Consider the following 288,358-nt stretch of genomic DNA (forward strand, 5'->3'; position numbering starts at 1 on the left):
ATTTGTGATTAAAACTCGTCAGAGAAGCATGTGAAAGAGTGGTATGAATCATTACTGATTTCCTGCCTTGCCCCTTTCCCAAGAAACTCATCCTTTTCCCCAACTAAAAACACATAAAAAGTTGACAGTTATAAAACCATGTAGGAAAAAATGCAATTTGTTTAAAAAATTTTTTTAATCTGTAATACAAAGCCTTCTTACCTAAATGCTAATATGTCACTTAAGTCCTTCCTGGATGTATAAAAGTGATTCATAGTTTAATATAGTTAGAGATAATTTTAGAAAGAGCCCCTTTTGTTTAAATGAATGTGAAACCTTTTGCTAAGCCTTGAAACTGCTGCTTTCATTGGCATGTTGACTTTTAAAAGGTGAGATAGTCTTTGGTAGCTTTAACTAGAGTCTTTTATGGGGAAAAAAAGGACTGAAGGGTCTCCAGAGACTTCTTTTACCTACAATACTGTGGTCCTACTGTTTGATGAAATCTAAGGGTTGCTCAAGTAAAAAACAATTTTCAAACTTCACATAGTGTTAAAAGACAGATCTGTTTCCAAGTCTTCATATTCAGGAGTCCTTCCCAAACTAACATTCATCCTTTTGCCTTTTTTCTTTCTTCCATGTACTCTGAGAATTGGGTATTGAATTCATTTTCACCCTCCATTTCCAGCCCCTCTCTACATACCTTTTATACAGTGTAAACAATACCATCTTTGAGCAAAAATGTGAAGAAAATGTCTGTCTTCAGCCTCTCTGATCTTCTCTTTCAATATCTCCTTCTTTAACTTTGCTCTAGCACCACATGCTGGGCCCTATATTAGTTACCTGTTGCTATTTCATAAATAACCCAAAAACTTACTGACTTAAAAGAATCAACATTTATTATCCCACATGGTTTCTGTGGCCAGGAATTTGGATGTGACTTAGCTGGGTGGTTCTGCCTCAGGGTTTCTCCTGAGGTTGGAGTCAAGAGTCAGCTGGGGTAACAGTCATCTAAAGGTTTCACTGGGGCTGGAGAGTCTACTTCCAACATGACTCACTCACATACCTGGCTCGTTGGTGCTTGTTGCTGGCAGGAGGCCTCAGTTCTTCGCCCCTAGAAACTCTCTAAAGGGTTGCTTGGGCTTCCTTATGATATGGCAGCTGGCTTCTCCCAAAATGATTGCTCTTGGGGGTCTCCCAGAGTGAATAACAAAGAAAATTCAATGTCTTTTGTGATCTAGCCTTAGAAGTCATACTTGGGAGTCATTTCCACCATGTCCTATTGGTTTCACATGTAACCCTTATTCAAAGTGGGTGGAACAACACAGAATGTAATCAACAGGAAGTGAGACTCATTAGCAGCTATTTTGGAGGTTACCACAGATCCTAACTGCCCCGGGCCTTCCACACTGGCCCGGCCCGCTTGCATTTGTCCTGGTGGTCTTCTCCAGATGGTATCTCTATCCAAAAATTCTTAGTTCCCAATTCTTTACTAAGTGTAAATTTGACAATCTGGTAAGTTCATGTTTTGTTGATACACTCAGAGAATGATACAGGGGAAAAGTGTAGCTTCTAGCACACATTCTCATCCATCAGAGAATAAAAGAGCCAAAGCCTCGACTAAGCACTAACTCTAATGAAGGAAACACCAGGTATATAACAACCAGATGGGGAAAATATCCTGTTAGTAAGTCCTGGAAAAATCTCACCATGTAGGCATATACCTGCATCAACAATTAGTCTGAGTTTGTAGGGACAATATGTACAATGGGAAGATTCTAGTCATAACAAGTTTTTACTCCAGTTCTCTATTTCCTGTGCACGCTTGTGCATCCTAAGAGCCTGAAAGAATAAGCATTCAATAAATACTGGTTGAATGAAAGAGGGAAGGTCCAGACAGACTTGATTTCTGAATAAATGATAATACTAATGTAGCTACACACCTGCTTTATAGAAACTCAAGAGGTATAGCTTCAATAAAGAACAGCAGAGAAAGGCAAAAGAAAAATTGTTCAACAGACTTTAAATCAATGCAAAATAGTTACTACTAGAAGAGAACAATAAGAAGCAGAACTCTCTGAGATTAAAACCAGGAATAGGATGACTTCATTTGAATTATGTCTTTGAGATTAAAAATAAAAGAATTACAAACAGTAATTGTCAGAGACTAACAATACTCAGTTCATTTACTGAGCACCTAACTTGAGCCATGTACTTCACATCCCTTATCAATACCTCTTTCAGCAACCCTGCAGGATAGATCAATATCAGGAACCTCATTAGAAAAGGAAAAACAAATATGAAAAGCAAATGGCTAGTTAGAGACAGGATACTGGGATTCAAACCCAGGGTATGTCTGACTTAGAAGCACAAACTTTTTCTCGAATACTATGCTGACTAACCTAGTGTCTTTAATCAAAAAAACAGGCTCTCTGATATTCCCAATCGGAATTAAGGTAGTTCCTTGGCTCTCCTATTATCTGCCTGAGCTCATGTGTGCAAGTGTTGTCAGATTGGCTCGGTGGCCAATAGGCAGGCCAGGGACTTGGTATGGTTTAATCTCTGACCAGAGAACTTTCTTGGGGAGTATAGAAAAAATATGATTGGGTTGATTGGTTTAAGGCTCACCTCAGCACTGTAAACTGGTGATGTGTACACTTTGATTGGAGGAAGGTGGAGAAGAGAAAAATAAAATATTTACATTTCTTTAAAAATAGTAAGTTAAATTTACTTTCCCCTCTATCAGATACACTCAAATAGTCGATTCTTCTGTGTACCACAATTTTTTTATTCTGTAGCAACATTCATCTCTGTATTCGAGTTCTAAGCTGTTATAAAGGATTTTAATGAGAAATGGAAGAAAAGGAAATTATCCTCCATGCACACATATGGCCACCAAGCACACAACCTCCAAAGAAAAAATCATCCATAAACTACAAACTTAGAATTTTAAGAATGTTAGAAACAATGTGCTGAATACCATCATCTAATTACTCAGTGCTAAACAATGCTAAAATCCTTAAGAAAGGAAAAAGAAAAAAAATGAAGACATTCTCCTCAAATGGGTTACCAATAAACTTGCAAACTATTTAATCCTTCATGACAATCAGTAAGAAATACTAGCTTTTTATTTCTTAAAATTTTATAACAACCTTTTAAAAGTATTTTCATTCTCTTCATTGTATGTAATTGAGAACTTGTCTTAAAATTCAAGTTATCTAGAATTTTAATAACTTCTACATTTCAGCTTTATCCTGGCATCGTGGAGGATGCAAAGATGTCTTTCTTGTTATAACAGTGGTTGTGAAATTCGAGCATGCGTCTGAATCATCTGGAGAGCTTGTTAGTTAAAATATAGAGTGCTGGGCCTTACCCCTGGAATTTCTGACTCATCAGGTCTAGGGTGGAGCCTAAGAAATTACAGTTCTAACAAATTCTCAGATGATGCTGATGCTATGGTCCAGGAACTACACTTGGAGAACCACTGCTATAGAACAAAGTCTCTAGTCCAGGTGAGGAGGCAAGACAAAAACATGAAGTGAAGGAATTGAACACAGCAGCATAAGATCAGACACGAGCTCAGACGAGCTTAGAGGGACAAGTGATTTGAGAACCTAAGGAGGGAGCGATTCCACTGGCAGGAGTCATTGGAAAGGAGGTGAGACTTAGGCTGGCTCTCAGTGAATGAGTAGGAGGAAGAAGAGGAAGGGCACTGCAGACCAATGTACACGTGTTGTGGTTCACAGAGCAACCAACCCACTCTGCGGAGAGCTTCTCCACTGGCCAATGGTGCCTGATAATACACTGAATTGAATAAATACACTGAATTGAATAACTGCAGAGGACCATCAAACGCAGACTAGAGGATCCATGAGCTTTAGGAACTACTGAAGCCTCTATAGTGAAAGAGTAATGGTTTTTGGGAAGACTTAGTGATGGTTTTCATGAGGATTAAAAGGTAACAACATACACATTTGACTGGTGCAGGGAGAGACTAGACAGTGAGAATATGCTGGTTAGATGGCAAATGCCGTGACTGAGGTCTGAGGTGACAAAAGCCTAACAGAGGTGCAGGCAATGGAAATCAAGAGAAAGAGACAGACCAAAGAGGTAAAGAACTTAGTGATTTACCTGACAAAAAAGGCCAGCGCAAAGGAGACAGAGGGGAGTCAAAGTTTGCTGCGGTTATGAACCCAATCACTGGGAGGAAAAATATAACAAAACATTACACTCTGTTGGACCATGTCCAAGTATTTCTGCTGACAATATAATACCAGTACTGACTTTTAGGGAGGAATGGGAGAGTCTATTTTGGCAAGTTCCAAACTTTCCCTAATCTTACAGGGTCAGAATTTCAAGTCTGAATCTCATTTGTGTCCAAACCCATTTAAACTCTTTAATAAGTCATTTCCTGTTTTAAAGAGGAAAAAAATGTATATTTTTTAAATTATTCAAAGGGCTTAAATACTTCTTAGACATCAAACAACTCTTAAGAAATAATATTTTGATGATTTAAGTAAAATTAATCAAAAACATATGGATTGAATTTCCTTTCAAATACACATAATGTTTAGAAAGTAAGGGTAAGACTGCTTCATAGAGTGAGTTTACTCTTCTATCCCAAAATGGCTGAAAATCTCTTCAAACACTGAAAATCCAGCTAGGCTTGTCCTACCCTGGTGTCTGTGCTATTGAATTATCAGAATCTTTCAGGCCATTTTACTTTTTTAGTCAATGAATCATGACATTGGTTTCCACAAGACATAATATTTATGGACTGTTTTGACATGTATATCTGCAAAATAGCGAAATGCAGTCGAATCAGTTGAAGGCTCTGACGAAAGGTTCCATACACATCCAAGGTCACCCATTGCTGACAGTAAGCTATGATCGTGGTTTTCACATTTGGCAAGAGAGACTGTCCCTGAGGAGCTATGGGGAAGCTGACTAGCTTACTAGTTGTGGCCTACCTAACATCCTCACCACCAACCTCCAACCTATGTGCACACACATGCACTCACACACAAAGCAGCAAAGATGTATGGCTCTTGTGTCGTACTCATTGCACTTCCTGATTTCCCTTTAGTACAAATTCCATCACCCTCATCTAAGACCTTAGCATCTCCCCAATCCTATCCATGACTTATCTTTCCGTACTCCGAATCTCCATTTCCCTGATTTTTGCCTTGCACACCTTCAAAGCCCTGCTTCTCCTCTGCAAAGGAGGTCACAAAGGGTAATCAAATCCATAATTTCTTCACACCTGAGGAGTAGAAGAAACTTTATGGGTCACTTAGTTCGGCCCCCTGTTATCAGCCAAGTAAAGAGCTCCACTATGAGACACAGCTGGTCAGTAGCCAAGCCAGGATTAGAGAGCAAGTCCTCTGACTTCCTATCCAATTTTTTTTGTCTTTACAACACAGTATCTCTCAGACACCTGCTTTTTACAAGTGACTACATTACTCCCAAGTGACTGTCCTTTTCCTTAAAACAAAAAGGAACCATTTCCCTGGCTGATTGCTCATCATTTTCTCTCAACTTTCTGCAAAACTATCCCAGCTGAAACATTTATGATCCACCTTCCTAGAGAACGCTGAGGGTAGGGGAGGCATTATTGGTCAGAAGAGCACTTCCATGGTGCTCATATCATATTTCATGATTTACTCAAATAACACCTAAGGCCAGATTTTTCCACACAACCACACTCAATTTAGGGCAGTGATTTGCAACCAGGGATGATTTTTGCCCTCCACCGGCACCCCAGGGGATGTTTTCCAATGTCTGAAGACATTTTTTATTTTTACCACTTGGGCATCCTACTGGCATCTAGTGGGTAGAGGCCAGGAATGCTGCTAAACATCCTACAATGCATAGGATAGATCCCTACGACAAAGAATTATCCAGCCCCAAAAGGCAACAGAGCCAAGTTTGAGGCCATGTTTTAGGAGAGGGGGTTGCTGCCAATGTCTATATAAGAATTTCAGTGTATCTTTAGGTTTGAGGATAACAGCTAGACCTTCTGTCTTGGAGCAGTCATTCGGCTTCTATTATGTGTCAGGCATCGTGCTGGGTACCGCTGACAAATTTATAATCTGATTATCTTCCTGCCTCAATATTAGAAACATAGAATGCTGTAGTCCTGCAAGGTTCTAGACACAGATAAGTCTTCAGCCAGATATGTTCCTGGGCATGCTACACTACAAACAAACAAAATGCTAAACCCACTGGAAGGCATGATGTGCCTCACCCACTCCTGGGATCAACAACAGCCATTTGGACCTGGTGGAGAACATTCAAAAGATGAATGCTGTGTCAGTGCCCTGAAGCCATCCAAGAACAACTACACAGGCATCTGTAAAGAATGCTTTGCAAAGTGAAAAATGGCCACATGGTTTCTTTTGTTGTTGTTGTTGTTGTTCTGCCAAGTGAAAGGCAAACTATGCTTTAAATATTTCAAGAAAGAAAAATCTCCCTTTGGTACTACATCTTATTCACTTTCACCAAAATGTCATCCTGTTAGGCTGGGTGCTATCTGGGACGTATGAAAAGCCTCTTTTATCAATGTTATTTCTACTTTGAACACATTCCTTTAATTTAAGTCAGTATGACTGGTTTGTATTAAAATATTGGAAAGGTTCTTAGGTTTCAGACTGATAGTAAATCCATAAAAAAGCAAATGGCTTTTCCATTTCCGGGAAATCTAATTAACTGTTGTGGAAACAAATGTGCTCTGGTGTGGTATATAATAGAATAATATTGAAGAATAAATATTGGGTTTCTGTTTTTTGATAAGCTCTTTGAACTCTGGAGAATGTGAGAAAAATACCTTTCCAAACTAGGGATCTGGGAACGGGAAAGTAAGGAATGACAAATGCTCTCTCAAAACTACTCCAGATTCTCCACACTGTAGAAACCTAAATCAAATTAAGGGAAGACCTCCCCTACAGGCTCAGGTAATATGGCTGTCCTGCCAGGTGGCAAATTTTGTATCCAAAGGATTTTCTCTCTCCTATAGTCCCTACCAGGATCCCCAAAGTGAGAAAAAAATATGTGCCTGGAGCTTTTATCTCCTCATCCCCTCCCCCACCACCACCCCTTCACACTCAGTATGACTTGGTAATGGTGGATGCCGCCACAAGATGGCGGTCATAGTTTATCTTTATTTGTGAAGGTACATGTCGTGTTGTAGTGCCCTATAATCTACATCGGTTCCTTTCTTCCCAGCCTACATACAATCTAAACAAAAATAAGGTGTTTGCTATGCAAACACAGCTTCAAGACAGGTTCCCTTCCAACCACAGTGCTGCTTATAAACCCATTCTATAACTGAAATTCAATCCCATGGGTTAGATTTATATTTTTACCAAAAATAATATCACTATGACTTATGTCCCACAATTTACAAGCTATTGCATGAACTATCATATTTCATGGATTATCATATTTCTGACACACTCCCTGCCTTGGGGGCCCCTACTAGCACAGTTAGCAAGCCAAGAAAGAGGTCTCTTGTGCTTCCCTCCACTTACCTGACCAATAATCCTGCCCACCTCGTATCTCCTTTCTGGTCCATTTAACTAGAATTGTGCTTTAAAAGAAATAAGACCACTATTCTTCTGGCAGACTAAATCCATGGGGAGATCAGACTTAGTAAATTTGAGCCAGCCATCCTGCTTTCCACTTGGAGAATTAATTATCAGTGACTTTTGTACAAGTAAGTTGAGTTTTATAATTTCTCATCAAGATACACAAATATCTGCCCTCTTCCTGAACATAAGTCAGGCGCTTACTAGCCTACTAATTTACTCAGGTCTCTATAGTTCTAGTTAAATTGCAGCCCTAGTGTCTTGAATTATTTCCCTGATTTAACTGGCAAGTAGAGATCTCATGAATAGAAGGCTCTCCAGCTGGAGTGTCCTCCTCAGCTAAGTCACATCACAGTCGCATCACGTCTAGTCTTTTCTCACAGTGCCACTTGGCTGGCTGCGTCTGTGTGTCGGTGTGGCTCTGCCAGTGTATGGTTGAATATGGCTGCTTGGATGTGTGGCATAGTAGGTCATGGAAGCTGTCGAAGGGCTCCGATCCAGGGGAGTGAGAGCATCATTGCCATTAAAGATGCAGTAAAGAAACACTTAATATTAAAACATTTAATTACCTGAGTCTTTGTTCTTAGTTCTCTGGCCTTCAGAACTAGTGGTATAAGCAGTAATTTCTGATTAAATATGTAAAGATTCACATTCAAGGATAGAACAGTAGGCTAAAAAATAGTAAGCAAATTTCAATATATTGTGGGTTTGCTGCTGGAGAGATGAACTTTTATACTATTTTCAAACTTTCTCCTTCTGAGATGACTGAGCAACTGTCCCACAACCCAATATTCTTAAGTAAACAGTTTGTCTAAAATGATAACTGTAACATCTTACTGGGTATATTTTCTTTCCAAGACTGCATTCCCTCCAACTACCCAACCCTTAAGAGGGCAGGTATGCTATGTTGTACAACTCTGAAATCTCAACACCTAGCATTATGTCTGCACAATGTCAATGGGTGAATAAATGCTTGTTAACTAAACGGAACAAATGACTCTAAAGAGTTCTTCTCAAGTAAAAACCAAAAGTTTATAAAATGTAGCAAAAGAGATGACCAAATATATATATATATACACACACTAAACAGATAAAAGGAAGTTCGTGTACACAATATACCAGGGAAAGGCAAACCAAAATAATAGCATATTTTTTGACCATCAGACATTATTTAATTTAAATAATTGTTTAAATTTTAGGTCTTGACAAGTAGAAACAAGCACAAACAGCATAAATTGATTCAATTCGACAATATCTATTGAAACTTAAAATATACCAACTCTTAGATCTAGCAATTCCACTTTAAAGAATTCACGCAGGAGAAAAACTCAACATGTGCACAAAAGCAGGAGGATCAATAAAGCATGGTGTGTTATTGAAAACAACTGAGAAAACAAATGTCCATTAATAGAGAAATGGTAAGTCAATGATAGTATATCCATATTATGAAGCACTGAGACAACATGAAAAAGAATGAGGTAGACTTTTTACTCATTTTGAAAGACTTCTGAGTCGTGTTAAGGAGAAGTTACAAATAAGAAAGACATGACTCCATTTTCTCTTTTTTTCTTCTTTTCTTTTTTTTGTATAGATGTATATGTGCGTGAAGTAGACTTTATTAAAGAATGTCTAGGGTTGGACACAGAGGAAGGGGGTCATTATAGCAACTCAAATGATTTGCCACTAAATATATTCTTCTCCTTATGAGTCCTACTAGGATGTTTTACTGACTGCTTTACCTTGTATAGTGGCCCCCACCCTCATGGCTTCTCAGTGGTTTTTCTCTGTTCTTCATTTTGTTTAAATAATGATAATGTGAGTACATGTACATGCATAGCTATGAAATGCAATTATCTTTTTCTTTTACTTATTTTTTCTTCTCTTTTTTTAAATTAGATGATTGTGATCCACCTAATTATATTCATTCAGCTTGTAACAGTGACTGGGAATACTCAATAATGGACAGACAAATTAACAAAAACAGGCTACCATTTTTTTCTTGATTGCCAGAATCTCCTAGGGTGTTTGCTGAAGATGCGTTTTACACCTCAACCATGGGGGATGAGGAAAAGGTATCTGCATTTTAATAAGGAATTATGAAAGACAGAAAGAAAGAAATTTTAACATGGAGTTTTGTTTGTGACACACCCTCAGTAAAATATTCACTGAATGAATGACAAATCTCTGGTGCTGGAATTGATATGAAGGAGATATTTAGGGAGATTGAGTCTTTCTAGTATCTTAAAAATTATTATTGGCTGGGCAAAATGGCTCATGCCTGTAACCCCAGCATTATAGGAGGCCAAAGTGGGAGGATTGCTTGAGGCCAGGAGTTTGAGACCAGCCTGGACATCATAGCAAGACCCTGCCTCTACAAAAATTAAAAAATAAAAGGTAGCCAAGCATGGTTGCACATGCCTGTAGTCTCAGCTACTTGGGAGGCTGAGGCAGGAGGATCATTCAAGTCCAGGAGTTAGAAACTGCAGTGAGCTATGATTGTGCCACTGCACTCCAGCCTGGGTGGACAGAGCAAGACCCTATCTCAAAAAAAAAAAAAAAAAATATGGAACCATTCAGAAAGACATACTTTAAAATAGGTCAAAAAACTACTCATAATATCTATCTTACTCCTTTCTTTCTTGTTTTCTTTTATTACTCCAGTAACACACAAATATATTCTTTTTAGATTCAAGCCATACAGATGTTTGAATAAATAAAAATAAAAGACAACTCCTCATACCCCCATTTCTGCTCCCCTCCCAGAGGAAACCACCATCCAATTAGATGTACTTTTCTTCTAGCACCCCCTGTATGCATTTCACAGCTATGTATATCCATGCACTCACTTTTTGTTGCTGTTGCCCTGGTCTCCAAAGGAAAGCCACACCTAAGGAAATGACTAAAGAAATAATCCAAAATTTGAAACTTATTGTTGGGAGACTGGTGTTGGTGAACTAGTGTTATTTAAATAACTCATGATAACTGATATTCATACATATAGGAATCATGCAAAGCAAGGACTACTTGTATATAGGATCTCCCACTAGCCTCTTGGAAAATTGGGTCTTGCTACATTCATCTTCAGTGCACTGGCATTTCACATGCTTAAAAAACAGTATTTCATAGTGGAGAGGGATATATAAGTATTGAGATAGAAACTGAGATTAATTGAAAGGTCTAGAGTTGGTAGTAGGGGAAACACAGGATAAGAGAGAAATTTGGAAGAAAGGAGAGAGGCATGCCTAGAGCTAGGAGACCAGTTAGGTAACTAACAGGCAAAAGAAGGTGGTAGGTAGAGATAAGGATATAAAAAAGAAGATAGACCATGAGCAATATTTTGCAAGTAAAATAGACAGAATTTGGGTATTTGGTGAGGAGTTATGTAAGAAAAGGGAGTGTCAAAGACGAGGCCTAGGTTCCTAGGCTTGCATGAACAAATGGATATGTTGTTGTCTTCCACTGAACCATGGAACACTGGGAGAAGAGCTGTGTGTGGAGGGCAGGCAATGGAACTCTTGAGGTCCATCGTCAACAGGTCAAGATTGAATGGTCTTTAAAATAGTCAGCTAGAGATGCTGAGTAGGGGATGAGCCATCTAGGCTGGAAATGTAAGCATAAGAATCACTGACCTCATATCAAGTGGGACAGATGGGTGCTGAACAGAAATAGAAATAAGTGTTTGTGTGTGGTCTCCGCAAATGATATCCCCAAACGAAGGCCTCATAAGAAGCTCTCTCTAAACTTTTCCTGCTCTTGTCACTGGCTTTCCATTTTCCCCTGAGGCTAGCCATAGAAACTAGAATCTCTCTTAGTGGGGGCCATAGAAACAAAAACCCCTTTTCCCCAAAGCTAGCCATAAAACCTAAAAATATCAGCCTAACTTCCCCCTCCACGCACACACATACCTTTCTGTGTAAAAACTGGCCATAAAGAAATTATCTGACCTACCTTGTTTGATTGAAGGTCATAAGATGCGCCTCCCCCCCAATCCAGAGGGAGTCCTGCCCCATACCCAGAAGGAAGGAATGTACGCTTAGAAAGGCCAAGAATAATCTAGACAGATAGGCCTTGCTGAGTTTCTCCACTCAATCTATTGGCATTAGATCATACCCTTTTTGTCCAATCACATTTCTGTATAGCTGTCCATACTTTATAGAACCTAAGCATAAAAATGGACAGTTTTCTCTGTAACTTTGTTCCAAAGGCTCCCATGTCACGTAAAACTAGGATTAAATAAATTTGTATGCCTTTTCTCCTATTAATCTGCCTTTGTCAATGATTTTCAATGAACCTTCAGAGGGTGACGGAGAAGTTTTCCCTTGGCCCCAACAGTGCCAGTGACAAAAATTACCCAATTATGGCAGGACCAGATCTGGTAACCATAAAGTCCACTGAGATAAGACCCAACTGCCCTCTAGTGGAATTCAAACCATTTTAACAGCCTGCAACAAGAAACACATTCAACTGAGTCTCACATGACTGTGAGCAGAAACACTTTCTGTGGAGAAAAAATGTACCTCAAGGCAAGATGCTTACCTCTCTCCATAAGGCTCAAAAAAATAGGGTTTCTCCATTAATGGAATTTTTAAAAATACCACTAATCAATAATTGTGGTTTTGAAATACTAATCCACAGTCCCTTTTCCACAATTCAAATATCCCAAAGTTTCTAAAAACCAAGTGTTTTTCTAAACTCATTTGGTGGCAAAACCTAACTTGATCTGTACTTATTTGGTGGCAAAATCTGACCTGAATGTCTATGACTCTATTTATATTCTTCCTTTATCCTCCTTAGTGTAAATATCATACATTTCATTGCAAAAACTCGATTGACTATGGATGCTGGTCCAGACCCGGATGAGGGTGTTACATAGTATATGGACTTTGTTGCCTTTCTAAAAATCTAAAATGTAAAATCTAAAATCTCTAAAAAATCTCAGATCTAAAATTCCAACTCTCAATTGTCCCTGAGATTTTTAGCTAAAGTATCAGGCAGATTATCAATGGCAGAAGATATCCTACTGTTTAAATTTTTAATCATAGGGATGTTTAAAGAAGGAAACTTACCAGTGAATGATTTAAACAAAAACACACGCAGGCTAAAGTTATGTAAGATTCAACAGTAACGCAATAGAGAATCTTAGCAAAAGGCACAGTACCAAAGTTTGACTTTCCCAGCATTGGCCATTGAATGAGCTGCCACTGTCCTGACAATGCGTGCATGCATGTGCATACGTGTGTGTCTATCATGCTTATGAGTCAGGAGATAGGCATAGACTGTATATGCCTTCACTTTCCCTGGGCTGCAAGTCAAGGTAGGGGTATCCCAGCTTTGACGTCTCCAGAAAATATATAGTACAGTGGATTTAGTAAGAGCCTACATCCTTATCTAGTTCTCTTCTTCATATAAGTTTTTCAAAATTGAGATCAGAAAAATCTAGATGAAGATTATATACAATGATTTTCCCTTAAAAGTATATAATAAATAATAATAAGCATTTTCCACTAAAATTCTGCCAAGGAAAAAACACTGTGTACTCTGAAAGGCCCCACACTTCTTATATGGAAAAATCTATGATAGTCTCATTCCTCATTCTCTTCCAGTAGTTGCATGGCCCAGGGAAGAAATATTAGCAAAAATTTTTTTATCTGTGTGTACTAAAAACAGACTGGTTTAAAGCAAAACATTATCTCCCAAAAATCAGTACCTTAAGTTTATTTAGAATTGGAGACTTTTATATGATGTTTATTCATTCATTCAATATATATTTGTTGTGTGGTTACTGGGCACCAAGTGTTGTTCTAGATACAGTGAATAAGACAAAGTCCTCCTAATTCACGTGTAGGATCAAGAAGCAAAGTAGTATTATCCCCATTTTACAGGGACAGAAACAATAAAAGTAGTAGGAGCAGAAGTTGCCCACAAGCCCCCTACCATAAATTTCTACCTACTAGGCCATGGGACTTGCTGTGCAGCCTTCCCAGTGGCCAGAGCAGATCTCAGAGAAAAGGCCTAGCATAGTTGCAGAGGTGAGCAAAAGAGAAAGTCGCAGAGCCAGCCAGAACACACACACCCAAGCCTCAAAGTGAGAGGAATAACATGATGGCTCCAAAGAAGCCAAAGAAAAGGATATTGGGGAGGACTGTGATCCCAAAGCCAAACACACCAAAATCCAAACCTAGAATATTTTAAAATCTTTTACTAGAATGGATAGGGTGGTAGTATTCATTTATGGCTAGTGTATTTATTATTTTCCTCCAGGCTTGCCTTAAGGTGAACATTCAAGAAGGATCTGTTACTACAAAATAGAAAGTAATCCCAAGAACAACATACCTTGATTTCACAGAGTTCCTTTTTTCTTGCCAAGGACCTCAAAACACTTTGTGAGGGTACTAGATTTCCAATGAGCAGTACCTAGATAGGAGGTGTTTCCACCATCTCTTGGAATTTCCTAAAGAAAGATAAAGGCAATGAAGGGGTCACCAAAGGCCACAGACACATTGCATAAAGTCTGCATTCATGCATATTTTATAGATAGGTATGGTAAGAGTTAGAGATGTTACACTTCCTTGAGCTTTTGGCTCCCAAGGGATTAAGACTGGCCAAAAATGCAGGTAAACAAAATACCAGCTGAAAACTCCTCTACAAAAATGCTTTGGAATATCACACCTGGATTTTGGCTCCAAGCCACCACAAACAGAGTATGTGGGCTTACCGGTGTTGAAACAAGAATATCCGTGGGAGAAGTCAGGGGAGTAGATGGCTTAGGGGTCTGATAATGGGATATGTTTTGCCTCTTATCTTCTGGCTCTAATTCAGCCCAGGTGGAAAGTGACTAAAAATGGCTGTCTTATTGTGGCCTCTGGGCTTGGTAGTTTCTTCTCAGATCCTGGTAAACAAGGATCCACCTCCCTCAGACAAAAGGCCCAAAAGAGAAACTTGGAGCGTATGTCTAAGAGATCTGCCAAGACCTCAGCAGAGCATCTAAAAATAATAATAATACTACCAAGAGAAAAAAGAAAGAAATGAGAGGAAATAAAGCCTCCTCACCTTAACAGGTAGGTAGAAACTAGCACAAAGGCTGTTCTAGTGGTAAACTCCTCTGGGGTCTGGGGTCCTGAGGGAGGGCTTTTGTAAAGAAGCAGCCAGTTAAGGCATGAGAAAGCCAGTCACTAGATTATAGCACACAGGGCAACGTCTCAGCCTCACGTAACACTCAGGCAGAAGGAGATGAGACATAACTAGATTTAATTGAACACCTAACTAATATGTGAATGCGTAAGGTGCCTTTCATTAACTTGATCATAAAGTTGTCCTTCATTTCCAACTCCCTTAGCTACAACCATCCTTCTAGTTTAGGGTTTCTTTACCTCAACACTATTGCCATTTGAGCTGGGTAATTTTTTGTGGTTGCTCTGTGCAGACATTTCCAAATGTCCCTGGGGAACGAAATTGCCCACAGTAAAGAAACACCGCTCTCAGATGAGGGACAAAATGGGATAGTGAAAAAAAAAACCATGAGCACTGGAGCCAGCAGACCTAGGTGTAAGTCCTAATCTCATTTTCTTTCTGTGAGACCCTGGGCAAATTATTCACCATTTTGAGCCTCAGTAACTTTGTACATTCCACTGCTGCTCTGCTGGGGTACTGAGAGGATGAAGCGAGGTACAGCCTGGCATAGGGTGAGTGTTCGGTTTTCAGTTTTCTTGCTTCCTGCTCTTCATGACTCTCTCAACTTAGAGACACCTTTCACATTGTTCTAACTTTGCTATGACTCCTACTGCCCATCAAATTCCCAAATTCCTTCTCAGGTCTGCCCCCGTGGCACGAACACTGAACTGTAATCAAAAGACTTGGGATTATGCCTTAGCTTTCCTTCACTGGCTACATGAACTTGGACTAGTTACTTAACGTTTTTGGATCCTCTGATATCAAATCAGTATCATCATCATGGTATCTACAAAACTGCATGAGATTATCACTCCCCTGCTCAGAAGCCTGACCTGGCCTTCTTTTGCTTTGTGAGTCATGGAAAACATGTGATTGCAGGCTCCCTTTTTTTTACTAAACCAAGTTTAGATCTTATTAAATTGATTCGCAACCATGCTTATGCATTAAGGTGTCCTGCAAAGATCTTCAAAACAAAGCACAGAGAAAGGCTCAAAGCATCACCTCCAGGGAGTCTTATTTAATAGGTCCAGTGTGGGACTCAAGCAGCTATCTTTTTTTTAAACTTCTAAGATGATGCTGATACATGGCCAGGATTGACACCTACAGTCCTAGCCTCAGGCTCTGCAATCCAGTTAAGTGCACCTGCTTACCATCCCTAACTCATGACTTACTCCCTCCCATTTCCAAAGATTTGCCCACATTACTGCCCCTACTTAAAGTACTTCCCCAACTTTTCTCAGCCAGTCTACGGTTTTTTCCTCATTCAACATTAACTCCCTTTAGGAAGCTTCCAACTTTCTTCTGGTAGTGGGACTTGCTCACTCAAACATATTCTTAGTATAAGCATGCCATGTCATCCTTAGAAAATGAAATTTATTTTCAAACAAAAATAACAAGCAGTTATACAGTATTATACTTCAGGGAAAAAATTCTGGAAGGACTTCTACAAAGGGTTTCACAAATCAGAACATTAGTTTGAACTCTGCTTAATTACTGTCAAAGACAGTTTATGAGTCATACAAGAAGGACCATGTTGTTACAGTTACCAAAAACTCTACAGTTCATCTTCATCAACACTCTTTGTTCACTATCCTTGGCTCTGAATATCTTTTAGAGCTTTCTAAATATTAAACTCACCATTAAAGGATGATTTATTATTCTGGGTAATATTCAAAAATTGTTCTACAGGCTCCAAACATAATTTCAAAAATATTTTGAGCAACAACAATGTTATTGGAATAAGTGTATAGTTTTTCAAGTTGATTACTTGGGTGGAAACATTCACTGGAATAAATCAATCATGACACATTTGTTTTGTAAAAAATTGTCACTATCAGTCATGGCATCTTAATACTTCATTTACTGTTACTAGTTTGAAAGCTGTTTGATTAGAGTGGTGGTTGTCAATGAGGGGACATTTGGCAATGTCTGGAAACATTTTTGATGGTCACAACTTTGGGGGAGGGTCCTGCTGGCATCAAGAGGGTAGAGTGTAGAGGCTCAACATTCTACAGTGACCAAAACAACAATTGTCTGCCCAAAAATGTCAATAATGCCACTATTGAAAACACTAGATTAGATGTTTCCATGGTTCTGTGGCATGTTTTCTTATATATTTTAATCTGTCTCTTCTCTCTTTAGTAGGAATCTCTTCCTCATCATGCAACTAAATGCAAAGCTGTGTAAATAAAGGCAATGGGAGAGATGCTATGTGACTGGCTGGCAATTTTATTTTTCTGATAAATGGAAATCCCCATTAATCAAGAGTCATTGTCCCAAGAAGGTGTGACAGACAACAGCATAATGTCATGATTGGGAGCATGGACTCTGAAGCCAACCTTCCTCAGTAGAAATCTCATCTCTGTTATTTATTAGTTATGTGACTTGAGGCAGTTTATTTAAACTCCCTATGCTTTAATTTCTTCATCTATAAAATGAGAACAATACTATCTCTTACATTATTTTTGTGAAGGCAAAATAAATTGTTAAGTGTTTCATACTTGGCATATTAAGTGCACAATAACTGTTATTTATCATTATGACTATTACTATTATCATTTTGAGTAAACATCATTGCAAAGATTAAAGAGCTATGCATTTGCAGAGAGCTCAGAGCCAAGTGAACTCATGATTGGTATTGATAGGGCATTAGAGCAGTGGCCCTCACTCTTGGCTGGACATTAGAATCACCCGGGGAGTTTCAGGGGAAAAAACTCAATGCCCAGGCCACAAGTCAGACCAATTAAGTCAGAATTCCTAGAGATGGGACCCAGGTGTTAGTATTTTCTTAAAGCTCTCCACATGATTTCCATGTGTAGCTTAGGTTGAAGACCACTGCATTAAAGTAATTAAGAAAGAACATTTCTAAGTGGGATGATAAAAAGAGGGCATATTAAGAACAGAAACAAAAGCTTGTGGAAAATATAAAGGGTGGGGAATAATCTTTGAGTTATTGAACAAATTTAGATTAATAGAGATAAAGAGATAAGAATACCATAGTTCCTGTTCTTTGAAGTATTTACAGTTCTTTTACCAATATAATATACAAGGTGCTATGGGAACAGAAAGGAAGAAGCACTAAAATATAACCACGTGGGAAAGTGACTATAAAGCAATTTAAATAGAGTTGAGTGATAAGAGAAAAACTCTGTAGAAAGTTGAGGAGATAAGAACACCCAACACAGAGAATCCAAGGCTGGAGATAGTCGCCTAGGACAGGGGGACAAGATTTTCAAAATTAAAAAGCAATCACACTGACAGTTCAATAAAGAGTTCTCAGTAACCAAGGAAAAGCTATTTACTTTTATATTTTTTAAAAGGCTAGTTTCACAGAGATTAAGTACCTTGTTTCTTCATCCCAGGAAGTGCAACAAACCAAATATACAATTTCAAAAACTGGTTGATGCTTCTGGGTCCCACGTTTCATAATATCCTGCTGACACTGTGCAGAGTTACAATCCCTAGGGAAACCCAACCATCGGTTTAAAGGCAGACCTCCAAATGACCCACGGACAATCAAGTAAATCCATTCATGAAAAGGAATGGATACTCTCTAGTACTCATCCCCAGAGTCAAATGTAGCAGATAATATTTTGTATCCAAAATTACTAACATTCAGGACCAAAACACCTTTTAAGAAAGATAATGCCGAAAATCCCTACTAAGAGAAACTTTTATCCTGTTGACCTGGTTGTCAGTCTCTGGAACGCCAAAGTTTTTTCTTTAATTTCGCCTTCCACATTAACTTCAAAGCATGTGCAATTTCACTTGGTAACCACTAAAACAAGTGGTTCTACATACTGTAAGAAGTTTTCAGTTTGTACATTTGCTTCTCCAAAGGCCTGTTAAACAGATCAAAACCTAACTACAGAAACAAAGCTACCCCCACTCACTCAGACCAGGCAAGAGCCTTGATATCTTGTTTTATTTCTCTTTGTGCATCCTATTATGGGCCTCTGTAATAATGCAAGCCCACCACACAGGATGAAGAGGAGCTTGAATTATAACAGCTGTGGTCTCAATGCAAGAACCACAGCACACTGTGAAATTCTCCATAGCTCTGGATCACAATTAGAGTAACACCTGTGCAAAACAGGTTTTTTCTGATCCCCTAGAAAGCCCTCTATTTTATGCAGGCCCAAATTGTGTTTGTTGTTCTTAAGCCAGTTCCCTGCCTCGGAATTTAGACAATCATTCAACTGCTCGATTTCATCCCTCTAAAGCAATCCAGAGAGTTCATGGGAGATATATCAATGAGTCAGTTCATTCCTGCCTCACCCAACCTTTCCCTATGTGACTCTCTGGGCAAGATAACTTTTACAGGGATGAAAAAGAATATCCTTTGTCTACGATACATGACGGCTTTTTATGAAGTCAAATCTTCCATAGCATTGATGGAGTGAGGAAAAACTAGGGGAAGCATGTGACTCCCCCATTTCTGCAGGATCTATTCCATCAGTAAAAGAGGCACAATTGCATGCCCTGAAGGAAATGGTTACCAACTTGAGGCAATCACTTACACTAAAAAATTTCTGCGGTTTCTGTTTAAAAGGGTCAGAAGAATGTCATTCTTGGACACTACTGAAAACGTGATTAAGACAACTCTTCAGAGGTCCACAATAGAGACAGGAAATGTAAGAATCAAATTTTCAGGCTCAATTATTCATCTCATAAATAAATTTTGAAGATGGGTTTGTCTTATGAAAGTTAAGAAGTACAGTGTTTAGCAATTATGCAAACCCTGAAGACTTGGCTCCTCGAAACCATTTCTGTTGGTTTTGGAATGCTCTCTGCATCCAAGTAGCTGACAAAGTTTTTTATTATTATTATTAATAACACAAGGCTTTAAGAAAGGTATGAACTCTTTGAGCGAGTAAAGAGCCTCTGGCTTGTTTCCATTTTTCCAGTCTTTCTATGGACCAATGGCTGCTGATTTTCTACTTATACTTTGCCCCTGAGTCTTTTCTATGAATCATAATTCATTATTCAATCCAGGATGAATTCAAAGTCAGAACGTTGGGTCCTTTAAGAAGCCTTACAAAAATAATCTCACAAAGGAAAATCAGTTGAAATCTCAGTAGGTGATAATTGCAGTAACTGTTCTCCTGGCATGCCTGGTCCCTGGGAGTGCACCTACAGAACAGCTTACTGCCGTTTCATAACCATCACAGAAGATCAGAGCAAGCACACATCCCATGAAGACTTTTAATGAGATTTCTAGCATTCTCATTGTCCTCCTCATTCTTTATAGTCTAACACACGAAAATGTGTGAAGCCTTGTCAAAAAAACACCTTCAAGGCCAAGACCCTGCCCTCTAGGGGCTTACATTTTCAGTCGGTAGACCACACTTGCTCATAGCTGGCAATAAATATGTTTAAATTAAATGTTTACTACGTGCTTAGCATGGTGCTAGGCACCACAGGAACTTCAGAAGTATAAAACATTCTTCATCCTCAAAGAGGATACAATGGGGTTGGAGAGACAAGATAAATGCTAGAAAGGAGATCCACAAAGACTGGAAGGATCAGAGAAAAGTTCAGGCGGAGGTGTGTCTTTCGCTAGGCCTTGAAAGAAGGATGGAAGGAGGGCATTTAGGCAAGATGCTATGATAAACAAAGATGTGAAGGCAGAAACAAGCATGGCAGTCACACTGGGACTCAAAGGGGATGTTCCCCCTCCCTTTTTCTTTTGGTCTTGTTAGATCCATCTGATCGGGACAAGGTCAGAATTATTTGAAAGAATCTTTCCTCATGTGCATGGACTTCCTACAGAAACAGAAAGAGAGGGGAGCCTTTGAGTGAGGGAACAGTGATAGTTCAGTGGATTGGAAAGTCTGTGTCTGGAAGGGAAAAAAAGTAGTCAAAAGGGTTGTAATTACAACACAATATGTAAAGTGCTGCCATGGGAACATACAATCGTGGGGCCTGGAAGATGCCCAGGAACACGTGACTCCTTTCACTGAACTAGGTCACATATACACACATACACACACACACAAACACTCACACACATACATACATCATATCATAGGTCTGGTTAAACTTGGCTGCCAATCATACAGACTGTGAGAGTGCAGAACACTCCAGGTGATGTCCACATTCCTCACCCTTCTATCCATCCCTAAACTATCCCATCCATATGCTCCCATAATTCCACATTAAGCCTCTTTGTTGGCTTCCCCCCAAATCCACTCATACTGAGGCATTCCCTGAATTTATTACCTTATTTGTAAATTATTACAAATTTAGACAGTCATGAAGAGAAATTGCATTTCAGAGCACATGACTTTCTATCAGCCAGGTGAGTCCACCAATACCAGTCTCTCCTTCCTTCCCCCAAAGAAGTGAGCAAGTTCTTTGCTTATCTAGCTCAAAAGAGTTCCTTCCATAACCTTGACATCTCATTCTGTACTCTAAGCCCTTTCCCAAACAGGACTTTTGCCCATCTAAGTGAATTCTCGTGAATGCAATTTTCTCCATCTTTTTAATAAAGCAGAATGGTGGTTGCCAAGGGCTAGTGGGAGGGGGACAGGGGGAGATAATAAAGGACATAAAATTTCAGTTAGATAAGATAAATACGTTCTGAAGATCAATACAGCATAGTGCCCATAGCTAACAATATTCTATTGTATACTTGAAATTTGCTGAGAGGTCTTATATTAAGTGTCCTTACCACAAAAAAATTAATAATAATAATAAAGAGGGCAGGAGGAAACTTTGGGCGATGATGAATATGTTTATGGCCTTGATGATGATGATGGTTTCACAGACATATACTTATCCCGAAACTCATCAAGCTGTATATATAAAATATGTACAGGTTTTCATATGTCAATCATATGGCAATCAAGTGTTTTTTTAAAAAAAAAACTTCCACTAAGTGAGGATGAGAAGAGAAATAATAGCAGTCTTTCACAGCTTTTGTCAAGTTCTCCCTCCAAGAAAATGGTAAAGAGAAGACAAAGCACACTGACGACTTGGCACTCAGTTCCCCTCCACACCATGGTCCTTCTTCACTCCACAGCCCTAACTTCCCTCATCCTCTTCCTACAGCCTCGGAGAAAGCCAGTCTCTGAGGATCCTATTAGAATCCTCTTTCAGCTTTGCCTCTTCATTTATTTGAGGGGCCGCTCCCGCTCAGCCCAACCACACACGGCCTCTCTGGCAGCAGAGGACTCCACAGGACCCAGAGGGAAGGAGTTCTATTGTACTAACAATGTATTGTATTAACAATGTAGCACTATTGTTAATACAGCCAACAGCACAAGGGTTTAAGGGAGCCCAGGAGGTGGGTGGAACCCCTAATCTAAAACTAGTGCCACATTTCCATCATGCTCAGAGTAAGAGACCTTCCTGGATCTCCAAGCCCCAACCAGGGAAAGGATTAAGTGGGCACCCTGCCCCCTGCAACTCCACCCTCTGGAGCCTCATCAGCATACAAGAAAAGGTGAGGTGTTTATACCAGCACCTTTGCTCACAGTGCTGGAGTAGTTTACCTTTCTGGCTCCTTTCCCATTTCCTGACATTCATTTCTGGAAAAACAAGAGTTTTCCTGTTAGTAGGAATTTGCCCCACAAAATGTCTCTTCTCTCTAATAACAAAACCACACTGCTAAGCAGGAAGTTCTATGTATGTTCTTATATCTCATGATTCAGCATATTCCTGGCTTCTTTCTGAAGTAGCCAATATTAAACAGTGCATTTTTGCCAAAGTCTATACTGTCTATCTCAGAGTGGTTTGCACAACTGCGCTCTAAATTTAAAAGGAATTTCCAAAATTATCAAGGTGTGTGGCAGATTCAATACACTCCTAACCTCCCTGCATGATGCACCCTACAGTTTGGAAGTCATAAGGCAGTACTCCTGGTTCAGTACAGTCCCTTAATTCAAATGATACTGAAGAGAGCCCCAAAATGAAACATGGATGTAAATGGGAGCTTGGAAGTCTGTTTATACTTGGACAACCCCAAATTCTATAGGACTGTGAAAGGCAGAGTTCTACCATGATTCCTGCTGGTGTTCAGGACTGGCTTCCTTGGGCATCTGCCTCTGCACTCCAACACGTTAATCTAGCAGGAAGCCAAGTCTGGTCACTGGTTTATGCAACAATCTATTCACACCCAAACATATTTTGAGTTTAAGAACCTTCTAAAGGACTTGAAAACAGTTTTATTGGTATATATTTCACACCCCACTGTTCTCTATCTTTCTCTATTCTTCTCTTTTTCTGGCTCTCACTCTTGCTCTTTCTCTCTCACACGCTCTCTCTTTCTCTCCAGAAAAAAATCTTCCTTTTGTCCTACACAGAACAATTCTGTCTGCAGTCAGAACCTCTGGCTGGGGGAAGAAAGCAAGTTCAGTATTGAACCTGTGATACCAGAGATGAGTCTGGGGCAACTACTTTGGGATGTCTAGCTACCAACAGAATGTCAGTTGAAAATCATTTTTGTTATCAATCAAGGTCAGTTCTATCTTATTGAGTGCACCAGATAACTGCATGCTCTCCTAATTTTTATGTTCTCGGCTTGCTGTGTGCATTTTAAATATTGTCTCATTCATTGTCTTCAATATCATAGTGTAGTTTTGATTTCACTCACTAGATTATAAAGTCTTTAACATTAAGACTTTTTCATTTCTATTCTTCCTATAATATCCATTACCATAGTGTGCTACATTCAATCAGTAAATGTTGCTAACTAGTGACCAAGTAACTAGGAAAGAGTCCCATTGAATGTAATTTGCTGTAAGAATTCTGGAGTTATACATTGCAGGGGTGCTTAGAAGGGCAGAGTGATACACCGAGAAGGCTTGGGTTCAGAGAAGGAAGACAAAAGAGAAAACATCAAGGAAAAGAATAAAAAAAGAATTTGAATATGGAAGCAGATGAAATGGTTCCTTTGAAAAGGAAACAAGTGCACATGCTAGATTAATGGGAGAAAGCTGAACCCCTGCAATGGAAATACCTGGGGGAAAGATTCCTAGTCCTGGAACCAGCAAAGGGAAGCATGTGATTAGTGACTGAACTTGAATTTATTAGGTTGAACCATATGACTTTGCTAATATTCAACTGTTTTTCACCTATGGAGGTAATTAATTCCATATAATTCAACCATATCTAAATAACCAAGGAGTTCTCAGATGACTACTCAATTTGAGAAGAATGGTGGGAAATAATTGTTAGATACATGATTTTTTTTTTGCCTACTACTTTTATGTTAATGAAAATATAAGCAGATACTACAGTTATCACTAACACATGACAAAAATCAACCATTTGTAATTATTTCTTTACATCTTTAGTAGTTACATGCATATATTCAAATACATACTTTATATTAACTGCATATGCATATTCTAATTATGAAATCAAATGTACTATATGACAGTCCCATTAATTATCAAGCAAATGGCCATCAGAAGGTCCAGGTAACTTGTTCTTGTTAATTCGTATGTATGTATCCCACAAAATGTCCAAGATCTATGGAAAAGACATCACAGTTGTTGTCATTCAGCCAAAACCAAGAAATAAAACAACAACTGAGTCCTGCATCAGATGTTTTTCGTAGCTCTAAAATGAAAATAAAGTGGGGTAGAAGTTGCTAGAATTAAGTGTTGGAAAACTAATAGATGGAATCTGTGATCAAATGGAAATGCAGTTCTTATCAGAGGAAAATACTGCCGATGGAAGCATAGACATTATTCTTCAACACAGCTCACTAATGGAATAGGATTCTGTGCCAGTGAGCATAAAGAATAATAATACCATAACTATATATATGGCTGCCTTGAGAATTTTTGTTTTGCAACTTTACTTGCTCCAAGAAATGACAAATTGAAGTTTAACAAATACAATAATTTTTGGTCTTTGTTTATTTCTCTTTAAAAGAAAAAGAAAGAACAGAAACTTCACAGTTGGGAATAGAAAATACCTCATGGATATGGGTTTTATTGCAAGCTATGCGTCTGAGTTAAAGATGTTAATGCTGAATTCACCCACCAAGATCAAAACTTCTACAAAACTCTTCCAGCTGCAGCATTTATGGCTCCAGGTTTTGTTTCAGAAAGTGAGGAATATGTTCCAGGATTATGATCTTATTTCTCTTTCTTGCCTGTTGTAAGCATAACCATAGTCTGCTCTTTTAATGCTATGAAAATGTTCAGTTGGCATTGTTTTTCCCACAACCATGGAAACACCTGCTTCCAAATTAATTTATAATCTATTTTGCACCTATGGCTGCAAGCCACATTCTAGTTTATTTTTTAAAGAATTTTGGTAAAGCATATAAGAAAATTTATAATGTCTGTTCCTTCTCTTTTTTGTTCCCCGTGACATAATGTTGGCTTTTACATATCTTGTTTTATGTCCAGCTTTTTAAGATGCTAATAATATGTAAAGATATGTGATATGTTGGAATATATGTAAAGTTTTTTCTGAGTCTTTCAAAGCATATCCCAACACAGATATTATACACCACACATACTTTTCTTGAATCTTGGTCCCAATTTCTCCTTTTATTTGGTCAGACTAAACCATACAGTAAAGTATCTTTCAAGTTACTTTAACAAAAAAAGAAATCTGCATGTGCTCGCAATTTCACTAACTTCAAATATGAATGATTCACTTCTGTAAAAATATTTATTTTGCCCTTAGATTTTATGGTAACGTAAAGAGAAGAAGTTTTTAATACATCCCAGATGATTCTATGAAAGGAGGATTATGAAAATCAATTTGACTACTGTTTCCTTGATTCCTCTTTGTTCTGTTTATCAATTGCAGAGGCACAGAACTTCACAACTAAAACAACATTTATACTATTTTAAATATTATACTATGATTGGTATTGGGTTGATATATGTTAATTTTTAAATATATTTGTAAATATTTTACAAAAGTAATCATTCCTTTCACAAAACAAACAACAAAGAAACCCAAAGGGAATCAACTCTAGTAACACAAAAATCTAGTCTGACAAAAAACAGGCAACTAAAACCAATGGTCCTCAAACATCTGTCATTGTTAGCTCAAGAATGGTGATATTAGGTTACTATAGGTAGTAAAAGCAAAAATTAAAAGTGTTCAAGTTGAAAAGTTTTAAGTTCTGAACTTTAGAGGGAAAAAGGCAGAGAGAAGGGTGGGCCTGGAAGCACTCACTTCTAATAGCAAAACCTGAGCTTGCAAATCAGGGTTAATGCTATTCAACCATTCCAGGTTCCCAAACTGGGGGTGAGTCATAATTCATGAGCATCAAGACTGAAGATGATCACTTGCTTCTTTCCATTACTGAAAGATGGGCTGTGAACAGAAGGATAGAAACAAATAGTTTCAGCCTCTAAGTTTCATGTGGTATTGTTATAAGATAAGGAATTTTTGTTGCATCACTGCCATCATTTATGATTATTTTAATTCCCTTACAAGTAATGAATAGGACAAAGAGGTAGTTAAGATACTTAAGTGTCTTAAGGGCTTTTGACCAATATTAAATGTTATTCAATTTTTTTCTTATTAAATTTCCATGTAATAGAATACACATTGATTTTACAAGAGATCGTTAATATTTAAAAGTTTTTTGTAATGTGAAATGTAGGTCATAATCATTTAAAGTCTCATGCGATTATGTTGTTGTTGTTGCATCAGTTGTTTAGCATACCAGCCTGCAAGTTCACACAAGAGTGTCAGCAGAGGGTACCTTTACAATGCACATACTAAGGCTCATAATTCAATCCCTCTGAGCCCTAGAGCATTCTTGATTCATTTGTCTATCTTAGCATCTTTTAAATTAAAAAAAAAAAAGATTCTAATGCAGAGGAAACAAATAACAAGTACATGAGCAGCCTTGACTTTATAGGAAGGGATTAGTAACATGATGATAAGTCACTGCCTAAATGATAAACCTTGCACTTCAGACGACAGTATAAGTCACCTACTTACTTGCTTTTTGATTCAGGTATTATATTTGCTTACAGTGTTTTTCCCTGTCCAAAGAGCCTCTTATCATGCCACATTGGTGTTGTTCATGCTAGATTGTAAAACCTCAAGGTTGGGAAGAGGACATAGAGAAACATATTATAACTGCTTTATAGAGGGTGGATGCATGGGTTAGTTGTAAAATAAACATTTCTACAAAGTCTTCAGTACTCATAAGGCACTTACAATTTGGGTCACTATAATTTTAATGGTTTACTTTAGTGCTAAAGAAAAATTAATTTTATTTTTGTTATTCATTTCTAGCAACAAAGTGGTTCATTGCCTTTTCAATCAGCAATCTGCCAGATATTTGCAGAGGCTGTCTTAAGACATCACCAGAAGAAGATTAAGACTGTGGGAAAGGACACACTGTTCAATAAATTGTGCTGGAAAAATTGGATAGCCATATGCCAAAGAATGACACTGGATCCCTATCTCTCACCATATACAAAAATTAACACAAGATGGATTAAAGATTTAAATGTAAGACCTGAAACAACAAAATTCCTAGAAGAAAACCTAGGAAAAAACTCTTCTGGACATTGGCCTAGGCAAAGAATTTATGATTAAGATCCCCAAAGCAAATGCAACAAAAATAGACAAATAAGACTTAATTAAACTAAAAAGCTTCTGTACAGCAAAAGAAATAATCAACAGAGTAAACAGATAGCCTACAGAATGGGAGAAAATATTTGCAAACTATGTATTCAACAAAGGACTAATATTCAGAATCTGCAAGGAACTTAAACAGCTCAGAAAGAAAGAAAGAGAGTGAATGAGAGAGAAGGAAGGAAGGAAGGAAGGAAGGAAGGAAGGAAGGAAGGAAGGAAGGAAGGAAGGAAGGAAGGAAGGAAGGAAGGAAGGAGAGAGAGAGAAAGAGAGAAAGAAATAGAAAGAAAGAGCGAGCAAGCCAACAACCCTATTAAAAAGTTGGCAAATGACGTGGGCAAATAGGCATTTTTCAAAAGATATACAAATGGCTGACAGGCATATGAAAAAGTACTCAACATCACTAATCATCAGAGAAATACAAATCAAAACCACATTGAGATACCATCTTACTCCAATCAGAATAGCTATTGTTAAAAAGTAAAAAAAAATAAAAATAGATGTTGGTGCAAATGGGGTGGGAAGGAAATGCTTGTACACTCTTGGTGGGAATGTAAATTAATACAACTTCTATGGGGATCAGTATGGAGATTTCTCAAAGAACTAAAAGTAGATCTACCACTCAATCCTGCAATCTCATACTGGGTATCTCCCCAAAGGAAAAAAAATTATTATACCAAAAATATATCTGCACTCAAATGTTTATCACAGCACAATTTACAATTGCGAAGATACGGAGTCAACCTAAGTTCCCATCAACCAATGACTGGATAAAGAAAATGTGGTATATATGGAATATATACTACCATGGAATACTACTCAGCCATAAGAAAGAATGAAATAACGTCTTTTGCAGCAATATAGATGTAACTGCATGCCATTATACTAAGTAAAGTAACTCAGGAACAGAAAAATAAATGCCACATGTTCTCACTTACAAGTGGGAGCTAAACTATGGCTACACAAGGGCACATAGAGTGGCATAAGGGACATTGGAGAATCACAAGAGGGGAGAGGAGAAAGGATGAAAAATCACCTATGTGGTGCCATGGACATTATTTGGACAATGAGTACAAAAGCCCAGATTTCACCACTATACAATATATACATGTAACAGTTTCAACTTGTACTCCTTAACTCCATTACAGTTTTTTAAAAAGACTGTGGGTACAGAAAAAATTGTTGCCTTATATATACCTTTTAGTTATCACCTACATAAAAACAGTGAAAACATCCATAAGGACTAAGTTCTTTTCCTTTCCTGCCTCTCTTTCTAACCTTGCTTACATGAGTACTGTTCCTCCCTGGGTCTTTTTCCTCCTTCCAAATAGTTATCCTAAAAATAAGCAACCTCCAGGGTTGAGTCTTTAGGCTTGCATCAATTTCTGCTTCTTTAAAGGATCTCCCAAAATAAAAGCCTCAATTACCACAGCTATTCTGGTTGCTCCCAAACCTATATTTCCAATCCTAACATGCCATAAGAATTCTTGGCCTACATTTCCCAGAAAATAATGTCACTAATGTATCCAAACCTCATCTTTCCCTGACTGTATCCAACAAAAACATACATCCAAAACCCAAACATACACCTGAAAATAACAAATTTTTACTCACATTTTTCAGAGACACAGCAAATATCCAAAAGCTGCTACTCTTCCATCATTATCTCCAAAGTCTTCATAACAGCTGCTGAATGATCATTCTTTTCTTTCCTTCTCATTTATATTCTCTATCTTTAAAACTCTAGTCTATACTGATTTTTTATTGATTTCATTATCACCTTACCTCTCAACACTGAATCTATTATTCTTCCAGTAAGAGCTGTCTGCCCTGTCTCTTGTATATCAAATTAGGCTTTTGGGGCTCCTTCCAATAAGTATACACAGACATTAACCAGAACAACATTCTAGTTCCTGGAACTGTTGAAGGAAAGATGACACTTCCTCCTTCACAGGTAGAGAAAGAGGAAAAGCTATCTATTTTTAACAGGTTAATTTTCTTGTTCCTGTCATACTTTCCTTCTACTTAACATTGGTGGGTCCCCAAAAAGGACATACTTCTTGTTCCCCCAGGAGCATTTCCCATCAGATCTCAAACCTCTCCTACCTTTCTCCTTCTCCTTCAGGGTTGGAAGATTTATTTTGACAGGAAACATTATTATGGGGTGAGTTGAGCCAGACAGTGGCTTCTCTAGCCTGAAGCTCCAGCTACACGTCCTCCATCCCTAGCATAGCAGTGTTTTCCATGCCTCTGGCTTCCACGCCATTGGAGGAGCACATCAGATGAGTGCTCTGCCCACGCCAACCTTTCCCCCCAGATGCTTTGTCCTCTGCCAGAGAAAGATAATCTGGTCACCAAGTTGTTTTTCTCACAGTTCCATGACACTGCTGCATCTGTGGGCCAAATAGGCCACAATGTGACAGTGGAACAGCCTAAATGGCATAGAGTGTTGCACAGCCCAACCCCTGGGGACATCCATGGGTAGAAATAGTCACAGCAGCAGACAAAGCCAGAAAATGATAGACATAATGTGGCAAGTAGATGGGCAGTAGTAAATCCAAAAGCTGTTTTCATGAGTACACAGGGGACACCCCTAGACATTTTCCCTATTAACTGAGGGGGACTTAGGAAGAGCTAAAGTCTGTCAATAGAGACAGTGTAAGTACAGAATTAGGAACACAATGATGCTGTTTGTGTGATTCCAATTTTACTCCTTGGCTCTACAACTGGGAAAAAGGGGTTTCATGGACAATAATATAACCACATCTACCTCAAAATTCTCTTATAAAACTTGCATCATAATATGTGGAAAGCGTAAACATAGGGCCTGGCACATAGTAGGAGCATAGCTGATAGTTCTCTCCCTACCCTTCTTCCCAACTACCTTCTCCCCTCCCAAGATCAGGCTCCATATCTTCCAAGAAATTATTCATTCAAAAACTATTCATCAGGAATTTACTAAGCATTGGAAATACAATGGTGAATAGAACAAAAATAATTATACCTTACCAGAGAGCTGGGCACAGAGCAGGTGCTTAATAAATATTTGTGCATTGACAGGACCAATCCCTAGTAGTCCCATCTCACACAACCCTCCACCGGAAACCTCATACCCCAGAGAGCTCTAACCAAGATTTGCTGTTACAAGAAGTAGTTAATGTTGACTTTATGCTTAAGGATAACTAAGACATGGAAATACAAATAGGTGCCCCGGGGAAAAAGAAATGGCTGAGAGACTTAGCTTACACACAAATTGCTAAAATGTCTATCCCCATCAATAGAAAGAAAATCTAGTAAATTCCAGGAGGGATAATATCAACATTTACCACACCAAACTATGCCAAAGTCCATCATAAATCAAAATAGGAAAAGATCAAATGAAAATTTTTACTGCTGAGATTTGTCATAGTTGTGTATGTATCATTCAAGTTATACAAGTTAATTTGACATCATAGTTGATAATAAGCTTTAAAAAGGGTCAGATTACAATTGGATTCTATTTAAACAAAGGATTTTGAATAAAATGGAGTCTTACATTTTAAAATATACCAAATTTAAAATATATTAACAAATTACTATTATAAATTATGATTTCTTAAGATCTTAAAATCTGTTTTGGCACAAAAGGGTCCATGATACAAACCATATATTCTTGGGTCTCTCATTCCAAGAAAATATTTTCTCAATCAACAAACATTTATTGAGGGCCTGCTTACCACTTAACAGGTACCCATTTATTCTCTAGAGAGACAAAAGTGACTAAGACAAAATGTCATGTTATGTGGAGTCTATAAATTAGTGTAGAGAAAGATAAAGAAATATAAAGTGTGACCAGGAGTGAACAAGAAAGAATGATAAATTCTCCTGGGGGAGGGGAAGTGATCAGACAAAGTGTCCCAAGGGATACAGTCCTTAAATTAAGTCTTAAAAAAATAAATATTTTGTCAGGCAATTGTGGGTAGAGCTGAGAAATTGAAGGGGCACCCCAGTCATGACAAAGAATCATGAGGAGATGGCAGATTCTGGGAACCACACATAGTAGCCTGTTTCTCCCAAAGGGTAACTCTACCATTAGACAATACTTTCAATAAGGAACAAGAAATTACTACCTTATTCACCAATGTATTTCTAGTCAATCCCCTGGCACATAGTAGATGCTCAATAAATATTTATTATATGCATAAGTTCTCAAAAAGTACACAAGTTCCCAAATTATGAAGGGTTTTACATGCTGTGGCTCTGTGGGGCATCCTGAAGAATTTTAAGGCAAGAATAATATGACTAGATTTAGGTTTTAAAAATTTTTCCATAACAGCTATGCAGAAGACAGACTGGAGGAAAGAAGGCAAGAAAGCAGCGAGACCCAGATGGAAATAACTGGAAGAAGCAGTAAGACCCAGACCAAGGCACAGCCGAAGGTTGAAGAAGAGGGAACAGTTGGGAGAATCATTTGGGAACTAGAACTGATAACACCACATGACTGTTTAGATATGGGAAGGGTGAAACAAAGAGTGTCCTAGAATAGCTCCCAGATGTCTGACACCCACCACCAGGAGAATGCTGTTGCTGCTTGACACTATAAAAAATATGAACAAGTATCACCTATGAAATTGTTTATTAAAAGCACATTCACATGTACATACGATAAAAATTCCAGACCAGATAGGAAGATACATGTTGGAAAAACTGGGATTGTTTCGTGATTTATTTATTCATTCAAAGAATATTTAATAAGCTCCTGCTCTGTGTCATGCACTATACTAAGTGGTCATTGGGGAAATAATTGTGTGGAAAAGAATAAATATGGAGCTTACAGCTTTGTGTATGAGATCGGCTACCTATTATATCACAGGCTGGTAGAGGATAAATTATGTGAAGCTTTAAAGGCAATGTTAAGGAGGTTCCTTTCATCTTAAGAACTATAGAAGGCCATGGAAGGGTTTTAAGAAGTGAGGAGAGGGGGATGACCAAAGGATATTTGCATTTGAAAAAAATAACTTCTGGCTATTGTGCAGTGGATTAGGATACACTAGAGGTTCCACTTAGGAGGGCTTTACAGGGTCCAGGCCAGAGGCAACTGGATCTTAAGTTCCAAAGAGCAGGGTTCATCGGTATGGTCATCTTGGTTGTTCATAACCGGCTTTCATCCTTGTAGGTCAGTGCCTTGGGCCATACCAATCATTAAACATTTTCACTAAAAACCCACTGCTAGGGAGGTGCAGTGGAGCTAGAAAGAGGTTGATTAAATAAGTTTCTAAGTGGCAGAATTGATGCCCTTTCAGAGGCCAACAGGCTGTATCACTGGTCACCAGCCTTCTCTGGCTGCTGCCTGTGGACCCGTGGCAGGTAAGGGTAGGGAAGGCACAGGAGGGAGGGCAAAGAGCCCATTCATTTGGCAGCGATAAAACGCCACGCTGGGAAGTCCTCACCCCCTTTCGAATTGCTATTCCCCCACCACTGGCACTTGGCCACCTCAATCTCCAGGAACAGCACCACTTAGCCTTTTGGTTTACAAATGAGGAAAATCAGGCATCAGAAAGTACGTAACATTCCCAGACTAGTTCCAGTCCATAGTGAAACAAATTGTCAGATGCTTATTTCCACACATAGAAAGGCCAAAGTCTTGTTCCATGACGCACTTAACACTTGTTGCTCTTTGGCCAACAGGACCAGAAACAAGCTGATTGTTCTGTGCAGGTCCCTTGCTTCTCTTCCACTCTGACTTTTGTTCTTTATGCTTCACAGTAGCCAAAGCTAGCAGAGCAAAGGAAACTAACCAATTTGCTGCTTATTGCAACTCAGCTCAGACAAAAGACTCAGTTGATAGAGGGATAATTAAACCTTTGTTCTAGATGAGCTTATAGGATTATCTCTAGGTTTTTAGTTCTCCATGCCATCTTTGTCCCGGGTGCCACATATAAATCCTATGTTGGCTATAAGCAGGACTTGGCAAGCAGAAAAATCATGAAGAATAACTAAGGCAAAAATCAATAACCAGTCAACATATTTTTATTGAGCAACTGATTTTTGGAAATCACTATGCTACCTTCTATAGACGGTACCAGCTACTGTACCCTCAAGAAGCATACCATCTTGATAATAAAAAAGACACAGTCAGTAAATAGTATGTATTCTGCATCAAATGAAACAAACAATAAATGTTTAGGGGTCCTGAGGAGAGGTAGAGTTTGAGGAGTGGCCAGAAACACAAGGATAGAGCTGCCAGTGATGGGCAAGTTGTAAAAGGGAATTCCAAGGAAAACATAGTCCAAGAATGAACAAATAGAGTCTGAGAGAGGAAAGAAGAGAGGAAGGGGCTTTCTGGTTTTTGGAGGGTTTTAAGGATTTAGGGGAAGTTTGAGGGTTTAGTTTGGTTTGTTGTTGGTTGGCTTTCAGATATATTTTTATCTGCTTAACTGAAATGTTTGGAAGAGTAGTAAGAAGTAGAAAAGAAATGCCTATATTCTCTACTTTGGCAGATATTTTAGAATTTTATGAAATGTTTTTCTAATTCTATAAAGTAGTTCCAATCAATCTTTGCTCCTTCTCAACACTTCTAAAGGTTATTAGAGGTTCTCAACAGTAACCTTTAATAGAGAGAGGGGAGGCAGAGTGAAACATAGCAGAATTTCGTAGAAAAAGCTCCCCTGTGTGGCACCACTTTGAGAACTCCTGGATATGTGAGAGACCGTGGCTTGCAGAGTGACCAATCAGAGATTCCTAGGTATAAGATGTTCATGTTGTAGTTTGAAAGTTCAAAAGGTATAAGCTGTTATGTTCATGTTGTAGTTTGAAAGTTCAAAAATGAAGGAAGGATAGACTGCACTAGAAGCTCATTCTTGGAGGTCTCAGAGATTAGTGAACCAAGGGCAGCATTATCTATAGGCTCCCTAATCTAGAGAATTCTCATGCAGCACCAAATAGCAGACATTGCTGGCAATCGGAGGCTAGGTGAGAGAATTGTACTCACACCAGAGCCAGGACATAGAAAAACCCGTAACATGGTGAAGGCACCCTGGCCCCACGGGATAGGACTTACCTAGGACATTATGAGCTGGCCCAGTTGAAATTCCAAGGCTTTATCTCCACAAAATGGCACTGAGGGAACCGTCCTTTCAGGAAAAAAATAAATTCCCTAAGATATAGCTTGTGCTTAAAGAGGGGACCACTTCAACACTCAGGCAAAGGCCACCTGGTGGTCTTGAAAGAAACCCCTCCCTGTGAATAGGCAGTAGATACGGCGTACTTATGGAAATGGTTCTTCTTCCTGTTCAAAAGTCCCCTTCCTGACTCTTGGGTCACAAGGTTGGGGCCGTACACTCTGGCCCCTCACTTCTCTTGGAACCACAAACCCAAGAAAATCTACTTAAGTACAAAGGGAGAAAAAAAAAAAGCACTGAGGGCTATAGTTGTATGGAAAGTTTTTATACAAAAATAATAAGAACAATAATAGCTACCACATATTTAACATCTATTGTGTTTGGCATAATTCTATATTATCTAATTAAGTTTTTACAACAACTCTATGACAGAATTATTGTTCTCAGAGCTACCAGTAAGTAGCAAAGACAGGATTCCAATCCTAGGCTGAGTCTCAAAATTACCTCCTTTTTATTGAACTCTTATGCTTTAGTTCAGGGGAGCTATTGAGGCACTTAGTCTGACTTGATATAGAAAATAATGGAAAAGAGGCCAGGCATGGCGGCTAATGCCTGTAATCCTAGCACTCTGGGAGGCCGAGGCGGGTGGATCATTTGAGCTCAGGAGTTTGAGACCAGCCTGAGCAAGAGTGAAACACCGTCTCCACTAAAAAATGGAAAGAAATTATCTGGACAACTAAAAATATATAGAAAAAATTAGCCGGGCATGGTGGCGCATGCTGGTAGTCCCAGCTACTTGGGAGGCTGAGGCAGAAGGATTGCTTAAGCCCAGGAGTTTGAGGTTGCTGTGAGCGAGGCTGATGCCACAGCACTCTAGCCCAGGCAACAGAGCAAGACTCTGTCTCAAAAAAAAAAAGAAAGAAAGAAAGAAAGAAAAGAATGGAAAAGAGAGAGAAGGAAACAGCCAAGGTGACCCTGTGGAAAAGTACAAGGCAAAGGTAGGTGAAGAGAAAAGACAGAAGAGGTGAAGCTACAAGGTTAACGGGCAGGTTTGAGCATCCACACTGAAGAGAATAGGACAGTAGGTGACCATGTGAAGGGACTGACAGGCTTTAGGGAGATAAGGAAGAGTGGGAACACAGTCAAGGGAGATACTAACACAAAGAGAAGTTGGTGAGTGTCCCGGGGCTGGGTTCCAACATGACAGGCATACTTGGCTTGACAAACCGGAAAGTGCCTGAAAGAAGAAAGCCTGGATGGAGATGAAAGGAAAGAAACAGACACACCCACCTGCTGGAAAACAGAAATGGACCTACAGCAACAGCAGCTGATACCCCGCATTTTCGAACGGGCTGAGCTCTAACACAAAGGAGTGACAGATTGTCGGCAACTGTTTTCAAAAGAAAGACTATGATCACAAGACCCAGGACATATCTGGATCTACACCACATGTCACAGGGGCCAGCACAAATGAAAACCCTCTACCCCCAGGGGCTCAGTTAAGTTAAGGGAGTTTATTTCTGAGAATTCTTGTTTTTCATGCATTCTTGCCATCTAGCATTGCCATTTCCAAAAGACGTTTTTCAAGTCTCCAATTTTTCTGATGAGGGAGATTAGTCACAGAGCCACTGACCAGAGCAACACTAACTCTTCTAGGGACTGGCCCTGGACAGAATCATGAAGGAGTCAAAGCTCAGCTTTGGTACCCCCAGTTCACCTCATCTCTGCCTCTTCTCCTCCTTCGGCACCTACCCTGTATTCTCAAGAGTTTCATTCTCAGCTTTCAATTATCATTTCAGTGATTCTAGAACTTCACTGGGGGTAAGAATCACCCAGGCTCATCCATCTTCCCACCCGGACATTCCGGGGTGTCTGTGGTGGGGCCCCTAAATGTTTGTAACAGACCCTCCAGGTGATTCTGATGGAGATGGTCCAGAGATGGAGAAACTGTATCAGGGTGTTTGCTGATAATTAAAGTATTCGTTGATAATGGCTTAGGTTTTAACAAAGAACTTTTGACAGGAAGTATATAAAGCCGAAGATATGCACCTCCAGTGGTGGAATGTTGGCTAGAGAGCAAATACTTTGAAAGGCAGATTATCTCTGGTGCTCTCTCATCCAACATCATTCATCCTAGAAGAAGGAAATAACGCAGTCTTTCTGTGTAGCAAACAGAAACATTTGGCATCATTCCACTGACCTCACGGCTTTAAATACCAATATAGTCATTAAACATCCTGATTTTGATATACATTAAATATATACATTAAATAAATCACAGAGAAAGCTGTTTATGTCTTATAGAATGAAAATAAAGTTACAGAACTATTTTTAAAAAAAATCCATTCTATAAACAAATTGGACTCAAATCAAACTCTCTGAGAGACAGCTACTCACCTACTCACAACGTTGAGCCCTAGAACACCCCTCCCCCCCTACTCCCCCACTGCAGCTCTCATGGCGCCAATATATGCTTCTGCCTCGATTGTCAAGATAAATCCACAGCATCACCTGAATATTTCCAAGCTACCCACATAATTATACAGGAAACAAAATTCAGTAAGTTTAAATTTAGAGGGTGTTGCCATTTTTCTCAGAGTCACAGTCAAAACCTAACATCAAAACCATATTTACCTCATAGTAAATGATCATGCCTCTGTTCTTCATAGGTTTAATTATTCCACCTATACTTTCTCTTTTATTAATTTTATTTTGGGTTATAACATCTCTTTTATGCATTTATAACTACCTTGAAAACACAGCCCTTACTAACATGAGCTGATGATATTAAAAAGGAAAGAATAGCAAAATAACACTTGTATATTCTGTAGGTCACATTTGACCTTTACTCTTTCCATTTTAAATTGCCATTCCCATCACTGCTTCAGAGGAATCTGAGAAACAATATGGATTTTCATTCAACCCTTGACCGTAAGACAGGTCTCTCTTGGAACCCACCCCCCAAGTACTAAATTCTAATAATATCCACTAGAGGGCAGTTTTCCAGGTTCTTGCAAGGTTAAAGTTGATCTGCTAGGACTAATTCTATTGGGTTAGTCTTCCTTTTTCAAACATATCCCATCAGCTGGGGAAGAAGGAAGCGGGGAGGGGGGTCATGATCCCAAAGGGCATATTTTCAGTCCTACTTGTCATTGAGATAAGTACCATGTTCCAAATTTGGAAATTCTGATTATTTTCCAAAAATTCTAAAGATCAAATATATGATGTATGTATCACATTCTCCCCTGAAGCAGAATGTACTTTAAAAATATATTGCTATTTTATAAAACCAAGCATGAATTGCTTAATTTTTGTACCATGTGAATACAATTAATTAATACAGCTGGTTGTCATTTTAAAATAATTTCTCAGTAGAGTTCATTTCCAATAAATAAACTCACTATTCTAAGGGCTACCCCTTTCTGGAAAAGTTGTAAATTTTAATAGAACATATTCCTAGAACATTCTAAGAATGATTTTTTTTTAACAAATTCAGGGAGTTAGGGTTTGGTTGGGGAAGCTGTTGGAAGAGCAAAGTTCAAAGACTCTCTGGAACTTCTCTGTTCCTTCTTTTTGTATACTCCAAAGAATCTGAACAGGCGTAAGTCTTTTAGAGATGTTAAGATTCTCTAACAGTGTTTGCATTTGATAAGGGAAACTCTGTATAGCCTCCACTTGTCCATAGTATTACCAAGAAATCTTTAACATCTCTTTGAATTGAATCAGTGTTCATTCATTCATCCAACAAATATTTATTCATTACTTTCTATGTGCCAGAATGATGTAAAAGAGTCAACAATGCTTTAGACAAACAAAATGAATCTCATCCTCATCTTCAATTGCTTGGGAAGGAGTTTGGGAATATGATCAAACTATTGTCAGAATAAGTGTCGATAGCTTAAAAAACAACATTTTAAAAATATTTTGTCCTCTTGGAAGTAAATGAATTTCTATAACATGACTTTGCTTAGACATTGAAAGTTTATTAAACCATGACCCAAAAATTCTAGTCCTCATGCCATTCACTCCAAGACAAAACCATTCACCTATCCTTGGAGATTTTATAAAAATGAATTGAGATAGGGATTCTAACATTTTTGAAAAGAATTATAAAGTATTATACAATTACTCCTCTCAATTCTCAGGCCTTAGCTTTAACTTCATCTCATTGTTGAAATCTTTCACAAATTTCACTAAACTCCCACAAGTCAGAAATAATCTTTGCATTTGGAGGCTTTAGAACATTTACCACATGTTGCTTTATATCAAGAGTTCAGATGTGCAATTGTGCATGCATTTACCTTTTAACAAGTACCCAATGTATTAGAAACAGTGAAGTGCGGAGGTTAAGAGTGGATGCTTTGGCCCAGATGTCTGGAGCTGATTCCCATCTGTGTGTGACCATGGCCTCTCGATGCCTCAGTTTTCTCATCTGTAAAACATATATATATAACAATCCTATCACATGGAATTATTATGATGATTAAAAATACCACTATAAACTGTCACAGCCAAGAGGAGCATAAAGAAATATGGTGACTAAGGCAACGTGGTAGCCTGCATGGATCCTAGGACAGAAAAAATACATATATTAAGAAAAAACTATGGAAACTCAAATAAAGTATGTACTGTCCTTAATAATGTTAAATCAATATTGATTTATTAATTGTGACAAATGTGCTGTACTAGTGTAAGATGTTAAAAATAGGGGAAATTGAGTGTAGGATATATGAAACTTTCTATACTATCTTTGGAACTGTTCAATTAATCTAAATCTACTCAAAGTTTATTCAAAAAGTAAAAATTAGAATTAAAAAAATGTTAAATGTCATTTTAGGTAAAGTGTTTAGAAGAATATATGGCCCATAGTAGGCACTCAATAAAAGGTAAGTAGAAATTGTTAGCAGTAGCAGCAGTGGTAGTGGGAAGCCAATATAAGCTTTTAAGCAGAATTGTAAATTTCTTGTTCCTTATGCTTTCTGTTTTGTTTCAGTTGTTGCTTTTGAGATTTTGTTTTTATACAATATTTAGCAAAAAGTTCTCACTGTAAACAAAACTATTATTAATTTTTCAATTTTATTGTTTCAGCATTACATAAGAAAGTGTTTAGTGCCAAAGACTGCATTAAGTAGCATCTTTTAGTCATAATCGCATGTGCTATGATTAGTTAAATAGGCATACCCAAAATGTCAACAACACTTGTTTGAGAAAATATAATTTATTTCATTAGTTTCCATCTCAACTTTTGTTTTAATTTCTGACTTATAATTTTATATCTATTTATTTCATGGTAACAAGTACAAATCTAATCATGTTTCCTGATTTTTAGTGGATTTACATTATCTACAATATCAAGTCTAAACGTCCTAATATACCATTCTAGGACCTGCACAATTTAATATTCCCAGATTCATCAATTACTTGACCCACAATCCTATGCTCTTTATACATTTATGCTTTTTCTTGTGCTTTTGCCTGGAATATTCATCTATTCATTCTTCGTATGATAAAATTATTCTCAACTTTTCAGGTCTTGGAGCATTTCTATTTCTTCAGAAAGACTTAATTACTGATTCCTCCATCTTCCCATAGTATTTTATCTATAAATATTATAAAAATTATAATCTTCTGGAGGACACTAAGTATAATTTATTCATCTTCATGTTTATTTTTAAATTGGATTTACCAATTTCAAATGATCCTTTCTTGGAAACATTATGACTGTGATTTTCTAAGCCAAAAGATTCACACAGAATGTTTTCCCTTCTTGAATACCCTTAGACATTATATCCACCATCTATACCACACTGCCACTCACGTGGGTTTAGGTTGCTTTGGAATTAGTCCATCGCTGTTTTGTGTCTTTACTTTGTACCTTAATTAGATACTCCTTATAGAACATGATCACTTCTATCTCTTTTTTTGTTTCCTTGTGAGTAAAAAGCATCAGTCACAATAGCTGTATATAATGAAGTGAATGGCTACACATTTATAAGCTGGGCACCCTTCATTCTTTATTCAAATACTTCAACTCTTAGTGTTTGTTCTCTTCAATTTTATCTCCAAGAATTGTCAATATTCAGGGTTCCCTCATCTGACCAAGAACCTGACTGAATTATCTCTTATCCTTAAGCAGTTAAAGATCCATTAAAAAATATTTCTTCACTTTATAGAGGGATTGGGGTCTTCCCAAAGATAGTCAAAGTTGATCAATTAAGTATATGTATTTTTCTTTACAAAATTAATATACTGATTACAAAAATTCAAATAATACCAAAAAGTAGAAAGACAAGTCCCTCCTCAATTCCCTAATATAGCAATTTATTTATTGTATAACATAAAAAACATCTTCTCATATCTATATACACAAAATAGCTCAGATATATTAAATATATACTTTTTCTAATTTTTACATACATAAATTTATATTATATCAACCATTCTACTTAATATATAATAGAAATCTTATGTGTATACTTCATCTCTTTTACTTTTATGAAGCTATATAAACCTATTTGGAAAGAGAAGTTTTGATAAGAAGCAGAACTTTGAACATAGAACATGGTAAAAAAAACAAGTGCCCACATTTCACATCTGTTTTACAGACGTACTTTTATCCTCAGTGAACTAAGGGAGCCAAGTTCTGTGCTATCAAAGATGATCTCAAAAAGCACAGAACTTCGTTCTTAAACTCAATCTTGGCCCACTTTATTCTCACATCTTTGATACTATTGGTTCAATGTTCTATGTCAGCCTAACTCATACTCTTACACCAGATTCTTAACAAGTGGGTATCTTGACAAGAGAATTTCCTTAAACTCCTAAAATTATGATGAAGCCAGCATGTTAGATTCGATGGCAGACTTTGCTAAAGCTATGAAATCTGCTTTCCACCACCAGTTGAATTTGGGTACATCTATTTGTGCAGTGTGCTAGACAAAACCATGCTTCTAAAAGCCAAAATCAGACTATGCCCAGCATCCTCTTAAAAATCAAGCCAGCACAGAAGGCAGTATCATGCAACGTTGGTGCAATCATTCAGGAACTTCTATATATTCAGTGACTCTACTTCTAAACCCAAAGCACAAGAAAATACATGAGATTCCATGGGATATGTCCTAGATGATGAGAAACAATCCCAACACAAAACATGATCCAAACTTAAGGTGATGTAATCACCTTCACAGAGGAAATCTCCACAAAGTCATTGGGGAGGGAACTAATGACAAATTCTACCTCCTAGGAAACTTGTTGTTCAAAGATGCATGGTCAGCCTAAAAAAAAAAAAAAAAGATACTTTTTCAAAAAATCTCCCCCAAAAAGACCAAGACATGGTACCAAGCAGTCAACTGGAGTAAGCCTGCACACTCTAAGCATCTATTCAAAGGAAGAACAATAGTAACTTGGATCCCCCACCTGCTTCCCCTAGTAGTCTCCACAGCATCACCCATGGGCCATAATTGGCATGAGTGGAAACACAAGAGTGCCAAAAACACAGCTCCAGAGTCACTCCATCAGCATTTAAGCTCACTGGATATCTGCCTCTGGACATGTGCACTAAACCACAGCAGCTGCACCCACCACAAGCCAAAGGGGCTTGATTAGATGCAGGGCTAACTAAAGAGAAGTGGGAAGAATGTGTAGAAGCTGAACAGTTAGCAATGTGGCATATATTCTGACTGCTGGAAAACCAAAGCAGTCAGCCGATCAATGCTGCATACTTCAAACCCAGAGGAGCTTTTAACTGAGATTTTATGCGGCCCCAGAGGTGAATAGGCAAAGCCACCAATGGTGACAGACAGCCTGTCTACATGTGTACTTAGAAGAGATTGGACTGTGCGTCATTAATTGGGCAACTCTGAGCCCCACTCATACACATGAATAGTAATGCTGTCAGTGGCAACATTTACTAATATCAAGGACAAAAATAAATACTTCAACATGAAGTATAGACACAGGATAAGACAGGTCTCTCCTGAGTTTTGAATTCTCATCATCAACTAAAGGTGATTGATGGTGATAGTGCTGTGGTTAATGGACATATTACTGAATTTCCCATCACTTTGCAAGTACATGCTTGGTTCCCTTGATTATTTTCGGTCTTTGCAAATGTTATTCTTCCTGAAATCCCCACTCCATTTTCCCAGTCGCCTCAGCTAACCAGTGGTTTCACTGAGCTCCCTGTCATTTCTGTGCATGTAACATGTAAGCTTTCATTGTTCAGCTACCTGAGCATTTCTCCTTTCCCCAGCACCCTCCCCCAACCATTTCACCAGACTGTGCTAGTCTGTCAAGATGAAAACAACACTATGACACTCCGAACAAACTTCTCCTGTCAGATGCACACAGGGGGCCCTCTGTTGCACAATCTGCACTTGTCCCTCATGCAACAGAGATTCAACCCCCAGATATGAGATCCAGACTGCAGATCAGAGGGGAGACTGACTTCTGCCCTTCATTTGGGCCAAAGAATACTTATCTCCTTATTTCCAACTACTTCTCAGGTTGCAGCTAGACCTGGGGAGATGTAAATATGTAAGTAAAACCCAGGACCATATTCACAGGTTATCCCTTTGAAAATGCCAGCACTTTTCAGTTGCCTTATCACAGGCTGATTCAACTCCTTATTCAAAAAGGGCCAATAACAAGAAAAGCCAGCTCAGTGTCAGGAAGGACTGCGGGAGTTGCCGCCATATACTGATCTTTTTGTTCTAACACATTGGTGTGTGGGATTGAGCTGTGGGCAAAGTTTCTATGTCTCTCTTTCTTGCAGCCCTAGGCTATCCTTAATCCATAGCTCTACTGTAGAAATCTTTTCTGGGGCAAACATAACATAGGAAATTTCAAGATTGTTGTTGGTATTTAATATTTATTGAACACCCACGACTAGACCAGGCACTCTACCGATGTGTAGCTTGCATATTATTAGAACTTTCTGGGGGAAAAAATTACTTTGGCTGAAAGCTGAAAGCTGTTTAGCTATTGTAAGGGCAACAAGAATACACATTCCTCAAATATCTCTAATTGCTTCCCATAACACAAGGCAATTTTCTGCTGCTTCCATTAAGAGCAGTCATTAACATGATATACTCAGTGAGCACATCTCTATAGTATTTCTTTAAACATTCAGCTAAGCTTGATAGTAGCTTAGGCTGGAAAAAAAAATCACCATGTTAAAACATATTTTTAAAGTTTTTTTTTTTTTTTTTTTTTTTTCCAGAAAATGTATAATAGAACTGAAAGTAAATTGACTCATTTTCAACCTGCACAATGTTGGTACTTGTCTTGGTTCCTTGACTTTCTCTTTCTTAGAACGCAAGATTGAAGACTCTGATGAGCTCCATCTACAGATGCCAAGTCTACCCCCTTTCCTGAGATAGTCCTAACAGGAAAAAAAGCACACAGCAGCCACAAGCGCACCATTCTTATAGAGCTCGGCAACAGGTCGCTTTCCCCTAACCTAGGAGAGCCTTCCATCCTATCCCCTATGTCTTCCTTGACAACCAGATCTGGAACCCTGCCTGAAACTCAGTCTTCCAGGCTGCAAGCTGAGAACCCTGAACCTTGTCTTCTTCCTACCAGCCTTCCTTCTCAAAGCTAGGTCCTGTATGTTGACAGTAATCCTGAAAAGTGAGAAGCATTTTTAACTCCCACATTTACCAGACCTGGATTTGTGCTGGTGAGATTCTGCCTGCCCTGTTGGACTGGTACTGAAGAGTCCACGAATCACTGCATTTAGGCATAGAAAAAACTCTGCATGGATATACACCAAAGCATTAACCATTGTTATCTCTGGGTGGTAAGGAAACACATGATTTCAATTTTATCCTTTACTGTATTTTCCACATGTTCTGAAGTGACACATATTACTTTTATACTCGGGGAAAAAAAAAACAAAACGTTTTTTGTATTTTGTTTAAGACTTTACCAAGACATACCATTACCCTTCCAATGTGCTTCTGCTTCAGTAAATTCTCTCTTCTCTTTTCCAAATCTAGCCTGTTGAAAAAGAGCTTTCTCTTCACAAAGGGGGCCAAAATCTAAAGAACAAATTCTAAGAGAAAATATTTTTTAAAAGTTTTAAAATCTTTGGTGACATAAAAAAGCAAGATATTGAAACCATATCCTTTATAGCATAGAAGAGAAAATGAGTGATTTATTAATGACGTATGGAGTCAAGATTTTTACAGCACCATGAGAATTATAAAAGAAAATTTTAAGTTAAAAATTATAAAACAAAAAATTAAATTAAAATGATGAAATAATGTCTTTTGCAGCAACTTGGATGGAACTGAAGGCCATTATCCTAAGTGAAATATCTCAGCAATGGAAATACAAAACACCACATGTACTCTCTAATAATTGGGAGCTAATCGATGGGCACACACAGGCACAAAGAGATATCAAGGTTATTGGAAATCAAGAAGGGGGGAAGAGGACGGGGGGGATAAAAACTTACCTATTGGGTATAATGAACACTATTCAGGTGATGGACACACTAAAAGCTCCAACTTAAGCACTATAAAAGGTATCCGTGAAACAAAAACATTTGTACCACCTTAATATTTTGAAATTTAAAAAATGTAAAATTAAAACTGAATTAGAAAATGTAGATCAAAACCACAAAGAAGTGAAGGTGGAACATGGGAATTATGCCTTGAATTAAAAGCCAAAGGGCGTTCAGCTGTGGATAAGTTTCTCCAATCCTTTACCCCTACCATGGTTTTTGTGGGTTTTTTTAAATTTCAGAATATTATGGGGGTACAAACATTTTGGTTACATAAATTTCTTTTGTACCATTTGAGTCAAAGTTATAAGTGTGCCCCACCCCCCGCCCATGTTTTAGTTGCGGGATGTGGATCTTTCTGTGTTGGTAGGGAGCTACTGTCTTATAACCTCAGGAGTTTCTCTCTAGTTGCAAAATGTGCTTCCTTACAAAATGGGCTATTTATGTTGTGCTGCAGGTTTAATGAGCCACTTTCTTCTATTGTGTCTATCAGTGCCAAAGTTCACCGTTGTGCATTTAAATTTCTTTAGTCTGAAATTTACAGCCTGTCATTTGTCTCTTCATTACAAAATCTCTGTATATGACTTTAGCTTCAAGTAGAATTTACTTTCAAAAAGAAAAGAAAAGGAAAAAAACACAGTGAGATACTACTTCATACCTATTAAAATGGCTATAATGAAAAAGACAGCAAATAACCAGTGTTATCCAGGATGTGGCAAAATTAGAACACTCATACATTTCTGGTGGGTATGTAAAGTTGTACAAACAATTTCCAAAATACTAATTGGAACAATTAGATGGTTCCTTAAAAAGTTAAACATATGACCCAGCAATTCCACTCCTAGGTATATGCCCAAGAGATATGAAAACATATGCTCACAAAAAAACTTGCACGTAAATGTTCATAGCAGTATTATTTATAATAGCTAAAAAGTAGACATAACCTAAATATCCATCAACTGATGAATAGATAAGCAAAATGTAGGATATCCACACAATGACATATTATTCACCCATAAAAAAAAGAATGAAGTACCAATACATGCTATAACATGAATGAACTTTGAAAACATTATGTTAAGTGAAAAAAGCCAGAATTATATGAGGCCACATATTATGTGATTCCATTTATATGAAATGTCCAAAATAAGCAAAGCCATAGAAACAAAGAACAGATTAGTGGCTGCCAGAGGTCAGGGGAAACAAGAAATGGGAAAGAAATGATATGAGTACAGGGTTTCTTTCTGGGTATTCAAAAATGTTCTGGAATTAGCTAATGATAATGGTTGTACAACTTTGCAAATATACTACAGACCACTAAATTGTACACTTTAAGGGTGAATTTTATGGTATGTGAATTATACCTCAATAAAGCTATAATTTTTTTAAAAATTGAACTGGAAATATCAATATAAATTTATGATCTTTAAAATATGTTTTTTCTAATTCTATCCATTAAAATCTCATAGCATTGTCACTTCAGTAGCAAGGAGCACCCCTAGCACTCAGATTTTGACCTCTAATATGATTCCCTATTGGAAAAAAAATCAGGGCTTCTTGGAGAAAGACTGATTCCATGCCTGGTGCAGTAAATATATAAGGTCAGTCTAGGACAATTTGTGCCAGAAAGCAAACAAATTTGCCAAGATTAATGGGATTGTGTAAAAAACATATAGAGGCTATCTTGAAAGAACATCCACTGGCCAAAATTATGATGATTTAGGCAATAAGAGAACAATGATTGAAGCTGATGGAAAATCTATGAATATCCATAAGTCCACAGTGGTACTTTCTGAGAACAACTCTTCGAGAAAGAAGGAAAAAAAGAGCAAAAACCAGAAACCTTATTTGTTGACATCATTTGAAATAGCCATTCAACCAACATCTTACTTTCAGTGGATGGTATACATCCATATGGTGCCCACCACAAATATTGCTAATTAATGATAGCTTTAGAATCCCTTTCTGCTCTCATTAGGTCAAATTTATCTATTTGTCATTCCTGTCCTATAATCTTAAGAAGCATACACATGTAATCCTTGTCCTAATTGGGCCAGAAAGTCTATGTTGTATAGAAAATACTAAATAACTTTGTGGCCTCATTGGTTCCTTAAACCTGTTAGCAACACTTCACTTCCTCTTAGTGTGGATTCCCCAGAAAGCAAAGCCTGAAAGAAGGCTTAGGTAAAGTGTAAGCTCTTTATTGGAGTGTGTGATTCAGGGGACAATAGTTAGGGATGCAGGAGAAAAGAAGGAAAGGGGAACAAATACAAATATGCATTATTGGCCTGGCCACCTTCACTGTGACTGATTGCTCAATCACACAGAAAACCCTGAAATTTTTCTCAGGAAGAAAAGGGAAGCATTTATCCATAGGCTCCCATTATTGATGATGTCAGTTCCGTTGTTCTGTAGAATGACCCACCTACTGGATTTGTCTGATTGCTTCCCTGTGGTGTAGTTCTACCCTCTGAATTTCCTATAAATGGGAAATGAGAGATATCTTGATTAGGTCCAATTTACACACTTTTGGCTAGAATTCACCATGGGTAGTTATTTCTTTGCATTCCATCACACAGGGTCACACCTTTATCTGGTTACCCCATCACAGTAATACAAAGATTGACCACTGGATTTGGGTAATGACAGCCTGATCTGTCCACTATGTCATTGTGATTTCCCGCTTGAAACAAGAAAGTCATCTGATGTCAATTCGCCATCAAACATTCCTCTAATGGTACTCATATCAACTGGTACTCAATTGTATTCTATAAATAATGTACCTACTCAATAAATATTGTTTACCATATTAATAAATGTCATACATAGCTGGAGATGGATTTCTCATCTTCCACTATCTTGACCCCTACTCCAACCATTGGATCTGATGTAGTCTTCTGGAGACTGAGGATGGTCTATACAAGACAAAGATTCTCAAACATTTGTGTATCCTGAGACAGTTCTTGAGTTCCTTTCATCCTATTGTCACGTAGTTTTGTACCTTGAGTTGCTGCTCTCCTTTAACGTTAGTGCTTAAAAAGTACAAGGAGCAACACGTATTATCTTGGGTATTAGTTAACGAAAAAACTACCCATTCTTGTTCATTTGTTTGATTAATTCAGCCCAAAGTGCTTTGTGTCTTTGGTTGTAATTTGTCATATCTAGGTAGAGTCAGCTGTTTCCCAGGTCAGAAAGGAACACTGACCTGTGTCACCCATAGAAAATTTGTCTATAAAGGGGACCCTGGAAATTTAGGGCATTCAAAAATTTCTCAACTCCCACAGGCTCCTAGAATCCAAGTCCGAAACAGAAACCTGTCCCTCCTCCATTATTGCCTATACTGGGAAATGATACTACCACCCACTCACTTACTCATACCATAAACCCAAGAGTCATCCTTGTCTCCTCCTTTTCCCTCATCCCTCACATTCAATCAATCAATAGAACCTATCAATTCTACCTCTTAATCATCTCTTTCAGGTAGCCCTTACCCAGTGTGAGTGCCTTCCCATCTGTCTCCACAGTTCAGGGAGTATTTCCAAGTGAAAAGGGGCTCATGCCACCCCTTACTTACAATATTCCCATGGATTTCCTCTGGAAATCCAATGAATCCAAGATTTTTATAGGAGCTTATATAATCGGGACCATCAATTCCATTCTCCTCAATTTTCACTCTTCTCAAACTCTGTGCTTTGGTCATTACTAAACTGCTTTTGGTTCCTCAAAAGGTTTCTTTCTTGCTTCCTGGGCTTCACAAGTACTCTTCCACCACTTCCCCTGAAGCCCCACCTTCTCCTGGCTCACCTCTCCCCAAACATAAGATTGCAGCTAAATGTCACTTCATCAGGAAAACTGTCTCTGACCCTTTTTATCACAATTTATGGTACAGTCCTTACTTATTGACACCTGCCTTCTCTTTTATCCTAAAATCTCCAAGAAAGTTATAAGTAGGTTTGCCTTGTTTGCTTCTCTATCCCCATCACAGAGTCTGGAGAACATAAGAGACTTTTTGTACTTGTATATTTTATGTGCTTCAGCTGAAGATTTTATGAATAACAGTAGAAAAACATTATCTTCAAAACTGTCTTAAGTTGTTTAGAATATAAGAGTAAGTACAGAGCTGTTTTCTTTGTTCATTACTCCTTGGGAAGCCTAAATTACAATCCCTTCCTAAAAGCTGGGCTGTAAATTATTCCTGACTCCTCCTTGCCCTATGTTTTGTGGAAGGATCTAAGAAATGGTGATAATATAATACTAGCCCAGCAAGGTGGTTAACAAAAATAGAGATGACACATTTCATGTGTCTAACATGGAATAAGCACTCAATACATGGTAGCTATTATTAAAAAACAAAATAATAGATACATTCATGGATTTCAAAGTATCTATGACTTCCTTAAGAATGAATGCAAATTTAGCGTGGCTGTATATGTGTTTGTGTCTGTGTACTATTCTGGAGAGATGATCAATATCTTTCAATAACTTCTCAGAGGGACTATGAGCAAGAAAAAGTTAAGACTCACTGCCTGCTGGTTTCTTCAGGAAATCTGGTGCTCTGGCAAAAATGAAAATGTTGACAATGTGACTGTTGTGTCATCTGGCTGGCCAAAGCAATGTTTTCTGCTAAAGCAAAAATTAGAAGTCTTGGGGCCAAAATGATCTCAACTAAATGGTTCTTCTACACTATGTTTCCATCTGCCCAGCATGTGAGCCATTAACACATGTTTCCTGTTGATGATTTTCATATCCTTATTTGCAAGGAAATTGCACTAAGACCAGTGCAAAAGAATCATTTACTTAATGTGTTGGAAAACCATGTAAATGAAACTTCTATACATACACTAACAATTCTATATTGATAAAGAGTGACCACTTATGGGAGATTCAGCACACATTGACCAAGACTGCCTCTAAGTCATTTATCTACTAATTATTATTATATATACATGTATACGTATATTTCTATTCTAGTCCAAAAAATACAAGGCGCGCCATGTGTTGAAATAATTTATTTCAACACTTAACGCATCATCTGTCCTGTATTTCCACATGTTGTGTCATCACCATTTGACCTCAACCCATTGTTAAATATTTAATAGTACTGTTGGATAAACAATACAAAGTATTGTTTACTTCTGAATGTGACATTTACATGAAAAAAATAAGCCAATACATGCTGCGAAAGGTACAAGTTTAGGCTGTAGCACTAACTCTTCTGGTGGATGGAGAATGAGAGATAAGGGGAAAAGAAACTACAGGGAGGATGAATGAATCAGGGAGAGCAATGACAACTGAAAAGATGCCATGACTTTCCAATAAAGAATAAAGGCAGAAAGTAACTGCCACCCAAATGTTGGCATAATGGAAAGTGCATGTTTCCATCTCTCCAAACTTAAGCACAATAATGGATTGTTTTGAGTAGGAGTCTATTTACATGAAAATGATGAAACAATATTCAACAAAAGACTAACCAATAGAGGATTATTTTTAACACTCACTGAGTGTAAAACTCATGGTGATGGAGATTATTCATTTATTCCTAAATGAAACATCAAAAGAATGCATACAAATGATTTTAATGAGTTAGCACACCACTCCTGGAAAGTGAGCTTGATACGTTGTTTTTGACTGACCATGGACAATCAGCCTTAGGACATATGAAGATAAATATCAGCCCACATTAGCAATCTTTATAACTTATTGAGTTCCTTTGAGATACAGAGCTGAAAACTGCACATAATATCCTACTTCAACATGTTTTTCAATAACAGCCAAAATACAAAATGGACCCATAAAGTATAGTTGAGAGAAATTAAGGAAAACCAAAGCAAATGCAAAGACATACCATGTTCATGATTTTGAAGGCTCAATATTGTTATAATGTCAATTCTCCCCAACTGATCTATTCCAGTCATAATCCTATCAAGATTTTTTTGTAGAAATCAGCAGGCATATTCTAAAAGTTATATGAAAATACAGGTATAATGTCCAAAGTGATCTTGAAAAAGAAGAAAAAGTTGTAGGAATTACACTACCTGACTTTATTACTTACTACAAAGTCACAGTAGTCAACATAGTGTAGTACTGGCATAGGATATACAGAACATAACAGAGAGCCAGAAATAGATCCCCATTATGAGACCATTTGAATTTTACAAAGGTACAAGAGAAAATGCAAAATGCATTTAGACTGAATTCCCCTTTGCGGAACAATGACTGTCTTAGTCCATGCTGCTGCTATAGCAAAATACCTTAGACTGGATAATTTATAAACAACAGAAATTTATTGCTCACAGTTCTGGAGGCTAGGAAGTCCAAGATCAGGGTGCCAGCAGATTCAGTGTCTGGTAAGGCTCACTCTCTGCTTCCAAGACTAACTGAAAAAGCTACAAGATAATGCAATAGAATGTCCAAAATCATGTCTAACTGCCTTGTGAACTGCACAAATTATAAACATAACATTTCACTTCTTAGGTGAACAAAGAATCAGAAATGAGACAGGATTCATGTCAAATAAAAAAAATGAGGGTGACCATAAGATGGAGGCTCAAACAGGAATTGTAGCAACAACCAATTGCAATATTGAATAGGCAAACACTTAGAAAAGAACCAATTATTAAGTATGCAAACCACTGATACTCTAGGAAATGCTAAAATGAGGTAGCAGAAACCAAAATATACTAAAGTAACTATAGCATACCACTCATTTTCAGCCAATGAATAATCCAGAAAGGTGGCTCTTACTTTGATTGACACATTGTTTCTAATATTAAGTGGAGAAACAGAACAGCAAATCCTGGATTGCCCTCCTCCTCACACTTTCTAAGCAGTAGAAAGTGTAAATGGAATCAGGGTTAAAAGTGGTAGAGGTCACACACTGATATTCTCAGTCATATCTAAATATATGAATCATTTATATTGTCAAAGTGACCTAAAACACTTTAGAACTTTCTGTTAATACTATATAACATTCCTATCCTGAGGCATAATTTGAATTCTTTAGCAAGGTTTATTTTAATGACTTAATTATGTTGAACTTGAATATGCTGATATGGCTAGTTTGACTATATGCCACACATCTGACTTCTGGAAACCCAAAATACTTCTGAAATTGGAGGGGAAAATAGGCAATAAAAATGTTACACAGAAACAAGTAGTAACAAAAAGAAAGGGCTGTCCATGATTGATTATCTCTACATAACACCAAAGGAACACTGAAAAGAGAAAAGTTCAGGTAATCAAATAATTTTTTTCTCAGTACTATATTTTAAAATATATTTTCCAATGTTTTTTTTAAGAACCTAATCAACTGGTGGCTTGGACATCTCGGGTAAATATTGCTCTCATGTACTCCCATTTCTTAACTTTTTAGTTCTGCAACAATTCAGCCAATATAGAACTATTACCCCTCACCCCCCACTCAAATCTTTATTCTAGCCTATGAAGTTGCACAATGCCAAAGACCATGATGCACTGAGTAACTGTTTTTGTACCTAGAAGAACAGAATCTGGTTTTAAAATCATTTCTGCTTATATCTCAGAGGCTTAAATTTTGTTGTTTAATCAAGATGATTTGCCTTTGAAAATATTAATTTTATAAAACACCTAGCTTCAAAAAATCTTGACATTTACTTTTAAGGAAAAAAATAAAAGCTGCTCAGTTCATAACTTTCAAATTTTTCATATATAACCTCATCCCACTCCCTCCATGTTCTCTTTTAAGGACTGAAATTTAACCAGGTCAATTCTGGTCTCAAACAACAATTTTGCATGAGTTTAAATAGCTATCTTGGGAGCTAGGTTGAACCATTTGCTAAACTCTAATATTTTAAATTTATAAACTTCAGAAGGAAGATAGCTTTTGAAGCTGACAAAAAAACAATCAGAGAACAGTAGTCCTTTTGTGTGCTGCCCAGAAATTCAGTTACAAACTGGTCCTATTGTGTTTCTCATAATTTACATTTACTTATTTGGCAGAGCAGATAGGAAAAAAATAAGAAGTCAAATTTGGAGGCATACAACAAAAATGAAAGACGGCATTTTTATTTTAAAATGTCCCCTTGACATTTAGATGTCTACAAATCCAATATTGAACATTTACAGGAGATAAAACAGTAAAAGAAATAGCAGCTGTTTTCCTGTGATGTCACTGAACAGGTGTGGTACCCTTTCATACCACAGAAATTGGATGGATCTCTTGCTGATGCCCACAGAAGGCCCATATGGAACCAGTATTGACCTGTGTCTCATTTCCTCAGTTATAGCCAGAGAATAACCCAGGATGACAAGAGTCCTGGTAACTGATCTGGGCAGATTCAGAGCAGACATTCTCCCAAACAGATCAATACTATCCAAGGTGCAGCTGAAAAACAGGATGAGCTTGTATCACTAAACAAACACCAAGCTGCTTATTCACAAGGGCAAAGGCAACACAGACCTTGTGTTTTCCACAGTGTGTTTGCCAGTGACCTCAGCCCTGACCTGCAGAGCCACCTTCTCTGGGGTGAGAAGTAATCCTGTGTTGGGTCTGCGTCTGCTACTGGAGGAGTCCTCTGAGTAGTGGCATTTTTTACAATGAGAGCTACTGTGTCTGCTTTGGCCTAGCCAAGACAATTACATGATGTCAAAACAACTAGTCAATGCAGTCGATTTATTCAAATGATTGGTCTGAGTATTTGGCACTACATAGACAAAAAATAAAATAGAAATAGAATTTTTACTTTTTACTCAATCATACTGGAATTGTGTGGGTACATCTTGGATTCAATAAATTTAGAAAGTTTTTATGACACCAGTTGTTTCCATATACATAAACTAAGATAACTGTCTGGAACCGCCAAACATTTTTGCTCAAATGCCCAAATCAATTTTTGATTAACCCTCCAAATTGCTTCTATTCTAATTTTCATTTAGCCATATAGACCCTCCCCCCAAAAAATGATATTTGTATATTCCTGTAGGACCCTTTCTACATCAACATATTGTATGTGCATACATAAACAAAATTTAAATCTAATAACATGCAAGTTACATCACTATTTTCATTGTTATAGGGTTATAAAATATGAAGAAATTACAGACTTTAAAACAATCTTTCCAGAAGTATTGAGAAAATAAACCGTGGATTAAAAAGTGACTCTCTACATCTCTAGGCAAGATGACTTCATATACAACCGGGCATGAGTAAAATTTAAACATTTTGTACGGTCTTAGGGTGCAAGGTCTAAGAAAAAGGCCCCGGCTTCCAGAGGCGACAAGCCAATTCAGGACCAATAAATGTATTTAAGCCAAGAACAAATATAAAATTGTGTAATTATGCTTGGGTCTTAAAAATGTTTTAATGGCCATTGGTAGCACTGCCATAAGATCCAACCATCTAAGATCTTTTATGCACTTAGAATGTTTAGTTTCCAACCCTGAATACATGGTTTGATAAACCTAGCTAAAACAGAAGCTATATCTCTTGCTGCCATTAAAAGACAGATTTGTACTGAAATTTTAAAAAGTCAAGTAACAGCCATCATTAGCTCGCCCCTTTCTTTAACTAAGCTTTCTCCGGGGGAAAAAGCCTTGAAGGGGAAAAAACAAACTTTCCTTCCAGCACATCACTGTATAAGCACTATATCTCCATCTCTCTGAATAAAGAAGAAATAAATTCAACTTTGGAACTCTGCCATTGAGTGGCGGCTCCTGCAAAGGGGACAGTTTGCTATTAATTGTTAATGTCGTCTGCCATTAGAGGGCACTAAACAACTCTACATTAATGCATTGGAGGGAAGAGAGAAAAGGAGACAGGAAAAGAAAGAGGGGAGGGAGAAAAGGGAGGGAGAATTTGGGCAGAGTCGGGGTAGAGGGAGGGAAAGAGAAAAGAGGGAAGGGGTGGGAGGACGGGAAGGAAAGAGAGAAGGGGAGAGAGACAGACAGACAGAGACAGAGGCAAAATGAATCTGGAAAGATTAAGAAGGATGTGGAGCCCCCAGAGCCGTCTGAAGTGAGCAAAAAGCCAGCCTCCCCCGGGCCGCCCGCGCCCCTCCCTCCCGTCCTCACGACGGTAATTATAAAGGGAAAAGCGGCGGCGAGGTCACCGGTTTTTACCAGCCTGCTGCACCGAATGCGCGCGGTGCAGGTGCGGCGGCCGCGGGGCTTTGTGATTCATGCCCACTTTCAAAGGGGGGCTTGGGCCCGTCTGAGAGGCACCCAAACAACTGTCTTCTAATATTAGCACGGCTGTATTTCGGGATCTATTATAGTCTGTCCAGACAGATCCCATTGTAATGGGATCTTTTATTAAAAGATTAGCACTATCTCCTGCAGTTGGTGGAAAAAAATCTGTTATCACTGAGTTATTTGCAGTTGTGGAGGGGGCGGGAGGGGGTTGATGGAAGATGGGGGTGGGAGGGCGAGGGGACTGGGGGAGGGTCTGGCGGGGGATGGGGGTTGAGAGGGGGCAAAGAAGGGCGGATTTGAAATCCGTAGGAGAACAAATCCCAGTGACCTGCGAATGTCCAAGAATTTTGTCTGCATACTTCGCTGTCTGTTGTCCTTTGGGCTTCAGAAAAGAATAGAAATTAAAAAGGCAGCTTTGGAATAAACAATATAGCATTTTCCGTGAAGTAATCGTTTTATATAAAAGGAAATATCGCCTCCTCAGTTTCATTCAGCGGTGCCAAAAATGTTATAAATGAGAGACCCGCCAACTTTCAGCGAAGAATGCCAGGCACTGTACTTAATAAACTGAGGCTACAGAAGTTCATTATCGATGTTGCAATCTTTTTTATTCCGCGAAGAGAGGAGGGAGAGAGAGCGGGGCCGAGGAGACGGGGAGACAGACAGACACACAGGACAGAAACCAGGGAGTCTCCGAGCCGGGGAGGGGGGCAGACCGCCTACATCGGCGCCCCCGCTCCGGGCTGCGACTCCAGACGCCGCGAAGTGAAAGGGGAGAAAAGAAAGGGAGAGGGCGAGACTGTGACGGGGGGAGGCCGGGCTCGAGGTGTTAAACATTTTTGTTTGCTTGTGACTCGTCCAGACGAGAGCCGCGTCTCCGCACCGCTCCGCCGGGGCGGAAGGTGCCGGGCCGGGGTTCCTAGCAACAACTCGAGGCTGGGGGTGGCCGCAGAGTGAGGCACGCACAGACCCAGACACAAAACCTCGCCGGGTCCCGCGCCCGGGCTGCGGGGCCTGAAACTGCCGCGAGGCCGGCGCGATCCGACCCGACCCCGGGCGGGCTATTTCGGCAGCCCGGGGCTCTCCGGGCGTTTGCAAAAGTCTTTCTGGAGCGGAGCGGCGACAGTGCGGAGACAAACTCCCGGGTTCCCCCCGCTCCGCCCGCCGCCGCCGCCTCCAGCGCCCCCGCCGCGCCCTCCCTCTCACACCCGCGCGCGCACACACGCACACACACACGCACACACACACGCACACACACACACACACACACACCCGCCACCCCGGGCGCGCCGGCGTCGCCTGCGAGCGGCGGTGTGCAGGACTTGAAGTGGGTGTTCTTCCCCGCTCCCCACCCCCGAAGCGTCGCCCCCATCCCCCGCCCCGGCCGCCGTCCCCCTCCCTCTCGCTCCTACGCAAATAAGAACTCGGCGATTCCCCTCCTGCCGCTTTGATTTCGGGCACCTCCGACAGATAATTGGGAAGGGTTTCCAGAAGGTGGGAAATGTCACCTGATTCACACTGAACTTTTAAAAGCTCCCCACCCCCAAGGAGCCGCGCACACCCTCGCTCGCGGCCGCCCTCCCACAGCCCCACACACTGGGAGACCGCCCACCGCAAACCGCGGAGACCCCCGTCTAGATTTAAAGCGCGGCTGCGCCCGGCTTCTGACGTCCATTGAATCGCGCGGGCGGCCGGCGGCGAGCGCGGGGCTGCGCCGGGATCGCTGCGCCCTCCGCCGCTGGCCTCTGCGACGCGCGCCGCTCGCCTGAGCCACCCGCCGCCGCGCTCCTCGCCCCGCGCCTGCCCCCAGGATGGTCCGTGCGAGGCACCAGCCCGGCGGGCTTTGCCTCCTGCTGCTGCTGCTCTGCCAGTTTATGGAGGACCGCAGCGCCCACGGTAAGCGAGGGGGATGCGCTGGGGAGGCTCGGCTGAGGGCAGGGGTTCTACTTTTCTGTCGTCTCCACTTGGTCTGCTCTGAGCAGCGCTGCTCTCCGAAGATGTTGGACCAACTTAGCGACTCCGGGATGGAGAGGAATGGGAAGACTGAAGGCAGTGACACTTTAGGACGGGGAGCGGAGTTGGGAGCTCGGTTATCCTTAAAAAGGAAAGGGAGTGAGCTGGAGTCTCTCGGTAGTTAGGGTTAGATGCTCCAAGTTCTGGCCATGATGACTTTAGATGTTATCTCCCCTGTTTGGCTCTGAAGAGGAGGACAAGTATCAGTAGCCCGGAGATTTCAGTCGACCCATCTGCAGTCTAACGTCTCTCCTTCCCACATCTTTCGGATACTTTTAAAAAATGACCTGGAGGATGGGGTGGAGGAGAGATACTGAATTTTCTTCGGTGGCTGGGGGACGTGGTTTCAGAAACTTTGCCCAAACTTGGAAATATGGGTGCTGAAAATTTTAGAGGGGAAGTAGCTTTGTGACTAGTGGATGCTTCTTCCAACCCCCTCCCCCAACCCCACACACACACAAAAAAACTAAATTATTACCCCCAAAGTGTTTGGAGGACTTTAGTACTTTACAGGTTTTTTTTTCCCCCTTTGCCTCATGCCTCTGTTAACTTTCTGTAAAACAGTGAGAAGCCCATAACTGATTTAAATTCTGAAAGGGATTAAGAGCAAATTTCTGAAGTGTATCTTTTTAAAATAGATTAATTTCAATTAGTTTCAGGGCAAAATTTTGAAAATAATAATAGCTTGCGGTCCAATTAAAGTCACGTTAGTGATTCACGAGAAGTCTTCCTGACCCAAATCCGAACATTAAAAAGGGGGAAGGGAGAGAAATTATTAGCAAAGATTTCTTGGTAGGTGTGAGATCGGTGTATATATAGCCGTGAAATGCTAAGCAGCCTCCCCTCTTTAACGTGTTACTTTCCCTGCTTTAGCGTTCACATTTTAAGCGTGCTGTAAACTGCCCTGCTGGGCACTGCCCCTGGCCGTCTGCGCCGCACTACTCCGGGTTGCCCGCCTTTCAGGGAGAGGCGCTGCCCGGGCGCCGGGACGTGGGCGCTAGGGAAGGCAGCCCTCGGAGATTTCGAAAGATCGCGGTGGCCGCGGGCGTGCTCCGGGTCTGGCGGATTGCAAAACGGGCCCGTCGGGCGGGCTGAGCCTCGAGGCCGCGCGGGGTAGCTCCGGGCTGGGCCGGGTTGCTTTTTTTGCTTTCATTTTTCACAAGTGCCTTTTGCTTGATCTGTTCCTGCGTGCGTGAGTGTGTGTGTGTGTGTGTGTGTGTGTGTGTGTCGGTCTATCGGTCTCTCTCACTACCCCCGCCCCATTCTCCTACTTTCTTAACCCCTGTCACAAATAATTCCCCTACCGCCTACATGAAACCAACATGTAAAAACATCCGTCGCATCCTGTTTTTGTCAGGTTCTTTAATCTGCTCTTCGAGTCGCTGCAGGTTATGAAATGGGACGAATAAAAGTAAACAGTCTAGTAAAAGTCAATGCAAGCTGCACGTGTTGTGTCTGGGTCACTGGTAACTGACATTGATATGGCTGGGGCGCTCTGGCTTCTGCCTCTCTCCCCCTTCCCCCTCACCCACCTCCCACCTCTGCGACCAGGGCTTTTTCGCCCCTCTTTTCCCATCCCTCCACCCCCTTCCATTTATTTTCTACTTTTCTCCCCAGTCGCTCTCTCTTCCCCTCCTCCACTCTCACCCCATCCCCACCGGGTCTCCCTTCCCAGCCGCCTCCCACCCCCTGCCCCACCAACGGCTCACTCATCCACCTCCCCACCCCTGTGTCTTCACAGCTGGGAATTGCTGGCTGCGCCAAGCGAAGAACGGTCGCTGCCAGGTCCTGTACAAGACGGAACTGAGCAAGGAGGAGTGCTGCAGCACCGGCCGCCTGAGCACCTCGTGGACCGAGGAGGACGTAAATGACAACACGCTCTTCAAGTGGATGATTTTCAATGGGGGCGCCCCCAACTGCATCCCCTGTAAAGGTAGGACTCTTCCTCCCCTACGTGCAGGCCCTCAGTAGAGGGCGTCTTACCCACAACTGCCCCACTACCTGGCTGGGATTTGGGACTAGGAGAGCTTTGCTAGTGGGCTTCCCCTTCCTTCCCGCAACCCTGGCAAGCCATTCGGGTCCAAACCTTGCCTGTTACATGCTGTAGGCAAAACACCCTGGACTTCTTAGCCAAGTGTGGTGGTGAAGCCAGCCAACCCACGCTCTTTGATGAGAGAGACTTGGGTAAGGGGCACAGCCCACAGTCCCCACCCTTTCACCCTCTCCCAGTCTTCTAGGAGAGAGCCTGGGCTCCTCCAGCAGGAACTCGGGGCTGCACGATTGCGCAAGGCACCCGCAGCCCTCCTGGCTGACCTGCGGACTGCCTGGCCCTGGTTTTAATCCATGCCTCTCTCCAACTCATAGAAACGTGTGAGAACGTGGACTGTGGACCCGGGAAAAAGTGCCGAATGAACAAGAAGAACAAACCCCGCTGCGTCTGTGCCCCAGATTGTTCCAACATCACCTGGAAGGGCCCAGTCTGTGGGCTGGATGGGAAAACCTACCGCAATGAATGTGCACTCCTCAAGGCCAGATGTAAAGAGCAGCCGGAACTGGAAGTCCAGTACCAAGGCAAATGTAAAAGTAGGTCCTACCCTTTTGAGCAAGACCTGGCTCCCCTCCTCCAGCTTTGTACCTGAAGTAGACCCCCTAGAAGACTCCTGGGGTATGATGTAGGCCACAGTAAGAGCCTAAAAGTACTACTGCTACTAATAAGAGCTATACCATATAAAGGATCCCTTTTCTAACTTCTAAAGACTCACTGAAGAATGCTGAAGGACCAACCTTACAGTCACAGATATTCTCTTGAAAACCACAAGGCTCCCCAAGTGCCTTTTGAAAGCCAGAGGCTTCAGCTTCATGATTTCCTTGATGATACCAGACGCTCACTCCCTAAGGACCAGATGGTACCTATTTATGTGTGTTTTCCTCTTTGTTTCAGAGACTTGTCGGGATGTTTTCTGTCCAGGCAGCTCCACGTGTGTGGTGGACCAGACCAATAATGCCTACTGTGTGACGTGTAATCGGATTTGCCCGGAGCCCACATCCTCTGAGCAGTATCTCTGTGGGAACGACGGAGTGACCTACTCCAGTGCCTGCCACCTGAGAAAAGCTACCTGCCTGCTGGGCAGATCCATTGGATTAGCCTATGAGGGAAAGTGTATCAGTAGGTATTCTGGATTGAGGAAGGAAAAAGAGAAAACAGGCTAGTTCTAGTGTCAAAACTGTGGGGTTAATCAATAAATAAAGCCCAAGACTTCCCCAAACAAAGTTTCACCAGAGGGAGAAATACTCTTCAGTTTGGGTAAACTGTTGTGACCACAGCATTCCCCACGAGACCATTGTCTTCTAGAAGTGTTGACATATATATTCAAATGCCAGCAAGAAGCAGGAAACAATATTCCATCTTAGAAAACTTAGAACTCACTAAATTTTACACATTTTTTAAGTGCCAGACTTGCTGGAAGCAAAAAATAATTACTTAACAGTTCCTAAAATCTGTTATAAGATCCTAGTAATTGATGGAATTCTTGCTCTTTTAAAAGATCCCACTTATGGGAAATAATAAGATACATATTTAACTCAGGGATACTGTGAAATCCTGTCATAAAAAGTACTGTTTTCATGCAATAATGTAATGTGTGGGAAACTAGGGGGGGCAGTTTGTGTGTGAGAGAGAGTTTCAGTTTTATTATCAAGCATTTTTGCATAATATTCTTTATTACCCCCATTAGTAAGCAATAAGACATAAATTATTCTTATGTTTATTGATAGGGGACTAGAGAAAGGCAGAAAAAGGGGAAATAGGGAAATCAGTTTACTCATCACAGATATATTATATCCTAGAAGCAAAGTCCTGTGAAGATATCCAGTGCACTGGTGGAAAAAAATGTTTGTGGGATTTCAAGGTTGGGAGAGGCCGGTGTTCCCTCTGCGATGAGCTGTGCCCTGATAGTAAATCGGAGGAGCCAGTCTGCGCCAGTGACAATGCCACTTACGCCAGCGAGTGTGCCATGAAAGAAGCTGCCTGCGCCTCAGGTGTGCTGCTGGAAGTAAAGCACTCCGGATCTTGCAACTGTAAGTGCGATTTTTAACCTTGCTGCAATTTAAAGCTTTCCCAGGCGAGCCCTAGGGAACGGACACTTTAAAAGCACGCAAACCTCCCCACATAAACCCATTTCTGTTTAAGTTAGGTAGCTGCTAAATTTCACCAGCAATTCAGTGATCCACGGAAAAATTCTCTGCAATGTTTCCTGGCTTGTAGGACTTTTCCGGTGATTATCAACGGGGTTGCCTCTAAAAACCTGTTTCCAGTTGTTTGCTCCTAATTCTTTTGCTTTAGTAGTGTGCTTTGCTGTTTGCTTTATTAACACTTGAATCTAAACTAACTGCTTCAAAAGGATTTTTTTGTTTTTTTCAAAGACAGCTTTATATCATCACACATGGGCTGCTGCTTTTTGCAGTTGCCTCTACTAACTCTGAATTAAAGACTCAAAGCAGTTATACCTAGAACACAAGAGCGCTTTTTATCTAATTTCAGGAATCTGCCCGTAAAACCTGAGCCATTGATTCTTCAGAACTTTCTGCAGTTTTTGACTTCATAGATTATGTTTTTAAAAACATTTTTTAAAACTTATTGCATAACAGCAGATGCAAAAAAAAAAAGCATCTCACTGCAAGTCATATAAAAATGCAACGCTGTAATATGGCTGTATCAGAGGGCTTTGAAAACATACACTGAGCTGCTTCTGCGCTGTTGTTGTCCATATTTAAACAACAGCTCCCCTGTATTCCCCCATCTAGCCATTTCGGAAGATACCGAGGAAGAGGAGGAAGATGAAGACCAGGACTACAGCTTTCCTATATCTTCTATTCTAGAGTGGTAAACCCTCCACAAGTGTTCAGTGTTGGCATAGCCTTTGGGCAAAAAAAAAAAAAAAAAAAAGGAAAAAAAGAAAGAAAAAGGAAAAAGAAAAGAAAAAAATAGAAAAAATATATTGTCCATACTGTAAATAAGTGTATGCTTATTTATTTGGGGGGAAAACTATACATTAAAGGACCTTTGTCCTAAAGCTCTCTCCCAGGCCACCTTGTTACTCATTGGACATGGAGAGGCGGTCATTGTGAGGTCTACTGGATGAGGCCCATAGTTGAGACTTGTAGACATTTATTTATACTGTGTCATGTTTTATAATTTATACATAAAATATCTGGTTGACTGTACACCTTGTTTTTGAAGAAATTTATTCGTGAAAGGAAGAGCAGTTGTTATTTATTGTGAGGTCTCTTGCTTGTAAAGTAAAAGCTTTTTTTTCCTTGTAAACCATTTAAGTCCATTCCTTATGATTCACTCACTCATCTGTCTCCCTTCATTTCACTGTTGTTAGACTCTTTTCCACTTTTAACAAACTTGCATGTCAGTTTCTGTCATGTTTATTTATTGGATTCTCTGCTGCCTGATCTGTACATACACGATCCCCTCGGGTTTTGTTTACAAGGAACCTTGACTGACCAAAAGGCATTATAACTCTGACTCAAATACAAGGTACAGAGGATACACATCTTTGAGGAAACTCCTACTCCAGTTCTCTTGTTAAGATGAAGACATTTGTGAGAGAGGAGATGATAGCAATGTTAGAATTCTAGTAATGTACTTTTAAGATGTTACAGATCCAAAGAAATGGAGTGATGTGGGTGTCAGGAGACTAAAGGAAGGTGAAGGCTACACATTCACCCTTTTGTTAGGTGTTTCCTTTAAGCTACTCAGCTGTACCTTTTAAATTAGTTCTTTTTCAACCAATGTGTCACTAAAAGTTATATCAAAGCTTTATCAGTTCAAGTTTCTTGCTTTTCATAATACTTTTTTCTGATGCAATTTTATATTTTCAAACATGGCAAGTTAAATATAAATTCATTTAAATATATAGTTTTGTACTTTTCTACCATGTAAATGTGCAGTGTATATAAAAGTTATAATGTGTATTTGTAAATAAATGATGAGTGAAAAAATAAAAAAATTTTAAAAAGCCAATGTGTCTCAATTCCTGATGATGCAAAAGTTGTTTGGGCTTTTGGGTAAAAATCTATGTGATACAATTTGCTGAGGAATATAGTATAGTTGTCACTGCAATTAAGTGGCTGTGGCCATAGAAGCTCCAAATTGAGGTAAGTTACAAATCACCACTGTGGAGTTTGAAAGATAAACAGATGTGAGGTCCTGCCACCCCTTGGTAGGAGTGACATATACCTGTCACTAACCACAGAAGGAACAGATGTGGGTTCCTCCCTGCAACATACCAAGCCTAAAGTTTCCTCTTTAAAAAAAAACATCTTTTTAACTGTCCTTGTTGTAGGCTCATCACCATAACCAGGGGAACCCTCCATCCTACTTTCCTCATCTAAACAAAGTTGAGTTTAAGTCTTTGAAAAAGCACACATTATGAGGAAGAGTGAAAACAGACTGGCAATGTTTGAGAAGCACATTCTAGAAATCAGAATATTAACTGCAAAAAATAGGCATTAAAATGTTGAACTTCTGGGTCTTGGTGAGCTGAAGATAGGGGTTGCAGTTGGACATTCATAATGATGTCCTTGGTTCATGGAGATTAAATAATTACATTCTCAAGGTAAGAGAAAGTGTCAATATTTTGCAGTTTACATTAGATACTGTTAGAGCCTCAGAATGGTATTTGGGACATCAATCGTTGGTACATCAACGGTCCTTGTAACACATAGGAATACATAACCAGTTCGTCAACATAAGTCTCCAGTTCATTGGGTGCTATGCTATAATTCCAAGCCTAAGTATATTAAAAATATCAAAGAAATGCAAGATGTAAAGAAGTGAGTATCAGAACTATGGGAGGGAAAGAACAGAGAACAGTCAATATTACCAACATTGCTGAACAAATAAATATGTTCTTTCTTTAAAAAACCACGACCCAAGTTCTTTTTTTTGTGAAAACACTCTTTAATATGAATAATTATTAAAAATTATCATCAGAGACCATTGGCTGTCAACTGTGGTCACCAAATGAGAAATTTGGTGGAAGCTGAGGAGCCTTTTCAAGAGACAAGAGTTTACATAATACAATAATTAAAGGACTGTTGGTGTTGTAACCTTTCAGCCCTGGCTTCCCATTGAAGAGGGAAAGAGAGGTGGAGAAAACAAACAGGCTGCCATTAACCGCAAGAAGACTGTTAGGGTCTAACTTCTTCAGTGCAGATGAGCTACTGGCTTGCCCCTAGGGAGAGGCTCTCAGGAAAGAAAAGAGGGCTAGGCAGATACAGTTTCACAGCCCTTCCTGGAGTTGATTTGCAACTTGGTCCCCGGATGCTACAGACGCTTTAAAGCTGCAATTGATGATCAAATTTAAAAACGTCAAATTTAACAGGCACCAATGTGTGTCTTGGCAAGGGGGAGTGATAAAATCAACAGCTTGCCTTTTAAACAACATCCAGATTATTTATTTAAAATTTTTATTCCATCTTTGTCAGCATCAATCATTCCTCTTAAATACTGACAATATCTCATTTTCCTTCTTGGGGTTTTGTACTTTTCCAGTAACCTTGCATTAGACTAGTTAGTACCAAAAAGTAGAAGTCTCTTTTAAAATTAAAATTAGATTAGAATCATTAGTTGTTAGAATTCCAACTATGATGCAAGAAAGTCTAATTCATTTACGCATATAATGTAATTAATAGAAGCAGTTGCTAGTAACTAGTTTTAATTAGTATGTCTACATCCTAATCATCATTAGGAATTACAAAATATAAAGTAATAATGAAAAATATCTCAGAAGTCTAACTTAAATTAAGATTTTTATATACTACACGGGATATGGCTCCTCAGGTATGGAAAAAATAAAGTCTGGCATAATTAAAATTATTCTCAAACAGGACAAATAAATGCAGTACCTAACCCTAGACTGGATCCTGCACCTAAGGGAGAAAATGCTGTAAATAACAGCATTGGACTGATTGACAGAATACTGTCCAAAGATTAAAGTATTGCATCAAAGTCAAATTTAGTAAAATTGATTACTGTACTGTAGTTATGTCAGGGAATATCCTAGACTCAGGAAATATGCACTGAAGTATTTAGGAGAAAGGGCCACAATGTATGAAGCTTATTCTTTAATAATTTAGAAAGAAAAACTATTATAGGTTTTATTGTTTTTCTCATATAGATTCAAAAAGAAAGTACACAAATGATAAAGGAAATGGAGTTAAAATGTTAACAATAAGTGAATCTGAATAAAAGGTATACCAGTATTTTTAGTACTATCTTTACTTTTGCAACCTCCCTGGAAGTTTAAAATTACTGCATATCCAGATAAAAAGTTAAAAAGATTTGAAAGTCGTTGTCAAGAAGGAGAGGTGCATAGCAGATTATTTTCCCTTATTCTCTAGGGAAGGAATGAAATATCAGAGTCATTAAAAATCATTTTGTATGACCAAAAGACTGGAAAATAATTACAGTGATTTTAGCAAGGTCACTTAGGGAATTAAAATTGGCAATGAGAGAATTCCTGACACCTAAACCAAACCCAAACTGAGAAACATCCTTTTCTGTGATCATATTAAAATTTAGAGTGATTAGTACCTTCACTAAAACACTCCAAACACTCAGTACTCCCATACTCCCCACTGCTTGCTATACATTATTTGACTCATGATTTAATCTCTCTGTACCTCAGTTTCCTCATCTATGTAATTGGAATAATGAAAGCGCTTCCCTCATAACAATGTTGTAAGGATTAAAAGACATGAAGTGTGTAAAGTGCTTAGATCAGTGCCTGACACATAAAAAAATAGTCAATAAATAAGTGTCCTCTAGTATTCTAATAATTGTTATTAATTAAAGAAAAAAAAGTTGGTATAATGAGTCATCAACCAAACTCTACCTTGAAAATGAAATGAATGAGAAATGGCACCAATCAAGACCAGAAGCACAAATGTGAACCGCTTTTAAAATGGAAAGTAAATATAATTTTAAAGTATTTTAGCCATGTTAATATTTAACAAAACTTCATGAAGTTCTAGGAGGTATAGCAAAAGTATATGTTCAAAAGAACAGGTTTAGATACATTATTTCCCATGGAAATTTAGAAAAAAATTCACTCGTTCACCGACATTTCCAAAGCCACAAAAATATGTCTTCTGTCCTTTCATTCACACACCCAACACAATTTCCGGTGATGAAATAAATCAGCCCTCTTTAATTTCAATATAATTTCCTACATGAGGACTGTAGATCCCTGAAGATGGTAATAGGGTAAACTATTTCCAAACTATCAAAAATTCTACCATAAATTGTGCAATCACCAGATATAAACAGATACATATATTTTTAATTCATAAACTTATTTGAAGATTTTTCAAAACCTGGGTCCTAACACTGACACATTTCTGTTCTTCCCATTCCACTTTCCATTCAGAGCACCACACAGGCCTTCTTCAGCCAAAAGCTGTCATGTAAATAGACACCAGGCATGCCTGCCTTACGTATTCAGTGGACCTGCCCAGACATGTCCAAATTCCAGCTTCTATTTTGCTGGAATCCCCCCAATGAGTATTGGATGGTCCCTGAAGTTTGCCATCCTTAGACCTCAGATATCTTGGCTAGTACCATCAAGATTCCTGTGGCAGAGTCCTTCAGACACTTAGGAACATATTCTCTGGATTAGACCAAATGTAATCCTGGCAGAGCTGTAATTTGTCATTTTTCTATTTTAAGAATATGCCCAGGGAACCAACTGGCAATGTTGGGAGCCGGATATACTCCCACCAAACATCTCTTGTATTCATTTCCCAAGGACTTAGGTCTCTGGCTAAAGAGCAAGTATAAGCTTCTCCCAAGAATTTGGGGCCCTACGAAGAAGTTAGAGGCAATAGTGACAATCTTGGTAAGGAAGAGGGAGCTCTACATTGATTCCAATTCCAAAAACAGATTTTGATGGATCTCTATTTTTTTCAGCATCAAAAAAAAAAAAAAATCAATGGAATAATTTCATGATCATGATGTAGCCCACAAGCAGTGATGACAATTAAAGACCAAGGTGCAGGCCTGTTTTTTGAGATTGCTATGAGCTTATGGCTCAATGACAGCAGGAAACCGAGGTGTTAAATTACTCAAAAGGCAGCAGTACCTGGAACTCCTAAGGTAAAGTCTTCTGTATGATGGGTGCCCCAGGAGAAGTCATCGGACTTCGGGCAACTTACTCACTGGGCATGTCAAACCAGGACCTAGTCATTAAAATTCCCAAATAAAAACAGTGCTACTTAAACTGGGGTACCTGGACCAAGAGCATCAGCATGGCCTGAGAGCTTGTTAGAAACACAAGTTCTTGAGTACCACTCCAGAATCGCTGAACCAAATTCACTAGGGTAGAGTCCAAATATTTATGCTTTAACAAGTTCTCCAAGTGATTCTTAATGCATGTTAAAGTTTGAGAACTACTACCCTGGAAACTCTAAGTGAGCCCCGCTTACCTGAAGTTCCAAAGGCAGCCAAACTACCTAAGCATGAGTCTCTGGTAGAGCTCCAGGGGAGCCGTGTTCTGCCCCATTCCCCCACCCTGGCCTGGCCAGAATTCCCATTTATAATTTGGCCCTATGCTGCAGGAATGTACCTAGTAGTGGTGAAGGCACTTGGTCACAGACACTGTAAGGCATATTTTTCTAACAGAATATTCTCACCCTCTGCTATGTTCCCAGTGAGGCTTAAACTGGGCTGACTAGAAGTTATGGACTTGCCTTCACCATCCCTTCCAATCATATGTATTAGGTGTTATATTTGTCAAGAAAAGACTAGAATTTTGAATGAAGGGTAGTTATATCCTAACCCTGGTTTTTCCTTAAATTGACCTTTGGTCCACTTGCCTTCCTTAGCACTTGGCTGCAACTTCCAGGAGTTCTGTGTCATCATTTCGAGTAGTACTTCAGCCTTGTCCATCGGTCAGGAAAACAAAACTGCCGTTCATTTCACTCATCTCTTCTAAGAACAGGGAGACCTAAGTAACCAGCTGTGCTAGAAATGCAGGTTTGAGGCAATGGTAAGTGAAACCCTCCAAGGGATGCATCCAGATGCAACAACATCCCACAGTCCATAGCCTGAACCAAGAGCAAAAGGGCCTCTCTCTTATTTTCTGGCCATTCTACCCCTCCTGGCTTCGTGTCATTTCCTACCTCAATCACCTCAACCATCCTTTCACCAGAACCTTGGTTCTGTGAATTCTTTTCCATTTTCCTACACCCTCTGGCCAAAATACTAACTGCAGATCAGTGAAGTCCACCTTCTCCACACCTGTACCTATGCAGCCGAGCAACACTGAAATCCTCCAAAAGTATAAATTGGTTGCCCTACACAAGGATGGGATCTAATCTCAGCGGAGTTCTTTAACCTCCTTTGCAATATCTTACATACATCTCTTGTTCCAGTTCCCCTCAGTGGTATTTCCAAACCTTCTCCACTCCCCTCACTATCAGTGAACCTTAGCTTACCTACCAAACTGGAAAAGAGTTACTTCAGCTTCCTCCACTGCCATCACTAAGCATAAGATTGACCAATTCCACCCCTTTTCTCAGTTCCTTCCCTTCCATCTCAGAGAATCTTATTTTCATATCTGTGTTTTCTACCACACTCCCTGCCTTCTCCAGAAACTCACTCACTCAGCAGCTTTCCCTCTATCATTTTTAAGTTCTCCCTCTATAGTGGTTTTATTCATCCAAGCCTATAAATATGCTTCATAAAATTTTAAAAATAAATTTATTGAAAATCAAAATAATATAATCAGTGGAGTTTGCCCAATTCAAAGTATAAACACACACACACACACACACACACACACACACACACACACACACACACACTCACCATCAGCCTTGGCTAGCCCTTTAAAGAAAAACCTTCTTTTATCTCCCTCTAGACACAACCTTTGGAGTAAATAGTCCCCACTCTCGGTCTCCACTGCCTCACCTCTCTCTCATTCCTCAATCCACTGCAATTTGGTCTTTTCTCCTGCTATTCTTCTGAAGAAGTTTGACAAATGTTACCAGTGACTTCCAAGCTACCCAATACAATCAACACAATGGACGGTATTCAGTCCTTATCTAACAGAACCTCTCCTTGAACTGCAAGAGTTAACCAGGCTCTCCTTTTATCAATTCCCCTGAGTTTTGTATTCCCACCCCCTTCTATCTCACCATATTTTGTAAGTCTTCTTTACGACCTCATGATTGTCTCACCAGTAAAGCAAGATTCACAGAGTGGCAACCCACAGGCTATATCTGACATATTTTATTTGATCACACAAATCTGTAAAATAATTTCAAATTAGTTAGCAATATCTAAAACTTAGAAAATTTTAACAAAAATCTAGATTTCTACTTTCTCTTGGAAAAACCCTTAAAACTGGGTGTCATTGGGACCTGCAACACCACACAGGCACAGTCTCCAGGAGCAGGGCAAACAGTAGATCTCTCCTTTAGATGAGACAAGCCTCCCCTAGTTCACTGCACTTTTCATTCTCCCACTGTCCTTTGCCTGGCTTGCTTCACTTGTCCATGTTTCCTGACTCTCCTTGGTAGGCCAAGACTTCCATTCTTCACTCCCTTGCTTTTCAATCTACATAGTCTTCTGTGTATTTCTCAGTATTCTAATATCATCAAGGTTTTTTGTTGGGTTTTTTTTTTTTTTTTTTTTTTGAAACAGAGTCTTGCTTTGTTGCCCAGGCTAGAGTGAGTGCCGTGGTGTGAGCCTAGCTCACAGTAACCTCAAACTCCTGGGCTCAAGCGATGCTTCTGCCTCAGCTTCCCAAGTAGCTGGGACTACAGGCTCGAGCCACCATGCCTGGCTAATTTTTTGTTTCTATTGTTAGTTGACTGGCTAATTTTTTTCTATTTTTAGTAGAGATAGGGTCTCGCTCTTGCTCAGGCTGGTCTCGTACTCCTGATCTCAAGCAATCCTCCTGCCTCGGCCTCCCAGAGTGCTAAGATTACAAGCGTGAGCCACCGCACCTGGCCCATCAAGGTTTTAACTACAATCCATATGCCAGTGACTGCAGATCTCTATGGCCAGCTCTGATATTGTTTGAGCTTTCAATCACACTTTCTTTTTTACGATCAGGAAATTGCACCTCTGCAACAGACCCACAGAACCTACTGCCCCTGCCAAAGGGATGCCCCTCACCCTGCTTGTTTCCTCACATATATTCCTTCCAAATCAAAATGTTATGGGAGTATATCCAATTGGTGAAACAAAGTCCCTACAAAGGAAGCTGGGAATTATAGGGTTACTTAAGTTCGACATTGAGAAGGTGGAATTCAGCATAGAGAAGTATAAGACTATAGGTAGGGTGTCCCAGAGATCTTGGCAGCCACAATGACAGGTAGATACTACTAGATAGTCCAAATAAAAGATAGATATAAAATAGTTAAAAAGCCATTGCAAGTGGCTGCAATGAATGGGAGAGAATAAAATTCATCTATATCAACCATGTTCAAGAGTATTTTCTCAGAAGCACTCAACAACTGGAAGCCATTCACAATATACTGCAAGTCAAATGTTCCGTCCAATAAGATGGCAGCCTCCAAACAATGCATGGTTTCAACACAATTCAGGGCAGAGAAATAGAACAGAGAATAGCAACAGCAGGAAAACAGAGAGAACAAATTTCCCAAATAACAAACAACGGAGATCAGCATTTGGCAGAATGTTTTGCAAACAAAAGCTTCCTGAACTCCAGCCTCTAGTGGATCAGTACAGGAACTAGTGTTTACAAATATGTCATTGAGGAGTCTGAATGTAACCTCAAGCAAAGGCTAGCGGAAAAATAAGAAATTTCTGACAATAGTACAGACTCTTGTATGGGAGAGCCAGATCTCCAGTGATGATGATGATGTGTGCCAGAGATCTAGGTGATTAAAAAAAAAGACCAGACCAGAATAAATGTTTCCCTTCACCAATATCTAGGGACAGATGAATACAGACTAATATAACATCGTGCAGGTTATTGTGTTTGATTGATTGATTGATTACCTGTTCAAAATTTTCCTGAAGTGCTTCACATTTTATAGGACAAAATTACACCTAAACAACAATCCACAGATGTCATTATTTATATTTTATGACAGCAGTTTGGGGATCAATTGCAATTTTTTCAAAATTCTTATATATGAACTCAGTATTAAATTAATGCAAAGTTTCAATAGTTGCTTAGGAGGATAATATAAACAAATGCATAACAAAATGTAATAAGTCAATATAAAATTGAGAATTTGTCAGAGAAAATTGTACTTTTAAAAATTAGCCTAGGTGTCCAGAATAGACAAATCTATAGAGATAGGAAGAGTCATGGTTGCCAGGGAATAAGGGAATGGGGAGAAATGGTAAATGACTGCTAATGGGTATGGGATTTCTTTTTAGGATAATATTCTAAAATTGATGGCAGTGATGCTTCATGCTTCCACACGCTGTGAGTATACAAACACCATTGAATTGTACACTTTAAATGGACAAATTATATGAATATATAATAGTTATTTCTAAAATATTATCCAGATAGTTTAAATGAAAGAATTTCATAGTTTCACCTAATTTTAAAATTTTATTTTAGTTTTACAAGAACCAATTTATAAAAGACACACTTTATTTACATTTTAACACATTTTAGTTGTATACCCATATTTACTTTCAATTTCTACACCCGTAAATACCAGTTTTGATGGTGGTAAATATAAATTAAGCACTGAAATTATAGCTCTAGAAAAATTAGGCATTTTAACTTCCATAGGAAAAAAAACGGAATCTTTTCATGGATTAAAAATATACCATTGTTTGTCTCAGTTCTATTATTGAAATAACTGCACAATTACTAAAGAGATGATGGGGAAAAAGAGTCAGAATTCTAAGGAAAAAGGACTTCTCTTGGCAATGAACACTTCTAGTAGCATCACTAAAAAAATTCTCAAACTAGACAAATGATAAATATCCTAGTCTTATCATATACTCCTTTTGTACTAAAAGTTTTTACCACAAAATTAAAACAACAGCAACCAAATTCATACGAAAATGTTACCAAAATAGAATAGTTTTGGTCCCGCCTGACTATTAGCACAATCTTGAGGCAATTAGTTATATTAGCACGTGTCTTTATTGGTTTGCTGCTAATTTCTATCATCACAAAAGTTGAATTTTCCCCTTTTGTGTGTTAAGTGATGCTGGAAAAGAGAATTACTAATAAACTCTTTTAAGAGTTTAATCTACAGTAATATTTTAGTTTAATAGTTACACTTCATCTTGGAAATGAAAAGTTTGCAACTTTTTTTGCAAATGTATTTATACACTCATTTTTTCTGATAAGAACAAATTATTCCTTAAGAAAAATTTTCACACCTAAAATAAATATGCGTTATTTTCCACTTAGAAACTAAGTAGAAAATTAGATTCTACCATCTGAATGTTAATTTTCTTTAACTAATTTAAATTATTTTCACAAATTGCAGTTTTAAAATTGCAGCTTTCCCTTTCAGAAGGTAGAGGAGGAAAGAGTTAACTATGTCTTTTTTCCTTAACACACTTTCGCAATATCCCCCAGTCTTACTCAGATTCTTATTCTTTGAAGTCGGATGTGCACTTTTTTTTTCAGATTTTAATTTGTTAATTTATTAATAATTTCTCTAGGGGGCAAAACTTGAAAATTTATGCAAGCACTTTGTTGTCTATCTAGAATATTAATTACATTCTATATCTCAAGATATCATATGCAACATACTATTGGAACGATGTATTTGCCAGATATCCAGAGAGAATTTTTCTTTGAATACCTACCTCAGTCCACATCATGCTCCCATAATCACCCCAAGCCAGTTGAGGTTTAGACAGACCAAAGTCACTAGCAGCTTACCTGGCAGAGATATATATACACATTGCTCCACATTGGGATTTGCCCAGAGATTTTAACATATGTACACACAACACTGAGTACGCTGATTATTCTTTTTGCACTTCCACTCCCCATCCATCCTCCCTCCTTTTCTCTCCGACTCTGTGCCCTGGAAGACTAAGCCCTGAGACTGCATCTCCTGTGCCCCCATGGGGCTGATTTCCCTCTAAATTTGGCCAGGCCACTGAGAAGAGAGCAGATGATGGGAGGAGAGAGACATGCAGTATTTATTACTTTCTTTCTCTCCGTTTCAGCACCACCTCTCTTGCTATAGCTACTTTCCTCCATGACTACCCAGGAGAAGCAGGGCGGCCACATCTACAGTTTCCCAACTCTAATTGAGCTCCAGAAACCCTGTCCCCACCCCTCTCCCGCTACCCCCAACCCCCCACCCTCACACCCCGCCACACACATCCCCACCCTGACCCATCCCTTCCTCTCTAGGGAAAGTAAGGGCTTCCTATTGTTGCTATTGTGCCTCACATCCCTGGTTTACTCTTTCACCCTAGTCTACACCTCTGTGAGTAGTTCAGCCATGAATGTGAGTTCTTCCGAGCCCATCTGGGGTAAATCCTATTTTCCTGCCAGAACCCTGCCGGACACAGGAGCCATCTAAGACTTCCAATTCAGACCTGATTTTTGGTTAACCAATTTTTAAATTACATAAAAAAAAGGAGGGAAAAAAACATCCAGGGAGAGAATAGTTTCTCTCCTACAGCCTAACATGACTACTTGTCAGTTTGATCTGCCTCTTTTCATACAGTAAAAAACATTGCTTTTGTTGACATTGCTTCTAAATTGTGACTCCTTACCCCAATACACCTGAATTTGTGCATTTATTTTTGTATCTAATTTAGAGAGTACAGCAGTTTCTCAGATGGGGAATAGGCAGCAAAGACAGGCAGCTTCCACAGAAAACCAAAACAGGATTTCATGAGGCCTCTTCAGTCATTATATTAGTATGGTTCAATTTTAGGGCTAAAGCAATCTATTCCGCCACTCTCTGTTCAGACTTGTCTCCAGTACCACAGTGCCAATTTGTTTGAAAGCACAAATTTTCAGTTGTGTTTTTGATAATCGATCTGCTGTAAGTACTGTTTTATTTTATTGCATGACTGAGGAGAGAACTCTAGACTCAGAATCTGCTACATTTTTCAATTGACAAGGGAACTTATCCTGGTCATGTAACAGGCAGAAAGCTGAGCATGGTGGTACCTGCCTATACTCCCAGCTACTGGGGAGGCTGAAGCAGGAAGATCCCTTGAGCCCAGGAGTTTGAGGTCAGCCTGGGCAGAACAGCAAGACACCATCACTAAATAAAATAATTATGAGGTGAGTAAAATCATAGTCAATGCAACAATTATCACAAGATAGGCTAATAAATTCAAATTGCTAAGGCAGACATTTATTACTTTAAGTGAATAAAAATAATTTTGTATAACATATATTCTAAAATAGTTTTTTATAGTCAGTATATTTAAACATGCTTTGAGATCAACACAGACTTAAGTTTATACGTTACAATTGTTAACAACAAAAAACCCTTGTAGTTAGAAGCTGCATATTATGGAAGACTCCCTGCTCTGACTTTTTTGTTTTTGTTTTTGTTTTTGTTTTTGAGACAGAGTCTCACTCTGTTGCCCGGGCTAGAGTGAGTGCCGTGGCGTCAGCCTAGCTCACAGCAACCTCAAACTCCTGGGCTTAAGCGATCCTACTGCTTCAGCCTCCCAAGTAGCTGGGACTACAGGCATGCGCCACCATGCCCGGCTAATTTTTTCTATATATATTTTTAGTTGGCCAGATCATTTCTTTCTCTTTTTCAGTAGAGACGGGGTCTCAGTCTTGCTCAGGCTGGTCTCGAACTCCTGACCTTGAACGATCCACCCGCCTCGGCCTCCCAGAGTGCTAGGATTACAGGCATGCACCACCACGCCCGGCCTCCCTGCTCTTACTTAATAAACATTTATAAGGAACCATAATTGTGTTTAAAAGAAACAAAATTTGTATGAATTTAAAGTAGAAAAGCTTTGCTCCTCCTCCCACTCTAGGCTGAGGGTTATTTGTACATTGTGTTTTTAAAACCATCAAATCTAAGCACTTATTTAAAAGGAAATAAAAAGGACCATGTGTTTGATGGGAATAGAGAATGCATACACACCTATGAAATTGAAAAAGAATACATAGGGGAAAGTATGTTTCTCTCCCACCCCTATGCCCTGGCCATCAAGTTCTCCTCCCCAGAAGCAACTAATATTACAAATTTCCTATCTATTTTTCAGAAATATTCAGTGCATAAGAAAGCATGTACCTGTATTTTTGTTTTGTTTTGTATAAATGGTAACATACTAGAAATTCTACTGTAGAGTTTGCTTTGTCTACTTTTTATATCTTATAGACTGTTCCACATCAATATAGAGCTGGCTCATTTTTACAATAAAGATACATAGTTAAATTACATGGCTGTACTGCAATTTTGTTTATTCACAGATATTTAGATTGTTTCCAGTATTTTGATATTATAAACCATGCTTCCTCAAATATTAAAGAATATATATTCTAATAAATTTAAAGTATAAAATATACACATATTAATTCCTAGAACTGTAATTTCTGAGTCAAAGGATGGGTTTGTTCTAAATTTTGACAGTGGAGATAAACGTTAGAGATTTAATCGATGATGAAGTAAAGACGTAAAGTAGGAAAATCTAATTGGAATTCAAAATCTAAATGTGTGTAAATAAATAAAATGAATAGTAAAAGCATTTGTTTTAAGATTGCAAGTCTTCTATACTTGAACAGAGACAAATTAGTAGTCAATGGGATTTAATTTGGTTTGAGAATGAGAATAATAATACAGAAATCTTGAGAAATAATTAAGAACCATTAGGGCAATTAAAAATAGTTCTGCATGGATCTTTCATGCAATCCCTTCTAATGCAGAGAAGAAAATTTAGGCAGAGTAGTTAAAAATCATGTCTTTAAAAATGACCAAATAGAACCTAAAGAGTATTGGTAAAATGGATGGGTGAAGACAACTGCTGTGACAATATAGTGTGAATAAAGAAGGGCTATTTCTTGTTTACTTGAATGACATTAGAATTGTCTTTGCAAGATATTATCAATTTTACAGAATTATTAGTACCATGAATTGATATGTAACAAAGTATCACAAATTCAGCAGCTTAAAACAATTCCCATTTATTCTCTTATTGTTCTATAGGTCAAAAGCCATGATGTGGCTGGGTTCTATCCTCAGGGTTTTACAAGGTTGAAACCAAGGTGTAGGTCAGTGTGTGTTCTCATCTGGAGCTCATGGTCCTCTTCCAATCTCATATGATTGTCACAAAACCCATTTCCCCGAGGTTGTGGGACATAGGTTCCTATTTCTTTGCTTGCTGTGAGCCAGAGGCTGCTCTCTGCTCCCCATTCATTGGCAAGGGGCCCCTCCCATCTTCAGAGCCAGCAACAGAGACTCTGCAGGGTAGATTCACACTTCAAACTCTTAACTTCCCCTGTCCCTGACCCTTAGACCCAGATTTAACAGGTTTAGTTTATTAGGTCAGGCCCACCTAGATAACCTCCCTGTTTTAAAGTCAGCTGATTTGGGAATATAGTGACATCTGCAAAATCTCCTCAGAGCAGTACCTGGATTAGTGTTTGACTGAGTAACTGAGAAGAGGCCTGTATATACCAGGGGCCAGGAATCTTGAGAGCTGTAATGAACTGAATATTTGTGTTGCCCTAAAATTTATATGTTGAAACCCTAATCTCAATGTCATGGTATTAGGTGGGGCCTTTGGGAGGTGATTATGTCATAATGGTGAAGCCTCATGAATGGGATTAGTGCCCTTATAAAAGAGACCCCAGAGAGCTTTCTTGCCTTTTTTTCCACTATGTGAGGATACAATGAGAATGTAGCTGTCTGCAACCCAGGAAAGGGCCCTCCCCAGAACCTGACCATACTGGCACCCTGATCTTGAACTTCCAGCTTCCAGAATGATGAGAAATAAATGTTTCTTGTTGAAGCCACCCACTCCATGGTAATTTGTTACAGCAGCCCTAATGCACTCAGACACAATTGCCTACCACATAACAGAATTTATTTTAAAGATAAAAAGTATTTGTTATTATTTCATATTTCACCATCACTTTGTCATTTATCATGTTCACTTAAACTATAAAATCAGAGAACAAGCCAGTTATATTCTTGGAGATTATGCTCTTCCTTTCTCTCACTCTCTCTCTTTTTACTTGAAACACTCTACTTGTCCCCCAACATTTTGAGATTATTCACACAAACATATCCTTTATTACAAAGTATATTTTATCAGAATTTCTTCATAAATTTTTTAAAGTGTCACATGTGCTGTCATGGCAGGAAAAATAAAGAGAAAGTGAAGCTATTTAAAGCATGGATTTCCATTTTTTTTTTAAATATATGCACTTATTCCTTGCACTTATTCAAAAGGAGGGTATGATAAATTAGGAAAAATAATATGAATGAAAATAACAATCCACATATTCAAATTATATAGAACCTTAAAATAAAAACAAATTAAGAAGTTAATATATAAGATAATCCTCTTACAAACCTCCTTATTTGCAATGTGGCCAATTAATATGTTGACTTTGCAATTTGTAACTTTGCAAAATAACCCAAAACAGCAGAAGAATCCAAATTCTACTATAAAGAATTATAAAATTTTTTTTCTAGATCTGCAAAAAATGATGTTGATATTTTAATGGGGATTGCATTGAATCTATAAATCACTTTGGGTAGTATAGACATTTTAACAATGTTGATTCTGCTGATTCATGAGCATGATACTTTTTTTTTCTTTTTTATTTCAGCATATTATGGGGGTACAAATGTTTAGGTTATGTATATTGCCCTTGCCCCACCCGAGTCAGAGCTTCAAGCATGTCCATCCCCCAGATGGTGCACATCACACTCATTATGTATGTATATACCCATCCCCTCCTTCTCCCTCCCATCTGCCCGACACCTGATGAATGTTATTCCTATATGTGCACTTAGGTGTTGATCAGTTAAAACCAATTTGATGGTCCGTACATGCGGTGCTTATTTTTCCATTCTTGGGATACTTCAGTTAGTAGAAGGGGTTCCAGCTCTATCGAGGATAATACAAGAGGTGCTATATCACCATTGTTTTTTGTGGCTGAATAGTACTCCATGGTATACATATACCACATTTTATTAATCCATTCCTGTATTAATGGGCACTTGGGTTGTTTCCAAATCTTTGCAATTGTGAATTGTGCTGCTATAAACAGCATAATACATTTTTGCATTTGTTTACATCCTCTGTGATTTCCTTCCTCAGTGTTGTGTAGTTCTTCCTGTAGCGGTCTTTCACCTCCTTGGTTAAATATATTCTTTGGTATTTTATTTTCTTTGTTGCTACTCTGAATGGTATTGAGTCTTTGATTTGATTCTCAGCTTGACTGTTGTTGGTATATAGCAATGCTACTGATTTGCATACATTGATTTTGTAACATGAGATTTTGCTGAATTTATTTACCAAGTCCAGGAGTCACTTGGTAGAATCTTTGGGGTTTTATAGATAGAAGATCATATCATCAGCAAAGAGCAATAGTTTGACCTCTTTTCCCATTTGGTTATGGAACCAGAAAAGACCTCAAATAGCCATAGCAACCTTAAGCAAAAAGAACAAATCAGGAGGCGTCAATTTACCAGACTTTAAGCTATGCTAGAAGACTATAGTAACCAAAACAGCATGATACTGGCACAAGAACAGAGACCTAGACCAATGGATCAAAACAGGTAACCCAGATATAACACCATTGTCATATTGCCATCTGATCTTTGAAAAAGCAGACAAAAACATACACTGGGAAAAAGAATTCTTATTCAATAAATGGTGCTGGGAAAATTGGGTAGCCAGATGTAGAAAACTGAAACAGGATCCACACCTCTCACCACTCACAAAAATTAATTCACAATGGATAACAAACTTAAACCTAAGGCACAAACTATAAGAATTCTAAAAGAGGTTGGAAAAAACTCTTATAGATATCGGCCTATGCAAAGAATTTATGAAGAAGACCCAAAGGCAATCAGAGCAACAACAAAAATAAATAAATGGAAGGAGGGGAGCAAGATGGCGGAGTGGAGGTGACCTCCTGGATTTGTGCTCCCGGAGAGGAAGGCATGGATCTCCACCTGCCACAACGCTGGAGGATTGCTCCTCCACAGGAAGGGTGGGGTGAACCCACGGAGAATCACCGTGGGACACAGGGAACAGGAAAAAACAGAGGCGAGTGGGAAATCAGACCGAGATAATTTGGAGAGTGCGGGACGGAAAACAGACAGCGGAGTGCGGGACGGCCGTACCTGCCTCACTGGAGAGTGGGGCAGGTTCAGCCCCACAGCAAAGCGGCTTGATCTCCGCACTTACCCCCACATCCACTCGGTCAGGGATCTGACTGAAATCGGTGCAGAATCACCGCGGGAGACCTGGAGCTCCGAGGACAGGTGACATAGGCGGGCGAGAGCTTGGACTCTGGCGGGTCTCCGGCGCCCTATCTCTTAAAGGGACAGACACGGACCTGCGCCGAGGCGAGGGGCCGCGAGCATGAAATATTAAAGCGGGACTTTTTTGCTCTTTTCTGCCCCTACGGCAGCTCTTCGGCCGGGGAGCTGCTGTGGGCCCTGGCGCCTGCCGAGCTCTGAACGCCCCCCCCCCCCCCCCCCCCCCCCCCCCCCCCCCGCCTCCGACGGGCGCATGCGTAGTCGCCATCTTGGTTCCCACAGCTAAGCGGAAAGGACCTTGGACTCTGGCGGGTCTCCGGTGCCCTATCTCTTAAAGGGACAGACGCGGACCTGCACCGAGGCGAGGGGCTGCAAGCGTGAAATATTAAAGCGAGATTTTTTTTTTTTAATTTCTTTCTTTCTTTCTTGTTTTCTCTTTATTCTCCTTGTTATTCATATTGTTTCTCTCTCTCTCTTTTTTTTTTTCTTTTTTTTTTTTCTTTTTTCCTTTCCAGTGGCCCTCCAGCCCAGGAGCTACTGTATACTCCTGAGTGCTCCAGACCCCCAGCTCTGATTCCTATCGGACCCTGAATATTGCCCCCCAGTAACAGTGATCTGCGGGTGGGCAGCAGCAATTGTGTGGGCCAAGGTCTAACTGCTGCAGAGCCATAGGGTGCCAGGCAGCTCCCCAGGAGGCTCCATCCCCTGATCCATAGAACCTCTCCAGGTCCCCTTCCCAGGTGCGAACACTGAGTGCTTCCCCAGATGCAAGAGTGTGGAGCCCGGACCTTGGGAACACTGGGACAGTGTAGACCCTTGCCCGTGGGAGCTGCAGCAGCTGGGTCACTGAGGGAGTGAGGGCACTGCCTCCTCTGCCTAGCCAGTGTCTTTCCTGCAGAAAGAGACAGAAACCACACATCCAGAGGAAGAACCAAAAGTCAGGGGGGGAAAAAAAAAAAAAAGAAAGAAGGGAAAGAAAAAGAGAGGGAGAAGAGGCTTTCTGCTTGCAAATAGTGTGAATCCTGCCTACTAACTGAAAGTCCACAACACAGTGATTTAACTTGCCAAACTGGTCTTAGGTCAAGCCAACCCTCTGGGAGTGGACCCATCAGAAGCAGTCCCCCAACTGAGATAGAAAAAAAACTCTAAACAACACACAACAGTCTCCCCCTATAGACAAAGGAAGCAACATACCTAGACTGTTTCACAGCCTAAGAACAGAGTACAAGACGTGCTGTTAACTAGACTAAAGCTGTGAGAAAAGATCTAACGATAGAGCCAGATGGGAAGGGCTCAGCGGAAAAATATGGGGAGCACAAAAAACCAAACGGAAACCTCGCCCCCAAAGAGAAATACCAACTCTCTTCCAATTGGCACAAGCCAGTTTCAGAATACCAACATGTTACCAGAAGAATTTCAGTCTTGGGTTATAAATAAGCTGAATGATATACAAGAAAAAATTGATATCCAACGCAAAGAAACCACAAAAAAATTCCAGGGTTTGGAAGAAAAATTCACTAAAGAAATAGACATATTGAATAAAAACCAAACTGAACTCCTAGAAATGAGGGATTTATTCAGGGAGCTACAAAACACAGTGGAAAGTCTCAAGAACAGGGTAGATCAAATAGAAGACAGAATCTCAGAGATCGAAGATAACTCTTTCCAATTAAATAAGACAGTCACAGAGATAGAGCAAAGAAATAAGAAAAAAGATCAGAGTCTTCAAGAAATGTGGGATTATGTGAAGAAACCTAACGTGAGAGTTATAGGCATCCCTGAAGGTGAAGAAGATAATAAGCAAGGTCTGGATAAACTATTTGAAGACATAATAGAAGAAAATTTCCCAGGCCTTGCTAAAACTCTAGATATACAGGTTCAAGAAGCTCAAAGAACCCCTGGTAGATTCATAGCAAATAGGAAAACACCACGCCACGTAGTCGTCAGACTGACCAAAATATCCACTAAAGAGACCCTTCTTCGAGCTGTAAGGAGAAAGAAACAAGTAACATACAAAGGGAGACCCATTAGAATTACGCCAGATTTCTCAGCTGAAACTTTACAAGCAAGAAGAAGTTGGGGCCCCATTCTCACTCTTCTGAAACAGAATAATGCCCAGCCTAGAATCTTGTACCCAGCTAAGCTAAGCTTTCTATATGAAGGAGAAATTAAGACATTCTCAGATAAACAAGGACTGAGGGAATTCACCAAGACAAGACCACCCCTCCAAGAAGTACTCAAAAGAGAGTTACACACGGATCATCACAACAAAGACCCACGAATGTAAAACCACCCAAGAACTAAAGATCAAATTCTAGCCACCACAATGGCTCAAGAGAGAAAACATAGCAAAGAAGTTCTACTCAATAAGATAAACAGAAATCTGTCCCAATTATCAGTTCTCTCACTAAATGTCAATGGCCTGAATTCCCCACTCAAGAGACATAGACTGGGCCAATGGATAAAAAAACACAAACCAAGTATCTGCTGCCTTCAGGAAACACACTTAACCGGCAAAGATGCATTTAGACTGAAAATAAAAGGATGGAACTTGATATTTCAAGCAAATGGTAGCCAAAAGAAAGCTGGTGTGGCAGTTTTAATTTCCAATAACAGTCTTTAAACCAACAAAAGTAATAAAAGACAAAGACGGTTACTACATACTGGTGAAAGGCACAATTCAACAAGAAGACATAACCATACTTAATATATATACACCCAATCTAGGTGCACCCAGATTCATAAAGCAAATCCTACTCGATCTAAACCAAATGATAGACAACAACACTTTAATAGTTGGAGACTTTAACACCCCACTGACAGCACAGGACAGATCCTCCAAGCAGAAAATAAGCAAAGACATAGTAGACTTAAACAGAATGCTAGAACAAATGGGCCTGACTGACATCTACAGGACATTCTACCCGAAATTCAATGAATATACATTCTTCTCATCGGCTCACGGAACATTCTCTAAGATTGACCATATCCTAGGCCATAAAGCAAGTCTTAAAAAAATTTAAAAAATAGAAATCATACCCTGCATCTTCTCAGATCACAATGGAATAAAAGTAATAATGAACCCTAATAGGAACTCTCATTCCTACTCAAAGTCATGGAAGCTAAACAACCTTCTTCTGAATAACAATTTTGTAAAGGAAGAAATTAAGTCAGAAATCAAAACATTCTTTGAATTAAATGACAAAGGTGACACAACTTATCAAAAATCTATGGGATGCAGCTAAAGCAGTCCTGAGAGGAAAATTCATTTCCATAAATGCCTATTTCAAAAAGGCAGACAACTTACAAATAGACAACTTAATGAATAGACTCAAAGAGCTGGAGAAAGAAGAACAGACTGACCCCAAACCCAGCAGAAGGCGAGAAATTGTTAAGATCAAATCAGAATTAAATGAAAAAGACAACAAAAATACTATAAGGGAAATTAATAAAACAAATAGTTGGTTCTTTGAAAAGATAAATAAAATAGACACACCACTGGCTAGACTAACCAAGAGCAGAAAAGAAAAATCTTTAATAACTTCCATCAGGAACATAAAAGGAGAAATCACAACCGAAGCCACAGAGATCCATGACATTATCTATGAATATTACAAAAATCTTTCTGCACACAAATTGGAAAATGAGGAGGAAATGGACAAATTTTTAGAAACACACAGCCTTCCCAAGCTCAATCAGGAAGAAATAGAATTCCTGAATAGACCAATATCAAGAACTGAAATTGAAACAGCAATAAAAAACCTTCCCAAAAAGAAAAGCCCTGGTCCAGATGGGTTCACACCTGAATTTTACCATACATACAAAGATGAACTGGTGCCCATCCTACATAAACTATTCTTCAATATTGAGAAGGATGGAATTCTCCCCAACAAATTCTACCAAGCCAGTATAACATTGATACCAAAACCAGGAAAGGATGCAACAAAAAAAGAAAACTACAGACCAATTTCTCTCATGAACGTAGATGCAAAAATTCTCAATAAAATCCTAGCAAATCGTATCCAAGTGCTGATTAAAAAAATAATTCATCACGACCAAGTAGGCTTCATCCCAGAGATGCAGGGGTGGTTCAACATACAAAAATCTATAAATGTAATTAACCACATAAATAGAAGCAAAAATAAAGACCATATGATCCTCTCAATAGATGAAGAAAAAGCATTTGACAAAATTCAACACTCTTTTATGATAAAAACACTTAACAACATAGGCATAAATGGGACCTACCTAAAAATAATACAAGCCATATATGACAAACCCATAGCCAACATCATACTGAATGGGGAAAAATTGAAAGCATTCCCACTCAGAACTGGAACCAGACAAGGCTGCCCACTGTCCCCATTACTTTTCAACATAGTATTGGAAGTCCTTGCGAGAGCTATCAGACAAGAGAGCAGAATCAAAGGTGTCCAAATAGGGACAGAAGAGATCAAACTCTCACTCTTCGCTGATGATGTGATGTTGTATCTGGAAAACCCCAAGGACTCAACCAAGAGACTCCTGGAATTAATTAACGAATTCAGTAATGTCTCAGGTTACAAAGTCAATACACACAAATCAGAGGCATTCATATATGCCAATACCATTCAATCGGAGAACCAAATTAAGGACTCAATACCTTTCAAAATAGCAACAAAGAAAATAAAATATCTAGGAATATATTTAACTAAAGAGGTAAAGGACCTCTATAAAGAGAACTATGAAACACTAAGGAAGGAAATTGCAGAACACGTAAATAAGTGGAAATCCATACCATGCTCATGGATTGGAAGAATTAACATCGTTAAAATGTCTATACTACCCAAAGTAATCTATAGATTCAATGCAATTCCTATTAAATTACCAACATCATTTTTCACAGATTTAGAAAAAATAATTATACACTTTGTATGGAAACAGAGAAGACCCCGTATAGCAAAAGCAATCTTAAGCAATAAAAACAAAATGGGAGGTATTGATTTGCCAGACTTCAAACTATACTACAAAGCTGTGGTTCTTAAAACTGCTTGGTATCGGCACAAGGGCAGGGACACAGACCAGTGGAACAGAACAGAAAACCCAAATATAAAACCATCCTCATACAACCATCTAATCTTTGACAAAATAGACAAAAACATACTCTGGGGACAAGAGTCCCTATTCAATAAATGGTGCTGGGAAAACTGGATGGCCACATGTAGAAGACTGAAACAGGACCCACAGATTTCACCTCTCACAAAAATCAAATCACAGTGGATAACAGATTTAAACCTTAAATGGGAAACGATTAGAATTCTAGAAGAAAATGTAGGAAAGACTCTCACAGACATTGGTCTAGGCAAAGAATTTATGAAGAAAACCCCTAAGGCAATCGCAGCAACAACAAAAATAAACAAATGGGACCTGATTAAATTAAAAAGCTTCTGCACAGCCAAAGAAACAGTCACGAAAATAAACAGACAGCATACTACACATCAGATAAAAGACTGATAACAAGAATCTATTTAGAACTCAGGAAAATCAGCAAGAAAAAATCAAACAATCCTATCAAAAAATGGGCAAAGGACATGAATAGAAATTTTTCAAAAGAAGACATAAGAATGGCCAAAAAACGTATCAAAAAATGCTCAACATCCCTAATCATCAGGGAAATGCAAATCAAAACCACAATGAGATACCACTTAACTCCGGTGAGAATGGCCTTTATCAAAAAATCCCAAAACAACACATGTTGGCGTGGATGCGGAGAGACAGGAACACTTATACACTGCTGGTGGGAATGCAAACTAGTGCAACCCCTATGGAAAGCAATATGGAGATACCTTAAACAGATTCAAGTAGACCTACCATTTGATCCAGCAATTCCATTATTGGGCATATACCCAGAAGAACAAAAGTCATTCTTTAACAAAGACACCTGTACCCGAATGTTTATAGCAGCACAATTCACAATCGCAAAGATGTGGAAACAACCCAAGTGCCCATCAATCTACGAATGGATTAGTAAACTGTGGTATATGTATACCATGGAGTACTACTCAGCTATAAGAAATAACGATGATACGACATCTCTTTGGTTCTCCTGGAGAGAGCTGGAACCCATTATACTAAGTGAAGTATCCAAAGAATGGAAAAACAAGCATCACATGTACTCACCAGAAAACTGGTTTCCCTGATCATCACCTAAATGTACATCAGGGAAGGATACCAATTGGATATCAGACTGGGATGGGGGGGGTGGGGCAGGGGATGGGTGTATGCCTACATGACGAGTGCATTGCGCACCCTCTGGGGAATGGTCATGCTTGAAGGTGCAGACCCGGGGAGGTGGGGGGGGAGGGGATGGAGGTATGACTACATGATGAGTGCCAGGCGCACTGTCTGGAGAATGAGAACGGACGCGCTTGGGACTCTGACTCGGGGGGATGGGCAGGACATGGACAATGTATATGACCTGAGCTTATGTACCCCCGTGATGAGCTGAAATTAAAATAAATAAATAAATAAATGGGTCCTGATTAAATTCAAAAGCTTCTGCACAACCAAGGAAACTATCATTAGGGCAAATAGACAACCTACAGAGTGGGAGAAAATATTTGCATGTTTTACATCTGATAAAGAGCTAATAATCAGAATCTACAAAGAACTCAAGTGAATCAGCAAGAAAACATCAAACAACTGCATTAGAAAGTGGACAAAAAACATGAACAGAAGTTTTTCAAAGGAAGACAGATTAATGGCCAAAAAACATATGAAAAAATGCTCAATATCTCTAATAATCAGGGAAATGCAAATCAAAACCTCAGTGAAATATCACCTAACTCCATTGAGAATGGCTTTTATCAAAAAGTCCCAAAACAACAGGCACTGGTGAGGATGCAGAGAGAAAGGAATACCTATACACTGTTGATGGGACTGCAAACTAGTACAACCTCTATGAAAAGTAGTGTGGAGATACCTCAAAGAACTAAAGGTAGACCTATCATTTGATCCAGCAATCCCAGTACTGGGTATTCACCCAAAGGAAAAAAGGACATTTTAAAACAAAGACATTTGTACTTGAATGTTTATAGCAGCACAATGCACAATTGCAAAGATGTGGAAACAATCCAAGTGCCCATCAATACATGAGTGGCTTAATAAAATGTAGTATATGTATACCATGGAGTATCACACAACCATTAAAAAAAACAGTGAACTAATACCTTTTGTAACAACCTGGGAGGAACTGGAGACCATCCTTTTAAGTGAAGTATTGCAAGAATGGAAAAACAGACACCACTACTCATGTACTCATGAGTACATGTACTCACTACTAAATTGGAACTAATAGATAAACACTCATGTGCACATATGGTAGTAAAATTCAATGGAAATCAAGCAGGTGGCAGGGGAGAAGGGGATAGGTAAGTTCACATCTAAGAATTTCTATTCCAAATTGGATTTCCACATGGAAAAGAATGAAACTGGATGCTTATCTTACATCGTACACAAAAATCAACTCAAAATGGATAAAAAACCTAAATGTAAAGATGGAATCATAAACTGGATAAACACCCACTTGCTCTCTCATTTCCTTTAGGACTCTCCTCAAATGGCACCTTAACAATGATGACTTCTATTAATATGATCTCCGTAAATAAAACAGTAATCCCACCACCACTCTCTTTCCTTCCACAGGATTTACCACAACCTTACAAAATATGTTTAAACACACATGTACATGCACACTCTTTCATTTATTTATTGTCTCTCTCCCCACACAGAATGTGAGCTCTAAGATAGCAGTGACTGTTCATTCCTGTATCCCTGACACCTCGAATGTTGCCTAGCACATACTAGATGCGGAACAAATAAGGAATGAATAAATGAATACAGAAATGAGTGCAAGGCAAAATATTCTGAAAAAGAATTTGTCTCACAGCACAGAAGAGATTCTCAGAAGGAGCCCTCAGATGGCACCAATGTTGCCAACATCTTGATCTTGAACTTGTAGCCTCTAGAACTATGAAACAATAAGTTTCTGTTCTTTAAGTCATCAAGTTTGTGGTACTTTCTTATGGCAGTCCTAGGAAGCTAATACAAGGATGAAAGCTAAAATGCCGCACACAGGAAAAGGAATAGAGAGAGCCCTCATTGGCATGGTAAAATCTGGGTGGTGAAGGCTAAGGTTTGTGATGCTGGAGATGCTACCTGGAAGGTGAAGGAGAAGACAACAAGCCAGAAAGGAACTCTGAGAAGCACAGAGACATCTAATAGGGATTTTCAATCAAGCCTTACTATGTAGTATATCATGTCATTCTTCTCTTCATCTCCTACCCCCAGAAATTCAGTAAACTCTACAACATTTGTTATTTCTTAGAGGATTTAGATTTGAAGTTTCATAGGTGAGGGTGAAGGGAAAACTTCCGCTTCATCCTTGGAAGGTTTATTGAAAAATTAATTCACATAAATGCAGATTAATTAAAAAAAGCATTTAAATTTATTACTATCTTGTGCACAAGGAGAATCACAGAGTAATTGCCCCATCTCTCAATGGAGTACAGATATTTATATATTTTAGTTTTTAGTGGAAAGGAAGATGGGGAAGTGTGGAGTAGTTTAGGGGGACAGGAAATGATTTTTAGGGGAATTTAATGGTATTGAAGAATATATAATGGTCTGGGACAAAGTCTGTTGGCCCTGCAGAGCAGACAATGGTTTATGACAAAAGTCTATTTAGGTTTGTTGACAGACTTTAGTCTTCTTTTCTGTGATATGGTTTTAGTTAATGAAAATTCAGAGAAGGGATCAGAAGTAACTGTTTTCTTCTTTGATAGGTCCAGACTTTCGGCAGACAAGGGAACTTCAGAGGATAATTTTATGCTGTGCTTTGGGAGAGATGGTGTGGGCAGTGGGAGGTCAGAGAGACCTTGAGGCATTTTCTCAGTTTAGCACTACAATGCACATGCTTTGCACTTTGAGGTTTCTCAGCTCCAACAGTAGATAAAACAAAAAGTCCTAGTTCCAGCTAAACATGGAGACAATAGGAAGTTTTCCCATTAAGCCCTGTCACATCTCCATTTATATTCCACAGGTATTTATTAAGAACCAACTATGGATCAGCAACAATGTACATAGAACTCAGAAATAAACAAGATAGACACAGTGCCTGCCCACATTGGGAAAGATAGATAATAAATAATTAAATTGCTATTGGTTTGAGTAATTTTACTTAAACAAGTAATATGTGTAAAGACAAAGTATAGGAGACCATAATAATATATAATCTAACGCAGACTGGAGGGCACTGAAACTCCGAATTGGAGGCTTGGGTCTGGCTAGGGAGTGATGAAGATGCTCCCAGGCAGACAGACACAGCTTGTGCTAACACTGTGCGAAAACAAAGGTCTTCGTTTATTTGAGAAACAGAAAGTAGGCCATTGAGTTTGAAACTCCATGAGAGGGGAAGAAAATGTAGAAAATAAAGCTGGAGAGGTAGGCAGGGGCCAGATCATATAAAAACTTTCAGGACTTTAAATTTTATCCAAAGTGTAATTGAAAACCATTGAAGCTTTCAAACAGGGCAAGAATATCATCAGATTTTAATTTTTAAACAATTTTCTTTCTGCTGTGTGGTGATTTGATTGGGGAAGAGGAGCAACATAACCAGTTAAGGGACCATTGCTGTGGTCCCAGGTAAAGATGACAATGATTTACTCTAGGGAGGTAGATTCTGTGTGTTGGCTTCAATCACACATTCAACCGCTCGTGGCTGTGCTTTTGATTATTCTAGGGGACCTTGTCACTTCCTTGTGTTCTCTCTATGAGGTGACTGCTGTTCCCAGGCCGATCATGCTCTAAGATGCTCAAGGAACTTCTTGGCTGTTCTCTCTGGAGAAAGTGAAAGCAAGATAAATATATGTGAAAGGGAGATCTTCCTAGAAAATGCCCACAGCTCTTATTTCTGTTTCCTTGACCCTCATGGGTCAGTCATAAACATGCTGGTTGGGGCTTCCACCATTTTATTTCCATTGACTGGAGAGCATTGCTTATTGGACTCAGATAGATCCCTTTGACTTTGGCAAAAATATCTGATGTTCATTTTTTTGCCAATTTTTCTTTATTGTAGTAAAATACACATAAATTTATCATTGTCTTAGTCTGTTTTTGCTGCTACAACAAAATACCACAGACTGGGTCATTTATACATGACAGCGACTTATTTTTCACATATAAAATTATATCACCAGTGATCAGAGATTATTTTACTTCTTTCTATTTCTTTTTCTTATCTAATTGCTTTGCTAAAACTTACAGTACTTTATTCAATAGAAGTGGTGAAAGCAGGCATCCTTGCCTTACTGCTGATCTTAAAGGAAACATTTTCAGTCTTTCATCATTCAGTGTGATAGTTGCTATGGGTTTTAATAGATGGTTTTTATTATGTTGAAGTAATGACCTTCTATTTCTAGTTCATTGAATGTTTTTGTCATGAAGGGTGTTAAATGTTGTCAGTTGCTTTTTCTGCAACAATTGGTATGATCAGGTGGGTTTTTTTCCTTCATTCTGTTAATGTGTTGTATTACGTTTATCGATTTTTGGATGTTGAATTATCCTTGCATTCCAGCACTAAATCCCACTTGGTCATGATGGATGATTCTTGTAAATTGCTGCTGAAATTCCATTTGCTAATATTTTGTTCAGGATTTTTGCATCAATGTTCATAAGGGGTATTAGTGTGAAGTTTTCTTTTCTTATAGTGTCTTTGACTTTGGTTTCAGTGTAATGCTAGCCTGACAATATGAGTTATAAAGTGTTACCTCCTCTTCACTTTTCTAGAAAAGTATGAGAAGGATTGGTATTTTTTAAATGTTTGGTAGAATTCACCAGTGAATCCATCAGTTCTGGGGCTTTTCTTTGTCAGGAGATTTTTCATTACCGATTCAATTTCCTTCCTTACTTATAGGTCTCTTCAGATGTCTATTTATTTGTGGTTTAGAATAGGTTTTTGTGTTTCTAGAAAATTGTCCACTTCATCTAGGTTATCCCATTTGTTGTCATATAATTGTTCACAGTACTCTTATAACCCTCTTCATTTCTGTGGAATTGGCAGTAAAATCCCCCCACTTTGATTTCTGATTTTATCAATTTGAGCCTTCTTTTTCTTTTTCTTAATTCAACTAGCTAAAGGTTTATCAGTTGTGTTGATATTTTCAAATAACCAACTTTGGGTTTTACTGATTTTTCTGTATTGTTTTTATATTCTCTATTCATTAATCTCTGCCCTAATCTTCATTATTTCCTTCCTTCTGCTAGCTTTGAGTTCAGTTTGTTCTTCTTCTTATAGTTCCATAAGTTGTAAAGTTATGACATTGATTTGAGATTCTACTTATTTTTTTAATGTAAGCATTTATGGCTCTAAAACTTCTCCTTAGCATTGCTTTCACTGCATTGCATAAGTTTTGATATGTTCTGTTTCAATTTTCCTTTGTATCTATGTATTTTCTAACTTCCTTTGTGATAGAAAGCAAATCAGAAAATGATTCATTGGTTGCTTAAAATTTGATCTAGTTGGTTTATTGTGTTAAGTCCTCTCTTTTCCTAATTATCTTCTGTCTTTCCCCTTCAAAAGTTTGATTACAATATGTCTTGGTGTACATCTTTTTGAGTTCATCTTACTTCAAATTCATTGAGCTTCTTAGAATGCCTCATGATAACTACTGCTATTGATTTTATGAATATCTTTCCAGATGCTTCTAACTAGGTTACTATGTTTAGTAAACAGTTTTACATAAATGGGATCATTCCATACATGCTTTTCTTCTTCACATGTTTCATCAAATTTGGAAAGTTTTTGGCCATCATTTCTTCAAATATTTTCTCTGCCTTTTGCTCTCTCTTCCCCTTGGAATCCCACAATGCATATGTTGGTCAGCTTGATGATATCCCTTAGGTCTCTTAGATTCCGTTCACATTTCTTCAATCTTTTTTCTTTCTCTTCCTCAGACTTGATCATTTCCATAGTCTTATCTTCAGATTCACTGATTCTTTCTTATGCCTGTTCAATTCTGCCTTTGAATTCCTTTGCCTTTGAATTCCTCTAGTGTATTTTTTATTTCAGTTATGGTACTTTTCAGGTCCAGTATTTCATTTTGGTTTTAGATTTTCTATCTCTTTATTAGTATTTCCCTTTTGTTAATACTTTGTTGTCTTGACTTTCTCCACATCTTCGTTTAGTGGTTTGAATAGCTTTAAGATGTTGTTTAAACTCTTTTGTCTAGTAGACCTGCCATCAGCTCTTTTTCACAAAAACTTTCTGCTGATTTTTCCCATTAATGGGGCCATACTTTTCTGTTTCTTTGTGTACCTTATGATTTTTTGTTGAAAACTGGACATTTGAATCTAGTAATGTGGACATCAGATTTTCCTCCTTCCCCAGGCTTCTCTGGTTTTGGCTATGTTTTTATTTTATTGCTATCTGCTGTCTCTGTGTGAAGGATCAAAATGAGATATTAACTGGAGGTCTTCACAGGTCTTTTCTGGATGGCCTCAGATTCCCCTTCAACCTATCTGGAGTTGCTATCATCTTGCCACACCTCTCTTGTGCCCCAGGCCCAGAATGCTGGCTCACCAAATCCCTATTCAGGGATGCAGTTAATGTTTGTCTTCTCTCTGCTTACATCCCTTCCTAGTTTGCCTCCTCTTCTCCTATCATATAAAATTTCTCCTCTTCCTGTCTGATGAGTAATTCCCATTCATCATATTCTCCATGTTCCTTACACTATGGGTCATGGTAAAACTTTATAATCTGAGTTCATGAGACTTAGCTTTTGACATTTAAAGGACAGCTTTTGAAAGAATACCAAATATAGAACCACATAGCTCAACTGGGGAATACCAAATCATCACTAATATCAGTAACATAATAAATACATGATTTCTAATTTTACTTGGACTGTTGGTATTTCCTAAAATCCTATAATTCCCTACGTTGCAATTGCTTCCAGTCTTCACATATACTATTCTATCTCTCTCTTTATTATATGTTAAAAATAACTTCATTTAAAAAGATTAAAACAGTACAGAAAAATTAAAACAGTACAGAAAAAGCCAAATAAGAAAAAGCAACCAAAAGACCAACACCAACGCCTCATGATAACTACTGCTATTGATTTTATGAATATCTTTCCAGATGCTTCTAACTAGGTTACTATGTTTAGTAAACAGTTTTACATAAATGGGATCATTCCATACATGCCTTTCTTCTTCACTGATAGAATCTTGTGGATATATTTTCTTATGAATTAATATAGAATTATATATTAATTTTTAATGGTCACATAATATTCCACTGTAGGATTATACCATAATTTTCTTTTCTTTCTTTTCTTTTTATTTCAGAATATTATGGGGGTACAAATGTTTTGGTTACGTGGATTGCTTTTGTACTGCTTGAGTTTTGAGTCAAATCTATAAGTGTGCCCATCACCCAGATAGTGTACATTGTACTCATTAGGTATGATTTCATCCATCCCCTCCTGCCCCATCCTACCTGCTTGATTTCTGCTGCATTTTACTTCTGTTCGTGCACATGAGTGCTGATAGGTTAGTTCCAATTTCATAGTGAGTACATGTGATGTTTGTTTCTCCATTCTTGAGATACTTCACTTAGAAGAATGGTCTCTAGTTCCATCCAGATTATTGCAAATGGTATTAATTCATTTTTTGTGGCTGAGTAGTACTCCATGGTGTACATATACCACATTTTATTAATCTACTCTTGAATTGATGGGCATTTGGGTTGATTCCACATCTTTGTGATTATGAATTGTGCTACAATAAACACTCAAGTACAAGTGTCTTTTTGACAAAATGACTTTTTTTCCTTTGGGTACATACCCAGTAGTGGGATTGCTGGATCAAATGGTTGGTCTACTTTTAGTTCTTTGAGGAATCTCCATACTATTTTCCGTAGAGCTTGTACTAGATTGCAGTCCCACCAATGGTGTATAAGTAAGTGTTCCATTCTCTCCACATCCACGCCAGCATCTATTGTTTTGGAACTTTTTGATAAAAGCCATTTTCACTGGGGCTAGATGATAACTCATTATGGTTTTGATTTGCATTTCCTTGATGATTATACCCTAATTTTCTTATACCTCCCATATTAATGGATTGAGTTGGGGAGAGTGCTAAAATAAACAAAACCAGAATAGATATCTTAATACATATATCATTTTGCACTTGTACAATTATCCTTTTGGAATAAGTTCCTAGAAGTGAGATGGCGGATCAAAGGTTATACACATTTTACATTTTGATACAACATGTCAAGCCTTCTAAGGATACCTTAGAATACCTTCTAAGAAGAAAGTATTGATTTAAACATCCAGAGTGAATGAAAGGGTCTGTTTTCCCTCACCTCCTACAATAATGAGTTGTTTCAATCTTTTAAAACTTTACAGATGTGGAAACTTTGTTTTAGGGTTGTTTTTATTTACATGCCTTTGATTACTAATAAAATTGAATATATTTTAGTATTTATTTGCCCCTTGTGTTTCTTCATATATCATTTGCCTCACATTTGGAGGGTTTGAATAATATTGCCTTAACTTCTGGGAAACTATGCCTAAATATAATAGAAGGCACAGTGACTTACTTGAGCTATATGCTTAATAATTGCTAGGTTCTCTCACAGTAGAAACAATTCTCCAAATACTTGCAATATGGGTTGAAATGTACCCACTATTACTTAGATGTACAAGAATTACACATTTCTGTATTTTTAATTATCTCGTCTTGTCCTTGAGTCCCCACTGCCAGGGATAATTGAGGAAACACTTAGCATTTAGTTAAAATTAATTATCACTGATTTTTTTCTATTGAATTATTTTTATAGATTTATTTGTTTGTACATTATCGCTATTAACCCTTTGATATGTGTTGTGAATTTTTCATAACTTTTCATTTATCATTCAGCTTGTGTGTATTAATAGTATTCTTTATCATGAAGATGTTTTAAAATTTAATGCAATTTCAGTTTCTGTGATAATTGTCAAACAATGAAATATAAATATATACCTTTATGTTTTCTTCAAGTTCTTTTATGTTTAAATCATTGATTTATCTTTAAGTTTGTAGGGATATAAAATTAGGAATTTAACTTCTCTTTTCTAAATGACTAGCCAACTGTTAAAATGTCATTTGATGAATAATCCATCTTTTGTTCCACTAGTTTGAATGCATCTTTACCATATAATAAATGCCTACATATACTTGGTCCTATTTCTAGACTCACCAGCTTTTTCTATAAACCTGTCTATTTCTGGGCCTATAGGACATTTTAATATATGGTAGGGCATGGCCGGGCGTGGTGGCTCACGCCTGTAATCCTAGCACTCTGGGAGGCCGAGGTGGATCGCTCAAGGTCAGGAGTTCAAGACCAGCAAGAGCGAGACCCCGTCTCTACTAAAAATAGAAAGAAATTATCTGGCCAACTAAAATATATATATATAAAAAAAAAAAGTTAGCCGGGCATGGTGGTGCATGCCTGTAGTCCCAGCTACTCGGGAGGCTGAGGCAGTAGGATCGCTTAAACCCAGGAGTTTGAGGTTGCTGTGAGCTAGGCTGATGCCACGGTACTCACTCTAGCCCAGGCAACAAAGTGAGACTCTGTCTCAAAAATATATATATATATATGGTAGGGCATAACATAACCCTCCAGATTCACCCTTCTCTACCCTGACCTGTCCCCAAGAGGTTCATCTGTTTGGAACTACAACACAGGTGCTTCTGTCTCCTGACTTCTGGTTGGGTTTGGACAACAAAGAGATAGAAGGGATTAAGGACAGTGAGGTCTAAATATTTATTATCCCAGCTTTTTATCTGTGGGTCCCTATGAGTGGCTATATCAAATTTCCTGTTCCTAAGATCCAGCCTCTCCACCAGGTTTCTAAGTTTCTGAATTCAGGGTTTCTTCCCCTTCCTCGTTTAGTCCCAGGAGTGATAACAGTGCCCTGGGTTGCCGGTCCTGGGTGTTGCACTAAATATTCCAATTTCCCCTATATGCCTCCTAGACCTTTATAAATGGTCCCTTTATCACTCTTTCCTCTCAATATCCCAATTTTAGCATGCCATTGATTTAAACATCCACCGTGAATGAGAGGATTCTCCTCATTACTTGGGAACCTAACTGATACAAGTGGTAATAGTGAAAACTTCTATCTGACCTGGCTTAAACTGGAATGCTTCTAGTGTTTCACCATTAACTATCCTATACTACAAATACATCAAACCATCTATACTATCCTTGAATATCCATCCCACCACCTCTATCCTCCCTCTCAGCATAAAATGAGAGCCATCCAATGGGAACATCCAAACTTCCTGCTACTGCACCTGCAAACTTACCTGAACATCTTTTCCTTCTTCCCTCCTCTCACAATGGAAGAGCAATGTCTCCTTCTGTCTCAGCCTAATTCCTCCAGTCATGTTTAGGATTGTACCCCTTGCATTTTTCTCAGGGACCATGGACTATCATCCTTCCTTTCGACTGACTCGAAGTTACCAGATTTAAACATTTTATGCCTGTCCCATCTTAAAAAAGAAATCCTTGTTGACTCAAGACCCCCTCCATCTTCTGTCCTCTTCTTCATCATCAAATGTCTTGAGTTTTACTGCTCATTTACTTTTCCACTTCCTCCAATTCCTGTAACTCTATGGAAACTGCTTTTGCAAGATCACTGTGTCACTCAGAGCTAGGCAGAGCTAAGAGTGCAAGAAGTTTGTCTGAATAGCACCTGTGAAATGTAAAGGAAGAGGAAACAAGATTTGAGCATGGAAAGCCTTCAGATGGCAATGCAGATCTGAAAAAGTCCCAGCTAATTTGACAGGATGTTCTGGGGCAACGATTGCTCCTTAGAGGAGCTATGGGTTGGGCAGAAATGTCCTTACCTGATGCCCCTGTCATGCTCCATCATTGTCTGGGGGCTTCCCAGGAAGAGGTTGACCTCAGTCTGAAAGCTGAAGCAGATCCTGAGGGGGCTAAAGCTGGAGACTCTGCCAGGGCACTGCATTTCTAGTAGCTGCCCAGTTCCATCTTGAAGGGAAATTGGAATAGTGTATACTCCATGGCTGCCCAAGCCTCCAAAAACCTCTGTTTTGCTAAAGGGTACTTTGGGTCCTCACTTAAAAAAAGACTTCCTGCATCTTTTTACACCATTGCTTACTTTGTCCTTAGAAACTATTCTTGTGTGATTCCCTCCTATGGCTCTCTCAGCTCCTTCTCAATCACCTTTGAGGGATTTGCTTTCTCTGACCACCTCACGAATGTTGTTCCTTAGGGTTCTATCCCAGGCTTTGCTCTTTTTGTATCCCACACACTCTGTCTAGAAAAGTCTCATGTGCATTAATATCGTCAAAATGCTGATGACTTACACATGCATGGCTTCAGCAAAGATCTCTGGCTTAAGTTCTAGATCTATGTTACCAATAGCCTCACAGCCACTTTAAATCCTTAAGCCATCCCAGCTGAAGTCTTTATTTTCCCTCCTAGCCTGCTTCTTCCCCTCGAGTATTTTCTATCTCAGTAAATGACACGATTGTCCACACAGTTGTCCACTGTCCTCATCTCTTCCATCTCTGCGATCTTATGCAATCACTAAATCTATCTTTTTAAACTTCAACAATCTCCCCAGTATATTCTCTTCTTCTTCACTGTTACTATCTTATTTCAAGCCATGGTGTTTTTCTCATCTAAAATATTGCAACGGCCTCTAAACTGGTTTCCCTCCTTTCTATTTGTGTTCCATCTTCATCCAACTTCATTACTAATCAAATAAATAAAATTTAAAATAACCATGTCTCTGGTGAAAGAAATGTAGATTAAAACAATAGTGAAACATAATTTTTACCTATTGTATTCACTTACTGTTTCTAATATAACAAATCACCACAATTTGGTGGTTAAAACAATATAAATGTATCCTCTCACAGTTATGGAAGCCAGAAGTCCAAAATCAAGGTGTTAGCAAGGCCACACTGTCTCTGGGGGTTTTGGGGAAAATCCATTTCTTACTTCTTACATCTTCTGGGGACACTTTTGGCATGACATCCCTGGGCTTGTGGCCACATCATTCCAATCTCTGCCTTCGTCTTCACATCGCCTCCTCCTATGTGTCTGTCTCAAAACTTCCTTTGCTCCTCTCTTATAAGAATACATTAGATTGCATTATTGCATTTAGGGCCCACCTGCACACTCCAGGATAACTCTCTTCTCAAGATCTCTAATTTAATCACATCTTATGCTAAGTAAGGCGATATTCACTCTTTTGTCATAGAAGGTAATATTCACAGATTCTGGGGATTAGGATGTGGATATATCTTTTGGGGGGGCACCATTCAGCCCACTATACCTATCAAAGTAGCAAAGCTTTAAATCAAACGAATATTTAACATAGACAAAAAGCAGGCACACACACACATTCACAACTGGTAAGGATATAAATCAGTACAACTCTGTTCAAAGCAATGTGGAAGCATGAATCAAGACTATTAAAAATATTCATACTCTTGTCTAGTAATTTGTCATTTAGAAATCTGTCTCAGACAAATATATTTCAATACGGACAAACAGAAGATTCAAATTTAAATATGTACAAAAATTTACATACCTATGGAAAAAAAACTAGAAAAAAGGTATCAAAATGTCTATAGTGGTTATTTCTGGATGGTAACATTATGGACTACTTTTTTATACTTGTCAATGGTATTTAAATGTTTCAGGGTAAATATGCATTAATTTAATAATAATTTAAGTTAATTTTCCACTTTAATCATATAAAATGTGGATTAGAATTTGATTGACAGTGAAGAAATTAGCCAAAGATTTGTGAATTATTTTTTAAAATATAAAATCCCATTTGACTATATCTCCAGAGCCAAAGCAAGACAGAATAAAAATTAGATTCTAGAAATCAAAATTTTGGGAACTGTGATTAAACCTTCAAATATGCCAGGGTTTATCTATCTCCAGAGAAGATTAAAAAGAAAGTCAGGCATGGTGGCGTGTGCATGTAGTCCCAGCTACTCAGGAGACTAAGGTGGGAGGATCACTTGAGCCCAGGAGTTTGAGGCTGTAGTGCACTATGATTGTGCCTATGAATAGCCACTGCCATTCCAGCCTGGGCAACATAGTGAGACCTCATCTCTAAAAAAAAAAAAAAGGAAGAAAGAAAGAAAGAAAGAAAGAAAAAGAGATAAGTGAAGCTGGTATGACCTGCTAGGACCACCCTGTTATGAGGGTAAAGGGGACTTTAAGAAATCACCTTGTTCATTTTATTACCTGAAGGCAAGCTGCGCTCTAGAGAAATTCAAAGTCTCTTTCAAAAGAAGTATTCTAGAAAGAGAAATCCAATATCTCCACTGGGTTTCCGTATTCTTAAATATATCAATTATATTTGACAATGTTCTGCAGGTTAAGTAACTGGAGGAGAGATGTGAGTCTATGAATTTTCTTTTGGGAACAATTTAAGAAACAAAGAGGAGACTGTTCCTTTGATATTAAATCTAGCTACATAAAGCACAAAATTATTTTATGATTCTATTTATAACAGACTCCTGTATGAACTCTAGTTTAAGATACAGACGTTGATAACAAAATAATTGTTAAGCAAATGATTCTCTCTATATAAAATTTTGCTAAAAAAATTAAAATTCTCCCTGGAATAAAAAAATTTTTAATGTGCTAAATCTAGCTAGGAGTAACATGTTTAATCCTCATCATCATCTTTAAAAAATCACTTAGTTCAACAAGACAAATGCCTTTTTCATTATGAAATGTTAGCATGTATGTCTAGATAGAACCTGAGGGTACCCATTAACCTTAAAATATAGTTATGACAAATTTATTTAGCATGTGCTTATTTAGTAATTATGAACTTCATCTATTCAATGCATTACTCAATAAAATCATTGAGGAGCAAATATCTTGCAGATCCTGTCTCAGGAAGCCTTAGAAGAAATGATGGCTTCCCCATTCATGACACACAAAACATCTTAAGGATTAAGACAATTGTAGTCAAAGGACTCTCCTCTTCCATTATGTACAAAGGTCCTCAAAGCCTTTAACCTCAAGAGATTATGCAGAAAATGTGCATACAGTTTCCCCAGAGGAAATTCAGTTTGGCTGACTAACTATGAGAAGATGAAGCACAAAGAAAGGGACAAGAATAACCAAAGAAGACATGCTGAAGTTGTGCAATTATCCTGAAAATTAAGATCCAGTTAGTTTGGTGCATCCATCCTCAAGACAGTGGCTACAGTTCTGAAAGATATCTTTCAAAGGAAGTGACTCTGCTTTAAGCAGGGGACTTATGTAGGCTAGATTTGCAAATAACCTATTATTTGACGGAGTTGGTAAAGATATTTGGGTTTTCTTATCATAACCTGCGTAGAGAATTATTTTAAATGGAGAATGGGATTTTAAAATAATTACGGCAAAAATAAATACATATATATTTCAAACATACATACATATATGGGTACATAAACTTATATATACACACAGACACACACAAGAACTGTCTTCTGCATTCTTCTGTTGAAAAATCATGAAATGACAGAAATACTCAGTTTTGAAGTAAAACTGAGAAGGCTTCAGTCTCAAGAGATTGATGTGGGAATAAGAAATCAAGAAAGGCCATAACAACGTTGGTTACACAGTCTAGGACAGCATGAAGGAATACTAGATAACTATTAAAAATGATGATTTAAATGTATATTTGTTGTCTGTGGCAAATTTTTTATTATAAAAAAGCAAGTAAGAGAACAACATATATGATGTGTTCCTCTTCATATAAAATTACATGTATGTATAGAAAGAAGTCTCTGTCATACAGTGAACATCCAATAAATAGTTTGTTGATGAACACAGTTAACCTCATGGTAAGAAGACCTGGGGTGAATTTTTTAAATTCCTTCTTTATTTTTCTATATGGTTTTATTTATCTTTTCAAGAAAACAAATATTTTGACAAGTAGGAAAAAAGAATTTCATTTTCTAAAAAAAGAATAAAAAACACAAAGAAGTAATAACATTGCTACTCCCTTACATGAGGCTCAGTAATGCAATAGTCTTGAAATACCATTCATCACTCAATTTGAATTTCAGTTGCATTCATCCTGTTGTTCCAGGTTTTCTCTTGTTTATAAATCCCAAGTTTCAGAGATAAAACTATTTGGATGAAGAAAACTCATTAAAGATAACGGTGCATGTATGAACTGCCAGCAAGTTAGGGAGGAAAAAAAAAAAGATTTCACATTTCTGTGCTTTAATTCAGGGTTTCTCATATTTTCCACTTGGGTATCCTAACAGTAGAGGAGAGTAAACTTGAGAAGGTATCTGGAAGGTCTCCACAATCTCGAAACTTCTTTAAAGTCTCACGTTTGACCTAAATAATTATGAGACTTTTGCATTCTATTCCACAGCATATCTGTATTTTTAATGCAAATGAGGTTTAAAATTAATTATCCTGGAGTAAAGTCAATGCTCCCAGAAAAAGCTGGCTACAGTTTCCTTGTGGTTTTGAGTGCCCCCTGGTAGGCTGAGGGGGTGGGGTGCTCATCCCAGCTAGAGAAGCAAGTCGTCAGTCTTCAAAGTGCAGTGTGTAAAAATCAGCGTCACTAACAGACCGGTGGCTCTAGTGAAACAAGGCTTCAACTTTATCCAGGGCGTCTCAGCACCTGATGGAAATCACAGAACAAGGAAGGAAAACACGTTATGAGAATGTCATGGAAGGCCTTGGAATTTACTTACTGTTACTTTAAAAAAAATTGTTTATTTTACCAGTTCTTTAATTCACATGCTAAAAGTTAAAATAGTATTTTCAAAAGTAAAATGTAGACTGGTCGGATAAGCAAAACATAGTCACTAGGTACTCACTAAGTATTTTGATTTGGGTAGATAATCAGGGATAAAACTGAAATTTTTTCTTTCAAGAGACTGTGTGTGCCATGGTCTTACTGGTATTCTGTCAATATTTTACCTTTACTACAGATTTTTTGTAAAATTTAAAATGTTTACAGAGACTAGCAAATGAATAAGCCCCAAGATATTCATAAATTGCCCACAATATCAAATTTAATTTTAAAATAATGTATTTTTTCCCTTCTCTTTCAGGACAACAAAACACAATTTATCATATGTAGCTATTCTCCAGACAATGCTATCCTTTAAAGCACGTACATTTTCTCTCTTAAGGAAACCGCTCTCATAATCTTCAAAATTAAAAAAAAAAACAAAAAAACTGAACTTTTAATAAAGGCTTTAGATAATTCAAAATCTACCCATAACTTTTATCACTCTTTTTGTTTCAAATGGAAAAAAATAATTACTCAGTATATCTCAAGAAGAGGGAAGCATGAGTAATAAAGATACCAATTGATGAACATTAAATTAAAACCACGTGAAAACTCAGCAAGAGGCTCAGGACAGTAAAATTAAAATTTAAAAATTAATCGTTTTAAATTTGTGGTGCCTGAGCAATCAAAAAAAATAAATTCCAATTTGTTGTAAACATGTGCTATTCAAAAAATATAAAATAATATTTGCTTTTGCAGGAGAGTGTAGCTGGAGCTGACAGTCTGGGGAATGTTTTCAGCGCTAAAGAAAATCTTAAAAGGCTTCTTTTTCTTTTGCAATTATTCATTTCTTGGGTTAAATGAAACGCATTGAGTCCCAAAGAATGATCTTATTTTATTTTTCTTTTCCCCCTCAAAACACAGTACTATAAAATAAAAGTTATAGAAAAAAAAATTAATCTATTTCCACCAAGAGGGGCATTTTAAAAAAAAATCCTACAAGTAGTTTTTTTACATTCAAAAGCAACTCAATGTAGTAAATTACTGTATCTGAATATCCTATTTTTGCACCACATTTAAATTGTGGAGACTGAAAAAGTAAGTGCCAATGCTTGATTCAAAGAGATATTTATCACAGTCTCTAAACTGATGGGAAGAATACACAGACACAATAGGGATTACAAGTCTCTTTGATGAAGTCTCCCTGATTTGAACCTGTTTTTTCCTCTTTCATGGAACAAGAGATAATCACCCTGAAATAAATATTTCCCCCTTTGAAAAATGATTCAAACAAAAGATAATTGAGCAAAATAAGGTACTGCTTTCATAGTTAAGGTGGTAAATAATAAATAAATACAAACAGATAAAACACTAAGATTATATCTCTTCATTCTATTTTCAAAAGAAAAAAGGTAATGAGCAGACGACCACTTGTAATTTACAAGCTGAAGTCTTCCTTTGACAACCCACAGATCAATTAAATCCTCTTCAAATTAGTTTTGATGTGTTAATGTGTGAGTCCCCCCACCTCCCTAAGTTTCCATGGACTATTGCTGGGTTTCTATGCTGGCTTTCCACTGAATTGTTTCTAGTGTTTTGTTGCATGTTAATACAAGGTCATTTAAAGCTATGTAAATACAGAGGAAAGTAACTCTCAAGCAGATTATTCCTTAAGATGCTTTATTTTCTCACACTGTCTTTTGCCTTCTACTAGCTAAAAAAATGTAGAGAAAATACTTGAAACTTGATTAGCTTTTTTCTTGCATAACTATTTGTAATCTTTAGCAATACTTAGCTTATCAAAATATAGCAGGTGGTCATATTGCAATTTTACAACCCGTTCAAATACACCTAGAGTCTTAAAATTGTTAACCTTAATCTGTCACAAATACTTAACTCTAACACAGAGTGACTAACAGGTAAAGAGAGAATATTTTAAATTTATGACTGGGTAATTCTTTTCACATATGATGGAATCCAAAACAATACCTCAGTTTTATCTGACAGGGAATTACTGTCACGTTTGCCTCCCCAATGCTTCCTGTTGGGGGTGAGTGGTCTATTCTTCAGCATGACAAAGTCTGATTTCTGAATGGCTGGTAGTGTCAAAGGGCCATTAGTATGCTAAGCCTTTTAGTGGCATGGGATAGCTCCATCCTGCTTTACTCAATTGTTGCAATTGGGCCACGTGACCAACTGATGATTTCAAGGCAAGCTTTGGAATCTTGATGTCTTCCAGAAATTAATATTCTTTCTGGTAATATAATCTACTGACGCCTCTTGCTCAATTTGTTAATGCCTGAAAGGAGGTACAGTCTTAGTGAAACTCTTGAGCCACGAGAAAAGACTCAGCAAACTAAATTGCTAGCTTCTCTCATAATTAGGTTTTAAGAGTTTAAAAAGACAAGTCTAATCTGTTTGGAGAACCTGTTGCCAGCCTTTATCATGTTCTTCATTTTTAAAAATTTTACAAAGAATGATAACAATTAGACTTAGAAAGCAATTTTTCAAAATTGAATTAAGTACAAACAATTTGGTGGTACTTTTCTCTTGTATAGCCAGCTGTTTATTACCCAGCTCTAATATTACTTTTTCATTTCTTAAAAATACTCTCTTCATGCTCATTAACTGCCAGCACCCCTAGTACAATGGAATAAGCACAAACAGTCATTTGAAAATCGAAGGAAATGGACCACATGAGTTCTGATTCGATACTGATCAATTACTTATTTTACTATGTCGTATACCTACTCTCCATTTAATCTGCAAACCAGTAAGTTTGTTGAAATAGCACATTTAGCCCCAAAGAAGGTTTGCAAGGTGATTCCAGATTAGTCTGGAAATGGTTCCAAAGGAGGAGACCAGATGGCGAAACCAATCAGTTTCTTGGTCTCACAGGAACAGGATTTATACAGTAAATGTTATTTCGTTAGAGAAGTATTTCAAGAATATCAGCCACATACATATTAAGTGCAGAGAGACAATACCTCCCAAACACAATGTTTTTTAGATTACTGACATTTAAATTGTCCACAAATTTGCCTTTATTTCTAATGAGTGAATAACAGAACTGAACAAATCTTGTCACTTCTGTGACCTAGGTTAGCAGAGACTGGCTGGATTTCAGAAAACCTGTTTCTTTCCACACAACGCCCCGCACCCCCGCACAGAGCTAGACCACACACCCCGCCTCCCTTGCGGTCAGGTGCAATTATGTGACTGAGTTTCACTAATAGGATATATTTACCTAATAGGATGTGCTTCATTGCCAGGCCTGGCCCATGAAAGTCTCTCATACGTGATCTTTAATGCCCCTTCTACATCTGCCAGCCTGGCTCAGATCATGGTGACTTTGAAAACAGGATGAAGAGGGCCGAGCCATAAGATAAAAAGAGCCTGGAAACACATTCCAGAAACACTTTAGAGTCAGGAATACCTATGCTGAATTTTATGTGAGTGAGAAACAAACATATTATTTTTGAACTGTTTACACATTTCATACTGGAAGTGAAGTAGTCCTGAAAATAAGTAATTTTGTGACTTTGGCTTAGACATCAAACAATGAGGAAACTGATACTGGAGGCTGGAAAGATAGAGAATCATGATCTCCAGAAGCAAAACACCTGGTAAAACTGTCTTCAATAAGAACTTGAAGAAGACCATGAAAACTACTTAACCTGTAGCATGTGTGAAAGTGACTGGAAAAAGTGAGTGACTGCCTTTAGAAAGCCACCACAAGAGTCCATGTGCTCAGAAAAGGATTAGCCAGCTTGCAAGCAGAAATGAAAGGAGATAAAGCCCAAAAATGTCATTCCTCCAAGGATTGGAAAGGTTGACTGCTTCTAAACCTTAGAAAATAGCAAAGAAGACTGAAAAAAAAAAAAAAGGCTTTGAGCAACAAAGGGCCCTAGGTGACTTAGGATAGTCATGGTTTATAGCTGTGGTTTCTGCCTAAATATTGATAATATTAATATAACTCATTCTAAGGCAAAAATCAGATTACAGGTATGGCCTTCCCACCCAAAGTCCAAGTGCCTTCAAGGTATCTGGCCAGTTAAAAGAAGAGAAAAAAGCATCACATACTATAGTTATCTCCTGCTATGTCACAAACCACCCAAAACTTACTAGTTTAAAACACAACCGTTTATCAATTCATGATGGTGCAGCTGGGAAAGAGCTTAGTGAGAATGTCTTGTCTCTGCCCCACAAGGAATCAGCTAGTAGCTGTACTTACCTGGAGCACTATTTACCATGAGCATCAAGGAAGCAAAGAAATAAATGAAGCTTGAGAGCTATGTCTAAGAAGGGCTTTTAGATGTGGTGACTGACATATGAAACTGACTGAAAAACACATCAATCAGAAATCCATGATGATTTGGAAGGAGTTGAATTGTCAGCACAATCACAAGCCCAAACTTTACACTGGGAACAAACAATAAAAATGGGCAGCAACCAAGAAGGGCACACTTGAGATGGACATATGGAGGACATAGGACACACAAGTCCTTCCCAGAAGTTGGTGTCTATGAACCAGAGAGAGCAATGGATAAGAGATTTCCCACCAGAGAGAAGAATCAGGGTCTAATAAAGTTAAGGAACTTTTGTAATGCCTGCCCAGCAAAATTTCAAAATCGCAAAGACTAATGATAGTTGAGTATCTAATTCATTTCCTTCCTGAATAGAAGTGTTTATTGCATTTCTACCATTGTAATTTGAGTGAATATGTTGATGGCAGTGGGGGATATAAAACTTGTCTTTTTAGTTCATGTCAGTAGGTGTCAAGTTGGCACATCTATGTGCATATCTGGATACAGTGTCTGCATAAAACTTTGGCTTCTTTTCCTTGGGAAGGGAATGACTGTTTTCTATATGCAAGGAGAAAAGAGAAAGAGATATTTGGTGATCAGAAGAGCAGACCATGGCATAGACTTTTAGGTGTTAACCAAAGTCCATTTCCTTTTCCTTCAAGACATGTAGACATGCTACTTTTCCCAGTTTACTCTTGCAGTTAAGTGTGATCATTAGACTGAATTCTGACCAATGGAATATGGGTGGAAGGGTATATGCCACCTCCAAGTCTAATCCACAGAAACTTTCCACACCATCTGCACGGCATCTTTTTTCATCCACTTATTGAATGGAACGATCTCCCAGGACCTTGAGAAGGGTAGAAACTAGGTTCCTGGCCTGACTGGGAATACCCCCATTGTCCAGACAGGTGAGAAAGAAACTTTTACTGTGATAAGCCACCGAGAATTTAGGGTTTATGTGTTAAAGCAATTAACAATATTTTAACTAACACAGGAAATTAAACAAGGAAATTCAACATACCTGATTCACAAATTACTGTAGAGTCAGTCTTATTTATGACCAACAAACCAATTGTATTCATTGTCAAGAAACATTTTTAAGTTTTTATTTTCTTTTATGGGGCCAGGAGAAAAATAAAACCTATAAGTCTTAGGCAAAAGTTGGCGTATTTACCTGGAACACTTTCCTTTAGAATTAGTCTCTTCTGAAGGGATGGGCTTAGGCAGCCATATCTAGCCAGTACTACCATCTGGTCCAGCTGACTGACAGGGCTGGAGATCTGATTCAAGATGGACCGACCTGATTCCTGTTCCACAGGAATGTGGTATTGGGAAACTGCTAGGTAGGAGTTGAGCAAAACAAGATAATTTTAGTGGGAGGATCCTAATGTGACTTCCATAAGCTTCTGCTGATCAATGGGTAAAATATATGACTAAGATTTGTTTTCAGATACTCCAGGAAAAAAAAGTTTGAGAAGCATGTGTGTGTGTTAATAAAAAAAAATTAAGAATAGTATAATAAATACTCATATACACATCAACCAGCTTTAACGATTATCAATATTTGCCACTTTTGTTTCTTATGTGTGTATACACACACAGTTTTTTAAAGCCGTGTATCTCTCATATGTTTAAAAATTTAGATTCTGAAACATGGTGGACTGAGGTTCATATTTTGTCATATTCTAGAAGTATCCAGCTTGGAGGAGTTATTTTGTCCTTGGTAAATTGTAATATTCTCATTTGAATCACCAAGAAAACATTAATACTCACATTTTGTGGATGATTAAAGAGAAAATAAAATATACAAAGCCCTTAGCATGTTATTAAGCATGTCGTAGGTACATCATATTTGCTTTATTATTTTTAATAGTGCCTTGGTGGAAGTTTGTATCATGTATACTAATGGCACAAGAGAAAAACTGGCAGATACTGCTTGTGGGGGGAGATGGAAGTGGGGACATTAAATGAAAGAAGAAACTGTTGATCTGGGTCTGTAAGATTGGATTGGAATTTTCTAAATGGATGAGATTGTACAGAGGGTATCCAAGAGAGAAAAGTGATGGTATTTTGGGTAAATACAAAGATATAGGGAACATTTTAATTTTTTTAGGCTGCCCAGTGTGTGAAACCCCTTTGTATCTTTGGGAAATTATCACTTTATGAATATTGATGAGAGGTAGATACCGTCTCTCACTAAGAAAATTGAAAATAAAACATTCCTTTTCATATCCCCTGTACAGCTAAGATATGAGAGCATGTGACCCAGATTCAGGCATTTGGCCACATTTTTTCCTGGATTTTGGATAGGGAGTCATTGACACCAAGGGCCCCGGGCAGTGGAGAATCCATTGGGAACACAGGTGGCAGTAGTGGTGGCAGTGGGTGCTGTTTTCCTGGACAACAGTGGCCATGGTTTCAGCAGTGAGATCTAGACAGCGGCGCACCCTGTATTTAGCACAATACTAGAGTCCTCATTGGACTAGTTTTTGTTGTATGATTTAGCTTTCACCTTGCTTTCTGCCTCACTTTTCTTATTATTGCCCTTTAGTTTAGTTCTTCAGACCTATTGTGAATCTATTTCCCATTCAGTATGTTTTCAATAACTTCTTTACTGATGCTCTAGTGACCTAGCTATTTGGGCTCTTAATAACTTCTCTTTCTATAGCCATAGTAGGTTTCTGCTGCTTACAGCTGGGAATCTTGATAGACAAGAAAATAGAGCAGGGCAAGGGGGATTGGAGGTAAATGGTAGGTGTGTGGTTGGGAGCCTGCAATTTTGGATAGGGTGGTATACTGGGCTTTTGCCAGCTTGCTGTCAGATTTCTTCCCTAACTTTCCCTGCTCTGCCATTTCATAAGGTACAAATTCTCCCGTGTCCTCTTGACTTTTGGCTTCTAGGTAGGTTTAGCTAATGGGAGGACATTTGGCTCCCTTCCCCCATGCTTGGAGAGTGGGCTTATCCCTGGCAGTGTATTTTTTTCCCCATGATTGCAGTTCCTGCTGGACAGCCTCTCCCTCCCTGATCCCAGCTCCTGCTGAACAGTCCTTGCTGTGGTTTCAGAACCTGTTGGATACCCGAGTTTTGGAGCTCTGGTGGCACCACTTATTCCCTGTGGTGCTTTAGCCCTAGGGTGATAGCAGATCCTGCTAATTCTAATATCTGAGTTGCCTCAGATCTTCCTTGTTTAGCTTCTCAGCAATTCCATCACCTGTGTAAATAATTCCCCTACCTTAAATGTCCTCTGTTTGAAGTATCTGAAGTGGTTTCTGTTTTCCTCACAGGACATTGATGCATATATATGTCAGGGAAAGCCTCGGAGAAAAGGTAACATTTAATCAAAGACTTAAAGAGAGAAGGGAGTTAGCCACGTTAATATGTGAGGGAAGTGTACTCAGGCAGAGGGAACAATCAATGCGAAGACCTAACATGAGAACATGCCTGATATGTTTAAGAAAACAACAGCGAGAGAAATGAAAGAGTCATAGCAGATGAGTAAGAGATCAAATCTGATGTGAGGACCCACTGGAGGGTTTTGAGCAAGGTAGTGACATAAATTGCCTTATATTTTTAGAAAGACCTCTGTGGCAGCTGTGTTGAGAATATGCTCTAGGGGGAAAGAATGGAAGAAGGGTGGTGTTGGCAAGAGATGATGGTAGCATGGGCTTGTGTGCTAGCAATAGAAGTGGTGAGAAGTGGTCATATTATAGTTGTACTTTGAAGGTAGAGCTAAAATAAATATTAATAATAAGTGTGTAGTAATATCTCATCATGGTCTTAATTTACATTCCCTTAATGGCTAATGACTTTGAATATCTTTTCATGTGCTTTATTTGCCATCTGTATATTCTATTCTGTTAACTGTCTCATGTCTTTTGCCCGTCTTCTAATTGCATTGTTTCTTTTTTTCCTGTTACATTTTGAGAATTCTTTATATATTCTAGACATGAGTACTTTATCAGATATGTGGTTCACAAATATTTTCTTTTATCTGTGCTGGTCTTTTTATCCTCTTAACAGGATCTATAGCAGAACAAATGTTTTTAATTTTGATGAAGCCCAGTTTATTCATTTTTTAAATTGATGGATTGTACTTTTGGTGTCATGTCTAAGACAATTCACCAACCCAATGTCCTAAAGATTTTCTCCTGTTTTCTTCTAAACGGCAGACTTACTAGAAAGAGCTTAGGGAGGTGGCTGAAGATGGGATGGGATCTAGTGCACAAGTGGAGGGATTGGCTTTAGATAGGGGCATGAGCAGTTCATCTATGGTAACAGGAAGGATGGTAGATTATGTGAGTACAGCTGGTGCTAAGTGGTATGATAGTCAGTATCTGAAGAAGTGTTCTTCTGATTTTTTCAATTTTCTCAGTGAAGTAAGGAAAGTCATTAGCAATAAGTAAGGACAAGAGAGGTTTGAGGAGAGAGAAGATGTGAAGGAGCCATGTAAAAAAGTGAGGAAATGAATAGGATAAGAATAAAGAAAAGTTTAATGTGATTGTCAAGTAGCATTAGGTCTCACTTGGTTTGTGGTCAAGTGAGACAACCCAGTATGGTTTGGTGCTTTTCTCCAGTCATGTTCAGTTGCAGGGGTGCAGGTGCAAAATAGAAAGAGTTGGATTTACTTTAAGTGGTACTTTTGCTGAGTAAAAGAAAATTAGAAAGAGGCAAGGGAGTTGTGCGTATAAGCAAGAAAATGATTGTATTAGTTGGTCATGGAATTTAATCTGGGAAAGAGGAAAGAGTTCTCATAATGGAGTGAATAACAAGGAAATGGTGATAGGATTAATGGGTTGGCATTTCTTATGGAATCAAAGGATGGTTGAAGTATCCAGGCTCCTTCAACCTCAGCATTCATTCATCATGGAGTATAGACCTTGTCCTTATGGTCTGAGTTATCACATTTACATCTAAGCAGCAGGATGGAAGAAATAAAAGGAGGGGATAGGAGGTATGACTGCTATCTGTGTTTAAAGGTAGTTTCCCAGAAGTTGTCACATGATACTTCCCTTTATATTTCATTGGCCAGAAGCTAGTCACATGGCTATTCCTAGCAAGAAAGAGGCTGAAAAATAAAGTCTTTATTCCAGAGGCCAGTAAAAAAAATAACAGTTTCTATTAGTAAGAGCAAGAGGAAACATACTGGGGTAGGCAATTACTATATTACTTTTCTACAAAAAATGTGCATTTTCCCACATTTTATCTCTCTGGAATAAAAATATATAACTGGTACTGTGTCAGAGTTCAACTGCTGCATTTTTTTCTTTCTTAATAGTACAGAAAATAATTATGCATTTTACAGTTGATGACATCTGTTGGAAGAAAGATGGTAGTATGTATTTTGCCAAGACAGAGAATACTGGAGGGAAGGAACAGATTTTCTTGGGGCAAGAGAAAGGGAAGGAATACAAATAATTTTGTTTTTTACATGTTAAGTTTGAGAATGACCCATAAGCAGTTGAAAATTTAGCGCTGGAACTCCAGAGTGTGATGGAGCATGTGATCAAATTTATGTGGGAAAATTCCTTGAATTCTTAGGAATTTTGATTGTTTGTACCCTTTGTTTTCCAAAAATAATTTCAAGTGGCAGTTCTTCACTATAGGTAGAAATTATTTCATTTGTTGCCAAAGCCTCAGCAGCACTGCCAGCTGTCATAATTTTATAAGATGATAAGGTATTAATTCAAGGTTTTCAAATAAATTAGCAGTGAAAAACAAGATGTGATTTAAAAAATTAGTTTGTAGCCAGTAAGTGACAGTGGAATTTTGTGATGTCTATAGTGATTGTATGTGAAACTTCTGATAGAAATGTCTGGTTTTAATTTCTTTTTTTTTTCCCTAGATGCTTTATTAAAGACCCATGTGCAAGGAGAAAAATTAAAAACAGACAACTTCAGATCCACTGTAAATTTCACATGCCATCAAAAAGGCTAAGCTAAATGTTTCTTTTGGCCACCATGCGTGAAATGAAAGCAAAAAGTAAAGTCAATTCACATTTTAATACTCCTATTTGAAATAATAAAATGGTATTTGGACTTAGACATTCTATTAAGTTCATTAGTAGAATCTATAGTTTGGGTGAAATTGTAAAAAAATAAACACACACAGCAAGTTATTTCTGTTCCATTCTCAAGTCTATATCCTGTATTTGATATGTGAGAAATAAGGAAATGAAGAAGGTTATTAAATTTTTTAAAATGCAAGCCCAGTAAAAGGTAGATTTATGCTTTCAGGTCTCTTGCCAGCAACATGGAGCCCCTAACCCAGATGTCCCACCAAGATCTTCAGGAAATGGCACTTGATCACAGATGAAATTTTAGAAACCAATAAGACCTGTAGACCTGAGAGAATAATCACATTAAACATAATTTGTATAAGCTTTTCTTAAGCAAAAATAACAATAGAGATGGCAGTTTTTTTTCTTATTTTTGACATTTTTAAAGTTCCCCTTAGCTTCATTCACTCATTCATTTATGCTAAACATCCTTTGGAGCCCACCATGGGTCAGAGACAAAGCTAGACACCGGGAAAATGACCTGCAGATGTCTAGGTAAAAGTATGAATAAAATTACATAGCTTACTAATTATTACAAGAAATTCTTCATTTGATCAATATTTATTGCAGAATTAGAACAATTGTTCCTGGAAGCATTGTAATGAAGGTAAGGAAAAGTCTGTCCCTAGCTGGAGGGTGATTGACCTTATTTATAAGAGGATTTTCCCCCTTGTTTTATAATTCATATTTATCACAGAAATTTCATAAAATACTGAAACTTACAAAAATACTAAGAAGGAAAAATAAAGCATGGAAGAGATATAGAAATTGTTGGGGTGGTGTCAAAATTGTCAATAGTGTGATGAGGAAGAAACTCACTGTGAAGGTGACATGTCAGTAAAGACCTGAAGGAGATGACAGATAGAGATAAAGATATAGATCAGAGAGAGAGAGAGAGGAAATGAGATGCACAAGGAAGAGTATTTCAGTCACAGAGAACAGCATCCTAGGAATAGGAAGCACCAAGCGCAAAGGACTTCAGATAGGAATGGGCCTGGTGTATTTTGGGAATATCAAAGGCAGTGGGTTTAGAGTGTAGTGAGTGAAGGGAGAGTAGGAAATAAGGTCAGAGAGCCTTTGGGGTACCCTATTGTACAGGGCTTTAAATGTCATAATAAGATCTTTGGCTTTTATTTTCATGGGTTAAAAAGCTCTTGAAGGGTTTAAACAGAAGAATGGTATGATCTGACTTTTGTTTCAATATCTCTGATCGCAGTGTGGAAGTAGTTCAAGGCCATTGCAAGAATCCATGCAAGAGGTGATGGTAGCCTGAATCAGAGTAGTGACAGTAGAGGTAGGGGAAACAGTCAAATTCTGGATGTATTTTGAAGACTGACATGGAGGGCAAAAAAGAAGAATTAAGAATGACTCCAATGATATTAATACCCAAGTGCTATGGTTTGAGTATTTGAGTATTTGTCCCCTCCCACACTCATGTTGAAACTTAATCTCCAATATGGCATTATTGAGAGGTGGAGCCTTTAAGAGGTGATCGGATTAATCCATTAGTGGATTAATGGATTAATGGGGCTATCATGGGAATGGGACTGGTGGCTTTATAAGAAGAAGAGACTTGAGCTATCAGGCTCAGCCTTGCCATGTGATGCCCTGTCCTGCCTCATGACTGTAAAGTCTCTACCAGCAAGAAGGCTCTCACCAGATGTGCCTCCTGGACCTTGGACTTCTCAGCCTCCATAACTGTAAGAAATAAATTCCTTTTCTTTATAAATTACCCAGCTTCCACTATTGTTATAAGCAACAGAAAATGGACTAAGACACCAAGTCAGGAATATATTAATAAAATGGAATCATTTTTCAGGAATACCTGTTAAAGTCTCTCAAAATTAGGGTTTCTTAGAGTGTCATTTGGGAAATGAGGTTAAGGAGACTAAGTGAATTAAAAGCTGTGCCAAACTACTGAGGAGCCAGCAAGGTTAAATAGTACTCAATGGTAGTTAAAACAAGTGTCTCAGGTTACTGTTTTATTTAGCAATGATGGAGCAGCTGAGGAGGAGGATTTTGGTCACCATTCATGAAATGCAAGCAAAAAGTAAAGCCAATTCACATTTTAAAATAATAAAATGATTTCTGGACCTAGAAATCCATTAAGCTGAATGATAGACTCTATGATGCAGGTGAAACAGTAAAAATAAATAAGTAAGTAAATAAATATATAAATGCATACATCAAGTTATTTCTCTTTCATTCTCAAACCTATATTCTGTAAGGTCAGGAAAAACCTCAGGTATGGGTGGCTAAAATAATACTTCAGAAGATGAAGAGAATCAGAGATTCTACTGGAATGTTAGCAATGCTGATGTTGGATGAGGGGCTGTGTGGAAGGCAAAAAGACCAGACAGTGGAGGTGTCCCTGGGGATTTCGAATTCACAGGAGGGGACCAGAATAGATGGTAGGTGGAAAGGCTGGGTTTTGGTCAACAAGGCCAATAACAGAGCTATAGGATGTTGCCCTTATGAACATTGGGACACATCATAAGTTATTCTTTGATGTAGAAAATCTTTATTAAAATTTAATACAAACATCAAAGCCACCTTTGGGCTTAAAATACCCTCTGAAATAGAGAACCCAGAAATAATCATACACAAGTATGGATAATTGATTTTTTGACAAGGGTGATTCCATGGAAGAAAGACAATCTTTTCAATAAATAGTGCTGGAGCAATTGGATATCCACAAGCAAAAACCTGAACCTCTTACCTTATTAACTAAAAACTTAGCTTATGAAAATTAACTTAAAATGGATCATAGACGTAAATGTAAAAGGTAAAACTACAAAACCTTTAAAAGAAAGGAAAAAACCTGTAGGATCTAGGGTTGGGGAACAGTTCTTAGATATGACATAAGAAGCACAATCCATAAATTTAAAAAATGAATAAACTGGGCTTCATCAAAAGTAAAAACATTTGTCCTGTGACAGGTCCTGTTAAGAGAATGAAAAGATAAGCTACACATGGAAGAAAATATTTATGAATCACATATTTGACAAAAGACTTATTTCTGGAATATATAAAGAACTCTCAAAGTGTAACAGAAAAAAAAAAAACCAAATAATGCCAATTAGAAAATAGGCAAAGGACAGGAGACATTTGACAGACTAGAATATACAGATGGCAAATAAGCACATGAAAAAATATTCAACATCATTAGCCATTATGGGAATGCAAATTAAGACCACGATGAGATATCACTACACGTTATTTTCTTTAGCTCAGCTAAAATAAATACCAATAATACCAAATGCTGGTGAGGATATTAAGAAATTGGATCTCTGGTACATTACCAGTGGGAATGTAAAATGGTACAGTTACTCTGGAAAGTATTTCATCGGTTTCTTAAAAAACTAAATATACATGTATCACATGACAGCAATTGTACTTTTGGGCATTTATCTCATAGAAATGAAAATTTATGTTCAAAAAAACCTGTATATGATAATTCATACCAGTTTTATTTTATAGCCAAAAATGGTAAACAAAATGTTCTGCAACAGATGAATGGTTAAACAAATTGTGGGACATCCATACCATGGAATACTACTCAGCAACAAAAAGGAATGAACTATTGATACATGCAACAACTGGGATGGATCTCAAGAGCATTATGCTAAGTGAAAAGAAGTCGATCACAGAAGGTCACATATTGCACAAGTCTATCTATATAACATTCTCAAAATGTCAAAATTATAAAAACGAAACAAAGTAGAAATCTCCAGGTGTTAGGAGGGTAGGTGTTACTATAGAGTGGTAGCACCAGGGAGATCTTTGCAGTGATGGAATAGTTCTGTATTTTGATTATGGTGGTGGTTACATGAAATGACATACATAGTAGAATGACATACATAGTAGAATGACATAAGGCTATACAAATACTTTATATCAATGTCAGTTTCTTGGCTTGATATTTCAACAGATTTATATGTAATCAACGGGCAGAAACTGGGTGACAGGTACACAAGACCTCTCTGTACTATCTTTGCAACTTCCTGTGAATCTATAATCACTTCAAAATAAAAAGTTTAAAAGAAAATTTCCTCTGAGGCATCTCTCACTTGCCTGCCTTCATCCTGTGCATTTCCTCTTTCTCTGGACATGACTTTTTTCTCTTTCTTTCCCCCTTTCCCGTATGTATTGAGTTTTCCTTTAATTGGCCATAATGCAGAACTAAGTCATTCCCCATCCTCCTGTTAATCCTATTCACTTAATTAAGATTATGTTTTCAGGCGCTTAATTTTAAAAGCAGGAACGTTCTAACTCTTTAAATTTCTTTAAAAACAAAACCCACAAACTAACCTGTTTTTTTATTTTATATAACCCATAGTCAATCATTGTTTTTTAAGGTCAGCAGCCCACAATATGTATCCAACGCTTATCTTGGAAAATAATTTTTGTTTTATATGCAGGAGCATTAATAATATTCTTTGTGTCTATAGATTATAAGCACACATTCAGGATTTACTAGAAAAACGGTGATATAAAATATTATGTTCCCCTGATTTTTCATAGAGATCCACACGTCAAAAAATAATCCTTTGCCAGGCCATATGTCCACATTTTTCGTTTGGAAAATATGATCATTACAACTAAAGAACAGCAAACTGAATACAGCCCTGTCCTGAGGGCTCGCAAACTGAATCTCACACCACTTTGGAAAAGTACTACTTTAGGTTCTCAAGGACCCAAAGAGCCCTCTGGCTCTTCCAGTAGGCTCATCCTCAAGTAGTCTGAGTTCTTCGAAAAATTTTGACTTGCAGGTGTTTAAATTTGCAAGTATTTTCTTTTGGTCTTTTCATTATCATTGTAAATAACCAGGTCCTAACAAACAACAAGGATTATAATTTATAGGGGTACTATTTACACCTAATGCACTTCTGCATTTTTTTCCCCATCCATTTTCCTTCTTACTTCTTTCAACCAAATCTTTCACCTCTTTCCTAAACCCCAGTATTTAAAAGAAAACACGCCCCCCGCCCCCCCCCCCCCCAGGATTCTGATAAATCGCGGTTGCACCGGCTTGAAAACGAAGGAAGTTAGTCCCTTGCGGCGACCCGTCTTCCCATCCTGGCGTTTGCCTGCAGCAAGATGGCGGCGGTCTCAATGTCAGGGGCGCTGAAGCAGGCGCTGTGGTGGAGAAGGGCAGTAGCTACAGCTGCTATTTCCGTTTCCAGGGCCCCGACCAGGTAACAGAATTGTCAGGCTGCTGCTTCAAGCTTCTCAGGTCCCTCCACTTTTGCAGAGTCTCTGCTGGCTGAGTCCCTGACGAGGCTTCGGGGAAAGCGTCCTCTGCTGACCCTTTCCTCCGGAGGGGGCGGGCGGGCCTGGGACTAGCCGCGGTGAAGGGGCGCCGGCCCGGCGAGTGGGGGTGTGAATCGGTAGCGGGGGAGGAGGACCTCTGGTTTCTTGGAAACTTTTGTCGTGTGGCGGAGGGAGAGGGTATGTGGGGAGGGGTTGCCCGTGGAGCTGTGAGCTGAACCTCACCCCCAGGGAAGGGGAGGAGTCTTACTGATTGCTGTCTCCAGTTTCCGCATCCTTCCATTTGTCACCTGTTTGCCTCCCACTCCAGTCTTTACTGAAGAGTTAAAAGTCCCTATCTTTTTTCCTTGGCTTTAAGTGGTTTTGTGTGGGTATCTGAACAAAAAGATTGTTTTATTCATCAGTCTGCTTGGAAGAAAACATGTTTGGAATTCAGTATTAGTAATGATATCACTGCTAGTAGTACTGGAAGATAATTTTTAAAAGACTGAAGGTAATGCTGGGAGGCTTTCCATCCACAATGTTATTAAAGCCTTACAGTAATTCAGGGATTGTTGCTATTGTTTTGCCTTGAAGCATTTTTGTGATGAGTTTTTTCGACTGTATTACTAAATCCTTCATTTCCATGTTTTTCCGAATTTTTCTGAGTTTTTTATAGTACTGATACTATACCTTCACACACATACTGGAGCAAAGATGGAAAGATTGGATGGAGAGATGTGAAGGGGGTAGGAGGAATGTGGGTGGTTAAAAATGGATGAGTGTCTGATAGAATGCTAATTAATTTAGTATTAGATAAATAGAAAGGAAATGCAGAGAGTTGAGATGAGTTAATTAGAAAAAAATTTTAAAGATGAGTTTTATTAAGGTTTTAAATAGTGGGTATCGGGTGGGAATGTAGAGGGTGTCCTGGGTAGTGTCAGTGGCTTGTGAAAAGGCTTAAATGCAATAGTAGAGCAATATATACATAGTATAGAGTCACTGAAAAGTAAGGATCTAAGATTGGGAAAGGTAAATGATAAGTTTGTAATTACATGTTCTACATACGGGGAACTAGAGGGATGGAAAGTATTTCTCTAAGGTAAAATACTCCAGTGGTTAATTTAGGGCTAGTACAACTGTGACCCAAACTAGTTCTTTTCCCCCTAGACATTATAGGGATTAGTTTTGCATTCCCAAATTATAAAGTACTCACCGAAGCCCCGGAACTGAAAACAAGTTTGAAGGGACCACTGGTTGCTTGGCTAATCAAAACATGGCTCTATATCTAAGTTTAAGTCATAGCCATTTTGTCAGCAATTATGGTAGTTGAAGTTAAGATAATACTAGATTTAGGAAACTAATGATAGTTATTACTACATTTCCAAATTTTAGAGTTTCTGCTTGTAAGTATGTTGTGAGAGATTTGAAAATAAAATTTTAAATCATAGGAGATGATCTTTTTTTCACATCTCAAAACAAGGAAAACGATTTTTAAATACAAATTAACACATTTATTTGCTTTCTATACTTTTTTTTTAAACCTGAACAGCTTATAATGTCCATTTCAATTTGAGGGAAATTTATGGGCCCTCCCCCTTACATATATTATTTGCTTTTCATCCTTAAGCACTCTTTTTCCATTATGATTTGAGAGGACTAGGATTTGAAAAGGTTGAGTGGAGAGACAATCAATTAATGAGGAAATCTACATCTAAAATTTATTTTATTGTAATACTTAGAAAAACATTTGCAATTGATATAACATTTCAGATCACTTTATCATGAGTAATATATGGGAAGTGGAAACAGTAAGGCATGTGGTAAGGAGGGGAGTGGGGAACAGAAGAAAAGAACTATCAATGGAAGGATGTAGTGAGCTGCTACATTAACTTATATGACTTCAATTATAGTATATCAGTAAAAAACAAAAAAGCAAAACAACCCAACCACATATACACACACGAAAGAGAAAGAAATTTAAATATTGCAGGTGATTCAGCTGATCTAGTTAATCACTTGAGCTTGTGCTCTAGAGTGATACTCAGTTTCCATGTGCTTCTCATTTCCCTGGACTGAACATGAGGGAGGAGAAAACAGGTTAAATTGTCTATATTTATCCTTACTTTCCTTGTCTTTCCTAAGGGACTTTCCTGGGTAAATTTAACTATTTAGGATATTAATCTATGAGCCAGATAAAATGGCACTGTATTTCAAAATAGCATTACTTAGGACTCAGGATATTTGAATCAGTGGTGTTATTTATTTACTTAAATATATTCATGTATACTTAACTCACCCAGCCCTGTATCATTTCTTAATTTTCACTAGGTCTTGTGTTTACCTCAAACATAGGTCTTTAGGGTGGTAAATCCCTGGAGGGTGTTAATTAATGACTATGGTGGGGACTGAGTGTATGAGACCTCTTTGTGAGGCCTATTTTGTGCTTCAGTCTCTGGCTTTATTCACTTTCTCTGTTTCCTTTTTCAGCATTAGATAAGCCAGTATGAAATTGAGTTTGCAGAGATCTTTAATAAGTTAGCAGTTCTTAAGGTTGACAAGAGTTCTGTGTATATTACACCTGGCTGGGAAGAGGCTCAACCCAAATTTGAGAAACATTTTGGACATTTAAGACCAATAGGTTGGCTTCTATTTCAAATAAACTGGATAAACAAATTCCTTTCTGAGGAGTAGCTGCTTTTGCTATCTATGTAATATATCAAAGCCAAGTTTTGAGAGCTTGCAATGTTTCTAAAGTGTCTTCTCATAGGTTTCTTTGTTTTTCTTATTTTCTTCATTTCCAGATAGCCATACTTAGTTGGTCAGTTTTTATTAGTAGTAGACATCTTTGTTGAATTCTTGTTAGGAAAATTAAATATTTTAATTCTTATAAATTGAGAATCATGTCTAGCACATTGTAAACCTTCTCCAGATAAATACTAAATTCACTATTTGAATAGCCTGAATACTTTTCTTTACTCCTGGTGATAAGTATTATGATAGATTGTATTATTGTTTAAAGTATTCACTACCATTCCCTGTTACAGGATTAGGTATCCCTAACCATTGGCCAAGTGACTTGCTTTAGCCAGTGATACGTTAGTGGAAATGATATACCATTTCAAACAGAAGTTTTAAGGGCTGTCCCATATTTTGCCATGTTCCTTTTCTCTCTGGTATGAGATGGACATAACCCAGGTGGGGTCTGCGTTTTTAGCCCAAATCCTGGAATGAAGACAACATGGTGCAAAGCAGAAACTGATTCTTATAGGCTATATAAAATACAAATTGAGTGAGAAATAAACGTTTGTTGTAAGCCACAAAAATGTTCAGATTGTTAGTTACCTCAGCATAACAACCTACACTTAACTCCGTTTTATACACACACACATTTGCAAATGAGCAAGTTTTAGCACATGCACTGATAGTAGTGAGGTCACAAGCTTTTTGAGGGCAAGGACAAATTTTTATTTTTGTATACTTCATGGCACCTAGTGTAATGGTTTGAACATAGTAGGTAAATGCTTATCAGGTGAGTAAATACATATTTAGAGATGAGTGATTGTGAGGAAAAGCAAGAAACCATAGGCAATACTTGTATTAATAGCCTCATCAGTGAAAACCAAATAGGCACTAACCTACATAAATGTGAACATAACATTTCTACAACCTATATTCTAATTATTTGCAGTGATCTGAGTTTAGTATATTCACCAAGAACTTTGTTAACTTCTGGAATGAAATTGTTTTGGAATGGAAACTCATACATTTTAACAAGTGTCCTGATACCTCTTTGGTATTCAAATTTAAAAAAGCAAAAGGTAGAGATGAATTTATTTTGGAAAGGGTACTTATTGGAACATGAGAACTTTTTTGTAATGACAGTAACTAATTTTACCTGAAATTTTTAAGCACATGGGGCTTAATGGAGCAAGATAGAACAACTTGGTTCCTGTATAATTCCTGCTAAAAAAGGTCTGTTTATGGGTAAGGTGAATATGGAAAAACCTTCTAAAATATATCCCTTGGTAGAAGTTGGGAATCGTTTTTGTGGTATTCTGAGCACAAATTAATAACAGCAGCTAACATTTATCTTTAGCTTACTGTGCATCAACCACTGTGCCAAGTATTTCACCTATGTTATCTCGTGTGTTTCCCACAGTAATCCAATGAACTCAGGTATTCTTATCCTCAAAAGTGAAATGGCTTAAGTTTCCATTGCTAGGAAATACAGTTGTCCCCCGGAATCCCTAGAGGATTGGTTCCAGGACTCCCTTGGATACCCAAATCCACAGATGCTCAAGTCCCTATTATAAAATGGTGTAGTATTTGTGTATAACCTATGCATATCCTCCAGTATACTTTAAATCATTTCTAGATTATCTTTGCCTAATACAATGTAAATAGTTGTTATACCATATTGTTTAGGGAATAATAACAAGAAAAAAGCCTGTTCATGTTCAGTACAAATGCAGCTTCCCCCACCCCTGAATACTTTTGATCTGCAGTTGGTTAAATCTATGATGTGGAACCCATGGAGGATTTACTGTAGTTTGATTTAGCAGTCTAAATGAGTATGTTGACTTTAGCAGTGAGGAATATTATATTTAATAATAATAAATGAACACCTCAGTATCTTCTCTGTAAGGTGTGGTCTTTATTTGAGAAACTATCTGATGCTCTTATCTTTACTTTTATTCCAGTGTTCTTTTTGTACAGTGAGAGTCTCCAAATGAGGAATTAGTTTTCTGTTTAAGTCTTTGTTAGCTAACTTTTTTCCCTCTAAATCTTGTTACAATTTTTGGTGAAAGACTGTATTGGTGACTTGATTATACTTTTTTACCCTCTTAAAAGATATAAAATGTATGTATTAAATGAGATACACTGAATATATTTTTTCTTTTTTCTTACTCCAGTGATCATTAGGAAAAATAGTTACTGTATTCTGCTGCCTTTAAAAACTATCAAGTGTCTGCTTTGCTTTCTGAGTTCTCTTGTCTGCTTTTTAATAGTGTTTTGTGTCCTTCTTTGACTGATCTGCTTCCCTGTAGCAGTTACACCACCAATTTTTCATTTATCATGGGCTTGACTATCAAGAAACTAAAGCTATTAGAATTTTGTGTAAAATCAAGTAGGCTTGGCCGGGCGCGGTGGCTCACGCCTGTAATCCTAGTCCTCTGGGAGGCCAAGGCGGGTGGATCGCTCAAGGTCAGGAGTTCGAGACCAGCCTGAGCGAGACCCTGTATCTACTAAAAATAGAAATAAATTATCTGGACAACTAAAAGTATATATAGAAAAAATTAGCTGGGCATAGTGGCGCATGCCTGTAGTTCCAGCTACTCGGGAGGCTGAGGCAGTAGGATCGCTTAAGCCCAGGAGTTTGAGGTTGCTGTGAGCTAGGGTGATGCCAGGGCACTCACTCCAACCCAGGCAACAGAGTGAGACTCTGTCTCAAAAAAAAAAAAAAAAAAAAAAAATCAAGTAGGCTTAATGAAGCACTGATTATGGCAGAAGTTTACTTTGTTGTGATTAATGCCTTGAGCTTTTTTAAGGTTAACAGATAATTACATTTAATACATGAGCTCTTCCAACTTTTCTTTCTTAGTTTACAGAGTCCAGAGATCCTGATGGAACCTTATTGTACCTGAATTACATAGCAACTACATTCTTCATAACAACTTTCATCTAAATATTTGAATATTTTAATAAACTATTCTAAGTCTTTTCTCTTTTAAGTAATGACATGAGAGCAATTCAGAATTTCTGTTTTGAGTTCTATTCTGTTATCTGCTATTGAGTATTTTAATGGGTAAATACAACCTTAGATTCTTTAGAACTAGTTAGTTGCTCATATGTTCGCATTTCTTCTTGTCTGGACTCACTACGCTTATGAGATCGTTCTCCAATTCCATAGTTTTTAAACCCTTACTGTGCATCAAAATCACCTGTTGTGTGCTTAAAAAATTCAGATGTCTTGGCCCTAATCTATAGTGGTTCAGTTAGTTTAGGTTGATGCTTAGCTGTATAGTGATTCTAATGGGCAGCTAGGGCTGAAAACTGATTTCTTTTTTAATAGTTTCCATTCTATATCTTGAAAGACTTCAAAAATACATTTTTCCTTGGGAGAGGAGTTGGGGAGATTTCCAGAAACAAACAAAAATGCTTCCATTTTTGCATATTTTTCTAATCTAAATTAAGCTTTATGCTTTTTACCCATGCACTACATAGAGGCATTTTCTTGGAGAAACTTTCTTAGAGGCAAAGAAGGCATTTTGATAATTTTGGAGAAAGCAGGCCATGTTACTCCCTCTCTGGAGACTCTTGTTCTTCCTTTTGGAAGGGCTCAGGTTTAATATAGCACAGCTGTTGAACTCTGCCCTTCAGAGTTTTAAGAAGAAAGTGTTTTATCCTTTAAAATGGAAATGACTTTTTTAGGGAGGTGGTCTTTGGCTGGATATAGTTCTCTAAGAAAAGTTTCATGCTTCTCTAGAGTTCTTTTGTTTCAGTGATTTCTTAGAATTGTTTCAAATGTTGAGAGCATTGTCTGTGAGAGTAAAGAACTGACTGCTTTTGCAGTATGTTTTGCTCTGTCTTTAAACAAAATTAGAAAAAGAATTTATTTCTTTGTGTTTTCTAGGACTCAAAAATATGTTCTTTCCTTTATTCAGCCACTTCATACATAAGTAAATGGTCCTTGAATAGGGCTTACTAGACAAAAGATCCTGTTCTAGATGACTGTTCAGCAAGCCATATGCTTCTCCTAAAAATGTCAGTCTGTCTTGATGAGCTTTAAAGTGAATACAGATGTTTTGGCTTTTTTGAGGACTACCACTCTTTGTATGGAACGAATACTACTTTTTCAAGAGATTTCTTAAATATACTTGTAGAAATTCACATGAAATTTATAACTTTTGTCTTTTAAGTCTGAAATTAGACTTTTAGACATTAGTAATTTGAATTTAATTTTAATCTTGATACAAATGAGATTTGGGGAAATAAAATACATCTTACGACTTGTTAAGATTTTGTATTTAGCCTTTTTAAAAATGTGAAACTTAATGTGTGTTTTAATATTTACTTTTGTGCAATGAAAAGTGATATTTTGGCAGGAAGGGATATCTTTTTAGATGTTCAGTGCTTTCTACTTTTGTACATTAACTCTAGAAATTATAGTTCATAGATTCATATAATGTTTGAGTTGGAAGAAAACTCTAGAATCATTAAGTCTGACCCTTTATTTAATGCAAGAATCTCCGGAACTTTCTGCTTCGTAATTATCTAGCTGTTGAGGAAGTATGGTGAAATTCTGGTAGCCCTAGAAAACATTCTATACTTTTAGACTTCTTGGTAAATGATGTTTTTCTTTGAAACAATATAGAACAAGTCTAACCCCCTATGCACTTTCCGCCCTTCCATATAATTGAAGACATTTGTCATCACTCATTCTCACTGCAAGTCTGTGCTGCAGGCATTAGCATCTTCAGTTTGTTTACTCTTCATGGATGACCAGATTTCCTGATGCTTTACTACCTCTTGGTATTCCTTACAATATTTTCCATTTTGCTAGTGTCTTTCTTTGACCTGTATATTGTACTTCTAATTAAATGAGATTATCAGAGGTTTTGGTTTAGTGAGCTGAGATTGGACTAAGGAAAAAAGTTGACTCTAGGTTGGAGTTTTAAAAATTTTATTTTTAAAATTATCATAAAAAATTCATTTTTTCTTTTGACATATAGTTCTTAAGAGTTTTACTATACTGATAGACTTGTATAACCACCACCATAATCAGGGTATAGAATACAATTTAATGGTTTGTTGTTACACTGTGTCATATCAGGATACAGAATACCAAAAGATTTCATCACCCTGAAGACTCCATCATGTTGTCCCTCCCTGACCCCTATAATCCCAGGCCACAGTTATCTTTTCTTCATCTCTATAGTTTTGTGATTTTGAGACTGTAATATAAATGGAATCATACAGTACACAACCTTTTCAGATTGGCTTCTTTTATTCGACATAATGCCTTTGAGATTCATATAAGTAGTTGTAGCAATAGTTCAGTCCTTTTTACTGTTATGTAGTATTCCATTGTGTGGATGTACCGTAGTTTCTTTACCAATTCACCTATTCGGGGACATCTGGATTATTTCTAGTTTTTGGCAATTATAAATAGAACTGCTGTAAACATTTGTGTATAGGATTTTATGTGCATGTGCTTTTGTTTTTCTAGAGTAGATACCTGGGAAAGAGATTCCTGGGTCATAGGTAAGTATGTGTTTAACTTTGTAAGTAACTGTCAAGCTGTTTTCTAGAGTGATTATACCATTTTGCTTTCCACCAGCAGTGTCTGAAAATTTTAGTTGTTTTGCATTATCGTTAACATTGGTATTGTCAGTATTTTTTATTTTAGCCATTCTAATGTGTATAATGGTATTTCATTGTGGGTTTTTACTTTAGAACAACTGTATTGAACTTTAATTCATATAGTATAAAATTTACTTATATAAAGTGTACAATTTGATGGTTTTTAGTATGTTCACAGAGTTGTGCAGCCATGACTACAGTTAATTTGGAACGTTTTTATCACTCCAAAAAGAAACCCCTTACCCATTAGCAGTCACTCCCCATTTCTCCCTTCCCTCCAGCCCTAGGTAGTAGACTAATCTACTTTTTGTCATTGTAGATTTGCCTGTTACAGCCATTTCATACAAATGAAATCATATAATATATGGTCTTTTGTGACAGGCATCTTTCACTTAGCATAATGTTTTCAAGGTTCATCCAAGTTGTAGCATATATCAGTACTTTATTCCTTTTTATTGAAGAATAGTATTCTATTGTGTGGACAAACCACATTTTATTTTTGTTGGATATTTGAGTTGTTTCTACCTTTTGGCTATTATTAACAATGTTTTATGAATATTTGTGTACAAGTTTTTGTGTGGATGTATGTTTACATTCCTTTGGGTAAATAGAGTAGGATTGCAGGATAATGTAATAACTGTCTATTAGCCTTTTGAGTAACTGCCAGATTGTTTTCTAAAGTGGTTGCATCATTCCCACTAGCAATGAATGAAGGTTCCAGTGTCTTCACATCCTTTCCAATATTGTTATTAATATCTGTTTCTTTTTTTTTTAAATGGCCATCCTAGTGAGTATAAAGTGGTATCTCATTATGGTTTTGATTTGCATTTCCATGATGGCTAACTCATTATGGTTGTTTTTTTTTTTGTTTTTTTGGAAACAGAGTCTCACTCTGTTGCCCAGGCTAGAGTAGAGTGGTGTTATCATAGCTCACCGCAACCTCATACTCCTGGGCTCAAGCAATCCTCCTGCTTCAGCCTCCTGAGTAGCTGGTACTATAGGCGCATGCTACCACACCTAGCCAATTTTTCTATTGTTTTAGAGATGGAGTCTTGCATGATGCTCAGGCTGGTCTCGAACTCCTCATCTCAGTCCTTCCACCTCAGCTGCCCCAAAGTGCTAGGATTACAGGTGTGAGCCTCCATGCCTAGCCTCTCATTATGACTTTAATATGCATTTTCCTAATGTCTGATGATGTTGAACTTTGGTAAAGTATCTATTCATCTCTTTTGCCCATTTTTACATCATGTTATTTTCTTACTGTTCAGCTTTTATAGTTCTTAAAATATTCTGGACACAAATTCTTGGTCATGTAGGTAAGCAAAAATATCTTTTTCTCTGTCTATCCTAAATTCATGACTGAGGCCCCTGTAACAAAAGCCAGATTAACAAGTGATCTGTTTCAGGGAAGAAGGGCTGGGGGAAGGTCAAAGAGACCTTCCTGCTCCTGCTATTTTTCGGTATTCCAATGTGACATATTTTGAGGTAGTGTGTCTTGAACTCCACCAGTCAGATATTTGGTTTGCAAATATTTTCTTCCAGTGTGTAGCTTTTCTTTTTCATTCTCTTAACACTGTGCTTCACAAAGTATTATAAAAGTTCTTAATTTTGATAAAGTTAGCTTACCAGTTTCTTTGTCTCATGGATTATGCTTTTGTTGTTATATCTAAGAGCTTTTTGCCTAACCCCAGGCCATGAACACTTTTTTCTGTATTTTCTTAGAGTTTTGAATTTTTATGTTTTATATTTAAATCTGTGATTCATTTTGAATGAACTTTTGTTTAAAGTGTGAAGTTTAAGTCAAGATTATTTTTTTGCATATGTTTGTACATTGTTTCAACACTATTGCAAAGATTATCCTTTTTGCATTTAATTGTTTTTGTACCTTTGTCAACAGTTAGCCATATTTGGGTCTGTTTTCGTATTCTCTGTTCTGTTCCATTGATCTAAATTCCTTTGCCAATACCACACAGTCTTTATAACTGTAGCTTTATAGCAAATGTGTATTGTAATTGAGTAGTTGTGATTCTTCCAACTTCATTCTTCTTTTTCAAAATTGTTTTAGTTCTTCTAGTTCTTTTCCATCTGAACGTTAGAATTTGCTTCATTATATCCATGAAAAATCCTTCTGGGATTTTGATATTGCATTAAATCTATAGATTAAATTGGGAAGAGTTGATATTTGTACTGCATTGAGTCTTCCATAAACATGTTATGTCTCTTCATTTAGTTATTTCTTTCATCAGTGTTTTATAATTTTGAATGTGCAGATCCTATGTATGTTTTGTTAGATTTATGCCTAAGGATCTCAATTTTGGGGAGCTATAGTAAGTAGCATATTTTTTTTTTTTTTTTGGTAAAATAGCTTTATCCTCTGTCAGAACACAAACCAACACACTTTGGGGTTAGGGGAAGGAAACATAGTCTAGCTCATGGCTCACTGAGAAGGGGGGGGATGAGATTACAAAGCCTCACCCCATTGCTTGTGCCGCTGAGATAAAGTCATAACCCTTATCAATATCTCATTATATTAAAAATATTTCCAGGGCCCACCTGGCTCTGCTCCTGCACAAAAAGTGTTAATCTTTGTGATACAAGGGGTGGTAGGGAGAGGCAGAAATTTAGGGGCAGAGGCAGCTGGAAAACAGGAAGGGAGACAAGCCACTGTGTAACTAAGGCCTTTGGAAACATCCAGGGGGGAGAGGGGCCCTGTCAGAGGCTGAGAAGTGTACCTGAAAGTTCTCTCACTGCTGTCCTCAATCCCTGATGCTCCGGAGTGATCTGTCCTTTCAGACACCCCCTGTGAGGTCCCACTATCAGAGTCTGTTCTTTTGTCGGTTCCAGCCTGTTCAGCTCACCAACCAAGTTTTGGGGTCCCCTATTGCTTAGGCCTCTGAGGTCAGCCCCTTTAAATCACAGCCCCCTCCCTAAATAAGTAGCATGAGGAGAACTGGAGGGTCCCTCCTGGGAGGAGAGTGTTCTGGGGGCGACCCAGTTTTGGGGTCCCCCATCAGTCCCTGACCAGGCGGTATATGTGGTGCTGGGCTCTGTGCTCACTGGTGGAGACCTCGAAGACGTAGGCGGTGCACAGCAGCAATTCCTGGGTGCCTGTGTTTGTCACCACCTGGAGGATGGTGAAGTTCTCAAGGACGCTGTTCATCATGTATCGCTCAGGCAGCTGCCGCAACTTGTGCAAGAAATTCACCAAGTACTCGCACATGGGCGAGCGCGGTAGGTGGTACACGAATCTCCCGTCCTCCAGCTGGGCCCGCTCCGTCTCCACCTTCTCCACCACCTGCTTGCCAAAGGAGCAGACCTTGGAGGAACAGGTGAGGGTCATGTGCTCCAGTTTCTCATACTGGCTGCTCACTCCGTAGAAGCCACCGCTGCTGCTGCCACCACCAGCGCCTGCCTCCTCTCCACTTGGGCCCCAGTTCAGGTCCGCCCAGAACTTGACCAGGAAAAAGGCGTGTGGGGGCCCACGATCGTACAGCTTTCGAAGACCACCCTTTTTCTCGGGGAATTTGTCGTAGATCTGCCGGACGTCCACATTCTCCAGCGGGGGTGCTCCGGGGCTGGGGCAGTGCTGGCTGATGTGTACAAACAGGTGCCTCTGCTAAGAGTCAACCGCAGCCGGCGGTTCCACGAAGGCCGAGAACTCCACCAGCTGCAACCAGGCAGTGCCCAGGGCTCGAGCCTGCCAGGCTGGGGGTGATGGGGCAGGTGGAGGCAGGGGTGAGAGAGCTTGGGGGGGCTCATGCCCTGGGGGGTCAGTAGCTGGGGGAGTCAGTGACAAGGAGAACGGTGGCTGTGAGAATGGCTTCACGTCTGGAACATTCCAGGGGGGTCCAGAGCCCCCTGAACAAAACTGGAGAAGCTCAGAGGCCTGAGGACCAGCAGGACCCAGTTTGACCTGCAGGGAAGGTGCAGAGATGAGCTGCGCCGAGGACATAGTAGTCATGGTCTGGAAAGCCTTGTCCTTGGAAACCTGGTCCACATTCAGGGCCTTCAGCTTGGACTGGATTTCCCTTGATTTCCTTCCTGTCAAAACCTGGATGTGACTAGAGACCTGTTTGCGAGTTCGGGTCTTCCCCGTTCTCAGCTTGATGTAGCGGGCAATCAGTTCATTCCGACCATACATCTTGCCTTCATCGGACAGGATGATTTTTTCCGGCGGCCGCAGGGCGTGTAGATGGCCAGGGCCTCCTGGAAGCTCTGCTCAATGTCTGGGCTCCAGACACCCTCTGCATCCAGGCCCCCATCTCCTCCAGCCCCTTTACTGCCGCCGGTACCCTCCTCACTGCCCTCTTCACTGCCTGTCCAGCCGCTGCCATCGTCCAGGGGGGCCCCAACCTGGGGTTCCCCCATCTGGGCCTCCCTGCCTGGGGCTGGGAAGCCGCAGCGGGCGGGGCTGTGAGTAGCATTTTAAAAAAAATTTTATTTTCTATTCGTATAGAAATGTGATTAATTTTTGTGGTTGACTTTGTAACCTGTAACCTTGCCAAATACACTTGTTAGTTCTGTAAGTTTTTTGTAGATTCTTTGGGATTTTCTAAGTAGATAGTCATGCAGTCTGTGGATAGGAACAATTTATTTCTTCCTTTCCAATCACTAGGCCTTTTATTTCTTTTTGATTTCCAGGAGGATGTTAAATAAGAGCGGTGACAGGTCATTTATCAATCTTAAGGAAAATCATTTGGTTTTTCCATTTTTCCATTATACCATTAAATATAATGTTAAATAAAGGGTTTTTTTTTTTTGTAGAAATACCCTTTTTTAGATTAAAGAAGCCCCTTCTAGTTTGCTAATAGTTTTTATCATGAATGGATATTATATTTTGTTTAATGCCTTTTATGTATCAGTTGGCATATTCTAGTGATTTTTCTTCTTTACTGTTAATATGGTAGATTATAATTGACTTTCAAATATTGAACTAGCCATGCAGTCTCAGGATAAACCCCACTAAAGTTGTGTTGTTTAATTCTTTTTGTGTATTGTAGTATTTGATTTGCTGATATCTTGTTGAGCATTTTTACATCTATATTTATGAAGGATATTGGTTTGTAGTTTTCTTTTTTGTACTGTCTTTGTTTAGATTTGCTGTCAGGATAATGCTGGACTCATAAAATAAGCTAGGAAGTTTTTCCTCATATTATGGGTTTTTTTTTTATTGTTTTAGTTTCATCCCACAAGTTTTGATATGTTATATTTTATTTTCATTTAGTTCAAAATATTTTATTTCCCATGAGACTTCCTTTTTGATCCATGAATTATTTAGAAGTGGTTTGTTTAATTTCCACGTATTTAGAGATTTTTCTCTTATCTTTTTGTTAGTGATTTCTAGTTTAATTGTTATGTTCTGAGAATCTAGTTCCCTCGGGTTTCGCTTTTCAATGTTTGCCCAGAAACTTGTAGCTTTCATTACCTTGCTCTGTAGTGCAGATCTACAGCTGCACCTGAATCAGGGGCTAAGGGATTGGAGGACAGAGAGAGGAAAAAAAGGAAAAAAAAGGTGTTGGTCCCACATTCTTGGAACCACAGTACCAGTGAATGGAGAGGAAGAACCATCTTCAGGTCTTCAGATTTTTGGCTCTTGCAGATTTCCATTATTACCACTGCATGTGATCACTAGATTGCATGTGGCTGGTTCATGGTATGTGAAGGAATAGAGAAAAGAGGAAAAAATGGGCAGTTTCCACAATTTCTTTGAACATTATTTTTCTTTCTTGCTCCTTAGGGTAGAGTGCTTCTTCTGGATAAGTGCTCCCTTTGGGTTTCTGGCTGCATTAGGTTCAAGCTGGGAACATTAGAGGGAAAAAGTATAGCCAAATCACTGCTGGTTCATGGGTACTTGTAATTCCATGATCTGCCTGCTGTTTCCTTCTCAGACCCTTCAAATAGTTGCTTCCTGCATACTGTCCAGATTTTATGGTTGCATTCAGTGGAAGAGACAGGGTGAAGTGTGCTTACTATATCTTACCTGGGACCAGCCATCCTAGGATGGGTTATTTGAAAAACTAAATTCTAGTATTTCTTGTGTTTTGGCACATCTGAATGGATTTAAAGGACCTAAAATGACTCGGAAAATGTTTCATATGATTAGATTCTTAACCAGTTGATTCTCAACTGTGGTGGAAGAAAGAGAGGAATTCACATACCAGAATCTTGGAAATGGGGCAGAGAAAGGGTTTCTTGGTTGAAAATCATGGCATTTAATAAAAGATGGAAGTTTGTTTCCCATGTAAGTGAAGAGGCAGAAAAATACATTGAGTCATTGACCATTAAACAATATATCTTAACTTTGAGAGATGTGGAGGTCAGAGATCTACTTTGAGTAACTGATGGGAGTTTTGGTGACATCTCTCTAGAAATGTATGTACTCATTTATATAAAATCAGATTTACCTTTCTAGAGGGTTCATAGATGCCAGGCTTTGTAACCCTTCCTTAGGTAGTATTAGGTCTATATGATGTTTTGTTTATACTAGTTCTTATGTTAGACCTTTGTCACTTGAAAGTCACAGAAACCGAGAAATTCAGATGACTGGGTTAGGCATGAAGAGAGAATTGGTTTATATTACCAAGCAATGGAAAAGGCAAGGGTGCAGTTAGCTGGTTTCAGGGACTGGAGCTAGAAAGCCAGCAGGCTCTCTTTTTCCAGTTTGTCTATGTCTTTTTCTTAGTAAAGGCTACTATTTCAGGTTGTTTTTTCCTATGTGGCAAATTATGATAACTGATGGAAATTTTTTCATGTTTATATCTTGTAGCTTTATCACCAGGGAGGGACTGAAAATCACTTTCTCTGATACTAAGTTTAAAAATCCTGGGGAAATACTTTATTTGAGTCAGATTAAATAGACTAAGGATTTACCATAATATACTCAATGTTTATAATTCTACTTATACTGCTGTGTTATGTGCATATAGATTATGGGAACCTTGGAAATCAGATGTAATGAAAGCTTTTCCTTCTCTGTTCAAAAATTAAGGACAGGAATATTTTATATAGTGAAATATTTGTGTTTCTTTTCTAGTTTCAAAAGGTTGCATTTCTACAGACTTTGCTAGGATGTATGCTCTTAGAACATCTACATTGAGGGTTAACAGTGTTCAAGCAAAGGCTAGATTATCATTTTTCAGGATCTTGTTTGGCTTCTCCTAAAGTATAGTCTGAGACAAGGACATGGGTGTAGGTGGTTTATTTGAGAGTTGATCTAGGAAGTAGGAGTGAGAAGCCTGGGAGTCAGAAAGGAAACAAAAAGTATGATATTGTGACTGTTGCTGTAAGCAGTAAAGGAACCCCCTGACCATGATTCTCAGTATTGCCCATTTGAAAGATGGAAGGCTTTGAACATTCATCCATAAGCTCTAATTCCTGTTTGGTTAAAAGTGTCAAATCCTTTGTATTTATGCTTCTGAAGACCCTGAGGCATGAGTTCACTTGAGGTGGGATGCTGGAGGTTGATGGGAGTCTGAACTGTGGCTGAAGTGACAAATGGGCCAAAAGAGTGTTACATGAGCACCAAAGGTACCTTAGAGGCTTCCTTATAGCTCAAGAGTCTCTGTAATCTCCTTTTTTTCAAAAATTTTTTATTTTTGGTGCTAATAATAAGAAGTCTAATAGCTTTTTTTTTTTTTTTGAAACAGGGTTTTGCTCTGCTGCCCAGGCTGAAGTACAGTGGCATCATCATAGCTCACTGCAGCCTCAAACTCCTGGGCTCTAGTGATCCTTCTGCCTCAGTCTCCCAAGCAGCTGGGTGCATACCACCATGCCTGGCTTATTTTTAAAAAATTGTTTTGTAGGGATGAGGACTTGCTATTGCCCAGGCTGGTCTTGAACTCCTTGCTTCAAGTGATCCTCCCGCCCCAGCCTCCCAAAGTGCTAGGATTACAGGTGTGAGCCATTGGGCCCAGTCTAATAGCTGTTGTCTATTGAGCACTTAGACACTGCGGTAATTGCTTTAGGTATATTATTTAATCTCATTAAAGTAAACAATCTCATTTTAGATGGTGTGTTGGCAATTGTATTAAAGTTTGATATATTCCCAGGGTTGTAAAATAACTCACCCTTATTGGAATTTGCTTTATTCACCTGTTCTGAAGGACATAACAAAGAAACTGGAAATTGAGGTCTTACGACTCACTTAACTATTAATAATAATAGAAGTTCTTGTGGGAAGAGATGATTTCTTCTATAAAATTTCATGTTTAAAGAACTCATGAGGCCGGGCACAGTGGCTCACGCCTGTAATCCTATCACTCTGGGAGGCCGAGGCGGGTGGATTGTTTGAGCTCAGGAGTTCGAGACCAGCCTGAGCAAGAGCGAGACCCCATCTCTACTAAAAATAGAAAGAAACTATCTGGCCAACTAAAACATATATATAGAAAAAATTAGCCGGGCATGGTGGCGCGTGCCTGTAGTCCCAGCTACTCGGGAGGCTGAGGCAGTAGGATCGCTTAAGCCCAGGAGTTTGAGGTTGCTGTGAGCTAGGCTGACGCCATGGCACTCACTCTCGCCCTGGCAACAAAGCGAGACTCTGTCTCAAAAAAAAAAAAAAAAAAAAAAAGAACTCATGACAACAGAATATGCCTATAGTATGTGCCAGGGTAGTCAACCAGGGACTGTGTATAACATCTCGGCAAACAAAGGTCAACCTACAGAGTTTTCTTTGAATTCAGTGTCCTAGATCAGCAGTCCCCAGCCTTTTTGGCATCAGAGACTGGTTTCATGGAAGACAATTTTTCCATGGACCAAGGGTCGGGAGGCTGTCATGGGTTGGGAGGAGGTAGTACGGAGCTCAGGAGGTGATAGGCGGCCAGGGGTTGGGGACTGCAGGGATGATCTAATTCCCTGGGTGAGCGTATGTTTTCTCTTCACCAATATTGCCTAAAACATTTAAGGATAGTTAAGAGACTTTTCTTCAACAACTGCAATTTAGGCTCTTGCTCCTATCCCACTTTCATCTCTAATTACTATGGTGGTAGTCTTGTTTTCCATCTTATTAATGTCTCAGTGTACCATTTTAGTGCATAGTTAGCACTGGAATGGATACAACATGCATCTGAAGTTATTTCACAAATTTCGGATTCCTTTTTCCTTAGTTGTGACTTAAAACATTGTTATTCTGTTGCTGATGAAGTCCATGGTTTATATCCATCTTATTTATTGCTTGTAAGAGGCTCCTAATTAGGGTTCAGGTTTTTATTTTGGTCTCAAATTTGATCTTTTGGCTTTGAGTTCAAACTGTGGATGTGTTTGGGAAACACTGCTTTCCAGAGATTCTTCTATTAGCTGATCATATTAACCATGCTGTTAGGCTATATTTTTAGCCTGCTTATCCTTGAGCTACTTTTTGGATCCATCGTATTGGCCTACCCAGAGTAGTTAGGAGCACAAGTTTTATGTTTGAGTCCCAGCTCTGACAGTTCCTACCTTTGTGTTTTCCTTGTTCCTATTTTCCTGTTCTATAAAATGGACATATTAATCCCTGTTTCATAAAGTATGTAAAGTGCATAGTGCAGTGCCTGGCTTTTGCTGAGTGCCTAATAAATTGTAACAACAATGTCCCCTCTTCCCGGCATCATCAATATAATTTTTTTTCTTTTTTTTTCCCCCATGAGATAGGATCTCACTCTGTTGCCCAGAGTGGAATGCAGTGGCATGATCACAGCTAATATCATCATTATTATTCTTTCTTTTGTAGCTTTTTTCTTTTCCTTTTTGTTTACTTTCTCCCTTGCCTACCTTTTTTTTTCTTTTGTAAGTTTTGTCTAGATCCCAATCCTTGTCCTGGATTATCAGAACATCATGGATTTATTTACAGTATTTATTCATGAATATGTAAAAGAATTTTCTGCACCTGGCTTTTTCCAGTTTGTGACCTCCCGTGCACTCCTCAACCCAAAGCAATCTATCTTTGGCATCCACCATTCCACTGAAATAGCTTTCAGCAAGGTCAACAGTGACCCTGTTGCTAAGTTGAATAGATTCTTCTCAGTCCTTATCTTACCTGACCTTTGCAATCCAAAAAGATGACTTTCTCTTTCTTGAAAGAGTCTTCCTTTGACTTCTGCTTTGCTTTCCTCTTTCTCAGTTCCCTTTGAATACTCATCATCTTTTGCCCATTCATTGAACTGTCAGTGTTTCTTGGAGTTTGATTTATAGCTCTTTACTCTTTTAAAAATGTTATATAATATTAAATATTTTATATACACATGAATATCTATACTGTATATCTGTTAAGCATAATAATAAAATGAATTATTGTGAACCTACCATTCAGTTTAAGAACTAGAGAATTACCAGTACCTTTAGTCTTTGTGTATTCTCTGTGATAGATTGTACAAAGGTCCCCCCAAATATGTTCATGTTCTAATCCCCAGAATTTATTAATGTTACTTTATATGGCAAAAGGCACTTTGCAGAAGTGGAAGTGGTTAAATTGTGGATCTTGAGATTGGGAGATTATCCTGGTAGGCCTGATGTAATCACAATGGTGCTTATAAGAAGGATGCAGGAGGAGTCAGAGGAAAGACACGGTCGAGTTGGAAGCAGAGATTGAAATGATGTGACCAAATGCCAAGGAATTCCAGCAGTCTCTAAAAGCTAGAAGAAACAAGGAACAGATTCTCCCCTGGAGCCTCCAGAAGGAATCAGCCCTGCTGACATATTGATATTATCCCCGTGAGACTCATTTTCAACTTCTGACTTCCAGAATTGTAAGAGAATAAATTATGTTGTTTAAATCCACCAACTTTGTGGTAATTTGTTACCGCAGCTGTAGGAAACTAATATATTCTGCTGTATCTTATTATCTACCCTGACTTCATTTACCATCTATTTACAGCCTAAATGTATGCAGTTCATTTACATCATATGCGCTTTTCATTCAAGAAATTCAACACATACACATGGCAGCTAGAAAAGGGTTGCCTTTAACCCCAAATGCAAGTTAATATTCTGATTATTCTGCTTAGTAATCATTTAGTACTCAAGAAACAGTAATTCCAGGACTAGAGGACTGGCTTATTAAGAGATGGTATGTGAGTCTCCATTGAGGGGGCCTTCCTAAAGAATTTCCAAGGATAATTTTTACTATTTCTGATTTTTGCCTAACGTACTTTAGTTAGTGCCTAACACTGATTTTATGACCTCTCCTTATAAAAAGATACAATTCTATATCTTTTTCCTGAATTCCAGATATTTAGATATAACCAGGACACTTCCACTTTGGATTTTCCATAGGCTTCTCAAACTCGGCATATCTGAAACAATTTTAAGGTGATCACTTCCTATACTGCTCCACTCATTTTCCTCTTAGTTATTGTCACCAACACCCAACCAGTTATCTAAGCCTGAAACCTGTGTGTTATTCTTGTCTCCTCCCTCTCATAGGCCTCATGTCATTAATTCCTAGTATTTGTTTTCCTAACTCCCACTCAATTTCTATCATTGCTGCAACAGTAGCTACTATCATCCTGCCTCCTAATTGGTCTCTGGGTCATCAGTCTTAATTAGTTTTCTATTTTGCATACAGGATGAAGTTTAAACTTCTTAGCGTGCCACAGAGTCCTTCCTGTTCCCTGCTCACTTCATTCTTTGGCATTGATACTTTCATTAGTCCCCTCCTGGCCCAATCTCCAGCCATATATAAACCCTATGTTTTAGTGTTGCTGAACTATTTGCAATCCCTAAATGCTTGTTTTCTCTTTTCTATAATTAATGTTCTGTCTGCCTAGACTGTTTCTTCTGCTTTCCCCTCTATGTCTTCTCTGCCCCCGCCCTACCCCCAGCACTCTTTGCCAAATATTTAAGTCCTGTTTATCCTTCAGGTGGCAGGTTAAACATCACTTTCCTTGATGACCATTATTTGAATTCGCAAATTTAGATTAAGGTCTTAGAGCTCCCTGTTCTTTTTTTGTTTTGTTTTGTTTTGTTCTGTTTTTTGAGATAGAGTCTCACTCTGTTGCCTGGGCTAGAGTGTTGTGGTGTCAGCCTAGCTCACAGCAACCTCAAACTCCTGTGCTCAAGCAATCCTCCTGTCTCAGCCTCCCAAGTAGCTGGGACTACAGGCATGCACCACTATGCCTGGCTAATTTTTTTTCTATATATTTTTAGTTGTCCAGATAATGTCTTTCTATTTTTAGTAGAGACAGGGTCTCACTCTTGCTCAGGCTGGTCTTGAACACCTGACCAAGCCCAGCTAATTTTTTATATTTTTAGTTGCCTGGCTAATTTGTTTCTATTTTTTTAGTAGAGACAGGGTTTTGTTCTTGCTGAGGCTAGTCTTGAACTCCTGACCTCAAGTGATCCTCCCACCTTAGCCTCCCAGAGTGCTAGGATTACAGGCATGAGCCACCACGCCCGGCCAGAACTCCATGTTGTTACCTCTTACCAGTACAGTAAGTCCTTACTTAATGTCATCCATAGGTTCTTGGAAACTGTGACTTTGAGCAAAATGATGTGTAACAAAACCAGTTTTACCCTAGGCTAATTGATATAAATAAGAGTTAAGTTCCTATGGTATATTTCTGGCCACAAAAACATCACCACATTGCTAAATAAAGACCAAAACACTTCTAATATTAAACATTGAAATAAATGTAAGCTATACATACATTGAAGAAAGATTAATAAAAACAAGTAAGATAATTATTTACCCACTTATTCCAGTTCATGGTCAAGGGTGGCTGGAGCCTGTCCCAGCAGCTTAGGGCTCAAGGCATTAACTGACCTTGAGAGGATGCCATCCTATTACAGGGTACACACACACACATTCAGACTGGGACCATTTAGGCACACCGGTCCACCTAATGTGCATATCTTTTGGATGTGTGGAGAAACTGGAGTACACGGAGAAAACCCTTGCAGCTGTGGGGAGAATATGCAAAGTCTACAGAGACAGTGGCCCCAACCCAGAATCAATTATTTTTTTTCTCGTCAATGTTATAATGAAACAATGTTGAATGAACTGACATTATTCAAGGATCTGCTATACTTACTATGCTATGCTTCGTCATGATGGGCTATTTACTTGACTGTGTTTCCCTCTAGACTTAAGTTCTTTGAGATGAGGAACTTTTTCTTCACTTGTGTGCTTTCACAACATAACACAGTGCTATGGACTCATTTGATTATGGAGTAATATAGAAATTAAAAAATATTGCACAGCAGCATCTCCATAAGTAGTATAGCATTTTAGGGTTTTTTTTTTCCTTATGAAATAGCTATTTGGGTTTTAAATGTAACCTTCATGGACATATCACAGATTACTGACTTTTGCAGTTTTACAATGCATGTTACTTCTTTCATACTATTGAATAATAATATTGCAGATTTTATCTTAAGACAATATTTATTAATACTAAAATGTATAAGTAAAATTCTGTCAGAAAGGCAGCTTTTTGTGTGATTTGCGTTTTTATTAGAACTCCAAAGTTTTTCATAAAAGAATGGAAATGTATTAAATCTAAATAATTGCCAGTAGTAAAGTATTATTGTTTTCTGTAATAAATGGCTATACAGCTATTATGCTATAGATTTTGGAATGGCAAAATGCTTGACATACAGAATAAACTGACTTTTGAGATTAGTCAGTATTCTGTTGTAGATCACATTAAACAAACCACGTGATTTTATTTAGTTAAATTTGTTCAGTTCTATTTATTTTAGAAATAAAAACAATTCAAAAATTGCATCTACTAGGGTTTAAGGCATTTTTGAATATTGTAGCTATTGTTACATTTTACTATTTCAATTAAATTACTGGAAAGTAGTTGAGGGGTGGCAAAATAAGAAGTATTGGTAGAAATATATTTGGGAAGATGTAGAAATCATGGCATTTCAACCAAAATGTAAACTAGTGCTTATGTGGTACTATACCTATATTTAAAAATAAATTATGAATGTGGTTGCCAAGACTGTACCACACATAATAGGCCCTAAATGTGTGAATGAATTAAAGTAATATGCCAAATGTTTTTTAATTCCCTTCTCTATCCTGGGGCATTGGATGCTCCGTGAAAACAAACATATCTGGAGGGTACAAGCAACATTCTTAAGGAATTTTTTCCTGACAGTCCTGCATCCCACCATACCACCCATTCCCCAATACACAGTTGTTCCTCCATGCGTAGAAAAGCACCTCATTTATACCTTTATCATAGAAATTACCAATAACAGTCAGACTATTTTGCATTGAGATTATTGTTTATATTTCTTCCTTCACCCAATAAACTGAAAGTCAGTAATTGGGTCTAGCATTGTATATAGTAGATGTTTCAATAGATGTTTGGTGAATTGAAAATAGGAATTAGAATCTTGGTATATATTCTTAAATATATATGGTTGACAGAGTTCAACTAGGTTTTTTAAACATGGATACGCTATTTTGTAGTTGATAAGTATTAACTTTTGTCAGGTCTTTCAAGCTTCTTTCCGGGAGTATTTTATTGCCTATGTATTCACCAACATAATTAAAAATATTTAAAGTTAAAAAAAATGTTCCTTAGCTGGGTGCAGTTGTTTACGCCTGTAATCCTAGCACTTTGGGAGGCAGAGACGGGAAGATTGCTTGAGGCCAGGAGTTCGAGACCAGCCTGAGCAAGAGTGAGACCCTGTCTTTACAAAAAATAGAAAGATTAGCTGGGCATGGTGAGTTGTACCTGTAGTCCCAGCTACTTGGGAGGCTGAGGCAAGAGGATCGCTTGAGCTGAGGAGTTTGAGGTTGCAGTGAGCTATGATTGAGGCCATTGTACTCTATCTAGCCTGGGCAACTGAGACCCTGTCTCCAAGAAAGAAAAAAAATTCTTTAGGTGAATATATTTAAATGGTGGAATATTATGAAAAGTGAATGGAAGAAGTACTGGTTTCACATCTCATTTTTCTGGTTGATTAGATTGGTCTTGTGGTTAAAATCAAATTGCATGTATAATTCTGGTAGTGCTTCTTATTAAAAAGTCATTGACTTAGGGGCATGGGGAACCTGTGGCCCCCGTATCCCCAAGTCCAGCCCCTTGACTGAATCCAAACTTCAGTCAAAAGGCCACCCTCAAGGATCCAGAAGGCCACATGTGGCCCCAAGGCCGCAGGTTACCTACCCCAAGAGTGGGAGTTTTAATTACTACGTTCAGGTCTAGTGTTCTGCAGTTTTATTGACAGGATTTGAATATATCTTGTAATGATTGTTGAGTTTTACTTAAATGTTCTGAAGGCCTGCAGAATTATATATTGAATAACAAGTAGGCTATTTTCTTCATCAAGCTAATAACCACTATGAATTTGTATGTGTATGTGCACATTATAATTTATTTTTATGTGACCTCTGCTTAGTTTGCTGTATTACATTTCTGAGGTAATAAAGTCTAGATTGTATTTTATACTTTTCTTTTAATTCTATTAGAATTTTCTTTTAATTTTAGCAAATTACTAGGTCAATTAAGTTTGCAGACATGCATTATTTTTTTTTTTAAACATTCACTGTATTTCAAAGTGGCACAGCTCTGCTGACTAGTAGTGAGTATTTTTAGTTTTTCTTTTATTAACAACAACTCACCTCTAGTTACAGTAATTTATTACTAAATCTTTCCCTGATTTGTCTGATTTCGGAAAAAAAAAAAGATCACTCAAGAAGAGCCATAGCATAGGTAGCAAACATCTACTGTAGCTGTTCCGGAAAATGAATTATTTAGTTATATTTAATTTGAACTTTTTTAAGTTGAATCCATGTCTTAGAGTTGCCATAAATTTTAGAGTTTAAGCTAAAAATTACTTAAATATTTTGAATGGAATTTAATCATTAATCTAGCAACTAGCTTCTCAAAAATAGTGAATTTTGCTAATTTTGCTTGGATATGTCAGGAATTGTTGTAAGTGTTTAACATTTATATCTCATTTAATTTTTTCAGTAGCTCTAAGAGATAATACCTTGGTTCACTAGAGGAAGAGTAGACAGTAACATGCTCTGATGACAGGAATGATCACCTGTCTAATCAAGTCAGGCTATAGTGTCCTCCATGAAAACGTGGTTCACAGGCCCTGTTATGAGAATCTCTGTTCACTAAAGCTAAATAACAACAGTAGTCTTATGGCAGGACTGGTCAGGTCAAGCAATCTTTCCCAAAGTGGGAAATCCCAGGCCCAAGCAGAGGTCTAAACATTGTGTGCTACTCTAAAAGTTTAGGCTGCTGAGCATGCTAAATTGTGAAACCTTGTCAGTGGTGCCCACGCAGTTTTTCCAGCCAGCCATATATTTCAAGTACTGCTCATTTCATCAAAGAAAAATATGCCCATCAAAAAACCCTTTAATATGAATTTTGGTAATGATATTTGAAGTTCATGTCCATAAACAGCCATCTGTAGGGAGTGTAACTAACCAACCCTAGGGTATAGATTAAAATTAACTTGTACACATTACATGGTACTATTAATACTGAAGGATTTTTTTTTTACTTCAGCTAAACTAGGTAATATTATTAAGTGCTAAGCACTTACTAAGGTTATATATATATTGCCTGATTTAATCCTCACAGTAACCATGTGTCATAAGTAAAAATATAGTCAACATTACTTTTCAATGTAATATTTTGAATACATAATACAGTCACAGAGTTCTATATATGTTAAATTCTACGTAAGTCTCCCTCTCATCTCTGTCCCTCATCTTTCATTTACCACTGCTTAAGCCCCCATCATTGTTAATAGTTTCTTCTGTTTGAAGTTTGTTTATATGTATTCAAGAAAATACATTCTTATTCCCCATTTTTCTACAAAGGCATACTAATCATAATTTTCATTTTGCTTTCAATTTTACAACTTTTTGTTACAATTTTCACACTTGTAAAAAAGTTGAATAGAGTGCAATCAATCTGTAAACCCACCACCTAGAGTTAACATTGTTAATATTTTGCTCTATTTTTGGCTTATTTTGCATAGATATGTATATAAAATAAGCAAAATGCATATATATGAGTATATAGGCATATACATGTATAGATGAGCAAAATGCATATATTACACATATATCCATTTTTACCTAAGCCATTTGAAAGTAAAGTAGAAATATCATGGTACTTCATCCCAAATACTTCTATTTTTTAAAGTAAATTACTACCCAGTCAATGAAGGATTTTAAGCAAAGGAGTGGCTTGATTGGGTGTAATTACTTGATTAGGTAGAAGATGCCTTTCAGGAAGAAAAGACTAGAGGCAGACAGGCCAATTATGTGATTGTTGTGTATGCATACCTGTTCTTGAATGCAAGCACAGATGAATTCAGCTGTCTTCTATTAAGCTACACATTAAAGGATTTTATAAAATGCAAGAGTGTCACTCTTCTCACTTTTTAGTTTTTGAAAATATACCTTTTTGAAATTAAAACGTTTATATTATATAATTGGTTTATTTTAAATTGTTTATATTTAAATTTTTCTCCATTTTAATTTATTATATGGTAAATATCTATAGATACACAGGCATACCTCAAGAAATATTGCAGGTTCAGTTTCTTACTACAATAAAGCAAATATTGCAATAAAGCAAGTCACAAATTTTGGGGCTTTCCCAGTGCATATGAAAGTTATGTTTACACTATACTGTAGTCTATTAAGTGTACAATAGCATCATGTCTAAAAATATGTGTATACCTTAATTTAAAAATATTGCTAAAAATTGCTAACGATCATCTGAACCTTCAATGAGTCTTAGTCTTTTTGCTGGTGGAGGGTCTTACCTCTATGTTGATGGCTGGTGACTGATAAGGGTGGTGGTTGCTGAAGGTTGGTGTGGCTGTGGCAATTTCTTAGAATAAGACAACAATGAATTTTGCTGCATCGATCGACTTTTCCTTTCATGAAAGATTTCTCTGTTGCATGCAATGCTGTTTGATAGCATTTTACCCACAGTAGAACTTTTTTGAAAATTGGAGTCAGTACTCTCAAACACTGCTACTGCTGTATCAACTAAGTTTATGGAATATTCTAAATCCTTTGTTGTCATTTCAACAATATTCATAGCACCTTCACCAGGAGTCATTCCCATCTTAAGAAACCACTTACTTTCTCATCCATGAGAAGCAACTTGTCATTTGTTCCAGTTTTATCATGAGATTGAAGCGATTCAGTCACATCTTCAGGCTCCACTTATAATTCTAGTTCTCTTGCTATTTACCATGTGGGCAATTACTTCCTCCACATCCTGAACCCCTCAAAGTCATCCATGAGGATTGGAATCACTTCTTCCAAACTCCTGTTAATGCTGCTATTTTTACCTCCTCCCATGAATCGTGAATGTTTTCATTGCCATTTTGAATGGTGAGTCCTCTCCAGAAGGTTTTCAATTTCCCCAGATCCATCAGAGGAATCTCTATCTATGGCAGCTATATAGCATTACAAAATGTATTTTTTAAATGGGAAGACTTAAGTCAGAATTACTTGATGCATGGGCTGCAGAATTGATATCTTGTTTATAGGCATGAAAATAACTTTATCTCCTTGCACATCTCCATCAGAGCTCTTGGGTGCCCAGGTGCATTGTCAGTGAGCAGTAATATTTTGAAAGGAATCTTTTTTTGGGGGGAGGGGCACTAGGTCTCAGCAGTGGGCTTAAAGTACATATTTAACATTATAGTAAACCATGTTGTAAACAGATGTGTTGTCATCTTGGTTTTGTTGTCTATTTATAGAGCAGAAGCAGAGTAGCTTTAGCATAGTTCTTAAGGGCCCTAGGACTTTCAGAATGGTCAATGGCATTGACTTCCACTTCAAGTCACCAGCTGCATTTAGTCCCTAACAAGAGAAGAGTCAGCCTGTCCTTTGAAGCTTTGGAGCCAAGTGTGGACTTCTCTCTAGCTATGAAATTCCTAAATGGCTTCATCTTCCAATATAAGGCTGTTTCATCTACACTGAAAATCTGTTGTTTAGTGTAGCCAACTTCAAAAATTATCTTAGCTAAATCATCTGGATAATTTGTTCCAGCGTCTATTGAATACCTCAGCGCTTGGTACTTCACCTTACGTCTTTCTTTTATAGAGACAGCTTCTTTCCTTAAATCTTGTGAACCAACCTTTGCCAGCTTCCAAATTTTCTTCTGCAGCTTCTTCCCCTCTCTCAGCCTTCATAGAATTGAAGAGAATTAGGGCCTTGCTCTAGATTAGGCTTTGGCTTAAGGGAATGTTGTGGCTGGTTTGAGATTCTATCCAGACCACTCAAACTTTCTCTGTATCAGTAGTAGGGCTGTTTAGCTTTATTGTCATTCATGTCTTCATGAGAATAGCACTTTTAATGTCCTTCAAGAACTTTTCCTTTGCATTTACAACTTGGCTAACTGTTTGGTGCAAGAGGCCTAGATTTAGGCCTGTTTTGGTTTTCAGCGTGCCTTCCTCACTAAGCTTGATCATGTCTAGCTTTAGATTTAAAGTGAGAGACATGGGACTCTTCCTTTTACTGGAACCCTTAGAAGTCGTTGTAGGGTTATTTGTTGGCCTGATTTCAATATTGTTGTGTCTCAGGGAATAGGGAGGCCTGAGGGTAGGGAGTGAGAGAGGGACAGGAAATGACTGATCAGAGGAACAGTCAGAACACACGCATTTATGGATTAAGTTTGCAGTCCCTTATGGATATGGTTTGTGGTGCCCCAAAACAATTACAACAGTAACATCAATGATCAATGATCACATACCACCATAACAGATACAATAATAATGGAAAAGTTTGAAATATTGGGAGAATTACTAAAATGTGACAGAGATTAACAAAGTGAGCACATGCTCTTGTAAAAATGACACCAGTAGACTCCTTCCATGTAGGTTTGCCACAAACCTTCAGTTTGTAAAAAAAAAAAAAAGAAAAAACCCAAAAAACAAGAAAATAACTGCATTATTTGTGAAGTGAAATAAAGCAAAGCACAGTAAAATGAGGTATGTGTGTATTAGTCCATGTGAGAGAGAATAAAGAAGTAGAACTGTAAGGCTGGTGGCAGGCACCCCTCGCCTCCCTAATGGAAAAAGAAGAAGCCCAGGAGACCTGCCAAGGACAATGCCTGCAAGGCCCAGCTAAGTTAAAGGGCGACCACACCTGGATGGTTACCCTGATAAGAGTCTCGGTTCCTAGAGTCCACACATACCATTGGCCCCTCCTATTTCTCAATACCTGCCCTAAAACTGCAAGGGACAGTTCCTTGCTCTCCCCACCATAAATCTTCCTGCCAAAGAAACCCCTACCCCCAGCCCTAAAAATATACATAAACCCACTCAGACTTCTGGGCGATGCGACTTTTCAGGTCTCTCTCTCTCTCTCTCTCTCTTTCTTTCCCGGGACCCAAAAATCTCGCCCGGGTCCCTCTCTTGGGACTCATTACCCTCACCCAGGGGCGCCCCAATAAAGCCTCTTTACTTATCCCTTTCAACTCTGCTCGTCTTTCTCTGGCGCCGGCCAATCCAAAAAACCTTACAAGAACCATTTGTTTAGAGAAAGTCTTGAGAAGATGTGTTCATCTTTTGTAGGATTCTCTTTCCTCTCGTCCCTAAATTAATTGGTCCTACTTGTTACCAGAAGGAAAGAAATGAACATTTGTTTCTTTCTAAACTAGGCACTCCTTGACAATTCCTTAACGTATTATTCAATTCTACCATAACTGTGTGAGGTATTATCTTTATTTTTGCAAATGAGGAAATTGAAGTGCAGAGCTGTAAAGTAATTTGTTCAAGATCATATTGCTCTTTTGATGCAAGAGGCCTAGGTTTAGGCCTGGATCTAGAATTTTAACATGGGTATGATTAACTCCAAAGTCTGACTGTTTTACAAGTCGTTTCATGAGTAAAAAAGCATATGAATGTTAGTGATTGTTTTCTTCTATGTGTATTTGTCGTTATTGGGAATTGTGTGATCCTTCCGCCTTAAGAGTGTCTGATTTGCTGATGGATAGACACTTTATCCTTGAATTAAAGAATAAGCAACTTCTACCAACTAGCTTTCCCTTTGATGTAATGTTGCTAGATGATGAAATATCATACCTTATAATTACAACATATTTTCTGTTTCATTTGCTTTTTATTTTATTTTAAATATATTTATTTTATAGTCATAATCCCAGTGATTTCAGGGTTGATCCAGAATTTTAAACCAAAGATTTGAAGCAAAAAAATGACAAGTTGGAATATTTCAAAGTGAAGATAGCCTTCTTTAAAAAAAAAATTAGGTGAGCTGTCCAAGATGAAACAGCAGCATTAGAGCCGTTGTGAAGCAAATCATCTAATGGCTTTTTGATCCCTTCGGAGCTTCCAGTGTCTTAGACAATAAATCATGCTGCCCTTAAAGATAAAAAATGTAGCTTTTTAAAAGGGACATCTTCATTCATTTAAAAATAGTAAACTGTCAAGCTATAACACTCCCAACTGTTTGAAAGAGTCAATGTAAAACAGAGGCCCTACAATTTAAATTCCCATTATTCTCTAGAGAAGTATATGAATAAAGAATTGCAGAATTGCTTATCAAGCTGTATCAGGCAGGATACTAAACTCCCAAATATCTGTTGCTTAAAATAACAAAGATTTATTTCTTGTTTATAACTACATGTCCCTTGTGGGACAATCAGGAACTCTACTATGTTTGTCCTCACTTGGGGATTCGGATTAACCACTGTTGGTTAGTACAATAGAGGAAAAGAGCTAGGCAATTACAGGTGGACTTTTTAAAGCTTTTGCTAGATAGTGTCACTTCCGCTCCTATTTCATTGGTTAAAATAAGTTACATGCTTATACCTAACTTTGGAGGTGGCAGTGAAGTATAATTCTAGAATATGTTCAGAAGGAGAACTGGAATTTTGGTGCACATCCCTAATGACATAACACATAAGCCTTATAAGGAATATACAGAATTATGTATGGTTGATTAGTAGAATCTTTTTTTTTTTTTTTGAAGGTGCTAAGTAGCTATGGAGTGATCTTATTTTGATTGAATCAAGGATCTTGATGCTGAAAGGTGAACTAGGTTATTAATTGAAAATATCCAGTAGAAAAATCAGCTGGTTCATTTGAGCCTCCTTTTCCTGTGTTTTCTCTGTTATATTTTCATAAGTATATTAAAGAAGATTTGCTCTTTTGTGCTAGCTTATAACTAAGTCTGTTAGTAAAGAAAGATCAAAATCATCAATCATTTTTATGTAAAAACGTGTTGAATAATGGTTCCAGTGCAAGGTCTGAAAAATCACAAGAGTTGTAATTGGTAGGGTACTTGGTAACAAAAAGTATCACTTATTTTGTATTACATAGACATTAGACATGTACTAGAAGTTTTTAAAAGTATATTATCTTGGAAAATTTGCTACAGGAGACAGTACAAATGAATAATCATATTGAAGTTCAATAGCTTCAGTCTGGACTTATAAAATTTTCTAAGGAGATGAGTGATTAATATGTACAGACTTACTACTTTTATGTTCTTATGTGAAGTTTTCTCTAGACAAAGTTATAAATCTTCAGCTTTGACAAGTTTTTGTGTATGTGTTTCTCTTTATTGGTGGTGTAAACTGGGGTTCAACAGTTTCTTTATAAGGCATACTCTTTTTTTATATTGTAGTGAAATGTACATATTCTAAATTTACCATTTTAATCATTTCTAAGGATAATTCATTGGCATTAAGTACATTCACATTGTTGTGCAACCATTGCTACCATACATCTCTAGAACTTTTTCATCTTCTAAAACTGAAGCTCTGTACCCATTAAACAATAACTCTCCATTCTTCTCTCTCCCAAGCTCCTGGCAACCACCATTCTACTTTCTGTTTCTATGAGTTTGACTACTCTAGATATCTCATGAAAATGGAATCATACGCTGTACTTTTGTGATTGTCTTATTTCACTTACCATAATGTCTTCAAGGTTCATCCATAGTGTAGCATATATCATAATCTGCTTTCTTTTTAAAGCTAGATATTCTAATGTATGTATATACCACATTTTGTGTATCCTTTCATCTGTCAGTGGACAATAGCCTTGCTTCCACCTTTTGGCTACTGTGAATATCACTGCTATAATTATGAGTGTACAAATATCTGTTGAAGTACTGGCTTTCCATTGTTTGGATATATATTGCAAAGTGAAGTTGCTAAATTATACCATAATTTTATTTTAAATATTTTGAGGAATTGCCATACTGTTTTCCATAGTGGCTATATCATTTAGCATTTCCACCAGCAGTAAAGGAAGCTTCCGATTTCTCCACATCCTTGCCAACACTTGCTACACTCTGGGTTTTTTTGTTTTGTTTTGGTTTGGTTTTTTTGTTTTTTGTGTTTTTGAATGATAGTAGCCATCTTAATGGATGTGAAGTGGTATCTGATGGTTTTCCTTTTTATGTCCCTACCATTTTTGTGCATGTTTTTGTGTGGACATACAATATCAGCTCATTTGGGTAAATGCCTAGTAGCACAATTGCTGATCATATGTTAAGACTATGTTTTAGCTTTGTAAGAAACTCTCAGACTGTCTTCTAAATTGGCCATACAATTTTGCATTTCCACTAGTAGTAAATGAGTTTTCTTGTTCTCTCCATCCTTGCCAGTATTTGGTGTGGTCAGTATTTTGGATTTTAGCCATTCTAATAGGTGTGTAATGCTATCTCATTATTGTTTTAATTTGTAATTCCCTAATGACATATGATGTGTTGAGTACTTTTCATATGGTTGTCATTTGTATATCTTCTTGGGTGAGGTACCTGTTCAGATGTTTTACTCACTTTTTAATTGGATGTTTCTTTTCATGTTGAATTCTAAGAGTTCTTTGTTTATTGTGGATACAAGTTCTTTATTAGGTATATATTTGCAAATATTTTCTTCTAGTCTGTGGCTTGTCTTTTCATTCTCTTAATACTGCCTTTTGCACAATAGAAGCTTTTAATTTTAATGAAGTCCAGCCTTTTTTTTTTTCCCCCCCCCCGTGGATCATTCTTTTGGCATTGTATCTAAAAACTCAGCACTAAACCTAAGGTCACCTAGATTTTTTTATATTGTCTTTTGAAGTTTTATAGTTTTGCTTCTTACATTTAGGTCTATTAACCATTTTGAGTTAATTTTTGTGAAAGGTGTAAGATCGCTGTGTGAGTACATTGTTTTGCATGCAGATGACCAACTGTTTCAGCACTATTTATGGAAAAGACTATCCTTTCACTGTTGGATTGTCTGCTCCATTCTCAAATATCAATTGATTATATTTGAGTAGTCTATTTCTGGGCTATCGATTCTTTTCCATTCATTTATTTGTTTATTCTTTAGCTAATACCACACTGTCTTGATTACTATAGCTGTGTATTGAGCCTTAAATACAGATAGTATCTGTCCTCTGGCTTTGTTATTCTTCTTCAGTATTGTGTAGCCTATTTTGAGTTTTTTGTCTTTCCATATGAATTTTAGATTCATACCTGGAATAAATCCCACTTAGTCACGATGTGTAAATCTCTTTATATATTGTTGGATTCAATGTCCTAATATGTGTTGAAGCTTTTTGTATCTATAGAAGAGAATTGCTTTGTATTTTTCCTTTCTTATAATGTCTTTATCTAATTTTGAAATTAAGGTAATGCTGGTCTCATAGAATGAATTAGGACAAGCCTCTATTTTCTGGAAGAGATCATAGAAATTTAGTGTCATTTCTTCCTTAAATGTTTGGTAGAACTCACCAGGGAAACCATCTGGGCCTTTTGCTGTCTTTTTGGAAGTTAATTATTGATTCAAAACCTTTAATAGATATAGGCCTATTCAAATTTTTATCCTTGTGTGAGTTTTAGTATTTAGTGTTTTTCAAATAATTAGTCCGTTTCGTCTAAATTACCAAATTTATGGGCATATTGTTAATAATATTTCTTTATTATCTCTTTAGTGTCCATTGAATCAGTAGTGATGATACCTACTTCATTTTTTATATTGGGGATTTGTGTCTTCTCTCTCTCTCTCTCTCTCTCTCCCTTCTCTCTTTTTTGGGGCGGAGGATGGGGTGTAGCCTGGCTAGAGGTTTATCAGTTTTATTGATGTTTTCAAAGAATAGCTTTTGGTTTTGTTTATTTTTCTTTACCAATTTCCTATTTACAATTTCATTGATGTCTACTATAATTTTTTCTCCTTTTTAGATTTATATTATGCCTTTTTTCTCTGGTTTCCTATGGTGGAGGTTTAGATTATTGAATTTAGACCTTTCTTCTTTTCTAATATGTGCATTCAATGCTATAAATTTTCCTCTAAGCACTGCTTTTGGTGAATCTTCCAAATTTTGAGAGTTGTGTTTTCATTTTCATTTAGTTAAAAATATTTTAAAATTTCTCTTATGACTTCTTTGACCCATGAGTTATTTAGAAGTGTGTTGTTTGATCTCCAAATAATTGGAGGATTTTCTAGTTTTCTATTACTATTTCTAGTTTAATTCCATTGTTGATTAAGAGCATACATTATGTGATTTCTGTTCTTTAACACATTAACTGCCATGTAAGTTGTATTTAACTCTCACTAATTTTGAGCCCAGGGTCTCATGAAGCCTATGTAACTCACATGTCTCTTTACCTTGGGAGCCATGAGAACTATTTTTCAAGTTACATATAACTCATGCACAGAAAACAATAAAAAACAACAAATTTTTCATTAAATTAGAAAGGACCGTTCTATTTTAGAAGTTTTTATTCTGTTTTCGTAATAAAATACTGTGGCCCCAAGGAAAAAAATTTTTTTTCTAGTGTGGCAGTCAATGTGTTAAAATTTGTTCAAGTGTGTTTTATGTCCCACAATGTGGCCTATCTTGGTGAATGTTTCACTTGAGTTTGAGAAGTACGTGTCTTCTGCTATTGTTGAATGAAGTAATTGATAAATGCTAATTATTAAATATATCCAGATATTTGATGGTGCTGTACAGTTGAACTGTACCCTTACTGATTTTCTGCCTTCTGGCTTTGTCAATTACTGTTAAAAGGATGTTGAAGTCTCCAACTGTAATAATGGATTTCTCCTTGCAGTTCTATGAGGTTTTTGCTGGCATATTTTGACTTCTTGTTAGGTGCATAAACATCAAGGATTGTTACCCCTTGTTGAAGAACTGACCCCTTTATCCTTATGTAATGCCCTCTTTATTCCTGATAATTTTTCTTCTGAAGTTTGCTTTCTCTGACATTAATATAGTTAAAGCAAAATTTGATAGTGTTAGCATGGTATGTCTTTTCCCATTCCTTTAATCCACTCCAACACTCTCTTTTAATTAGTATATTTAGATCATTCACATTTAAAGTGATTATTGAAGCCTGGTGTAGTGTCACATGCCTATAGTCCCATCTACTCAGGAGGCCAAGGTAGGAGGATCCCTTAAGCCTAGGAATTCAAAGCTGTAGTACACTATTATTGTGTTTGCGAATAGCACCTAGTAACATAACGAGATCCCATTTCTTAAAAAAAAAAAAAAAGTAATTATCATTATAGTTGGTATTCATATCTACTGTTCTCATATCATCTGCTTTCCCCTTCCTTTTTTGGGTGATTTTTGTTTTGCTTTGTAAGGGTTCTTTATATATTCTAGATATTAGTCTTTTAGCTGCTGTATGTTTTACTTATCTCTGATTTTTTCTTTATTTTAATTTAGTTTGAATGCCTTTTGTTCAAAAGTCATTTTTCTTTCATGGTTTGTGGGGATTTTGTCTTGATTTGGAAGACTTTATCCACTCAAAACTTATTTTAAAAATCTTTTATATTTTATTCCAGTATTTTATACACACACATACATATTGTACGTATATATGTATTATGTGTGTATAAATATGTTGTAAAATCCACCTGGAATTCCTTAGTATGTGATGTAACTATTTTAGAAGGGAATTCAAACATTTTTCTTTCATGAAAGTATAGCTAGTTGTCTCAATATTATTTATTGAATAGTCCAGCCTTTCACCACTGATTTGAAGTTGTACCTTTATTATATAATAAATCTACAGATCTATATAATCTGTTGTTGTACTCTGATCTGTATTGTTTGATGTATGTCTGTGCCTGTGCTAATACCATGATATTTTAATTACTGTAGCATATTATCTGGCAGGCAATCCTACTTTATTGTGGGTTTTTAAACTTGGTTATTTTTGTGAATTTTTTTCTTCCTGATGACAATCAACTAATTTAATAAAAATTCTTTTAGGATTTTTATTACTATTGTGCTTAATTTATGAGTTAATAATTGACACTTTTGTGGTAAATTTGCTTCCAATTTATAAGATACGTCAAAGTACAGCAACATAATTCCTTCCTTTAAGGCATTCCAAACTAGTAGACTTTTTCTTTTTGGCCAGTATAATTCAATGATTTGACCTTCTTAAATGTGAATTTTTAATATATTTTTTGTGCTTTATAATATAATTATTATCATCACCTTAACATCTTTATTTCTTATTCTCCTTATTTTCACCTCAGATATATTTATTTTTATAACTGGTTGCTATAAATTTGGATGTGTCTTTTTCTCCCTTACATTTGCCATCATGCCCTCCAATTTCTTTGTTACCATCCTTCAATAGTTTGCCCACACTGCTCTCCTTATTACTCCTCAATTCCATTTCAAAGTCTGATATGTGAGCATAATTACCCTTATCACTCTTGCACAAATCTTTCCTTTGTCTGTTGGATGACTCTCAAAGGAATAGTTTCAGTTTTTGGCTTGAGTTGTGTCCACAGGCATAACTGCTATTAGTTTCTACCACAGGTTCTGCGGGCTCAGAAGAATGAGGAAAAGGACATCTATCAGTAGGAGCTCCTTCCTTTTTACTGATTTGACCAGCTTAACACTTTAAGATAATATTAAATGCTGTAGATAAAGGTTAGAAATTATTACAATAAATATGAATTAGAATAAAAGAATTTATGATCGTGTAAAGAAATTATAAAGAGATTATCTTCACTATTATTTCCTCTAACTTAAAAAGCATTTGTAGGAACCTTTTCTTTCCTTTTACTCTGTACATATTCTCACAAAAATAGTCCCTTGACCCCTTATCTTTAATTTTCCCATTAACATTTGGTTCTTTCCTGCTTCTATCTAATGAATACAGTATGCTCAAGACAATTGAAATTTTCTTTATTGAGTCAAGATATTGAAAAACTTCAAGATCATTAACTTGAAAATGATTGACCCAAATATCAACATATTTCAGGTTTGAAGTAATTATTGTGGCATGGAGAATATGTATTATCATTTCAGTTAGAACTCTCAGTAATATTTCCTTATGGTTTAGCATGGAACTAAATAGTTTCTCAGTTAATGTGAATTTGGATTACTTCAATTTGTAATAAATTGAAAACAAACATAATTAATTCTAATCAAAAAGCTAAGGATTAATTAATTCCTTAATGATTCTTGAAGGATTAGTAATTTTACTTTAAAAAGTAAATTTCTGGTGCCTTGAAATTACTGTTCAATTTTAATGTTTATAGTAATAAAACCATATTCAATTATTTAGAGGGATTTTTTTTATATCTATAGCTAGACACAAACCACCCTAATACTCAATTGCTTAAAACAACAATAGTCTTCTGACTTGCTCACAAATCTGCCATTTGGGCAGGTTTTGGGAGGGAAGCTTATCTGCTCCATGTAGTGTCTGCTGGGATGGCTTACCATAGGCAGAGGTTTCATGTCCAACTTAGCTCGTTCAAATAGCTGGCAAAGTGGTGTTTGGCTCTCAGTTCCTCTCCACATGGACTTCTCTGTGGGACAGCTCGATCTAACTTACAACATGGTGTCTGGGTAGCAAGAGTGAAACATCCTAACAAACAATGTTCTAAGAAACAGAAAGTGGAAACTGCTAGTTTAAGGCCTGACACTGGAAACTCACATAGCCTCTCTTCTACTGTCTTATATTGATCAAGCAGTCACAGAGCTCAGATTCTAGAAGAGCATCTAGATTTCCATCTCTTAATGGGAAGGAAGAATGTCAAAGAAATTTGGAACCACTTTTTCAAGCCACGATAGGGGATATGGGAATTTTACTAAATCAATTCTTAGTTGATAAAGTTAATTTATTTCAAAGTGGAAATAGTGTTAATACTTTGGGTAATTTGTGTTATTCAGATACTATTTTTTAGTGCAAATGGTTTGCTTTTTATCTTTTTGCCTCTTAAGACTTTTTGCAAAGTATATTTTGAAGTATTAAAAACAGTATTTACAAGATCTTTATGAAGAAAACTAGAAAACTGAAGAAAATCGAAGAAGATCCTAATGGATACATGGATAGGAAGATGGCAAGAGCATGTTTCATGAATGAAAAAAAATGGGTTTCATTAAAATTAAAAGCTTCTGCTCTGTGAAGAATACTGTTAAGAGAATGAAAAGACAAATCACAAAGAGATAATATTTGCAAAACATATCTGGTAAAGGACTATATCCATTGAAGGAGCTCAGGAAATTTCACCCCAAAATATGACTCCTTGGTATAAAGAGTATTTTGAATTAAAGGCCCTTAGAGAGCTATAGGCATTGTTAGGGGCTTTCCCCTTTTTCTTCATAAAAAACCAGACCCATCAAAAAGAACAATCAACTTCCCTTCCCCTCCCTGTTGTCTCAATGTATTACAGGAAAGGAGATCAAGAATACAACCAGACCTGGCCCACATCATTTTAAATATAATACCTGTCTCTCAGATTAATTTACTTTCCCAAGAAAATCACTTACAAGTCAATCTATTTCCTCCCCATTCATTCATTCTCCCAAGTATCTATTCATCCTCCCTAGTAACCATTTATTGCCACTAAACAGAGTTACCTATATTCCTCATCTCCTCCTCCCCTCTAAAATGAGGATATATAAATTTCTGGACCCCGTTGGGATATTAGGTAATCACTCTGTGATTCTCCCTATGCACATGGTAATAAATAAATCTCTTTCTCTTATTAATCTGCCTTATTGTGAGTTGATCTTTCAGCAAACCTTCAGGGGCAAAGGGGAAGTTTCCCCTCACCCCACCCTGCTCCCCAGTTTGGTATAGCTGGCTAGATCTTCAAAGCTGCTCTGCTCTTCTGAAAGCCACAGTGAGGAGAATCAGCACTCTGACCAAGTGGCAACATGGTACGATACCTTACCACTCCCGGTTTTCCTCTGTCTCTCTGTGGACTCCGGTTGAGCAGATGGTAAAGATCATTGTCTCTTTTGCGTTTCCAAATTTAAGATTAATGAAAGAAAAGGTTTTTGTAAGTAACTAGTCTTGGTATAACAACTCTGGTATTTTTTTTCCATACTTTGTGGTATGAATATTCATATTGTCTGATCCCTCTCCTCTCAGTAATAGCCATTTTTGTTGTTGCTTTCCTTTGTCTTCTTTTTGTGGTGGTCTGTCATTAAAAGAGGGTTACCAGGCCTAGAACCTCTGTAAGCCCAGTATTCGAGCCAGCCCTGCAGGCTAGCCAATTATATGGTTCTGACTAGCCCAGCCTCTGTTAAAGACAAACTTTGCTACAAGTCCCTAAAAAGAAAAAAAAGTATGAGGTTTCTCTCTCATCCTTTAATATATCCCTGAGCTTGTCTTGTGACAGAGTGGGAATTTTCTCCTCAGTCTCTGCCCTCTGGGGGCTGTGTACTTTTGGAATTACGCCAGGCAGCCAGTCTGAAAAAATTGGGAGCCCGAAACATGAGACACCACACACATAATCAGCATACTCTTTGTACCAAGCATGTCAAGCTCTTGGGGGGTGTTTGTCTTATAAGGTCCTATCGTCTTTGTCTATCTTAAGTCTATTTCTGAGAGTGAACTTTTGGGAATCATGGGAACTGCCTCTCTTACGCCCTCTGCAGGAACACCTCTTGCTTATATGGTAAAAACTTACTCTAAACCTGGAAAATTACCACATGGGGTTTCTCTGAAGAGGCTTATTGGATTGAGTTGGTTTTGGAATAAATATACCAGTGATAATTCTAATTATTGGTGGCCAGAAGATGGATCCTTTGAACTAGAAAGACTCCTTAATTTAAAGAAAGTTTTAGAGAGCTCTAATCCTAAGCGATTGCCTTATCTGTATTTATGGGAAGATCAAATTGAAAAAAAGACACTTAACAGTGTTGTGGCTAGCCTTAAAAACTCTCTTAAAAAAACTAAAGAGTGAAAATCTGACCTAGAACAAAAATTAAAATTTGCCCCACCTTAAGCCCCGCTCCAACTTGTACTCCCCTTTATCCTCAACTATCTGTTCTGACCCCCTAGATGATCTTTGGATTTTGGGGTCCTTGGTCAAAACCACCCTTACAATCCACCGTTAATTCCATAGCAATCTTCCTTAATAACTCCTAAAACTATCTCACTCCCAGTTTCTTCAGGAAACCCTTTAGATAACCAACTGCCTACTTTAACTTCTGTGTCCCTCCAAGATTTACAGAAGTCACTTGGGGCTGATTTAGAGTCCCAAGACATACAGATTGAATAAAAGCTGAAAAGCAAAAGATAGGCTTATCACAGAGTCAAGGCAAAACTTGGTTTTCTGTACCATATGCTGCCTCTTACTTTCCGGGGCTGTGTGATCCAACTCTGTCAGCTCCAGACCTCCCTATGTAGTGCCGTCTGAGAATGTATCCAGGACCCCCACCACAAAGAATTCATGTCCCCTGGACTACAGCAGATCTGAATTACTAAACCCTTTTGCCCCCATTTTCAGAAGATCCTACCAAATTTAGAGAAGAATTGGAGAGGCTAGTAACCATTCATAATCCCACTCACAGGGACCTTGACTGGCTGCTAAGGGGTATACTTCCCACCCATGATTATACTGTAGTCATTAGATAGGGCAGAAGGCCTCTAGAAGAAAACCCTATCCATGGAGGGAACAGGTGGCCAGATCCTCTCCCTAGACTCCTTATAGATGACCTAGAAGTAGCTCAGTGAAATGTTGATATTCAGGGCCTGATGGGGTTGATATTGGAGGCTTTCCCTCTTAAAGTTAATTTATCTAAAGTTGAATTATGTACTCAGAAGGAGGGAGAACACCTTAAAGCTTTTATTGAGAGATTGATACAAGTTTTTCAGAGGCATATGACATTAAATCCTGAAGCACCAGAGCACAGAAATCTTTTTTTTTTAAACTATGGAATATATTGAGTATTGACACAGAAATCTTTTAATTTCTGCCCTAGTTGGAAATCTACTTCCAGATATAAAAACACAAATTCAAAACAGTATAGTTGTCTGGGCTGGTCAGCCTCTAAGCGTTACAATGGAAGCAACTTTTTTGAAAATGGCTTGCAGGAGAACCAAAAAAAAGAAAAATTTGAAATTTGTAATTCTTACTTTGCAGGTTGAATCACTGCAGAAGCAAAAACAGTCCTCTGAAAATAAATTAAAATCCTCTCATTTTTCTGATCAGTCACAGAATATTCCTCCAGATGCCTATAGATACTTCAGAAAACCCAGACATTAAAAAAAATGCTTGTCCGGCCCTTAAAAAGAAAGGAAAACTAAAAAAAAAAAAAAAAAAAAAAAAAAAAAAAGCCCTCCCCCAAACCCAGCAGGTTCATTTTTCTTATCCTGTGGGACAATACACCGTTGATTGACAGGGTCAGCCTATCCTCACTCACACCCTAAACCCCACCATTAAACTTAAGATAGAGGACTGGAATCGGGAATGGTATTTTCTAATTGATAATGGTGTGACATTCTCTACCATTTGATCAGAGGAATTATGTGTCCCTCTCATCTCTAATTCTATTCCAGCTATTGGAGTCTCTGGACAACCTATTTCATTACCTATCTGTCAGGTCACCCTGATATCCCTAGGTCCTCTTAACACCCAGCCATCCCTTTTTAATATCCGACACCTCACCTGCAAATCTTTTAGGTAGAGACCTGTTAACAATTTAATGCCCATACAACGTAATGGAGAAGTTTTTTATTTGTCTGGGCTCAGACCCAAACTCCAAACTTCCTACTCTCCTTAATGGAGACCCAGTCTGATTTAAATTCCTCTAAGCAAACAATCTTACTAGAAGTCCCAGGTAGCCTCTGGGAAAAACACGCAGTTGAGGTCAGACTGCCACAGTGTGCCTAACCCACATGCATTTCCTGGAAAAGAAAGAAAACCTTCCCTTCAGTAGTTTAGTACCCCCTCTCACAAGATGCAGAATGGGAATTGAACCTATAACAGACTCCCTTTTCCAACGGGATACTTGTCTTCATCACCTTACCCTGTAACACCCCAATTTTACCAGTAAAAAAAAAAAAAGGAAATGTGATTCAGATGGGAATCAAATCTGTTGATTTGTATAAGATCTGAGAGCCATAAACTCCTTTGTAATCCCTCAACACCCTATTGTGCGTAATCCTGCTACTATCTTTACCTCAGTTCCTGCTGATGCAGCCTGGTTTCCAGTAATTGATCTCTGCTCAGCTTTCTTTTCAATTGCACCCTGACTCACAATTTCTCTTTGCATTTACTTTCAGAGGGAGACAAATAACATGGACCCAAATACCTCAGGAATACTGTGAGGCTCCTTCAATATTCTCTCAAATCCTCAAAGCTAATTTAGACTCTGTAAACTTTACCCAGGAATCTACTCTTGTTCATTACATTAATGATCCTTTTACTCTGTAGCAAGACTAAGCAACCCTCTTAGACTCCCTTATTCTTTTAAAGGCTGTAGCTGAAAGAGGCCATAAAGCCTCCAAGTCTAACCTCCAGTGGGTACAGATAACTGTTATTTAGTTAGGACATGAAATATCTCAGGGTACTCAAAAGCTCACCCCAAAACACCTTGAGTCAATTTTGTCCATCCCTCTTCCCAAAACTAAGAAACAGCTAAGTAAATTTCTTAGGAGTACCTGGCTATTGCTGCCAATGGATTCCTAATTTTGCTGCTCTCGTTAAATCGTTATATTCCCTCCTCCCAGATAGTATTCAGGAGCCTATTTTCTGGCCCTCAGAGGCATTTGACTCCGGTAAAGCCCTAAAATTAGTATTAGCCACACCTCCTGCTCTGGGCTTACCTAATTTTGATAAACCCTTCTACCTATATTGCCATGAAAATAATGGGATTGGTGCTGGTATTTTAGGACAGCCTTTTCCTCTCATATCCATCCTATAGCATAGTTTTCATGCCAGTTGGACCCTGTGGCAGCAGGCATGCCCCCATGCCTACATGCAGTAGCAGCAACTGCCATCGTGATTGACAAAGCCAGCACCCTGACATTAGGTTCCCCTGTTCACCTGTATGTTTCCCGTGCTGTGTCTGCTCTCTTACAAGTCCATAAAACACAGCACCTCTCTACGACAGACCACCTGTGAGCAAGCTGTATTAAGCAATCCCGTCATTATTTTACATTGTTGCAATACTTTAAATCCAGCTACCCTCATTCCTCTCCCTAGTGATGGAGACCCACACTCCATCTCACATGATTGCCTTACAGCTGTCGATATGGTTTCAAAGCCATGAGAGGATCTCTCAGACATTTTTTTAGACAACCCAGACTTACTCCTCTTTTGTGATGGCTCTTATAAACGAGATTTCAAAGGAAATGTAATAACCGGTTATGCTATAGTTACCCCATGTGAAACTCTTGAGGCATATTCTCTGCCTACCATAAAGTTAGCATAAGCTGCTAAACCTATAGCCCTCACTAGAGCTTACACATTGGCAAAAGGAAAAACTGCCACTATTTACAGAGAATCCAAACATGCCTTTGGAGTCTGCCATGCATTTGGCACAATTTGGAAATGTTGTGGTTTCTTAACTTCTGCTGGCACTCCTATTGCCAGTGGGCCTATACTTGCTGCCCTATTACAAGCTATTCACCTTCCTTTTAAGATTGCTATTGTTCATTGCCCAGCCCACACTAAGGAAATGGGTACTGTATCCCTAGGAAATGATAGGGCATACAGGACTGTTAAATATGCAGCCCAAAATGGCCCTCCCTATGTTTTTTCCACTCAATTTATTACTCTGCCTTTGTCGCTGTCTGGTATTATTGATCCAAGAAGGATAGGTGGGTACAAAATGGTGCTAAACAATTATCAGGTGGATGTATATTGGGCTAAACAGACTCCCTGTGACCCCTTTTCTTTTAATGTTGTGGCTTGCACTTATCTCCCATCAGGTGGGACAGACATAAATACAGATGGGGGATAATTAAGGAACTAAAAATAGGCAATACTGCCCTGGGATCTACACAATCTCTGACCAAATTATTTCTCAGTGTACTATTTGTAAATCTCACCAAATCTCTAGAGGAGACCAACATTCTCCAGAGAGCCCCCAAGGGCCCACGTTGCCCCTGGTGGCACTCCAAATTGATTTTATAGATTTACCTCCAGCTTTAGGCTTTTCTCACTATTTGATTATTGTTTGCATGTTTAGTGGATGGACTGAATGCTACTGAACTAGGTGTGCTGATGCTGTAACAGCGGTAAAGAAATTAGTAACTGAGGTTATTTCTCATTTTGGTATTCCTTTATGGATTGAGTCAGATAAAGGGACTCATTTTACAGTAGAAATAAACCACTTGCTTGCAAAGGCTCTGGGCACTCATAAAATTTCATAGCCAGTGTCATCCCCAATCCTCAGGACAAGTAGAATGTAAAAATCTAGACATAAAAAGGGCTTTGGGAAAAGTCTGTCAAGACAGTGGACTTAAATGACCAGAAGCATTACCTTTGGGCCTTATAAAAATCTGGAATACTCCAAATAGGAGACATTAAAACCCCTTTTGAAGTAGTGTTCAGTCACCCCATGCCTACTGGCACCTCTAAACCTTCTGTTTTTGGGCTGGCTGAACACTGGGGGGATTTAAGTGAACTATTCAATACTATGACTAGCTACACACAGGCGCTAACTAATATGCTTGGAACATATCATCAACAAGTGAAAAGAGCATGACCTCTGCCAACTGACAAGTCTTCCCAACCTTTTTGACCAGGAAATTATGTGTTTACATCAAAGTTTTTAGAAGAAGACATGCACTGTCACCTGTCTGGGACATTATTAAGTACTGTTAACCACCTACGCTACCATAAAAATAAAAGAAAAATCTTCCTGGATTCATGTGAGCCACACCAAACTACACCAAGACAATTGGGGGACCATCCCTACAGGTGATCTTCCAGAGCCAGTTCCCAGGTCCCTGAAGCAGATGTCTTCACGAAGTAGTTAGCTTTTTCCCAAGATTATGGATCAAGAAACCCCATTTTTCATCTAAAATCCCCCCTTTTTAACCCCCTTCTCCCCCCCTAAAAAAGGTCCTTTTTAAACGTTTCTTCTTTTAAGCCTCACCCTTCAAGGACTGCACATTGGAAGCTGAGTGGAGATCATCTCATCCTATCCCCTTCTCCCTTTTAATCTTCCACTATGATTTTTCTTTCAAACTATGCCTTTCTGTTACTAACCTTTTTTCCCAGCATGTCAGGCACAGACCTGGCATCCCTTTGCACCAGTCTTTCAAACCCTGTCCACATCAATTGATCCGTCTAATTGCTGGTTATGCCAACATCTAGATCATGCAAAAGAACCTGAATTCATTTTTGTTTCTGCCAATGTGAGTGGCTGGTGGAACCAGTCCAGAAGGTGGATATATGACAAGATGTGGCATCCACAATGAGAAAAAAATAAACAACATGCTGCTTCTCTTGTTGAGGAGTCAACTGGACATAGTAAAACCTCTGTGGAAGCTCAAGAACTGTCTTTTGCTCAGGTAAAGTCACTAGAAAGAAAATTTTCTCTTTGCATTGAAGAGAGGGATGATGCTGGATCTTTCCTGGGTGATATACTAGGGCAATATTGTGATCAGACTCTATGATTTAATTCCACAGATGGCATTCTTGCACTTCTTACAAAGATCATAGATGGAGCTGACACCAACCCTCATGATGTCAATGCTTGTTAAATCACCAGATGTTATGGATGACTCATAAGCCAGGCCTGTGCAACTTGGGGTAGCTCACTTGCTCCCGTTAAGTTGCCAGACACTAAAGATTACATATGGATAAACCAAAAGTCTGGATTGACTTGGTTAGGTGACAAAATAAAGCTCTATAACTGCCAGAACTGGACCAAAGGCCTTTTATATCAAATACTTCGCAACTTGTTCTATTCCCACAGGAACACATGGAAACCGGAGATGTGGAAGTGCCAATGAGGAAGAAAAGGCATAGCAAACTCCAGACTGGGAGGTCACAGGTTCCAACCTGATCCCATCTGTAAATAACGCTGGTCTTTTTATCTTGCGTGGCGATAAAGTGTACAAGTGGTTCCCACCTAGATGGTCAAGACGCTGTGGACTTGGTTACGTGACACCTCTGTTAGCAGGTTCTCCACTTTAAATGCCAGCCAAATTAGAAACATGGGCTCTTTCATTCATGAAGTGGTACCACACAGATGTACTAGACATGATATTAAAAACCCCCTTGTATATCACAGTTCTAAGTTCTTTTTGGTGCTCAGGATTCTTTTCCTGGCATTTGGAACTTATGAAATTGAAAAGGCAATGTTGAATCTCTCCATGATAACAGGATAAGAAAGAGTTCAATATCCCTATACAAGCACTGGAAGCACTTCAGTCAGAAGTCAACAGCCTAGCCTCTGCTGTATTTCAAAACTGCTGTGTTCTGGATGCCCTGACAGCCTAACAGGGAGGAGCTTGTGTGATTATTGGTGAAAAATGCTGTTTCTACATAAACCACTCAGGGCAAGTAGAGACTGATCTACACCTCTTAAAAGACAAGATAAGTACTCTCCGTCAGGTTAATGAAACAAAACCATTATATTGGTCTGACCTATTCCCAGGAATGAGAGACTGGTTTAATGGGGTGTGTGGAAATGTACTTAGATTTGTTCTTTTCTGCTTCTCATTCTAATCTATGTTCTTGTCTCCATTTTCAGATCTCTTGTTACTCAGCTACTAACCTGATCTCTCTCTCCACAGCCACCAACTCAGCTTTTAATATATGAAACTTATGGGGAAGTTCCAGAGAGAGAATGAAGGAGCTCAGGAAATTTCACCCCAAATTATAACTCCTTCGTATAAAGAGTATTTTCAATTAAAGACATTGGTCGGGGCTTTCCCTCTTTTTTCATGAAAAAAACCAGACCCATCGAAAAGAACAATCAACTTCCTATCCCCGCCCTGTTGTCTCAATATATTATAGGAAAGAAGATCAAGAATGCAACCAGACCTGGCCCAAATCATTTTAAATATAATACCTATCTCTCAGGTTAATTTAATTTCCAAAGAGAATCATTTACAAGTCAGTCTATTTTCCCCCCATCCTCTCTAGTAACCATTTATTGACCCTAAACAGAATTACCCATATTCCTCATCTCCTTTTCCCCTTTAAAATGAGGGCATATAAATTTCTGGACCCCATTGGGATATTGGGTAATCACTTTGTTCACTCTTAATTCTCCTCGTGTACATGGTATTAATAAATCTCTTTCTCTTATTAATCTGCCTCATTGTGTATTGATCTTTCAGCGAAACTTCCGAGTGAAGGGGAAGTTTCCCCTCACTCCCACAGCATAATATACAAAGAACTATTAAAATTCAACGATTAAAAAGTAGGCAAAAGCTCTGAACAGACACCTCACCATAGAAGATATACAGGTGGCCAATAAGCATATGAAAAGGTACTCAACATCATGTGTCATTAGGGAATTAAAAATTAAAACAACAATGAGATAACATTACACACTTATTAGAATGGCAAAAATCCAAAACACTCACCACACCAAAGCTGGCATGGATGAAGAGAACAAGAAGTCTCATTCGTTGCTAGTGAAAATGCAAAATGGTACAGCCCTTTGGTAGACAGTCTGGCAGTTTCTTACAAAGCTAAAACATAGTCTTAACATATGATCAGCAGTTGTGCTTCTAGGTGTTCACCCAAATGAGTTGCAAACTTAGACCACACAAAAACCTACACATCAATGTTTTTAGCAATAATAACCAAATGTCCATCAGTGAATAAAGGGATAAAGAAAATGTGTATATTTATGTTTTGAAAGTTGTAACTGCATAGATTTTTAAAGAAAAATAGATTATTATGAGTTGAGTGGTTGCTACGTAACATTGAAACAAACTAGAACTATATTTAATTCTAGTTATTAGAATCATATAAATTGTCATTACTAGAAGAAACTTTAGAGCAACAAGTTCCTAATTTTATAAATTTTCAAAGAATGAAAGCTAGAGACATAGAAGTAAAGGATTTGCTCATAGACAGCTAGTTAAGTCGTAAAAACCAGGGTTGGAAATAATATTCATTTCCAGGATATTTCTTTTTCTTACAGGAAACTTATATAGAAAGACTAAATATAACAAATGGAGTGTATACTTTTAATACCATTATTAGTAATGGTAATTGATAATAACAGTCACAGCCCTCAGAGTTTATCCTTTGGGCTTAGAATCTAGGTTGACATTTTAGAACCCTGGAAATGGTAACAGGCCAATTAACAAAACAAATAGGTAGACAGAAATAAAGGCAAAGTCATGAGGCAAACAGAACTTTTATAAGTTTCTCAAAAATGGGTACCAAATAGCAGAGTAAATAAAATCACCATTTATTTTGTAATGACAGAGTCACTGTTTCTACATGTATACTTCCTAGTGTTATGATAATTGCCCAGTAAAATATGGTTATTAATATTTTGGCTGTTCTGAATACTGCTACTGTGAATACTGCGGCACAAACATCCGTTTGAATCTCCACTTTCAGTTCTTTTGAGTTTATACCCAGTAATGGAATTGCTGGATCATATGTTAATTCTATGTTTAATGTTTTGAGAAACCATCACACTATTTTCCGTAGTCGATGCACATGTTACATTCCCACAAGGGATCAAATTTCTCTACATCCCTGTCAATACTTATTTTCTGTTTTCTTGGTAGCTAGCTGCTGTAATAGGTGTGAAATGTATCTCACTGTGTTGTGATTTGCATTTTTCTGATTCTTAGTGATATTGGGCATCTTTCCATATGATTGTTGGCCTTTTCTATATATTTTTTGGACAAATGTCTATTTAGGTCTCTTTATTCCATTTTTAATTGGGTTGCTTGTTTTTTTGTTGTTGTTTAGAGTCCATCTTTTAAAACTTAACAAATTACCCCCTACTGATTTGTAAGAGCTCTTTTTCCTATTTTGGGTATTGATCGCTTACTGTTCTATGTTGTAAACATTTTCTCCTTGTTTGTTATCTGTCTTATGTATCGTTTACAATATATTTGGTTTAGAAATTTTTGGTTTTATGTAGTAGTTTTTGTCATTTTTTGTTTTCTTGGTTTTATATCTTTTTTGTTTAACAAGGTTTTTATACTCTAATGTTATTAAAAAATTTTTCTTCTGCCATTTCACTGATGTGACATTCCTTACAGGCTAGTCAGCAAAAAGATATTTGCTATATAATTCATGTTTAGTCTAAAATTTACCTATAGATTATATTTTGTATGTATCCTTTATTAATTGCTGTATTCATAATTGACTCTGAACCTTTGTGGCTACCTTATCTGGAATTGGGGGAAATTTTTTCTCATATTGATACTTTTAATAATTGCTTTCTGTTTAGGGTCTAGTGACTTATCACATAACCTAATATAACCTACACAAACACATTATATATGCTTTTTAACCTAGGCAAATTTTTCTGAAATAAATTATATGAATATGTTGTTTTAAATAAAAATTAAAATCCCTATTTTTGATCTCTTTGAAATTTAGTGTATCTTAAAGGTTTTTTGTTTTTTTTTAATAAAAAATTTTAATTGTCGGCTGGGCTCGGTGGCTCACGCCTATAATCCTAGCGCTCTGGAAAGCTGAGGCGGGTGGATTGCTCAAGGTCAGGAGTTCAGGACCAGCCTCAGCAAGAGCGAGACCCCATCGCTACTAAAAATAGAAAGAAATTATCTGGCCAACTAAAATATATATATAGAAAAAATTAGCCGGGCCTGGTAGCGCATGCCTGTAGTCCCAGCTACTCAGGAGGCTGAGGCAGTAGGATCGCTTAAGCCCAGGAGTTTGAGGTTGCTGTGAGCTAGGCTGACGCCACAGCACTCACTCTAGCCAGGGCAACAAAGCCGAGACCCTGTCTCAAAAAAAAAAAAAAAAGTGATTTTTAGCTTTCTGGTAGGATTATTTTACTTAATATCTTTTTTTACTGTGTTTTTTACATACAGGTTGATTAAAATACAAGATAATTTTTCATGTGTGTATTTATTTATAATAAATAGTTCACATATGTTTACAAAAGATACAGCTTTATTCTTATAGTTGGAGATTAATCTAAAATTATTAAAATATATCCTTAAAGTAAATTATGTATGATTTTTTAAATTAAGAAATTTCCTTTGGATTATAACTAATGTACACTAAGATTTTATTAAACAATTAAGAGAGAATTGTTTAAATCCACTATGTAGGCCAAAATTGCACAGCCCAATGAGTGTTCAGTTTTAAATCTATTTAATAATTTGCACTATTTTTACCTAACAAATCTCGTCATTAGGGAAACTACCATAGTCCCCTTTATCTATGGTTTTGCCTGTCTCGGTTTCAGTTACCCATGGTAAGCCATGGTCCAAAAATATTAAATGGAAAATTCCAGAAATAAACAATTCATAAGTTTCAAATTCTGCACTGTTTTGAGCAGCATGTTGAAATCTCAGGCCACCCAGCCCTGTCCCGCCCAGGATGTGAATTATCCCTTTGTCCAGTGCATCCAGGCTGTGTAGGCTGCCCGCCCTCGTCACTTTAGTAGGCATCTTGAGGATCAGATAGACTGTTGTGGTATTGCAGTGCTTGTGTTCATGTAACCCTTATTTTACTTAATTGTTCTATTGTATTATTATTATTGTTACTCTCTTACTGTGTAATTTATAAATTAAACTTTATCATAGGTATACATGTATAGGAAAAAACATAGCATGTATAGTGTTTGGTACTATCCACGGTTTTAGGCATCCACTGGGAATCTTGGAATGTATTCCCCAAGGATACGGGGGCGGGGGGGGGGGCACCTATATTTAGAAAATGTAACTACATTTTCTAATATTTCAAGTTCTCATGAGTTCTCTTATCATTGGCTAATGTTTTTCTTGCCGTATGTGTATTTGGTTAAAAGTATTCTTTTTTTTTTTTTTTTTTTTTTTTTTTTGAGACAGGATCTCACTCTGTTACCCAGGCTGGAATGCAGTAGTGTCATCATAGCTCACTGCAACCTCAGTCTCCTGGGCTCAAGCAGTCCTCCGGCCTCAGCCTCCTGGGTAACTGGGACTATAGGCATGCACCACCATGCCTAACTAATCTTTTAATTTTTTGTAGTGAAGAGATCTTGCTATGTTGCCCAGGCTGGTCTCAAGCTCCTGGCCTCAAGCAATCCTCCCGCCTGGAGTGCTAGGATTACAGGCATGAGCCACCGTGTCTGGCCCCTAATTTTTTTATTGTCATATTATTGATCTTAATGATTTTCAGAATAAAATAGATTATAAAAAGTGCATAGTTATACTTCTTTAATATTCTAACAACTAAAACATATATTTTAACTGTTCATGTAAATAATTTAAAATAATTTCCATATAGATATATTTTGTGTAGAGTGGGACATTTACAATGATAAAGAATTACATAATATCTTGAGTTTGGAAAATAATTGACAGATTTTTGAAAAAATATATTTGCAAAGCAATAAAGCCTTTTGTATTGCTATCTTTAAATTATCTGATTAATATGTAGGTTTCCTGTAAATCTGTGTACATGTTACTGAAAGTTGAACTTTTAACACAGTTTGGCAGTTATTGATGATTAATTATGCTGCCTCAAAATTATAATGTTTCTACTCCTATAAAATTTTTAAAAAAGAGAAAATTATGATAGTGATTATATTGTATTAAAAAAAGAAAGGACCAAAGGCTATATATTTAGTTTGGAAATTTGAGCCAACCATAATTATATATACTAACTTATTTTCAAAAGAGAAATCTACCTAAGATGCCTTAATAGTTTGGAATACTTGAAAATGCTAAAATGTCACAGTCAGGGATAGGTATGACACTTGTTTTTAATAGTGTGAATGACAATGTGTACATGAAATAAAAAGGGTGTTAGCTTTAAGTAATTTCTTTGGGGTGAGGGGAAAAATGCTAATATAAAGGAGCTAGATTCTGTGCCCATTTTACTTCCAATTTAATATTTCTATTTTAGCCATTCGTACTTTCTCTAATTTTGTGAATGGGATGAGGACTAAACTGCTAACATTAGTTAAAATAATCATATAAATCATTCCTATTTAAACTACTTTTGGTTTGAAATTAGAGTGAAGAACTTACTGAGATTTTTTTTTTTTTTTCCCTTTCTGATGCCATCTATTTAGAAATCAGCATTCCAGAACAGTTGGTATAGCTTTGCATGTTTCTGCCTGGTCATGACAAACCAGCCACTGTGTACTCATGGAGAGTAGTACAGTACTTGTCACTGATGGCATTTCTGTGACAGAGAGCCTGTAGACTGACATAAAGTGCAGCCTGTTGTGAACTGTCAACTGAGAGTCTGCCAAAAACTCAGCAGACAGAACTAATTGGGGAGAAAAAGGACTTTTGTGCCCTCTTCTCTTTCTTCCCTTTCCTTTTTTTGTTTTTAAATAAGACAGATATTGTTAAAGTAGTTTGTTTATGTAAGATTTGTCTGCCTCTCTTTTCCCCTTGCATGGATCATTTTTTAACTTAAAGTCTTGCACTGCAGGTCGTTGAGCACTTCCACATGGAGGCTGGCACAGGACCAAGCTCAAGACACGCAACTCATAACAGTTGATGAAAAATTGGTAAGGATTTTCTAGTACACCCTGCTATGATTCTGCCTTTGGGGTCATTTTTGTACAATAGATATTCAGAGTGTTTCTAGAAAAGTGATTTGAATTTGAATTTCTGGATTATACATGCATTTTAGGAAGAAATATTCACAAAAAGATAAAGATTGTATTAAGCATTACACACATATTAAGTCATACAGATATTAAGAAATTAAAATTATGAAAAGCTTCCATTTTTGTGGTGTTTATAAGTAGCAATTGGAACACTTTTGTAATGAAAGTATTTTTTATTTTCTTAGTTGTACTCCTATTTAATTAAGTTGTGAAATACTAACTAGTACTATCTAAAATTAAATATATTGGGTTTTCCTGGAATCCTGCAACATTATTTTTACTGTATGTGTGTGTATATAAAAACTCATATATACACATGTCCCATTTCTGTATATGCATGAACGTTAGATTACAACTAGCAACAAGTAAGTAATAATCTTTTGTTAATCAGTAGTAGATAGAATTTTGGTAGCTCTCACTTACAAAATTTTTCATTGTGTAGTCTGTCACTTTAGGTACAACTTGATATTTATGCTTATGTTGTACAATAACATACCTTTGGTAATATTTCCAAGACTTATGATAGAAATGTGTAATGATGCAAGCATGCGTTTCATTTTATATCTGGTTTTCTAGTATCAAATATATGGGTGTGTTTTTTAACTACTCCTTTATCATATAGTATTTTATCACTTAACTTTGAGCCTCTAAGCATAATCTAAATAATAGGTCACACTTAAATTTCTATTTAAAGATATATTTCCATTAAAGATACAGACAAATAAACAGATAAGGAAACAGACAATTTGGAAAACTTATATTTTATGGCTTAGGTGGACTTATCTTAAAATTATTTTAGGTCTGCCTACTGACATTGCTGTCATCCTGCTCTAGGATACGTTATCATTCACCTAGATTGCTGTAGTAGTCTCTTAATTGATCTTTCCAGACTCTTTAATTTTGCTCTGATTCATTTTCCACAAGATAGAATAGTCTTTAAAAATGCTAGTTTTGTCACCCTCTTGTATAAAATCCTTTGGTGTTTCTTGTTGCCCTTAGAGTAAACATTAAAATCCTTACATGGTCTTTGAGGTCTTGCATGATTTACCTCCTGCCTTCCTCTCTAAGATTATCTTGTTTTATATTCTGTGCTCCAGCCACACCAAGCCTGAAGTTGCTGTCTTTTTCCTGCTTTAGGGCATTCAGCATTTCTGTTCGTGCTAACTGGATGCTTTTTACCAACCCCTAGGTCTTCATCTAGTCAACATCTACTTATTCCTCAAATTTTAATCAAATACCACTTGCATAGTCAATTATAAAATAAATGAGGCAGTTATGTGTGTATGTGAGGAGGAGGATTTTCACGTCTTGTGTTTGTTAATTACTGAGGGTACTATTATTCTAATTTTTCCTAGGACCATCTATCTCTTTTAAGCCCCAGAGGTTCTTGTTCCAGTACTATGGTTTATTCTCTATAAAACAACTCTTTTAAGTTCTCTTCTTTCTAGTTTGACGAATGAGTGAGTCAGCCCATAATATGTTGCTCTAAACAAAGTGCTATGAAGCATACCAGAGAGGTATACAGACTAGTTTGATGTTTTTAATTGTATGTCATAAAATCAGTTGTATACCTTTGGTGAATTTTGTTGCCCTGTATAGATTTTCCCCAGCTGTGTTATATCTTTCTTGAAGTATAGTCATCCCTCAGGATCCGTAGGGGAATTGGTTCCAGGACTCCCTTGGATATCAGAATCCACAGACGTTCAAGTCCCTTGTATAAAATGGGGTAGTATTTGCATATAACCTGTGCATATACTCTCATATACTTTAAATCATCTCTAGATTACTAATCTAATGCAATGTGAAGTGTTGTACTGTATTGTTTAGGGAATAATGACAAGGAAAAAAAATCTATACATGTTTAGCACAGACCCAGACATGCATTTTTTTCCCCAAATATTTTTGATCTGCAGTTGGTTGAGTCCATGGTTGCAGAACCCACAGATACGGAGGACTGTCTGTCAGTCAAAATGTCAGTATGGCCCTTTCCTTTTGCTCTCCCTTTGCTGAGACAGTGGGTCCAGTTGTCATCTGTGACACATGTATCATGCTCTGTAAACCTGTATCTTGCTCTCGCTCTATAATCTTATCTTTCTCTCCTCAATAAACCTCATTTTCATGCTTGCCTTACTTTGGAGTGTCTGGTCATTCTTCAGCCATGAGTGCACTAAGAACCTACATTTCAGACTAAAACCTGACGTATTCACAGCCAAAATTAAAATACAGGTCTTTCTCAATCCACAGCCTCTTTCTCATGTTACCTCAGAATAGTCTGAGAGATAGAACAAGAAGATGACTAGACAGTTGGCTAAACAGGTTCTAGAGGTTCTAGAGGCCTGTGTTTCAGTCATATCTCTATTGATACCTCTTAATATACATTTCAGTACATTAGTTCCCTAAGTCTCAGGATTTTGTGTTATGAAGCGAAATCATAATATAAAATCTTTTTTAATAGATTATGATGAAAATAAAATGCAAAAACAAAACAACTTGGTAAATAGTTATCAATATTCTAGTTTTCATTATTGTTATTATTTCATACTCTTTTCTCCAAGCTGTGTCATTGCATAATTTAAAACAGCTGTTGTCCAGATATCAGAAGTTTCCATCATCAGATGTCCTGGTTTTGTTAGGTAGATAGCGAGGGATTCTGGGTCTCCTAAGGACAAAAATGGGTGCTGTGACCCCTGTCTTGGTCCTGCTCCACCCTAACCCTCTCCTGAGCAACTGCCATACCTGGGGGAGGAGGGAATACCCCATGAATTGGCCAGTCATAACTTAGTGCGCCAGTTGCAAAAGGACTCGTTAGCCCACAGGCTAAGCAGCATAGGTACCACAGAGTCCGGAAATTGACCTAGAACAACCCTCATGTGTAGCAATGCAACTCCCAACTATCCAAAGTGGTTCCCTGGTGACGTCTGAGCCACTAGGGAGGTCCCAGTCTGGGCACTATAAAACAAGATGCAGACCATAAACAACCCCCTTTTTGTACCCTTCCTTTTGCTCTTCCTTTACTGCAACAATGTGTCCAGTTGTCATCTGTGATGTATGTATGATGCTCTGTAAACCTGTATCTTGCTCTTGCCCTATAATCCTATCTTTCTCTCCTCAATAAATCTCATTTTCATGCTTGCCTTAAAAAAAAAAAATCAGTATGGTATTCTAGCTGAAATCAATTGATGCCTTATTTATAATTTTTCATAGCTATTGAAGTAATATTTAATATGGATAACTGAAACCCATATGTAATTCTCATGCCTGAGTTACAGCAATTCATTTAGGTCTATATTTAAATTGAAGTATTAAAATAACCCAGTAGGTGACATAATGCTAATAGAGTTTCATATCTTCTTGTTTCTACACACCCTCTAACGGTGGGTTCAATAAATAACATAATGACAAGACCAGGGGCTCAAAAGGGCACTTCCAGAAATACTGAGTAATTGGAGTTGCTTACTTATATTTGCATTTTGAACAAAAGTGATTTTAAAATATATATATCAACATTAATGATAAAAACGTTTCAAAATGTGAAGTAAATCCATGTATTTTTAAAAGATGTAGAGACAGCATTTTAATGTCTCTATTATTATAATGTAAACTAGTTTATTAGTTTAGTATACCATTTTTTTTAACTACCCAACACTAGATAACTGTTACATTTGTAAATTAGCATAGGTGATACCTTTTAAAACCTAGGGCTTAAGCACATAGACTACTTAGTTGGGGATCTATTTTAGTGGTTATTTACAGTTTTATAAAATGGATCCTGGAGATCTAAAACCAGAGGATAATATTAGATGTTACTTAGTGATATTACTGAATTCATTTATTTTTCATTTTAAAAATTGTCTGACTTTTGTTTAAGAGAAATCTTATATGGGGATCTAATAAGTAACTAAATAAAAGCTAAACTACTAAAGGGTGAAGGTTGGGGGGCAGGACGTGAGGGAAGACTTGTAAGCCTTTCCCAGAGGAGCCTTCTGCAGGGACTTTGTGGAGTGAGATTTGGAAAGATAGTTTAATCTTCTGCTCTTTTTTACTAGACTGTATAGCTAATCGTCTGACTTCTGTTTTAATAATTTTAAGTTAACTCATTTCTTTTTGAGACTGCTCTTTATATTACTGATGAGCTGTAATTATTAGAAAGTTGTTTCTTAGGGAGAAAGAACAGTCTTTTCAAGAAATGATGATGGAATAATTGTATATTTATATGCAAAAAACCCACAAACTTTCATCTATACCTCATACTACACACGAAAGTTAGCTCCCAAGTTCTAAACATAAACTCATGGTTCTAAATTTAAAATCAAAAAATATACTAATAAAATTTCTGGAAGAAAATGCAGGAAAAAATTTTTGTAACTTTGGGGTAGACAAATATTTTTGAGACCCAACACCAAAAGCATGATCCTTTTGTTTTGTTTTGTTTTGTTTTTGGACACAGAGTCTCACTTTGTCACCCAGGGTAGAATGCAGTGGCTTCATCGTAGCTCACTGCAACCTCAAACTCCTGGGCTCCTCATGCCTCAGCCTCCTGAGTAGCTGGGATTACAGGTGCATACCACTACATGTGGCTAATTTTTCCTATTTTTGGTAGAGACAGGGTCTCCCTCTTGCTCGGGCTGGTCTTGAACTCTTGAGCTCAAATGACCCTCCTGCCTTGGCCTCCCAGAGTGCTATGATTACAGGCATGGGCCACCGTGCCTGGCCCATTTTTTTAAAAATTATAAAATTGGACTTCCTCACAATTAAAAACTTCTCTTTGAAGGACATTGTTAGGAAAATGAAAAGACAAGCCACAGGTTGGGAGAAAATACATGCCCAACACATCTGATAAAGGAATTGTATCTGAAAAATGTAAACAACACATATAAAGAAACCAGGCTCAATAGGCTACAAACTGTTTGATTCCATTTATTTTACATTCTAGAACAGGCAAAACTCTAGAGATAGGAAATTGTTCAGTAGTTGTCAGGGATGGATGGAGAAGAATATTTACCTTTCTCATTGTGTTGACATTTACACTGACAGTACAAAACAATTGTGGTAAAGCTGTTGGCGCTTAGCACAAATCAAAACAGTGGCCCCAAACTGTGCTACCAGTCAATGTAGCTTTCACTTCCTTGCAGTCAAGGATTTAAAAAGAAAAATTAGTTTTACTTAATGTCCTTAATGAAGCAGTGAAAATTTTTAATTTTAAAAAGTCTCAACCCCGTGTACACATCTTTTTATGTTTCACGTAGTGGAATGGAAGTATGCATAAAACACTTCTGCATACCAAAGTATAATGGTTGTTTTAAGGAAAAGTGCTTGTATGGTTGAGTTGCTGTTGCAAACTGAAAATTAACCACTTTTTTCATGGTACAGCTTTTAATTGAAAAGACAGTAACAGATGACAAACTATGGTTGTTTAGTTTTTGGTACATGGCAGACATTTTCTTGAAAATGAACTTGTTACTTCAAGGAAGTATTGCCCATGATAAGCTTCTGCTTTCAGAAGACAGTTAGGATAGTTGTAGAACTTGATTTTGCCACTGAGCTGTTTGAGCTTGACATCTTTCTGGTACTTAAAGGCTGTTCTAATGGGATTGGTAATGAATTTAACAAATGTGACTTTTTTGATTTTTCTGTAATAAAATATGTTAATATTCGGAAGCTCTGCATACCTCTGTAAACCAGTATTTTCCATATGACCAAAGCATGGTATTATAAAATCATGCATGAATAAAAGTTTCATGTAAAGTGCAAGATAGAATAGTGAATTTTAATGTAATCAAGTATGAAAATATGAAGACTATTAAAATATTGCTCCTTTTTCTACATATCTGTATGACAATGAATTTCTTCATATATTGCCATAACAACAACCCACCACAGCAGTGTGAATGCAGATGAATTCAGCTGTTTTCTTTTAAGCTACACATTAAAGGATTTTATAAAATACAAAAGTGCCACTCTTCTCACTTTTTAGTTTTTGAAAATACAGTTCTTTTTAATTAAAACATTTTTATTATATAACTGGTTTATTATTTTAAATTAAGCTCATATTTAAATTTCTTCTCCATTTTAATGTATTATATGGTAAATATCTACAGATACACAGGCATACCTCAGAGATATGGCAGGTTCAGTTTCAGATTACTGCAATAAAGTGAATATTGCAATAAAGCAAGTCACACAAATTTTGGGGGTTTCCCAGTGCATGTAAAAGTTATGTTTCCACTATACTGTAGTCTATTAAGTGTACAATAGCATTATGTCTAAAAATATGTATGTACCTTAAAAATATTGCTGAAAATTGCTAACAATCAGCTGAGCCTTCAATGAGTCATAATCTTTTTGGTGGTGGAGGGTCCCCTTACCTCTGTGTCGATGGCTGGTGACTGATGAGGGTGGTGGTTGCTGAAGGTTGGTGTGGCTGTGGCAGTTTCTTAGAATAAGACAACAATGAGTTTTACCACATAGATTGACTCTACCTTCCGTGAAAGATTTCTCTGTCACAAGCAATGCTGTTTGATAACATTACACCCACAGTAGAACTTTTTTCAAAATTGGAGTCAATACTCTCTGCCACTGCTGTATCAACTAAGTTTATGGAATATTCTAAATCCTTTGTTGTCATTTCAACAATATTCATAGCATCTTCACCAGGAGTAATTCCTATCTTAAGAAACCACTTATTTGTTTATCCATGAGAAGCAGCTTCTCATTTGTTCCAGTTTTATCATGTGATTGAAGTGATTAAGTCACATCTTCAGGCTCCACTTCTAGTTCTCTTGCTATTTCTGCCACATGGGCAATTACTTCTTCTACTAAGTCTTGAACCTGTCAGAGTCATCCATGAGGATTGGAATCATTTCTTCCAAACTCCTGTTAATGTTTCTATTTTGACCTCCTCCATGAATCAATGAACGTTCTCATTGCCATCTGGAATGGTGAATCTTTTCCAGAAGGTTTTCATTTTACTTTGCCCAGATCCGTCAGAGGAATCACTATCTATGGCAGCTATATAGCCTTACAAAATGTATCTCTTAAATGAGAAGACTTGAAAGTCCGAATTACTTGATGCACAGGCTACAGAATAGATGTCATGTTCATAGGCATGAAAATAACTTTATCTCCTTGCACATCTCCATCAGAGCTCTTGGGTGTCCAGGTACATTGTCAGTGAGCAGTAATATTTTGAAAGGAATCTTTTTTTTTGGGGGGGGCACTAGGTCTCAACAATGGGCTTAAAGTATATATTCAATATTATAGTAAACCATGTTGTAAACAGATGTGTTGTCATCTTGGTTTTGTTGTCTATTTATAGAGCAGAGGCAGAGTAGCTTTAGCATAATTCTTAAGTGCCCTAGGATTTTCAGAATGGTCAATGGCATTGACTTCCATTTCACGTCATCAGCTGTTAGTCCCTAACAAGAGAAGAGTCAGCCTGTCCTTTGAAGCTTTGGAGCCAGGTATTGACTTCTCTGTAGCTATGAAATTCCTAGATCAGCAGTCCCCATCCTTTTTGGCACCAGGGACCAGTTTCATGGAAGACAATTTTTCCACAGACCAGGGGCGGGGGCCATTGGTGTGCGCCCATTTCCTAACAGACCACAGACCGGTACCAGGTCGCAGCCCAGGGGTTGAGGACCACAGGCCTAGATGGCATCATCTTCCAAGATAAGGCTGTTTTATTTACACTGAAAATCTCTTGTTGGGTGTAGCCGCCTTTATCAGTTATCTTAGCTAGATCTTCTGAACTTGTTGCTGTTTCTACTAAATACATCAGCACTTGCTGCATTACCTTACATCTTTCTGTTATAGAGACAGCTTCTTTCCTTAAATCTCACGAACCAACCTTTGCCAGCTTCCAATTTTTCTTCTGCAGCTTCCTCCCCTCTCTCAGCCTTCATAGAATTGAAGAGAATTAGGGCCTTGCTCTAGATTAGTCTTTGGCTTAAGGGAATGTTGTGGCTGGTTTGATATTCTATCTAGACCACTCAAACTTTCTCTATATTAGCAGTAGGGCTGTTCAGCTTTCTTGTCATTCATGTCTTTATGGGAATAGCACTTTTAATGTCCTTCAAGAACTTTTCCTTTGCATTCACAACTTGGCTAACTGTTTGGTGCAAGAGGCCTAGATTTAGGCCTGTTTTGGCTTTCCGCGTGCCTTCCTCACTAAGCTTGATCATGTCTAGCTTTTGATTTAAAGTGAGAGACATGAGACTCTTCCTTTCACTGGAACCCTTAGAAGTCATTGTAGAGTAATTTCTTGGCCTGATTTCAATATTGTGGTGTCTCAGGGAATAGGGAGGCCTAAGGGTAGGGAGTGGGAGAGGGACAGGAAATGACTGATCAGAGCAGCAGGCAGAACACATGCATGTATGGAGTAAGTTTGCAATCCCTTATGATATGGTGTGTGGTACCCCAAAACAATTACAATAGTAATATCAATGAGTACTGGTCACCATAACAGATATGATAATAATGAAAAAGTTTGAAATATTGGAAGAACTACTAAAATGTGACACAGATTAACAAAGTGAGCACATGCTTTTGGAAAAATGGCACGGATAGACTTGCTGAACAAAGGTTGCCACATACCTTTAATCTGTAAAAATTATAATTATCTGTGAAGTACAATAAAGCAAGGCATGATAAAATGGGGTATGCCTATATCATATAAACAGACTCTCACTGGCATTCTACTAATTTTTAAAAGTATGAAAGAGTCCTGAGACCAAAAGGTTTGAGTCATTCTTCTAAATCTTCTCTTTTCTGGGTTAAACATCCCCAGGGCTTTTATTTATTTTACTGAGTTCCAGGTAATTAATTATCTTAATTACTCTCCAGTTTGACTGAATCTCTTTTAAAATATGTTGCCACGATTTTTCATACTACAGATGTGGTGCAGGTTGTGATGAGGATTATTGCTTTTATTCCTTTTAATCACAGCAGTTCTAGTCAGGCAACTTTAAACTTTAAATCTCATGCTTCTGATGTGGATTTCATGGAGAGCTAAAACCTCTGATTCTTTTTTATTTGTACTGTTATCAAGTCATGTTTCTTTTTATTCATCTTGAGTATATTATCTTTATTTATTATCTTTAACTTACTATTCACTCAAAGAACATCTTACCGAGTAAAGCTTAATTTTTTTTTTTTACTATTACGTGTTATAGGCAGAATTTAATATACAGGATAAAATAAAGGAATTTTCTTAGTACTTTGTGGATGTCAGTACCAATGTAAGTTCAAAGAAAAAATTGGTTTTTTTGTGGACATCAATTGTATGTTGACAGCATGTATGCTATCGTTTTTTAGCCATAGAATGTAGAGGGGGACAGTCTGTCTCATATTTTCTAGTGCAGAGAATCCCATTCTCTCATTTTGGAGCTATATACAATGTTGACATTGTTAGTCAATGAATATTCAGAAAATAAAGTTGTGATAGTTCCTTTATTATTGTTAACTTAGAATTTAACATTAGAGTACGTGGTAATTTTCTAACTAGTCAGTGTTAAGAATGTCTTCTCTTTGTTGTGCATGAACTGCTAACTAATCTTTTTGTTTACTCTTGGAACTAATAAGAGTTTAAATATTGAAAAGGCAGATGATAGCATGTTAAAACAATCATGTAAACTTATATTTAATGTTTAAAAAAACTTTTTGTGGGCTGCACTCTCATTATTTCCAAATATGTGATAACAGATAACAAGGAAAACTTACAAATGGTTGTTTGCTTGGCTCTTGGTTTTTGTTGCAGGAGGAGCTGTGCCATGGAGGTTGGGTGAAGAATGTCTTTGCCTTTGTGCTTTATTAAGAGGGCAACTTTTTTTCCTTTATGCCTCCCCACCACCACAATCTCCTTTCAGTACATTTGATGAATACCCAAGTTTAATGAACATGTTGTCTTTTTTATGTACTCTTAGACTGTACAAAGGAGAGAAGTTAAATTTGCAGTGCTCTTTAAAGATTTTGAGTATGTATTCCCCTACAAAGCAACCAAAGCATAAATTAGACCTACATAGGTATGCTTTTGATTTGCTTTTTAATCATTTTTATTACCTGTTTTTTACATACTGACTCCTTGTTTGTCACAATTGCCTTATGTTAACTATTTACTACTACAGTTAAGATATTAATGCAAAAAATAGAAAAATACTGCCAGGAAATGTAAGAATAATTTCAATTTATTAATAAAAATAATACAAAGTAAGCTTTAATAGTTTGGAGATTAGTATATTACTTTTGTATAAATTATGTTGGCACCATCTTTCCCTTCATTCCTTATTTTATTCCATAAGTATTTACTGAGCAATTACATATGCCAGGCACTATACTTAAGTGTTTATATTGACACTTTAAATTGTTTGTTTTCATTTATGTCCTCAGTTATTTTGTTTAAAAGCTATTAAGTACCACCTGTTTTAACTTTTACAAAGGTATTATGGTTAGTTACATAGGCATCCTCAATTTAAATGTATGTGAGAATGGAAACTTTTTATTTAGCAGTCTGTAAAACTTAAGTCTTTCGGGGTATTGTGGAGTGGGGAAGAATAGCTATTATTACAAAGCTTGTTTGAAAAAATTACTTCATAGTACACTGCTGTTAATGTAAAATCCTAATGTTAGACATTTTTAGTATTCTCGATTAATATCGTCATTTAAAAATTAGGTATGCGTGTAAAACAAATAGAATCTGAATGTTGCCAGTTTGTTGTATTTCACTACTTGACGGTTTCTTCCACATAGCAATAAAACAGCAGTTAAAGCCTCTGTACTTGCTGATACTTGCAATAAGTAATTAATTACTCCTTGATTAATAAGCACATGGTACTGGTAGCAGGTCAGCCGATGTGGTTTTAATATTGCTGTTTTAGAATGTCCCTACAGCAGGAATGGTTATTTAATAGAAAAGTTTTTGTCACTGTAGTAGTTTTTAAAATTTTTTCATTACTTGAACTTGTTCTAAGAAGTATGTAAAATTGAATAATTTTTGCAAACCTTCAAAAATAGAACAATTATATTTGCTATATAAGTATTTATTTTGTTTTTTCTTCCTATGGTACTAAAAACTTATAGATAAAAGCTTTTTGTAAGTCTGCAAATTTGAATTAAAAATTGGTCATTAAAAGGTGACCTGCACAAAAAGATAAACCTAAGTTAAAGACTTACATTTGCTTTGACTGTTTGCTTTTTTTTTTTTAAAGGGGTTAGTTTTCTTTTGGTGAGATTACTTTCTTTTGGTGTATGGCAGCACTATCTCTGTTAGATTATTAGAAGGAATAGTGTCTGCGATTGGAGTTATACAGCCTTCTAGCATCTCAAGTGTCTGTTTTGTCTGGACTTTACTCACGCAGCATTCTTGTGCAAAAATTTCAAGGCTTTAGTCTGGAGCACTGGGTCAAAGGATATGTCTCTTTGAAGGGTAGACAGGAGTTTTTTATGTTTTATTCACTAAGTAGTATTTCATTTTACATCAAAGAATAGTAGCCTTTGAGAACCTACCATGGTGGCAGTTTAGCATGTGGGTTTTTTTTTTTAAGACTTTCACTAAATATGGATAATGTTTCTTCAAGTTTTTTAGCCTACAAATGCTTATTTATAGTCTTGTACTTAGATGAGACGTTTAACATAAAAAGAGAAAAAGCATTGACTAAACATAAATGTTAATTTGCAATATATTTTATGTTTTAAAAGCAACTGTAGTTTTTTTACAATGTACTTCCCTGTGTCGGTTTTTACACTACCCTCAAGCTATTGAAAAAAAAAATGGATGAATAGCCTTTAAGTTTGTAGCAATACTGTTACTTAAAATTCCAAGGAAGAAGTAGTGACTAAAGATTTTGGAAGTGTAAATTTTATGGTGACATGGCCATTCTTTAATTGGTCTTTTTTAGTGCTATCGTGTGTGTGTGTGTATGAGAGAGATTGATTTTTAAAAATACCAGACTCAAGTAATGAAAAATGTTAATACTTACTAAAGCTAGAAGAAAAGGTTCTTCTTTCTGCACTTTTTTGGTAGATTAATCAGTAAATGTGTTATGTACCAATAACATTAATCATGCAATAAATGATTGCTGATGTGTTTAGATGATTACATTGCATTTCATATTCTTAATACATTATACATATAAGTAAACATATGAACTAATATTAAAATAGTTTGTTTTTATGTTTATGGGTAAAACAGGCTCTTAAATTACTGAAAATTTATGTACATAGAAGTTACTTAATCATTTAAAGCAGAAACATTTCTACTCTTAATAATGACCTAACTTTTAAAGCAACTTCCAGTTAACTCTTTTATGTATTTAACAATGATGATCATTAAAACAAGTCAAATTATTTATCATATATAATTATTGATAAATTTCTCGAGTACAGAATTTTGTTTTTGTTTTTTAAAATATATCCCCATTAAAGTTATTTTACATATTATCAAGCTATTAATATATAAAACTTATTGCATACCACAAAGGAAGTGAATGCTAAAAATAATAGTTTTATATGCAGACAGGAACCATTAAAACTTAAAAAAGAAAATGATCTTTCTATATTTAAATTGTTTAAGGAACAAAAGATCTTTCCTCTACAGTATTCAGCCATCTCTATTATCTGTGATTCTTCAGCAATTAAAGCAGATTTATTTTCCTCTTTGTTCCTACTTGGAATACTTGAACAATGCTGGAGAATTGAACTGACTGGAATGTTTTATCTTTCAAAAGCTTTAAAGTTCTATGTACCAATTAGCAAAATACAGTAAAGGTTTAAACTGTTAATAGCCACAACATCTTTAATGCATAGACCTGTAGTATGCTAGAGCTGTATAACAGTTCTCCATTGTATGTCTCTTTTAAGGAGAGTAACTGTGTCAGTTCTTTTCTTGCTTTACTACCTGCTGTGTATGGAAATTGTGTATAGTACTTGACACTTGCTTTCAAGAATTTAAAATTCTTGCATGTTATTATGTAGGAGCTTTGGCTCAGTAAAGTAGAATTAATATTTTGTTTAGATTTTATGTTAAGGTTTTTTGTCATATTTTAGAGATTACTCTATATGTGAAAATACATTATCTGTTACTCTTTAATGAATTCAAAGTACATAAACTGTATATTATTTCCTTGAAAATTGTTTATCAAATTTTTTTACTTAACTGGATATAAACTAATCATCAGATTTATATTAGAGTATGTAAATACCTGTTGCTTTATTTTATATTGTGTTTGAATGTAGGTTTTGAGTTTGTTTTGTTTTGGTCTTTTTGATAGTAGAGAGTATTTTATTGTTAGAGCTACAGCTTTTTTTATCTGGCCAACTTGCCAGATAATTGTAGAACTCAAGAATTCATCCAAATACCCACCATAAACTTGTTAAAGCCTCATGTCAATCATTTTATAGTAAGTTCTCAATGAAGACTTGGGTAAGAGGATGTAAAGAAATAGAGTAACATCATTTGGTGATGATTATTTTTTCTCTTTATATCATGTATCTCAGGGACTAGAACTAGAGCAAAGAAAAGGTGAATGCAGACCTCAAAATTTGAGACTAGCCAACTTTGATTCTTTTTCTGTGTTCAGGCTTTCTAATTTTATATAACCTAGTCTCTACTTGGATTCTACTCTTCAAAATGCCACTTGCAAACTTACAAATATTCATGTTTTACAAGATGGGGAAGTTTAAAAAGCAGGGCAGTGATATGGAAGCTTTACTGTATGCAGTGTAATATGTCTCCATAAAACTACTTCTTTATTAGGCATACTCTTCTAGAAATGCGTGAATAGGCTTTTTGTTCAGTTGCTGTTTCATGTTTATGCTTCTAACAGCCTTCAGCATATTGCGTATTAGTTGTTGAGGGTTTTAAAAATTTTAATGCTTCTAATAAAATAGACCTGAGAAATAATATTGACTTTTTCTAAGCAACATGTAGGACACAGAGATATACCAAAATATTGGACAGAGAATGCTAACTTAAATTGAAGAACTGAGGATCTGATTAGTGTACCAATTTGCATGTATTACAATGATTACTGGGTATATATTGTTATAATTCAAATCTATCAATTAAAAAGATTTTTAAACCTAATTGGGTAGTCTGAGATTTGACATACAGAGAATTATAGCAAGGTTCCTGGTTTAGTGTGCATTATAATATATCAAACGTTCAAATATGGATGGTATGGTCTGTGCCTCGAATGTTCAGAGATTAACACTCCTATAGAGCTAGTAGTTTTCAACTAGGACAATCTGTAGTTGTTTGAAGAACATTCACGAAATTTTTTGTTTTGGGGGTTTTTTTGAGATAGGAAACAGACTCTCACTATGTTGCCTGGGGTGGTCTCTAATTCCTGGGCTCAAGCAATCCTCCCACCTCAGTCTCCTGAGTAGCTGGGATTATAGGTATAAGCCAATGTGCCCGGCTTCAAGAGATTTTTCACTTGTCTCTTATTTACAATATAAAAGATTACTGTACTCTTTCATCCATTCTTTCAATTATTTTGGGCACCTACTATATACCATACTCTAGGCCCTAGGGATATAGCTGTGAACAAGGACAACATCCTTGTCCTTAGAGCTTTTATTCTCATGTGTAAGCATATGCTAACTTTATTTAAATATAATTAAGATACTTTGCATAGATAATGAATGTTATATAAAAAATAAAATTAGGTGATGGGATAGAGAATAGCTGGGAGTTGGGTGGAATAGGAGTTATTTAAATAAGGCAATCAAGGAAAGCCACTTTGAGATGGTACGATATATGAACTAAGATGTGAATGATGAAAAGAACCAGCTATGTGAAGATCCAAGCTAAGAGCATTTCAGGTAGAGGAAAAAGCTAATGTCCAAAAGTATAAACTAGCTGGTAGTAGTCAAAGAACAGAAGGAAAGCTATGATGTAATAAGAAAAGGGGAGAATTATATAAAATGAGGTCAGAGGTGTAGTCAGGGGCTGGATCAGGTAAGAAAGCCCTTTAGGCCCATGACAAGTGGGCCTTCTATATAGGAAGCCTTTATAGAGTTTTAAGTGGTCTGATCTGATTTACTGATTAAAAAAGCTGCAGAATTACTTAGCTATTATGGTAAAGGGTCACTTCCAAGCAGCTCAAAGGATGAGTTTGTTGCCATTTTTGTTTATTCAAGTGCCCTTTTTGATGTTCGTGAAATAAATTTTACAGTTTTCGTAAAGTTATGTTTTCCACATACTGATACAAGTGATTGAATATTTAACAACTTTTTTTTAAAGGAACCCAATTTTTGTCTTTGCATTTTAGATTTTATATATGGTATAACAATGCAGTGATTTTTCTATTAAATAATCTTGTTAATTTGAAATTGCTTTTTGATAAAGATCATATTGGGATCTAGAGTAATAAACTCATTTCCCTTTTCTAACTCTCCACTCCTATGGCCCTTCCTCCTGCACTTCCCCCCTACAAAGGAAAAAAAATTAATGGAGATTTATCATAATGGTAAAGGAAGATAAGGAGAAATTGGCTGAGCTGCTGTCCGCTAGGTAGGTGCTGACGAGCCCCAAATACATTTAAGCACTACACCTGGCTTTAGCCAGTGGCATGGACTGGGTAGTGATAGTTGTCTGTCTACATCTTAACTTTGACTCTACTTCTCTGTCTCTCCTTTCTCCCTCTTTCTCTCTGTTTCTTGGAATTTGTCTCTCTTCATACTGTTGGTGTAGCTCTTTCCCTCTGTCTTTGTGACTCTCCCTCTTTTGCTGACTATGTAGCTGAAGGTCATCTCTCTCTCCCTTTATGGCTTTGTGAGTTTCCCCCTTCCTCGCCCCTCCCACTCCGCCATTCTCTAATTTCTTTCTCTTTTTCTGCCTTCTCTGTCTCTGTCTGGTTTTGGTTCTCTGTCTCATTCTTTGGCTATCATCATTCTTTTCTTTTTTCCACTTCCATATCTCTTCTACTTCCCTTGTTCTTTCACCTCTCTCCTTTCTTCCACACTTCTGTTCCTTTTGTCCTTTTTCTTCTTTCTTTTCTTCTTTCTTCCTTTCACTTTCCCAGAATGAGTAGGGAGCTACATCAGAACTTGAGGGGAGAGACAGAGAAGGCCCCACCCTCTAAGCACTTTTTCCTTTTATTGTCTTATTTCCCCCTTTATAAATATATAAGACTTTTGGAGACATTTACTAACTGCAAAAAGAAATACTTTGATTTACACATTATTTGAAATTTTCACCCTAGAGAGATACATGGATAGTAGAAAGATCATGGACTTATTATAGATACAGCCTGAGATCTTTAATCCTCTTTTTTAACTGTACAACCTCAAGCAAATTATTTAACCTCCATGAGTGTCCTCATCTTATAAAATGAAAATAATACCTTTTAAAATTTGTTTCGAAAGGTAATTATGAATACCTACATTAAGCAATGGGAGAACACAATTATTTATGTTCATCATTCGATTAAAATTCTTTTACTCCTTTTTTTTTTTTTTTTTGCTGTTTGGAGTTGTTAGTCTGGAGAGAGAAGCAACCTGGAATTATTATTCTTAATCGATTCTGAATTAATTGTGAAGACTGTTTTTCTGAGTCAGCTATGCAGATACTGAGTTGTAGGGGATGATCTTGGACCAAAATGTTGTCCTCAATTACACTGGGTCTTATTTCAGTCTTGTGTGTTCATTGGTATATGTATGTGTGTATGTAGTTGGTAATGATTTTTGTCATGTAACTTGCCTTTTCTAGTAGCCTGTAGCATTAATATCCTCTAATATCATCTATAATATTACTGTCTCTCATTACATAGTTTCTGACAATCAATTGTATAATTCTTTAATTGGCGTATTGATATATAATTATTCCTTCAATGAGAAATTTCTTTAGTCATTTATAATCTATTTTTAATGGTGGAAATTTAAAACTGAATTACTCCAAGGAAGTTTCTAAAGACTATATTCATATTATTGGCCATTAAAGTCTATGTAATTTTTTAAAAATTTTATTGATTTTAATAGTAATGAATACACATTAAAAATTACATTGTACATCATAAATATATACAATTTTACTTGCCAATAAAAAAATAAAGACATATACTTAAAAAATAGTAATATGTGCACATTGTAGCAACATTAATTTGGAAATGATAAAGTATAATGAAGAAAATTAAAATAACCTTACAGTTTTGGTGAATTTATTTCTTTTTGGAATATTTAAACACTAATATCCAACATATTTATGTATAACACAAATCATGTTTTATAATTTTATATCCTGGTTTTCATTTGTTTGCATTATATAGTGAATATCTTTCTGTCTTTAAAATTATTCAAAAACATAATTATAAATGAATATATAATTTCCCATTATATGGCTATACCATAAAATATCAACCAACATGCAGTTGTTATACTACAGGTTATTTATAATTTTTCAAAATTATACATAATGCTGGAATGAACATCTTTACAACTAAGTCTTGTCTTTGATAACATCTTTATTTTAGGATTGATTCTTTGAGGTAAGATTGCTAAATCCAAAGGCTTAGTATCAACATTTTAAGTATTTTTTTATACCTAGAAGTAATTGATACAGAATACTTCTAGAGAAATTTTAACCAATTAATTCTATGTAATTTTATAGCTATGGTTCTTCATAGCCTGTGCGTTATTTTTAATATATATGGTCCAGTTCTGTGGATGCCTTTCAGACTGACACATGGAGTGTAGCAAATTCTACCTAATAGTTGAATACCGTATGTCTAAGATTTAAAAAACAATAAAAACACATAATACATAAATGATGCAGCATTGAATTAAAGTACTCCAAAGCCTAGTACATCCCAAGAATCAACATTATGAACTTATCTATCATTTTACTATAAATTTATGGATATGCTGGTTGATGAGATTTCTATCATAAATATATGTAAAATATTAGGCCCCAGTGCATAGCAATTAGTGCTATATAAGTGTTAATAACTCTTGCTACTGCTACTATACCACTACTACTACTATTACTGTTGTTTAATAATACATTATAACAGAGTTTGTGGTATAAAGAATGTATCTGAGGAAGTTCTGAAACTTTCTCCCTATTCTTTTTTTTTTTTTTTTTCTTTTGAGACAAGGTCTCGCTTTGTCTCCCATCCTGGAGTACAGTGGCATGATCATAGCTCACTGCAAGCTCCAACTCCAAGGCTCAAGTGATCCTTCCATCTCAGCCTCCCAAGTAGCTGGGATTATAGACACGTGCCACCACACACAGCTAATTTTTAAAGTTTTTATAGAGACAGAGTCTCGCCATGTTACCCAGGCTGGTCACTCAGGCTGGTCTCGATCTCCTGGGCTCAAGTGATCCTCCAACCTTGGCCTTTCAAAGTACTGAGATTATGGCCATAAGCCACTGTGCCCAACCTTTTTTTAATTTATTGATTGATTGAGTGAGTGAGTGAGTCATGGTCTGGCTATGTTGCCCTAGACGTAGAATATGGTCTGTCTTAATTAATGTTTTATGTACATTTGGAAAAAATTTGCATTCTCCGATTTCAGGGTTTGGTGTTCTATAAATTTCAGTTAAGTTTTAAGTTGATTAATACTGTTATTCAAATGTTCTGTATTCTTACTGATACTTTTATCTACATATTCTGTCAGTTTCTGAGAGAGAAGTGTTAACATCTCAAACTATAATTTGTCTCCTTCTGTTAGTTGGATCACTTTTTGCTTCACTCATTTTGAAGCTCTGTTGTTAGGTGCATAAACATTGAAAATTGTGTGTTCTTGATGAGTTGATGCTTTATCCTTATGTGGTGTCCCTCTTTTTCGTGGTGCTATTCCTTGTTCTCAGGTCTGCTTTGATGATTCTATATAACTGCTTTCTGGTGTCTCTTGTAAGGACACTAATCCCGCCATGAGGGCCTTGCCCTTATCTCATCTAATCCTAATTACCTCCCAAAGGCACTATTTTCCAGTACCATTACATTGGGGATTTAGGGATTCAACGTATGAATTTGGGAAGGACACAAACATTCAGTCTGTAACAGAGCTTTTCATTGGATGTGCAATTCTAGGTTGAAGGTTTTTATTTTAGCATTTTGAAGATGTCATTCCAGTTTCATTTTTTAAAAATTGTGGTAAAATATTGTGGGAATCAAAGGCCCCTGGCCCTCCAAAGATTCACCAAACTATATGAAGCAAAGGCCCCTGTGCCCATAAAGGTTCACTGAAAAATCACACACATGAGGCATATTGATTAATAGAAGGAAAAAGGTACAGATTTATTTAACGTGTATACAAGGGAACCCTCACAATGAAGATTCAACTCCTCAGTGAGGTACAGAGGTTTTTAGAGAATGGGGGCTTGAAAACAGAAAAACAGGTTTTGGGAGGAAGAGGGAAAAAGGCTTGACTGGCTAGAAAAGGTGGTCTTAATATGTAAATGTAAACCTTACAGGTAGCTGCCCTCAGAGAGACTAGATGGTAAATGTTTTTTTTCAGACCTTTAAAGGTGTCAGACTCTCAGTAAATTTTTCCTGGATTTGGTAAGGATAGACCTGGCTGTATTAACGCAGGTTATCTACAGATGTAATCCCCCACCCCCTACCCCATGATAGCTTTGCAGTGTTACTTCTATCTGTGAGACTCATGGCAGCCATCTCAAAATATGTCAAAGAAATATAGTTTGAGGTAAAATATTTCTAACTTCCTTCAATGTACATAACACAAAATTTAGCATCTTAACCATTTTTAAGTGTACAATTCAGTGGCATTAGCCACATTCATAATTTTGTGCAATCATCACCACTATCCACTTCCAGAACTTTTTCATCATCCCAAAGAGACATTCTGTACCCATTAAAAAATAACTCTCCATTATGCTCTTCCCCATTCCCTCATAACCTCTAGTATACTTTCTGTCTCTATAAATTTGCCTACTTGAGGTACCTCATATAAGCAGAATTGTATAATATTTGTCCATTTGTGACTGGCTTTTATTGTTACCGAAAGTTTGGCATTTGTCCCCAAGGTCACATCAGAAGAACAAGGACAAGTGGTTTGAGGAGAAGGAAAGAGGAGTTTATTGCTGGCAAACAAGGAGGCTGGCAGACTCTTGTCTCAAAGTACTAGTGTCCTCCTTCTGAGCAGAAGTAGAGCTTTAAAAGTTCTGATCAATCCCATCTTTGGCTAAGACAATCTTGTGACTTCTGCCCAGATAATTACCTTGAGCCATCTCCTGTGGTTCCAAGAACAAAAGACATTCCGCTGCCCCTCCCAACCACTGGCCTGAGACAGCGATGGAGGTCCTAGTTCTGCAAAAGGAGCCAGGGATGTTTTAAAGAGACATGAAATATTTTTGCCATTTTTTTTCAAGCCATTTCTTCTGTTACAATATCATTGGGCATAATGTTTTAAAGATTCATCCATGTTATAGCCTGTGTCAGAATTTCATTTGTTTTGAAGGCTATATATAATACTCCATTGTTTTTGTTTATCCATTCATCTATCTGGATGGAAATTTGGATTGCTTCTGCCTTTTGGCTATTGTAAATAATGCTGCTATGCTCATGGATGTCCAAATGTCTGTTCAAGTCCCTGTTTCTAATTTTTTGGATTAAAAAAGTAGAATCATTGGATCATGTGGTTATTCTGTGTTTAACCTTTTGAAGAACAGACATACTGTTTTCCATACTGGCTGTACTATTTTATAATCCCACAGCAATGCACAAGAGTTCCACTTTCTCACCAACATTTCTTATTTTCCATTGTTTAAATAATGGCCATCCTAGTTGGTATAAAACAGTATCTCAGTGTGTTTTTTATTTGCATGTTCTTAATGACGAGTGATGTTGGACATCTTTTCCTGTGCTTGTTGGCCATTTGTATATCTTCTTTGGAGAAATGTCTCTTCAGGTTCTTTGCCCAGTTTAATTGGGTTGTTTGATTTTTTTGTTGTGTTGTAAGAGTTTCCTGTATATTTTGCATATTAATCTTCTATCAGATAGATGTCCTTTGATGCACAAAATTTTTAATTTTAATGAAGTCTACTTTATCTGTGTTTTAATTTTGTTGCATATGCTTTTGTTATTTCTTCGTGAGGAGCCAAGAAATCTTCACCAAATTCAATATCAGGAAAATTTCCCCTTATGTTTTATTCTAAAAGTTTTATAGTTTTAGCTGTTACATTTAGGTCTTTGGTCTATTTTGAGTTAACTATCATATATGGTGTGTGGTAAGGATTCAACTCCATTCTTTCACATCTGGATATCCAGTTTTCCCAGCACCATTTGTTCGTGCTTTTGCCATTGAATGGTCTTGGCACTTTTATTAAAAACCTATGGACTGTGTAGGTGAGGGTTTATTTCTGGGTTCTCTATTCCATTCCATTGGTTTGTCTGTTATTCTATGACAGTACCATGCTATTTTAATTACTGTAGCTTTGTAGTAAGTTTTGATACCAGGATGTGCAAGTCCTCCAGCTTTTGTTATTTTTCACGATTGTTTTGAAACAAAAATTTCATATGAATTTTAGGATGGTTTTTTTTATTTCTGTTAAACATGTCATTGGGATTTTGATAGGGATTACACTGAATCTATAGATTGTTTTGAGTAATGTTATCATCTCAACAATATTAAGACTTCTAGTTTATGAACTCAGGATGTCTTCCCATTTATTTATCTCTTTAATTTCTTTCAACAGTGTTTTGTAGTTTTCCACATACAAATTTTTCTCCTTTTTGTTAAGTTTATTCCTAAGTATTTTATTCCTTTCTATGCTATTGTAAATGAAATTGTTTTTGTAATTTCCTTTGTAGATTATTGATTGTTCTTGTATCAAAGCCAACTGATTTTTGTGTATTGATCTTTATATCCTGCCATTTTTCTAAATTTGTTTATTCTAATAAGTTTTTTTTGTGGATTGTTTAGGGTTTTCTACATATAGATCATGTCATCTGGGAACAGAGATAAGTGTACTACTTCTTCTTATTTTGGATGCCTTTTATTCTTTTTCTTGCCTGATTGCTCTGGCTAGAATTTCCAATACTGCATTAAATAGAAGTAGCAAAAGTAGATATCATTGTCTTGTTCCTTAGAGGAAAAGCTTTCAGTCTTTTCCATTTTCTTTTATCATCATTATGTGTGTACATACTGTGTCTTTTCTTAAGACTGCTTTTAAAATTTTAATTTTATCTTTAAATTTTAGAAACTCAATTATTCTGTGTTCCTATGCTTTACATTTATCTTGGTTGAGTCATTAAGATTCTTGTTTCAGTAAGATTTGGGGGTTTTTTTGGTTGGTATTTTTCATCAATTTTGAAAATTTTTTAGTTTCTTGTTTTTTGTTTTTTTTTAAATTCTGCTTCAATCTCTCTTCTCCTTCTGGAACTCTAACACTTACATTGTACTGTTTATTATTGCCCAACCAGTCACTGAGGCTAAATTTATTTTATTTCCAGTATTTTTCTTCTGTATGGTTCAATTTGGTTATTTCCTATTGCTCTGTCCTCAAGTTTAATAATCTTCTGTAGTGTTCAATTTTCTATTAATCCCATATACTGTTCATCATTTTAGATATTATATATATTTTGCCTTTTATGAAGGCTGTCAATATATTTCTCAGTTCTAACATTTCTATTTGGTTCTTTTCTATAGTTTTCATTTCTCTGCTGAAATTCCCCATCTGTTCATTTTGTCCATCTTTTTTCTTTAAATCTTTAAACATTTATAGTAGCTATTTAAAACCTTCACTAATTTCCACATCAGTATTGTTTCAGGGTCTATTTCTATTGAAATAGTTATTGTAGTTGTGTTGAGTTCAGATTTTCTTGTGTATGTATGCATTTAGTGATAATGATATAATTGATACTCTGATTGTTTTGCTATTGGGAGTCTAGATTTTGTTGTCTTTCTTTATAGAACATTTAGTGTTGTTTCAGCAGTTACTGCCTGATTAACTTGATCCTTTTAGTGATTATTATTACATATGGTATGTGTGATTGTACAATTGCTCTGCTTCTAAGATTTGACCAGTTCTTGTGTCTCAGTTGAATGCTTGGAGTGTTCAGCCAAGTCTCTCCACTGTGGCTTGCTAGAATTTACCATTACCTGTCCTACTTCACAGAGTCTCATTTTACGCAATGACCATGCAGATTTCTGAAGCTCCATTTTTGCCTAACACCTTCTCTTCGACACTCTGCCTCACAAATATCTGAACTGCAGTCCCTACCTTTTCTGTTCAGTGATGCTGTTGTGTTCTGCTTGGGCTTCACCTCTCTACACCTATGCCTCTGAGATGTATCTCCAGGCATAAAGCTGAGACAATTGTAGGAGTACATCTTGAGTTTTCCTTTCAGGGATCACAGTACTACATTGTGACAATTCTTTTGTAAAATTATTTTGTAAAAATGGCTTCCTTAATGAATCTTTACTTTTTTAACCAACCTTTAACAACTTGCTCAGTTATTCATGCTCTCAATTCTGTTTATAAAGCATATTTACAAACATCCTTTACATACTACATATATGACTTACTTAAGGCTTCATTTTAGTGTACTGCCAAACTTTAGCTCTTAGTTATTGAGTTATGTTTTACCAAGACTCGGTGTGCTTATTTCCATACCTGTCTCTGCCATTATACTTGACATTATAATTACATAATTGAATCAATTGAATTAATTGAATATTATAATCTGATGCTATATGAGGACAAAAGAGTTCTTCTGTAACAGTTCTGTTGAATACTTTGAGAAGATGATAAAGGTGAATTTCTAATGATGGGGTTCAAGACACAACCCCAGAGTATGGCACTATGGCATACTAAATATTTTGTGAAAAAAGCAAAAGCAAGAGAGTCACTCTGATCTTCCCTCTGCCTGTCTCTCATGAAGTAGGGTATAAAACCTAAGAATGATTTTTGACTTTTGCCTGAAGCAGGGCATAAGATCTTTAGGTGAAAGGTGCCCTCCCTGTGTCTGGAGGAAAGGAATATCCTTATCTTCAAAGGTGAAGGATCACAGAGAAGAATCTGAACAAGCAGGCCTTGTTAAATTTCCCCAGTTTATTACCATTAAATCATAGCCTTTTTGCTCTACTTTATTTCTCCACCGGTTTAAATGTTTCTTTGGGTCTTCATTTCTTTATGAAGGCTCTTATGTCACATAAAACTTATATTAAATAAATTTTTATGCTTTTCTCATGTTTATCTGTCTTTTACAAGACAGGGCCTCAGCCATGAACCTAAGATGGGTAGAGGAGAAGCTAATTTTTTCTCTCCCTATACTAATAATTTCTGTTAAAGTAGGTAGAGGTAAGACCTTATTAAAGATTGTGATATTAAAGGAAATCATAAAATCCTAGATATACTTTGGATTCAGATTATTTTACAAACATTTTTATATTCTCACTTCACATTTATAAAACTGAAACTATAGGCTAGGCATGGTGGCTCATGCCTATAATCCTAGCACTTTGGGAGGTTGAGACAGGAGGATTGCTTGAGGCCAGGAGTTCGAGACCAGCCTGAGCAAGAGTGAGACTGCCATCTCTACAAAAAATAGAAAAATTAGCCAGGCGGGATGGCACATGCCTGTAGTGCCAGCTGTTTGTGAGGCTGAGGCAGGAGGATTGCTCAAGCACAGGAGTCGAGGTTGCAGTGAGCTATGATGATGCCATTGCACTCTTGCTCGGGCAACAGAGAAAAACCTTGTCTCAAAAAAAAAAAAGCTGAAACCATAATTTGTAGATGGTGTATTTCTTGCTAGTTTATAAAAGAAACAACACTTAAGATTCTAATCACTGAAACTATACTCAAAGAAAAGGCATTGCCCTACATAGAAGATTATTAAAAGGATGCATATTATCCTTTTTTGCATTATAATATTTAAGATGTGTTTATATGTGCACACATGCATGTTTTTATTACTTAGCATTTCCCTTTTTTTCCCAAATATATTCAAGTAACTGACCTGCTACCAGTTCCTAATGACAGAAAACTTCTATTGCGTAGTTTAACTTTTATTCCTGTGCTAAATTAACAGGGAATTAACTTATACTTTTTAAATGTCTTCTTGTAGTCTAGTTTTATTTGTATACCATTGTCTCATGAATATTTCTTGATTAGATCAGAAGCATTCAGCTTTTATTGTTTCAGTTTCCTTTTCAGATGTAATTAATTTCATTTATTACTTAAACTATTACTTGATTTTAAGAAGTTTATTTATGTTCTGTTCCTTTGGCCTAATGTTTATTCAACAATTATTTCATATTTAGTTCCCTGCTGCCAAGCCTTTTGTTTTCATAACTCTTAATATATGCTGTGTGTTTGTCAGCATTTTAATTTATTACCAGGTGCTGAAGAGTAATATTTGATTAAGAAATAACAGATTGGTTCTTTTGAAAATGTAATGTTATATAAGTTCCAAATAACTGTGGTCAAACTTTTTTCCCCACTTTCATTACAGCTTCTGAAAATCTATCAGGTATCCTGAGATAGCCACATGACTTAATGATTTAAAAATCAAAAAAATCCTGGGTTAAAAAGCAAAGAAATAAGACATTTTAGCTATTAAAAAGTTATTTTAAATAAGTTATTAAATGTTATATTTTTATAAGTATTAAAAATGTATTACTTTAATGTTCAAAATACTGGTTTTCGTTGAGGCAGTATTGATCTTTCATTTGTTAAGTATAATGTTTTTTAACAACTTCACTTTCAGTTGTTAAAAAGTTAATAGAAAACAAAGATTGTTTTAAGTGTTTCTTTACAAAAATGAAAAAAGTATTCCAGTAGATTTTCCTGATTTTGGGGGGGAGTTTATTTTTATGTCATTTTTCTAAAATTGCATTTGTCATAAAGTACCTTCTTGTTAGACTTGATTTGGCTACAGCATATGTCAAATCAGGTGCTACTATAGGGGAAAATAAGTAATATCTTTTCCTTACCTAAAAATTACAAGGTTCATGGCCGACACCCATATAACAAAAGACAGATTAACGTGAGAAAAACATGACAATTTTTTTTTAAACAAAGTTTTACGTGACATGAGAGCCTTCAGAAATAAAGACCCAAAGACCCAAGGAAAACTGTATATTTTTATGCTTGGATTTGATGAAGAATGGACAGTCCTGTAGAAATGTGACTAGACAAAAAGGGGGTATGATCTAATGGTAGTAAACTGGGGGAAACTTAGCAAACCTATTTGTTCAGATTCTTCTTGGTCTCTGGGTATAGAGCAGGACCCCTCTGGAATGAGAGTCTTATGATTTCTTATGACTACCTTTCTGGTGAGGTAGGTCATAGAAATTTTTTATGATCATGCTCCATGGGAGAGAGGCAGGAAAAGGTCAGAGAGTGACTTCCAAGGTGCCATATTTTGAGCCCCAGTCCTACAAACTATAACTTCATTAAGTAAAAATCTGAAAATATTTGCCATTCCTATACAATTACAAAGAAATTGCACATCTGTTCAATTGAGATTGAGCAGTTCATTAGGTTTTGGGTGAGTGTTTCCTTTGCATGCCTGTTTCTTCTGGTAGTAGGAGCTCTTACAAAGCAGTGTACCAGTTGGATCAATTTTGAGAAAATTTTGATAATTTTTTTGTTTTTACACGTCAAAAATCAAATTCATCCTCTCCTTTCTAGTTTTGTATGGAATAACACACACTAAATAAAGTCAAGCCAATTAATATATACCTGTTTCTCTGTGCCTTGAGAGTATAAAGGGAAATTGGCCTACTTATAGTATTAACACATTGTTGGTAGCAATGTAAAATTTTACCTCTCTTTTGGAAAATAATTAGATAACATTGCAGAGACTATGGAAATTCCTTCAACCTTTGACTTATTTAATTCTAGTCTAAGTGATGAACGTTAAAAGGATTAGGTTACTGAGGGCTGAGTACAGTGGCTCATGCCTATAATCCTAGCACTTTGGGAGGCTGAGGTGGGAGGATCATCAAACCCAGAAGTTGGACACCAGACTGGGCAATAGCGAGACCTCATCTTTACAAAAAAATTTTAAAATGATCTGGGTGTGGTGGTGCACACCTGCAGTCCCAGCTACTCAAGAGATTAAGGGAGGAGGATCTCTTGAGTCCAGGAGTTGGAGGTTGCAGTGAGCTATAATGATGCCACTGCATCCTAGCTCAGGCAACAGAGTGAGACCCTGTCTCAAAAAAAAAAACCAATTACTGAGAATTTCATTATAGTAATCTATACTTAAAAAGCAATAATAATAAAACATTTGATTTTTCAACATAAAGGAGCAAGCTAAGAAATTATGGCACATTAACTTAATAGATTATTAATGAGACTCATTAAAACAAATATGAAGACTTAGTAACTACATAAAGAAAGGGAAGTTATGTTACATAAAAATAACCAATACAAAATAACTATTGTGTAAAATGGATATGTATATGAATAGTTGTTGGTAGGTAATGCAGATTAAAAAACGGTTGCTATGGTGTTAAGCATATGGATATATGTTTTTAAATTTCCTTTTAATATTATCGTAATGTTTTAACAGTGTCATTTTAAAATTTTAAGTATCCTGAAGGAATCATTTTCGGCCTCCTTGGTCAGGTATTTTCTGATAACTTAACCAATGTTGTATATGACAGTATAATTATTTCATTATATCCACCCCTTCCTACCCCATGGGTACACAGATTATAGATTTCTTAAATTAAGGAATAAAATCTTATCCTTATATCCTTTGCCACCCCTAGGATAGTTAATTTGGCATAGTAGAATCTTTCCATTTGAATTGAAACAAAGGTAAATGATATCTTATTTCTTTACTTTCACGAATGTCATAGGTGTTTTGGTATGTGGCTATATAAAGTTATTTAACATTGTACTCAAGTGTTTTTGACATATACAAGAAATGGAGTATTCAGCCCTTATTAAAAGAAAAGTTAAGTTTTTCTCTCCTCCATACTTAAAGCAACTTATTGACTCTAGTTATAAAACTTTCTTTGTAGAATGTTTTAATTATTAACACATTTTTCAAAGAAGATATTAATAGGATATTTTTCTGCATCCTGGCACCAACTTCCCATTAGTTGTTCACTCAGTCCTTTTAAAAAATGTTCAGTAGTAATTTTCATGAGAAAAGGGATCATGTCTGCACTGTTGAACATTGTGTGCAGTGTCTAATACACAGTAGGTACTAAAAAATATGTTGAATAAATGAGAAACATTCTTTTTGTTGCCCAAGGTAAGAGCTTTACATACATTATTTAGTCCTCATTTTGCCATAGTAAGCTGATTTTATAGATGATGAACCAGGAGAAGTCTATTATTTGCCCAAAATTGAGAGTTGGGATTCCAACCCAGTTTTGACTCACCCCTTTGCTTTTAGCCATTGCTCTACTCAATCCAGGATCTAGGAGTAATAAAAATAGTTTGAGATTGAAAAATGTGTCTCTAGTTCTTTACTTTTTATATGATTAGCAGCATCATTTACATGATCTATTCCTATCATGTTGCCCAAGGCATTTCATTTAAAACTGCACTTTGTAGCCAGGCATGGTGGTGCACACCTGTAGTCCCAACTCCTGGGGAGGCTGAGCCTGAAGGGTCGCTTGAACCCAGGGGTTTGCAGTTGCAGTGAGGTATGATCATGCCGCTGCACTCTAGCCCAGGTGACAATGTGAGACCCTGTCTCAAAAAAAAATAAAAATAAAAAAATTAAACTACACTTTGTTTCCATGATACTTTTGCCCAGTATGCAAAATGTATAATAACATATGTTACATTCCAACACTTGATTCATTACTTGGTTGTACTCCTACATCAATTCATTGCTTTAATGTTTGTTAACAAACAAAAATTGTCTCTACTGGCACAACTCATACTTTGACATTTTTTATTATATTCAAATCCCTATGGCCACTAACTTTTTAGAAGTCTTTAAAGTTCTTCCATGGACAGTGAAGGGATATGATTGTGCTATTTGCCAACTCTGTATTTTTTAACCTGTAAAATTTATTTCGTAAAATATCCTTAATTATATATGAGACCTTTAATGAGTTTCTTGCTTTAAGAATCTGTGGGTTACTTGAAAGGAAGTTTTTATTAACAGATTTAAGACTTTTAATATCTTTCATGGTTGAAGTAGACTATAAACACAGTCATCAAATTTAGATCAGTTTTAGCTCTAAAATATATTTAAACACATGATTGATTGGTAATAGCCTGGAATGGAACAAGTTTCTATAAGCAGTATTTTTACTTAATGTTCTAATATGTGCTCTATTAAAGCTTTTCAACATTGATCCATAATAACGAGCAATTTAGTGAAGTTACTACCAGAAAACCTGCAAAAATTTTGGCTTTTCTGCATACACTGAGAGGTCTAGCAAAAATTCATCCAAAAGTGGAAAAACCTTTCATTTAATTCTCTTTATGACAAGTATAAACTGTTACGGTTAAGTGGGTGGGGCAACCGGAAGTAATTACTAAGGCCAGTGGCATTTTTTGTGGTTTAATAAAGGCAGAAGCTAATTATTCAGTTTTTATTTAAGTGAAATGGTGCCAAAAAGGAGGTTCCTGCAGAGCAGCTGCACTCCTTCACTGTTACCCTAATTTACCAAAGACACAACTGTCACAAACAAAACTTTTAAACTTGATATATAGCCACAAAAGTAAGGAGGCTTTTGTTTGGAGTGCATGCAGAAGAACTCCTTTATACAAATCAACCGGCAGATGACGGACAATGATGAAAATTTGATTCTTTGAAGTCATAATAGTCATTGAAATGTGTGAAATTCTGGTATTGAAAAGAGAGCGGCCAGCAAGACTCTAAATCCTGGGTGGTTGCAAGAAGCTTGCTGGGAGGTTTTTCTGCATTTTGACACTAACTTCCCATTGCTTGTTCTCTGCTTCCTTTGTTTAAAAAAAAAAGTTGAATTCACAAAAGATAAATGGGGACAGTTGATAAACCGAATCATACAGTTTTTATATGGAAAACTAATATTTTGTAATGGAAACTGATATTTGAAAGAATAAAGTGCATGTACATATATAGGCATATACCTTCATAATGATTTTTAAAATTCTTCATTTAACTAGACTTGTGAAATGGAAGGTCTGCTCTCATCTCCTCCAAAATATAAAATTGTGAAAGAGATGGTGTTGAAAGAGTGAACTTTGGAATTATGACATGCATCTTTTCAGTACAAATTTTTATTTGAATGGCTTTAATCTGTGAATTATGATTGATTTTTAAATTACCATTTCTTAAAATAGCATTTGTACATGAAGTTGTGTTTCTGAAACTATTGGGATAGTGACATTATTCCTAATAAGAATATAGGTTTCATGCTTTACCCAGCTGTTTAAAAATTAAAAGTTTTAAAATTCAGTAAATCTGTGTGTATTTACTTATAGGGTAACTTATTTTATTAGAATTTATAGATAGTTATTAATTGGTGAGTGTTGAAGTTCTTCAGGTGCCAACTGGAAGGCTTTTCATAACTTATATGATTTTGCTTTTTTGTAATCATAAAAAATTTATGAATCATTACTTATAAATTATTTATCTTTTACCAATAAAATGAGAAATCTGTAAAAAGTAATATTGACATCTTCAAAGCATTTCTATCTTTTATAAGTAGGTTTAAAAAGTCATAGGTGATGCATATTGCAATACAGAAGTAGAAATCTATAGAGAATATCATTAGTTCAATATAGTTTAAATGGTTTGCAAATGTTTTTATTTTTTTGTGAAAGTTGAGTTAGGTAGCTCGGTGAGAACTTCGAGGGAAAGCAAAGCATTGAAGATACAAGCAGAGTTCAACATAGTGCCTCATAGTTCTTTTCAAGTGTTACTTGTTTTAATGGAATCTTAGAGTGGGAGCTTTAGCCCATTGAAATGTGGCTTAAAGAACAGGTTCTTCTGTCACTAGCTGAAGCTGTGTGGATGAAATGATAACAATAGAGTGTCGTGATGCATTTTAAAAGTGTGAGAAATCAGGTTGTCTAGACTGTGAGAGTGTGCCTACGGGGACTAGGAATTTTAGAGCTTCTGTGCCCTTTAGGTGTCAAGTATGTGAGAGGTGCCAAGCCTCTCTATTCTGTCTTAGACAGCAGCCCAACTGGGCACAGTACCTTATGTGTCTTCTGCAAGCAAAAACAGAGATTCTATGTCAAGACAGCTTAGGCTTCCAAATTCAGAACTTTAAGTTGAGGGAAGATAGCAAAAAATAATTGCCATAATTTGAAAAGACGTGGAAGATTGGTAGTTATTAGTTCAAAATATAACGAGCTTAGCAACATTTTGTAGCTACTTATTTTAAGGAAGTTTCCATCCTAAAATTCATTCTGAGCCGAGTCACTTCAAGTTCTTAAGTAGAGGCATATGCTCTAGAAAGTCATTAAAACTTAAATTCACACCTTTAAAATTATGTGCCAGTTGCACTCACTTTGTTTTTACTTTAACCTAGATGTAAAAAAACTTTTAAAAAAACAAATGTAGGCACATATTAGAAGTGCATATTTATGTAAATATTTATATGGATGATTTTGATAGTTTCTTTAAGCAGATTGTGACAGAGTAGCCACACCTAATTATTGGTGCAGGTGGAAAGGCATTGTGTTAAAAAGAGGATTGGTTGCCAACTAAAATAACTTTAAAGAATTGTTTTTTTTATCTTGTGGGTAGAGGGACTAGTTGAATCAAAAATAGTGTTTTTCCCAGTACATACTGCAGCACTAAGTAGTTATACTAATTTTTTGGTTTGTAGCATTGATAGACTACAAATAAACATTAGCCTCCAGTAGGGGGATATATTATAATTAAGTGAAAATTCAAAAAATGGGTTAAATTTTCTAGTTTTCACAAGTTTACTATAATCATTTTCGTGTTAACTCTTTGTTGTTTTTAACCAGTTATTCAAATTTTTCTTTAGTGAACTATGATTTTAAAATGCTTGCTTAATAAGAATGATATGGTTGACGCTAATATCATTTTACTTTGATGGGATAAAGTATTTTGCCATTACTAAATGCAGACTTAAACTCTAAATTACTTATTTTGTGTCCTGACTGCCACTATGTTTTGGTAAATATATCTAATCTGGGACATCAAAATTCTGTGCATTTGCCAATTGAGCATCTGTTACTGGATAAAAGCATAGTAAAAGAGAGTTAAGGAAGTTTACTGTTTTAATCTGACATTTCTGCAAAAATTATGCAACTTTTATGGCTTACCTTTGCAGAATAGATTTGATTACATCATTCTCTCTTCAGTAGGTTTCACCAAAAGGAGATAAATCAAAATACCAGTTAAAGTTCTTAATTGATTTTAGTTGTTTATAAAAAGTTTCAGGCCTCCTTCTGAAGGGAATGCCTTGTGGTAAGCAGTTTGACACAGAAACCACTGGTAATAGATTTTTTTCTATTTAAAATTTAGTTTCTTCTTATATCCCTTTTATTATTCCCCTTACATTTTGTTCTCCTCTGACTAGTTACATCTGCTCACAGAATAAGAATGTATTAACTACATGATCTTCTACCATCAAAAAAAAAAAAAACCTTCAGAAATTACCAATGCTTTGTTGGACAAAGGGGCCTAAAACTTTTTTCATGACTCCTGTGCCACTGTCCCCTAACACCAGTTCCCAGATATACCATTTACAAATATCTAATAGTAGTTTATGTGGTAAAATATCAGAGTAGTAGTGAAATAAGCCAGAAAACTTATTTCAATTTATAAACAAATCTGAACAGGGTTGCATAAATATAGGGAACAACAAAAGCACAGTAGTGAGTATGTAGGCTGTTTGAAACATGTTTGTTTCTTTTTCTGTAGGATATCACTACTTTAACTGGCGTTCCAGAAGAACATATCAAAACTAGAAAAGTCAGGATCTTTGTTCCTGCTCGCAATAACATGCAGTCTGGAGTAAACAACACAAAGAAATGGAAGATGGAATTTGATACCAGGGAGCGATGGGAAAATCCTTTGATGGGTTGGGCGTCAACGTGAGTACTTTGGTTTAACATGAATATTGTTTTCAGCTCTTTTTCTGTGTAGATTTTTCTTTTAAATATATTGATTTTCAAACTCTTTCCTATACAATATGGTTATGACAGTACTTTTTGAGAGTGTTAGATATCACTGTGCTCAATGACATAGATTCTACATATTACATATATGTATGTCTTTATGTACATATAAGTGTGACTCAACAGCAATAAAGCATAGAAACAATCTTTTTCATACTATTTATTGGATAAAAAATGACTGGCATTGTTAGCACTGTTAGCATACATAGCATACCCAGGCTATGTGTACAGTGGCTCCCTCTTTATCCGTGGTTTCACTTTCTGCAGTTTCAATTATCCCAGGTACAGTGCAAGATATTTTGAGAGACAGAGAGACCACATTCACATAACTTTTATTATAGTATGTTGTTATAATTCTATTTTATTATTAGTTATTGCTAATCTCTTACTGTGCCTAATTTATAAATTAAACTTTATCATGGGCATATATGTGTAGGAAAAAAAATAGTATATATAGAGTTGGGTACTATTTGTGGTTTTAGGCATCCACTGCAGGTCTTGGAACTTTACCCCCGTAGATAAGGGGAACTACTCTGTTAGTCTAAGATACTGTGTAAATGGTGTTAAGAATTTAATTACCCTTTGCTTTAAATTGAAATAAAACTTTATAATTTATATATTTTGATTGTAAGGGAGGGTAGTAACTAGGTGAGTTTAGAAATTAGCTGATTTGAGGGAAACTTACAAATTTCTGAGATCTTGTGATTAATAAATTACTTTTTACAGTACATTGGATTAAATACTTATAGCACCAGGGAAGTCAGTGACCTAAATCTCCATGATGGAATAAGTCCCAAATGTTAAATAGCAGGGTTGCCTCTAGTTAAATAAAAGAAGCTGCCACTAGAGAAAACATTAGCCAGGTAAGGTAGAAAATTGTCATTCTTATTGAGACTCCTAGGACATTATATGTGTCCAGTCTCCAATTTAAGGTAGTTATCAGTTTAAATCATCTGTCTGTTTGTAAAAAAAGTATAATATTTTACTTTCCGGGCAATTACCTGGGAGAGTTTTTGTTAAAAAGATCTACTATGTTACAATTTAAATAGAGTTATACTTTATTAGGCAAATAATATATAGGTACAGTTTTTAGGTATTTTGATGTCCTTTAGATTTTGTTTCATGTAATATATGGAATATTTTATAAATCACATGCTTCTAGAGACTAAAGGAATTTATAAGGAAAAACTTTATCCATATCCTATGATTGAAATATTCTTATTCGTTAGAATCACGTGAAATTTTAACATGTTTATCTGTACCCCAGACTGACTGTAATAATACATTCCCAGGAACATTCAGTAATAAATCATTTTTTATTTGTGCCTTGTATATTCTAAATTGTTTCTGGGTAAAACACTTTATATAAGAATATAAATTTGAGTGGTATAGAAGAGAAAAAGTCATATCTTTTCCTCAATCCATCACAAGACTTGTGGCTGAGGCACCTATAATAAAAGATAGATTAACAAGAGAATAATATACAAATTCACTTGTAAGTTTTACCTGTCAGAATGAAGACCCAGACAGGGAAATCTGTGTATTTTTATGCTTATGTTTGATTAGCTAGGCCTGTTTGTTCAGATTCTTGTTTGTGTCCCAGTGTCTTCAGACATAAGGACATTCCTTTCCTCTGGGAATAGGGTGGGTACCTCTGGAATGAAGGTTCTTAGGACCTACCTCATAAGAAAGAGAATTCTGTTATGTCCGGCTTCAGGGGAGAAGGGCAAGAGAAGGACAAAGAGAGCTTCCTGCTTCTGCTGTTTTCTCAAATGCCCAGGTGCCATATTTTGGGGTAGCATGACCTAAACCCCATTGTTTAGATTAAAAAGTTTTCCTTTTCTATGCTTGACAGAGGTTCACACAGTCATCATTATAGCTCTGCTTAGTCTAGAAATAGCATAAACAATTTTTGAAATATTTAGTGATTATTTAATACCCTGCTGCTTTAAAAGCAAACTATAACCTATTGTGCATGAATATAGAAATGCTTTTATTATATATTGATTGAAAATGAGATATGCTACATGTTTGGGAAGTAAAGATCTTTTGAAAATCTAGTTTTTCTAAAGTAAAAAGTACTTTTGAAATGGTAGACTCTCTGCAGTTGGTTTGTCTGAGGCACGGTTTTGGATCTTTAAAAAAAAAATTTCTCTTTGTTCTGATATTAAGAAACATCCACTAGCATAAAAAAAATACAATAAAAATATCGTGACTTTAAAAATTTGATTATTTTATCTGATTAGGACAGGGACTCTATTTGCCATGTTTGCTGATACTAGAATCAGGATTATATTTTATTTTTTCTGTTTTTGTGAAATATTTTAAACCTTCTATAAACTTGTTGGAATTGTAACCTGAAGGTTTCTCATGATCATCTAAGAAAAGTTTAACATTTAACTAAGAAAGAAACCTGTGTAAAAGATAAATTAATGGTTTGGCCATAGTTTGGTTCTCAGTCTGCTTATATTTCATTTTATGATTCTGTATCTAATATTATTATGGATAGTGTAGGAAAAATATTTAAAACCTGGCTAGATATATGCGGATTTGTATTTTTTTTTAAATTGGGAGAAATATTTAATGAGAAAAAGAGAATGTTAATATTTTAATGTGAATTTTACTGTTGGTCATGATTTTGAGACATGCTAAAAGAGAAATGACTGTCCATCCTATACCTAAAATACATTTTTTCCAAAGCTACAAACTTTCCCCAATATAGGGGATATGGGGCTTAACTATATTCATTTCTTCTGATAGATTACCTTTGGCTAGAATTACCATATAGATGGATGGCTTGGAGGATTTAAGACACCTAACCATGATAATCTAAGTGTATTACAGAGGGTTAGAAGTGTGTAACATAAGAAATATGACAAATATAACAGAGATAATCTTTGTACACCTTTTTCACAGACTTGCAATTAAATACACAGATAGAAAGGGATACTTATTTCATTGAGCAACAGAGGCAGTGCTTATGGAGAAGATAATTTTATAAAGTTACTGATAATTTTGTGACAGAAATTTGAAATCTTAAATATTTTCCTGTAAGTTTTTTAGTGGGAGTTAAGGGGGGGGGGTTGTCATTGTGGGCTTCATGACTATAAATGTGGTTTTATTTTTTAAAATGTACTGAGTAAATTTAATTGTTACCTGTTTGCCTACAGTATTTTTTTTTTTATTTTGAAAGGCCACTTTTGTTCACATGTAGGATTTTAAGATAAAAAATGTAAAAACAAAGATCAAGCACATTTAATTTGTATTTTTAAATACTATATTTACATTTCTTTTCTCATCCAAAGTGGAGCTTTTCTTATGCTCTTTCAATTACCTGAATCTTTAAATGTTAAAACTCAAAGGTAGAAGGTTTATCTTTGTATAAACATGAAAAATATGTTAAGATGCAAAGTCATCCCTTGGGTTTGACCCAAGGTTTTTACTGTTTAAATCTCTGTGATCCAGCTGCGGGAAGGAGAAGATGACTCATCCTTGTTTTAATATTATAGCTAGTTGCCAAAGATGACTATTGGTTATTAATTTCATATATTTCTTGACAGTCTTTTATCTGTTAGGTTAGTAAATTCTTGTCATTATTTCTGTAAGCAGTACTTAAATTTTGATAAAACCTAAAAACAAAACATTTATTTTTTTCTTAGTTATATTAATGTACATTGGCCATTGAAACTCCATGGCCATTGGACTCAATACTTTTTTGTGTTAATTTCATCATATTCTAAAAATATGACTTCCATGTTTAATTTTTCATTAGAGAGTTATGAATCTGTCATTCAGCTTCTGGAAATAAGGATTTGTTCCATGTCATCATGGACATAGAAGGTCAACTAATTTAAACAGAGATGTATACTAATTTAGATGTTGCAAATTCTCTCATCACCTAACTCTTAGTATACTTGATCCTCAAGCCTTAGTAAGTCATCAAAGTGGACATCATACTGAGGCTTGCAGGTAGTCCTAAGTAAGTAACAAATGAAAGTATTGTCTGTGCCATTCTTTTCCCCTTACAGTGCTCTCTCCACATTGCAAAGGCAATTTTTTATTTGCTTTAATCAGATGGTGGTTCAGTTTTTTAAAAATTTTGAAACACAGATTCTGTCTACCTTTCTTCTCATTACTGACTTTATTGAACAAGTAAATGAGTATGTTTGTGTTGTAGATGTAAACAATATAGATATATGTAGAATAAGCCATGAAAGTTACAAGTTACACCTCTCCCTTCCCTTTTACTGCCCATGTACCCACTCCCTCCATAGAAGTAAACCCTGATAACAATTTGCTATATACCCTTCCAGACTTTTTTCAGTGCATTTTTGTTTATATGTAACTTTATATGTCTTTTGGTAAGATTTGATGATTTTCTTAATACAAGTTAAAATTACTCCTAGATACTTTACTTTTTATTGCTATTTTGGATGAGGTTTTTTTTTAAAGTTGATTTTGCGTATAGCCACCTTATGTACAGTCTCTAGTTCTCATAGCTTTTCAGGGGATTCACTTTGATTAGTTAGTCATATCTAAAAATAATGGCAGTTTGTTTTCTCTTATGTTTATGGATAACTTCTTTTTCTTGCTTTGTTGCATTGGCTAGAATTTGCAAATAATGTTGAATTTTAGTGGTGATATCCAGAATCCTTATTTCTTCTTTCCTTCTGTAGCAGAAATGTTTCTGATGTAATAAAATGGACAGTTCTTTCCTAATCTTGAGTTAGCAATAATTTTTTTTAAAAGTCAGGAATGGGTACTGAATTTTATTAAATACTTTTTCAGCATCTATTGAAGGGCATTTTCTCCTTTAATTTGTTGAGTTGTAGTGAATTTCAATTATATATTTCTAATCCAATTAGATATTTTTTAATTGGACATTGATTTACTATTTTTAAGTATATTGCTTAATATGATTTGTTAATATGTATTTAACATTTTTGCATTTAATCAACCAATGGAATTGGTCTATGGTGGGTGGTGCATGCAGGCACACACTGTCCTAAAGCAGAACATAGTTTTTTGTCATTGCCCAAATCTTTGACATTTTTTTTTACCTCAGAAATATTTTAAAATAACAAATCAATATTTTAATAAATGTTATTTAGACATACTTTTCTTTTCTATAGTCTTCATTATATGTCTCTTATTCAATTCTATTTGGAAAAAGATGACCTTCTGACATTTCTAAATGGTGCTAATCAAAGTAACATTTAGGGGCATTTATTAATATAACAGCTAGTGCTACTGAAACTGAACAAAATAAGCTAAGCCTCCCAAATAGAAACTCATTCACTTTCCATTTTCTTTCTTTCAGAAGGCATCTATTAATAATAAAAATTCTCAGTGCCAGAATGTTTCATAAATATCTTTCTTGCAGTCATAGTTCTATTAGGTAAAGTCAAGAGTCAGTTGATAAGTAGGCTCTGTTCATAAGCAGAAAATCATAAAAATCTGTTTCATGTTATATAGAACAAAAGGCAATATGGTAATCAATGTTAGATATTATAATTAATGTTGGAATAATTTTCTGTGTTCATTTTATTGGCTTAGTGGTGTTTATTAATGTCTAGTAAAGTACTTTAAAATGGTATCATTGGAAGAAAAAAAATCAACCTTAAAACTCTGAACAAACACATTATTTTGCCAGAGTTAATATTGCTTTTTAAGAAAAACTTTTTATTGAAATTTTACATACATTCAGAAAAGTATACAGTTTTGTGAATTTTTACAACTTGAACATACCCACACGACTAGCACCCAGATTGAGAAACAGAGCATTTCCAGTACCTTACCCATCTCATCCTTTGTTCCTTTCCAAAGGTAAACACTATCCTGACTTCTAACAACATAGATTAGTTTTACCTATTTTTTTACTTAAAGAGATCATTCTTTATGTGCTGTCCTGTGACTGGCTTGTTTGCTTAAATTTATGTTTGTGAGATTCATCCATTCCACATTATTTACTGATGGGCATTTGTGTAGTTTTCAGTTAGGGCTATTATGTATAATATAATACTAAAATGAAGAATATTGTACATATTGTGTAGTGAATGTGTTACTTTCTAATATGCTAATTAGCCCCTGAACTTTAGTCAGTTAATAATCAAAACAATCTAAGAAATATCAGTAATCTCTGATATTAATTCTGTGATCCCTTATGCTTCTCAAGTTAATGACAATAGCAATGTGATGAATTTTGTTCTAGCAGACAGTTAAATTACTGATAGATCACCTTGAACCTGTGGAGGATTTTTATGCATTGTTAGCATGGTTCTGTTTCAATTTTACACTTAGTCTTAGTCCTAGAATATAGTGTTAAGAAATAAAAAGTCATGGCCTTTTGTTTACCAAGTTCTCACTTGAGACTTAGTCTCCTCTGTAGCAGACAACTGCTGAAGTCTCTACTCAGTTCTTTCAGCCTTTCCAACTATTGGTTTAGAGCCTGCTCATTCATGTGCAGTTCAAAAGCTGCCTCCTCTGTGGATTCCTGCTTTTCACTATTTTCCCTCTAACTTTTCCAGTTGCTTGGCAATCCTAAACTCCATCTCCAGACTCCTTGTACTAATAAGACTATAGCTTTCTCTTTGAGTTCTCCTAGATCCTAGCTTTCTGGACTGGAGAATACCTTTAAAAGAAATGCTATAAACTTGGGTGGGATCCAATGTGGTTCCTCTTTTTTAAAGATTGAATTGTCTCCAGTTTCTTTCCTGCTTTTGGTCATTCTCTGGTCTCTTCAAAAAAATTTCTTCTGTTTTGTCTAGAGTTTATAGTTAGGTAATCTGATATGCTACTCTGCCGTTATCTAAATTGGAACTGCAGTAATTGAACAAATAAAATCTAAAAATAAAAGCACAAATTATATTAGTGGAGATTGAAAGAAAATTATATACTTTTGGAGGAGCGTAGGGTATGAAAGACTTCATGAAAAAGGTTGGTACTCAAGGTGAACCATGAGGGATGGTTGGGATGGACTTCTATACACAGAGATAGTTGGGCGAGTCTTCCAAGTGGAAGGAACAACAAATTGAACTGATAATAGAAACAGCTGGCAATCTGATTTGACTAGCTAGTTACTTCTCAGGGGAGTAATTATGAAGAAGGATAGAAAGTAGTTTTGTCTATAGTTTATTATAGAAGTGCTTAAATGCCAGGTCAGGAGACTGAAGTTAATGTGGTAGACAGTGGAAACTGTTTGAAGTTTTTGAGCTGGGCAGTATGTTTGGGAGATGAACATTAGAAAGATTAATCTGGCAACATGGCGAAAGGTGGATTGGTCAAGAAAGGAGGCAGAAAGATTAGTTAGGAAGATGTTATGGTAGTTCAGAGAATTAAAAAGGTTATAAACTGGTATTTGTAACACACCGAGAAAAGAACTACAAAATATAGGAGATGAAGAAGAATGAGAAGGGTAGAAACCAAGTGGCTGGAAGAATGGTGGCTTTGTGATGCCCGTTGTTGCTATTTAACTTATGTATTTCTTCATAGATAAAGTGAGGATAATGATAAAGACTTTACCACTTTTGCAGGAAATAGAGCTCTGGTCTCCTGGCTCCTGAGTGTTTCCTACAATTTTTTCTGTATTGTTTTTTATTCTTAACTAAGCCAATGTGCCTGTCAACACTCAAATTACTGGATAATATTTATGTTGACACTTCTGTTCTCAGTATAGCTTATTTAACTATCGGTTGAGAAATCATGTGTGTTTTGAAAAGGAGGAACCAATGGAAAATAATCATTTGTTATTAGTTCTAATATAGCCAGCCATGTGAAGCTCTCTTGCTTGCAGGGAAGCAGGTATGATACGTATGATTATAGGGGTCTCTTAGGAATCCTAGAATAGCAACTATGGTTTATGACCAGAACTTCAGCAGCAGCAGCAATTTGTGGGTCTTCACATCAATGAGAGCTCCTTGCTACATATTCTCTTCTGTGTATATCTCATATCTTTCTACTATCCACATTACTTACATAATTTTCGTTTCTGTATTTTCTACTTCTATAATACATTTCTAAGTGATGATTCACAGAATGCTATATTTACCTCTGAGAGGTGTACAATAAAACATGTGCAACAGTGTTCTACCTTTTTATAAACATAAAAATAAAAGTGACATTCTTGAAATGGTATTTTGTAAACAGCCTATGTAGATTCTAAATATTAACACTATCCTAAAATGAAGAACTCAATTGGGTGTCAGATCTTGTAGCTTTATTTTTTTATGCTTTAAAAGAATATTGTTAATGATGAAAGGTTCATTAAGAAGAGTGGGTGTTGTTGCCATCTTTTTGGGGGGGTAAAAATAGTACTGACAATTGTACTCATCAGTAATCTTCTTGATATTGAATTTTAAGGTCAGTTTGAGTAAAATGGTTTTCTTAAAGATTAGCTGAATGTCTTTGCAATTATAAATTTTATTATATGATGTATTAAATCTCTCAAATTTAACACAGAAAGATATTCAAATTATTAATGGTTTTCAAGAGATTATTACAAATAAAACATTCCACTAATAGTGAACTTATTTGTTTTCTAAACATTTTATTTTAATTTAAATATTGATTTTTGTCTTTTTCTAGCCAAAGCTTAATTTAAATCCTGGGAAAAAATTGTTTCTTACAGGGCTGATCCCTTGTCCAACATGGTTCTAACCTTCAGTACTAAAGAAGATGCAGTTTCCTTTGCAGAAAAAAATGGTATGTTTGGTCTGTTTTTATTTTTACAAATAAAGTCAAGATAGGATTTTATGTTTTTAACCTGAAAACCATTTAGAGTATAGAATTTGAGTTGAAATAAGTCTTTAATGTATATAATCAAGTGGTTTTTAGACTTTTTACTACATCAGAACACTCCATCCAAAAAAAAACTGGAAAAGGGAATGCCCATGTAACATGTAAAAAGACAAACTGTGCTCTAATTTGAAGTAGGGGCATAGAATAAAACTACTTGGCTAACACCTACCTTGTTTATGAATTTCTCTGCAAAATTGCTAAAATTTGGTTATTTAAACTTCAGTTGAACATATTAAATATAAGGCAGCCTATTCCAATTTAGACACTTCTATTTCTTACTAAGTTCTTTCTTACATTGAGCCAAAATCTAATGCCTATTATTCAATCTAATAATTATTCAGTTACTTGAAAATAGCTATCATTATCATATTCCTTCTAAAATTTCCTTTAAGGCAAATATGTATATTTGCCACTGTTCTAGATATGGCAGGCCTAATACCAAGCACAATCTCAACTGTACAAACAACTAACACCACTGGTTTATGTTGATCTTGCTATCAAGAAAAATGCAAAATGTGTTTTTTTCGCTCAGCGTTTGCTGTTAAGCCAACACAGTGTAGTGAAAGCAAGCTTTGTAGTCAGACCAATCAGGATTCTAATCCTTATTATGCCATTTTGAAGCTATATGATTTTGGATTAATTTCATAATGGACTTAAGGTTTCCTCCATAGTTGAAATAAGGATACTTACCTTATGAAGTGGGTGATACCTGATACATAATAGATAATTGGTAACTATGAGTTCTGAACCTCACCTCTTGCCAGCTGGCATTTGTGCTGTTTGTCTCCCTTAGATTTTTTATCTTCTTTTTTGAGACAGAGTCTCACTCTGTTGCCTGGGCTAGAGTGCTGTGGTGTCAGCCTAGTTCACAGCAACCTCAAACTCCTGGGCTCAAGCAATCCTCCTGCCTCAGCCTCCCGAGTAGCTGGGACTACAGGTATGCGCCACCACGCCCAGCTAATTTTTTCTCATATATTTTTAGTTGTCTAGCTAATTTCTTTACATATATATATATATATTTTTTTTTTTTTTTTTTAGCATAGATGGGGTCTCACTCTTGCTCAGGCTGGTCTCAAACTCCTGAGCTCAAACGATCCGATCCGCCTGCCTCAGCCTCCCAGAGTGCTAGGATTACAGGCATGAGCCACCACGCCTGGCTTTCTCTGTCTCCCTTAGATTTAAATTCACTACTGTACATTTGTACTTAATGCACTCTCTCGTTCTACTTGGTCAAATTGAATTTGGATCTAATTTAGCTTCAATTCAAATGAGATAATGTCTGTTTTAGTGCATTGTTAACTATAAGGCAGTATATAAATGTAAAAGATTATGGTAGTGTTATATAACATATTTGACATATAAATGTGAAAGCACTATAAAGGTTATTATTATCTGACATATTTGCTTTTCTTTCCAGCTTAGTATTGTATAATTTATGGTTAAAAGTCTGAAACCAAACTACCTGGGTTTGAATCCTTGTTGGGTCACTTACTATCTATATGGCTTTGTACTTCTATTTCCTCATATGTGCAATGGGAATTGCTGTGAAGATTAAATGAGTTAATAAAAGCAAAGTGCTTAGAATAGGATCTAACACATAGTAAGTATATAATAATATCTTATTATGTTATTAGTAATAGACTTTTAGGAAACCTTTCTGAGAAAGTTTTTAAGTATAATTCCTTATTAACACTTTCTTGGCCAGTTCCTAATTTCTTAATTACATAATTGTTCTCAAAGTCGCCTTTTAAAATATTATTTTGACTTAAAATAACATTGCTCTCTTTCTCATTAAACTGTAACATAGTTATCGAAAAATAACATTGCTCTCTTTCTAATTAAACTGTAACATAGTTATCGAAAAGAGTTCTATTAATGTTTTTCATCTTTTCAGCCTACCGTATTTCATGTCTGACACCTTGAAAATTATTCATTTGAGGTCTGTAACATGAGTTTAATAACAGGAAATCTAATTAAACTGTTTAATCCCTGGTTAGTCTCTAAGCGGTCACAAGGACTGCATGACTACAGTTGCCATGTGAATTGTAGGTGTGAAGTAGCCACTGCTGCTATTGAAATCAGATACCTTTCCAATCTTACTTCTACCTCCCCAGGAAAGAAAATTGAAGAACATTATCAGTGTCAATAGAAAATATAACCTGAAAAAGCCTAGTGCATAGTGACTTACAAAACTGTAGGCTAACAATAAATCAGGAATTTGAACCTACAGGATATGTCTATCTTGGTCACAGCTTTTTCCCCAGCACCTAGCACAAAACTTTACATATAATGGACACTCAATATCTGGTGAAAGTAATGACTTTCTGAAATATATTTCCCTACTCAATAATATAAAGCCACTCTCATCTCTTAGGAAATTCCTCAATCATTATTCCACCTTTGAATTCACTGTACTACTTATGATCTGCCTCATTTATTTAACATTTAGCATTATGTATCATTAAATAGGTAAGTCCTGTTTCTTCAGCTATAGTGGAAGTGATATCTAAATAAACACTTCCATTGCAGTGTTTACAGAATACTGGGGTGGGGGATCTTTTCCAAATTCTACAGTGTCTCCTCTGCTCTGATTTGTCCCTCTTGGGTTAGGTAAATAGTGGTGAGGAACATACAAGTGGATTCCCCTTCCCTTCACAGCTAACATCATTTTGTTGTGAGTTGGTGGTGTTGAAGGTTGGATAAACCAATGTTCTGGTAAGTTAATGCATTAAAAAAAATGGTTCAGAGGCACTACTATGTAAGACTACTGGATTAAGAGGCTGGTAGTTAGGATTCTAGTTCTATAGTTGTCTACCTCACAGGAGAGCTTGAACAAGCCATGCTTCACTATACTTAGCCTTTGATAAACATGTTTCTTCATCTTTTGAATGAGAAGTTGGATTGAGTGATATTCAAAAACTGTAGATGTAAGGATGTTAAAGCCCCTGGACGAGTTTATACATGTCTTTCTTTGCTAGCCCACTGCCCTACTCATTATATGCTCTAGAGCTGTGGTCCCCAACCTCCAGCACCCATCTGCGGGCCCCACCTGCAGGCACAGCCACTACCCATTGCTTGCATAAACTCCAGAGCCCCCACACCCATCAGATCAGCGTCAGACCCTCATAGGAGCACGAACCCAATTGCAAACTGTGCATGCAAGGGATCTAGGTTGTGCGCTCCCAATGAGAATCCAACGCCTGACGCCCTGAGGTGGAGCCTAGGCAGCAACTTCTGCCCTACCCCCCATGTCCTTGGAAAAACTGTCTTCCAGGAAACCTGTCCTTAGTGTCAAAAAGGTTGGGGACTGCTGTTCTGTAGGGAAAAATCGTTTTTGTTGATAAGAGGTGATTCCGTGTTGATAGTAAAATCTGGCATAGTTTATGCATTTGTGAGCATTAAATGCTTATCTTTCAATAATATCTAGAAGTAGGAGATTAGAGTAAAACTGCCACATACAAACAAAAAAAGATAACTTGTATACTCAAGGACTATTCTGAAAATTAACAACTTGCCTTTCATCTCCTTCTTAGTTTTCTCATTTCTCTTACTTTTAAATATTAAATAAAAAGAAAGGAGAAGTTATAACCATCATTTTTCCCTTGACATCAAAGATTGCATTTTAGAGAATCAATATAATGAGGAATAATATTTTCAGATTCCATTGCTTTCTGTAAAACATATTTAATGTCTTCTAATTATATTTTGCGACTCAGGTAATAAGTATCACAAAAGCTAAATTTATTAAGTAACAAGGTCACATAACTATAAGTGGGGGAGCAAATTTTATTTGAACACAGTCATGTTTATTCATTTATGTATTGTCTATGACTACTTTTTAGCTACAATGGTAGAAAAGTAGTTATAATAGAGACCATAAGTCCCTCAAAGCCTAAAAATTTTTACTACTTGGCTCTTCACAGAATGTGTTAACTGACCTCTGCCCTAAACCATTATATATACTACCATAATACTCTGACATCTTTATAAATCAAAAAAATACCCTTTATTCAAACATCTTCAAGGGTCTATGCTTAATAGACAAACTCCTCAACTGATAAAAGTTCTTCACAGTATAAGCACTGACTTATCACCAGAGCATTAATCTAGCTTTATCATGTGCCCCAACTCTCCTTTATGCCCTTGTACCCCAAACCTGCTATATACTTTCCTCCATCTATGACCTCACTCATACTGTTACTTTCCTCATTCTTATTCCTGCCTATGAAGCTCCAACCTAGTTTTCAAAATCTGTTCTATATGCCATCTCCTTTCCCTTTTTTTATTCCCCTTCATCTCCCACCTCCTTCCCTCACCTGGATGAGCTCTCCTTTTTTAACTTCCACAATAATTTGTTCCTTTTTCACAGCTCTTATAGTATGGTTTTATATTTTACCTTTTTTGTACTGCCTTCGGTCAGAAATATGTGGAGCACCCTGTTGTATGCTGGTGTTGTGTGACTAGGTTCTGGGGATAAATAGTTACATAATACATAGTCTTCATTCTCAAATTATATTTTATCCTGCATACTGAATTATAAGAACTTACTATGGAGAACACCAAGTCTCATTCTTTTAATGTGCTTCATAAATATTGGCAAATTTGAATAAATTTAATAATGTTCTAAATTATTCTCTAGATTGTTTTAAACTTTAAATCACTATAATTTAGCTACTTATTCTGTCTTTTTAGAAGAACTGTTAATGCCTTGTAATTAGATATCCGAAGACTAATTAGCAATTTCTTACATTTTAGTGTGTAAAATACTCTACAACTAGTAAGTGTTGGAGTTTAAGGGGGTTAGCACCCTGAAGAGTATTGCAGTGTACTTAGATGACCATTTTATAATGTTAGAGTTATTTCCAAACTGTATGTTATTTGTTCTGAACTCTCCCTTTGACAAGGGTACTGTGAGCTTATAAAACAGTACTGACAAAACGCCCTAGAGCAATCACAGCTCCTGATAGGGCCCAAGTTTCTAGATTCCAAGTCCAATGTTGGGGTTTTGTGTGTGTGATATTATTATGCTGGTAGATCTTAAAAATTAATAATCTAGATCTATACTGTCCAATATTATAGCCACTAGCTATGTGACTTTAGCTCTTAAAATGCATTTAGTTGGAATTGAGATGTGTTGAGTGTAATTAATAATTTTTATTACATGTTGAAATGACAATATTCTGGTTATATTGGGCTAAGTAAAATGTATGATTAAAACTAATTTTACTTGTTTCTTTATTTCTATAATGTGGTTACTAGAAACTTCTAAATTATATATGTAGTTCACATTATATTTCTATTGGACAGTACTGAGCTAGAGTATTTGGCAATAGGATATATATTATATGCATATTTTATATATTTTATCAATATATATTCTATAGTGAATATGAGAAATAGGATATACTCTTATCCAACTTGGAAAATGTCAAATTTTATACTTCTTAAGACATACAACTCTGTTCTTCAGAAACTCTTACTGAATATGAATCAAGGATAATTAATGACAAATCCCGTTAATCACCTATTTTAATTTGTACAGGCTTATCTTTTTAAATAAGAACACCCTCATCCCTGAGACTAAAAGAATTTCTCTTCCTCCTGCTGTTGATAAATTTTACAATAATCCCCTCAGCTTCTATCTTTTTTTCATAGCTCTCTCTTCTCACCATACCTCACTTCCTATGGAAGGCTGGTTCTCTGAAATTAGGGAGTGTGAAGGAAGAAAAGACTTGGATGCTCCCTATGACTCCCTTTGCTCCCTGATTCCAACTCCTCCCTCCCAACATATCACACATAAAACAAAGAAAATATAAACACCCATGTGTCTTTTGGCCTTAACCCGTGGGCCTCATCTTAAACTTCTCCCTTTAAGCTCAGCATCTATTCCAGAGGAACTCTTTAAAGATAACCTTTCTTTGTAAGGGGGAAAAAAGAATATCTGGGGTTTCCTCTGAAATGTAGATGAACCTTTCTTCAGTTCTTTTTGTACTGAAAAGACCCACCTTTCTCACCCAAGTGGCTTTTGTCTTCCCTTGTGTTATGTGATGGGTTTGAAGGGTGGGGAGGATGGTGAAGCTGCATCTTGGAGAAAGGAGGTGGAAGTCAGCTGTAGAAAATTTAGATAGTGGAAGAGTAGGATCTACTATCATTTACATGCTAGCGGAAAAACAGAAGTGGCTCCCCGTTTGATCTGATTTGAAACTTTGCGACTTATCTCTGGTATGTCATTTTACACGCCCCCTCTCCCCGCCTTGTTTTTCTCATTGTTGTTAGCTGTAAAAACTCTTTGAAATTCGCAAAATAAAGGAGGTTTTTTTCCCAGGAATTAGAAAGGCAGTGAAGAGCTGTGAAACTGCATTCTGTCCACAGGGGGTCTGTTGGGGTGGAAGACCCCCCTCTGAAGTAATAATAAGTAGAAGCAGGAAAGGAAGCTAACAGGTCTGGCCCTGTATCCAGGAAAATTTTTAAAAAGATAATTGGAGATGCAGCTCAGCACATAGAGTTTATCCAAGAAGTGGACACCATCAGTAAGGTCTAGACTTCCACCTAACTTAACCTCCATCTGTGTATCTGTTATGGAGTGGGGAACCTGTGGCCTTCTGATTTCAAGATTGTTCCTTTTTAAGCACCAAAAGAGGCAAGGAAAGCTCCATCTTTCTCTGCTGCACTCCTTTTAATAAAAGGATTTGTTCTGTAAAATTTGGATTCAGTCAAAAGGCTGCATTTAAGGACCTGGAAGGCCACATGTGGAGCCACAGGTTTTTACAAACCAGAGCCGCAGGTTCCCTACCCCTTTAGGCAGATGTTATAGCCAGTTCAAAGTGAAAGTCAAAACAGCACAAATATATGTGAAATAAAGGAATGAAGTGCAAATGGGGACAAAAGTGGGGGGTTTTGGGGGGAGTCAAGTAGGATACAGGACGGGATATGTATACACACACACACATCAGTTATGTACAATTTAAAAAGTTGCCAAACATGTGAAAGACAAGGAACTGAGCTAAAATCTTATAACCTGGAAGGGGAAGGGCGTGCTAGAGACAATGCACAGTTTTCCATTGAAACATAATATTTTTCTACTCCTGTCCTTTTTTTGATAAGGAAATAATCTCAAAGAGATTATTTATGATCAAAAATTAAAATTGGCCTGATTATTTACATAGGTATAGCAAGAGTGTTAATTTGCCATATAAGCTTTCTTGTTTGCATTGCTGAAAGTTTTTATACAGAATCTCAGATTGGACTTTTAAAAGTCTCTTGAATCTAGGATGCCAAGCCAAAAACTTGCCACCATATTTCTTCCTTCAGTACCTACTAATTTGGGCAAATTCCTCCCTTAAAATTCCAAAAATATCCTAAGGGTCCTTTTTCCCTCTAAGGCTGGGAACCCTATAAGCCAGATGCCAGGCCACTTTTCTAGAAAGACATTGTAAACATTGGCTCCATAAAGTCAACCTTAAGTGCCTTAAAAGTGTCTGTTCATATCAGATTAAATGAGCATCACTCTGAAATGTGTCATCCCAGGTAAGGCCTAGATTGTATAACCAATGTTTTCAATTATGTCCTAGTACTCAGAATTATGGACATAAGCAAATAGCTATATTGTGATGAAAATAAGAATATTCAGTAGAGTTTCCAAATTCTGGAAGTGTCACACAGGGAAAATGAGATACCATTCACAAATATTTCATTTCAGTTTGCAAAGGAGACACTACTAAATTGTAATGAGTTATAGATACCTTAAGAGGAAAGAGAAAAGGCTTCCTTATATGTCCAAAAAATAGAACAGTAGAATGATATCAACCATATTCCAAACATACAATTATAATCATTCCTCATCAGTTCATTCACTCCTATATGTAATTGATTCTTATCCCACTGGAATATAAATGTATGTGTTTCTCTACTGGAGTTCCGGAAATACTGACTCCATCCACTGGTATGGTCTTAAAATTGTTTAAATGATAGCATCAAAAACCTGTACCTCAAAGTGCCTGGCATAGTCCTTTTCCACGGGACTCTGAGATAGCCCTTCTTTGTTGAAGATGAAGCACTCTGCCCTGTAGTGGATTGCAAGAGTTTGCAGGGAAGCATCAGAGTAAAAACAAAAAAATAAAACTATTTGTAGATGATATAAATGACTATAGGTGACATTACTGATAATTGTTAAAAGTGAAATATATGAGTTTATAACAAGAATACAACTTGAAAGTCAATTCAAAAAGTTGTGGACAAAATATCTGTAAATATAATCATTTAAGCTTATTTTGACAGTGAACATTCATCTAATTTCTAAAAATAGATGAACACAGTCTTTAGAGGAAAAAATCTTGAGATGACATAATAATCCTGAGATATAATATACCATGAATAAGCCAAGCATATAGTAAGAATATCAAGTAAAAAGATTCAGTAAGTCTGGAATATGTCCTAAATATCTGTGTGTTAATAAAACTCAGATAAGTGACATGGATTCCAAATTAACATTTACTGGCCTAGAAGATGCAAGATTTAAGCTACAAAAGTAAAGATGTGACCAAGTTAATATTTTTAAAAAGAACTGAAATGATGACTGGTAAACCATACTGTTATAGTCTATAATCAGGCAAAGCAGTACAAGGGCTCTGATAAATAGAACATATCATGGACAATGAGGGCATTGATAAATCTCTAGGAACTTATATAGCACACGATTTTGGAATTACTCATATTAATAACATTTTACCCATTAAATTTAACCTCAGGATGGCTAAGCATCTCCTCTGACTTGATAATTCTTCCCATACTTGACAACTCTTTTCAAGTAGCTCATTAATAATAGCATATCAAACAAACCTAATTATGTCTAGCACCTCTCTTTTTACAAAGTGAAAGAATATGTCTTTGTAATTTTCCAGAAGCCCTCTGGGGAATCTCAAAGATAATTCTAGGTGCAAAGATGTCCTGAAAGTTTTATTTTACATTTAGGATTCAACTTTGGGAAGGCAAAAATCAAAAGCTCTCAGGAGATGTGAGCACTTAGGGTAGGTATTGGATCACAACTGCCTGAGAAATCATCTTTGGCTGCTCATTTCAAAGTCACCATAAAACTTACAAAAATGAACATAGAAGGTTATATGACTATAAAGAACCTTAGTTCTTACATAAGTGATCAAGGACTTACAACACTTTTAAGATTATTCTGATTAGCCATAGAACCTTTGCATTTAAGGCAGGTTAGACATAAAAAAGAATCATCCTTCATATTATAGGCAAAGATGGTAAACAAACTTGAGCAAACATTACTAGGATTTTAGCACATTTCATAGCTTTTCGGATTTATTTTTTGCACATACAATAATCCAAAGCAAATAAAATTTCCTTTCTGCAAATATTATATTAATAAAACTTTCTATATCCATTCATGTTTTGCCTTTTGCCATTCTTTCTCATTCTGGCACAGTCATTTTACTTTAGGACACAACTCTTTTTCCCTTAATAAACAAAAACACATCTTGTTACCTTATATTCAAAGTTATTTTATTACCTTATGTACAGAGTTATATCTTTCTACCACTATTGCTCCTAGTAGAATTTCATTCATGTATATTATATCTTTTAACCAAAGTTACTTTGATTTCATAGAGAAACTGGGAAATGGGTAATTGAAAACTGTTACACCAGCATTTTAGTAGACTAGCAGAGCTCATAAGTACATATAACACAACTTTCTACAGCCATATGCATTCCTTATACTCCAGCCTCTCCAAGTGACAAACATGTTCACTAACAAATTCAAAGATAATAACTTCTCTGTAGCATATAAAAATAAGAAGGATATAGAAACTTAAAATTTTACTTAGTAATTATAGGAGAGAAAAGATTTCTTACCCATTGCTAGGTTCATGGCTAAGACTCCTATAATAAAAGACAGTTAAAAATAGAAAAGCAACACAGTTTTATTTAATATAAGTTTATGTGACACGGAGCCTTCAGAGATGAAGACCCAAAGAAACAGGAAAACCTGTGTATTTTATGCTAAATTTGATGAAAAAGGATAGTTGTGCAGAATTATGATTGGACAAAGGGGCTATGATCTAATTAATAAACTGGAGGGAACTTAGCCAGGCCTGTTCCAATTCTTCTGTGTCCCTCTGTGACGTTCCTTACTTTTGGGTAAGATAACATACTATAAAACCTAATTACTGTTGAAATAAAATTGTCAGAATAATGAATCAATTTGGTTAAACACAAATTTGTATTTTTCATGACTGTAAACTTTAAACAGAAGTAATACTAGCTTATTTGATCAGTAAACATATGTAACTTTAAGAACTTATCAAAGTATAATGGAATAAAAATCTATCCTTGTATTATATTTAACACTGATAAATCAGAAAACACAGGTTTTTATTAAAAACCAAAATTATTAATCTTCTTTGTCAAAGATTTACCTATATTATATAAGCTTCTGAAAATGTTTCAGTTTGTTCCCCTGAGAATACTTTTTAAATTTAGCACATTGAAAGTATTAGAAGTTCAATTTTTTGGTTTTCTGAGAATTTTAGGATTATGCAGTTTATATAATCCCTTACTTTTCTCTATAAGCTAATCAGAACAGAGTTCCTTAAAGAGACTTTATAATTCATTAATGCCATCTGGAGGTAGAAAAACATTACCTATATACACACAATGAAAAGCTTTTCTGAATACAAATATGTTGATAGACATACAGTGAGATAGAGAGCTTATAACTTCGATTCTAACTTTAGCCATGGGTTAATAATAAGAACAAAATTATGGAATTTTTGGTTCTATATGAAAGAGTTGTTCTCAGTTAAATTCTCAATTGATTTGAGCTCAAAATAGAAAAGATTAACAAACTAGACCTCTGTCTTTTCTCACCCTACAAAGAATAGACCTCTATAAACCATTAATCTGTTTATGGGGATCATCAAATGGTCAGCTTCCAAAACCAATTCCCAAAATTAGTAGAGAGCAAAATTAAAATTAGAAAAACAGAGTCAGCAAAGTTCTCTTGCTGCTTTGGATTCACCACTTGGAGCCAAGAAAAGCAGCATATGAGCTTAAGCATGAAGTGCACCATTTCTTTGGTGAAGAAGTTTGCCTGCTTTTGGTTGGTGAATCTGTTGGATGTCTCAGTTGGTAAAAGAAAATTTCCAGAAAAAGATACAGTGACTCTAACACATACATACAATAAACGCATATTGAAGAATTTATTTGACTCATATAATATATGGGAGCCAGGCAGATGTTCAAAGGACAAGTCAAAACAGCACAGATTTGTATGGGGTAAAGAAATGTTGAGATGAGATGCAAATGTAGACAAAACTGGTTTTTCTGAGACTGGGTTGGGGGAGTCAATTAAAACACTGCAAGACAGTACAGAATTTATGTATCTGTCAGTTACAGTCAATTCTCCTTATTCATGGTAGTTATGTTCTTTAAAGTCACCTGAACACTAACTTAGCAAATACTGAACTATTGCTCCCAGGAGGGGATATACATGGTTAGGTTTACTGTGAGCCTCTGGTGGCATCATTGTGTTAGCTAATACATAACTTTGTTTTATGTGTATTTCTGTTTAAAGACACTTTATTTAACATATACTGTTGATTCATCAACACTGAACTTGGCCCAACAGCACTATATCTCATGCCTGAACAAAGCCTGTGTAACACACACACACTGTCACATTACAGCCTTCTTGCGCTTAGGGACATTGGACAGCACTTTGCTACTCTTGGGGGCCATTTTAAAGAATGAAATCACCAAGAAGCACAAAAATGCAAAAAATGTGGCACTAAATAGACCACAAAAAGTATGCTTGTTTACAGTATGAGAACTGAAACAAGAAGGCAAAGCATTGCTTTGTTTGACCTCAGCTGGGAACATGAGTGTTCAGTGACTCAAATTTTTTTGCCATTCTGCATGTTACAAATGACTACAGAAGCACCATAAGTATTGATTTTGTGGTTATAAATAAATTTTAGTGAGTAGGCACATTCACAAATACAGAATCTGCAAATAATGACAATTACTTGTACCTACAACTTACAAATTTTTTTTTTTCCTTAAATAGTTCTTTCCTCCCAATTTCCAGTCCCAGGTCCTAGCGCTGTCATGTGGCTAGGAAAATGTTCAACTTGACTGCTAAGGCTCCTGGGGCAGGATAACTATAATTTTTCTCATAGCGGTAGTGTTATACATTGTGGCTTAGTGAGGTTGCTAGAACATTATGGGTTAAAGAGGATTCTGGGACTTCCTATGAGTAGCCTACACCTCAGAGCAGTTACATCAAAATCTCTGGGATTGATTTTTGCCTATTTGTGTAGTTTCTTTCTCCAGAAAAATGTGTTCTAAATTTCTAATGACTGATCTTCAAATGTACTTTTGGAACACAAAGGCTGGAGTAATTGATTAATACCTTGGTTTGTTTGGTGGCAAATTCTGAATAGTGTGGCTTCAATTACTACTTTGGAAATACTATATAGCAAGTATATTATTTGATAAGATAAAATTTAAGGGGGTCATTGACTGTCACCAAGTGGGGTTTTTTTCTCTTGAGAGGTGGAGCAACTGCAGCAGGTGTAGGATATCTAATCTAATGAATATTTCAGGTGCCTCATGTTTTCACCTTACTTGTTTAATCATTTTATATAATTTTCATGGAGAGAATTGCTTTGCCAGTATATCCAAAACCCTACTATTTCTCCTCCATAGTATTTTCTAAAAGAAGGTCTAGGATACTTTTAAATTATTCTGGACCTTCCCACCTACCTCCACCACACCCTGCCCCCATATTAAATATGTACTCAGGACTTTCAAAATAGAGGGACTTTTAAAGTGAAATTCCTGAAAAGCTATTCCCCCACCCCCAGCCCTTAATTTATCTTAAATTTATCCTTTACTTTCAGCCAGGTATAATGTGGGTACATAGCCTGCTGAGGAATCACTTTGGCCTCCCAAAGCTTTGCTATTCTGATCCCAGGCCTCAGTTAGAAGTGACTGTCAGTTATGTTTTTGCCAAATGATGTGGTGGTTCTTGTTCTGTGCACAGATGAAGAGTAGGAAAAAATCATTAAACTATTCACTTCCAAATTAATGTCAGGGTTTGAGATCAGGGTATTAGAAGAGAAAGGCATTAATGAAGGTTACTAGAGGTAAAACATTTCACAAGCAATTAAAGAACTGGTGAGTGTTTCTCTGTATTTTTGCATTACTGAACCATAAATGAAATTGTTCTGTAAATAAAAATGGAATTCATCTTCTTTTTCTGTCTCATACATGGAATTCATAAGTTCATTGTTGTGGTCTGGTTTTATTCAGAGCCTTTTTTTGGCATTTGAGAAGATTACACTAAATATTCATATCATAGGAAATAGAATCTCCTAACCATTGTGGAGACCTACAAAATAAACTGGTATATTCCCCAAAAAAGAAATTAGGCATAGGATGTTAAAGATCACATTTTAAGTTTATTAGAGCATTTGCCAAAGGTACTTCTGTGATACTGGGGCTTAAAGTTCAAAATATTTTTGTGAAAGCATTCCAGTGTGTGATATAGCAAAGGGAGTCAGCTTCTTATCATTTAGGTGCTGGTAGTTGGATTTGTGGCTAATCCATGCCATATGGCTACTCTCCTCTGGGAAGTGAGGGCAGCCCTGGGAGCTTTACCCCATCTCTAGGGCAGCTGCCTTGGACTCAGTTGCTTTGATCATCTTCTGTTACACAGCTGGGAAGAGCAAGGGATGGTTTTCAGTGTTCTAATAGGACAACATATGGGACCACTGTCATTGTAGACTATACCTTCATTTTATATAAGCATTCTTCAGAGTGCAAATGTTTTCACTTCCATGATCCTATTCAAAAAGACAAGTTTGGCTTCTTTGTTTTACCAAAAAAAAAAAAAAATTTTTTTTAGGGTTGAAAAAAAAATTCTTATGGAAATTTAAACATTTCATTTGTAAGATTCTATTCTTAAAGTTCTACATTCTGTTTCTTGTAAGATACATTGCATTCTTTTTAGGAACAAGTTTCAAATAGAAGTAGAAAAATGAGTATAATTCATCTAAATTGTTAAGTACACTTTTAATGTCCTTTCAAGTGTTGTTATTCTTCAAGTTATTTTGTCTTTTTAGCTAAAGCTCACTGCTTGCTCAAGTAACCTTTATATTCAAGTATAGTGGGACCAGTAAATTTGTTCTTCCAGGTACCGTAAGGTAAACACTTTGGAGGAGGATGCTTGGAAATGTGATCAGATTCTTAAAAGTATTCCAAAAAAGAACAAATTTTTATTATAGTGACAGCCCTACATAGTAGAAAAGTTTTCTGGATGATGGATAGAAAATCCAAAGGGAAATTTATGTAGATTCTGACTTTAGTTTCAGTCTCTTAGTAAATTATCATCAGACTTCCTCATACCCTTGTTTTTACTTAATTTTAGAAGCACAGTTGCTTGTGCAACTTTGGGAACAAAGTTGTTTTCCACAAAAAGGAAGGGAAAGAAAATTTTTCCCCTATACATCCTAACAGTCATGAGTGGTTGTGGTAGAGTAATTACATAGAGATGGATCCTATTAGCAAATGCAAGTTTCTTCCATGTGTATTTTTGTTTGTTTTTCACAGGGTGCTTTGCCCATCTACATTCCAATCCCTGTCATGATACTTCTATTTATTGTTGTTATCACCATCAACAGCAACTATAATCTGGCTCACAATTCCCAAGAGCTAGCACACTCCTTAGTTACCAGGAGAAAACCCAAACCAGTTTTCTTTTCTGTGTATAAAACTTCAGCCTTCTCACATTGCAGTGACCCTGACAGCATTTTGAAACTCCATAACCAGAATGGATAATAGATCTATGTCTGAGTTCTGAGGTAGTAAAAGGAATTCTTTTTCTCCCTGTTGAAAAACTGAGTGAATAAGGGAGGTATGAATCAGGTATGTGTTTGTGTATAGCACTAGTTCCTACATATTTCCAAGTGCTTTCTCATTTCTTCCACAGTTTCATTCATAGTGTCTTTATTGAGCTGAAGAGTATGTGTTGGGAACATAGGTTGTCTCACCCATCATCTGGCAACAGAAGGTCATGGAGGTCTTGGGTAACTTGCCAATGGTCATTGTAACCAAACAGAATCTAACTACTAGGCACCATTTCCTTCCTTACAACTGGCGGGAAGCATTTGGGAGACAGACTTATTTTCCAAGGATTCTTAAAAGTCTTTTCAACATATTTTTTTTTAAATAAAAGGGAAAAAATTACGAGATCACACAGAATGAAAGGAAATGTGTGAAATAGATAAAAATTGCAATTACAGGATATTTTTAAAGAAATGCAGTTCTATTTATGAGGTAGTTAGATGCGTAGCTTTAAAGTCAACTTGGGTTAAAGCCCTGGCTTTGCCACTCAGCCCTGTGACTCCATGCTGCTTATTTTCTTTATGCTTTATTTTTCCTTATAAGTTAATATAAAATTAAGGTATATATAATGACTACTTCTTTTTTTTTTTTGAGACAGAGTCTCACTCTGTTGCCCAGGCTAGAGTGAGTGCCGTGGCGTCAGCCTAGCTCACAGCAACCTCAAACTCCTGGGCTCAAGCGATCCTACTGCCTCAGCCTCCCGAGTAGCTGGGACTACAGGCATGCGCCACCATGCCCGGCTAATTTTTTCTATATATATATTTTAACTGTCCATATACTTTCTTTCTATTTTTAGTAGAGACGGGGTCTTGCTCTTGCTCAGGCTGGTCTCGAACTCCTGAGCTCAAACAATCCGCCTGCCTCGGCCTCCCAGAGTGCTGGGATTACAGGAGTGAGCCACCGCGCCCGGCCTATAATGCCTACTTCTTAAGGCAGGCAAGCTATAAACACAAAAAAGTCTCAATAAAAATACGTTTAAAGCACTTAGCACAGCCTAGAACATAGAACACTAGGCATGCTCTTGCCTCAAGACCTTTGCCATTGCTGTTCTTTGCCTAGAAGCTCTTTTTCGAGACATTTACATGACTTACTCCCAGAACTCCTTAAGGTCTTTACTCAAACATTACCTTCTCAGGGAGGGAGGGCTCCCCTATCTACTCCATCTAAAATGTTTTCTCCTTAGTACTCATTAGCATATGATATGTACTTTTAATTTAGATATTACTGTATTAGCACCTAATATATTACATATTTACTTATTAATTTCTTTTCCCCTACTAATGTCAAGAAGTTTGAGAAATTTTTCTGGTTTATTCACTGGTTTACCTCCAGTGTCTACAAGCAGTCCTCAACATAAAGTAGGCAATCAATAATATTTATTAAATGAATAGCAAATACTTGGTAAATATTATTGTTATATCTCCTTTATTGAATATTTTTGTAATTATCAGCATCATTTGCTGATGAATATGAAAAATGCTTGAGATTTTTATGTTAAAGTTACTGTGCTAACATCACAGTATTAATTTGTTTACCAAAAACCCCTTTCTGTAGTTACTAAGTTAAATTATAGATAACCCAAAACATCACAAATTCAAATTGAATGAGCTCCAATATGATGGAAATTTATTTATATCCATATTTCACTTACTATAGATGATGTGTTGCTAGGTGGTTATGAATCAAATTTGAAGAAATAATAGCTTTAACATTTATTGAGTGCTTACTAGTAAGCTGCTTGCTAAGCATTTTGGATGAATTAATTTGTTTAATCCTCATAACAACCATATGAAGTAGACACTATTCTTATGCCCTTTAGGAAATTTTTTGAAATAGAAATGTACATTGTTAACGTACTTATTTTGTAAGTTCAGATTCTCTTAAAGTAAGATACAGCTTTACAGCTTTTTTTAATGGGTAAGAAAGTACTCAAAACATTTTCTCTGCTCTGTGAAAGTATGGTTTTGTTGAGCAAAGAAATTGAATTAGCATTTTGTCTCTTTGGATTCTGATGTTTCATTTGCTTTCCTGCTTCTCATTTCCTTATAGTTATTGGACTTTTCTTTGAAAGTGAATGAAGTTCTAACAGTGGGAGTGTAGTTTTCTCTTATGGATAAAGTCGTTTAAGTTAATTTGAAGTACTCTGTTAAATGTTATGATTTTCCCTTTTGGACAAGAACAGCAGTATACTTTGATGACTTGAATTTCAAAGGCTTCATTTTTGTGGCAAAAACTGAATTCTAAGACTATTGAGATGTAAATTTTGTGGCAGCAAATATACTGACCAATATCAAGAAGTTTACTTAATTAGATTATATAATATTCAATATGGACATTTATACATAATTGCATGATGCAGCTATGAATCAGATGTTTCAAGATGAGTTAAAGTCCTGAGAGAGAGAAATGATAAATTAGTTATAGGGATGATGTCTTAGTTTTGCATTGCTATAAAGGAATACATGAGACTGGGTAATTTATAAAGAAAAGAGGTTTATCTGGCTCATGGTTCTACAGGCTGTACAAGAAGGGGAGCAGACGTGTCAAATGCTGAGAGAGGGAGTAAGAGGGAGAGGAGAGAGGCTACCCACTCTCTTTCAACAACCAGGTATTGCATAAACTAATAAAATGAGGAGAACTCACACATTACTGCAGGGAGGGCATGAAGCCATTGCCTGCCGTGTCCCAAACACCTCCCACTTGGCCCCACCTCCAACACTGGAGATCAAATTTCAACATGAAATTTGGAGGGGACAAATATCCAAACCATACCTGATGGGAAAATTGATCTTAATGAAGAAAAGTGAAAGTTATGGGGGTTAAAAAGGAATAGAAGGGTGTTGACTTGCTTGTTTCCCATATCTTAGGGGAACTGAAGAACAGAGAACTTAAAGTAGAAGATGTAGGCATAAATAAACCCAGTTTTAAAAATTATAAAACACTGAAAAGGCTTTGGAGAGAAGATACAAACACTCAGAAGAAAGTTTTGACCAGTCCTCAATTTTCTATGCGTAAAAATCTCCTGGAATTGACAGTTAATGTGCAGCTTCCCCTACCCGCACCAGAGAGTCTGATCTGTTGGGCCTTTGATCAGGCTTAAGAATTTGCATCATTATCAAGTACTTCTATGTGATTCTAACTAATGCAGATAGCCCTTGAAACAAAGTTGACAAACTGAGTTTAATCAGTAGCCTGTCAAAATCCAGGGGGCTAAAATCAGATTATCTCTAATGATCCACTCCAACTATGTAATATTTATATATACACGGTTTTCTGTATCCCTTCAGATGACTTCCAAATGTTTGTAACCCCACCATCTTTTAGAAGAACAGTGATATGGGTCAGATTGTTCAGGGCTCCTCATTGTAGAGTTTCTAAAGTCACATGTTAAACCACATAGAGGAATGGAAATTTTTATGTAATATATAGAAATTGGTGAGCAAAGAGAAGTTGAATTATGGGTTATGCCTGTATTTGACATATAGTAAATCATCTTCAGGCAATCTTTTGGGTTCTCTTCTCACACAGGATTATAAGGGAACAAATTACTAAGTATATTTCAGATGCATTGACACATACTCTTGATGATAAACATTAAATTATAAAATTTAACCTCTGGCTTGTTGTCTTCTTCAGGTATCTTCTTTAATTATGTTCCTGTGGGTTTGTTTTTTGTTCTTCCCCTAGGGTGGAGCTATGACATTGAAGAGAGGAAGATTCCAAAACCCAAGTCCAAGTCTTACGGTGCAAACTTTTCTTGGAACAAAAGAACAAGAGTATCCACAAAATAGGTTGGCACTGACGACTATATCTCTGTTCTTGACTGTGAATAAAGTCAGCTGTGCAGTATTTATAGTCCATGTATAATACATTTCTTAATCTCCTAATAAATTTGACCTTTAAACTACAGATACATTTTGTGGTGTCTATTTTAAATGCTTTTTGATGTCTCAAATTGAACATGTTAAAATTTTCTATGTAGAGAGGAGATTTGAGGTGGTCATACCTCTAGGAAATCTTAATACTTAGAATCTATTAAAAGGAATTCTTGAAATTGTCTGCAACATTGGTGTTTTATGTTCACTTTTTATAGCCATTTCCCAAATTAATAGTGGTTATAAACTATCAGCCATCATTATGAAAACACTGTCTTAGAAATTCTTATGTTTTACCATAGGTAAAGTACATGATCACATTGAAATCTTATAAACCTAAACCCAAATCTCATTATTGAAGTCCTCTTTAACTAGAACTTTAAATTCACAAAGCTTCTTTGAGCCTGAATGAATTGTGTTTCATAGTAATCTCTGCCCGGAAATCAATACTTTACAATTTTAAGGGGTTCAGGTAAAGATTTTATATTCTTAGGAATTGAAAGAGTCAGAGAAAATAAAGTTCATTGATGGGGATTTTTAGTGTTCACTGTTGGTTTTTGGAAATATAAGTATATATAAGCTTTTGTTGTTTGTTAATCATTTAGGTCTTACAGTACAAGTTATCAAACACATGCTGTCTTATTAGACTATTCAATAAACACTTTGTATACTAACCCTCATAATAACTATTAGTAGGCACTATAGTTTTCCCCATTTTGCAAAGAAAGTACATAAATCAAGGCTTAAAAGGATTAAATAATCTGCTCAAGATCACACAGGTCTTAAGTGCCAGAGCTCGGACTTCAACCAATGTCTATCTTCAAAGCCCATACTCCTCTTAATTACTTTTAGTTATAAAGAAATATAATTGATTAATGACAGGTGATTTCTTAGGATTGTTAATATGTTGTTTGATTTACTAAATACGTTTTCTCACAACTGCATTTCATAAAACCACTAATAGCACATTGACCTAGCTCAACAGCAAAACACATCATAGTATAAATTTGTATACTCTCATTTTGGAGAGCATATTTGCAATGTTTTTTGAACGTGTTACTGCATATTACATCTAATTTGAAAAATCCATTTCTAGGCAAATAACCTATGGATATATATATATAAAGGTAAGTGTACAAAGATATTTATTATAGAATTGTTTCTAATAGCTAATAAAGTTGAAACAATCTAAATGTCTACTAAAAGGGGGATAGAGTATGGTACAGTTGTTAAAAACAACAAGAAATATCTGTATTAGCTTTTTGGAATGATGTTCAAAATGTATTACTAAGTGAAAAAAACAAGAATAGTAGATACTACATGTGGAGGTGAGATGAGGTGGCTGATACTTACATATATGTACCTAGAATATTTTAGAAAAGATATGTAAGAAATTCTTAATGGTGATTTTTTTTAATAGATACCATTGGATTGGTTGTGAGAAAGGGGGAGATTTTTCACATTTAACTTTTAACACACTGAATATCTTACTGTACAGATGTATTATTTTTATAATTATATACAAACACGTGCGCAGGAGGCCCACTACATCTTATATGTTGGCCATTTTAGCTTTACTTGAAAAAAATATACGTTTTAGCAACTACTATTTTAGAATTTGAGATAAAAGGTAAACTTTGAGGAATGATAAAATATACCTGTTAAGAATCCTCAGTTTTGGAAAATTCACAAATTCATGGAAATTAAACAACATGCTCCTGAACAACCAATTGGTCAAAAAAGAAATTAAAAGGAAAATCAAAAAATATCTTTAGACAAATGAAAATGGACATGTAACATACCAAACTTATGGGCTGCAGCAAAAGCAGTTCTAAGAGGGAATGTTATAGCAATAAATGCCTACATCAAAAAAGAAGAAAAATCTCAAAGAAATGTAAGACATTTCAGAGACTACAAAAATAACTAAGCCCAAAGTCAGTAGAAAAAAGGAAATAATAAAGACCAGAAAAGGAATAAATGAAATAGAGATTAGAAAAACAATAGAAAAGATTAGTGAAACTAAGAGTTGGATTTTGAAAAGATAGAATTGACAAACCCTTAGCTAGACTAAGAAAAAAAGATGACTCTAATAAATATAACTGAAAGGGAAGACATTGTAATTGAGATCACATAAATAAAAATGATCATAAGAGACTATGAATTATACAACACATTGGATAACTTAGAAAAAAAAAAAATTCCTAGACACATACAACCTACCAAGATTGAATCATGAAGAAACAGTAAATCTGAACAAATTACAATAGAGTAAGGAGATTAAATCAGTAAAAATGTCTCCGATCAAAGAAAATCCTAGTACCTGATGCCTTCACTACTGAGTTCTACCAAACATTTAAAGAACTAATACAAATTCTTCTCATACTCTTCCAAAAATTTGAAAGAGGGAATACTTCCCAACTCACGACAAAGCCAGCATTACCCTGATACCAAAGCCAGACCAAAGACTATTAAGAAAATTAATAGGCCAATACCCCTGATGAACATAGATGAAAATCCTCAACAAAATCCTAGCAAAGTGAATTCAAAAGCACCTTAAAAAAAATCATCAACTATGATCAAGTGGGATTTATCCCTGTGGTGCAAGGGTAGTTCAACATACGCAAATCTATAAATGTGATGCACCACATTTATATATAGCTTACTTACACACTGCAGAATGAAGGACCAAAACCATGTGATCAACTCCATAGATGCAGAAAAAAGATTTGACAAAATTTAACATCTGTTCAAGATAAAAACTCTCAACAAATTAGATATAGAAGAAATGTACCTCAACATAATAAAGGCTCTATATGACAAGCCCACAGCTAACATCATATTCCGTGGGGAAAAGTTGAAACCTTTCCTCTGATCAGGAACAAGACAAGGATGCCAACTCTCACTACTTCTATTCACATAGTACTGGAAGTTCTAACCAGACCAGTTAGACAAGAGAAAGAATTAAAAGGCATCCAAATTGGAAAGGAAGTTAAATTATCCATTTGCAGAATAATATATATGTGTGTATATATAAATTATACATACACATAAAATATATACATATAATATATACGTACACACATGTGGCACAAAATACTAGCAAATCACTGGTATAGCCCTTAAGGTATAGCCTGTTTCATCTAGGCTACAACCCTATACAGCATCACTGTACTCAATACTGTCGGCAATTGCAACAATGGCAAGTATTTATATATTTAAATACAGCTACATGTAGAAAAGGTACAGTAAAAAATTGTGTAAAAGATAAAAAATGGCATACCTGTATAGAGTACTTAACCATGAATGGAGCTTGCACAACTGGAAGTTGCTCTGGGTAAGTCAGTGAGTCAGTGGTGAGTGAATGGGAATGCCTAGGACATTACTTATACTTTGTAGGCTTTGTGAACACTGTATACTTAGACTACTTACACTTTGTAGACTTTATAAAACACTGTACACTTAGACTACACTACACTAAACTTATAAAAAGATTTTTATTCTTCAGTAATGAACCCTGTAACTTTTTTACTTTATAAACTTTAATTTTTTAAAACTTTTTGACTCTTTTAAACTTTGACTCTTTTACAATAACACTTAGCTTAAAACACAAATATATTGCACAAGTGTACAAAAATATTTTCTTTATATCATTTCATAAGCTTTTTTATTTGTAAAATCTTTTCTTTTTAAAGCTTTTTGTTAAAATTGAAGACATAAACACAGGTTTGTGTTAGCCTAGGTTTATACAGGATCATCAATATTACTGTCTTTCACCTCCACATCTTATCCCACTGGAAGGTCTTCAGGGGCAATGACACACATGGAACTGTCATCTCTTATGATAATGATGCCTTCTTCTGAAATACTTCCTGAAGGACCTGCCTAAGGCTGTTTTACAGTTAACTTTAAAATATATATATATATATATTTGTGTGTGTATATCTATATATACACACACATATATTTTTAAATATACACATACACATATATATAAATAATATGTAGAAGGAGTATACTCTTAACAAATATAGTAAATATATAAACCAGTAAAATAGTTGCATATTATCAAGTCTTATGTACTATACATAATTGTATGTGCTCTACTTTTATACAACTAGCAGCATAGTAGGTTCATTTACACCAGCGTCACCACAGATATGTGAATAATGTATTGCATGACAGTTCTGTGGCTAAGCAATAGGAATTTATCAGCAAAATTATAATCTTATAGAACCACTGTTATATATGTGGTCCATCATTGCCTGAAATACTAAGGAATAAATTTAACCAAGGAGATGAAAGATCTGTACAATGAAAACTAGAAAATACTGATAAAAGAAACTGAAGATAACAAATAAATGGAAAGATATGCTATGCTCATGGATCAGAAGAATTTTACAATTGCCTGAAAAGGAATTCAAAATAATGATTAATCTTAAGGAAACTTGGTAAGATACAAGGGAGTACACCTAAACAGCTAAAAGAAATCTGCAAAATAATTCATGATCTGAATGAGAAATTCAAGAAAGAGATAAATATTGTAAAAGAGAACCAAATAGAAATCTTGGAGCTGAAGAATTCAATCAATGAAATTAAAAACCACAATTGAGGACTTCCACAACAGACTAGATCAAGCAAAAGAAGGAATCTGTGAACTTGAAGACAGGTCTTTTGAGAGCACCAAACATTAACCACTAGACCCACCAGGGAAAAGACAGCTCTTTTGAAATAACTCAGTCAGAAGAATGAAAAAGAGTGGAGACAGCCTACAAGATGTATACCATATTATTATTGGGCAAATAAATACTTGCATTATGGGAGTTCCAGGAGGTGATGAGACAAAGGAAAAGAAAGTTTAATGAAATAATTGCCGAAAACTTCCCAAGTCTTCAGAGAGAAAAAGAAGGACTGGATATCCAGTTCCAGGAAGTTCAAAAGTCTCCAAATAGATTCAACACAAAGAAGTTCTCTACAAAGCACATTATAATGAAAATGTCAAAAGTCAAAGAGAAAATTTTAAGAGCAGCAAAAAAAAAAAGAATCAAGTGACATATAAGGACATATTTATTCAACAGATTTCCCAAACAGAAAGCTCACAGGCCAGGAGAGAATGGAATGACATATTTCCAAGTACTAAAAGAAAAAAACTGCTAGCCAAGAATATTATACCTGCAAATCTGTCCTTCAGAAATAACAAAATCTTTCACAAACAGAAACTAAGGGAATTTATCACCATTAGACAAATCTTACAAGAAACGCTCAATGGAGTCTTACATCAAATGAAAAAATAACCACCATCATGAAAACACATGAAACTATAAAAACTCACTGGTGGAACTAAAACACAAAGGAGAAAGAGAAGGGAGTCAACCCTTTATTAGTTGAGGAACCTTCCTGCTATATCTAAACCATTGAAGAGTTTTTATCAAGAAAAGAATGCTGGACTTTGTCCAATGCTTTTCTGCATCAATTAAAATGATCATCCAGGAGGAAAGCCTCATTAGCACCTGAAATCAGCCAGCGCCATGATCTTGGACTTTCCAGGCGTTAGGTCTGTGAGAAATAAATTTGTGTTAAGTGAGAAAAGAAAAAAAAAAAGTAGTTGACAGATATTTCAAAGAGAATGAGTTTAAATTTCGGTAAAACAACCTACTTACATCAGCATACAATAAGGCAAGTAATACAAGTAAATTGTCTTCACAAAATAATTTAGCATTCTTTCTTCACTTTAATTTTTAATGTAAAATGTAGCAGTCACTTATTTCTGTTGTTACTCTAGTAGAAGTAGCTTCCAAGGCAACCTCATTCATTGGCTGAAAAATTCAGAATTGTTCTTTTCTTTTGCATATCTGGTCCTTTTTTATATAATAAATCAACCCCTAACTGTTTCTGGGTTGTTTCTCTCTTACTACTATAGAGTGCTACTAGCATTACTATAGGTGCTGCCAATGCAGTGACTTTTATGTTCAACTTTGGTATAATTTATTTCTGTAAGATGAACATAAAGAGACCCCATTTGTTGTTTAATAGATTTTTGCCTTCTGGATATTTGGGGATAAATAAGTATGACAGATCCAAAAAGAAAGAGAATAACATACACAGCTCTTGTGAAGCTGAGGTATGAGGATTGTTTTGAGGCTGGGAGTTCAAGACTCGCCTGGGCAACATAGAGAGATCCCATTTCTACAAAAAAATTTTTTTAATTAAAAAAATTTTAGTACTAATACTTTGATCAGCTGTTGTCTTTATTGACTGAATCTGAGCCCCAGATTTAAGTAAACTCATTTTTGGTTTTAAACCACAGTGACAAAAAGGTGATGAATATTCATTAATGGAATAAGTTTTTATTTGGTGATTACTGTATGCTATGTACTATGTTACACCCTAGGGCACAGTGGAACAAGATCTGATAAGGACCCTGCTTTCGTGTAACTTATAAAACCGTAGGGGGACTTTATATTCTGCCAGAAATTGCTAGTTATTTAGTCTGAGCAAAAATTGAGTTAGACTACTTGTGTTTGAATTCCAGTTCAACCATTTACCAGCTTGGGGATCCTTATAAAGTTAATTAAATGTCTCTGAGTCTCAGTTTCCTCATCTCTGAAATGGTGTAGGTGAAGATAATGATACAATCAGAGTGGCTATTCAGCACTAATAATTATTGTACTATTAATTCAGCACTTCCTGTGCCATGTACAAGGCAGAGTGTAACACACTGTATGGGAGTTCTGTCTCCTCTAGGAAGACATTCTTGAGCACTCCAGCCCCATGAAGTTAGTCTTATGAAACAGGACAATTTGTTTGATACTTAGTGTATACTGCTTTGTATTGTTAATTATGTTTTTAAATATTGTGTTTTCCCATGACATTGTTCTACAACATGTGATTTAATGGTCAGTTTAATCTTCCAGTTTTCAATATTTAGATTATTTCCAGTTTTTTGCTTTTCTATTTTAGTAAATATAGCTGTTACCTCTTCAGCCAGACTGTAAATGAAGAGTGAGGATTGCATTTTCTTTCTCAGTGTCTTCCACAAAGGTTCACTCACAGGAAAGCTCAATAAACAATGGTTAGCTTGAATATTTAGATGACTCTAATAAAAACCAATGCTCTTATGTCCCATTCTCTTCTAGTTTTCTGCTAATATGTCCTTGAAACTATTTGTGTATGTTTACTGGAACTCTACTCAATAACTCCTTGAGTTAATGCTGTTTAGACTCATCTAAAAATTAAGCACTCAAGTTATTGTTAGTTTTTTAAAAATTTAGGACTCATTAAAAATAATTATGTGCTTCATCTTAAATTTAAAATAATCTTTCAAATTCTCAAACTGAAAAAAATAATTGTCCCATTATTACAGAGTAAGTTTCTTTGAAGATGAATCTCAAACCTAAATGGGTTTAAATCACAAAAAGATTTAATCGCAAAATTGAAAAAAATTAGATTCTGTGATTTAATTGATCACCCATAAATATAGAAATGATTACATCTGTTCTTTCAACTCCACTTGGAGGTGGATCTAGGCTGAGGAAACTGAATGCAGGGATATATGGCAACTCTGGGAAGCTCATGAGAAACTTTGATGTCTCCAATTGTCAAGGCATTTAACAAGAATGAATCCAGGGGATTTCATTATTTTAGGAAGCATGTGATGCTGATTTTGTCAATGAAGTGTGCCAACAGTGGCATTTGGTAATAATGTATTATAACAATAGATTTTCTCCTTATCTAAAAGTTACTAATTACATTTTAAGGTTTTTTTCCCTCACTGGAATTTTCCCCAAATTTTTAGCATAAAAATACTAGAAAGATTGAAAATGAGCACTCATTTAAGTGAAATAAACTTCACTTAAATTTCATAGTTATTTTGTCACATTTACCTACTTTTCCGTCCACTCGTTCCTTCTCCCTGTGTGCACTCGAGCTCGCTCTCTCACACACGCATGTGTTCATGTTCTCTTTTTCTCATTTACAAGTAAGATACAGACATCATGATTTCATCTCTAAATACTATGGGATTTATATTTTTGGGAAAAAAAAACATTCTTTATCCACTACCAAATAGCATTGTTATGATACAAAAAAGACAGATTTCCCCAGTTTGCCACAATATTCTTTTTTATACTGATTTTTCCAGGATCCAATCAGTAATCATACATTGAACCTTAGTCTCCTTTAATCTTGAACAGTTCACCTGCTTTTTTTGTTTTCTTTAATGACATTTTTTAAGAATCCAAGGTTAGTCATTTTATAGAATGTTTTCCAATTTAGATTTCTCTGATTGTTTCCTCATGATTATGATTAGATTCAGGTTAACATTTTGGTAAAAATGCTATATATGGAATATTATGTCCTCAGAGAATCACTTCTGTAGACACACAAAATCACTGTGCAATTATTGCTAATGTTAAGTATGATCACTCAGGTAAGGTGGTATATGCCAGATTTCTTTATCATAAAGTATGTAAATCTAAGAGTTGATGCTTTGAGATTGTGTGAATCCTGTTTCCCCACAAAATTGCACCAAATTGTTTTAACATCATTTGATTATTCTTGCCTGAATTAGGTATAAACTGAAGGGTGTAAAATGGTGATTTTCTAGTTATATCATTTCTTCTACATTTACTAGCTGGTAAATGTTTTTTGTTATCATTATTCTTGTTCATTACTATTGACTCATGAATTCTTTTTTGTTCAATATTCATTATTATCATTATGTTTAATGTACCAGATTTGACCATTGGGAGCTCCTTCAAACTGGCTCTTAAATCCTTTGACATTTCTTCATCCATTTTTGAGTATTTCCTTGATTTCTGAAATAGTATCTTTTAGCTTTACCTTATACATTCCCTCCTCAGATCTGGACTCACTCATTTCTCCAAGGCTGTATTTCCTTCTAGTGAGAAGTAATATTTAGAAATCAAGATTAGGGTTCTATGTATGTTCTCATTGCTATACTTGTAGACCCATGTCCACACACATGTTTTATGTCATGATAACCTCCAATTAATTCTACCCCAGTGGCTCAGAGTTCTTCCTCTCCCCCATGCCCCTTCCTCTATCTCATATTTTATCACCCTTCTCCCACAATAAGATTCCTATTTTCTACCATCAGTGTATTTATTCATTTGTTCTATCCCACAATACACACAAAATAGTTTTAAAATTACTGTTATGATATACCACCAGCAACAAACTACAGGTAAAGTTAAGGATTTTTTCATAGTTCTTTTTGTCTTCGGAAACAAAATTTATAGAGGAGATAAAGTCAGTACTGTGTCCCAAGTTACTTGAATTAATTGGTTACTCAATTGAGAAGATCATATTGTTAGAATTCTTATACAGGGTAGTCTAAAAGTCAGATTTTCCATTCTTGCAGTCATTTGCATCATGACTAGGATGGCCCATGTGGAGCAAGGCAAAGTGAAGAAATATTGGAAGAAATATTACTCAAATTGACATCTGCAAAAACCAAAGACTAAGATACTTTTTAGTTTTCCATTACTGTGTAAAACAAAACAAATTCTTAACATACCTTATTTGACGAAGTATTTGTTTACTGGTGTGATTTGGTTTTCCATTTATAAATCAATGCATGGGAAGATGAATTCATTTCTAGTTATACTGAATGCAAGATACTAGTGAGCTATCCAACTAAAGATGCATAGCAAACAATAGGAAATGTGAGTCTGAAGCTTAACAACCTGGCCAAGAGCATTGGCTGTATGGTAATAATTAAAGCTATGGCAGTGAATATGGTAATAAGGGCAAGATTATGAGGAAGAGAGAAGGGAGGCCAAGGACAGTCCCTTGGGGAAAATACTTCTGGTAAATGAAGAAGAAGAAGTGGTAAATAAGGAATAGAGACGGCCAATAAAGGATTTTTTAAGTGAAAAGAGCGCGTTTAAGCTCAAAGGCTAAACACCTCTTTAGGATTGCTAGGTGTTGCCAGGGCTTAGAGAATGCTGCCCCAAAGTATGGTATGTTGGCATGCCGATTGCTTTGAAACAAAGGAAACTGGAAGGACCTCAAAAACAAGGTGTCTTTGACCTTCTCCCATCATCTTTTCTCCCCCAAAGCAAGTCATAGAAACCAGAATTCCTTTTCCCTGAGGTGGGTCATAGAAACTAGAATTCCTTTCCCCCAAAGCAAGCCATGAAACCATGAAATCTAGAAAGGTCACTCTATGACCTACCTGCCCTGAAAGTCAGTCATAAGACCCTTTTTGTGCTAGATGTCCTGCCCCATACCCACAGGAGAGGAATGCTGCACAGAGAGACCAAGAAGAATCTGAACAAATAGGCCTTACTAAGTTCCCTCCAGAACCATTAGATCCAGAACTGGTACCACTACTTCATACCCTTTTTGTTCAATCACATTTCTTCACAACTATCCATTTCATTCATCAGACTTAACATAAAAATACACAGTTTTCCATGGGTATTTGGGTCTTCAGAAGTAACCTGTGTCCTGTAAAACTTTTTAAAATAAAGCTGTTATGTATTTCTCCTGTTAATATGTTTTTTGTTGTGGGGCATCAGCTTTGATCCTTGTAATGGGTAAGGAAAAGACATTACCTTTTTGCCCCTACAGTGCTTAGGATCCAGATTACTAGACTATCAGAAATGGAAACTGAGTAAAATGAGATGCAACTTCATAGAAGTGCAACATAGTTCTGCTAGTAAGTATCAGGTTTGTTTAGTTTTTGTATTAGTTTCTTTTGGCTGCTATAACAAATTACTACAAACTTAGTGGCTTAAAACAACATTTATTCTAAGTTTTAGAGGTCTGAAGTCCAAAATCATTCACTGGCCAAAATCAAGGTGTCAACAGAGCTTTGCTCTCTCCAGAGGCCCTAGGAGAGATTCCATTTCCTTGTCTCCTAGAGCTGCATTCCTTGGGTTGTGGCCCTTGGCTTCATTTTCAAAGCCAGTAGCAACTTTACTCAGTCTCCCCATTACCTTTGTCTCCTCAGGTCAAACTTCACACTGCCTCTCTCTTATGGAGAGTTGTGATATACTTAGGACCCGTTCAGATAATCAAAAATGTGGGGAAATAAAACCATGAAAGACATTCCAGAACCACATCACTCTTTAAGCTGCCAATCTGTCATGTTTGTTTGGTAGTATCATACTTGTCAGCATTTATATGCATCATTACTTTTGAGAAGGACTTTGAAGGGTAACTTAATAGATCTAATTTAAATTTATAAAACAGAGTAACTTTTGCAACTTCACAAAACAAATCTTTTCATCAAAATGAGGCTTCATATTCTCTGTCCTTTTCAATAGTTCTCTAGACTGTTCATGTGCCCATTAGGACAAAGTGAGGCCTGCTTAAACCAAGAAAAGTCTAAAATAAATAAGTAAATAAAGTAAATAAATAAATTTATCAGCTTTAATTTCCCCTTTGGGGGAGAGCCAAAAGCATGGCATTCTAAAGCATGACAACCATTAGACCAAATCTCAGATGTGCCACTTGTACTTGACTACTCTGAGACTTAGTGTCCCTATCAAATGATACTGAGTAAATAAGCACTTAATAGGTGTTTAATAAATGGTGGACACTTTATTTCATGAAAATTCACATCATTAAATATTATTTGATTGTCTATCATGTGGCTAGGCAGTAGGCTAAATTCATGTGTACCTGCTAGGATTTCTATTTTAGTAACTTTTTTAACCTTAATCATAATATGAGAAAGATAAAGCAGGATACCTACAGATATTAGAATTTAGGTTTAACATTTAAAGTTGTGTTTATAATTAAGAATAAAGAAGACTTAACTGACCTGTTGTAAATTCTTGAATTAATTATTATTTTACAGGTAAGAAATAACTTGGAAATAATGTAAGGATCTTAAGTGAAATCTTTATATCTAGAGAAAATCACCAATAGGAGGTTACAATGTAATATCTACAGACATTTTTCAGTATCAATACATAACTATCAGCCCTGAAAATTTAAGAGTTTGAATTTGAAGATTTTTATAAATCTGGAAATGATAATGTATGAATGAAGGAAATTATATTTTGTTTAAAATCGAAGAAGATGATCACAAAGTAAAGTTTGGTTTATCTTTATAATTAAAACAGATTCCTCTTCACGATGAACATCATTTTTTAGTCTTCTTAACAGTGAAAGAATTCATGAATGGTTGCATTTTAGTCCCTCATTAATTGATAAGTCATGGGTTTGTATCATACCTTCCTAAATAGATTATTTTCTTGTAATTATGACAGCAATTAAAAAAACATGAGCCAACCAATCTAAAAGTGTTAATACCATTTCAAGTAAAGCTTACAAATATGAAAACTCAAAAAATCATTCTTGATACCAGTTTACAATCCTTAAAAAGAAGAAGATATTTTGAAAAAGCAAAACTATCCAGTGATTGTTGGGGATTTCCATGCGAGTCACAAATAATATATATAACATAATTAACAGCTTGCTTTAGTCTTGCTTACAAATGGCATCTCACCTAAGGGCACACAGGGCAGAGCACTTTGGAAATATAAACTATACAAACGTAAGATAGGGAATGACTGAACTTTACACAAGAAGAAAGAAAGTTTCTAAAATAAGGAGATGAAGGGTCATGGAGGACCATAAGACAAGCATGAATTAAGTAAATATGTAATAGTATGGAAAGACCCTGACAAGTACATAATGCAGAGTCACCACATATTAAACAAAGTATAACTTGGAGCAAGTCAAGAATTGCTTAAGTTTCTGAAGGATCAAGTGCATATTGCACTTTGCTTTAGGTTAGAGCTCTCAAGGAGATATATGGTGGGAATGATGGAATCCCAGAAGAAAACAGCAAATGCTAAGCCAAATGCTAAAAGGTAGATCATATATTTTAAAAATTAAGAGTCTTTAAAAGGAGAATTTAATAATAGCATAAAGCATTGGATTTCAAACATTTGGTATCAGGATCTCTTCACACTTTAAAAATTATGAGGGGTTTCTGGTTTTAGCTCCAAAATGTAAAGAGCTTAAAGTTATTACTCCATCCTTACAAGGGAAAACTAGACAAATTAAAAATCAACAACTTTTTTTGATCTGTCAGAGAACTGAGATCACAACACAAACCACCACCCTGAAATCTGAAGAGATATGCAAATCCAGAGAGTCATGCCAAGATCAGCTTACCTAAAAAAGCTGCTGGAGCCAAACTGGTGGGAATACTTCAATGGTAATTTTGACAAATCACTAGAGGTTGAGTGTGGACTAGCTCGAGAATGAGAACCTCAAGGCCATAGTTTCAGTGGGGCCATGATTCTTTCTTGCATTTACCTCCAAGAACCTGATAAGGCTCTCAGGGTAAAGACCAGGAATGATGTTTGCAACATTAAAAAGTTCTTGAGAGCTATTTAACAACATACTTAAAAATTAATGGAATAGTAAATTTGTGTTATGTGTTTCCTACAATAAAATATTGATAGCATCTATATACACCAATGATAACCAGTTAGAAGATACAATAGATGAGGGAACCCCATTTATAATAGCAATAAATAAGATGAAAGATAAAATACTTAGGAATAAATTTAATAAGAAATATCCAAAACCTCTATGAAGAAAATTATAAAACATTTTTGGAAGTCATAGAAATAGATTTGAATAAATGAACTCTTTGTTTTTTGATAGGCTGTCTTGACATCATAAAGATGCCAATTTTCCCCTAATTGATTTATAAATTTAATGTGATTCCAGTAAAAATTCCAATAAGCTTTTTAATGGATCTAGATAATTTGATCCTAAAGTGTATATGTAAAAACACATAAGAATAGCTTTAAATAACACTGAAAAAACTCAAAACTCTGAGAGAGGATACTTAAACATACTACAAAGCCTTTATAACAGTTTGGTACTAAAACATGAGTAGATGGGCCAATGAGAAAGAATAGAAAATCCAGAAATGGACCAACTGCATATAGAAATTAATACATGATAAAGGTAACATCTCATAGTACTTGGGGCAAAGATGACCTTTTTAATAAATGGTGTTGTGACAATTGAAAAATATAAAATTTGATCCATTGATTACACAAGACTAAACTCCAATTCAATCAGAGATCTAAACAGGAAGGAAGGGAAGGAGGGGGGAGCATGGGGGGATAGAGAAAGGGAGGAAAGAGAGAGGGAGGGAGGGAAGAATTATATAAATTCTAGAAGAAAACATGGGCAACTTTCTCTATAGCCTCACTAAGGATAGGGTTTTTAGCTATAATTTGAAACTTTTAACTATGACTCATAATTCAAATGTAATAATAGAAATGATAAATTTGACTACATAAAATACAAGTACTGGGGATGATAACAAACCATAAACAAAGTTAAAAAGCAAATAAACTGGAAGATATTTGCAACGTATATCACAGTTAAACTACTAATTTCTAAAGTACTAAGAATTTTTAAGAATTGATGGGAGAAAGAACAAAAGATCCTATAGAAAAATGGGTAAAAGTCATGAACAGATAATTCACAAGAAGATACATAAAAATGGCCCTTAAACATATGTAAAGATGTAATTTCAATCATAATAAATGAAAATGCTATTTAAAAGTATTCTGAGATTCCCTTTTTCACCCATTTGATAGGCAAAAATTAAAAAGCTTAACAATACATTGTTGTTAAGGCTACAAAGAAACAGGCATTCTTGTACATTGCTGGTGGGAATGTTAAATGATACAGCCCCTAACAATATTTAAGAAGCTACATATGTATTTACTCTTATACCCAATAATCAGGAATTCATTTTGAAGGTACAACTCCCAACAAATATAAAAATACATACATACAATCACTGATTACAATATTAAAAGTATTTGAAAAATATAAGAAACTACCTGAACATCTAAGCAAAATGATAAGAGGTTGGATGAATAAACTATGGAACATCCATACAACTGGGTATTCTATAGATATTTTTTAAAAAGTGTAAGGAAAACTTTCATATGAACTGATATGGAGTAATTTCTAGGAGATATTATTCACTGAAAAAATAAGTGGAAAATAGTATATACACATAATTATACACATACACACATATATACAAATATATAAATATGCTACCTTTTGTATAACAAAGAAGACAAAACCAGAAAATAATGAAACTCTTTACTTATGAGGGATGGAAGAGAACCAGGCAGAAGGGATATGGAAGTGAGTGATACCTAAGTATACCTTTTAATATAGTTTTGATTCTTGGAAGCATGCTAATGTTCTATGTGTTTAAAAAATAAGGATGATAAGAAAAAGAAGTCCTAAAATGTAAAGCAAACTGAAACAAATGATCCTACATGTATTTTAAATCAATACCATATCCACACTGAAGAGGAAAGAAACAAAGAACTTATATACACACCTACATACAGTTTCGACACATCTCATATATATATCTATATCTCATATATATAAGTATCTATATATATATAGATACCTATGAGATATATAGAGAGATATATATGGATACATATGAGCTATAGATATATATATAAAAAAACAATAAAAGCACAGCCAGTAAAAGCAAAAATAAACTAGTTCGATACTTTAAAAAGCTTATACATAGCAAAAAAAAAAATCAACAAAATAAAAAGGCAACCTATGGAATAGGAGAAAATATTTGAAAACCATATAACTGATAAAGGGTTCTTATCCAAAATATATAAGAAACTTCTACAACTTGATAGCAAAGAAAACCAACCAAACAAAAACCCCTAAATAACTTGATTTTAAAATGGGTAAAGGACCTGAATAGACATTTTCTTAAGAAGACACACCACGAGCTATATGAAAAGGTTCTCAACATCACTAGCCATCAGGGAAATCCAAATCAAAACCACAATGAGATATCATTTCACATCTGTTAGAATGAATATTAAAAAAAAGAGAGGAGAGAAAGGGACTGTATTGGTTCCTATGTATGCCATAACAAATTTCCACAAATTTAGTAGCTTACAATACCACTAATTAACTAATTAATTAATTTACAGTTCTAAAAGATAGAAGTATAACATGGGTCTCACTGGGCTAAAAATCAAGCTGTTGGCAGGCCTACCTTCCTTTCTGGAGGCTCTAGGGGGAAATCTGTCTTCTCTTCCAGGTTCTAGAAGATGCCCACATTTCTTAATGCATGGCTCCTCTTTCTTCATCTTTAAAGCCAGCAATGTTGTATCTCTATGATCATTCTTTTATACTCACTTCTGCCTCTGACTCTGACATCAGCCAGCAAAAATTCTTTTACAGACTCAAAATTAGGGTAGGCCCACCCAGATAATTCAGGATAATTTCCCCATCTCAAAGTCTTTAATTTTAATCACATTTGTAAAGGTCCCTTCTTCCATGTAAGGTAGCATATCCATAGATTCCACAGATTAGGGCACTGACATGGAGTGAGGGTGAGGGGTCATCATTCTGCCTACCACAAGAACAGGAAAACATATTCAAAGTAATAATGTCTAATCACTTGCCAAATTTAATGAAAAACATTAGTCTACCCAATAAGAAACACAAACTTCAAGTAGGATAAGCATAAAAAAAATCCATACGTAGACACATCTTAGTCAAACTATTGAAAGAGAGAAACCATGAAAGCAACAAGAGAAAAATAATTCATCAGGTACAAGGGAAGCACAAAAAGATTAACAGCTGATCTCTTATCAAAAACCACAGAGGCCAGAATACAGTAGAATGACATATGTAAAGTGCTGAAAGATAAAAAGAAAAAAAAATCCTGTGCAGCAAAATCATGTTTCAAAAATGAAAACAAACAAACAAAAAGACCTCCCCAGATAAACAAAGACTGATAGAATTCATAGCTATCAGACATGCCCTGAAAGAAATTTTAAAGGCATTTCTTTAGGCTGAAAGAAGGTGACATTAAACAGTAATACAAATTTACACAAAGAAACAAAGGGTACTAATAATGGTAATTTTGAAGATAATTACAAAAAAACAATATGATTACATATTTTTTCCCTTTCTTTTCCTAAACATTTTTTAAAAGTTACAAAAACAATAACTATAAAATTGTATTGTTGGACTTCTATAAAGATGCAACATATATGACAATAATAGCACAGAGAAGCAGGGAATGAAGCTATGTTAAAGCGAGTTAATGACACCAGCCAGTAACTTGAATCTATGGAAAGAAGAGTAGCAGAAATAAATAGATTGATATCAAAGATTTCATAAGTATATTATTTCTTCTCTTAGTATTTTTTTTTTTTTAGACAGAGTCTCACTGTTGCCTGGGGTGGCTATTTTTTATTTTGTAGAGATAGGGTCTCACAGTGTTGCCCAGGCTAGTCTCAAACTTCTGGACTCAAGTGATAACTCTCTCCTCCAGTTCCCAAAGTGTTGGAATTACAGGAATGAGCCACTGTCCTGGACTTTGCTTAGCTTCATTAAAAGATATTATATGCTGCAACATTTATAATCCTGTATTGTTGTGTGTATAGTATATATTGACGTAAGCCATATGATTATACCACAGGAGCACGGGGAGGAAATGGAACTATATTGGAGTACAGTTTCTATATCTTACTGGAATTAAGTTACTATTAATCTGAAACACATTCTGATAAAATGCATATTGTAAACCCTAGAGGAACTATCAAGAAATTATTCAAAATATATTTAAAATTTTAAAAAGAAAATAAAATAATTACATAATATAAAAAGAAGGCACTAGACAAAGAATAAAGGAACAAAAAGATATAACACCTACAGAAAAAAAATAGCACCATACTACCCAAAGCAATCTAAAGATTCAATGCAATTCCTATCAAAATACCAATGAAATTCTTCACAGAAATAGAAAAAAAACTGAAAAATCTTTATGAACCCACAAAAGACTCCAAATAGCCAAAACAGTCCTGAGCAAAAAGAACAAAGCTGATGGCATTACACTACCAGACTTCAAATATACTACAAAGCTGTAGTAACCAAAACATTATGGTACTAACATAAAAATAGACACATAAACCAGTGGAACACAACAGAGAACCCATAAATTAATTCACTTATCTACAGCCAACTGATTTTTGACAAAGGTGCCAAGAACACTCATTTGGGAAAGGATAATCTCTTCAATAAATGGTGCTAGAAAAACTGGACATCCACGTGCAGAAGAATGAATTTAGATTCTCTCTTCTCACCCTATACAAAAACAACTCAAAATGGATCAAGGACCTAAACATAAGACCTGAAACTGTAAAACTAGTAGAAGAAAATGTAGGTGAAATGCTTGAGGGCATTGGTCTGGGAAAAGATTTAAAGTTTAAGACTTCAAAACTATCGGCAACAAAAACAAAAATAAACTATTGGGATTATATCAAACTATTTAATAAAAACCTTCTGAACAGCAAAGGAAACAATCAATAGAGTGAAAAGACAGCTTACAGAATGGCAGAAAATATTTGCAAATTATTCATCTGATAGGGGATTAATATCCGGAATATACAAGGAATTCATACATCTCAACAGTAAAAAACAAAACAATCCAATTTTAAAAATGGGCAAATGATCTGAACATTCCTTATAGGACATACAAATGGCCAAAAAAAAAGAAAAAAAGAAAAAATGCTCAACATCACTAATCATCAGGGAAATGAAATAAAAAAATCACAGTGAGGTATTATCTCACCCCAGTTAGAATGGCTATCATCAAAAAGACACACACACACACAAAAAATGCTGGTGACAATGCAGAAGAAAGAATTCTTATACATTGTTGGTAGGAATGTAAACTAGTATAGCCATTGTGGAGAACAGTACAGAGGTTCCACCAAAAAACCACAAACAGAGCTACCATACAATCCACTGATACCACTACTGGGCATTTACCCAAAGGAAAGGAAATCATTATATTGAAGAGACATCTGCAGTGTTTATTGTAGCACTGTTCACAATAACCAAAATGTGGAATCAACCCAGATGTCCAACAACAGATGAATAAAGAAAATGTGGTATATATACACCATTGAATACTATTCAGCTATAAAAAAGAATGAAATCCTGTCATTCACAGCAACATGGATGGAACTACACATTGTGTCAAGTGAAATAAGCCAGGGACAGAAAGTTAGACACTGCATATTCTCATTCATATGTGGAAGCTAAAACACAGTTGATGTCATAGAAGTAAAGAGTGGAACAGGGGATTCCAGAGGCTAAGAAGGGCAGCGAAAAGGGAGAGATAGGGAGTGATTTGCTAAAGGATACAAAACTACAGCTAGATAAGAATAAGTTTTAGTGTTTCATACCACTGTCGAATGACTATAGCTAACATGATATAGTTTAAAATAGGAGGATATTGAATGTTCCCAACACAAAGAAATAATGTTTGAGATGATGGATATGCTAATTATCCTGATCTGACCCCTATATGTTATATGTATCAAAACATCACTATGTACCCCATAAATATGTACAATTATTATGTCAGTTAAAAAATATAAAACTAAAATTTTAAAAAAGCAGCACATTTCAGATAAAAAAAATAAACATGTAGGCTGAAAGCAGAGGACTGTAAAAAGATATACCAAGCAAACAGCTGGCAGAAGTGAATGGGAGTGGCCATGTTAATATCAGACTAAATAGGCATCAAGACAAAACTGTTACTAGAGACAAATAGGGGCACCTTATAAAAGAGCCGATTCATCAGGAAGATATTACAATAAACATATGTTTTCCTGACAACAGAGCTCCAAAATATATGAAGTAAAAACTGACAGAGTTGAATAGAGAAATAGACAATTCAACAGTAATAGCTACAAATTTCAATATCCCATTCTTGATAATGGGTAGAACTAGACAGAAAACCAGCAAGTATATAAAAGACTTAAAGAACACTATCAACCAACTAGACCTAAATGACATTTGTAGAATGTTCTACCCACAACTTCTCAAGTGTACATGGAACATTTTTCAGAATAGACCATATGCTAAGCCATAAAAACAAGCCTCAGTTTAAAAGGACTAAAACCTTAGAAAGAATGTTCGCTGACCACAATGGAATTAAATTACAAATAAACAACACAAGGAAATGTGGGGAATTCACAAATATGTAGAAATTTAAAAGCACATGTCTAAATAAACCATGGATCAAAAAGAAATAACAGGGAAGTTAGAAAATATTTTGAGCTGAATTAAAACAAACACAACATACCAAATTTGTGGGATATAGCTAACATAGTGTTTAGAGGGAAATTTATAGCTGTAAGTACCTACATTACAAAGAAGAAACATTGCAAATCAATATCCTAACTTTTTACCTTAAAAAAATCAGAAAAATGTGAAAAATATTAGTGTGAAAATGGGCTCAAGATTTCTTTTTGGGGTGATGAAAATGTTCTAGAATTAGATTGTGATGATGGTTGCACAACTCTAAGTGTATAAAATTAATTGAATTCGGCATGTAAAAAAAGCAAATTCTATGGCATGTAGATTATACCTCAAGAAAGCCATTATAATCTTGTGTGAGCCATTGGATCAGGCAAGATTCATTATCAATGGATATTAGATCTAGGAGGAAGTTTTGGTGAGTAGGATATTTGCATGATCTTAGACTGTCTCCCTATTGGTTGTTTTTGTGCCATCAGTGCAAATGTCAACACAGTAAAAACACAAATAACATTTGCTCTAATTATCAAAAGAGTTTTGGCCTCATACATTTTCTGAAAGGATCTCAGGGAAACTCAGCGGTCCATGGACCACTTGTTTCAAAAACACAATCCTACTTGTTCTGTATCTTCATGAAAAGCAGAATAAAAGGAAATGAGCATGAAATTTATGTTATCTATACAAACACATCCTGTCTATTAGTAGTATAAAGGAATTAAAGCATGTCTCTGAAAGTTGTAGAATTTTCTTCTTTCATATCTTTGTGTTTTTTGTTTTTATTATGAAAATATTCAAACAATCATAAAATAAGACTAATATTGTGACTCCCCATATGCCCTATTTACATTAAACTGGTATTAATATTTTGCCATATTTGCTAGTATATCACCCAAACAGTTTGAAGGAAATTCCAGACGTCATAGCATTTTACTGGTATTATACTCTAAATCTAGTCCACATTCAGATTTCCCTAATAGTTCCCTGCCACCACTACCAAATGTCTTTTGACAGTTAATTTGAATCTTTTTTTGGATTTGAATCCAAAATTCAAGGTTTGTACATTGATTTAGCTATTATGAATTATTAAAGAGACCAGGTCAGTTTTCAAATAGACTGTCCCACATTCTAGATTTGTCTAATTGCTTCCAAATGGTGTTATTTACCTCCTTTCTTGGTTCCCCATATTTTATATCAACTGAAAGTTCAATCTTAAGCTTTGGTGAGACTCAGATTCAACATTTTTGGCAAGAATACATCAAGGTGGTACTGCCATAAAAACTTCTATAAAACGAGGTAAAGGCCCATCTTTCTTGAAGGGTTTAGTGGCAGTTCTAACTATAAGTAGGTTTATACATCTTTGCTTTTTCTTCTTCAAAATCTGTACAACCCAATCCTAGAGTTGGAAATATATACAAGAACACCTTAGCTACATGGTTGCCTCACAGAACTGGAGGATACCTTCATGACAGAGATCTAAGCTAATTGGCTTATCCAGGGACATGCAATTGTTCAGAGAAATTTCATTAGCAGATTTGCTTAGCTGTGGTCCTTTAAAAAAGCAAATGTTTTTCAAAATCAGAGTTACTGTTTTCTTCCATCATTAGCCTGCCCAAGTACCCCTAAAAATGGTGATTTTTTTTCTACTTCATTAGGAAATATCTTTCACTGATGGATAAACTGAGGAAATCCTGTAGACAAATAAGAATTTATTTATAGAGCATTTTAGAATCATCAAATGATAGATTCTCCACCTATGTTGTAACTATGATTTCTTGCAGGTGGCTGTTCATAAGTTTCTGAATTAATGACCTTGGTTAAAATAAATGTAAATCAAAACTAAGGAAATGACAAACAGAAAAGGGGACCAAAGACTACTCTAGCAGTTCCCAGTGGCATTAGTATAATTAAGATTCTATTAGGTTTCTCAGAGGTTAATAAATTCACAGTGCAGATAATGCTCAAGGATGATACTTGGCACACAAATGTTTAGCCCAGAGCAACACTTTTTACGAAAAATCTAATTAAGCTAGTCAGTGAAGGGGGTTAAAAATGGCTGATCTGAAACCACAGAAAGAATTTTTCCATTTCAAAAGTCTTGTCATGTCTGGCAGTGGTGAGAAGGTGAGTAAATTCTTTGGAATGTACTAAAAAGAAGAGAAAATCCTCCTTTCAGTCTCTTCCTATAGCAACCCTTATTCCTCAGGTAGAATAACCATTCAGTGGTGATAGCACTTTTCATGGCTTTTTTTTTTTTTATCTGATAAATTTGAAAGACTCTAGCAAATGACTGGGATCTAGGTAGCAAAAGCGTAGCTTTAGATTGTGGAGCATGTGTAAATTGAAACATCTGCTACTATGGTGTTTACCAATTACTCAACTCGAGAACTGCATTTTTGTAAGAAAAAAGACTCATTACATAGATATCATACTGGGAAGAAACACCTTGTCCATGAGACTGAAACTATGTCCAACGCTTACATGCCACTCAGTTTAGCTTGTAGCTTCCCAGAGCTCTGGTTGGCAGCTGAACTATTCTGCTCTTGCTGAGTTTCGATTCTAGAATCAGTGATTTGCTTCAATGGCTACATGAGTCATAGCCCAGGTACAACTCCTAGGATCAGGAGGAGGGCAAATCTCTGGCCTGCAATCTTTAAAATCATGCACAGAGTTTCCTGGGCTGTGATGAAGGTGAGTGAGTCCACGGAAACGCACTCCATTTCGATTTGGTATTGTTTAATCTGGATTCACTTGGCAGACATGGTTTAAGAACAAGGCAAGTCCTCCAAGCCCCTGCTTTGCTTAATTTTTCCTGGTGACCCATATAGGCTAAAACGAGTGGCAGAAATACAGTTTATCTTTCAGGAAAATAGTAATTCCCTTTCTGAAAAATTCAGTCTGCTTTTTTTTTTTTTAACATGATCTTATCAGTAAATAGGATGACATTCTACTTTTACAGATGGGGAATCAGTCAAGCACAGAAACGGGTGGGAAGGGGAGTTACCAAATGCTACACCTGCAGCAGGACTGGAGGACACGTGGCTGGAATGAGAACAGTGCCCTCTGCCAAATAACCACCCGTCCGTTTCTATGCCTCGTCGCACCAGCCCCACCCACACATACAAACAAGCAAATAAAACAAGTTAGTTGGCACGATTCCTAGGATAACGAAAATTGACACCTGTTGAGCACTATGTGCCAGGCAGTATTCTAAGTGCCTAAAATGTAATAAATTATTTCATCCTCCCAACAACTCTATGACTTACAGATGGGAAAAGTGAGACACGAAGAGGTTGATTAATTTGCTCAAGATCAGAGTGCATTAGCAGCAGGGCGGGGCTTGTGAACTTAAGCGGCAGTACTGTTGTCTCTCAACCACAATACCGTGGCCTGTTGGCACCTGTATTCCTCTTCAATGCTCCCCCCTCTAACCTCACAATTGTGTACTGTACCAAAGTATGGGCTTTAGGCTAAGATACAAGAATTGGCATTAGTACCAGTCTACAATCCTTTATCCTAAAATGCCAAAATTCAAAAAGTTCTGAAATCTGTAATATTTTTAGAGTTTTAGAGACATTTCATTTGGCAGCAAACCTGACTTAAGACTATTAATAGTTTTATTTATCACAATAGTGCAAATATTCACACTTTTGCTATAACAATAATTGTCACATTTATTTAGTTACAGATTCTGGTCAGACCCTAAAGGTACCGTGTAATATATGATATCTGCATTATGTTACATTCAAAAAACCAAATTCTGAGTTTCAAAACACAATTGCCCCCAGGAGTTTCTGAATTGTGAACCCATTGGAAGTACTTTTTTCACCCTCATAACTTAAAAAGGGATGGTTTAGATGAAGATCTGGAAGACGGATTCTGATTTATACTGTAGTCACACACACGAGAAAACATCCAGAGAAATTCTACAAATTTAATTAGTACCACATAGCTAGTTAGTGGCAAAACTGGAATTGAGGCCCAGATCTTGAAACCCTGGCGTCCAGAGCTCCTGATACAGCTGTTTGGCACGGGATCTACACTTCCTTGACTTAGGGCAGAATTTGGAATGGCTACAGTGGGCTGAGCAGATGCTAGGGCGGGCCATGCCACAACTGGCCCCCACAGCAAAAGTTCAGGCCTCTCTGATTTGTAGTTTTCTGAAATTAGGGGCAAAGGTGAGCAGTGGGTAGCAACTTCACCTAAAAAGGTAGTTAGTGTGTGTTGCCAGTGTGCTCAGGAACTCTATTTTGAAACTGAAATTCCAGCCCTCCTATCTTCCCACCCAGTCCATTGCTATAGGAGTCTGCATTGTAACAAGCACTCTACTGACTCCAGGGCAGAGTCCTCTGACCACACTTGGTTCAGCATCGTCATTCTTAGTCAGAGCCTGAATCCCAGGGCCTCCAACTCGCAGGCCTCCCGGGGCAGCCATTCCTATCATAGCCTCTTTGTGACTGGGACCCCCTCAGAGCTGTGCAGTGCACTGCGCGTGTAGCCTGCAGCCCGCCCTGTACATCAGCAGACACACCTCCCTTCATGAATGCCCATTAAGCCGACCCAGTCTGGGTTAGGGCATCAGCCAGGGAGGGCCAGCAAAAATGAGAAAAGTTCATTCAGCTCAGATGTACTACTTATCTAGAATATTATAATCAGGATATGTAGAAAATAGCTATTTTAATTTCAACATACATATTTTTTTACAGTTAAATATTGGTTTTACTTTTATTGCCAGCATTTAAGGCTTTGAAGGATCTTACCCTAGCCCTGTTGACACCTATCTTTCTTCCCTTTTGTGTCTTTCCTTAGTCTTTACCACTTATCTGCCTACTAACTTCCTTCCCAAATTAAACCCACCTTTATCTACTCCCCTCCAAAAAAGCAAAACACATCTGCTCACTACTTTCTGACCAGTCTTAACTGTTCAAAACATCCTCGCCTGAACTGGCTTCTGATTATCCAAGCCTGTTCCTAAGCTAATAACTCACGGTAGAACCTCAGGCACTGGGGCAGTGGAGCAGTCGGGGATTAGATTATTTGTTTAGTTTAGTTGTTTTTTTTTTTGTTTGTTTGTTTTTTAACACTTTTAAAACCATACCACATATCTGCCTCATTATTCATGAATGTTGATAGAGAATCTAGTTTTTACTGATTGTGCAGGCCTGGTTGTCTGAGTTTATTTAGGACATGTGTTCAAACCCCCTCACCCATAGGAAAGGTGCCAGAAAAACCAAACAAAGGTCTTTCTCAGAATGAAAGATGGCCACCTCTTTTCCTTAAGATTAAACAGACAAACCTCAGGCAATGTTGATCAAAAAAAGTATAAATAAAGATTATCAGAAATGAAAAGGGAGATAGGCAGATAAAATAGGTTTTTAAAATTATCTGAGCTAAATGTACTGTGGTATTTTGCCTCCTGAAATTAAAAATGAGCATTAATGAAAAACTGTTTGAATCTGAATAAAGTCTGTTGTCTACTTAATAGAAATACACCAACGTTAATTTCTCAGTTTTGGAAAGGGTATCATGATTATGTAAGATGTTAACATTAGGAGAAACTGGGTGAAGGGTATACAGAAACTCTCTGTACCCACTTTGCAACGTTTTTATAACTCTAAAATTATTCTAAAATTAAACATTTTAAAAATCATACAGAAATTTTATATACAATTAATGGTCTTGTTTTTATCTGTGAAAAAAAGGAAATTCCTGATACATTCTGAATGTTTACTTCTATTAGGAGCCATGAAAACTCAATCAACTAGGTTCACTTTCAAGGATTGACCTGAATATTACATTTGCAAGGAGCAAAATGGGGGAAAATATCAGATAAAGGTTATGTTCTTACTAAAAGAAAACCTGAAGATTAGATAAGAAATGTATTTCCAATCCCAAATCCATTGATTGGCATTGCTAAGTGCCAAAGAATCATCGAGGAAGCGAAATAAAATGGACTACAGTTATTAGTTGCTTGTGGTGCTTCTCCTTCTGTGAGGAAATTCCAGTATCCCCAAGTCTGTGACTACCATGTAGGGTTCCCACTCCTTCCTCTTCTCTAGGGAGAAGTGTACAAAGACAAGCTGGAGTGGATTTTGCTGGTTCTAAGGCCATAACTATATTCGTCCCAATAAGAACATCACTTCCAGTCACTAACAGGTAATGTAGCTAAACCATAATAAAAGCTACTGCAAAAGCAAAATTTCAGGTGAACACAATGAACCAAAGTAATCCAGAGATCATTTTCCAGAAGCAAGGAAGTTGGAGATGCACAAATAAAATCCTTCAGGGATTTAGAAAAATATTCTACCAAGACATATTCACGTAACTGTTTTAAATGAAGGCAAAATATTTCTGGAGCTCTTCAGTGGATAAGAAAGTGCTCAAATTTATCTACTGCACCATATAATTTATTTCACTTAAGAACATCAAAAGAGTCCCACTGTATGTTCTCCTCCATTTATAGAGGGGTGGGAAGTGTTCAGAGGGACTTGAAGCTAAGTGGGCAAATCCTTATGAGCTGGTATATTTCTACTGTTGGAAAAAGATTACTCTAACAACGGATTCCACACAGCCCCACATCTACTCTTTTACTTGCTAGACTGCCCCTTTGGAAGTGCCTATGAACTCTGTATGATATTTTAGGAACACAAAAACCAATCCTGACCCTCACTGACTGCCAAAAAAGTATATAGGAAAGCTGTATTTTTCCATTGGTCATATGCCCCCACATGAAGAAACTCCAACAGCCCCAGCAAACTTGTGCTGCCCTTTTTCTGAGGTCAGGTTGGGGGGGTGCAGAAACAGGGTTGCGCTCTGTTGCCCAGGCTACAGTGCAGTGGCATGATCATAGCTCACTGCGGCCTTGAACTCCTGGGCTCAAGGGATCCTCCTGCCTCAGCCTCCCAATGAGCTGGGACTACAGGCATGAGCCACCACACCTGGCTTGTACTTCTTGATATTCTCTATTTGAGCAAGTTGCTTCAGTTTCCTCATCTGTAAAATGAGAACAGCTAATGGACACATCTCAGGGCTACTATGTGAACTAAATAAGAGAATTATCTCAATTATCCAAGCAAGAAAGGTGCTGGCAACAATGCCTGGCACATAAAGTACTTAAAAATATTTGTTGAAGGAGTAGATCAATGGATGAATGAATAAATTCTGTCACTACCTCTAGATAAGTCGTAAGTCCCTGCCATACTCTCCCTAATGCCTGGGCCCCTCTTCTGAATATTGGAGGGCTGAGTAGGTAGCTGGAGTATTGATTCCAGCTATTGGGTAGCCAAGTGCCTGCTTAGCCGAAAATGAAGCTCCAGAATGTTGGCTGTCTTGCAGGATGTGCCATTATTTCAGCCAGTTTCTAATGCAAATAAAACTGCTTCCTTTGCCCCCACTACAACAAAGACCTTTTGTGAGTTCTAACCTCAAATGGAATATAATACCTTTAGAAAAATGTCTAATAAATTTGCTTCCCAGGGAGCCATCTGGTGCTATTAGATTGTTTAGGTCCCAGTGTGTGTGTGTGTGTGTGTGTGTGTGTGTGTGTGTGTGTGTTTACGAGCGCGCAAGGGCAGCTCTGGATTGAAGGAGAATTGGGTAGATTCTCCAGACAGGGGGTTGCATGACTTCTTCTTTAATGTGGTGAACCCCAGTTATCAGCCTTAGGTCCCAAAGCACAGGAAAAAAGAGTACATGGTGTTTCACGCAGTTCTGTCTTTCTCCACTGGGATGGCCCATGTGCAAGATTTTAACATATCACTCTTCTATATTAACCCTGGGTTGGCCTGCTCAGCCAGTCTGGCCTCCTGGGCAAACAGAACTGTGGGTAAAACCCTCATCCCCAATCTCCTGAAGCTGACAGAGTCACAGACCATTCCCACCCCCCTGCCCATGCCCCAATCTTCTCAAGCCCTCCCTGCATCAAACTCTGAGCAATGCGGATACCTGCTTGTTCTTGTGCCTTGCCCAGACCACGTGTCTCTGCCACCCTCTCTTTTCCTCATTCCTTTCCTCTGTACTTTCATTTGCTCCCCCTTCTACAGACAGGCCAGGCTGTAGCCCCTAGTCCTCAGAGCTAAGACCCGGGCATCAGGAGCCTGCTCTTGCAGGGAACTTGAATTTGATTCAAACTGTTGACTATGCAGGGTGAGGAGTGAGAGGCAGCTCTGGTGTCTTCTCACTTCAAGTTTCACTTTGTAAGCAACACAAACCATGGCTGACTTAAGCAGAAAAGAAATTGTTTTCACAGGATAGGAGGTAGGTAGTTCACGAACTCCATAAGAACACTAAGCCCAGAGAGCTGGCAGGAGCACAGACCCAGCCCAGGGACGCTCTCCAGCCCCCACCCACACCCCCAGGACACGGGGGCTCCATGCTGCTGCTACTGCAAACCAAATGGCTGCTTTCCTTTTGTGCTTCTTGGTGCCACTGACTCCCTGTCCAAAGACTGGGCTGATGCACCTAAGGGACCCGCCCTAGGCACATGCCTAAACTTCAGCAGCAAGGAGGGCTAGTAAAGGGGGATTTTTGGCCTTTAGGGGAGAAATTTCTCAAACACAGAAAGGTAGTTTATATATTAGCACATTGACTGCCGTACTAGAAAAAAAAACATTTTCCCTGGGGCCCCAGTGTTTTATTATGAAAATAGAATAAAAACTTCAAAAACAAACTGATCCTTTCTAATTAAAAATTTTTTATTTTTGTATTGTTTTCTGTGTGTGAGTTATATGCAACTTGAAAAATAGTTCATAAGGGTAAAGGTAAAGAGACGTGTGCGTTACATATGCTTCATGAGGCCCCGGGCTCACAACTAGCATGAGTTAAATACAACTCACATGGCAGTTAATGTGCTAGGTAGCCAAAAATGACAAATGTTAATTGCATTTGTCTCATGACTCTCCGTTTTGTTCCTCATTCCTGTTTTCCTGAAAACGAGCCCTTTCACAATGCCCTCTCCACCTGCCGCTGCAGAATGCCCCGGGAATCCAGGCTCTGAGCTCCTGCTTCAGGTGCAGTGTGTGGTTTCCCAGCTCAGAGTCTGTGACACGGCTTCCCATTTCTTCCCCAAAGTTTTCCTTGTGCCAGTTTTGAAGAGAAAGAAATGTCATCACTCTCAGCTCATCCTGACAGACAGGCTAGGAAGGTTTAAGCTGGTGTTTTTCTTCTCCACTTTGCACTTTCCTTACTCTGAAGTTTAACACACTCTTACAAACCATATGGATTGTCAGATCAGATTCTTTGCCTACTTAATTCTACAATCACCGCTCTTGGAATACACAGGGGCTGGATCCAGGTTGCTGGGAAGCCATAAGCTTATTAGGGCTAGTAGAAACCTTTCTGAGTTGGCAAACAAGCCCTTGAAGGAAACAAGTGAGGATACTGTCCCACAAAGGTTCCCTGGATATCAAAGCTCGTACAGAGACTGAGCATTAAAAGGTCATCAACTGAGGGGGAAGATGCTCCTGTAGCCCCTCCTTGATGATCACTAGCAAAAGCCTTTGTGTTCACGCCATCCCCTTGCCAACATTCAGTTCCCAAGCTTGTTCTCTTGTATCTGTCTACCCATGTCCTGGACAGCAGCCAGCCTACCAACGCTGAAAGGATGGACGCTAGCTGCAGAGAGACTGTTTGTCTGCTGTCTACAGAGAGAAGACAGCAGGACACCAGGACAGCTGTTGGAATGGAGAGGAAGTGGGCAGCTGCAAGCAGGGTGGTCAGAAGAAATGCCTTCAAGATGCCCTGAGATGCAACAAATCACATCTCTACACAGCCAAGCGGGCAGAACAGCCTGTTGAGATGCAACCAGGAACACGGGATTCCTTTCTGAACAGAAGTCTGGGTCAGGAAGCAGCAGAGCGGCCAAAGGAAGTAAGGACCATTACACGCTGGCAGCAGCTCTGGTCACCAAATCAAAGGCCCTCTTCTGTGTGGGCCTCTGGAATGTTCTCCAGGTACTCCGGAGCACCCAGGAGAGGATCACATGGTTTTACATGCTTTTTGGTTTAAAGCAAAAGAAGTGGTTTCAAAATCCTCCCGATTCCATTCAAGTGCTTCCTAGCACATTACTCTATATACACCACAGACAGGATGCAAAGTCTTGCTGGCCAGGTCACTATAGGTACCAGAACAGAGATATTAGTACCCTGACGTGACAAAGAGCAAGTACAAAGGGGGGAAAAAATCATACTAAGCAGCTCTGGGAAAAGAAAGATAACAGGGATGGAGCCCAAATCCTGGCCTTCAATGCTAGCAAGCTCTAATCTAAGGAAAATCTCAGTAGGTTGCATAATTATTCCTGTCTACTTAGAGGAAACTAAAACTCTTTCTGGCCTCTGAACTGTACGTACATAGGTATGAGGCAGTAAGCAACTTCACTGAAGCAGTTCTGAATACACGTACACACTTATAAAGAGGGAATGTGATGGCTTTCTTGTATCACCCCCTTTCCAGCCCCATGGCTTATCTGAAGTTCTTTTAAAGATTGATTCTATAAAGGTGATTCTCTGGGGGTCCAGAGAAATATGATCCAAAAATGAAGTTGCCTGGTGATGTGGGATTGCAGTTGCAGGCTCACAAATTCACCCTGTGTTTCAGATTGGGCCTGTTCACTCCTCGATATCCCTTTTGTTAACTTCTCCACATCCAACTGAGTCAGTTATTTTGAAAAACTTTTGCCAACTAAACAAATGTCCTTTTAAGTGTTTTTAAATGTTCATGCCTTGTCATGAACAAATGTTTCATTTCCAATACACTTTTTGCAATGTTGAAAATCACGTCCATTGCATTAAACTAACCCTCAAGTCTATCCCTTGCCTCATCCTGACTTTTGGCAGAAGCCATTTTGCCAGAAAATGTAAACTTGAGACACCTAACAAGTATCTGAACACCCTCAAGTTGTTGATTAAAGATCCACTATTGCAGAGGCCCAGTGTGTGGACTACAAAGGCCATGTTTCATGTGAGCAGTAAAGAACCTAACTGGCTGTAGCAGCCTCACAGAGGACTCCAGACTGGTTAAGGCCTTTTTTCTGGAAGCCCTACCTGATCTGTTCCTATTCTAATAAGCCATCAGTTGAAACTCCTGATTGTATATGATAAAACATGGAAGTCAAGACCTGGCCTGGAAGATACTGAGGGCAGAGATGGTTTCCAAATACTCCCAAAACATTTTATCGTATTAGTTTATTTGAGATGGGATCTTGTTATGTTGCCCAGGCTAGTCTCAGACTCCTGGTCTCCAGCCATCCTTCTGCCTCAGCCTTCCGAGTAGCTGTGATTACAGACACATGCCACTGCATCCAGTTTCAACATACTTGATTTTTTTTTTTTTTTTTTTTTGGAGACAGAGTCTTGCTCTGTTGCCCAGGCTAGAGTACCATGGCATCAGCCTAGCTCACAGCAACCTCAGACTCCTGGGCTCAAGAGATCCTCCTGCCTCAGCCTCCCGAGTAGCTGGGAACTACAGCCATGCACCACCATGCCTGGCTAATTTTTTCTATATATATTTTTAGTTGTCCAGCTAATCTATTTCTATTTTTTTAGTAGAGACAGGGTCTCACTCTTGCTCAGGCTGGTCTTGAACTCCTGAGATCAAACGATCCACCCACCTCGGCCTCCCAGAGTGCTAGGATTACAGGCATGAGCCACCACACCCGGCCTCAACATACTTGATTTTAAATGACCTGCTTATCTGATGAGTCTATCAGGAAAGCTGAGTGTAAATAATTCAACTCAGAATGAAGATTTATTGAGAATTATCCAACTGGATATTATAGCATATCTCAATGTAATTAAAATGTAGATGTTCTTTCTCACAATGACTGTCCTGTGACTATGATTAGGAAAGGGCAGGAAAGGCCGCTGGGCTGTGACATACACTTGGAATAACAAGGTAAAGAAGAGTAAAGAAAAGGAGCCAGGTGATTCTGGCCGGCCGAAATGGGCCCTACCCAAACAAGATACAATATACAAAGAGGGTGGAAGGTGTGATCATGAAAGGTCGAGAAATAGAGTAAGGCAGGATGGAGGGAGAAGAGGTAAGTTCTGGAAAAGTCCAGGTTGTCTGCAATCATATCACAGAATTTTAAACAAGTGATGCTGGGCTTGGCCGGGCGTGGTGGCTCACGCCTGTAATCCCAGCACTCTGGGAGGCCGAGGTGGGAGGATCGCTCGAGGTCAGGAGTTCGAGACCAGCCTGAGCAAGAGCAAGACCCCGTCTCTACTAAAAATAGAAAGAAATTATCTGGCCAACTAAAAATATATATAGAAAAAATTAGCCGGGCATGGTGGCGCATGCCTGTAGTCCCAGCTACTCGGGAGGCTGAGGCAGAAGGATCGCTTAAGCCCAGGAGTTTGAGGTTGCTGTGAGCTAGGCTGACACCACGGCACTCACGCTAGCCTGGGCAGCAAAGTGAGACTCTGTCTCAAAAAAAAAAAAAAAAAGTGATGCTGGGCTGCTGGATATTCCTCTGCCACTTTATTTCTAAACTTAAATTGCTTACAACAGTTTTTCCCTTTCACAATACAAAGTTAAATTATAAATTTATTTGGGATTTACTGAGAAAGTGATAACACTGATGTACTGATTTTAAGTTCACATGTCCAATGTACAAAGCCTATACTGAGTGGTCAAGAAACAATATTTTTTCTTTTGTAAAGAATTCATTTTCTAATTTTTACCATGTTTATGTTCAGTTATGATTTTGCTCCAGAAGTCTCTATGGAAAAGCTATCTAGTTCATGACAGTAAAATTCCAAAGCGAAGCAGCTTGTTCTTCCAGTTTCCATCCTTAGGGCCTGATAATGTCCACAGGGCCAGCGGTGGGTGGTGTGTACCCAGTCCCGAACCTCAGAGGCCCACACACCAGTGACTACCCAAAGGGCTGCTGTACCCCACTAACCAACCGCTCAGCCTCTCCAGGGAGCCTGTGACGAGGACAGAGACTACAGAAGAAAGTCACCCAGTTTCTCTCTTCCCTCTCCACGGTCAGGAGGCCATTCTCCTAACATGCTGGGTGAGGATCCGTGCTGAGAGGTCCACGCATGGTGGATTTCAAGCCCTTCATCTTCTCCAGACACCAGCAGCCAAGACGTTTTTGCTCTCCTTCTCACAGGAGCTGGTACTTGCCCAGTTCTGAATTTCTGTTGGAGCGCAAAGATGTGCTGACACTTTTAAAGGAAGCAAAACGTGGCAGAGGCTGCTCCGTGGACCTGTCCTGCTGGCCGGCTACCTTCCCAGACTCTCATTCAGTTCCTTCGCCAGCGACCTCTCCGGGATCTTCTGTGTCCTTGGAATTTGGCAGGTACTAAGGGCTGCGTGTTAAGCAGCGTGATCTGCTGGCCCAGCCACCCAGGCTGGATTCTAGCCGTGCAGGGTGATTACAATCTTGAGTGCTGGCCCTTCCTAGAGAGAGACTGATCACACAAAGCCTCTGTTTGTTAAGTTCCTAGACAAAACACCTGCCCTCAGGGGCTTAAGTTCCCTTTGTGGGAGTCCTTATCTTTTTCTTAACTGTAATAGTAGAGGTTGGATCATGCTGATGCTAGAAATTTGCATTCCATACAAATACCTCAATGCTGTGTGTACTGAATGCATTAGTCAGGACATGCACATAATAAATTTAAAAATTAGAGTATCGACTCCATGCATGGTCTTGTGCTAGGCACCCTTTTACTAGTGGGTGTTTCTTTATCAAAGTATTCAATCACGGTCAATTAGGATAATGAATTTGCATAATACTGACAAAGGTAGTATTCAATATATATGTTATTATGCCTAGATATAATTATGCCTATGATTTGTTTCCTTAGAGGTTAATATGCCTCTGAAAAGAGATATTAATATATACAACAATGGCACATCTGTTCCCTACACGATAGGTGAGACTGATAACACAAGTCTAATTTTGCATAGTTTTTTGCTTATTATTAATAACATTTAAATTGAATTAAGCAATGCTGTTAGCTCTGGATGATGGCCTGATTCAGCAGGACTGATGCAGAGGGTGACTTCTTTGATGTAACAAAAGTTATTTAAACGAGTCCGGGGACTGTGGAAAGTTGCCGTGAAGCAAGTCATCCACAGGTCTATTTTATAATCCCTGCACATGGGAGAAGGCCGGGCCATGCTGCCAGCAGCCATCTGGGGTGGGGCGGGAGCTGTGGGAAGCACACACCTACTAACGGGAACAAGATAACCCATCCAGAGAGGGATCTATGGTCCTCAAGAATGGGTAATTTGTACCTAAGACTGTGTGTTAGAGCTATATGAGCCGAGAAAGATTTTTAGTGGAAGCCAGAGTTTCGTTTTTGAGCGGGATCAGTCTATACCTGCTGGCATAAATCACTCCCAGCTGAAGGAACCGGGCCCACAGCTTTCTCAGACACCTATTCTTGGGGCCAGACACAGGCTGACAATGATATAAACGCCACAGAAAAGGCTCTCAGGGTAAACAGAAAGGAGGAAAGGACCCTGGCTCCCTCCAGCCAGCACTGCTCCGAGTCCCACCTTCAAAGGCCAGGCAGGGTGTCTGGAAGCCAGAGGCATCTCCCACCACTGGCCTGGCCTGGGGCTGGCACACACACAGTCCCAGCTGGCCCTCAGCTGGGAGCTCTGGGAAGCCCTGATTCAGCAGGCACTTCTGCCTAAGCGTGGAAGACAGGTCCCTTGGCTCCTTACTGGTGACCTCCTGCTCAGGTTGTCACCTGCTTCCAAAGAGATTTAAAGTGAGGCATGACAGGAAGGACTGTTACAAATTCAGACTATTTCTCTTTATTTGTACCTTCTTTCTTCTCTCTCATCTTTCCCTGTGTTTCTTCCTTCTGGCTTCCCTTCCCTGCCCTCCACGCACTCTGTGTCAAGTAGGCGAAGCCTCCAGACTATGGGGAATGGCCATTTCCTTAGTCTTCCCATGGCTGCCCCTAAAGCCATCTCCTTTCGAGGGCAGCTGATCCCTGAAGTCCGTGTGGCACAGCCTCCAGGGAATAGGTCGGCTAGGGACTCGTCAGGAGGAAGGACCCTGCATCTGCTTCCAGCTTCCCCTTGTTATAAGCAGATGCAGCCAGTAAAGATTTGTTTCTGGCCGTGAAAAGGAACCCCTAAATCCTGAGACAAGCTCAGCAATGAAGGGGTTACTCTCCTGGATGTGGGAGTCAGGGAGTGTAGAAAGTTGCCGGACACTTCTCAGCCTGTCTGATGGAGATGCGACCTGGCACCACTGAAAAGCTTTAAGATTAATGGAGAAAAGGCGAAATCTGACAGCTTTTCCGCTGGTTTCAGTCCTCCTGGGTGGGCCGATTGGTCTTGAATGTCACTAGCTACTTAATCTTGTGTATCTGAAACAGACTGGCGTGTTTGGGGAGCCCTGCTTGCTCTGTATAGACATCAATTGGAGAGGCAGATAAAAGGAAACTGCATTGAATTTCTTCTTTAAGCCTTTCACCAGGCACTTTCTGACTGCATTATTTAATCAGTGACCCCAGCACACACAACCATCCTGTGGTGGACGCTCCCGCCACACCCCTGGTGCGCCTGCGATTTTCCTGGCCAAGTGGCTAGACGCAGACTCATGCCACCTGTACGTTGCTCTTGCTTACCAATTTTTTTTTAAACTGTATGGCCTCGCTATTCATGAACTGTGGATACCTGCTTGATCTGGTGGCAGAGCAAATGGATTTCCACATAGATCTGCTAGCACAAATGTAGATGGGGAAAAGGAAAAAAAAAAATCCTCGAATATACCAATTTACCTGCATACATGTCCCAAACAAATAGGGTTGAATTATTGCTTTATATCCAAAATATCTACACAAGAACAGAAATTTAAAATCAAATGATGCTTTCTACATCCTGTTTTGTCAAACTCAGCACATAAAAGAAGCCATTTGGGTTAAGTGCCAAGCATCAAAGGAGAATGAATAAATAAAATGACAGTGTTTGCAGAGGAGGTTACAATAGGTTGGGTTCTTACATTTAAAAGATAGGAATGTTTTTGTGGTTACTGTATGAAATAACTGTCTGGTCTGGTGTAAGAAGCATGTGATGTGTCTTACACACACATAATCGTTTCCGGGGAACCTGCCATAACCCTTGGCAATATTTCCAATCAGGACGGAGATTCCCTTGATGTATTTCAGATCATTTTCCCTTACCCTTTTATCACTTTCCAATTCTTAAAACCCGTGAGCATGGCTGAGTCTATCATCAGGTGATGAATAGCCAGGGACGACTGAAGCTAATAGACTGTATTAATCGTTCTTAGCCTGGCATCTGGGAAAAAGTGAAACCCTCTACTTTAAAACATAGGAGAAAGCCACATTCCCTCCTGTCTGAAATTTGCCACGTGAGAAGCACACACAGGTGAGTGCAGAGCATCTTCCTGCAATGTGCTTCTGGCTAGCAAGAAAGGTCTTATTAATGCAGAACATTTTCCAGTGGACAGACACGGAACTCATTGTAAACCACACTAATTCGTCTGACCACCTGAGGAAGAGGGAAGACATAAACTGAGCCCTACACCATCGCAATGTGTCACAGGTCTCTACTATGCCTTTGCAAGAGCACCAGATATCTGACCAATTTTAAGGTACCAGCTTCTCCTCTCCGGCTAAGGATGTCTGCTTAAAAGAAGATACAGGAAGTTACTGATGGGCCCTAAAATTGAAAATGAAGTTGAAAATTTGTCTTTAGTATACCAAAGCAAACTCATTTCAATAATGTGAGGTTACATACACTTTATTTTGCGAATTTCCTTCTCTTCTAAACACAGCCTCACATGTGTCAAAGCAGAAGACTGGAGCTGACTGAAATGATGTCAAGGAGACTGAAGCCAGTCCGCCTGGCGGGCGAGGAGATGGAAGGCCAGCGCTTCTTTATTCTTCCTCAGTGTGGCTGCATCTTCAGGGGACCGGGAAGTAGCTGGCCAGAGAGCATAGAAAGGTACTGGGTACAGATTTCATAAACATCAAGAAGTAAAAGGGAAGGAAGGAAATTCATATACTAATACACAGGACTGAAACTGGAGAGACTACCAGATACAAGCGGTCATTTTTCCTGGGGATTAACTGTGAACATTTTTCAACATTGAGATATCTGAAACAATCTCTCCCTTCTTCTAGGTTAAAAAAAAGAAAGAAAAAGTTGTGTAGTCATGAACAATAGGTGAACCCACAGAGCAGGAAACCCAAGTTCCAGACCTAAATTTGTTGCCGGAGTCTTCGAAACCCAGGCTGTGAGGCACATTTTGAATGAAAGGTAGGCATCTCTACACTCGTGGAGAGCCAAGAGATTCAAACAAAAAAAGCCCTGAAGTCACTCTGTAATCACTGGACGACTTTAAGAGTTTCTCCACAGCCATGTTTTTGCCACTGTCATTTTTTATTTTTTTTATTTTTTTGAGGCAAAGTCTCGCTCTGTTGCCTGGGCTAGAGTGAGTGCCGTGGCGTCAGCCTAGCTCACAGCAACCTCAAACTCCTGGGCTCAAGTGATCCTCCTGCCTCAGCCTTGCGGGTAGCTGGGACTACAGGCATGCACCGTGCCCGACTAATTTTTCCTATATTTTTTAGTTGTCCAGCTAATTTCTTTCTATTTTTAGTAGAAGCAGGGTCTCACTCTTGCTCAGGCTGGTCTCAGAACTCCTGAGCTCAAACAATCCTCCCGCCTCGGCCTCCAAGAGTGCTAGGATTACAGACGTGAGCTACGCGCCTGGCCTGCCACTGTCATTTTATCTTTAATGGGGTCTATGTGTGGCAGATACAAATGTAAATAAATTATGGGATCCACCAGAATCTTCAAGAGGATGAATCCATGACTCTTTAGAGGCAGGCTGATGAGTTTGAGATATAAAGAGCGTATTGGGAAGAGATGAATTTAAAATATGTTCTTCGTGGCCTACAAAGCTCTTATTTCCTCACCACGATGTAATCTAGTGAGCACATGGAAAGGCTTCCCTGCCCACAAATACCTTACTAACTGGCCTGTGTGGGTGCTTTGGGGTTAGCGTTCTGTATTACCCAGAGTCCCCATTCAAAGACATAACTGAGAAGGGTGCCATATACATTCATTGATCCAACAAATAACTTTTTGCTTCTACTGAGTGCCAGATATTGTGCTGGGCATACAGAAATGATTGCAATAAACATGTTGTTGCCCTCATGTATCGTTCCTAGTGCAATATCTGACTTTCCCAGTGGATGTTAAGATCCATGTGAAGAATGTTCAAAAAGGAGTTGTACAGGATGCTGTGGGAGTTTAGGTTGTGTGGTCAGGGAAGGGTTCCCTGGGGAAACCTGAGTGACAATGCTGGTGATATTCCAGAAGGAACAGAAGACCTGGAGGCAGAGAAGAACGCAGCATGCACAAGAAATTAAAGACAACGAAAGAACTAGAACATAAAGAGTGAAGGAAGAGTGGTGAGACACACAGGCCAAAAGGGCACGCAAGGCCATGTCACAGAGGATCTCAAGGATACTGATGAAAAGTTTGGTCTCTATTCTAACAGAATGGGAAGCCACTTAAGGATCTACTTTAAAAGAAAAGTGACATGATTAGATTTGCATTATACTTCAGAAAGACCTACTGTGAAAGCTGTGTGAAGAATGTGTTGGTTGGTGTCAGAGAGGATTCCAGGAAACAGGTAGGAAGTCTGCAGAAGTCTGAGTGGGAGAATGAACTAAGGTGGTAGCAGCAAGATTGGAGAGAAGCAGGCATATCCCTAATACCTGTAGTCACAGTCACAGTGAAAGTGCTTCCGAGCCCAGAGACAGAGCAGAGGCAAGCAAGTCATGTCAAGATCACATCCTGTCCCCAGGAGGTGGGTCTTGGCACATGTATCCCTGACGGCTCTGACCAGAAGGGGCAGTGGGAGGTGAGGCAGATAGTTAGGAAGAAATACGCTGAAGATAACTGACCGCCTGCGTGACTTCTAAAAGTTATGCTAGTATTTATGTTACAAGGAATTTAGTTATAGTAGAAAAGGATTCTGCAAAGGCTTCCTTTAAAAGGGGAGCTTGTATGTATTTCAAATATATATGACATACATATAAAATTTATATAATGCCATAGAGCAGCTGTACATATGTCTAAAAGTCAAAGCCCTATATAATACATACATATATATTGTATATATATACATGTAATATATATTCCATTCCATCTCTTAACACCAGCAGCTAATAGGTTTCTTTCTACTGTATCTCTCTACTTCTGGGTCTATCGATTGAGCTATAGATTTACTAAGAGTTTTTTTTTTTTTTTTTTAGACTAAGTCTGTGTTTGGGCCTTGTTACTACAATGATATAATTGATTTGAATATTATACAAATAAAACATGAGAGCAAAATGGTGGTTGTTTCTGTGAAAGTCAGGTTGGAAGCTTGGAAAGATTCAACAAAGGTGAGTTTCTAAAGAAAAAGTTGCTGTCAGATTATGTATGGGCAAGACAACCACAAAGAATTGGAGAAAAACCCTAGAAATATATTCTGTATTCAGATTCTACAGCAAATGCTTTTAATGTTCTGGTCCACTTAAATGAAACACAACCAAAACTTGTAGACGATGCATTATGGGTGTAGCTGATGCAAGAAAAATGACGTGGAACCCTGATCAGAAGACCTGTATGAAATGAATACCCATTTTAGGTTGTAACCCGGGAAAGCACTATTCTGAATGTCAGAAATAGTTGAGTGTTAGCAATTTCATATGCTTATATATACCTAATACATGTTTAAGTAAAAATAAAATGTTAAAGTACATATATTTTTTCCTTATGTAATTCCTCTTGTAAACAAATTTTTTCAATTATTTGATTAGCCATAATTCTCACTATAATATAAAAAGGCTTCTACCATGGTACCTAGGGCCTGGGTATGAGGAAGCCACACATTCCAAGTACAGACTGCTGGGTTACGAGGACAGTGTAAGAAACCAAAGATCATCAGAACCCCAACCTATCCAGGAAAGAGACTATTTTCTCAGCCACACCTGATAAGATTTCATGAGTAACTAGTGAGGAGGAATTAGGAACTCTGACCAGAACCCTCTGTGTATCATTTATAGCCTATTGTATAAACATATGCTACATGTTTCAGTTTATTATATAGTAAACTACACATAGTTCTTATTTCATAGTGTGTTTAGTAATTCTCATTTAATCCTTTTGTATCTTCATAAAGTCCTGAAAGAAAGAATCTCTGCAGCTGCTGCTAGCGATGGTGATACGTACCCAGCAGTCCTGCTTGGACTAGGTTCCCAGGCAAGCTGTCTCCTTACAGATACTGCTTTAGGAGTGCCTGTTTTGGTTAGAGTTGCACATACATAAGGAGGACAGCACATTGAAAAGAAGTGCCATTTAAAGTCATGTATAACTTTTAGTAACAACTACTTACATTTATACTGAGTCCTGTGAATGGGATTCAAGGGATCTAGGAAGCCTTGGAAACTGTTATATATATACATTTTTGGAGGGATAGATGTCTAGCTTTCAGCAGAGTCTCAAAGGACCCTTTAATCCCAAAAGAGGACAGGAATCATTGGTATAATAAAAGGAATGGAGTACTGATTGATATATGCTATAACATGGATGAACCTTGAAAACATTATGCTAAGTGGAAGAGGCCAGTCACAAAAGACCACATCCTGTATGTTTCCATTCATATGCAAGTCCAGAATAGGGAAATCTATAGAAATGGAAAGTAGTTAGTAGTTGCTTAGGGCTAGGTTGGGGATCAGGGGATAAGAGAGGGGGATGATAGATAGCTCATGGGTATAGGGTTTCTTTTTGAGGTGACGAACATGTTCTAAACTTGACTGTGGTGAAGAGTGCACATATCTATGAATATACTAAAAACCATACAATTGAACACTTTAAGTAGATAAATTGCATATTAATAGCATATAAATTACAACTCCATAAAGTAGTTTTTAAAAAAATTATTGGGAGGGGCTTCAAGATAGCTGACTAGATGCATCAGGTACTTGCCTCTTCATGGAGAGAAACTATTATAGCAAGTGGATTATCATATTTTGAATATCATCTAAGAGAAAACACTGGAATTCAAACACAAAAGTGATGGAAAGCACTGACCACAAGGAAGGAGAAGGAAATGAGGTGGCCTTTTCAGCTAGGAAAGGCTGGGAGTCTGAAATGGCTCCCTAAGGTAAGGAAGGTAAGTAAGTAAGAGAGAGATCCCCAGGGGTCCATATATTCTCAGCAGACTCCTACAATCCTAGCCACAGGATACCCTTGTGGGACATGAGACTAATGTAGGGAGCTGCCTGGAGACCCCATGAAGGCAATGCTCCAAACAAATAGCTCATGCTGGGTCCCATAAACCCGTGAGTTCTAAGCAGCTGTAGCATGGTGTCATTTAAGAGCACAGCTTCTACTGGACTATATCCTGCCTTGCCACCAGGACTGAGATAAAAGCCATGGGCAGTGATCCCACTGCTCCTCCCAGCTGAGGGGTGGGCATGCATTTTCACATGCCCAAGGACAAATTCCATTACCCACAACCACCACCACTGTGGGCTGCTGTGGGGCCAAGGCACAAGTGAAGCCCATACCCCCTAGCCCCAGCTGCCTGCCTCTGGCTGCTCCCAGAAAAAGAAATCTTGCCCTCCCTAGTAGCAGAGTGCAGTGCAGCCACTGCTGTCCCCACCTGAGCATTCTACAATCAGTGACCTAAGGATCACCCACCCTTTCCTACCACAACCAGTGCATGCACCACAAGGCAGGGGGCCTGAGGGCAGATCCAATTGGCCCAGCTACATCTCTGCAGGACCCAAGCACAACTTCCAGGGCCCTGAGAATCACTCAGCACTCCTTCCAGGTCTGAGGTTAGGCCCACTCAATCTGTTGCCACCACCATAGCCGGCACCCACCACATGTACCGCTTGTGGGTCTGGAGGGCCAGCTCAACCCATTATAGCCACTGCCAATACCAGTGTGGACCACATAGGTCTCAGAAGGTTGTCTCATCATTGCTACTGCCATCACCCATGCCATGCCCACTGCCTATGGGCTCAAAAACCTGCTCACCTTCCCAACCCACCACTGCCATTCCTGGCACCCAAGCAAGCCATGTTCAGGCCCAAGAATCAGCCTGCCTGGACCATCTGTCACCAGTGCCATTGTACACTGCCCTGGATCCAAGGACAGACACAGCCAGCCCAGCACTGCCACCACTAGGGCCCAAAGATTGGCCCACCTAGCATCCCAGTCCCCAGCAAAACTTCACCACAGCCTCCACTAACAATGCACCCTAAGCCATTAAGGAAATTACAGACACCACTGATGCTGTTTACAGCCAAAGAAATCATATAGAGCCTACACTATTGCACACACCCAGAGTACAAACCAAAGTTCCCTACCCAACCAACACCATCTTCAGGAAAAAGTCCTCCCCATGAAAGCAAATTTAAAAAACTAGAAGCAACCATTCCACCAATGTAAATACATAGGAAATATGAAAAAGCAAGGAAATACGATACCTCCAAAGGAACACAATAATTCTCCAGTAACAAATCCCAATCAAAGGCAAATTTACAAAATCCTGGAAAAAGAATTTAAAACATTGATACTAAAGAAGTTCAGTGAGATACAAGAGAATTCTGAAAAAAATTAAAAAAAAATTTATATTCAGAATATTAATGAGAAATTTATTGAAGAAATAGATATAACAAAAAGGAACCAAACAGAAACTGAATTCTGGAACTGAAGAATTTACTGAGTGAAATAAAAAAATACATTCAAATCTGCAACAATAGACTAAATCAAGCACAACAAAGAATCTCAGAAATCAAAGACAGATCTTTTGAAATAACCCAATCAGACAAAAATAAAGAAAACAATAAAAAAGGAGTAATGCCTTCATGACACATGGGACAACATAAAGTCACCAAATATTTCAATTTTTGGTGTCCCAGAAGTCAAAGAGAAAATGAAAGGGTTAGAAAACCTATTTAACAAAATAATGGATGTAAACTTCCCAAGTCTGGCAAGAGATTTAGACATCCAGATACAGGAAGCTCAAGGATCCTCAAGCTGATGCAATTCAAAAAGTTCTTCCATGGCACATTATAGTCAAGCTGTCTAAAGTCAAAGACAAAGAGAAAAGTCTAAAAACAGCAAGAGAAAAGGATCTAGTCACCTACAAAGGAACCCCCATCAGAATAATAGCAGAAAATTTACAGGCCAGGAGAGAATGGGATGATATATTCAAAGTACTGAAAGAAAAAACTATCAGTGAAGGATACTATACCCAGCAAAATTATCCTTCAAGAGTGGTGGAGAATTATGTCTTTCCCAGACAAGCAAAAGATTAAGGAATTCATCACTACTAGACTGACCCTACAAAAAATGTTTCAGGGAGGCCTACATCCAGAAGTGAAAGAATAGTAACTACCATCACGAAAACACATGAAAATATAAAAACCACTGGTAAACACACAAAGAGGAAGAGAAAAATGTCAAATATAACCATGACAGAATACCAACAAGCCACAATGATAAATAAGAGGGAAAGAAAGAAACAAAGGATGTACCAAACAGCCACAAATCAAGTAATAATGTGACAGGATTAAGCCCTCACATATCAATAACCTTGAATATAAACATTAAACTTTCCACTTAAAAAGTATAGACTGGCTGAATGGATACAAAAATAAGGCCCAGCTATATGCTGCCTACAAGAAACACATCTCACCTGTAAAGACACATTCACTGATTGACAATAAAGGGTGGCAAAAGATATTCTAAGCAAACTGAAAGTGAGGAGGAGTAGCTATACTTAGATAAAACAGATTTTAAGTATACAATGAACATAGACATAAACTCAAGTTAATCTAATTAAACCAAAGAAGGAATTGCATTAATTTGCATCATGGGTAAGTCCATCTAGTTTCAGGAGCAGGCATAGCCAGGGACTCCAGTGACCTCTCAGGACACTGAGTTCTTCTTCATCTCCTGGCTTCATCCTCCAGCTGACTTTCCACATGTGGAGGCAAAGATACCAAAGCTCTAGGTTCACATTCCACCAGCTTAGCAGTCCAGGTAGAAGTGTGAACCCTTTTCCAGACAATGCCAGCAAAACTGGGAAGGCTCTCATTGGCCCAGCTAAGATCTTATGTCCATCTCTGAACCCATCACTATGGCCAGCGGGATGGAATTACATACAGTAGTTGGTCAGGCAGGCCTGAATCACATACCTTATCTGTGGGTGTAGGATAGATCAGCCTTCCCACTCCACCCCACAACCAACCCCAAACCAGTAAGTGTGCTACTGCTGCATATCTATAGACATTTACTCTCTTTCCAGGGTATGATAATCTTTAAGCTGAATGGTGAGCCAAAGAAATTTGGCAATTCAACTGTGCATTTACTGATCACCTACTCTGTGGGAGGCACTCGTCTATTTATCTCTTTCCACATTCTGTGTGTAAATGAACATGAACCCTCAGACACATGGGGAGCCTGCCAGATGCCAAGGCTAATGAGAATCTCATATAATCAATTGTTTATACATTTCATAACAACAGTAATCCCTTCCTCATGGCTTCAAGTAGTTGCTGAAGCCTGGAGGAGACAACCTTTGTAAGAAATGTGGATAAAATTATATGTCATGGTTATTTTACTTATTGAATATTTTCTTGGTCATGAGTTTAGTAAAGAGAACAAGAAAACACAAAAGAATGTTTCGGGAAGCCCCTGCAATGTTAGGCAGTGACTGATGGGAAGAGGCCAGCAGTGGGTTTGTATTTGCAAATGGCCAAACCCTGCAGATGGAGGTCTGGTCTAGCTGAGGGTTGGACAGTCCCCCTTGGGAGCCAACATGGGTCTAAATCAGATGCATGCCATTATTCATCCTTCAGGCCATTTTGTTAGATGTTTGGATTTAATTTGTGGGTGTCTTTTCCTTTTCCAAAAGCAGAGTTTTGAACATAGAGGAAATCTAAGACTCCAGGATGTGCTGCTGAGCTGTGGCCTCCCCTGGGGCCCATTTCCCATCTTTAAGTATTTTCATGGGTGATTCTCATTATGTTCCAGTCGTGTTACACATGTGTGTCTCTCACCTCAAAGGGCGAGACCTAGTTGTTCATTATCACTAATCAAAATTGTTTCTTTAGAGACTTCCCATAGTCAAAAAACTGTAATAGAAAACTATAGTATACAGGGTGCAGGTTTTGAATTCCAATCTGGCTTTGAATCCTTACCTTCCTCCACTTTTTATTACCACATCATACTAAGTAACTGACTTGTTATGTTTATTGGTTATGACTGTGTTCCCAAGTTCCCCAGCACTATGAGCTCGAGGAGGACAGACATCATTGTCTAGTTTCATTCGCAGCTATGTCTCAAGCACCTAGAACAGTGCCAGGTACTTTGAAGGCACTCAATGAGTATTCGTTGAATGTGTGAATCTAGAATCTACCATTTAACATGGTTTCTATTTTCACCTTTAGGACTTCACTCTGAGTATACGGAATTACATGGTTGACAGGGAGGAGCAAGGCTTAATACAAGCATCTACATGTTCTCTGTTCTTCTCATCTTCTCCCGACTCCTTCATCTACCCAAAGAAGGGTTTCATCTTTTTGTATAAACCATACACCTATACTGAGGTCAGCATGCATTTTTCTCTACTTTAGGTTTAGTGTATAAACTCTATGTGATAAGTTCTCTACCTTTGCTCTTGATATAAACAGCTACATTTTGGAATCCCAGCAGAAGTTCTCTCTCAACGAAGCCCGCCTCTTGAAAAATAAAACGTCAAGAGCAATTTGGCTTTTAGATGACTGTCTCTTCTGTGGACTTAAAAACTCTATTTTGAAACTCAGTTGAGCAGCTTCTTCTTTGTCTTACAGTATATCTGCTCTCCCCCTGAAATAGGATAGGTAAAAAGCTATCAATGCTGCCTAGGAAGCAGTGACTTCTCAGTATTTCAAAATAGCTCCATACTATATCCACTTCCATAACTGATCAACATTCCGCCTGTTGGACTCTTCTTTGCCTTGCAACACCTATATATGATTACCAAACTGAGCATGTTTTTTTCCTTCATGTCTTCACTTGATGCATGATGTACTCATTTCATTACCCAGCTCTTAGAGGGCATTCACTTACTGGAGGCTCATCAACCAACCCCCATCATGGGAAATGCTGCTTCCTTCATGTTCAGATGCTGCGATCTAAAGTCTGCTTCCTTCCTAGTCTCACGTTAACACATTCGTCAACAAAGGTTTGCCTGGGAAGGCCAGTTTACTCTTATCCTATTTGCAGCTAATGAGTGACCCTAAAAGAGTTCATGAGGAGGATGCATACAGAGTGAGTTAGAAGTACAAATAGACTATCTGAATTCACCAGTTTGCTTTCCAGTAATGATAAAAATTTTAAACAGTGAGACAGATTTAAAGAAAATTTGTCAGAAAGCAAGAGAGAAAAATATAAAAAAGCCTCTATGTGCAAGTAAAGCCAACAGCTGATAGTCCAGGGCTGAGGATACCTCAGTGGCCCCTGGGCTGGAGGGCAGCGGGCAGTGGTGGCCTCTCCCTCAGCCCCACAGTGTGCAAGCTGGGAAGACAGGCATGTCAGCAACCAGGCCATGGCAAGCACTGGACAGAGAAGGGGGGCCCAAATTGATTGTGACTTTAGAAGCCTGAGGGAAATCCCTTTGTTCTCAGGGCTTAAATCCACATCAAAAGACTTCTAAATTCCCAAAAATGAAATTCAAATTTTGAGAGAGAGGGACAGCTCACTGGAAGACTCGATTACCCAGTCCCTATAAAAAGTGGATGCATCAGATATCCTTGGACTAGTTGCCATTTACAGTATCCAATTGACTCCCCTCACTCCGAGTCTCTGCACAGTGGGCAAACTTCTGATCAGAATCGGCCTTCTTTTATTTTTTTGGCTGTAAGTATAAAAGACTTAACTGGAACTGGCTTAAACAATAAAGGGTATTAGTTTCTCAAAGGAGGAGCAGTCTGAGGTGTGGAGGGTCCAGGGTTGGTAAATTTAGAGGCTCAACATCATCAGGGACCAGACTCTTTTCATGATTCTGTCCTGCTGTCCTTGGGGTGTCGGCTTCGGTCCTCTAGCTTGTCTCCTTACGGTCACAAGATGGTAGCAACAACCCTGACCATAACTTCCACACACACAAAAATGAGAAGTCCATAGCGAGAACATTTCTCTGTAAACAAGAAAACTTTCCCAGGCCTCTTCCCATCCTCTCAAAAACCTTCCCTTCATATCTTATTGGTCATAATTGTTTCCATACCCTTTTCTAAGCCAATTGTCAGCAAGGCGAATGGAATAGCCGTGATCAACTTGACTAAACAAGACCAAATCACCTTTTGGTCCTGAGGGTGGGCCCAGCTTTCCTAAGGCACACGGTCACATGTGAAGGTATCAGAATTCTATTAACAAGAAAAACCTGTGGAAATGGCTGTTGTACATCCGAAGCAACCAAAAGTATCTACCACACCACAAACATTTCCTGCAAGGAAAGATAAATAGGTAGAGAATTCAGCCCTATGGCTCTTATTTGTCTCATTACTTTAAAATGATTCTTGTTTACTTAAAAATTTGTATTCGTCTTCAGAAACAAAAACAAAGCTCCAAGAAGGAAGAGGTGATTTATTAAACTTCAAAGTGATGATGACTCACCAGACCTGCTTTCTTATGGGATAGATGGACAGACAGATGCCTGGCATTCCCAAGGGCTGTGTGGGGTGAACAGGAGAAATAGGGAGAACCTTCTCTAGTAAAAGGTTTGGCAAATGCCCCTTAGGGCTCTTGATGTGCCAGGCACTGTGCCAAGCAGGACACCAAGGAGATGGGGCACAGTCTCTGCCCCTAGGAATCCAGTCAGCCAGGATTCCTAGATCCAACCGGTCCAGGAGTCCAAGGCCATCCAGACGGTTTGGGTTTCTGGTTGCCTAATCAGTGAGTATGGCTAGTCTTTCACCAGCAGAGAGACAGAGACAGAGGGTAATCTCTCCGCTGTCCCCCATAGCTACATGCATCTTGCTTCAATCCTTAGGTCTGTGGTCTCAGCAGACAAGGCCAGCAGCATCTGCCCTGTTCTATAACTAAATTGGTTCAAATTCCTGCTCTCTAGCAGAGCACTGGTAGCATTTCTTTGGAATAATATCTATAGAAGAAAGCCTTAAAGGAGGGCAAGAAACAAGCTGGGAAAGGGGGTGAGGGGAGTAGACAGAGTTCCAGGAGGGAATGAGCAAAACTGTATATGAGAAAGCACAGGATCAGGAGTGGGGCATGCAATAAAAGGGATTGCCCCCATTTCCCCTGTAAGGCAATGGTAACACATAAAGAATTAATTCAAAGAGTCTCAAGACCTCAAACACTGTAAGAAGCAAAGTGCTGACACCATGAGCCCTTATTTAGTAGACATTTTGGGCTTTGTGGGTATATTAGATTAAGCACACAGGGTAGAATTTTATTATTGTCACTATGGTTAAAAGTAATTTGAATAAACTAGAAATACTAAAGGGAAAAATAAAGTAAATTCCTGGAAAAATTGACCACATCTATTATTATCGCCCAGTGGGTGAATTATTTAAATAATTTACTACTGCCCATATGGATGCAGATATTTACCCATGCAGCAATAATTAATAGCATTGTCCAGAGAAATTTATTTCTACAGATGTAAACAATGAAATTTATTGATGCTTCTAGTCAGTCACAAACCAGCATTTTAGGCTAGAGTACAGTGGCACAATCACAGCTCACTGTAACTTCAATCTCCTGGGCTCAAGCAATCCTCCTGCCTCAACCTTCTGAGTAGCTGGTACTACAGGCACGCATCACCACACCCTGCTAATTTTTAAATTTTTTGCAGAGGCTGGTCTCGAACTCCTGGGCCTGATATGGTCCTCCCACCTCGGCCTCCCGAAGTGCTGGTTTTACAGACATTAGCCACTGCACCCGGCCCCATATTCTTTCCTGATAAGGAAAATGAACTGAACAAAGATTTTATGACACAAACCAGTAATTTTACTCACAGGCACTGCTATTGTCCTTTGTCCTTTCTAGCAGGCTAAAGTGCTTACACAATCAGGATGAAGTTAGAATCTACTGTATAAATATGCTTTAACTGGGATACTGTGAGATGAGACTTCCAACCAAGGGAAAGTTCAAAGACTGAAGATGGCCACTTCTTCTGTGCCAAAAATATTTCATAAATGTAGAAATCATAGAGGGTGAAAATTTAGAATGGAACACCTGACGATTATTCCATATGAGGTGAAGACAAGATATTAATAATAAACTCCTTGATATATTCCAAATGTCCTGGGTATACAACCTGAGACAAATACCAAACACAGTCTACTCTTTCCACAGAAGATTGTGAAGCTCGATGACAACAATGATGGTATTAAGGTCTCTGAATTTTCCAAGCTTCTAAATAAAGTCTGTCAATATCCCCTAAGCTGAGTATGGCTAACATGAAAATGATACAAGGTGTGAATATATTGTAGCAATATGGTTTAAAATTAGAATGTTGGCTGTGATGTGCAGACTACAGGCTGTGAAATTAATATGCAGGGATGCGATATGTAGGATGTGTGGCGTGAAAAACAGCGTGAGCTCCTTGAGGACAGGAACTTGGTCAGTCTTGTTCACTATTATATTCTTCTGTTGTAGAGCTGTGCCTGGCTCATAGTAGGTATTTAATAAATATCTCCTGAGGAACGAACGAATGAATGCTGAATGTTGACTAATTGGCTGGTCCACCATCTCTGCATCCTGTCTCTCTTGCAATGCGCTTCCCTCCAGCTTTCCTTTCACCCAGGGCCACGTGGTCACCTCACCTTTTCCATGTCTCTCCTTCCTATTTCCTTCCGTCTAGCCAATTTATGGGGTTGCTCAGCAAACGTTTTGACTCCAATTGGGAAAACAAGTTCTTAGTGCCATCATTGTCACCTGGCCCAGACTCTCAAAACAAGCCTGGTGTTGAAGAAAATGTCAACTGAAGGGGTTTGGTCTGCCCCCCACCTCCTGGAAGGTTAAACAGGGCTTACAAAACATTTGACGCATCTGGAGATGGAATCTGAGCTGCTTCATTACCCTTCCAGAGAAACCTCTCCAGAGCCGCTCTCACAGCCACTGGCACCTGCAGTGGCTCTAGAACTCTGTAACACAGCAGCTCCCTATTACCTAAAATAAAAGTAGGAAATTAAAAGAGACTTCAACTGGAGTTACTCTCTCCTAGAACTATAGGATGAGCAAACCAGACTCAATTTCTTTATCTGAAATAGGAAAAGGTTGTTTTAGATTAGTGGTGCACCATGCGTATGATCTGTCCTATAGCTATGTGTTGTGTTTTGACTATTGTATTGGTTGGGGTTCTCTCGAGAAATAGAACGAAAAGAATATACATAAATGTGTAAGAGGAGATTTATTGTGGGAATTGACTTACGAAGTTATGGAGGCCAAGAAGTCCCACGACATGCTGTCTGCAAGCGGGAGAGCCAGGGAAGCTGGTGGTGTAGTTCAGTTTGAGTCCAAAGGCGTGAGAAGCAGGGGAGCAGGTGGTGTGACTCTCAGTCTGGGGCCCTAGGGGCCCACCGGTGTCAGTCCAGAGTCTAAAGGCCCAAGAATCTGGAGTTCTGGTGTCCAAGGGCAGGAGAAGACGGACGCCCCACCTCCAGCAGCCAGAGAGGATGTGCCTTGCCTCTGGCTTTTTGTTCTACCCGGAACCTCAGTGGATTGGCTAGTGCCCACCCACATGGAGTGAGGGCGGGTTTTAATGACTCTGTCCACTGATTCTATCACCAATCTCTTCCAGAAAAACCCTCGCAGACACTCCCAGAAATAATGCTTTCCCAGCCCCTTGGGTATCCCTTCACCCAGTCAAGTTGACACCTAAGGTTAACCATAACACCTTCAGAAATAAACCCTTTTAACATGAATTAGTTACCAAGATTTAAAGAACAGGAGATTTCACAAAGCAACAGCAGCTGGAGCCAAGTCTTAACTACAGCAGAATCACAGCTGGAGCTAAGCCACAGGTCCCCTCTCTAGCTGGGCTGTGTGCTCATCCCCTTGGTCCTCGCTACTCTCTGTTTTCTCTGGCTTTGTTTAGGTCCCTGTGGTATGTTGGGGTGGCAGGCCTGCCTGACTCTTTCACTAGTTTGCCTGATTCCTGTAGGGAGATTCGGATCTCTGAAGTTAGTGACTAAGATCTCTTCTAGCTCTCTGACTTTCGGGTATTTTAATAAGTCACAGCTGAGACTTGCATAATGTGTTCCCACTGTCAGTGATACTCAAAATTTAAAGTGCCTACAAATGCTCTGAGGATATTGTTAAGATGCAGCGTCTAATCCAGTAGGTCTGGGGCTGGGTTTGAGGTACCATAGTTCCATCGAGCTTCAAGGCCCCCTACTTGTCTGCAAATTCCCTTTCAATAGATTAGTGGAAATTAGAATCAGACAGGGAGTGTTTTAAAAATATACCAACACCCAGTCTGCATAACCAGAGATTCCGATTATTTGGTTTGGGGTGGGCCCAGGTAATGTCTTTTTTTTTTTCCTTCACATCTCAGATTATTCTAATCTACCTCCAGGATTGAGAACAACTGCTACACTAACACTAATCCTCAATATCAAACTTCAGCTTCCAAGCTGAATCGTTAGCTCTAATATGAAGACGTTAAATTTGTGTAGTTTTCAAAGGCCAGACAGCAGTGATTACCGGGAGGTTAGTGTGTGCAGAAGGGCTTTTCCGTACCTCAGTTGAACCCCACTTTCCCGCTCCTCGAAACTCCTTCAAGCTGCCGCTGCCCAAATTTCTGAGCCAGTTCTTTGTGTGACTTCTTTGAGCCTCCAGGAATCAAACCTGGTTGTATCTCTCATGTCTTGGCTCACTGGCCTGAATTTCTTAGCTCCAAAGTGAAAACCTAACAACCCTTGTCACGCATGCCTCCGGCGCCTGTGTCCAAGCCCTAACCAGGTCTGGCTCAGCTTCTCAGGTTTATTCCCTTCCACCCACCTCCTGTTTCTGCGAGGCTGCTCGTTCTGACCAAATGAAATCAGGTGTGGAAGGCAAGTGCCACTTAACTGCTCTTGAGTGGTTCTCCCTGAACCTGGTCCCAGCCTGTGCTGGGCTGTCCCTACGCCTCTGCTCTCTCATTAGTCCATTTTCTTTAGTGCACTGAGGGGAAGGTACACATAGGACCATTCCTTCTTGCCCCATCCCTCCTACACATACACATAGCTTTCCTCTTTCCCAGCTTCAAGACTTGGGATCCGTCTCTTAGTCTGGAGACCACTCATAAGGATATTTCACTGGAAAACATGGTGAAAAGCATTCTACACCTAACACCACTTATCCACCTCACTTCCTCAAGGATATAGGGCTTTGTATTCCAGAAACTACCAAGAATTCATGACCCTGAGCCTGCAGATAGGTAGTTGAGGAATGGGATCTTAGAGTCTGCAAGAGAGGAGTACCCCACTCCCTGGTCACTCTGGACTCGGAACCCACCCTCTACACTTCCCTAATCCCCCAAGGCCCTTCAGGAGCCCAGAACTTGCTAGTTGTCCTGTTTGGAGACAGGTTGGCCTCTCCCCAACCCCAGGAACTAAACCGGAACTAATCACTTCTTGGTGCCTATAGGAAACAGGCACACGGCCTTCCATGGCTCTCTTAGAACTACTGCTTCTTTCCTGGACGGGGAAAAGAAGAGGGCAAGATGCATTGGCTCAGTTGTGACGCTTGTTCTCATTCACTAAAAGTTTTATATTTCTCTTCCTTTGTTTTCTTGTCCAAAATCTTCTGTCTCCCAGCCAGGATGTTAGAATACATAAGCCTATATGCTGAAAAAGGTTTCAATGAATGAATAAATAAATAAATACATATGGTCAAATGGATGATCACAATTTAAAGGCATGCTCCTGCAGAAAGTCCAATAAATGTTTGCTGAACATCCTCACAGGTTAGGACTGGACACTGGAAATAAGGCAGTGAATAAGATGGCATGGCCCTTGCTCTCTCCCAGCTCACAGTTCAGGGAGAACTGATCTGCACTCTTTAGTATACCAGGGCCTGTGCACCTGAGGGCAGCACTGTGTGGAGGGGAGCTGACCAATAGGCTTCAACTCACAGGTCTGTGCCAATCAAGGGAGAGTACCGGGCTGACAGTTCCATGACTACCTCTGGGTTCCTTGATCTAGAGTGATGCCCAGATGGATAGACAGTGGAGGCAGAACTAGTGCTGGTACCAGTTTCTATCATCCCAATATAGTTTAAACAGCATTAGACTAGGAATTGTGAGATCTGTCCTTTAAGCCTGGCTTTGAGCCTTGGGTGACCAGGCTTTTGGGAAAAACTATTAAATATATAGACTTACTTTCTCATTTTAGTAGTGCACATTCTCTTCCAGAAGCTTCCCAAGAAAGGGTGCAGGAGGGTAAACTTTTTGAGTCTTGGCATCTTTCAGAATGCCATCAGTCTCTTTGTTCCCAAGAACAAAGAAGTCAATCACAGCATAAAAGACTTGCAGGAAGAATTCAAAATGGTGAAAGAAAGACTTAAATCTATATAATTGTTGTAAATGTATAACTGGATATAAATGTCAACAATAATTCTTAACAATTCTTAAAACCTTAGAATGAAACATGGATATTACTACAGGGAGGGATAGGAAATGACAAAGAAAGAAAGAACATAAAGGAAACAAAAATTGGAAAGGGAATTATAGAGTGAAGATTATGCCACCTCCACATTATAAGAAACTGCTTCATTTTTGCATAGTTTTTAATGTTACGTCTGGCACACTCTGATACCGTTCTTATTCCCATTCAGTTATCATATGTGGCCTGTTTTTGTTCTCTGGAAAGTCTTAGGATATCCTTTTTATCCTTGCTGTTCTGAAATTTCGCCATGCTTGCCTTAGTGTAGATTTTTTTTGCATTTATTATATAGGCCCTTTAATCTGAAGGCAGGTATTTTACAGTTCAGGGAACATTTCTTGTCTTATGTCTTTGGATATTTCATCCCAATTTTCTACATTATTTCTGGAACTTCTATTAATTATACATTGAATTTCCTCAATTGATTAATTGTCTTTATCTTTTTTTTTTTTCTATTCCATCTCCTCTTTTGAGGCTACTCTCTGAGAGTTTTCATCAACTTTATTCAACCCTTCTATTGACTTTTTAATTTCAGCTTTTAAAAAATTTCCTATTTTTTTTAAGGCAGAGTCTAACTCTGTCACTTGGGCTAGAGTGCAGTGGCATTATCATAGTTCACTCCAATCTCAAACTCCTGGGCTCAAGTGATCCTCCTGCCTCAGCCTCCCGAGTAGCTGGGACTTCAGGTACACGCCATGACGGCTGGCTAATTTTTCTATTGTTTTGTAGAGATGGAGTCTCACTCCTGCTCAGGCTGGTCTCCAGCTCCAAACCTCAAGTGATCCTCCTGCCTTGGCCTCCCAGAGTGCTAGGATTACAGGTGTGAACCACTGCACCTGGCCTAATTTCCTATTTTTTATAACACCCTATTATAGACATATTATTTTTTATTATCTCTCTGCACAAATTAATCACAGCACTTAAATATTTATATTTTAGTTTTCTTCTGCTTCCTGGAGTTTTTGTTTCCTCTGAGTTCCTTCTTTGTCATTCCCCATCAATCCCTGTTGTTATATCTATTTCATTTTAAGGGTTTAAAAATTATTAAGAATTATTGTTGACATTTATATCCAGATACACATTCACAACAATTATATAAATTTAACTCTTTGCTTTGACATTTTCAATTCTCCCTGCCAGTCTTTTATACTTTTACTTCATCTTGATTCATCATTTAGTCAGCCAGAATATATCCTCAAGTCATTTTTTCAAGATGTAATACATAGGAAGTATATTTTTCAAATCTCTTTGTCTAGAAATGTACTTCTGTTGCTTTAACAGGAAAAAAAAAAACAATGAGTATAGTATTCCTGGTTTTTAAATTTTCCATTCAAAGTCTTGTATACACAGCACCATTATTTTCCTGGCATTTACAGTTGCAGAAACAAGTTAAACGTATGTTTAATTTTGTTCATTTATGGTAATATTTTTCTGGCTAGATGCATGTAGATTTATTAACTTATTCTTATAATTCAAGCTTAGCTACAATTTTTTTTTTAGAATAATTTTTGGCTGAACCAAGGGGCCTTTTACATCTACAAATTCAGAAATCTTTTTCTTCCTTGAAAAGTTTTCTTTTTCATCATGATTTGGATTATTGCTTCTGTTCTAACTACTCTAGTTTCTACACTTGATCTTAGCCAAAAGGTTGAGAAGCAATTAACTGATTACTCTAGTTTCTTTTTCAGGAAATCTATGGTTCTTAGTTGGCTCTCTCTATTCTCTGAATAATACTTTCTTATCCACCAGCTATTCTTGCATTAAAAAATATTTATTCCCAACCTTTTCTCTATCTTCTGGAACAATTTCTAGGCTTATTCTCCACATTTCTGGCTTTAATCCTACCCTGTCAGTTTACACCTCTGATGCAGATTTTAATTGTGCTATTGCAAGTATTGTTTCCTCGCAGTTCTATTTTACCACTCCCAGCTCCCTTTTATTTTCAACATTTTTATTTTATGTTGTATCATATGATTTGGTTATTGTAGCATTAGCTTTTCAGTTCAGAATGTTCCCATCTATGGCTTTTTAAAACATTTTCTTTAATTATGGGTACATAATAGTTGTATATCTTTATAGGGTACATGTGATATTTTGATACAGGCATACAATGTGAATTAACCAAATCAGGGTAAATGGGGTATCCAATACCTCTAGCACTTATCATTTCTTTATGTTGGGAACATTCCAATTTCACTCTTTTAGTTATTTTAAAGTATACCATAATTTTTTGTTGATAATAGTCACTTTGTTGTGCCTAGCAAATATTGTTCATTCTATCTAAATATCTAACTATATTTTTGTACCAAATAACCACCCCCACTTTATCACCCCCCTCTCTGCTACTCTTCCCAGCTTCTGGTAACCATCATTCTACTCTCTATCTCCATAAGATCAACTGTTTTTAATATTTATCTTCCACATATGAGTGAAAATATGCGAGATTTGTCTTTCTGTACTTGGCTTATTTCACTTAACATAATGCTCTCCAGTTCCATCCATGTTGTTGCAAATGGCAGGATTTCATTCTTTTTGTGGCTATATAATATTCCATCATGTATATGTACCATAATTTCTTTATTCATTCATCCACTGATGGATACTTAGGTTGATTCCATATCTTGGCTATTGTGAATAGTGCTGCAATACACATGGGAGAGCAGGTATCTTTTCAATAAACTGATTACCCCTCCTTTGGATAGATACCCAGCACTGGGATTGCTGGGTCATAGGAGAGTTCTATTTTTGGTTTGTTGAAGAACCTCCATACTTTTCTCCATAGTGGTTGCACTAATTTACATTCCCACCAACAGTGTATGAAGGTTCCCCTTTCTCCACATCTTCAACAGCATTCATTATTGCCCTTTTGTTAAAAAAAATTGTAATTGGGGTGAGATGATATCTCATTTTAGTTTTAATTTGCACTTCTCTGATGACTAATGATATTGAGCATTTTTCATGTACCTGTCAGCCACTTGTATGTATTCTCTTGAGAAATGTCTATTCAAATCATTTGCCCATTTTTTAATTGGCTTACTTGATTTTTTTTTCCTATTGAGTTGTTGGAGCTCCTTATATACCCTAGTTATTAATCCCTTGTCAGATGGGTAGTTTGCAAATATTTTCTCCCATTCTGTGGGTTGTCTTTTCCCTTATTGATTGTTTGCTTTGCTGTGCAGAAGCTTTTTAGCTTGATGTGATCTCATTTGTCCAATTTTGCTTTTGTTGTTTGTGCTTTGGAGGTATTACTCAAGAAGTCCTTGCCCAGGGGAGGGCAAGGAAATGTCCTGAAGCATTTCCCCAATGTTTTCTTTTGGTAGTTGCATACTTTCAGGTCTTATATTTAAGTCTTTAATCTATTTCAGTTTATTTTTATATATGGTGATAGATAACCATATATAAAATCTAGTTTCATTCTTCTGCATGTGGATATGTAGTTTTCCCAGCACCATTTATTGAAGAGACTGTCTTTTTCCCATTGTGTATTCTTGTCATCTTTGTGGAAGATAAATTTGCTATATATGTGTGGATTTACTTCTGAGTTCTCTATTCTGTTCCATTCATTGATTTATGTGTCTATTTTTATGCCAGTATCATGCTGTTTTGGTTACAACAGCTCTGTAGTATAATTTGAACTCAGGTAATGTGACTCCTCCAATTTTGTTTTATTTGATCAGGATGGCTTTGACTATTCTGGTTCTTTTGTGGTTCCATAAAAATTTTAGATTCTTTTTTTTTTTTTCTGTGAAGAATGTCATTGGTATTTTGATGGGGATTGCACTGAATCTGTAGATTGCTTTGAGTATTATGGACATTTTAATGATATTGATTATTTCAATCCATGAGCATGGGATATGCTTTCCATTTTGGTTTTGTGTATATGTGTGTGTGTGTGTGTGTGTGTGTGTGTGTGTGCCCTCTTCAATTCTTTTCATCAATGTTTTATAGTTTTCATTACAGTGCTCTTTCACCTCTTTGGTTAAGTTTATTCCTAGGTATTTCATTTTATTTGTCACTATTGCATTAATAAATGGGATTAGTTTCTTGGTTTCTTTTTCAGATTTACTGTTGGCATATAGAAATATTACTTATTTTTGTATGTTAATTTTGTGTCCTGCAACTTTACTGAATTTGTTTATCAGTTCTAATAGTCTTTCTATTTGTGAAGTCTTTTTTTTATTTCAGCATAATATGGGGGTACAAAAGTTTAGATTACATGTATTGCCCTTCCCCCTGCCCCGAATCAGAGCTTCAAGCGTGTCCATCCCCTAGACGGTGCGCATCACACTCATTATGTATGTATACACCCATTCCCTCCCCCCTCCCACATCTGCCTGACACTCGATTAATGTTATTCCTAAATGTGCTCTTAGGTGATGATCAGTGAAACCAATTTGATGGTGAGTACATGTGGTGCTTATTTTTCCACGTGCAGTCTTTAGGTTTCTCTAGTTATAAGATCATATTATCTGAAAGCAAGAATAATGTGACTTCTTCCTTCCCAATCTGGATGCCCTTTATTTCTTTCTCTTGTCTGATTGCTCTAGCTAGAACTTCCAGGACTATGTTAAATAACAGTGGTGAAAGTGGGCATCTTTGTCAGGTTCCAGATCTTAGAGGAAAGGCTTTCAGTTTTTCCCCATTCAATATGATACTGGCTGTGGGTCTGTCACATATGGCTTTTATCAT

The 288,358-nt window shown here is 37.2% G+C and overlaps 3 protein-coding genes across 7 annotated transcripts; 2 read left to right on the forward strand and 1 right to left on the reverse strand.

Moving 5' to 3' along the window:
* The first annotated feature begins 56,531 nt into the window (after window positions 1-56,531).
* Window positions 56,532-63,123, forward strand: FST (follistatin). 5 transcript variants are annotated; one of them, XM_045565930.1, is made up of 6 exons: window positions 56,532-56,975; window positions 58,834-59,025; window positions 59,457-59,675; window positions 60,034-60,258; window positions 60,942-61,169; window positions 61,633-62,033. In XM_045565930.1, coding segments are annotated over exons 1-6 (951 nt in total). In that variant the 5' UTR covers window positions 56,532-56,890; the 3' UTR covers window positions 61,635-62,033. The 5 variants fall into 5 exon arrangements, with proteins under 5 accessions (XP_045421886.1, XP_045421883.1, XP_045421885.1 ...); XM_045565927.1 differs by having other exon boundaries at window positions 56,533-56,975; window positions 61,896-63,123; XM_045565929.1 differs by having other exon boundaries at window positions 56,534-56,975; window positions 60,939-61,169; window positions 61,633-63,123.
* A 53,708-nt stretch (window positions 63,124-116,831) lies between these two features.
* Window positions 116,832-229,923, forward strand: NDUFS4 (NADH:ubiquinone oxidoreductase subunit S4). Its single transcript, XM_045566582.1, has 5 exons — window positions 116,832-116,959; window positions 169,085-169,163; window positions 202,037-202,209; window positions 210,920-210,993; window positions 229,702-229,923. Exons 1-5 carry the CDS (start codon window positions 116,862-116,864, stop codon window positions 229,803-229,805), a joined length of 528 nt encoding a protein of 175 aa, XP_045422538.1. The 5' UTR covers window positions 116,832-116,861; the 3' UTR covers window positions 229,806-229,923.
* LOC123648643 (transcriptional enhancer factor TEF-4-like) lies at window positions 128,096-129,756 on the reverse strand. The gene is given in 2 exon segments (XM_045566580.1): window positions 128,096-129,546; window positions 129,549-129,756. Coding segments are annotated over 2 exon segments (1,356 nt in total). The 5' UTR covers window positions 129,747-129,756; the 3' UTR covers window positions 128,096-128,388.
* Window positions 229,924-288,358: the final 58,435 nt, after the last annotated feature.

The sequence above is a fragment of the Lemur catta genome, chromosome 12 (assembly GCF_020740605.2).
Source record: "Lemur catta isolate mLemCat1 chromosome 12, mLemCat1.pri, whole genome shotgun sequence".
In the NCBI taxonomy this organism is placed as follows: Eukaryota; Metazoa; Chordata; class Mammalia; order Primates; family Lemuridae; genus Lemur; species Lemur catta.

Bases quoted from the DNA above. Each gene is read 5' to 3' on its own strand.
- FST (XM_045565926.1), top strand. From the start codon at position 56,891: ATGGTCCGTGCGAGGCACCAGCCCGGCGGGCTTTGCCTCCTGCTGCTG. The intron at 59,026-59,456 runs GTAGGACTCTTC...TCCAACTCATAG, and splicing joins CAACTGCATCCCCTGTAAAG to AAACGTGTGAGAACGTGGAC. The intron at 61,170-61,895 runs GTAAGTGCGATT...TCCCCCATCTAG, and splicing joins GCACTCCGGATCTTGCAACT to CCATTTCGGAAGATACCGAG.
- NDUFS4 (XM_045566582.1), top strand. From the start codon at position 116,862: ATGGCGGCGGTCTCAATGTCAGGGGCGCTGAAGCAGGCGCTGTGGTGG. The intron at 116,960-169,084 runs GTAACAGAATTG...CTTGCACTGCAG, and splicing joins GTTTCCAGGGCCCCGACCAG to GTCGTTGAGCACTTCCACAT. The intron at 169,164-202,036 runs GTAAGGATTTTC...CTTTTTCTGTAG, and splicing joins TAACAGTTGATGAAAAATTG to GATATCACTACTTTAACTGG.